This window comes from Apteryx mantelli, chromosome 13, assembly GCF_036417845.1.
Source record: "Apteryx mantelli isolate bAptMan1 chromosome 13, bAptMan1.hap1, whole genome shotgun sequence".
Classification (NCBI taxonomy): domain Eukaryota; kingdom Metazoa; phylum Chordata; class Aves; order Apterygiformes; family Apterygidae; genus Apteryx; species Apteryx mantelli.
In genome coordinates this window covers 2,652,532-2,940,889 of record NC_089990.1, presented here as the reverse complement: position 1 = coordinate 2,940,889, position 288,358 = coordinate 2,652,532, and the positions used below count along the sequence as shown (strand labels likewise).

Sequence of the window (288,358 nt, the reverse complement as noted above, 5' to 3'; positions counted from 1 at the left end):
AGATGAGAGCAGGAGGAGAAAAGACCAGTTAAGAATCAAAATATATAGGCTAATAGTGCTCTTTCCTCTAAGGATTTTGTCCTTTCTGTCAAATACAGAAGGTTTAAACCCACTGGAGGTTTAACACAGCTGTGGTGAACACAGCTGCTGGTGAAGTTTATCGTTTTTGCTTAGTTATACAGCACCAAGGCACTGAATGTGGTGACAGACTTTACCCCAAGGTATTTTGGGAGATCAAAGGCTGCTGACCTTGAAATCTTCAGGCCTTGACAAGCTATAATCCCCCAAGACACAAGGCTGAGCTTTACCTCACCCAATTTAGCAATCTAAAGATGGTCATGTGCACCTGGGGCCTCTGTATAAGAAGCTGAGAGACAGCACGCTGCTGGAAGAAGGTATTGGAGGGTGCCTTCACCAGCTCCATTTTGGACATCTGTACTTAAAGGTGGCAAATCCTACCCCAGATGGTGAGGGGAAAAGGTCCAGTCTCAGTCTACTTTGGCTCACAGGGTCCTAAGCTAATCCCTGCTAGACCCTCCTGAGATTTCCAGACTAATATAAATTGCACAAAGCCCTCAGGTTCTCAAAAGCCCATGGGCAGAAAGGAAGACACTTGGGTCTTTGACAAGGAGTGCTTGTTGGCAAATGACTTCTGAGAAAACTCAAACTGGTGGCGGTTATTTCCTAAGTGTGTGGATTTGTGCTAAGGGCTCTTCAAAAGCGGTAATCGGAAGTATTGCGCTTTCATAGTAGTGTACCTACTCAGTCTTTTATGGGTCAACACGAAGTACAGAAACATTCTTTGGCAGATGATACAATTTTTGGCCCAGCACATCCTGGACTTCAGCTATTTGCCAGTGTCTTTCCAAGCTGACAGTATGTGAAAATGCAGCCCAGAAGCTCATGTAAATGGTTTTGCAAGTGCTGCTGCGTGCTACAGAAAGAGGAGCAGAGACCTAGCTACTCTGAACTTTGTCCCTAAACAAAGCAAACAGACATAAATAAGATTTTTCTTTGCACTATATTTGCATCAAAGTGAACTTTTTTTTTTTGGCTCCAAAGTAATTCTAAGCTTCGAAAGACTCATCTGAAAAAGCACTGCCTCTATGAGCTGCTGAGGGCAGATGTGAATGTCATCATCGTTCAAGAGCTTTTTCCTTGCCATGGCACTTGATTTAGCAAGTGACCCATGCACAACTTCCAGTCAATAAACCCTCTAAAATGAGTGAGGAAATTAATGTGTTCAAAAGCTAGTTACAAATTTCAGTGTCCTCCTGAATCAGAGCAAAGCTCTTCAATTAATATTCAGATTTCTAATCAATATTGCAAAAAAAAAAATCAAAGTAAAAAAGATCAACCTGTGTATTTATGTTTCTGTCTTTGGCCTAATTGTGCTTCATTTCATCAGGGGTCACACTGAAGAGCTTGGGCTTGTTTAATTTTAAGCTCCAATGACAGTCAGAAGAATTCAATTTTAGTTGCCTCTCTGCGCATTTTTTTGTAGTGAAAAGCAGTTCTTAGCTTTCATCAGCCTCCTCAAACTGACAAATAATAAGGTAAGTAAAGTGATATCATGACTTATTTTTCCATAGAAGATGCTATGAACATATTTAAAAACATATATAGAATGGCTTGTCATAATTGCTGCTACATCAATAGATGATAAACCAATAAATTAAAGTAATGGTGTATAAAAGGATTAATTCTGATAGACTTAAGGCAATATAAAGTAATTGGAGACTTTATTGCTGTTTCCATTTTTAATGGGGTGCTATGCAGTACATCCTTGCAATGGGGATGGAAAGGCAAATTAATCTTTATGCATCATCATCAAGCAGTGTAAACATGGCCAAATTTAATTACAATATAATAGATTGTTAAGTGTCTGCCCCACAGAGGTGTGATTGCTCTCGTGCAAGTGATTACAGGTCAGATGACTCTCAGGCAAGGTATTCTTTAAAAGGCTCATAGTAGCTTTTGCATGCACCAGACAATAAATCTGATTCAGAAGCCATGTGCCAGAGAGGCAGCTTTCCACAGTGCCAGCTGCAGCGGAACTGTGTTCTAGAGACAAACACAGATTTACGATGAAGCGTTAATGAAATGTGGCCTGAAATTGCAGTATTTAGCCAGTAAAAACTCTTGCTTCGCTTCAAAAACATGATGGGAATTTTCCTTTTGCAGTCAGTGAAAATGCAGCCTGGGCGCAGAAGGGCTGTGCTCAGCCTCCCGCCGCTGCTCGCCTCCCTGGCATCAGCACCCCAGCCGCTGGGCTCTGATCCCGCTCAGTGTCACGCAGCGATGAAAAATCATACTCAGGCGACTGGTCTGATGCATTTGCCTAATAAAAAAGTGTCTTATGTACTTGACATATTCCCTTTTAGAAATTATACCACCTTAAGGCAAGAAATGCAATACAACATGTACTATATAATATTTTCCACTTCTGTCCCTGATACTCTTTTCTGTCATTAGCACTACTGTTCATGACACAGAACACATGATTTTGTGAACCTGTTGTACCGTTACCTCTTGTCCCGTGGTAGCAGCTTAATTTATACTTACGCATATAAGTATATATTTATACTTAGTAGACATAATCTTCAGTGAACTTGCTTCTTTAATGGACTAAGTTCACTAAATGAACACAAGGTAATATTTTATGTTTTAAATGTAGCTGCAAAATGTAGTTCATAAATCTCAGCTTAGAGGTTATTTGTGAGAAATTGTTGAGAACTAATTCTGAGAAGAGAATACATTTTACTGAATAATATCATGCAGTCTAGATTTGATGTTTGTATGGTGTGCACAGTAGAAAATTCAGACCAGAGATGATCTTAGTCTCAGGATGGCAAATTTAGTTATGTCTCCTTTAAAACACATTTTGAAGATTAAATGCATTAGGTAGTGTTTCATGTTTTAACTTCCCAGTGCTGACACTGCTATGAATTGGTCAGATACACCGAGTGGCATATTTCTTTCATACTGTAAGATACTAAAGGTGCATCTTAGTAACTTGGAATCAAAGAGAAGCATAATCTTCAATTCCTTGCTTACTCCAATATACTGGTATTTATTTCCTGATAACTATACTAAAGGTGTTTGGTAGCTTAACTGTCTCAGGAATCAGGAAATACTTTCTGGAGTCACGGTAGGATTGTTTCCTAGCTAGCAGGACTTTCCTGGCAGACAAGGAGGCACCAGAGTTGGGACCTTTGGGGTCCAGAGCAGAAAATGTCTCTCATTATTGAAATCATGACAGATGGGGTGTGAAAGGCAAAAATCATTTTAAAGCTATGGCCATGGTCCACTCCAGATCACTACAGAGGTCACCTGGATGCACCTTGATAATGAAAATAAAACAGCAGAGAGGATATGAAATTTTAAAATCCCATTTTTCCAAGATCACAAATGTACCTTGCAGAGGGGTTCTTTGTACTTTAATTCTTATTTTATTTCTTTAATTCTCTTTTTAATTTCCTCTTTGCTTGGATATTGCACTGCTTTGCTCATTGTTTGCACCACCTAAAACTGAACTGCTTTTATCCATTGTAGGCGTCCATGAACCTCTCAAACTCAGACCGCATCCCTGCATCTTGCTTTTGCATTTTCACTTTTTGATAATAGCCTTTACTAGCAGCCCAGTATAAATTCTTAGTTTTATCTAATTCCTCTAAAAGCACAATGATTCTTCAACTGGAAAGGAAACAAAGTAGATCTGAATGATCCATATGTTGAAGTACTGTATTTTCATCATTTGAATGATAAACTTCCCATCAAATATCTACAAATGTACATTCATGACTCCCATCCAATGATCTATTGGCCAGAGGCACATACATTGTTTTAATTTATTTTGGAGTAAAGGTGCTTTCCTGCCGAGTTTGAATAAGCTTACTATGTACCAAACAGATGTTCAATAAAAGAGAGACTTTACTGAATATGACATATAAACACAGAGAAGGAGGATGAAGGAAGGAAAATTACAGGAAGTATGGATTCCTGGTTCATAAAACAACAGGCCACATTTTTAATCAGGGTCCTTTTTATAGATGGAGCTGTAATGAAACAGAAGGACTGGAGATGTCTTGGGAGAAGGTAACGTCTATGCTTTGCTTGTGTTGGAATTAACTTCAGTGAACCCACTGTGACACTGCACAATTTCCCCTTCCTTTGCAGCAGCGAGATGGCTTGTATAGTTGCCAAACCAGTCCTCACTGTAGGGAAAAAAACCCAAAGAAATAGATTACATGATCTGGGAGAATTAGAGGATTTGGAGGTGGGCATGTGAGGGCTTCTTTCCTACCAGGTAAAATACCCAGTTTTGCTCTTGCTGGCTCCTTGAGATTCTGCCCTCCTGCCGAGTGAGACTGCTGCAAGCGCCAATGCTGAACGTGGCTGGGACCTTGTTCTCGCCCAGCACAGCTCCCTGCAGGCACCGCTGCGCTGATGATGTGAGGGGGCAACTTTCTGTCTGTGTGCTCTACCTGGCAGTACAGCAGATGGGTAATACCACGAGTAATACCTCAGCCTTCCAGATTGTTTGAAAGAAAACACTCCCTTCCCATCCAAAGCCTCTGATTACTGTGTGTTTAACAATAACATCAACAGCAGCTTCTGGAAAAAGCAGGTGGCCTTGCAACTTTTGCTCTGATATCTTTCTCCATTATTTTGGAGCCTTCCAAGACGAAAATTTAAGAGACGTGAAAAAGTGACAAGACACCTAGGAGTAAGCTATTCTGTGGGTCATCTTAGGATAGAGATGGATAAATATGCTTATAGGGAGGATACTGATTCTGACCATCACGTTTTCTTTCAGTCATTTTGTAACTCTAGCATTTTGAGAGCCTTGTTCAGGATGATTCCTTCTGCACCCACCTGAGGTTAGATGCGCAGGCCAGGCAGTGGCACCTGAAGCAAAGGCAGCTGCTTGTCCCCCACCAGCTCCTGACCTCCCAATGCCCTGTGCTGACAGAGGTGATGGGCTTTCCTCCTGCTCCAGCCAGAGCAGTCAGGGCCAAACAGGTCCAGGGATGCAAGACAGGGCAGAAAAGGAGCAATATGAAAGAGGGATAGGGAGAGGTTAGAGGCTGGACAAGCAACTGCCCACCTGAATTAAAAGCCTTTGCTCTGCAGAGTTGAGTATTTGCTGGCAAACTGAAAAATCAACAATATAGATACACCGTTGATGCACTTTCTTCATCTTGGAGTGCCAATTGAAGTTGCTCGAAGACATCCTTAAGGGTGACAGCCCAGAGGGGAAAAGCGTTTCTTATAAGGCCAAAGTCTTGCATCTATTCAGGCTTTTTCTATTTGGAGAGAGGTAGTATTTATGGAGGCATTCAGGAGAGCAAACACTGCCTGATTTGTCACTGCTCTGAGGAGATCAAAGGCTGCATGGTCCCTTTGCAATAAGGCTGTCTTGCCTTCAAAAGGATTCTTCTTTGTGCTGGAGGGTTGCAGGAGGGATGTCCACCAGGGCCACCGCTCCAGGTAGGCCACCACCTTCAACGAAAAACAGCAGAGGGGAAAAGTACATACTCAGAGTGAGTTTTACTTTAGTGGTGAAGTAGAATTTTTGGATGCTTGTGTCGAAGTGAAACTTGGTGCCTGACCTTCCCAAGCTCACCCACCCCATCCCCAAGCCTGGCAGACCGGGCTTCACAGCTGGATGTGTGCAGGGAAGCACAGCTATGTTTGACATGCCTGAAACTTTCTTGATAGATAATTAGACTTTAAGTGGCATAATTTTAAACTGGAAAATTTTCAAACTCCACTGAAAACTCACAAACACAAATCCCAAAGCTGATTTGTTAAGGAAGAGTCATTGTGTTTTTAAGGCTAGTAATTTGCCATGCTTGTATAGGGGCAGTTCGTAAATGATTTTGCCTCACTCTACCTTCTGGTATTGATGTATCAAAGTGGTAAAAACTTGAAGTATTTAAATAGCATTGTGGGTATTTTGGTAAAATCTGATGATACAGAAGGCTGACTGTCTCCTATAGATGCTAATCTTGGCACTTCCCGTCTGCATTACTTAGTACTTTAAAAATCAATCTTAATAATAGTAATAATGTCCTGGAACTCAGCTTGACTTCTTAGGGTCAGACAGTCGACATGAATGTTTTTAAGCTGCTGAGGATTTCCAGAGAAGAATAACAGAATTGATTTATGCTGAAGACTAATAAAACTGTGCATTCAATCTTCATTTGTGTTTGCATGCAAATTTGCTTCAGTTTTACATTTGGTAAAGGGTGGCATAATAATTTTGAAAATGCTGTATCTCCAGCTAGCCAGACATTATTGATAGCCTTGAAGGGCTTCTGCTTTGCAAACCATCATGATTTACAGATGCTGGTTGATAATGTGTCAAAGGCTTTTTTTTTTTTTTTAATGTGTAAAGGGTAGAGAGAAAAAGCAAGAAGGGGTTAGTGACTAAGAGATTTTTATCACTGAGATGTACATTCAAAATGAGTTCAGTGTTCTCCCAAGTGAAAATGCTTTGGTCATTTGGGCAGTATTTGCCTACTAAAAACTCATGCGATTTTCCCCTCAGGTGGGTCTCTGCTGCACAGGGGAAGCAGGACAGCTTAAATCTGCCTCTGTCCTATTGCACATATCCTGCACCAGCTATTCTCTTTTCAGCATGTTCATCTTTTTCTTTTCTCCCAGGACACCCACGACTTTCTGTGATCATAAGAAACCCTGAAGGAACCAAGCCCATTTGGTAAGGCACTGAATGTAATGCTAAGCACCAGCTGGGTGGTTGGCCAGGTCATCCTTACTAACACTGTAAGCTGGGGAGACCCCAGATGGTGGTGAACCCCACTGCTCTGGGGGTCACAGCTGGGGCCCTTGCTGATTAAAAGCAGCGGGACTCAACCATGAACTCCTGAAATGCTTCTGCTGTTGTCTCCTTCAGGTCTTTCCTGATGATCCTGACCTTGACTCGATGGCTATGGCGAGATGTTTGGGCTCTTGGCTTCTTGGCTTTTCTGTTAATTGCCATGTCCATCCCCAGCACTGCAAAACTCTTGGAGTTTCCCAAACCTTACAGCATCCCTAAGCCAAAAGGAAGACTGTGATGAGGGCTTTTTTTTACATAGTCTTCTTGAAAGTCTCATGGTGGTGTTCAAGTTTAAGAATATATTTGCTGATATCTTAAGTGTACAGATAAACTTAGTAACTTACTGAGTGGAAGAAGCATGTAAATGGCTGAGGCTATTTTGATTTGAACTGTAGATGAAGACAGGCAAAGAGAGTCACACTTGGGAAGCAGAAGATTCTAACAGAAGATTGTAATGAGGAAGCCAATCAACTTCATTAAAGCTGTTATTTTAATGCCATCTTACATGACTATTAGGACTATATTTAAAACAGCTGTGGCAGAGGGACATCTAGTCTGTATGTGAATAAAGGCTCTTTTGATAAGCCTTTTAATTCTGAAAGGGAAAAAAGTAACTCAACACTTTCTGTGCTTGTCACTGACATTATTTAAGCTTGGTGACTTGCTTCTTCTTCCCAAAGGTCAGGCTCCTATTCTGACTCAGAGTCAAAACACTATTATTAATAATTATTGAAGATAAATCTCTTCATGTGTTCTTCAGATAGGAACATAGAGCCAATTATAATGACAAACTTTGTTTCAGCAAATTCTCAGTTATAAAAGGAAACTTTCCCCTCTCCCACAGAGAGAGTATTCTGAGCTTTGCTTAACCCTCCCACATTAATTTTTTTTTAAATCTTCCTTTCTGTAACCCACAAAATACACATTTTCATTTTGATGTCTGCCAAATGATTTTCAGATATAGAATACCCCTGAGGTTTTCAGTTGCAGGTGCAAAAATCCAGATGTATAATTTGCAAGGAACAAGTGAACTTAAAAAGAGACACTTCTCTTGTGAAAGTCCAGACCTAAATACATGTGCCTCTTTCCCCCTATAACTCACGTGCCACTGTAGGATTGAACCACACACACACAAGAAAAGAGCTCAGGCAAACTGCTGCTACATGTGCAGAAATCACAGATCCAAGAGCCACCACCAACTCTCCGTAACATGGATTAGCCAGCAGGCACCTGTATAGAGCCCTGCAGTGGAAAATGTCTGCTGAGGCAATCTGGATGGGTAAAATAGTGGGAAATGGGTATAGCAACTTTTGTCATGAGCATCCGGGACAAACTTCAAGTTCAGACAAAATAAGCTGAGGTGGGTCTCTGCCTCATAGGAAAACCATGGTCTCTCTTCCCTCCTGCTCCTAACCACTCACTCACAAAAATGCTTGAATAATTTTTCATGAAGATCAAATAGTGCAAACTTCTGACCGTTGTCTAGTATGGTATGAATTTAGGGCACTGAACAGCTGAAGTGGAAAAATAGTTAAAGCTCTATCTCATGGAAACCTGCTGGGTTGCACAAGCTGCCTTTTCTCAGTGCTGACTCTCAGGCCCCATCTGAGCCACCGCCGAAGAAGGCTGCGAGTAGCCAGAGTAATCCTGACAGCGAGCGGAGCCGACTTCGCAGGCCAGTCGAGACACTCAGGATGGCAAATGGGCAATATCACAGCAAGGAAAAATGCACAACGGATATTTGAGGCCAGAGGCGACACACTGGCAGGCCTGCTTTGTGCTATAGCTAACACAAAATGCCATGAAAAAGCATAGAAATAGAAAATGTGAACTGGAACTTTTTCATCCTTTGTTGAGCATTTTTGCATGAAAAATGGGAACATTGGTAAAAAACAATCTTTTAGAGCTCTTTAAGGGACAACAAAAGGTTAAGAGACAGGGATCAGTGTTGCTGTGAGGATCAGAGGTTCAAAGAAGGCATTAATCAGCCCAAAGCTCAATAAACAAACACCAGCTCTAAAAACCAGTCATGCTATTGTGTGCAGTAAGTGAGAATATTCGAATACCGAGGAGGTAATAAGCATGCAGCTGAGAACAGTGAGGAGGATAAAAGGGAGAAGAAGATGGCAGAAATTAAAGGCAAGGGAAGAGCTGAAGAAAATAAAGGGCCTGACCCTCTTTTAAACTAAGGCACTTTTGAACTATTCAGAGAGTATAGCGATGTCTTAACCTAAAAGTGAGCCCCTCTGTGCCCTGTTAAGGCTCCTTCACAAGACATCAGTGGTATTAAGGGGTCTACATGATAATGGGCATTAGCTGTACATTCTTTTGAAGAAGCAGATGATCAAATGGTCTACAGCAGGGACGTCAAGAGGAAGCTGGCCAGATGCTACTGTAAATCTGAAAGAAGATGCTTTTCTGGTGGGTGGTTGAATTACTTTGCTGAGTGCATAAAGGAAAATGAGAGAAAAAGCCTGATTTATGTCCTCATCTTAGTGTCAACTTGGGAGTAACATGAAAGAAGCCAATGGAGCTGAGTTTGGAGGCAGGCCCAAAGATTCAGTGATAGACTTCAATGTGTGTAAACATGTCAATAACATGATACAGATGTGTTTGTCCTGCTTAAATAGGCACTAAAAGATAACAGAGTAAGTGCATCTGCTCTCTGCCAACATGACTGATGGCTGCTCATGTGTTTTCCTCTGAGACTTTGAGAGTTAAAGCCACTGAGATGCTAACCTAGTGACTTATAAAACTGTTCCTGGATATATCCTGATAGTTAACTTCCAATTTAGATGAGAAAGTAACTCAACTGTGGAGCGTGATTAGTTTTTCCAAAAATCCGCAGCAAGGTTTGTTAATCTGCAGTGTGGAAGCAATATTGTTCCTTTAATAATAGATTATTTTATATCCCAATCCTCAGCATAAGCCACTAGTGATTCAGAGCTTACCAATGAAAAAATACAAGTTTGCAACATGAACACCATATCATGTAAACAAAAGCCCATGCAGACTTATTGCACCGTTACTAAGTATAAGTGCCAGCAATCAAGAACACCACATCTCCTATACCTGCTGATGAAGTCAAGTGTAATGCTAAAGTTTCAAAACACTAAAGCCTGGTCAATATTTTGAATAAGACGGATTTGCAATTTTAATAATTTCAGAACTCCAAACACATACAAAATGAGCCCTTGATATGCACGATCTGATTACAAATAACCTGCATCGAGATGAAAGTTAGCTTTTAATATATATTTTTTTTAGTCTGATTTAGGCTTTCAAGAGGCTTCAAAAGAAAGCAAAGACTAGAAAACAGTCTGATTTAATACTGTTAGATGTGTGAAATAAAATGCTGGACAATAAGAGATGTAAAACAAACAACAAGTGCAAATGACTTAAATCAAATTAAAGAGCTAATTGAAAATAATGGAATTAAAACCTTTTTTGGTTGTTTTTATTCATCTGTTTTTCATCACTGTTTGCAGCAGCATTTTTTTAATCTTCTTTACTTTGAAGAACAAACTTTCTCCACCATAAAAGACAAAGATTTTAATCAGTAGCTGAAATGTCATTTTATGGGGCTGTAGACTCTAAATGCCGATCAGGAGGAGGAACACCATCAACAGAAACCAGCAGGATGGTCGTACACTGTACAGCGTTGTCTGCACAGCTCTCTGATACAACCTCATGACAGCAAACTACTTTATCTCTTGTTATAATGCTCCTCGCTAACACTTCTTTACCTTCATTTTTTGTAGTATCTAAAGCAAAAAAGTTTTTGCTAACATGCTCGTACGGCGTCACCCATGCAATCCTCTGCCTCCCCTGAGTGGCAAAGAGGTACAGGCAAACTGAAATTGGTTGGTTTTGAGAAGAGAATTGGCTCAGATCCCTTATATGGAGTTAGGATTAAAAAAAGGTATTAGTAGGACTTCAGTCTGTGCTTAAACACCACCTGAAGAGAAATGGGGCTCACGTAAGACCATGTTTGTGTGTTTTCAGGATAGCAAAGGAATAATTTTGCTCTGCTGAAACTGGTATGAATGAGAAACTCTCTGTGCTACAGGGACATATTGTTCCCTCTTCCTCGTGCAATGTTACTGCTGTGTGTCAGACCAGGTGCCTCAGCAGAAAAACATCTACCCTTATATCCGTATTGCTCTTTACTTTCTCAGTTGCTCTTGCCTTCTCCAGAGCCATTCTGCTGCCAGGTTTCCAGGTCCTTGCGTGTCTTTCCCCTCCCAAGCCCAGCACGCATCCTCTGCTTTTCCCCTGTGGCTGTTTTGGAGCTCTCGAGGGCACCTGGCTCTCTAAGGGACAGACTTCTGCGGCATCGCATGGGACCCGCTCAGCCCAGCGCCTTCCCAAGCACTTGTTCACCCCAAGAGCCGACCAAAGCCGGAGACCACGGCGCGAAGAGAACAAGTGTTGGGTATGTGCGAATCGTGGAAATCCTGCAATTTTCCCAGGGAAGAACTTGTTGCTGACAGCCTCGGACTAAGGAAATGCTTTACAAAACTCAGCTTGAGACCACCAACCTGCTAAACGCTTTCATACAGAGAACGGCCCTGCGAATCCCTGTGCCATCCACGTTCAGAAACTTTCGTCCCGGTTGAGGGGTGCTTTGCTCCACTCTGCGCGCGGGCAGACTAACTGTGCCCACCCTACTACAGGCAACTTCCGTTTCAAACCAGCTTGACGAAAGGCGGAAAAAGCCAACCAAGAAAACCTACGGACTGCCTGTGTGAACAATGTTTTTAAATGAAATTAATTCTCCTGTGTGCTCCTATTGCTGCCTCTTCATTAAAGGGAGAGGAAAAGTGTTTGCAGCTGCCCAACTCCAAGCACTCATGGTATGCAGAGGCTCCATAAAGAAATCATTTAGAGGACTAAAAACCAAACTGTCGCTACCCACTGCTCCTTAAGTTTGGTGAAATATCAAATCAGTCTCAGTGGGGTTTTTCAGGAAAAGGAATTAGCAAAAAAGAAGAAAAGGAGAAAAGAAAACCACCAACACCAATGCATTCCCATAATGAAGGGGCTAAAAATGCCCCACTCATTGATGCAAAATTACAGTTATTGTTTATCCTCCGTCTACTTCACACAGCTTTATACAATACGCACCACGAAAAATACAAGCAAACAACCGACACATTAGTTAAGAGACCTTCCATTTTACTTTGGCAGTTCACGATAATGGAATTTAATTGTGGAAAAAGCTGAATAATTTTAGCTGAATGTCATTTGGTTCATTCAAACTGGGAATCAGGGACATTTTTAACAAAGGTTTTCAAACTTCTTTTGAAATCAGGAAGCTGCTGTGCACAGATAAGGGGAGAGGTTTGAGGATTCTCTATCAGAAATTTCAAGGTTTTTTCCATCTGCTTTTTCACATTAACTGGTAATTATCCAGAAAGGCACATAATAGTGCAGAAATGACAGAAGCTGACAAAGGTTTTCCTAAGATATGTAAATTGTCAGTGATAGGCAAGGTGCAACAGAAAGGCTTTCTACAGCACAATTATTTATGCCAGTTTCCTTTGCTTTTAGGTAGCGCTGATGGCATACTGCACAGCCACCGCTTATCACGGGCGCTGCACATTAGCGCCGGCACCAGCACGACGGAAATGTGGCACAAATGTAGCTTTAAGGTTGGTGGTCTCCTCTGACTCTGGTAGCTCACATTAAATATGCGTGCGTGTGCCTGTGTGTGAGTGCGGCTGCCTGTATAGATATTTCTGAAAAGTCTCTTGTTTATTCCTATAATATTCCCCTTCATTTCTCACGCTGCACAAATAAATAAATAAGTGGAAACCTTCCCTTTGAAACAGCTTCCGCCTGCTGATTACGTTTGGGCTGTGCGGATACCTTCCTCGTAGCAGGGTTATTTGCGGGATGATGTATGAAAAGAGGCACTCGGCTGTTTGCATAGGATGTTCATTAGCCATTTGCACTGATTGCATATTTTCAGCAAATAGGTAAGCCCATTAGAGATGCTGAGATAAACTGCCTACTCCAGTTGAAGAGCACAGCTATCGCGGTAAAATTCTCCACTGCGTTTCCCTACCCTGTTGTAAAAAGGCAGGTGATGGACCAGCTACATCTGCTTTTCAAAATCCCACACGGGTAAGGCCAGATTCTGCCATTCGTAGCTTACACATCTCAGGAAGAAAAAAAACTTTCTTGCTGTGTTGTCTAGGCAGTGTCAGGGACTATTAAACATATGAGTGCAAGAATCCCACTCTTAGTGTGGGCACTTTACTATATATTGCGTAGGTGTTATGCCAGGGGGTCATCTGCGTGGGTTCCAGGTTTTGAACGGTGCTTCTTCCACAGGTTATTTAGGTCTCTGCTATATGGGCAGAGGGACAGAGGGTGAAGGTTTGACAAATCCCCCTTTTAAAACAAGAGGTTGAGCTCCTGAGTCCTTCCGGGAGGTTAATCTTTTCTTTAAGTAAAGCCTAAGGGACTGTGTCCTGCTGTACATGGGAGAAACTCCTTCCTGACCTCCACAGCATGCAGCTCCTGCCAGAATTACAAGATTTAATTAACCTTTTCTGAGGATGGGGCTACATATGTAACTACATATGTAACTAGAGGTTGTAAGCGCTTTAATGGATGAAAAGACTTTACCTCTCACACCATGATGTAGCAGTACCAGCAGTATTATGGTGCTGTAATTACTTTGCGTAACCATGTGTGTGAGATTAAGTTGCTCTGGTGGGGGGGGTGTTGGTATGTGGGGGGGGGTAGCATTAATTTCCTTTATGGTAATATTAACTTAAGTTAATGGGGACTGTGAGAAAGTAAACGGGAGAGTGGCTCAATAGCTTTAGATAGGGAAAAGCCAAGCTTGCATTTGAAAGTCAATGGGCTTGGCTATAAGGACCTCATCTCCGATCTCGAGCTTTGTTTTCCCAAATCAGGAGTGTGGAGAGCGAAACAACAGAAAAGGGTCTGAGTTGCCAGAGCCAGAGGGGGCCACCAAGGCAGGGTCTTGACCGTGTGGCCACCACCCGGCAGGGGACTCTTATGGTCCAGAGCAGCCTGTGCAGCCACTCGACTGCTGTCTTTTTGGACCGGTTATTCAAAATGAATGAATACTTTAAAGCGGCTGCTTACGTTTGGTCGGTGCTTGACTTCATTGCCATTTGGGAGGCACAGCACCGGAGGCTTTAGATGCACCGTCCCAGCTGCTGCGTGAATCAGAGCAGGTTTGTAACCCCCGAGGCCTGAGACGGAGGCAGGAGGTGTTCAGTGAGACCTGAATGGGCTGAAATGAAATTATGAGATCGCTCTGACCTTTGCAAAGCAGAAAGGCTGCTCCTGTGCTTGTACCCGCTTTCGACCTGCTGCCTGTTAAGCCACACGTATCCTCCTCCTCCTCTTGCTTTCAGCTGGCTCTTGCTACAAAGCATCTTGTAATGCCACAGGGAGAAAAACAATATGAAAGCCGGTGAGGTATTGTATGTCACGCTGGCTAGCAGAGCAGGAAAATAACTAAATTGCTCCTGGGCTGAGCTGGAGCTGGGCAGGTGACACCAGGCTGTTTAGCATCACTGCCCAGTAGTTAAGATCCGAAACCTTTTTGCCTTCTGAATCTCCTTGTGCTCTTGCTCACCTTGTGCCACCACCCTTGTGCAAGCATGGCCAGGGCGGCCACTGGCCACGTATGTGTTAGTAGTGAAGGCTGGTGCGTGCACAGAGCCAGGGGGGTGCTCAGGTCTAGGACTGGATGCGTGCCCCAGACACCTGCAAAGGGGCTTCTCCCCTTCATTACCAGTTTGAGTTAAGCAGTCACATCAGCACAAATTAAACCTGACCTTTTTTTTTTTTTTTTTAAGCTGAAGTTGCTATATTATTAATTGCAATTAATTGCCGAACATTCGGGCCTGAGAAGTATAGGCATGCATCTACCAGCAAAAAAGCACATCCCTGCGAGAAGGCAGGAGGCCCAGGTACGCAGCAGGAGGCATCACCAAGACCCCTCTCTGCAGCTCGGGGGCAGCAAGCCATGATAGTAAGGTCATCTTTGGAGTAGGCTGGCTTCAGACTGCTGCTAAAATGTCAAAGTTACAATTCTGGCAATACTGAACACCATGGAAATCTGTAAGACTTAATAGCAGAACTGATGTTCGGGGCAAACGGCAGGCCAGGGTCTAGATCATCCCTGAGCTCCTCATCACACGTACCGGGCTTCTGCAGAAAAAGTCCCGCAGCCCTGTTGGCCCAGGCACAGTAACACATTTCTTTGACTGCCTAGGAATTCAATGCACAGGATTTCTGTCAACAAAATTGGTGGCTGGGTACCTTAAACATTCATTTCTACCAAAATGTCTGTTTAGTTTCCTAACGAGATAGATTTTGTTTGCGTTTGCTTAGTGTTCCCCATGGCTGTTCATGCAAAATGTGCCTCAGTCTAGTTTTTTTCCTCCCTCAGGTTCCTTTTAGCACTTAAAATTCAATTTTTGTCTTTTTTTTTTTTTCGTTCATGCCTTCATGTATGAGCACTGGATCTAAAATGTATGATGTTTAATGTAATGATACTATACATACCACAATATGGGGAAATAACAAAACAGCAAAGTCTGAATGTTTTAACATATATGATTGATTAATTGTGGGAATTGTGAGATTAGAGATGAACCAATGTGAAATTTCAGCCTCCAGCTCGTAGCCTGACCCTGCTCGTAACAAGTCAAGGGAGCTTTGTCTGAAAGGTGACAAGGATAAAACAGCGATGATGGTTAGTACTTACAAAGCACTCCTTGCTTGCAGCTCGCAATATTTAAAATAAATGCTGGTAAACATCCTCACTTTATATCTGGAAAAAGTATGAGAGTGAGTTACGGGGGATTTGTACCAAGTCCACAGTGCATCTGTGACAGCGGCAAGTGAGAAACCCGCGTCCTCCAGTCCCAGCCGGCTCACTTCACCACAGAATTGGGCTGAAAAGAGTCCCTTTGGCTGTGAAAAACCTTCCTTCCGACACCCCGGGCACTGAGGTGTCACCAGGGCCACCCTCTGCCATGAATCTAGTGTCTGGATGAGCCCCATACACCTGCTATTCCTACCGAGCATTTAGAATGTAATAAATTTGCCCAACTAAGGATTAACTGTCTCATGAAACTTTTTGGGTTTTGCTTTTTAAAACATAGACCAAAACCTCATGTCTGTCGGGCCTATGAAGAGGATTTTGGGTGGTCCCAAATTAGAAAGTGTCACCTGCATAAATGAAATGGTCGCAACAGGAACCAGAGTTAACCAGTGTCCTTCATCTGCTTGGAGAAGAGAAGGGAAAAAACATCAACACGACTCATGCGACCGACCACACTTACCCAGCAGAGCTTAAATTCTGACTATTAAATAATTGCAACAAAATTCTCAACATCCGTCTACAGCCAGAGAATTATTTACCAAAGCTATTCAGCAAATAATTGTGAATAATGAATCCATCAAAGGAAATTGTGTACTGAAAAAGAGGTGAAATTCATTGGATGAATTATTCACTTCAGCTTGTTCATTCAGCTCCACTGGTAATGAATTGAAATATCGGCTTCAAGGAGACTGTAACAGGCATGAGGGATTTTATGCAGCAGAAGGGTGCGGAAAGCTATAGCAGAATTTAAAGTGCCACCAGGGCTGTGGAGAACGTGTCCATTTATAACGGATCCAGGAAGCAGGCAAAATTTCTGCTTTTAGTTGTATGCGTGTTCTGTGAGATACAGATTATATATCTCTTGAACACTTGTCCTTTCTCTAATCTTTCTAGCATTATTAGACAGGACATTAGTGCAAATATCCTAAAAAGTTCAATACAAGTCTTTCAGCTACGAAAACCTGCATCTTTTTAGAGCATTTTTATTAAACTTCACACACACGATCTGTAAGCATTCAGATCTTACCATATTGAGATGAAAGCGTAATTAATCTTGTAGGACCTGGACTGGCTCCACGGCTGAGGCTGGATTTTTTTCCATAGACTGTTGTGACTGAGCAGTCACAGATAAACCACTATTTCAGCGGTTCAGAGGTGGCTGAGCCTGTAGCCTGTGCACTGATGTGGTTCTGGCCATCCTGCCTGGCTGTCATACCGCAACAGGTCCTAAAAGGTTGGATATGAAATGCAGAAGAGCCTTACATTTTCTGTTTGAAAAGCTCCTGTTCTGATCCTTTTGGTGAAGGTTTCTTTAAACTGCTTGAGTCGTACTTCAGCTTGGTTCACACTGGCGTGATTTCTTGGACCTCAAAAAAGTCCTCAAAAAATTCACCTCAGGTAAAAATTTGGGTTTTTCTTCTTGCAAGCCCATTGCATTTTGAGATGACATGAGCCCCTTCCCCAGCAGGGCTGTGGTCAGGGTCATTTTTCCGCAGCAGCCACTCACCTGCTCGGACAGCAGCTGCTCCAGTGTCCGACACAAACATTTGACCAGGGCCAGGTCTTGCCATGTTTCCCCTATAGCAACAGAGGGAAAAACTTCCCGGGCTCCCCTCGGTCCCACCAAGTAGGAACTGCTCCTGGAGATGTTGGTTTCTCCCCACTCACTTGCAGCAGGGCTTGACACGGGCCTGAGGGGAAGGGGATGGTTTTGGGGCTCCGCCATCCTTCCCACACCACATTGTATAAGTCCTTCCAGGTCTGAATCTCCAAAGCAACAGAAATTTTGCTGTTGCAAAATATAACCGACTTCACTGGCTGGGAGCTCACACCTGAATGTGGCAGGACCTCTTCTGGGCTGATTTTAGGCATGAAGAACGTTGCTATTGATTTTGGTGGCTCTGCGCTCCTGGGTGCAATAAGGCCATATTCCTGCTGCCACATTTAGCAGTCTCCTATAACCCACAGAGATGACCGCTGTCTGGGGCAGCTGGCCTCAGGCACCAGCTCGGCATTGCCCGTCCGTCCCCACCGCGGTGACAGGGAGCAGGGAGGTGGCATGAGTCCTCCTGTTCCCCCTTCAACTCCAGATAAAGCAGCCTGATTTCACAGGCCCCGATGACTTTCAGTGCCAGCCCGGGGAGCGCCAGCCTCCTGCAAAACAGGGCAAATTTTTAAAGGCCCCAAATATATCTTCTGGTGCTTGACTTTAAGGTTGACCATGATACGGTAGAGAAGAGAGCATATTTCAGAGGCAGAGCTCGGCGCTGCATCTCCCTGCAGCCAGTTTGTGCACTCCGGGCTGGGATTCCTGATGATATAGGAGAGTTTTGCTTGCCGGCATCCGTTTTCTTTGTAATGAGCCCAGCGCTCTGAAGACGTGAGTGGTGGGTCGGTTTGTCTGTAAGGAGGCCAAAATTGCTGAAACTGGCCAAGTGAGGCCATGGCTGGAGACACCAGTTTGTCAGCAGGGCTTAAATGGCTCCGACATTTGAGAAAGCCAAAATGCCTTCTTAAATCATGTTATGGGATTTCACTCTTGCAGACCTTCAGTTTTATATTTCAGATGAGCTTCATGTTAAAAGAGGATGAGTTTAAAGTACAAACTGCCTTGATTAAGTAGTATGCAAGAAAAATAGACCCTGTTTTTAAAAACAGTGATGTCCCTTGTGTCTGAGCACTGCCAGCTCTAAGATGTCCTGCTCAGTTTTCCTTATTCTGTGTGTTTAATCAGAGACCCTGAAGTTCAGAAGTGTTTTCTGGTTTATCCGGAATGGCAGTGAAAAGTTCAAAGCCAGAAGGGGTTTTTGGAAGTGATGTATTTTGCTTAAGCCCTTTGCTGCAAAATTTTGGACACATCTGGAGGAAGCAAGACCCATCCTGATCTGCCTCTCTCAGGGATGCTGAAAAATCATAAAGTAAATGGTCACTGGGGATGGCCAGAGCTCTGCGTCTTTCCAGGTCAACAGTTCTGATAATAAAAGAATGAAAAAAGAGCAATGTAGAAAAAAAAAAAAATGCTTTCAAATTTCACATTGTCATTAACCAAAACGTTCCAGCTTCGGGGAGGACAAAGCTCCTAAATGTGATTCCCAGAGCTGGGCATGTGTTTGGAAATCAGAATAAGCAAACGTGGGGATCTAAATGCACAGAAATGGCCCGAAAGGCTCATCCAGATTATTCTGATTTTTCCTGCAGCCTCTTGTTAGACTTAAAAAAAAAAAATTAAACATATTTCAGACTCATTGAACTATGCTCACATTAACTTACACTGAAATTATTTTTAATTAAATGAACTTCCCTTGTTTGTAGCCAGAAGGTACTTACGTGTGATAAAAACTCCATCCTAATAACGCGGATACTCACCGCCACTTAATTAGCGTCACAACTGCGGGCCAACTCGAGCAGGAGGGGGAGCGGGCGGCGGGTTTGCACTGCGGGGCAGGATTTGGGGGTGCGACGCTCCAGCTCGCGGCAGCCCCCGGTCCGGCGCCGCGCAGAGCCTGCCCGCAGCAGCCCGCGCCACAGCTCGGCCCATGCCGCGAGGCGAAATCCTGCCTAGCATTTGACACGGTTTATGGCAAAAGCAATTATAATTAACATTATATTAAATATTAAGTCAAGACCATAAAGTGTTGATTGGTACTGATTAGCTGTGTAATCCATAATTAGAAATCACTGCACCCTTCACCAGGTAGCACTGCAGTGCTTTGCTCAGGATTTCACCGCTAAATGAAACGCATGATTCAGCTTTTGCCCTGAGTTTTACTTTTGCATTTAATTTAGGTCAGAACCGCAGTCACGCAACGAAAGGCGCAAGACCTGGTTCGGCTGCGGGCAGCCTCGGCTCTCGATCCTGGGCTCTGGCTCTGCCCCCGCGGGAAGGCAGGCGCCAAATTCTCCTTAGCCTCTCCCAGGGCCGTGCGTGCAAGACACACGAGCTGCGTGTGCATTTACTCTTTTCCTGATGAAAACGGAGACTGCAGGAGGTGATAAAGGGAAGGGAATCGGTAGCGCCTGGGCTGTATATGCCTTGCTAGCTGTTCTCCAGCCAAAGCAGATAAGCCAGCATTAGACAGCTCCTAGGCAATGATTTATTGCCAGCAGAAACTAGGAGTAAATTGATACCTTACCAAGGACACAAAGGGAGCAAGAGGAGACTCTTTAGGCGGATTTGATTTTAGGAGACCAAACCCATCTGCGCGTCTCTCATATTAATGAGATGGAAGCACCAAGCCTTCGGTGAATCAGTTTCTAGACGATGGTGGTTCTGGGGTGGTGCTCTGCCACACCAGGTCCCGTCCCTCCGGCCTTGCAGGAGAGCTTCTTGCAGCAGCCCTGCAACGGTTCCCCAAACGAGAAATTCCTGCGAGTTTGTAGAATTGGCAAAGGATAACGCTATCATTCCAAAATATAAAGTTTTCCAGTTTTACTACAGTAAACAAAAAAAAAACCCAAATCCACAGTTCCCTTGCTGTTTCACGGCACGGGAGGCCCACGTGGGTGAATCTTGTAGACACCACATTGCAGGTGCAGGCGGGAGGTCGGGGATGCAGGAAAGGGGGACACGGGAGCCAGGCTGCGAGAACCGTGTGTCAGACCGGCACGGCAGCCCCAGCGAGCATCTCCCCGCGCACGGGAGCCAGCACTGCCGTCCAGGCTGCTGGGGAGCTATTGCTCAGCGGTATCGGCAGCCGCATTTTCCTAGGACTGTGCTCTTCCCTTCCAAAAGTGCCTGGTGGTACCTGGGGCAGCAGAGCCGCTGCGGCTGCCGGGGCAGGTCGGAGCCTGGCGGTGCTCCCCAGGGCAAAGGGGCTGGCATCGTTTTTCTTAGCTTCTTAGTCTTTCCACCATCAGGGTGCCCGCTCTTTTCTTTTGCACCTCTTAATACAACCTGGGAGCGAGGAAGCAATACTGGGGCAGCCCAGGGAAGCTCCCACCCTCACTCTCTTACCTCTTTAAATATGATTATTATGACGGCAACAGTTACATTTTCGTCTAAATAATGACTTTTAAGCTTGCACAGCTTGTGTCCTTCTTTCCCAGACTAGTTGCCGCCACCCCTCCCGGATGTTCCTTGGAAGAGGAGCTGCCCTTGGTGTCTTCTTGAGCAGCCGCGCGTCCTGCCCGGCGCCTGGCTTCTGCCTGCCCAGGGATCTCCAAATCCAGGTCACCCGCATCCCCCCCCGCCGGGCATCCATCAGCCTGGAATAACGAACGCGAGCGGCAGAAAGAGCCCCCAGACCCTGCCTCTTCCTTGCTGAGCTGTCCATAGCGTTGGGCTTCAAAGCTCTCTCCTGCTAGCCGAGAGGTAAAACGAATCCTCCTGTACAGCAGACTCAGGCTTTTGGTTTGTGCAAGACAAAAAAAAAAGTCTATATTTACCTGCAGAGTCCATGCATCCACTCCGGGGAGCGGGGCCAAATGAAGAGGCGGCATCGGTGCCCGCACGCGCAGCCCGCGGCACCCATGCATCTCCCGCTGCCGCCACCCCGAGCTGCCCGACCCCGTGTGCAGCTCCGCTCTCGCCCGCGTTATCACTGCTAAGGCTCCTGCCTCTTCGACATGGCTGCAAGGAGGAAGCCTCTGCGGTGCCTTTTTAAACACCAAGTACGTTTTCATTTACAAACGTCTATTTAAAGGCATGTTTACTCTCAAATTGGTATTTTCAAGTAAAAAAAAAAAAAGCACCCTTCAAAAATGAATCTGGAGCTATTTCTCCTTCAAAAAATTTTTTCCAATTAGATTAATTTAAAACGCATGAAAAATCTTTCATGCCCTAAGATCCTGAAACCTCCGGTGTCAACTGCGACCAGCACTTGTACACGCAGCTTCAGCCCTAGCTGCAGGCGTCTCTGCTTTGAAGCCTTTGAAGTGTTGGTGGCGCAGGCGAAGGCGCTTTGCAGAAAAAACCAGTGATTTTATATATATTTAATGCGTGAAGTGTAGGTGTGTGGGCGTAAGTATGCCTGTGTTTGTGTTAGGATAATATATATTTGCACAATGCGCAGGGAGGACCAAGAAAGACAGGGAAGAGCACTTGACATGCAGGAAAAAACGGTCCATCTTGCTGAGGGTGTCAGCAAGGCGGCTTCAGCTCGGTCTCGGCTCCTCCGGCTCCTGTGGTGCCTCCGCCGGCCCCAGAGCAAATCGAGCAGAGTTTTCACCTGGGGGATGCTTAAACCTCCAACGCCTGGTGGTGTTTCCCCTCTCTGTTTTTTGCCGTGATTTCTTCTCTCTCATAACCTGGGATTTTTTCAATCTTGGACTTGCTGGGCTACAGCTGAGTTAAGACTTCTCCCCTCTCATTTGAATTAACCCCCAGAAAAAGCTTCTTACAAACCTGTATGATTCCTTTTGGAACGTAAAACCCGCGGCCTGGTTTCCACGCGCCGGTCGGACGAGGTGCAGTGTAGTATATATGCAATATAACATCCATCCTTGCGGCGACTGCACAGCAGAACTCGTTGTTTGTAAGGGCGAGAGACTGAAACGGTTAATTCTGTCTTTGCCTACAGGATTTGGCCGCTCGCTCTCGCTTCTGCCAGCACGAGGATTTGCTCTGCACACGCTCAGAGGGAAAACTGCCACGCGGAAAGCAGGACAATGCCAGGAGCGGGGAGACACCAGCGCCGGTAGGTGCCGTCCGCCCAAGAGGGAGCCAGCAGGGCCGGCATCCTGCCGCTGCCGCCCGCCTCCATCTGGGGTCACGATGCAAGTGCGAGGTGAGAAATTTGCTCAACAGTTGGGTTTTAGAGCTAATTATTTGACTTGCCAGGTAACGATGTTGATGCCAGCAGCGGGGCGTTTGATTCAGCAGGCGGTTTTGCTGCCTTAATCAGCAGCAAGCTGATGCATCTCGGTCAGCACGGGAAGCCCCCACCCCGGCAAGCAGCAGGTCTAATGCAGCGGCCAGTTCGGCTGATTTGTTAAATTCCCCTGCTTTTTTTGGCAGGGAGAGATCCCGACCCGATGCCTCTGTTTCTGAGCGAGCCACGTGTGTTCGCCACGCACTGCAGTCGTCTCAGCTTGCAACAGAGCCGGTTTGGGCGGTAATGAAGGCTTCCGATCTGAACGCACTCAGTTCATCGCGTAGCGTTTCAGCAACATTTCTGAACTCTTCGGCGAATGGCTTCTCACACCCTGTGATTTTTAAACAGAAGAAAAAATTTCTAAAAACATCTGAAGTGGAAAAACGATTACATTCTGCGACTCTACAAAAGTATTTCTGAGGGCAGGTAGCACACTTTGCCAGGGTAACGTCCTTATTCTCTGGGCAGTTTGTTCTTTTCAGCATTTGTTGCATTTTTAATGTGAGCCATGCAGAGAACTATTGGCAAATGAAGAGGGAAAATATAATTAACCCTGTGTTTTTCACACAGTTGCCCTTTATGTTACTTTATTTTTTCTAGCTTTTACAAAGCCATCATTAATCTAGTCAGCCAAGGTCAGATGAGATTTTTTTTTTCCTTTGCAGCCCTAAAGCTTATAAAGCTTCAATCTACTCTTCCATAATCAAACGTTTAATACCTACCGTTTGGGTTAATTAGGACAGATTCTTTACAGCGCTGATAATGATCACTGCTACAGCCTCGTAGGGGTGGTTGCAGAACATTTTTTCACATGGTTATTTCTTTTTAGCAGCAAACATTTACATAGTCACACTGCTTAAAACCAGTGGGTTTTTTGGCTTCAACCAAGTGTTCCTGCTACAGTAACGTCGGCATTGCAGGTTCATGCAACAAGAAGAGCTCCATGTTCATTACTGCTCCCAAGCTAAATGCAGTGCAGCATTTTGAATATCCCTCAACACAGGCAATGCTTTGGAAGAGGAGAAGAGCGTATTCTTAGGAAAAGGCTGAGACGCTCCAGTGAGTGTCCAGCCTTGGTTTAGAAATGTGCATCAACAAGCAGTGGGAGAGGCACCTCCTCCGATCCGCTCCGTTCACGGCTATTCGCAGTGGTAACAGGACCCTGCGTCCCAAGAGAAGGTGGGGTGAACGAATTGGGAAACAAGTACATCTCTTTAAACAAAGGTTTTCAGTTCTGATGTTTTTTTTAATAAGTAAGCAGGAAAAATCTGCTTCTCAAATCTCAAGTACTTGAAAGACTAAAAATAGATCACCGGAATAAATAAATTAACCCAGAAGACAGGAGTGATGCTCTGCAGGCATCAGGGATTAAATAAATTCACTAAATTCAAAGTGGTATTCTAGATAAGAGCTCTTTGTGCTGCAGCATGTACAGCCTATTGATTATGGGATCGAGGCGCTGCGCGCTCTTGAGAATGTACTCTAGCCGATACGGCTTAATCCTGCAATAATGTACAGCCTGGTGCAGAAAGCATGGAGCTAGTTTCTATTTACTTACTCATTTTAATTTTGTTTGTGCTTTAATTTGCTGCATCTGTCCCCGCGCCCACCTGCTCGGCGGCTGCTCCGGACGACGGACACGGCAGCTGCCGCACGCGCTGATTCAGCAATGCGCGGGCCGGGCCACGGCACGGGAACGCGCGGGACGCGCACCACGGAGATCTGGAGACTGGAGATAAAGCTTGAGCACCTCCACGTCCCGTTGGGTTTGGCAGTACAAGTAGGGATGGGCTGGCACCTTTCCATCAAAGCGACATCTCTGCAGTGCTGGGATGCAATAATTTTGGAGAGAGGGATGCTGCTGCTTTAATAGTTATATCCTGCTGGCTTTGCCCCGTGCCCTGAGCACCGTCGTGTTCGAGTGCCTTCCAGCAGTAATAGTCAGCGAGGTGGCTAGCATCTGTCAGGTGTGGCTCGTGCCGGCTGCCAGCCTGTCCCACGGGGACACCAAGGAGGACTTGTTCTCATGTAGATGTAGGCGGTAGGATAGGACGTTACCTGCGACGGCCCTTCATCCCTGCAGGGACCGAGCCGAGCCAAGGCTGGCTCCCATGATGGTGATCTGTACCTGCCAGTGGTCATCTCGCATGAGCCTGGGAATGGAGCAGCCAATGTGGACCTCCAAAACATGGGCAACCTTCTCTCCTGTGCCCGAGACAGAAGGAAGAATGGGGACTTTGCACACGTTATCTGCAGGAACAAGGGAAGAACGGGGTTAAGTCCGCTCTTCTGGGGCTGGTTCATGTTACTTGGGGGAAACGCTGCTGTTCTCTACTGCAGCCCTAGTCTCCATTAAAGGTCTTGTCCACATGCCTGGCGGAGTCCATGTTCGCTGCCGAGGACAAGCAGGACCCTGAGCTCCAGCAACCAGCAAGTCCATAACGAAAGCCTCAGGGGAGTAGCTCGGAGGTGGGTGCTCACTCTGCAGACATCCACATTTAGGCAAATAAGCCTGTCAAGGTGGTGAAAGTATGTTTAACCAAGATGAAAACATTACCTGTCCATATAATATAGATTCTTCTGGAGAACCAGGAAAAATACAAAAAGTCTTTTGTAGGTCTTGCTGGGTGAAAGCATGCAAACCATGGTGGGGGGGGGGGGGTTGATATGCCTAACAGGGATTAATTTGTGTTAATTTTCCCTTAACCTCCTCAATCTCCATCACTCCTGGAGAGCAAAACCAGCTCCTGGCATAAGCTGTACTTATGCTGCATGCGAAATAAATCGCTGTCCTCAGCCTCCTGCACATACATCAGTGGCCTCTGCCGCCTTGCTCCAAGCCAGCTCTCCTCTCATCCTGCATGTCCCCTTCAGCCCAGCCCGGGGCCCTTGGTCCTGGCTCTACGATGCTGTAACCTTGTCTCTGGCTCCATCTCCTGCCCAGAGCCCCAGCTGGCCCTGGCTTGTTGCTTGCTGTGTCTGGGAGCATCAGAGGACCCAGCACCAGCACCAGCTCTGCCATCGCGGTAGGCCCTGGTGGGATTGCACCCACAGGTGAGGGCAATTATCTAAGTTAATACCTGTTTGCTCAAGAAGACAACAGCTCTCTTCCATAGTGAAGGGTGTTTTCATCCTCATGGTCGGATGTTGAATAGCCATGGCCACTGCTTCACACTGGTATGGGAGAAAATTTCTTTCCTCCTGTCTCCTCTTCTGCCCCTGCTGCTCAGCCCAGGTCTCAGCTGCAGGTTCTTCCAAAGAGCTCATAGGCCTGACTGAATGTGGCATTTTACCATATAATTTACCTAGAATGAGAAAAACTTCTAGGCTGCAGATGTTGTGAGAAAGCAGTTAAGCGCAGCAGTGCCGCTTTCATGACGTTCAGGTCTCCGGGCCTCTGGGAGTCCTTGGGTGCTACTTTTCTGACCTAGGGGTAGAAAAGTTGATCTGACCAAGGGGACAAACACTTCTGTTCACCTTTGCCTCTGCTGGGAGAAGCTGATATGAAGGAATGGCTCAACAAAGCAGTTGCACGGCTTGATTTTTGAGTGACCTCCCCAAATCTCCCACAAGCTGCTGCTACATGGAGCTGTTGCATTCACGTGTGTATAGAGCGACAAATGAATCCAGGGGAAATTTTGGCCTGAAAAAAAAGATGTCTTTTGGCACTTGCACCGGTGACATCCTCTGACCAGAGAGGCTTCCCTGGGCTTCACAGCAATATTGCACTCGTGGTGGCCCACTGCACAGCAGTGCAACGTGAACAGTGGACTGACGCAGCCTTCAGGGTGTGAATCCAGCAGTGACCTGCCCTGAAACTGCTCTTGTGTCTTCAGCACACCAAGTGGCTTTGTCCATCCATTGATAATAGTCTTTTCTTTTAGACTGCTTGATACCTTTCTTCACCAAAATCAAGCCTCTTAATCCCAAGACATGCAGCCTTTACTACATAACACTGCCTCCTGACTATGATCCACAGAGCCTATATTTTGACACCCAAGATCATTAATATTTCCTGCAGACTGTTAAGTAAGTAGCAAATAAAGCAGGAAGTGTCCCAGATGTTGGAAAGAAAAAATGGAATTATTCATTGCTTACTAACGTCAAATGCTAATGTAAGAAAAGCATCCTTGAAGAAATCCTTGACTAAAATTCATCAGAGTTATATGAAATCACTTTTAATTATGCATTTTTGAATGTATTAGTCCCTGTTCTGATCTGACTTACAGATGTTTAGCAGTGATAAGAGTCTACTGCAGTCTCTGGAATTACTCATGATTTACAATGACAAAACTTGTATCAGAATTAGGTCCTTGTCACTACTCTATAATAGCCTTTCATCAAACTCCTTCACATTCAACAGATGAGAGGCTGTGGTTTCCATAATTTCAAACCATACCATTGAATCCATCAGCTTATTTTTGAAATTTCCCCTCCAGAAACAATGATTCTTACAGAAAATTTTGTCTGCTTAAGCTACTTTGGCCATAAAAAATTTGAGACCAAAGAAACCATAGACTTTTCTAGTCCAGCAAAATGATGCATTTGGTTAACATGCTGGCTATAACTGTTACATTTTAATACAGGTACTAATTAACTTAATTATTCTACTCTATAATCTTATTTTCTATATCCTTATTGATGCAGATTATCACAGTACACTCAATAACAGAGTTTAAAAAAACCCCTTTGTTTAAGAATGATTCAAAAAGTCATGCGTTTTTGGAAAGAGTGATTGGGTTTTAAACTACCGCTTCTTCTAGAGCTGATCCAGAATGAGCAAGTCTCCAGGGAGGGTTCACTCCCGACGGCATGAATGCATGATCAAGCTAAATGTATTCCATAAATGCCTTGATGACATTAAACTAAATTTTTTAAAGAACAGATGGAGAAAGTTAATAAATATTTCATTCTATAATATAAAACTCACTTCTATATTCACAACTTCAGGGATCCTTAGTTTCACAGATATCCATAAGTCTGATGGATTTCTTGCTGCATTCTCATACTTCTGCCCTGGTGTCTCTTATGGGATCATCATTTCTGCATGCTTGGATTGTTTTATGGGATCAGTGAAAGGCAAGCGACTGTAAATCTTGACCTCTTCTGCTCCTGGATTATATACTTTTATTCTTTGTGACCATAAGTGTTCATCTCTACGCTGAATAGATAATTAAATGACAAAAATTATTCAAAAGCAATTTATAGTGAGAAATTATCACTTGAAGAACTGATGGGGCACAGGCATAAAGCAAGGAGATACCATGAAAAAAGCACTTTAAAATCGCCAAATAAAACATTGAAATATATGTGCATTTGTAAATGCCATGAATCATCTATTCACTGGGAAAAAACATGATTTTTAAGTGTATATACCAATTCTATTCAAACAAAATTTCCATTAATGGAAATCACTGAATTTTACTTAAGAACTGCTGACCAAGCCATATGAAAGACGTAATCTTTACATGTGAGAATTACAATTTCTCACTCCATGTATGCCATGAATCTTGCAAAAGAATAATTAGAACTAGCTCCAAAAGGAAAGAAATGCCAGACTTGGATAATATTTTAGGAAGAGAATTAACAAACCTTTTTATACTGCCAACAGTTTTCACTGCTTTCTAGAAGAGATTTACATTACATTATTAATTAACTATACTGAGTCAATAGTATGACATAAAACTTAGAAGATATGTATTTTTAGTGCAAACTGTGACATTCATGAGTAAAGTGTGTATTTTTAGTAAGTATGATTTAAAATTTCTGCAAATCAGTTCAACAAGCTAGGGCCCAACAAACTACTTCAAAGCACTATGATCCAACCTTAAAAACATTGCAAGATCAAATCTTGTCATTTCTCAAGTATTTTTACAAACCTCCACATATACAGTATAAATTGCTTTATCTCCTTGTACCTAAGTAGTTTTGTATAGAATTAACATGCATTACTCTTTGTAGGAGCACAGTAGTCTGTCAAATAACATGGACCTGAGCAACTGAAGGAATTTTAAAATATCTAAATGGTATACACAGTTTGTCTTTTCAGAACTGTCTCTTTTTCTATGTTTATAGAATACAATATTCTATGTTTATGGAATACAATAGGGTCCCATTCTAAGCTGGCTGATAGGTACTACCATAAAGAACTAAATAATAAAAAATTACTATTGTTCCCATTCCCTTTCCCCCAACCATGACTGTCTTTCAGGTTTTGGATTATGAATCACCAGAAAACTGACTCCTCAAAAAAGATGGAGCACGCAATAACATGGTATCTTAAAGAAATGCTAATTAATTAAATGTTATGTTTCATGCCACAGAAATTGGTTTATTCATGTATTGAAAGTTAGGTTCAGGTACATTTGTATCTTCAGAATCAGGGCTTTTAATGAAAAATGTTTCTCATATTTCCCGACATGCCATTAAAATGGTTGTCCTTTGACGTCAATTAGAGCTAGCGAAAAAAAAAAAATCATCCTTAATTGCTTTTCAGAAATAGACATTATAGTGTACATCATCACAGCCAGATTCGATTACCTTTTACAAGAAACAAGAATGCTGGGAACAGTATAAAATTCCAGGCCTCTTGAATATGTATGCAGCCCCAAGTCGACGGGCAGGCCGAGAGTGGTGGCTGGGTTACTGCAGTGAAGACTCTGCCTCGGACTGCAGAGAAAATGGACCTAAAAACTGGCATCTAAGGCTGAATACCAATGTTTCCACACCCGACCTCTGGGCTTTCCCATCACAGGGACAGGCTAGCTACAAAATTCATAAACATGTCTAAATTTCTCCAAAATGTAAAAATTCTGAAGCTGGATTTTCAGCTCAGGGCTGATTTTGAAATGTCAGGATCTGTATGTTCAGTGCTCCAGCCCAGCTCTGTTTAACAGTGAATTTAGTCATGCACCTCTACTGTCAATTATAGCTACAAAAAAGATCTAGTCCTCAAAGCTTGGGTGTATTATTTCATTACAAGGAGCACCACCGATTTTCTCAGAGGCTTTCTCAGCATTGCAACTTTCTCTTACTCCAGGGACTTCATAATGTCTCTGCCAACAAGATAGAAGAGAAGTCCAGACAGTAAAACCAAGGGCACTCCTGCTGCAGCAAACATGAACGACCACCCGTAATACACGTGTACGGGCACATCGTCCATGCACTTCTCACTTCTCTCCAGGAGAATGTACTTCTGCAGATCAGCTGCAAACTCCTTCCACATCACAAACAGAAATACAAGCAGCAGAAATAAGCATCCTAGAAAGAGAGACAAAGACCAGTTATTCTCAGACCGTGACCAGCACATGAAATATAGAAATTAAATTGAAACAGACTGCAACAGATTTCCATCTATTCTTGCAGGTCCCTTGCATTAAAACTTAATGATGCAGTATTCACAGAATTGCTCTTCAAATTCCCATGAAAACCAAACCCACTCTGCATGGGAGAAATCCACTGCTAACACGATCTACTTCTGAGCCATCGGCACGTACAAGTGATACCACGTGCTCTTGCCACCTTGATGTCACCTTCTGACTTTGCCTGCTGGGGTTCCCAGGCCCAGAGCATTGCTTAGGGCACGGTTACAGCTGGAGATGGTAATGATGCAATTATCAGAAACAAGGCTGATTTTCACAATATGGGATCCACATTGGGCTAATTCTGGATTCCCATTTTAGAGACAGGTTGTTTTGTCTTTTTTTTTTTCCCTAAGATGAGTTATGATGAGAGACTAAGACTTACTTTTTCCTTTACTGAGAGGAAAAATCTACTACTCTGAGTCCTATCAGATCCAATTTCCATCAGAAATGCAAAGATATGGGGATTTGTTCTGCTGGTGGCAAGCTTTATTTGGCACAGAAACTGCTCTGCGCTGGAGCTACACCCCAGCACCGGCCGACCAAGCAGAATTCACGGCAGACACCGGAGCGGCTGCTGCAGCCCTCGGGAGTTTCCCTTCACCTCTTGTGTTACTCTTGCTTAAACCCAGCTTTGCAACCAACTATTAAAACACATGGCAGGGAGTACAGAGGATCCTATTTCATGGAGAAATAAAACATAATAAAGTGGAAGAGGCATATAGCCATGATGTATCAATCTCAGATTAGCTATTTAATAATAGAATAATAAACAGCTTATACAATGTGGCTAGAAGGTCTTTTTATGGCACAGCATTGGCAAGTGATACTCTGTTCAGCCTCCTCTCCACCTAGATGGAAGAACGGCAGAGGCCGCGCTCAACTCTGAGCAGCAAGTTCAAGGTCAAGGCCTCGTTTAGGGAGGGTGAGGTCTCGGAGGTCTTGCAAGCTGCCTGTGACCCAAATAGCAGATCTCTCAGGAGACCTACTGGTCTCGTATTTCCATATTCATACATGTAGAAGACTTTATGAGGTCAGATCTTACAAGAAGAGTTCAGTCGCTTCTGAAAACCACATGAAGAACAAACATCTCCGTGACCTCATGCTGCCCAGAATGGATTTATGGACTTAGGTATCTTAATAGGAACCTTCTTTCCCCATAATTCAAAATGATGATGATAAGAGGATGCAGGTCTACCTCCCCTGTATGAAACAGGTGACAAAAAACTAGTGCGGTCCCAATATTATCTACTGTGTCACATTTAAGAATATATACAGCATATTTAAAAGTCAACATATATTAAAACTAAATAGTGATGGTGTGATGACAGATCTGAAATTACTCCAGTAACGTCTGATATTGCTACTTCACAAGTAGAACCTTGCTATATTTAAACATTAACCATATAACATATATATATGCACATATATATGCATACATATTTGAAAGAAACACAGCATCACAGATAATATTTTTATACTAGAAGTGAACAGTTCAAAATTAATTTAATTGACAAGTTACCATATAGTTCTGTTGGGGTGTTGTAGCTGCTGTTGCATTTAATTTCTCCCTTGCAGTTTTTTAATGAAAGGTAGCTGGTACTGTATTTAATTATTCTTCCTGGCAGCTTCTGAACTGAAAAACTCAGCTTCCAGGCTAAGCAAAGAAAGCAAGTAAAGTTTGGCATTGACATTTCTGCTTAGCAATGGCGGTTCCTGAAACCCAGGTCAGAGAAAACATGCCAGGGCTTAACTATATTTTTGAAGCCTATAAGAAAATCTGTTGTTAGAAACCACTGCTTCACATCTTGTAGCCTAAAATGAGACTTATATGAAGGTACAGAGGTTTCAAAATATTCTTCAATTAATCCTCACCATATGTTATGCAAAAGTTGAAGGTCCCTAGCCTGAGCTGTCATGTTTATTAAAGTGTCTCCTATATCCTAGGACTTGAACTCGAATCTTAATAATCAAGAATTTGTGTAACCATACAAATATACTTTACATCCCAGCACTCTGTTGTTTCAAATCATTCCCCCTTATATAGAAAAGTCCTTATGTTTACTGAAAAGGCAGGCTAGGAGTTAAATACCAGCTGTTAGTTCATTGAGATTTTGATACCACTTGAAATTAAGTGCACAAATAAATATTTTACACTTAATATGATAGTTGCATGCTTAAAATACCAACTACTCTACTATAAGAAAATGATTGAATATTTAATAGTCACATGTTCTTTACAAAATACAATATATTGATAAGAAGGCAATTAAGTCTTTATTACTGATGTAATTTAAAATTAAACTAATTAGATAGCAACTGAACCTTGAAAACTGCTCTTTTAAAGATCAATTTATATTTCATTAACTTATAATACCTACCGTAATAGACACAAATAAAAAAATAGTCTCTGAGGGACAGAGGACATGGGTACAATACATTATTTTCTAGAGTTTTCTTGCATCTACTTTTCTTTAAAAAAACAAGTTTTTTTATGCATAGGGGAACTACTGAAGCCTATTCTACATCCTTACAAGACCTATTTGCAACAGCCCCTGCTCCCCCTGGCTGTTGCACATGACCTTGCCCATGCTGAATGCCTCCGGTTTGTCTTCCCTCTTTGGGTTCTACCCAAAGTTTCCCAAATCTGAGGGTGCTACCTGGACCAGCATCAAGCCAGAAGACATGCCACTCGAGCACCAGCCGTACCACTGCCCGGGGTCTGTCCTCAACCAACGGCTGATTTTCGCAGCTGCAGGAGCTCAGTATCTCCGCAACCTCTATCTCCTGTAAAGCTCGGCTGAAATGGGCCAGTCCATAGGAAAAATCATGGGGCTAAAGAGAATCACAGGCAGGCAGAAAATAATTTAGTCCCAGGACAACTGAGGTATTGCCTAAGTCTCATTTATTTAGGAAATCAGACTAAAATCTATCTATCTGCCCATTTCTTAATTATAAAGGTGAAGGGACTTCAGTCAGTGGCTGCTAGCACAGGATCCCAGAGACACACATGAAGAGAAGGGTGGAAATTGTGCGCTGAGGTTACCAACGTGCTAATGAGCAGGGAGCCAGCCCCTCTGGTCTCACCGGGAATAGTGCCAGATCTCAATATTGAAGGATTTATTATTAAACAGGTACTGGAGGTGATGGCACAGCCACAACAGCAGAATCTAAATTAAGAACACTTTAACACTCTGTGAAACATGACCAAAAAATGTAAAGTAAGCAAATTCTTCTCTAGAAAACCTACAGCTGAGTAACAGGAGTCCCTGGGATTTACAGACTCTCTAAAAGGAGGAAAGACAGTAAAAAGGACAATGAAATTTAAAAACAAACACGGAAGTGCAGAAAGGAGAGCTGATCGAAAATTTGGGGGCAACATTTTTTCTACAAAAAACACTTTCTTGGAGCAACAAAAAGTATTCACAAATGTGTCTAAAATCTGTCATACCTTTAGGCATTAAAAATGATCGGTTTGCAGTGAGAATATCAGGATGGTTCACTTCCCTATTTTCAAGGTAAGTGTTTGGCATTTTTATTTTCAAATGATATTTTATCTTGAATTTTTCATAAACTTCTCCCTTAAATAAGTCTCACTTTACCACATCCTTTTGGGGGCTTTCTGTTTCAGTAATAGCTGAAAGACATGTTCGTTCTATTCCAGCCACAAATGACTTTCTATATACATAGATAGATTTCTTCTTGTCTTGGTCAGCAAACTGAAAAAAATCTATATTTTTTTGCCCAGCTCTACTGAGAACCAAAACTGGAGTCAACACACCTGCCCCAGATGCTAGCAGAGGGAGCAGAAAGGTCACGGGGACATTGCATTCTTCGGATTTTAACTGCAGAAATCAAACAGGGATGAATAAAAATTGATCAGACTTAGAGTCTTGACATTTACACAGCGACTATAATGCCATAAAACGCTTGCGTAGCTCCAGATGAAGAAAAGAACAGGAACAGGTGTTGCACCGAGCAGAGGAACCACTCTGGGGTCAGGCTAAGGAAGCGGCGATAGGATATGGAGATTGTTTTGCTGCAGATGAGCTTTCTGCTAATAGTTAGAAGCGTGGAGCCAGGCTGGCAGATGAAGAGGTTACTAAGGCAGGCAGAAATTTCCTCCTGGAGAGCAGAGTGGTGGTGTCTCCACCGTTGCGCGTTGGGTTTTGGTAAGTGCAAGCGACAGGCTTGTCAAACGAGACAGTCCCTGCGTTCCTCCTAACAGCTCTGTGGTTTCTGCTGGCTACAAAATTAGCAAAGTGATCTCTCTCTTTCTCTCCCTTTCCCGCTTTGCTCTATTCATTAGGCTGGTATGGAAAAAAATTAACTGTGAAACTCAGGCTCGATGCTGATGAGGTCAATGGCATCTTCTGGGGAGGGGCTAATTGCGAGAAAATTGAAGTGGGGTATTAAATCTTTCTCCTTCGCACACGACTGACACCATCTAGGGGCTAACTGCAGGACAACTAACCCCTGGCGCTCAATCTTCCCTTTCCAAAGGAGAGTCGCACCTTAATTGTGAGTAAATTGGAGTCTGTCTTTTTCTTTCTCTCACTTTTTATCCTTGTGACACCTTTATAGCTGCTAATTGTAGAGACAGGTGAATGAACTCAATCTTTAACTCTTATTCTGAGGAAGCTACTAAACTTTCATATAATCTGCTAATTACAAGAAAAATGAACTTTGACCATTAGCAGCTCATTTGCCTTTCTCACTAGTTGCCTCTTAAAGATGGTAATAATAAGAAAATGGAACGCTGACCTTAAGCAGTCTTTCCAGAAATGTTAGCTTTTGCTGCACGTGAAAAGCCCAAGAACTGCCAAACAGGAGAATTCTTGATTTGGGAAGAGGAACCTGAGCATAAAACTCAGCAGTTTCCAGCCATAAGACTGTCAAAAGAGGCTTTTTTTTTAATGTAGTAATCAACTAGCGTTGAAGAGCAGATTGACCTGCACACACACACGTTCACAGTATTCCTCTCACAGGACCACTGCGCGTTGCCTGAAGCCCAGGAGTGGTTGGCTGGAGCCTGTTGCTCACTGGAAACGTCCCTCTATCGTAGCAACCTGGTCCGAGGGCAGCTGTGCAAAAATGAGAGCACACCTGGGTGTACCCCGCAATCGGGTATGTCGTAAAAAGAGCACTGGGATCACAATGGCTGGGAGACATATAGACTATATGTTTAACCGTATACATGTGCTTTCTAGTATAAGGAGAGCTCGTAACGAGCTCCTGTTTATGCTGCTTAACTTTACCCGTGACAGATATTCTCACTGCTTGCTTTGAAAACTTCCTGGATGTTCATCATTTGTTTGTATGTTTTCTCCAGAATATCTTCCTCACTCTTGTCCAAGTTGTCAGGTTGATTTCAGGTCATTTCTTCACTTAAACCTACTGCTTTGCAGCTGATCCAAAGCTAATTACAGCAGCACTGCAGGCTCAGTAATTCCCCTAGGTCTGGAGGAAGGATACCCTTACTTTTAAACTTGGTTGCTAAAATGCCCAAAGGAAACGAAAACTGAGGAGCACAAGTTCAGCAAAGTGGATTCATCTTAAGAATTTAAACACTGTTTCCAGCAGATACAGTGTTCACCCACCTTCTCGGTGTCAATGCAATTATAATTAATCATATTGTCATCTGCCTATTGAAACAAGTTAAAATTAGTCACCGGATAGTAACTTTCTTCCCACTGGAAGTGCTGAAGCCAAGTCGGAGATGTCAAATGGTAGAAAGGCAAGCAACGGGCTCGTTATTTGCTCATGCATTTTGAAGCAGCTTGGCAAGGATAAAGGCTTCGTTGGTGAAATAGATGTACCAACGCAACTAGCAGTAAATGTCAGGCAGGATCCGGCTGTATTTCCTGAGTCACCCAGCAGAGGAAACCAAGGGAGATGGCCTGGTTTTTTGGAAAGAGCTCTCAGAAATACCACCCACTGAGCACTACATTTGTTACGGTAGCTGGCAGACTATCAGATTTGTCCTTTTGAAAGTACAGTAAATAAAGGGCATCTTGGAAAGAAAACCCAAAGAAATCTGACTGAGTCATAAAAACTTCACCCTAACACACTGAAACCACCACCCCCCACCCCCCAAAATGGAGGGACACACTAAAATCCTTGAAATAATTTAGAGCTGGGAGCCCATCTCTGCTGCCAGTGCTGCCCTGGAAGGAAACGTGCTCCTCAGGAGCTCCATACAGTAATATGTGTTTTAAAGGAAAATGCTCAGTTCTGCAAGCGATAGCAGTTTTATTAGCTGTACTATCAGAAGACTTGAAAGTATGACTACGTATGACTACGTAAGACTGTGTTAGAAGACTTGAAGTGTGCACCTCACTGCTCTGTACGTCTATATAGATTAATAATACGCATGCAAGGTTGAGTGATCAGCTTTCCAAAAGAAATTCAGCAGCATCTGGATAACCATAAATGTCCTTGGGAGCATATTTACACCAAGAATATCTTTAGACCCTTTCAGTGGCTACTGTCTCGTTGCTTTACAAGGATTAACCATGGCTCTAGTTTCGCGATAGTTTTGAGGCAGCCTTAGCGAGGACTGCTGCCGAAAGGGGCCGGCTCGTCTCCCCTCGCAGCCCCGGCTGCATCCGCCGTCCCTCCTGCCTTCTCCTTCACTCCCCCGGAAAAGCAGCTGGAGGGGCAGCACCGGGAAAGCTGGGGCGAGGGGAGAGCAGCACAGCCCACGTTGGCAGCAAGTGGGCCAACGTGACTGCGCTGACCTTGCGATGTCCCGCAGGTCCAGACGTCTCACTCGGATAAAGGGATGTGCAGGGAAGTTAAGGACAGAATAACGCTATATTTTGGGGCACCGGAAGAGTTGGTGGCAGGAGACTCCGGCAGTCTTGGTGCCCAGTCTCGCCATCTAATTGCTAGACCACATCCCTGCTCTACGAAGTGCCAATGTTTTCACACTTCCTCAAGGAGAGATCATTTCTGTAAAGGAGGTTAATTAACACTGACCTACGGGCCATGACTAGAAGACAATATGTGCTTTCTCCTGTATCATCACTCCACATCCTGCTATCCGAAGGAAAGGAACAGCAAGGGAGTTGAAGCTGTATTAAACCTATTGTTCCCACTGCTGAGCACAATTATGCAAAATATTTTTAGAAGGGATAGCAAGAAAATAACCACGGAGGGATGCATCCCCAGGATAGCAGGAAGTCAGTTTCCAGCCGGATGCCGAAGTTTGAAATCAGGATCCCAAAGAAAAAAAAAAGGTCAGTTGAAAGTCTAAGTGAACTTTCCTGAAAATGCTGAAATAATATTACATTCTTTTAGCTTTCATTTAGACTGAAAATACAGCAGTAAGTCTCTTCCAGCTGAACTTATTCCTCCTAATGATAGTTAATAACAATGATTGCTGCTCAGACTGAAACTGCATTAATACAAACTCTATTTCAACAGCAGCATCTTTGTCTAATGCCAAGAGGTTTATGTGATGCATAATCAGCTCTTTTAAAAAGTGTCAAACTCGATGTCCCAGTCTTTTAATCAAAAAGTAGTTGAATAAAGTGCAAAAACAGTGAAAAAAAATGAAATACAGTGATTCAACATTACTCTACTTTCTTTTCTGTGTGATATTTTGCTTCAAATTTTCTTTAAAATCTGGCCAGTGCCAGAATGGTAGAATTCTCATTTTTTCCATTTTGGCAGAAGATTTAGCGTTTTGAAGAAGCAGTGCTTTAATTGGGGTAACCACAAAGTGTCAAATCTAAGAGAATTCAAATACTTGGCCCCAACCTCACAACAAGAGATGACTTTAATTCACATACATGTCAAGTTGCCAATGCCACTCACTAGAAGGCATTGGAGTACCTAACAGGGGTTTTGTAGCAAGACTTCCTGCATTCCCAAATGGAATTCATATGTGTAAAACCATATAATATTTACCTTTAGAAAAATTAAGCTCAAGCAAGCATTTATTAAACTATATATGAGAGAGATGATAAGCAGATATCCACAGGCTTGCTAGCCATTATTTCAATAACTAAAGACCTGGAGGCAAATGGAAAATTGGACAAAATGCAAAGTGAATTAGCAGAGGCAGGTAGGGCCACATTGATTTAGTGTCTTCTAGATTTTTTAGACAAATAGATAGATGTCATCTAGCTTCATTTGAACAAGCAGCGCAGCTGGTGTCACATGGTTAATTATTAGTACATCTGGAGGAGACAGAGATTAGGAAAGCAACTATAAAATGGATAGGGAGCTAAATAATGGGGAAAATAGCAAAAGGTAATAATGTAAGGGCATGATGAGTTTGGAAGGAGTTTAAAAGGAGTTCTTCTAGGGTCAATTTTCAGACCTCTCTTGTTAAATATTTTCATGAACATTTTCAGCAGAAAAATCTGAGACAGACTAAAAGCCAAAACTGGGAGCAAAGACACTGGCTCTTGTTTGATTCCTGCTGTGTTTGAGGAAGCAGGACCTGGTGCAGGGTCCCTAATTAACTATAATTGTTGCAGAGAAAGGCCTGACTTCATTATGAAGGTCTTCATTTGGCATGGCTCATCTGAGCTTCAACCTTTAACTGTTTAGATTGCAATAAATATGTTTTTCCTAGTTGGAGTCACAGTTATAAATCAACTTACAGTTAAGCCAGTTATCCATTCTCAAAACGAGAAAAGGAAAAAGCCCAAGTTATAGAAAATGGTGATAATTCAGTGGAATAACTTCTAATGCTAGTGGGAATAATGAATACAGGTCAATTTTTAATTCGTTTTCCTGCTTTGATACTGCTTTATCTTTTCAGAGCAGATTAAATATGTCGTCCAAGTTTAAATCATTGGGGATTGCTTCCACTGAGTTTTCAGCTCTGCCAGATGTTAAGAAGAAATACAGGAGAGGTCCAAATATGAAGACTGCTTACAGGAGCGGAGCGGAGCTCGCTACTGCCCAGGGTTATTGTGACCGTGGACTCTGCTGAAATACGGAGCTCTGCACCTCTGGGTTGCACAGGAGGCTCAGAGCTCGGCAGCAGAAAAAGCAAAAGCGTATTTCCCAAGCCCCAGACTCTCTAGAACTAAGGGCTACCTTGCTAAGGCTCGATGGAGCATAGCAGTTCGTTCCTAGCCGAGAAAGGGGGAGGGAATCACTTATTCGGAGTCAGCGCTTCTCATCGGCGTGCCGCGCTTTCTCCAGGAGCGCCTCATTACCCGCGTGCCTCCCCTTCGCGTGCACGCGCGTGCACCAAGGGGGGACGCGGGCTCCGCATCCCAGGCGCGCGGATATCCAATTACCGGGGCTTGGCAGCTTACCAGCGGCGAGGAGGAATCCGCCCCCGACTTTGTAGAAGCGGGGGTTGACAAAGGGCACGCCGCACACCAGCAGGAACCCTCCCACCAGGCTGGCAGCCACGGCCACGGTGATGAACGCCGTCCAGAAGCCTCTGTACACTGCACAGGCGAGAAGAATACAGTTACGGGAAAGGAGAGGGATCCCACGTAGTCGGACCGGGTTTCAGACAGCTGCGCAAGGCTGATGCGTGTGACACCAGCCTCGGCGACAATAAAAGCAATAACCTTGCTGTAATGAATGCTGGGATTAGGAGCAGGGTCTTCAGTAGAGAGCTGTTGCTCGTGTTGAGAAGAGCTGTATCTCGCATTTTACTAACTCCCTGCAGGGGCATGGAGAGAACATGCCCAGAACCGGTGCAAGTTTGAGTTGCATGGCCTGCCCCAAATAATGGGATTGGACCGAGTGCAAGAAGTTGAAAGGGTCAGTGAGAAAACCGTGTCACCAGAGGGTTCAAAATGTGAGAGTAAAGGACACCACACTTAGCTGTGCTTGTGGGAGAGGGAAGAGTCTGGCAAGGAAGAAACTTGAAGAGAGATATGGAATCAGATCATATCATTTTCCATTTCAATTAGCCCCTTTGGGAGGCCCCAAGTTCTTGATTTTAAATAAAGTCAGTTTTTGTTAGCTGCAGAGCAGGGCTGCACTGAAAGCAGGAGCTCACAGTTCCCCCCACTAATGGCCTTGCTGGACTCCAAATCACAGATCAGGGCAGGAGACCCAGCTGCCCTTACAGCTGCTGCATTTTGGGGTTTCTGCTGTGACTCCAAGCAACTGTGCTCATTAGAGGCAAGCACGTGTCGGAGCCGTTTTCCCATCGCTTCGAATGGGACTGGGCCCACTGATTTCTGTCTCTGAGTTGCCAAGTCTCTTCCCCTCAATACCCCAAAGCTTGGCCAAAGGCAGCGATCTTCAAGTGAAAACCTTCTGACGTCCTACTCCCCTGACATCCCCAGTCCTCTCAGACCATCGCTTCTCGCTCTGCCTGTTGCTTTCCAGAAGAAATAGTCGCAAAGATTGGAGCTGAGCAGGAGCAAACGGGTCATTCTGAACCGATTCACACTTGAAAGAAAGATGATACGTTTTGCTCGTTTTAAACCATTTTGTCAGGAGAGCCACTTAGGAAAAGATAAGTATCTTCAACTCTCCAAAACCACAGAATTCATTTTTGTGTTTAACCTCGCCTCACCCGCTTCTCTCGGGGAGCCTAAGAGGCTGCAGAGAAGGCAGAATTAACTCCGGAAGAGGCAATGGCTGGAGGACCTCTCTTCTTGGATTGCCTCCTCTTTTGTCATAATTTACGTGCGAGTGACGAGTGGTTCGAATTAAGTAAGCGAGGCGCACCGGGAAGGTCCGTCTGCACCTCCCTGGCTCAGGAATGATGCTTTCGGCCTCTCCGGCCGATCTGGCTGCAGCCGGTGGCAGAGGGATTTCTGAGAGGCCGCTGCAGAGGGGTTTTGTGGCAGGGCTGACAGACGGGGACAGATGGCTCAAGGGCCCTTTATTTAGTACGGAAAAATTAGTGTGTTTATTAGCAAGATCATTCAGAAACTAGACATCATGACGGTCTCTCACAGGCAAAAAAAATCCCCGTGCTTAACCTGGATGTTTGTTATACAAAGCCTGAAACAGGCTACTCTTTTTACTGTTGACAAGTTTCTCGTATCCATTTTATATTGCAGCATGTTCCCCGAGGCAGGAATCTTACACAGCAGAGCAAAAGAAATAGCTACTCTCCCTCAAACACTCCTACTGACAAATATTTTTTTTAATTAATTCCTCATAAAAAAAATAAAAATAAAAAAGGTACTGCTAAAGGCTAAGGAAAAGGTCAAGATGTTTGTTTGTGCAGCATGCCTGCCCCAGATCCCCAGAGGCAACGCAGAGTGATGCACACTATTTAAAGAAATCAATTCATTTCAAAAAAGATCATTGAATTAATTCTAGCTGCTGCCACCAATTTAGCAAATTAAAATTCCTAACAGCAGCTGATTCATTAAAGAACTCTGAAAATACAGAGAAACATAAATAAAAAGGGAACCAGTTGAAAGGAAAGCTCTCCAGCCATGTTGTATTCGGTGCATTAAAAATAAGTCACTCATTTATGTGGGTCTTCTAAGAACTTGCTGTTCAACTGATTTTTCAATGATTGTTTATCTCGCCTTGTAACTAATCAGCACTAGGGCTCCCAGGAAGCAGACACTGGAAGTGAGTCGGTGCTGGACTGCCACAAGCCCAACCCAGGAGCAGTATTTTCCATTGCCTCCCTGCTTGGCCATATGCAGGCTCTGGCTTTGGTCACAGAGCAGAAGCCCTTTGCCTCGGTGGCTGAGGTGGGAGAGGAGAGGATGGATTTAGCACGGTCCCTCGCTGTTGGGAGTAACTGCCGGGGTACCCTAAAGGAAGGTGCACTGCTCACAGCACAGCACGTTTTGGGCTGGAGGACAGAAGATGTAGGAGCACACCAGCCACAGTTTGCTCGCTGCTTGGGGTGGTTGGACAAAGCCTGACCATCTTGTAAAGGAGCTTTCCAAAAGCCTTGATCACACTTTCCTCTTCTTCCCCAGAATAAAGGCTGGTGAGCAGCTGTGCTCCACTAGAAAGTGCATATGGAGTTTCACTGTCATATGGGAAGATACAATTTATGGCATCCTTCTGCCCAGCTGCTTTCATCGCGGTCATAGATCCAGCTGCTCCCCTTGCCTTAGCTGTGGCCAATGGAAGTAGCTGCTGTACAGCCACCAAGGGCCTTAAATTAGGGGACTAAACAGTATCTGGCAAACTCTTACACAGACTATAGAAAGGCAAATACATTCTTCTTCTTCCCCACACATATTTGCAATGAAAGAAACACTGATGTACACAAATTTTTTGGAAAAGGAGCTGTTGGGGAACAAGTAAGGAACCTACCTGCAGTTGTATCGTACGAAGGATGAGGAAAAGGGCCAAGAGCAACAGGCATGGGAAACAGGTAGCCATGCATGCAGTACTTGGGATGTGCTTGGCTAGCTGAAAAAGAATAAAAACAACAACAAAAAAAGTTGGTTTTATTTTATGCAAAATCATAGCCATACTATTCAGATAACAAGTGTCCTATTCTCAAAACCTACTAAACAGTCACTGAAGTCAGAAGCCTGGGGAGTAAAGTAGAAGATGAGTAAGTTGTGGTTAGAAAGAAGAGAAGGAAGAGTAATGATAGAGGGGAGATATAACAGGATCCGAGAATGCTACCCATACAGTGCCATATCTTCATAAACTGAGTCTGAGGCAGCTATAAATCATGAAACATAGAGTAGCTCAAATTAGTGTCTATATTCCCATTGCTATTTTCCTCCAGAAAACTGTCATACTCCCTGGAAAGGGCTAAGATTTTTGGGTACTGGAACAAGCTACCTTACAAGATCTCTGGTTTGTGAGAAAGGGAAGCACAATTAGAATGGAAGTGCCCCATCAATATTAATACCACTGAGGCTTATCATGATTAACGGTAATAGAATGAATGTTAAATGAATTAATTAATGGTTGGCCACTTATTTAAATATGTTCCCCAGCTCAAAGGAACACTTTATAATAGGTGGACATTAGTTCATGCTAAATTGACTATGGAATACCTATTGAATTAATTATTACATCCATGAGAGCAGCAAATTAATTTGCCATGATCAATCCTATTATAATAAATACCTAAAGAAGTAATAAAAATTTGCCTGTTATCAGAAAGAGTCATTTTACTTCAGGTAACATGATATTATATAATGTATTTCCTTATAATGTAATTAGATGGTAAATTCCCTCTCTTGAGCCTTTCTTTTTTTTTTTTAACAAAAAACTTCTGTATGAAAAACCTCAATTTTTCTATTGGTCAGTGGCAGGAACTGTTTCTAAAAGATGTTATGAGGAATGGAGGTCAGGGACTGAAGGACAGTGAAATTATCTGAAATTTCAGTCACCGTGGAGTAAATTTATTGTGGGAACCTGCCTTATTTTCATACAAATCTCCTACGCAATCATGCTTCTCCGCAGCCCTGCGTGCATCTCTTGGACAACCGAAGCAGCCCGAGCACAGTGAAACCGCACCACGTGGGGAGACCTGGGCTCCCGCTGACGCATCTCGGTGAGCCCACCTCCCGCAGGCTCGTCCTTGAAAGGAGACGTGTCACTGAAAACGGCATCCAGCAAAAACCGCAGGGTCTGTGACGGCCGGAGCGAGCATCGCTTAACGATGCAGGGCTGTGAGTGACTGCTAATTGCATGGCTGGAGGCCTTCTGGAGGTCAAGGCTTATGCAGTGTTGAAAACCTTTGCAGACCTTATTTTAGAGCTTTTTTTTTTTTTTTCCCCCGATACTTCTCTAAGGTTGTAGCATCCCAGGGAGACGCTGTCCTCTAATTATTCACCGCATGTTCAGCCAGGCCTGTCGGCTGCCGGCAGAGGCTGGTGCCAGGCAGTACGTGTTGCGTGGTGGTTTTATTTGGTTGCTTTTTCTGGTGTGAGCACCTGATTCACTGGGCCAAGACCCCACGCTTCGTTGCACATGGGCCACCAATCAGCACCAACTGGTGTCTCAGAAGAGATTTCAAATTTTCCTTCAATTTTTGAAGATGTGAATGTAATTTCAGAAAAAAAATGATTTTTCATCAATCCCTGTTTGTTCACAGTGAAATCATTGCACATGTAATTTCAACGACCTTAAAAAACAAAACAGGTAAGATTTTTTTCTTTTCAAAAAAAAAAAAAGATCTTGGGTGCCTAAAAACATGAACACATTTGGGTATGGTTCTCTATTATAGAGTTTTACTCGCTTGCTATTCAGATTATGACTGAACTCTAAAAATACGACAGGGTGGAGTCAGAGGTTCGCAATGGCAGTGCTGACGTGAGCCTACAGCAGCAATGTGCTCAGGGGAATTAACAGCAACGCCGGCCAGCCGGCAGTACTCACTGTACCAGAAGCTCCAGATGGTCCCCACGTCGCCTTCACCGAAGAACCAGCACCGCCAGAAGAAGCCCTCATGATGGAAAGTGAGGATCTCCTTTCTGACCTCAGTCAGCGTTTCAGCCTACAGGAGAACAAAAACCAGGCTGATAAGGGGGCGATCGCTGCACGTGTGGAATGAGCCTTTGGCTTAGCGGGTTGTGGGTTGCGTTATTTGCTGGGGGGCTTGTTGTTGTTGTTTGGGTTGGTTTGGGAGGAGTTGGGGAACGAGAGACAGCTGCTTCGCTGGGCTTCCTGCCTCATCAAAATTACAGACCAGAGCAACATTTTAGCCTCTCGAACTGAATGGCATCAGTAATTTTAGGGGTGACCCAAGCAACAATGCTGATGTCCTTCCTACTGTGTACACTCTGCAGGAGCCACGTGTGGTCTTGCTTAATCCCCAGAGGACAACCCAGCTTTAAAACTCCTGCTGGGCCTCTTCCAAACATCAGCCCAAAGTTTTTCTCCTTTCTCTCCATCTGCCTAGCCCTGCAGAAGTTGTACACAGTTTATGTAAGACAGAAATTACTCTTTGCATATAACAGTCTTCTCATGAACAAGGCTAAGAACATAGACAAATATTCCTTTTCTGGTCAGTCCACCTCAACCCACAGACCAGACCTGCAAAAGCAAGGCTGAGGTCTTTCCAGAAGGGAGGATATTGCAATATAAGTCCTGGATTAGTTACCAAAAACTTATTAAAGCTATACCTAAAAATTTTATCTTTGTCACAATTCGATAAAGGAGACGTGACTGTCAAAAATATCTGTGGAGGACAGAGAAAATCCTTACAGGATTAGACCCTGCAGCTGTGAAGTGAAGAAAGGAGCTGGGACTCGACGAGGAGGTATTAGATGATACTTCCCTTGTCTTGAAGTCTTCATGCACCAAGTTATGACAGTTTCTGGAGCTCTGACCTGATTCTCCTTTTACTTTCAGAACAAAATACAAACTATGGCAAGGGTACGTCATCAGATGGTTGTCTGCTGACACTGCCTCTACGGCATATTTAACCACTGTTTGGCAGAAATTCAAGATCATCATTATCTGTTAGGGATAGACTTTGCCAGCTTAAGAAAGGTTGGAGAAGGTAAAAGCACAGCCTGTGGTAACAGAATCGTCAACAACAATTCAAGTGTCTGCAGTAGAAATAAAATATCTCAGAGGAAAGAATAAAAGCTGTTCCTGTTTCTGCCTGGCACTTTTGAAGTCACTCTGCCTTAGCGTTAGGCAAGCTAACACTATGCCAAGAGCACATCTTAACAGCCTGAGATGTTTATTTTGTGTAGTGCAACATCTCTAGTCTCTCCACTTCAAAAGATAATAGCACAAACGAAAATCTGAAACAATTAATGTCATTTCCTAAGTGCACAAGAACAGAGCTGCACTGCTCTGGCCATTACACGCTGCCACCGCCGGGGTTTTATTGTGCTGCTTTACACAGTAAAGACAATGTGTTCGGCTAGGCGGTCGTTCTCTCATAATTTTTTTCAATAGAGAGAGCAATTTGGAAACATGGTTCAAGCAACCAGTGTCCTACATTTGATTATGAGATTCTGAAACTAAAGAGAGTATTTCATGCTGGCATCCCAACGCTCACCAAATGTGACTCAGCACACCAGGAAAAAAATCAAACCTAACTTGATTGAACTTGGAAATTACAAAAAAGACTGCATAGAACAAGGATCCTTCTGTCATTTTTTAATTGAAACCGCACATTGATAGGCACAAAAGTATTTTTGAAGAGCAGGAGGTTCAGGGAACTGGTCTGGTTGTTATTTCATTGAACAGTTAGACAGTAGCAAGATCAGCTAAAATCAAGCTTTCTAAAAGGATCTATAAATAAGCAATATTAGAAGCTAGCAATAAAATACCAGTTGCAACTATAGGAAACATAACAAAACTGTCTTGAAAATTACATTTCCTGCTAACTAAAATCCTATATTAAACTTAATTTTAGAATATACAGATCTTTTGATGTTAAATGGAAAGGAATTCTTGTCTACTCTCTTTTATGCATTTGATGTTCACTTTTGTTTTCTCTCTGCACTGTAGTCGTATCACTTGAGATTTAACTGATTGCCAAGTTCTGCACTTTAAAATATGAACTATTTTTAAATGAAGAAACTACAGCGGGAAAAATAGTTTAATGGCAAATATCAGGAGATATCTTTTGTTTTTAGAAGCAAATGCTGTCAACAAGTAAAGCTATTACATTTTTGTTTTTCATTCTCTAACATTAATATCTGCCAGGATACAGAAGTGCTGATTTTAATGGTTTCCTAGAGATTACTTCAGTCAGAATGCTAGATACTATGAAAACGCTGGTTCTGATTACAAAGTTAGCTCAAGCTGAGTTTCTACATTAGTGGGTCACATTCAATAAGCACAGATATTATCACAGATTCAAAACTGCCAGCACCCAAATTTAAAGTAGTTGTGTTGCCTTTAAGCATATTTATAGCAAATTGTTTAAACAAGTTAACTCTTTCTCTTCCGAAGTAATGCAAGATTTTGGGTTTTACCTCCCCAGTCTGAAGAGTATTATTTCCACGCTCAAAGACTCCACATGTCTCTGTAGCCAGAAGCCAATAATCTGTCCCGAAAGCGATGAGAAACAGCAGAACGCCCGTCCCGCCGAGGAGCCCTGCGACAAAGGCGGCTATTCCAGCCTTCATGGTAGAGCAGGTAGTCAGCAAAACTGAAATTCAGAAAAGAAGAAAAACACCCAAGTATCCAGGGTCACTGGAAGAGGCGGATGAAGAGAAGTGCTATTTTTGGACCCAGATAAGAATCTTTTCATGACTGGTGTGAGTTTCACTGGGCGGTGGGAAAAGGACTAATAAAAGCAGATGACCTGGCATGGCCAAACAGCTGTGGCATTAAAGGAACATGACAAATAGCTGTTGAGACCAAGCAGGAAGATTTCCAAACAGACACACGGCTGCTCATTTTAAAAAAGAGCGGAGCAGAGAGTCTTTAGCTTTGGCCTGTTAGGCAACTTCTATAGGTCACAAGTATTTATTATGCAGAGCTGTCCAGGAAACCAGTTTGTTTTTAAAGCCCTCTGCACGCATGAGATTAGCGTTGAGGCTGTACTCTGCGTGAGCAAATCTGAATCTGAATATTTTTACCATTCCACCAAGGCCACAGTTTCTACAGCCGCTTTTGTGAGATATCTTAAGTTATACCCTCATAACTGCAGTTTAGAAGCGGCATGTCCTGAATTACTTCTTTCCTTCTGTTCCTATTTCCTCTAAAACAAAATGCTAGTTCAGATTTCACAGAAATCCAAGAAATAACATTAAAATGTTGGTAACTCTCTCTCCTAAAATCTTGGTGCTCTCCGATGTGATACAATCATCCCATGCAAACACATTTAAATCAGATGGGTCTACATCTAGCTACATAAGGAGCATTTAAATGAGGTATACGTACCAAGATATCTAGAGAGTCTTGTTATGCAGCTGAAGAAAGATAATCTCTTCTCCACTTTCCTGCTACAAAAGAGTGTAATATATAGCATTCATACCCCTCCCACCACCTAACCATGCTTTGGAAGAAGTGCCTCATTGGGAATGAGAAGATTCCTCCATGGAATTTCATTGCCATTTGGTTCCTAATTTTTTTTTTTTTTTTTGTCTTCTGCTGAAGCATCTGCTGTAGATCACTGCCAGAAAGAGGATGCCAGGGTAGGAAAATTATAATTTCTGTATGGCAATAACTATATTCCTGTGACATGCCAAGAGTCTGGGGGAGAAAATTTAAATTACAGTGAAAATTCAAATTATGATTTTTCTAACCTTAGCCTAAGTCACGAACTATTGCAAAGGGAGGATAGATGAAGATGTTGACTTCCTTATCCTATGGGATTTTGTGTTGCCAAATTAATTTCTGAATCAATTTAATAAAGTTAACTGTGCACATATGGATATAGCAGAGAAACTATGCATTGCTTAGGGAAACTGGAGAGAGGAGGGTAAAATTTTGACTACACTTCTAGCCAACTGTTGAGGCATATGGACTGATGAATACACTTGCTCTTGTTCTATGAACACAATAGACTTTAAATTATAATAATTGATTGTATCATCTGCATTGTTCTTGCTTAAATATTGCAGGCTGGGGTAGCTTTTAAATAATACATTAGATCGCTCTTCCTCATAGTCACATTGGATGAGCTGCTATTTGTTTAATCTGACAGCACAAGCTTCTGAGGCATTTGATAGATTCCAGAAGAGGGGTCCCTGCCCAGGAGAGTCCTTAGGTAGATAGATGGAGAAAGAAAACGTGGGTCAGGTTACAGAATTACCATAAAACAAAGTCTAAGATAAACCACAATCTGCATAACCCCATTGCTAACTCTCACAGGTCACTGTTAGAGCAGGGCTGCACTGAGCAAGAGACGATGTGCAAGAAGGTCAGAAGATATTACTGCGTCTGCGGTGGTGGAGCAGAAAAGGGGGGTGGGCAATGAAACAGGAGAGTAGGTCTGAGCTGCAGGCTAGAGCCAGCAGATCATCTCAAAGATTAGATTGATATCCTGATGGGTCTCAAAAATGGTAAAATACCTTCTGATGTTAATATAATGGAATTAAAACCCCTAAGACTGAACATATTGTTCTTGACAGGTAAAGAGATCATTGTGTGACCTTAAATATATATGAAGCCTTTTAACATAGGGAGCAGTGGATGTGCATCTGATGGGAGAACTACAGTACAGAAGCCACTTACGGGGAAGTTAAAGTATACATCATGTCTTGGCCCTGCTTAACTGTCCCTTTTCTTTAAAGCAAACTATTTAGTCAACTAAGGGAGAGGAGAAATCATTCTGACATGATACATCCTGCCTTTTAGATCTCTTTGCATTTGTGGGGGAGAAGAGAGCAGCTACGCACCTCACAAGCTTGCTCAGCAGTAGTGCTTGGAAAACTAGTTGTTCTTAGCCCTCTAAGTCTGAACGAATGAAAATAGAGTGGCCCTCCTGGAGTACTTACTTGTCCTCCCTCTTTTAGCTGTCGTCTCCTCCGGAAGCAATCTCCATCTACGCATTTGTATGCGGGTGCTTCCGGCCAACCCTCCCCGCACATTGCCTTGTCATATCAGACACTCTCAGATGCAATATGAAGAGGGTATTTTTTAGAGTGGCCAGTCACCAAGTAATAGGCAGGATCTGGTCAAATAAATCTTCCTTTATGAGACTCAGTCCCATCAACCACACAAAAGGGTTTCTCACATGCCAATAAAATAACCATGGAATGACAGACTTGCTGAGGTTGGCAGGGGCCTCTGGAGATCATCTAGTCCAAGCCCTGCCCCTGCTCAAGCAGCCTTAGCTAGAGCAGGTTGCCTAGGACAATGTCCCACCAAATTTTGATTATCTCCAAGGATGGAGAGTCCACAATCTCTCTGGGCAACCCGTTCCAATGTTTGTCTAAATATATTTAATAATCTAAACAATCATCTAAGTAATCATCTAAATAACACCTTCCCTGAACCCAAGGTAACACACAAGATCAGCTTCAGAGTGTTCAGAAGTAGAGTAGCACCCGCAAAATCCAAAGCACTGAACTGAACGCAGCTTCTCAGGCAAATATTCTCTCTTCAGCTTGAACCCAGATGTCTGAATTCAGCCAGACAAAATGCCTACAGCCACCAAACTGACCTAGGGAGGATCTGGACAACTAAGACCTTCACCCTGCCATAACAAGGCAACCCCTCGTCTGGCTGCCCTCTCACTTTTAAAGATTCACGAGGGCTCACTTAATCCTGTGAATCTTTGCTAATTCCCCAGCAATTCTGCATTTACATAACCCAAGTAGAGCCTTTGCTAGATATTAACCATCTCCCAGTCGATTCCTGGGCAGTGCTTTGTATCCAATCTTATTATATAGTTTTGAACTGTAATAACATGCCCATCTTGTAATCATCTGGTTACTTTGCAGGCAACAACGCCTGCAATGAGATGACCTCTTTATATTGAATCTAAAATGGTTAATTAAATACAAAGTACAATATATGCATCATCTAATTAATCTTCAATAAATGTAATTTCAATCATTTTCCATTTAACTAACATGTAATACTGGCTAAACCTGATTTAAGTGACAAGCAAAATCTGCTGCCTTCTATTTTGCGATCTTTGTCTCAAAGCTGAGCACAATTGACTGGGAAGCTTTGGTGATGCTTTAAGAAGCTCGGTGAAGACAAGGGTTGACACACCAGAAGTGAGCACTTTTTTGCAAATTGCACTGTAATTGCATAAAATTAAAATGCAGAGTGAGCACTTGTGATTTTAAAAAAAAGGGATTAACGCATTCTTCCACATTTATGGGTATGCTTTTTATGCAGCTGTATTCGGCATTGCCGTATTTATGCTAATGCATATTTGCAAGTTAGCGCTGTTTGCCATTTGGAAGATGTCCTTGGTGATTCTCAGTCCCATTGGCAGAAACACCCTGTGCGGCTGAGGTAGAGCATTGCTGGTGCCCAGCCTTGGCTACTCATGGGCTGTTATATGCACAGCCAAACATTTTCCAAATTCCTAGGCTGCAGAATAGGATTTGAGTCTGCAAGGTCAAAACGTCTCTCCATTCAACAAGCTTTTCCTTCTCCTTGGCACGCCCCCATGCACGTGTTCCTCACCACTAGGATTTGAAAAATTCCTGGACATGACGGACAATAAAACTGTGCCTGTGACATGGGCAGATGCAGCTGCGACGTGAACGCGGGGCTGCGCAGCTGCTGCAGAGCACATGGTGGGAGCGCTCAGGCTTAGGGGGAGCTGGTAATGCATGTGAGGGGCTACAGCCCCATTCTGCTCTCCCCTCGTCCCCAGTAAACCAGACCAGTGGGTCTCTGGTCCTCGTTCTTATGCAATATTCAACATAATGGAAACCAGGCTTTGTTCTTGTACTATTTTGTTCTGTTCAGCTTGAGGACTTTTTTTTTTTAAGAGATTGACTCCATTGTGTCAAAACAGACCAGAACGTGAAGGCTCCTTACGCTGACAGGCTGTGGGTGCCACCAAACAAGCAAATATTGACCGACTGGAGGGAAGACGGGGCCAAGGAGCGCCTGGGTGGGACGGCACCCAAGGACACGAGGACCAAGCCCGAGCAGGCCAGCAGGGTGGGATGAAGCGCGAGCTCCCAAGAGCGGCGGCATGGAGCAGGCATTGCGCTGGAGGACTTTCTAGCAGGGGTTTGGCTGTGGGCTCAACGCAGCTGCTTCCATGGCCTCACATTTCCTGTGTGCACCTAAATCCCCACTGGGGGACACGGACCCTCAATGTGGGGTGTCAATCTGCTGCATTAGGGATTCGTGGCTATCACTTAGAGACACCATCAGACCCACGTGGCCAGGGTTCACCCAAGCTCTGTGCACCCCTTGCTTTCCTATTTTGGAGGTGCCTGGGTTTCCCTGCATGCCTGAGCTGGCTCCTTTCACCGAAGGGCTTGATGCAGCTCTGAGGCCAAAGCTACCGGTTACAGTTCCGTGCCCCGGATGCGGCTTCCTCCTCCTTCTGCCTTTTAAGGTAAATCCCCTTTATTGTATACAAATAGCCACCTAATTGCATGTGCATAGCTATGATGATTTTTCTGTCTTCTTTTAAAGGGATTTCTTACTAAGGATGAGCAGAAAAAAGTAGATACAATTAGAATTCCTATAATAGGGATGTTTCTCCCAAAGACTAAAAGGCTGATAGAAAAAATAGCTCCTTTACTCTTCAGAAAAAAAAATCTTTATTAATTACAAGGTTCAGGCCTATTCTGGTTTTGAAGGGTGAGCTAGTTTTGTGTTTTCCCTTTGTATAAGTATGCTGTTCATACAGATTTTACACAATGCAACAGACAGCCTTGTTAGTAGACAGGACACACGTATATTAGAAGAAGGAAAAGAAGAAACAGCAAGAAAACAGCCAATAAATCATTCTGCTCCTCCCTCCCCCCAGTGCAATTAGAAAGGACTAGGGATTTTCTGATGAAATAATCAGAAACTGTAAGTTTTCAAAACCAAATCACTTTCCAGGAAGGGCTGGAATTGAGTGAGCGTATCTGGAAAAAGTGTTAAGAAAGGGGTTGCTTAATTTTGAATGTTTCATTGTAACAATTTCAAAGAAAAAGTTTCATTTTAGGGGGTAAAAATGCCTTTTTATATGTAGCAAAGACATGAAAAAATTATTAAATATCTAAGTTGAAATAAAATGTTTAATCAAATTTTATTTTAAAAATTGCTGGTAGACTCATCCACATTGTTTCAGCTTATTGTTTACTGGACTGTTTTATGACATTGCCTTTTCATCCTAATTCTTTATGGGAACATGCAGGTGTAATTGTGACAAAAAGGATTCCAGGTAAAGGGACAGCAATACGCAGCTTTGCGAGGACATTGAACCTCACATTAGAGTTCAGTCTACCTAGTGCCTATGAACATAGCTATATTGCTTACTTACAGCCAGAGATATATGTGCTCAGCGCCCCTGTGGGAAATGCTATAGACAGTGCTAGGGGAGCAGATTGCAGAGCTGGGGCCCATATTAATAAACATTCGGCACTTGTTGTTGGGAGGCCTATAAGGAAAGCAAAGCTGGGCCATAAAGACAGCACGCTGTCTGCCTGGGCCAAGCACCACAAAGGTGCCCCTTTGTGTGTTTACAACATATTGCAGGATGGGGGCAAAACAGAAATAAAAGCACTTTTTATTATACAAAAATACTAAAAGATAAATCCTGGCTTTACTGAAATCAAGAGAAGATCTGCGGTTGACTTAACGTAACCAGGATTTCACTCGCCAGCTACTAGCCTCACTAGGAGCTCAGGGAGCCCTGATTTTACTCTTCCAGTGAAGAGATATCCTTCAACTTAGGGATGCAAAAAAATTATTTCACATCCAGCTAACTGCAAGCCTTAGAGCAACACAGTAATAATACTTGGTCCATTGGCCCCAGCTCCTGCAGATGCTCTGGCCTGGGCACATCCCATCCCCAGCACACACATGTCCAAGAGGCACCTCCAGAAGGTGATGCAGATCTTGGCTGGTCTGAATTACCCTTCAGAGCTGCCAGCCCCTATCCACTAATAGAGCACCTTGGCCAAGTATTTATTTCACTTCTGATCTTTGGAGATGAGTCAATGCTTTTAATCAGGCAAATGGTACAACCAAGATCAGTAGGACTATTCTCTACAGTAGAGTGAAGAGCCAATGTTTGCAGAACTAAGGCACCTAGAGCACCTCCCATCTGCAGGTCCCAGGCTCACAACCCCCCTCTAACACAGTCTCCGGGTGCTCATGTCCCATTAGCGGGTACTCCTAACCCATCATCACAACATGCAAGACAAATGTCGACTCATGTTATTGACTACAATTGCACCTGAGCTATCCTGTGGGCCTTATATGTGCAGAGACAGAAAGGCTGCTCATCCCTTCCCCTGGCCCCAGCACAGTATATATAGTGAAAACTACCATTACTTTTGGACCACACCTTCAGTAAAGCAAGTTTCCACTTGCCGAGCATGCTATGTTGTACACAGCATGGGTGTGCCAATGTGAAAACAAACATGGTGTCTCCAAGAACATCCCCCAAACCCCATCCTTTCTCCACTAAACTCAGGAAGCTCAGGGAAGCTCAGTTAACTTTTGTGTTTTCAGCGTTTTCCATATTCTCACACTTCAGCCCCTATGAATTCCTCGAGGGCCTGACCCAGACCCGGGAGTGCTGAAATCCAGCAGAACAGACTCTCCTCTGTCCGCTTCTCCAGGCCGAAGGAATGTATTTACGTGGGAGAGCCCTTGAGGGAAGGGAAGCAATCATCTCGAACTAATCTGTAGCCTTCTCTCATCACTAGCTGGTGCCTAAGTAAGTTAATATAACACCCCTGAAGCACTATAGCAACAGAGCGAGGATTTGCATCTTTCCAAAGAGGAAAACCATGTGGTGCAGTGGTTAGGATCCTCTAGCGAGGCTTGGGGTCCCACTTTGTACTCTTAGTCCTGTACTTACCTTGCTGTTAGCTCCAGGCAACTCCTTCACCAAGAGGCCACATCCGAGCCACAATATCTGTGGGGTGAAATTGCATTAGGAGGTGCGTTTGTTCCATACGCTCAGCTGTGAGAGTTCAACCATTTGCAGTGCTTCTGTCTAAACAAGTGAAATGAGTTAGATTTATATAAATCTCTCTTCCCTCCAGCCTCAGAAAGCAGTGATTCTTTACCTGGATTATTTCACAGATCTGGTTTAGAAAGCGGGCCTTGTCGTTGGAAAAAAAATGTAACGTCTAGCCATGCTTTTTAAGCCTCTAAAAAAATGGTAATGGTGTTGATTGTCCTTTGTAGGTTGCTTTGTGATCTCTGGAAGAAAAGTGCTATGCCAGAGCTAAGCAGATGTATTAATTAAACATCACCATAATGCATGCAATCATCAGATACAAAACATTACCAAAAATATGACACACTCTTTGCTCCCTTACCTCTTCTGGTGCAATAGTGGAACTGCTTTTGTTAGTGAGATCTAGTGAAGATGTGACCAAAGACAGAACTGACAGCTTGTACATAAGAAAAGAGAAGCTGCATCCTGGGCATTTTAGAGACTTTTATTTCCTAATGGACCTTAACGAATTTTTTCATTAAGCTGTTAAACTGAAATTGTGAATCTTCACAACATACATACTCTAGCAAGGAGCTGGGGCTAGTCAGCTCAGATTTCCCAGAATCAGTGTCTTACCTTTGGCTGATCAAGGACTCCATCAGCATCATCTGAGTTGTAGTGAAAGCTCACATTCTTCTGTGTTTTCACCTGTGCTCACAATAACATAATGTCTTATCTAGATAGATCAACATATTTTCATTCTCTCATACTGAAAGCGCAGGATTTCTTTCAATTTTATAAACAGAAACAATTTCAGGCCTTCTTTTCACCCCCAAATCCTCCATGAATTCACCCTTCTCTCATATGCTGCATCCAGTTTAGTTACTGCGGGCAGCATTCACGCCGCTGTGGAGCATCTCCCTTTGGAGATCTGCCTACCTTTCCACATGGAGACTCACCTCGCTGCTCTGCCATGCTCTCAACGACGTTCCACTCAGTGCTTCCTAAGGGACAGGGGCGAACATCTCCTGTGCGTCTCCTGTTTGACTGCTGTCTCCACAAACCTCAGAACGAGAGGAAACCAACCTGGAGAGCGAAGCGATCCGGTTCACGCTGAGCAATGCACTGGGTCTGTGCGCGAGCTCTGAAACACCGCCAACCTCCCCAGAGGTTTAGCAAAATCAGTATTATAGAGAGCAACCCCCCAGTATTAAACGAGAGGGAAGAGAGAGGAGTACATACTCATGTTGACATTTGCCCCTTTAATTCTGTGTTAAAATTATAACCACTGGTTCATCTCCATCAGCCTGCTTCCTTTTCAATGCTCCCTTCTACAGTTCTTTTTGAAGAGGCATACAAGCCTGGAGGCTGAAAGAGCTTGATAAGTAACCCCAGTACTGATATCAGGAGAGAAAAGTGCTCATTTTGCCTCACCTGCTTCTTAACGGTTGCTAGTACTTTCCAGGATTCAGCCATTATAATCACCTTAAATAGTCATGAAATAAAATAAAAATAAATATACCTTAAATAGTCATGAAAATAAACAAAAATAAATACAAGCATGATTTTCTGGTCAAAACTAAAAAAAAAAAAGTCCACACACTTCACACAAATTCTTCATGAAGTTGAGAGTGCAAGAAAGATTTACAGCCTCATTTTTAAATATTTTTTCTATGCGCCCAAACCTTTCTGATGTAATTTTGAGATCTCACTTAGTCACTCAGTAATTGAGCTACTCGATAGCATGGACCACTTTTGCCTCTTCTAACCTTAACTTTCAGAAGACTTCCAGTGTAAGTAAAGAGCAATAACTCTCTGAACTACCAAAGGAATCACACCAATGCAATTTATTTCCACAGAACCATGCAATATTCAATGATACAGTGAATTCATGTTTTAAAGGACTAAAACCCTGCAAAGAATTAATTAGGCATGCACTGAAGCCTGAGCTTTTAACAGTTTTCCACCCAGTTGTAGAATTTTAAGACCACCAACACTGGATACTGGCAAAGATTATCAAATGTATTCTAGGCTGAAATTTATACTAGTCATAGGGCTTGGCCACTGAGCAACTGGAAAATATTTCATGAAGGCTTTAGATGTGCTATTATATTTTGCAAAGAAACTTTTTTTAAAAAAATCCATACTATCTGGAAGGTTAAATTCGGGGCAGAGTGACTCACTGGAAAAGTATGTACTGCACAGAATTTTGTCTTCTCTGCAGATCAAGCAAATTGTTAATACAGCAGAGATATATTTATGGTCCCAATACTGCAAAGCAGGTATGAAAGGGATTAATGGGGTGGGTTGGTGTCTTTGCAGGATCAGACCCATGCATGTGCACGTGCGTGTGGGGCTGGCTGAAGCCACCCATGTGGTAGGAAACTAGGCAGCAGCCTCTGCTCTGGCACAGGGCCGCAGAGCAGCCACTGCATCCGGACCTCCTGAATGCCCTGGTAACTTGGCCCTGGCACACATGCAAGCACTAACAAACTTGGAGCTGAACAACTTCTAGAATTTCTATAACCTGGGAAATTCTGGCATTGAAATGTTCCCTACTATACTAAAATGCAGGGAAAACTTACAATTTCAAAACTGTTCAGAGACCACTTATTCTGAAAGATTATAGTTTGAAAATGGTGAAATATGAGATTTTACTATTCCTGAGACTAAAAGGTTTTGTCATGTTGAATTGGTTCATAGCACTTCTTTTTAAGTCAAATTTTCCCTCTTGGGCTTGGTTAGCTTAGGTCTGTAGCTCTCCACGGTATTACAAGCCAGCCCCTGGAGAACATCTCCCTGCGAGCACTGACGACGTTGCTGCGTACAAGACAGACTGTCCTCAGACGTCCCCCCTATAGGCACCACGCGGTCATGGCAGCCTACGCTGCCCTCACCAGTGGCCACATGTGCCAGGAAAAATTATTTTTGATAAACTAACAGAAAAAGAGGCTTTTTAGCTCAACAAGAAACAAGATATTTGCATCTTTGCAGAAACAAGATGAAAACAAAATATTTCCTCTTGAGAGAAAATTCCAGTTCTGTAAAGATGCCATTATCTGGAAGAGTGTACTGCTTTTTCCACTTCTGTTGCCTACTACAGTATTAAAAAGAAATCTAGACATGACAAAACAGTCACCATTTGATAAGATCCTTGGCCACCCCTAACAATATTGCAGAGAATTCATTTTACAAGATGGGAAACTCATATTAGATTTAGCATTATTTTCCTCTCACTTGTCCGCGATTGCTTATGCCAATAAACAGATCACTTTTACCATCACAGTTGCTGGACTTGCTCGTGATCACTGAACAAGGGCTGCCCAGGGAATTGCTGAATGCTTTGCTCTCCAAAACGGGTCTCCCAGGCCTGCTGGGTTGTGGTTTGTCCGGGCCGATGACAGACAAATGGAGTGTCTGTCTCAGAGAAACACCACCACTGATTTCATCCTGAGCACGTTGGGGATGCAAGGAGGTAATAACTCTTAGATGATCTCATTGCACAATATATTTAATTGAGATTGAAACATAGGACATGTTCTACATCGCAACATATTGAAAGATGAACGGCTTTCTAAACAAAGCATATACAAATCCACGTGACACCAATGCAAATATGGATTAAACTAAGAAACAAACCAACATTCTAGTAAAGTATTTGAAGACAACAATAGAATTACACTAAAATCAGCAAATATATACATGTATGTTTATATACACACAAAATACCTATGTAAGGCTAAGAGGCCTGATTTTCATTTGCAATGAGACAATTTTATATCACTGGGGCAGGGAAGACTGGCTTTAAAGTAAAGAAGAAATATATCAGCTTATGTCAGGACATCATAAAGGAGTTTGTTCAAATGAAAATGAGACCTTCAGATCTTTTTAAAACAAACATATTCAATTTTATGTCTTTAATTTAAAATGAAAGCTGCAGTGTAATGGGCAGTGGTCTCCTAAGGGAGTATTTCAACACACAGAGGACTGATTCTGAAAGTCCAAGAATATCATGGAGGGGAGTATGCAGATCCCTACTTGTTCAGATTAAATGCTCTTGCATTATCTAACGCAGAGGAAGGGGAAGAGAGGGAAAAGTGTTAATGTTCACAATGCTAAACCTTAGCCTATTGGGTTCAGCTAGGGATAATGATTTAAAGGCTTGACTACTTACTTGGAGTTTCAAGGAAAATTTCCCAAATGTGGAGAAGTCTTTCTTTCTCAGGCACTCTCCTTAGAGTGCTCCTCTCAGTCTGCATCTGCTCTGCAAAGGATCGTGCCTTTCCTGACCAGAGCGCTCTACAGCAGAGAGATTTTGAGGCCTTCTCTCTGCCAGGTCTCCTAAGGAGACTTATTCAGACTTCCTCTATCCCTGTAGTTCTCAGTAATGGGAGCAGAGATCTTTTCAGAGAGTCTCTGCAGACTTGCTGCAAACAACCCCAGCACAAATCTTGCCTGTCCTTCTAAGGGCTGGCACTCTCAGATGATCTTCTGGTACCAGTATTGGATTTGGAGCTTCCCAGGCACTACAAATCACTGCCAAGGAAACCCAGCGCATAACAAGCACTACTAGAAAGGGAGAGGAGGAAGACAGCTCAGGAGAGAGAACCTCAGAACATGTTGGGGTTGTTTGTGGCATAGGCACAAAAAATTGTGTTGGTTCCTGCATGGTCTTGAGCAGATGTTTCAGCCCATCCCCAACAGATGTGCAGCAGTTTTGTGCAAGAGGAATGACTCAGTTCAGTAACTATCCCCCTTTTCCTCTCTCCTTCTTGCATCATGTTTTGTGACAGTTTGCATTTTACATGCATCAAAGGGGAAAATTTGCTGGTTTCTCCACAGGACATTCTGTTTTGGAAGGGAAGCATCCCTTAAATTTAAAAAATCAGTAAGAAAGTATTTTCCTCTTTTAACTGAACTGTATTAAGTTTTCATTAAAAGAGCTGCATGTAGGTGTGAGACTTGCTCTCTGGTAAGGCACAACGCCTGATTTTAACAATATGATTAAATTTTGGAATTCACATGATCAGTCTTCCTTATTCAGGACTCACCTATTCCCAAGGAGTAAAAGTGGACTTCCGCTGTTTCTACCGTCTTTCCTGGCAACACGTTCCATTGCTTCATAAAACTCTCCTTATGATTATAAAGTTTTCCCTCACATACAATCTAAATCTTCCCTGCTGCTTATTCTATCCCCATTGACTAATGAGAAGACCTGATACCTCATCTTATTAAAACAGTCTTTCTTGCACTTGCAGGCAGTTTCAGCAGTTTTCCTAGACTGAACAGGCTAATTTTTCTTAGCTCCTCTCTTAGGTATTATCTTTCATTGCTAGCGGTCTTCTGTGCATCTTTTCCATTTTCCTTACATCTCTTTAAAAATACAGCGCTGTGCAATGAAAGCACATGTTTTGATGCAGATTGGTCAGGATATCTTGCTCTGTTTGTGCTGTCCTTTTCCATATACCTCTTATTTACAATAGCATGTTGTTGGCCTCTGTTATCAAAAAAAAGAAAAGAAAAAAGAAAAAAAAGCAGATTGTATTTTATACATCCATGAAACGGAGTCAGATCCATCATGGGAAGCCCACAGCATCACTTGTGCTTTTAGATATCTGGAGTTAGCTCCTCTGTTTCTTTCTTATTAACCCAAGCAGTACCACTGGGCTGCAGAGGTGAGATGACACACACAGACTTTGATCGGTTGTGTTTCAGTTCCTGTGCCTTTTCCGCATTCTCCACTGTGAGAAGAGAAAAACAGACTTGTATGAGAAATGTTCTCCTTTGTGGGTCAACAGTAATGAAGAAATATTGAGAGCTATTGAGATGACTATTCGTTCACTGGGGATGAGCTATCGCACTACAAAGATCACATTTCAGTTATAAAACAGAACACAAAGATCAGTGTTCGGTTGGAAGAGAAAATAGACAATTTTAACCCTGTTTTGTATTTTGAAATATGTTGTATAGCTGGATCAATATAATCTTTTTTTTGTCAGTTCCCACCAGCGCAGAACACACAGTTCATATAAGTGACTATCTTAAAATAGCTTTTAAAGAAACAGCTGTACTATGCAGATGTCCTGCCAGAGCACATATAATTTTGTGTTGCTTTATTAAGTGACTGTTTGGATGTATACGCAATCAGGACAGGAGGGCTATAACCTCCTCCAGCCCTATTGCCAATGTATGCACGAGGGCACCATCTCGACTAGAGAGAATGTAAAAAAACCATCCCAAAACACAGCTTTTTATCAGTTTGCTCTGACCACATTCATGTTTTTCTTCAGGAACAATATAGTTTAAACAGTTAATGTAAACTCTAGATTAAAATATCTACATCCACAACAGATATACTGTGGGTTTAACATGTTATGGACTCACAAATGTCACACAATTGTATTTCTTCTTGCCAAGCTGGAGTAAAATCTTTGTGCAGATGAAGTGATAACCATTCTACAGCTCTTTATTAAGTTTTTAGTTAACTGTTTAAAGAAAATTACAAAGGAAAAAAAAATACTAGAATTAGAAAAAAACAAAAAGAGTAAAAGAAAGTAATAATACTTTCCTGCTTCTTAAATATTTTTCCAGTACACATGTAATAAAGAAATGTTCTGTATATTAACATTAGACCCATCCCCTTAATCCAACTTAGCCCATCTCTAGAGGAAACGTTACTTTAAGGATCAATAAAAACTGAAAATTTTCAGTGCATCACCTTTACAGAAGTGATTGTGCTAAACAGTGTTGCGCTAAGTATTGTAAAAATTCATAATGTTCAGTATCTCATATGCTACGTCTCTGGTAAGCCTGGAAATTAAGCATTTCATTGTGGTTCGAAGGTTACAATGATATTGCTCTCTGCATTTTGAAAGATATATTTTACAGTTTTAACCAGTTACACTTTGTGTGAGACTTCAGCAGTATTAAACCATTTTGAAGTGCAAAAACTAAGCTTTCAGTTATCTAAAAACTGAGGTTGTGCTTATGAAAAGACATGAAGTCTTGAGCCACTGCTCCTTCTAGAGCTGATATTTGGAACAGTGCTGTTAATGGTGGGCTTGAAATGCATTTTAATAATACTTAGCAAAAAAAAAAAAAACCCAAAACAAACAGACCTTAATTTCTGGAAAGTGTTTAGGCATGAACTTCATGTTTTGAAACAGTCATGACCTTGGTCGCTGGCAGAGAGAAATGGGCATCCTAGCACACGGCAGATCTGCTCTGCTTTACCCATCGGCTACAGGGGAAGAGGGGCTGCAGCCAGCAAGCGCCCGTCTCTGCTGGACTACGCGGGAATCCAGGCGACCAGGTCAGGTGTAAAATATCCACCCGCAGGTCTGAAATTAGGGAATCCTCCCAGCCCTGCCTGTCAGCTGGTGGTGCTCAGCTAAGGATATGCACTTTGTTTTCCAGGCTCTAACACGTTTGTGCACATGGGGAGTCCCAGGTTCACGTTGCAGCAGGCAGGTTCCTGCTCTCCCCCTGCCTGGCTGTGCAATGGCCTCTCTCTGCAGCTGGGTGCCCGGTACCCACCGGGCAGGTGTTCACGCACCGCTGTCTGGAAAAGGTAGTGAGGGCTGAAGATTTTGCCTTGGCTATCTCACAAATCCCAGCAATACCACGGATGTGCCACGGACTTAACACAAATTATCGTTGTCATTTGCTTGAATATACCCTAGCAATGGGGCAAGGGGAGAAGATGGGATGGTAGGAAATCCCTACCAGCACCCACCGGATTTTCCACTTACCGGTCAAGGAGCGGCACAGTTTTGGCTTTGGGCTAGAGTCACCCTGTGCTGAGTAGGAGTCAGCCTTCTGTGATTAAGAAAGAAAAGTGCTTTAATGCATTTATGAAGATTGCTAGCAAGTCTGTTAATGACACTCACGGTTCATAACCAAGCCATTTACAATCCCCAAGGACTTGGTTGCCATTTCTTATACTTTTGCCAAGAAAAACAAAAAGAATTACTTCTAAAAATAGACTAAATACATGGCAGGGATTTCTGAGGGGAAATATTTACAGGCGCCGATTTGTTTTGAGTTGCTGAAAGAGGTCTGAACTCTCCAGGAGTAATTCAGCAGATCTAATCCGAAAGCAGCAGATCTGGTGTGAGGAGGACACAGCAGATGAGCAAAGGGAAACAAAACCCACATCTAGGACAGGGACATTTCTCACCTTGGCTGTTCATCACCTTGGCTGCCGGCCAAGCAGGAAGGTAGCGAGCTTGCACTAACGAGCGCTCTGTCCTTTCACTTGAGTGCTAATCTCCATCCTTCAGAAAAATTCAGTTAGCACAATGCTGCCTGAATTGTTTGGTATTTCTGTAAACTGGGAATAAGTCTCTTATGCAGCTGTGATTTGGCATCTAGGTCCAGAAACCCAGGCTGCCAAATAACTCTGGACACCTCCCAACCTGGTTTTCTGTTTTGTTTTGTTTCGTTTTTTCCCTCCCTTAACGAGGGACCCGATGCCCTCAGTCCATTGTGCGCAGGTTTATTGACTATTTTAATAACAATGGCTTGCAGGCTTGAGCAGCAGTAGCCTGGCTCCCTAGAAAGCCATTCCCAGGGGCATTTAATGATTCTCAGAGCATGCTCCATGAAAGGACTCCGACATAATTACTAAAGGCAGTATGTCATTTACGCACATGGCTTACAGGCAACTCCAAATAAGCTCCTTCTGGGGGAGCGTACTTGTGTTTTGGCAGAAGAAAGGACTACTAAGTTGCCTGGCTACAGGTGCAAAGATTTTCTGGGTGCTCAGTAGTAAATAGAAGACATCCTAGGTCTCAGAAACCACAATGCCAGGATACTTTGAGTTGGATCCTTTCCTAAAATAAGGGAGACCGAAAATAAACACAGTGTTTAGAGCCAACATGACACACAGCTACAGGAAGCAAGTAGCCTTCCGCAGGAATTTTGCCCTCAGGCTGAGGAAGGTGAACTTTCTGCTGGAAATAGAGAGTCTTGGAGTTAATCCTCTGGGCTACAATTCAGAGTGGGATTCACCTCTTAGTTTTGCCAGGATTTTTCTGTCTTGTGTAAATCATTTAATCTGTGCCTTTGACTCAAGAGGGATAAAGACTGCTACTTTCTTACTTCTTTTCTCTGCCTTAGCTACTTGGACTGCAAATTCTCTTTGGCAGGGGTTTTCCTAACGCAGTGTAAGATGCATCTTGTGCCGTTCTAAACTCAAAAGCTGGGCATCTAAACCATGACAGCCATCCAGTTTCGATTAGAGACTAGGAGTGATTTTTCCTGGCAGAAAACAGGTGCTGACAGTAGGTTGGTGCCTATCCTGCCTAGGGTGCCAGTTTCTCTCCATTGACTACAGAAAGAGCCAGGTGTCTAACCGCCAGAAACTGAACATTCGGCCAGGCAAATTTTACCTTCGGTTCCCCCTCCAGCTGGTGAACCCATACACCCATGGCAAGACAAGCTTCTGTACATGCCTTATGCTTGTGGTGACTGATGGAGCGGGAAAAGATAAACCAGCACATAATAAATTATGAGATGAATCTAACTGAGGTACCACAGCTTCATATTCTAACAGAAAAAGGTTAAACAAGTTCACTAAAAAAAAAAAAAGCCCTACATGCAGAGAGTCAGTGAACAGAAAAAGCTGTGTTTCTAGTGAATCAAATGGACTTCTTAGTTATTCGCTCGGCTCATAACACGTAACTGACTGAATACTGCAAATGCTTTTTTCAAATAGACTGAAAACAGAAGATGGCACACACGTTTCACCAGCACTGGAGGATTTACAAGGGCCCTTTGCTTAAAGTTTGTCTCACAGTCCCTTGATTTCCAGGTTGGTTTGCAAATGTAATTGTAATGCTTCCATCTTGTGGTGAAATGTAGGATAGAAAACTGCCTAGAACAAGACTGTATATTTTTTCTTGCTGTCTCAAAACCTATAAGGGCAAACTCTTCCCTTTAGAACCAGAAAAAATGGAGTATGTGACAATTAGAAACTCTCCAACACGAACTAGCCGTATTTTTTATTCGTAACTTGTTAAAATAGCATTTACTTATCAACTTGACATAAAATTCTGAGTGGTTTATTTTAATTTTTTCAGTATGAAATTTTAAATATTTGGCTGCTTTTAATGAGCTAAAATCTACTTTTTACCAGTCTTCCTTCTTTCCTCTGAAGGCATTCTAATGTTGCAGCCTGTCTTTCTACAGGATGAAATAATAGCTTTCCAGCACCCTGCAACTTCGTGTTAATGTTCTGAAGTTCTTCCAGAACATTGTCCTACAATTTTCAGGTATTGCTTTATTTCTATTCGCAGTAAAATGAGACAGAGATTCTAAAACATTAACAGATAAAATACTGAACACGCAAAACACATCTGACTTTTCCTTTTAGGTGCAGAGGGCTGTTTTTTGGGTTTAGAGTAACTTTTAAGAATATCACTAGAATAAGCTCTCAGTATTTACACTTGCTTTATTTAGACTGGAACAAAGAAAAGCTGGCTGCTGTAAAGGCATGTGATTAGCACTAACGAATGACTCCTATGAGACAGCAGTATTAAGCATCAGATCAGCATTGTGCATAACACCTAACAGCGTTAGCTGTGTAATGCTGATAAGACGACACTGAGAACGGTGCTGCAGTGCTACGAACTACCTACTGGAGAGGCAGCGATCCCTGCAGAATCATTCAGTGGGAGATCTCAGCACAAAACTCATGTCTGTAACTGGGTTTTGGGACACCTACTCCCTTCAACAGTTTGAGAGACAGCTGTAACGGCATAAGCCAGTTTGCTGACTGATCTGTGGTTTGCTCAGTAAATCCTGCTGCTTTTGCTCTTCCCAGAAAACCTCACAAAGATGTTCTGTCCTCTGAATGGCCAGTTCTAGGTATGCAGAGTAACAGGAGTAATAGTCTTCCCAAAGGTGCTAAATTTGCTACTAAAGTTACTCCATTCTCTAATGGGAGCAGCAGGGGATATCAAAGCAGGAGCTCAAGGGTTAACAGTCAGACGTCCTTACTTAGAGTATGTAACGTTGTGCACAAAATCAGCACTAGTTTGATGTTGTTCTTTTGAAGTTTAATTATACCAAATGTTCCACAGGAAGATGCCATGTTCTTTCCTATCTATTTTGAATTGTAAGTACCAATCAGCATGTAAATGATCAAATTAAATCTTTTAAGTTGTTTGCAAGAGCCGGAACACCTTTCTGTGAATGAAGGACTAAGCAGCAGAAGCATTTGGTACATTACTTCAGTTCTCGGTGGGCTCTTCAATGACTGGCATTTCAACAAAGAAATCAGAGTGGAATAAAGCCTGCGGCAGTCCTGAGTTCTTGCGCTGTCATGGAAAATTACTATCTAAATAAAGAAAGATAAATTATTTCTTTTAAAAAGGTCATTCTGTTCTCCTTAGTGATGTACTCTTACTATACACATTAGACGCCACAGTCTGCATTTGGACAGTGCTCAAGCCAGCAAAAGCTAAGACTCAGAGAAGTCAGCGAGATTTAGGGATGGCATACTGCTCAGCAGTTACTGACTATTGAACTTTTTGAATTTGGGAGCAAAATACCTATAGCTTAATTGTGATTCCTCTAGAGTAAAAGTTGTACAGAATGGGAGGAATCACAAAAAACCACCAAGTCCATTACTGATGCACCATTTCAGAGCCATTTGTCTTTCCACGGCGAATTTTTTGCCTTACTTCTTTCACTGATTTCCAAAGACATCAGCAGAAGACATCCTTCACCAGCCATAGACATTGTATATGTGTCTCAGTGCACAGTCAAAGCAAAGTATTTACCCTGTTTCTCTTTTAATTCAGAACATGAACCACCATGGAATTATGCCAGTAGTAAATTTGGGCTTAAAGTAGTTCTCTTAGGAATCTGATATGCAACACTTCCTTCTATTTTATTTTCTTCAAGTCTGCCCAGAACTGTAGCTCCTTTTAAAAACAAAAAATCCACCTCCAAAATAAATAAAAAAGCTCAACAATAATGCTTCTGTCCTTTCAAAAGATTTTTGGGGAAAAAAAACCAGGACAGTTTCAAATGTTTACAGTACATCCGGACTGGTGACAATGGGTGTACCAAATTCCATTCTTTTATGAAATCTTCCAGAAAAGAAAACATGGGAAAAACAGGTCTTTAAATCTACAAACCAAGGCTCAATTAATAACATTTGCTCAGTAAATATCTTTCCTAGTATGGATGGAAGCCTGTGTTCACAAAGGACAGAAGAGTGCTATGCACAAGATGGTTCATTTGTTTGTCAGGAATTGGATTTTCTTCTTTTTTTTCAGGCCACCCTTGGTATTTCCTAGTTCTTGCAATGTAATTTAGGTTTAAGAGACACTTTTTTTTTTTTTTAAAGGTAACAGGATTTGTCTTTAAAGGGAAATACCACCAGCAACAAACAGCTCTCTTTCCAGTGCTGGTTATATCTGCTAGCATGAGATCCCTCATCAGGAAAAATGAATGGTGCATTGCGTCTCTTTGCAGTTACAAGCGTTTCCCACTCTCACTTACCTCCTTCCTGGAGCTGAATGTGTCGCTTTCACTAATTTCCGTCCAAAGGCTCCTGTGCTGGAGGATCAGGATCTCTTTGGCCTGCTCTGTGGGCTCAGTCTCTCCGGGAAGGGTGTGCCTGTTGTATGCCGGCACCTGCTCGCATTACACCAAAGAAACTGCCATTAAATTTGGGATGTGTCTAAGCAGCACCAGACAACAGGGCCAACAGAGTGGCAATGTGAGGGGGCAAGGACCTGAGGCACTGCTTAGTCAGAGGAGGAAAGGAATCATGGTTTCCCACTGATAAGAAAATCTGCCAATATGGACTCAGCACAAGGGGCTGCTACTGCCACTTCTTCCAGCTGGGACAGATCACGCCATGCTCCCCTCCTGGGGCAGCCTCCTCTATATCCCAGTCTTGATACCCCATACAGGGAGCCAGGACATCCTGGGTGTCATCCTTCTTTCTGTAGCAGCAGCCTTTCACAATTGCCTGCACCTTTCAGGGCTCTTCAGTCCCTTGTAACCACCCTGCCTAGTTATGGGAATGAACTGATTTACCTAACTATTAGAGGTGAAACTGGAGGGAAAAGCCAAAGAGGATAAGATGGGATTCCAGAAGCAGTGGCATGCCCTCAACAGCAGCATATTCCCTGCTTATTTGTGCACAAATACCTTAGTGATCCTTGAATGACAAGCCTGAGATACATCTGCACTAGTCCAGGTGAAACACCAACCTAAGTGCAGCCACTTTGGTCAAGGTGTCTTCAGCTAGAGCTGCCTCAGTCCCTCTGCCCAGCCCTCCAGTATGTTATATTAGCCCCACCTCAACATAAAAATCATGTATTAGCATGAACAGGAATAACAAATCTTGCTTCAAAAGCCATAAACCAATCAAGTGTGTAAAATCTCCCACTAACATCAATGGGAGTTGGGATAATGCCATTGCTAGATGGGGCTAGTTTGGGTCTAGGCAAGAGTAAGTGCAAACAGAAGACCTTCATCTTTTTCCCATACATTTCAATAGTTTTCCTCACAGCATTATCTGACCACTTCTCTCAGCTCAGCAAAATGACAGAAGGGGGTATCTGATCCCTCTGTGCCAAGACGCCCATATCAGTCACATCCCCAAGGATTCAGTATTTTGTGCACAGTCCATAAAACAAAGGTTTAGATCAATTTTAAGGATAAGGCTCCATGTTATCACCATGCAAACAGCAATTACAATGCACAGTCCTTGGTGCTATGTAAAACCTTAAACAGAGAGATTATTCCTGAGTTAGTCTGTAAACAGCAAATGTTTTTATGCACCACCAGATTTACTAGTTTCATGGCAAAGCTGCTGAGAGGCTTTAAACCCTCTGTAGAATAACCATCACTATGGTCTTCCCTGTCCCTAGGCTCTGGGGGTCTCCTCAGTTTTCCCAGACCCTTCCTTTTATCCATAGTTCCCATTCTTTACTTATGGTGCTAATTCATTCTCTTGCTTTGAGACGCTTGTTCTGAGCACACCTGCACTGTAAGCCCCCTTTTGCCTTTTCTCAGTGTTCTGCATTATAAGGGCTTCAGTGTGCAGTCATGCGATGAAGTGCGATACTGCACTGGAAGGCTTTAATGGCCACCACCAACCAAATCTTTGGCCTGTAGGTAACCAGAAGTTTTGAAACTGCTGGATGTGCTAATCTGATGCTGGAATATCCCCGTGTTCCTCAGGTCTTGTTTCTAGTTCTGGGTACTGATGCCTAAAATACTTCATGAAATTATAGGCTGACGTGGTGAACCTTTCAAAAGTTGTCATGTTACAAAGAAAAATGTGCCACTGACTTGGAAACTGGATCCTGCTTCACACAGCCAAGTGTTCTCTATTCACAGAGAGCTCATCAGTACCTAGGTAAATATTCACATCTGCTCAGACTGCTGAGATAACTGAGACAACTTGTGCTACTGGACGTCTAAAAAACAGGTTGAGGGGAAAAGTTGTACCGTTCTCCTTATTCGGTACAGGCTCCTTGCCAATATTTCCTGTATGTTTTTGAGTACATCCGGATTCAGGATATCCTCTGATTTTCTGTCCGCTATGACAGTCCTGTGGCTGTTGCTGCAAAGAAAAACAGAATGCCTTAGTTCAGAAGATATATAGTGGCACAGCAGGTGCATCCCCAAAGCCCAGGGTGGTGTCAAGAGTGAGAGGTTCACACCAGCTCTTTCAGAGACACCATCAGTGGACAAGCTGACATGACTGATGGCTAATTCTTTCTGATGGAGCTCACTGCAGAAGGAGCACTTGGTATTCACATCAGAGTTGTGCCATCTATGTGCTCCCTGGAGTAAGTGGATAAAAGAGGTGTCGAGAGCCATGGCAGAGCAAAAACATTTAAGAGATGACATGGCCATTCTGACAGGCTAATGTTTGACCTGCTCTCTCAACCTATGCTCATTTCCTCCGTTGTTTCTTTCAGTAAATGTAAAGGTGCAAAGCTATCAAAAAGTAGTGCAAGTGCTGCTTACTTAAAGCACCGTTTCAGTGCAACTCTTTGGGAGATACAGGGGCACCTACAGGTACAAGAACAGAAACTGTGTTTATCCGTGCCAGGAGATTGCTTGTTCACCTGCTCATCTTTAAATAGTGTTTACTTTGCACCTGCCCAGGCTGTTTTTCCTTCCTATGGAACAGTCAGGCAGGGAAGAGCAGAAGAGGCAGGGACGTTTGCAAGATTTTTTTGTAAGAGTTCCCTGCTGTGGGAGGGAGAGAGAGGAAACAACTGCAGACTCCTGGTGCAACACATCCTGAGGAGCCACTGAGAATCTTTGCAGTCCTGCCCCAGTGACTCTGGAAACTTAGAGGTGGGAAACACACAAAGTCAATAAAAGTTGCTGTCCTGGCCTTTTATCACCTGATAGAAACTGTGTACAAAGATGGGTTATAGAAAATAGTTCAGTCGCAGCTAACACTGCTTTCAGATTTATTTCATATTTATTCTGTATGAAGTTACATGACTGAGCAAATCCCTTTCTCTGACAGGTAACACTCAATGAAGCTGAAACATCAGACCTGGTGATTTGGTACACAGAATCCAAAGACAAACAGAAAATTTACTAAGGTTTTGAATGGTTCTAATATAAAGTTGATTGTCCACTTATTGTGTGTCAACTTAAATCTTTCCAGAGAAATTTAAAAATAAATTCTTTCTTTGAGAAAATTTGGTGACTCTCAGTCACACTTTTTCCCTGAGGGCCAAGATATGTTACAAGCAGGAGAAACTGTGCCTGCTGGCTTTCACAAGCAGGGACTCAGTTTCATTAAAATCCTTCTGACATACTATTTCTGCAAACAAGCTAGGCAGGGGAACACTTACAGCAAGGATGGATGAGATGGTGCGTGACCCAACTGCCCTGCTTCAGCTAGTTCAATGGCATGCTTCCGCTCCAGCTTCTCATAGAGAAGCACAATACTTGATTTGGGCTGGTCATATTCTCGAAGCAGGATCTTCTGCAGGTAATTGCTGTTGAAATATTCCAGTCTGTTAGAGAACAAAATGACAATTCTGTGCTGATGTTGCAAAGTTCTTTTGCTTGAATACAGTTATCAGCCTCATGTCACTATTCCCAGGAACCAAAATGGATTTGAGCCAGTCAGCAGGTTTATATTCCATGATTACCCCATACTCCGTTATATTCTATTAGCTGCCTTCCAGAAACCAATAGCTTAAGAGGTTGGTCCAGGCCCTTATCATTTTTGTACTATAATACATGAGCTAAGGTATTAAAACATCTGCAACTGCAATAAAAAGTCCTGAAAATTTATCATGAACTCTACTAGGCGCTGCAAGGAAATGCCTTAGCCCAAATGGAAGCAACAGGATTTAGCGATTTAAGTAGCTTCCAGATTTCCTTTTGACCCATTTCCTTTCATTTTTTGCTCAAATGCAGCACAATTCTCACAAAAAAGTCTAGTTAGTATCAAATACTGACACTCAGGTTTGGCTCTTGCTAGCTATACACCAAGTCATTTAGCCCGGGTACTACATTGCAAGGAGCCCGGCAGACAGCCCTCAGAAGCGTTTTCAATACCCTCTAGTGGTACTTTAAAGAACTGTCAGTCTTAAGAAAATACCTGTCAGCTGCATTAGGCAGAATCCTTCCTATGAATTTAGGTGAGTCTGTGTTTGTACAGCTAAGTAATGAAACCTGGTAGATTATTAGCAGTGTATTTTAAGCTCTTTGTCTTTTTTTCCCCCAAAGAAAATTCTCCTGTGTGTACCATCTACCAGAACTGAATGAAAACTGCGCATTTTGCTACAGAGGTCCGTAGCCATAGCCTGTAATTCGTCAGTCCGCACCACGCAGTTGTACCTCCAAGTGGTGCGAGGCCATAGTGTATTCTTAATTTTGCCCATGTTGGGTGGGGGCGCTCCCCTTCCCCATGGCTGGGAGGCAGGAGGACACCCGCAGCGCTGCTGTCTCATCAGGGCCAGGCTGCCCCTCTGGCCGCTGAAGCGACACGGGCTGCGTGTGGTGCTGCTGCGACTGGTGCAGCCCTTTCATTTATTTCAGCAGCTTTCTCTGGGCAAGGGGAAAACGTTACAGGAGAGCAGAAAGGAGTCTTTTCAGGGTGAAGCACAACCTGTGACCTGCAGGCAGGGAAGGAGAGAGTCTCCGCTCTATTCAGAGTCAGTGTCTTGACAGCCTGGTCTCACCTTGTTGCCCAAGGAAAGGCTGCCCATTCTTCATCTGCTTTATGGCACCAGGATGAAGAAGGCTCAGCTATCCACAGTGGAAACTTACGGAATAGAAACCAGACTCATTCTTTTCTACACATGTATACAGCTGTATTTTTGGCAAATCCTTACTTGTCTTTCCAGTAATACTGTCCCCAGTGTCCAGATATATCTTCTATGCCAGCCAGCAAATGATCCAAGAACTAAACAGAAGAGAGGATTTTGCTATACACTAGTTGCACGTATTGCATACATGATGAATTCAGTTAGCAAACATCAAAAGCCAGCAGACAAAATGCGGGACATTTGCAGCTAGGTACACAGCTCCAGCAAACAAGAACAGGAGCTGTCGGCCTAATTCCCCATTCAATCTTACATGTGTATTCCTTGGTTCTGGAGTACAATAAGTGATTTGGCTGCTTTCTTTCAGGTCTATGCAAGCAAAGAATAATCACTGAGGGACACGGATCTGTTCTTTATGATATGTACAGGTTGGCTAATGGCTTGCATGTCCTGCATACTGGGGCTTGATAAGCAGGCAGTGCTCATGCTGCATGTTTTGAGGACAATTTGTCTCAGGAGAAAGCTATCTTCAGTATATAGATGTAGATAACTTAGGAGTGAAGCTTCCACCTGAATAATAAATACTGCCTTTCCCCACACACTTTCCACTGAATAAAATCATTGACCACATTGCGCCTTATATAAAAACATTGTTATTGTTTAAAGTTATATTAAAAATCCCAAACAGGTTGATTTTTCACCTTTAAGTTAAATCTCTGCAATTTCCCCAGTTCTTTTCCCTGCTACTGGCAACTCTAAACATGGAGAAGGCTCTGCTCTACCACTGGTCACTACCCCTTCACACTCAAGTGCTGATGTTTCTGGGGCTTCCTCCAGATTTTTTTGGTCAGGAAGAGACAAAGTCAACTGTGCATAACACGTCAGCAGCCAGTCTTCCCCATTCTTTTGGGCCTCTTTCAAGGCCCAAAGCAGGCAGCTAACACGACTGCACATCTGTTATCTTTCTGAGACCTTTTTTCAGTCACACTAACCTAAGAAAGGGCTTCCCACGGTTATTTTGGAGGTGGGTTCCATCAGATCTCATGCTGCAAAACACACATTTCTCTCATCTGTGATTTTTGGATTTGCCCTTTAGTCGGTAGTGGTGAGTGCTCATAAGGCAGAAGAGATCCCCTCTACCAGACAGTGATTAGTTTGAGTACTGAACACCTTATCCCCACCAATTTGAATATGTGAGGGAAATAAATGAACTAATATTTAATTAAAATCGATCTCATCAAAACCTTGGAGAAGGGGTGTCTGCAAAGAATTTGTTTGCGATCTCTGTATTTGTCACATGAGAATCAGACACTAAAGATACTAGCAAGAAAATCTCTAACGAACAGCACTGCTTGCCTGCACACACACACCACTATCAGCAGGACGGCTGCGGTAGTGCGGTTAGACCCAGCCTAGGACAAATCCTGCGCTACTTCAGCTGGACTGCTCCCAACATCCGAGCTGGCTCGTGTGGAGCTGGCTGAAGCATTTCTCCCCAAATCGGGTGGCTATTGGTGGTGAACTGTTTACTCTTGCAAGCGCTGGATTGTATCTCTCAGCCAGAATGGTAAAACCAGGACTCAAGACTGAATGTCATGAGTATCTGGATGAAGAAATAAATTTGAGGAAGAAAGCTGCTTCTGGCTTCCTGAGTGCCTGCTTTCTAACTATCGCCATTGTTACCTTGTCTACTTAACTTAATTGGTACATAGCAATTTTCAGCTCACATTTACTTCCCAATAAACACCTTTTCAGAGATGATTTAATATTCATACTCTAACAAAAGAAGAGAGTATTCTCTGTTCATTATTCAAAAAGCCTCTTCAGCCCACTGAACTGTTCTATGAACCTTAGACAAAGCCCTGTAATACAACCTAATTGTGAGGATGCCAAACTTTTTTTTTAAATGTCCTTAGACCTAATGTCTTTATTTCTACCTACCCCAAAAGAAGGCAAAAATATTCCTGAAGAAGAAATACTTACAGAAATATGGCTGGTCACAAACAATTATATTCAGAACCAGTATTTTACACAGTACAGTATTTTACACATATTTACACAATTTTTTAATTGTTTGAAAAAATAATACAAATAGATGACGGTGACTGATAAAGAGGTGTCTGATCTGCCACCTGCAACAATTCAGATTTTTTAAGCATGACTTGCTCTCCCTTTAAATAAAGTACTTTCCCAAATGTATTCATTTGCAAAATGCTTTGGGACAGTTACTAGCCTATGCAAAAGTCTCTATCTTTTTTTTCAGTGCCACAGAGAGGTTCTAAAGCTGGCTGACTATTTGCCTTAATCGTTTCTTAGATGAACAGCCAGTGCAGCCAGCTCTGTGCCACCTCTCCCTGGCTCCCCAGTGTAAAGCTGGTCAGGAGCGAAGAGTTTGCTCAGAGCACACTGAATGCTGATTATCTTCAGCAGCTCAGCAGAGCTCTGACCTGGGCTGCTTTAGAAAGCTACTTTAGCTTTTCATAATAACATGCAGTTGTGCAGTTTGGCCAGCCTAGCTTATCCTGAAGAATACGTGACCCATTAGATCACAGAAATGGCCTAGAAGTACAAGAGCTAATGTTTGATCACTGCTGATAGGGTGGTACTGCACTGACAAAAGAGTCACTCCACCTCTCTTTAGTTGCAGCACGAAGCTTTAATCCCTCAACCTACTGCATTTTAGAGACTATCACTACTATGCCACGTCCCATCCAGAAAAACTGGAACACATTAAAACATTTTTTTTCCAATTAAATAAAAGCTATTTAGGTCACCATAGAAATAGCTGATATTTAATTTCAGATTGGAAGGCAGCCAATCCCACAAAGTTAATTTACTGTAGAACTCTGTACTATTGTATTAGAGAAGCAAGACGCTGTTGATCTTTTCCTCCACATTTGATAATCTCTTGCAATTTGAAGCTGAAAAGAAAACTTTACTTCCACTTTCATATATTGTATGTTTAAGACCCACCCTTGCAGTGGGGCCCCTCAAGTTACTCTTTGCCTCTCTGACAGGCCATTTGTGCAGCATTTGAACTGCAGAACAGGCCATGGGGAGACCATTATTTATCAGCCAGATGGTGGTAGGACAGTGCTCTTGTCCAGTCAGTATCCGTGCAGGTGGTAAAGTGGGCATCTCTGCCTTAGGGTCTGTGTTGATGTATTTGGGCTGAACTTGCCCCATGACAGAGACTGGATATAAAAAGACTCCCGCAGAGCAGCCCTCCCATGTGTCAGAAGCGTCTTTATTCCTAAAGAGAGAAATAATGACTCTTCTGATGCTCAGATTAAATAAAAGGATTTTCAATGGCTGCAGTAGTCTTTAGAGCTTTGCCATGGAAGTGGAGAGATGTGATCCACACATCCAGTACATACAAACATACAAATACTACAGCTAAGCTGCTCCCATAGCACCAAGTCCTCAGTATACTTGGGCATTTGGTTGTTCATTTCTGTTTCAGTCCATTTTGTGTTGCAGGCTATTTTTAACTATCAAGGTTACTGATTACCGTTTAAATCTCAGCTTCATCCTTGTTAAAATACAGATCATAACTTCAGCTAACCCTGTCCCAAACTGGGTTTGTGATTAGTGAACAGTCATCACATGGAAGATCCCAACCCTGAAAGCAGCCCAGTCTCATTTTCTTTCTTTCACCCTTTTCAGAGAAGCAGTAAAGCTGGAGTTAGGTTAGAGTATAAACTTTTGTATGAATGATCATCATCTTCTGCTGTATTTGTACAGCACTTAATGCAATGCCAGTCTGACTGGGGTAGTAGGTGCTATTCCAACACAAAAATTAAACCATGGTTAGAAAGCTGTGTAGGACTTCAAACCTGGAAAGAGCCTGACCTGCAGAGAATTCAGATAAAATCAACAGGAGTCTGAAAGGCTGCAGAGTCCTTCAGGCACACTGCATTTCAGGACTGTAGGCTATTGGCACAGCACATTGCAAAGCTCTGGCCACGTACTGGTGGGTGAGTCACTTACCCGAATATGAATCTGCTCTCCAACTGTGGGAGCACTCTCTCTTTTCTTCTTAACATCCAGTAAGTCAACAAGAGGATGGATGGTCATTCCCTGCAGCACAACCACAAACACAGAAATCAGGCTTCCTTCACATCAAGTCCAACTTGCATGTGTTCTAGTGGCACTCGCGCTGTCCGTTTTGGAGCAAAATCACCAGCATGGATACGAACAACAGCTACCCCAGTCTCTGCAGCAAGAATGATGACTTCTCTGTCAGAACAAGGCCTACTCTTTCGGATGGCATCTCTCCTCAGATCTTTTTTATTAGGAAGAAAATATCTCTGAGGCTTTGGCAACTCTGCCAAATTCTGTTCACCCAACTGTAATCCAAACATTTTCTTTGCTCATGGAGAGCTATGGTAACAGTTTGTCAGTGAGAACTCACATATGCGCAGTCTTTAGGACGGGAGTAGGCAGAGAGGGGGAATGTTACGCTCTCCTAATCTGGCCTCTAGCATCTCAAAAACCACAGAAATGCAACCAATAATTTCAAGAACAAGTCTGTGACTAGTTACTGCCGCAGCCTACCAGACGGAAAGAAGCTTGAAATGTGCAAAGTTCAGTGCCTGAAACGATGATAGTCCTCAGAACTTCACAGCACACAGCCACTGCCAAGGCTGGCCCACACTGAAGGGAGTGATGTGTTTGCTAACTTTTTGAGTATTATGCATCACAGACCGTCACTCCAACAATCTTCAGCAAGTAGCTAAGTTTACTAATCAAAGTATCCACCTGGTGGGAAGGGTCGAGGAAAGAGTTCTAATATCCTTTAAGCCTCATGAGGGAACTTCTAAAACGCTGCTGTGATGCACTTCTTAGTCTTGCTTCTGTATGAAATGATTTTTCTAGGACATGTTTACAGCAAAAATGATTGAGAAGTTGATGATTATGACTTCTGAATAGCAATAAAAATGCATCATTATTCAGAGTAAAAAACATAAATTAATAAATTTAGAAATAATAGATATTACAAAAATTAAGTAAAATCCATGCAGTTTGGTCTCTTGTCTTGACTAGATAATCAGCTCTGTTTGTTTTCATTCTAAAGTGGCATTGTTTATGTCCTTGCATTTTTTGACCAGGAGTCTCAAATTTACAGACACCCACGCACCTCAATTTCTTTGTCCCTTCTTCACCTCAGGAGTGTCATGGGAATCTCACAATGTCATTTCTAGACCATCAGATAGCTACACACCTGTAGATCTCCTATGTCTTCAAGAGGGTTCCTTAGAGAAACGCTCCTCTACCCATGAGGGATAACTTGCCAGAAGCATATCACACAACACTGGTGGCTGTACCATGGCTCTCACAAAGTTTTTCTACTGATAACGATCCAGTAGCTAATGGGATTAGTGTGGGCACCACACAAAAAACTCTTCACAATGATTATATTTATTAACAATTTCAAAGAGGTCAGAGGCCAATAGTTTGAAAGAGTGAACTTTAAATGGAGAACATGGTATTTAATTTTTAAACCACATTGAAAGAAAGAACAATGAGGGCCTTTTGTGACATTCCAGACAAGCCCACAGCTCTTTTGAGGACTTTCTGGTCTGAGTGGCGTATATCCAGGCCTGTCTGGAACCACTGAGTACTTGACAATTGCTCAGTCAACCTTCTCAAAACTATTAACCAGGCCTGCTGTGGGAAGAGACTTATGCAACTGGTTTAGAAAGACCAAAATAGCCATGTTTCCTGAGTTATATAATGCACTAATGGATCCATGTAAGGACAAGCCTAACTGCATACATTTTTGGTCTTTAGTCTGTGTAGCACAAATCTTTTCAGATAGCATTGTCAGGATATCCAAGAAAATGAAGTGGATTTATACTCCCACAAGACACCTTGCTGGCCATACAGCAGTGTATAAGGGCCCAGGTTACCTCTCCCACAGCTTCTATCCAGTTTTAACACAGAAAAGCTCTCTCCAAGTCAGTATTAATGCCACTGTGACTATAAAGAAAACTTGTTGCACAGAATAACAAAGCAAAGCAAAAAAAAAGCCCACTATTCACAGAAGTTGTTTTGTAGCCAGTTTTTCACTTGTTCTTTCCACCCAAAGTGAAGTGCAACATGAAGGACACTTGGATATTAAAGATATTCATTCCTCAATCCTGCATCCACTGATGTGGCTGGCAGTAGTCCCATTCACTTCAGAAGCTGTAGGACTGATTTAAAAACCCAGATTTCTAAAGGTTTACCTTAATATCTGCATCTATTATTTTTACTTTTTTTTTTATGCTGAGTTACAGCAAGGTTTTTCTGGTACGACTTTTAAGCAAGTTGACGTATTTTTTATTCTTGTGGTGGTCTCAGCTACACAATGCTGCAGGTATCTGGAATCTGAGCATAGTCTGTCTTTATAGAGGCTATGTTCCTAGTGAATGGCTGAAGGTCAAGGGGTCGTCCCGTTGACACGTACCCATGGGGGATGCTCTTTAACTCTCACCCTTTAGCATGGAGATGACATCACCAGTTGAGCTTTGGGGTTACACAAAAGCCCTTTCCCAGTCCTGGGAAGGATTTTCCGAAGCTTCCGCAGAATGGAGCTGCTGCCTTAGAACAACCTTTGTCTGAGACTCAAGAGCGTCTCTGCATGAACGGACGTGCCTAGTGACCGTATCTTTTCAATTTCTGACCCACATTTGCATCTTAAAACTTGTCAGCCTCCACCTAACTACTCTCTCCCTACCCCCTGGCCCCTGCTCATGCCTTTCAGCCTGCAACAAGAGGCCTGAAAACTGTGCCTCATCCAGCTGCCCTGTGTGACTCAGCTCCAGGCCTATTGGCACATCACACTCATTATTGATTTTTTCAGCTAATAACTTGGATTAGGAGGATGTGGAGAAGTTCCGCTGCACAGAGTCAATCCCAGGATAAATCTGCGCCCCCTCTGCATGGCCTGAGTCACAAACGATAGATCACGGGGTTCAACAGAGGCCAAGTGGAAGGAATTCGCTGTCGCAGGGTGTCGCTCAGCCATGAGGCCACTTTGCAGCTGTCACTGTGACCTCAAGTCTTCTGAAGCCCCAGCAGCTGCTTCATACCTTCTGTCTGATGGCAGGAAAGTGGGCTGAGGGGTGGAAGGAGGAGGAGGGCAAGCCCTGGGTCAGTGAATCTGCATGGACCTTGCGCACTTTAGTGAAGGAAGCTCCCATGGAGTTTTTCTAAATGCCATTATTCCATATACACCACCCACTCGCTTGCTTCATCTCTCGTGGTGACCTGCTTAGTCTTTACTGTCTGCATTGCAGGAGGTGACAGTATCAGTCACCATTTTGTACTTTGCATAATCACTCAGTCTGCAAAAAAAAGTTTGACCTTAACTCTATGCTTTTGAGGACAGAGTACATTAGGCAGACTTCAGTCTTGCTCTCTTCTGGATCAGATCACCCTCATTTTTAATCACGTCCTTGTTTGAAGCCTAAGCCTGGCAGAATTTTGAAGGTGAATTAAAGCAGGTGTATTTCAGGGAAGCAGGAACTCTGGAAGGAGCCCTGCCATTATAGGCTTGCTACTGCTTTCAGCACAGGGTTAGCAAGGCAGAGAACAGCAGAGAAACAGATTCAAAATCTTTAGCTCATAGAAATTTCCAGGAATATTTTTACCACTAGATGTCATCGCAATGCTGAGAGCCGAGTCTGTGATGTGTGCACCTCCCAGTGAACAGCACAGGGTGCTTCAGGGGACCCTTGAAGCAAAATAATTCCTTTAAATCTCAACCTGTGCTTAAGGGAGAGAAAAGCCTTCACTTTCACATATCTGGAGGCATCTTAATTAAGAATCAGTTATAAATAAAGGCAATCTATTAGTAATGAGAGAAATACCAGTGAAACAACAGAAATATATTCACAGGAAAACTCTGGAACAGAAGAATTTTGAAGGTAACTTACAAACTTTCTGTTGGGACCCATTTTAGCAAAACCAACATCTCTTTCCTGTTAGAGTTGCAGAATTCTCCTGCCAGACTCTGAACCAAAACCTGCCGCTATATCAGTAGAAACAGCAATAGAACAGATGCAAGCTTCAGTTCACTGGAAACCCATGGCAGATGCTTCATTAAAACAAAACAGAACAGGATGGAAGTAGATTTTGAACCTTGATTGGTCTCATTTATGGTATCTCTTGTCTTTTAGGAGAAGGGAAAACTGCATATTCTGGATCCCTTTTAAACATTCTGCTTCAGTGGTTACAGAGCACAAACATAAAGCACCAGACCCAAAACAGCAACTTCTGTACAAGCTAGGTGGAATTCAGGAATCTGACACCAAACTACCATGGCTACTTAACCCAAAAGGAGCCTGAAGAGAGGTTCTTTGATCTTAAAGTTCTCCAAGCACCTGAAGCTCTGCTTCTGCCTCAGCTGCGATCTTAGCAAGCCTGAACAACTTGGGTCCTTGCCCACAAGGGAAGTGTGGGCAGGATTCAGAAATAGCACCTCCCAGATGTTCCCCAGGAGCAGCTGAAGCTGCATGTGGTCCCATGGCAGTCCCACTGGACTGAGCTCTGCAAAAAAACACCCACAGTAGAAATAAAATTAAAAAAAACCAATGTATAGTGGTGATTTAAACAATAAATCCATATCTGGGAGCAGTTAGCAGTGTTGTGAGAGGTCCACCTCCCTCTCCTTACCCTGGCAGTGGGGAACATGTCCAAGATTATGCCATAAAAGAGGCAGGCTGCACTCACTTGCAGAAGTTTTTCCACCGGGTGGTAAACAACTCAACATTCACTGGGGCAGAAAGAAAAAGCAGGAAGCAACAGGGCTTAGTGAATCAGTTATAAAAGCAAAATCAGAGGCAAATAAACAATAAATAAAATGTGCTAAGATTTTATTTGCTTCTGATTTTCCTTGCTTTTATAACAAGTAACACACCCAAAATTTCTTCCAGTGGAAGAGTTAAAGCTATCCCCTTCCTTCTGAGTCATCACAAAATAACTACAGCTGCTTTGCTACATGAATGTGAGAACATCTCAGACATATATACAAAACATTTTCATAATCAACTAATGATTATGGTTGCTTCAGCTGTTGGATGCCCCAATAAAATGGGACTCACTCTCAGCAAATGAGAAGACGACACTCCTTCAAAATTAGGCCCCTTAAGTTGTCCCTCTCTGAAATGCCAAAACTGAGATGACCAAAACCAAAAGCCACTTTTAAAATTCTTGCTGTCCATGTTCAGTGGGTTTGGAATATCTCCAATATCTTCCAGCTTCTCACCTTTGGAATTGTGAAAACTGACCTTCTTTACAGCACGGCTCAGGCAGTGTTTCAGTTCATGACTCATTTCACAAGGCCTACAATAACAGGTGGCTCTTACCTTGCTCAAATATCAAACTTTATCTGTAGAGTTTTATTTGGTGTTGGCTGTGCTACCACAGAAAACATGCAAAAGTACCACTTCACAGTGAAAATCTATGTCAGCATCATTCTTCCAAATTTTCACCATTGCTTCCCCAATAAGACTGGACCAGATCAAAGATGGGACAAGTTATCAAGGAAAATGCTACAGTAGATGTTATAAGTCAATAATTATTAAATCAACCTCACAAATGCATGATACGGTCTCACACTTTCTGCCTCTTTCAGTAATATTTAAGTTTTTATATGTTTAGCCACTTGATATAGGGAAAGTCTTAATGACCAGTAAATTCATGTATTCATTATATTGTGCATCAAATCTAATGGTTTAGATTTCATAGTTACAGTTATTTGCCTGGGGGGAAAAAAAAAGCCATTCTCTACATCTGTTGGTGACATGTTTTCATACTGAGAGTATTTTTACCTGTACGAACACGGTGAAGAGGATGACAACAGTTGTTGCTGCAGTGAAGAGCTGCTTTCTATGAAAGTCAGGAAGCAAGAAAACCAAAGAGAAACACATTGCACCTCGGAGACCCCCATATGCTATAATAAACTGGTCTTTGCTGGTCACGGTGTTGATGTGAAATCTGTTCACAAAGAAAGTCAGTACAAGAACCCCTGAAAAGCAGGAAAGAAGATGGAAACTGATCAAACAAAAATAGAAATTAGATAAAAGAGGATGATAAGAGGACGATATATTTTACAGTAAAAAAAAACATCAAAGTGAGAAGCACTAATCATTAACAACTGGCCAGGGGCAAAGGTGATAATATACAATATATTCCCAGTGCCACTGGCTTTACTTCTAATCTGGTCCAATGCATTTACATTTAACATGTCTGGTTAAAAACATTTGCCCCAAATATTTCTGGTTCGAGGGAATACAACAGACACCATCGACTGGCCACAGTTTGCTGGGCTTTGTACAACTATAAAATTTTAGGAAACTCGTCTTATAGCAACTACTCTTGGCTTGTTTTCAGCCTTGTGCTTATCATAGTCCACTCAGAAACTGGAGCTTCCTTCAGAACAGCTCTGAGCTCTGCAAGGGATTTTAGTATTAGCCCTCTCCCATGACCAAGGATTCCCAGAACATACAGTTTGGTTTTGAGTAAGTGTTAAGCATCAGCTAAATATTGAACAAACAATAACTATTGGCAGCATAAGACATATTAGCACGTATATTTCAACGGTAGCTAATTAAAACTTTTTAGGGTGACTCTTATTGTCATATGTCAGCCCAAATATTACATTGACTAGTATAATGACATAGTTACAGATTCTGAGGACTGAATTGAAATATTAACTGATTTATTCTAACCAGTAATAATGGATGATTGAATAGGTTGGATTATAAATACTCTCTTGAGGCAAACCATCAATAATAATTCAGCTACAAGTTACTTTCCCATTTTGAAGTTTCCAAGCAATAGCCAAGACACTCTAAATATTTGATAAACATTCTACCTACGTTAATGTTGTCGCTACAGGAATTTTTCACTCATTAGGATTCACACTGTGTGAATTTTAGACTATGTAAGATGATATAGCAATTGATGTAATTTATAATCTTTTGCAAATACATAAACATATGCATAAAGCTACAGAAAGTCAAAGAGGGAGCTAGTGATGTGACAATATCCATTTGACAGACATCTGCTTATATAACCAACACTTTACAGCCTGCTTCAGAGCTCCCTAGAACCTGTGTTAATGAGAATTTGCTTGAATAAAGTCAAAGGACACTGTGCAAGTGAGATGAAAATTGGGCCTTAAATTTGTAAGCAGTATCTGATCTTAATATCAACTGATATGATAAACATTTCATTTTCTGAAGACTAATGGCCATTTTGAGAGCTGATGACACAGATTGTCATTGACTTTTGCTAGGAATTAGTTCAACCCACATCATTATTGATTTTCTAAAGGGTGTTTGTAAAGTGTCATTGAAGAAATAAACTTCAAGAAATAGTGCATATGTAATAAACATATCAGACACCTTCCCACACACAGAAACTAAAAATAACCAAACTTCAACCATACAGCAGAACAGTTTAAAGAAAATAAAAAAATCTGGGGATGCTCAAAAGGGTGAACTCAATTAACTGAACCTGGCAATACTTTCCCAGTCCTTGGAATACTGTGGAACTAGTGCCAAGAAGAACAGATGATGTGAAGTACTTCGGTTTCAGGGTTCTTGGTAACTTTTAGCTCAAACAAATGCTGTGTAGTAACACATTTCACAGAGAAACAGGAGCCAAATGGAACCACCAGTTCACACTCAAATTATTTTAATGAGGAAGGAAAGGCTGGTAATAGGTAGCTTTCTTAGGCCTAAATGTATACCTCAAATCAGAGCTTCAGCCATTGTAAGCTCAGGCAACACCACTGATTTAAAGGAACAAAATCTACTTGAGCAGATACCCTGGCCTTTGTCTTAATTTAATCCTTCTTCATAAACTGTTATTAGCATTCCCTACACTAATTCAAGGCCAGTGTTTTCCAAGAGATGACATACAATTAATTATTTTGGGCAGAATATATTTTCTTCTGGAGATGTACTTTGATAAACAGCAGAAGGAAAACTCCCTGGTGTCTGGATAACAGTAGAATACTGGCGCTGTCATATAATTCATGTATTTTGCTTTTTTTATGATCTCTTATGTCAAAGGGATTCCAGTCCCCAGGCTTCAGTCGAAACATTTCTCATTTAAGCTAGCATAAGCCAAAGAGAGTTCTGGTGGGATGTGGTCCAGAAAGCAGCTAAGGCAGAACCACTTGTGCCAACAGCACACCAAGCTTCTTACACCTTTACCATAAGCACTTTACCCCTGATCTGTGATCCCTCGCTGGCAAGAGTAAGCTGCAAAAATGATTCTCACAGAGAAGAAAAGGACCCAGTTTCAGCTATGAAACACCAAACCCCTTTACCTACAAAAGATAAAACCTAAGCTCTAGTCTACACAAAAAGGTTCTGTAAAGGGCTAAGGTACAACTTATGTACTAAAACCAGAACAGTCAGCCAGAAATTCCCCAAATCCTGGAGGAAAACTGCATAGATGTCTCGCATTTCTGGAGCTGTGCCTGTGAACACATCTGGTTTCAGCACGGACAGGCCTGAGCAGGTCGGTGCCTTGGCTCCTCCACGGTCTCCAGGGCAGGTGTTTTTCAGGCTGGATTCCTGCAGTGCCCTGTCTGGCTCGCGGCCTCTGGCACACCCAACGCACTCGGACAAGCCTTTCACAGAATGTGATGACAGGCTCTGTAGATAAGGAAGCCCTATGCAGGATCAGATATACGAGATGATTTTCAGCCCTGGTTTATGTGCTCACAGTTCCCGTTCAATTCAGGGGAATTTTGAGTGTAAAGAATGTTTTCTTTCTTGGCTATAGCACTGAGCCCTTCTCAAATAAGGTATTACAGAATTAGAAAACATGATCAGAATAGCAATGTTTGGAGAGCTGGAGGATTTTTCTAGGTGCTTTTATAATGTTACTATCAACGTTCCTTACCTCTTGCAATGAAGAGTTTTCAAACTAAGAAAGTCAAAATAACTCATAACTTTGTTTTTATTTAAGCAAATAATTTAACAGAAGAAAAATACTTAATCATAATAGAACATTTGAACGTATGTACAACTGACTAATAAGCATACTTCCAAGTGCATTTATGGTGCAGAGTCATTAAAACAAATCTTGGCATGCGTTAACAGCTAATAAAACACATTCTGCTATGTCCTGTTAATCATGGCCTATCCTATTTTAGCAATTGCTTGAAATGTCTATCAAATTTGAGTTCAAATAAATTATCATTTGGTTTGACTCAGTGGTTTGTAAACATAAATCCCTTTGAATGTTTTTATCTGTCAAATTCCTTGACAAAATGTATGCTCTGTTGTATCTGTGGACATATAGTTAATATATAAAAATATTCATAAATGAGAAGAATAGCAAAGGAAGAACATAGCAAAATAGTGGTGTCACGGAGCTCAGCTCTCTCAGCTTGTCCTTTGAAAAAATCTTTATACATTATTAAACACAGTATTAAATTCAGTGGGCTAACAAGGTAGCCACTCTTTACTCACAGGCATCACTAACTGCACATTATGAAAGGCAATGGAGAACCAGCCTCCATGAACACCAAATCAGTGCAAGATACAACCAAAGACAACAGTATAATAGCGCATCTGTTTTTCTGGTCATTTACAACACATGAAGACGGGAGCCTAGAATACTGTGGGACCTGGACTGAATTTTTTTGTAGTAAACTATATCAGGCAGATTATCCTTAGCCTCAATTATCAGGAAAGGATTTTCATGCATATCCCTCTTCCTCCTTTTATCACTTAGTTTTGGTCATTCTTAATCTTACCTGAAGTTCTCAAGTATGAGCAGAAGGAAAAAAACCCTCATCTTGGAACTTCCTTAGGTTGCTCAGAATAGTTAACTTTTCCCTACTATGGCTAGTTCTCAGCCATTCCTATGGAAAAACCTCATGTTATTTCTAATAAATTTTGTGTGCCACCTGACATGGCTTTGGAAGGCACCCACGTGACAAGCCCAGAAGCAAAAGCTCTTGTGTTATACACGGAGGATGGCATATACAGGCAGAGGCAGAATGAGCTCCCTCCGAATTTTGCATCCTTGGTCTCGTGTAGGGCACAGGATGGTTTAGACACCTTCAGAGGCTGCTCTTGTCTACAGCAACCCAGCACCACTCACAGTCCTTATCAGGTTGCTTTTGCTGGAATTTACTGGGGAACTCTGCATGAACCCCAATTTCTCTGTCCCTATATCTACTGAAAGCCCAGTGGCTCCAGGATTTTGAAGCAGAGACAATTCATATCTGCTGTAACGTCCTGCTAGGAGGTGTGGTTAACCTCTCCCATATATTTGGTCAACAATATGAGACAACATATGTGAGGAGAGAGTCAGTGGCCAACATCTCCTTTCCCTCCTAAGGGCAACATACAACCTGCCATGGAAAGGAGGATGGAAAAGGCTCTGTGACACTGAATTGTCTACCTGTACAAACAAGCAAGTGGAGACTTCAGAGATGCCATCTGCCCATGTCATCCTTGTACAGGCCAGGGGGAATTTGTAGTGCTGCAACATTAAAGTACTGCCAAGTCTTACAGTATTCGCAGCTCACATCTACTCTGAGGCACGGCTGTGCGTGGTGTATAAAATAATTAAACTGATGTGGAACTTCAGAGTATATTTGGCAAAGGATCTTTTTATAAAGAAAGCTTTTACTCCATCACTTTCTCTGCTGCAACCAAATTTGACTTATTCCTTTCAGTAAAGACATAGTTTCTCTTCAAGTGTCCTTTAAGGTATCTGGATAGACAGGACATCAAGTGGGTCATGAGACCCAGCTAAAACACATGGGCTTGGACATCATTTTAAAAAAGGTAATAGGATTCAAATTCTAGACCACTGACCCCAGAAGACAAACCCTCTGCTCTTTAAGATCAAGTAACAATTTATCTCATCAAATATGAAAATGTGGGAAGTCTATCACATTTTCTATGCAAAGAAAGGATAAAATAAGTGGGACAGAGGGTAAGAAAGCAGAAGAAATTATCTCATGAATCAGAGATTGAAAATAAAAGTCATGTTCTGAATTCCAGATGATCAGTACTCTTCAAAGTTCCCCCCAAACCCCACCATTCCCTCACTTAATGAAATCATATATTCCACTCCCACAAATAAAAATCCATCATTTCACCTACCTAGTGCTCTCCAAATGAGACAGAAAATGACAGTGAAGCAAATATATGGCCAGTTCCACTCATGGTTTTCTCCAATGGTGGAAACCCCAAGAAAGATGAAGATGAGCGTATCACTAACACTGCTCCACATCTTCATGAAGTATTTGACTGTGGTGTGAGATTTCAGAGAGATATTGGCCTCCACGTAACGTTTCATGCCCATAGCACAAGCAATGATGCTGAGAAAATGAAAATAAAACAATTAGTTTTTCCACATAAGCACACAAAATTGACACATTGTCCTTAAAAAAAAAAAAAGGCTTCACTGAGTGTCATATGTTTGCAGACATCTCACTGGGTAGTGTCTTGCTTCCAACATCAGTCCATTAATATTGGTAAGACCACTAGGACAATAAGATGCTATAAGATCTGGTGTAGTTTGAGAGCATCCTGAATGCTGCACTACTTCACCCAAGAGAACAAAACTAGCCTAAAGTTGGACAAACTCAAACATTCAGTGTATGTCACACTATATTTCCCAGGCCGGCCGGGGCTGTACTGACATTCTTTGGGCACAGCTAAGAAGCCATCCACTCCAAGCAACCAAAAGACAACAAAATGCTCAAGCAGTAAAAAAATCTTAAGGAACACTCATCAGGCTGCACAATGAGCCAACAAACGGCTTCCAAGAGCACTGCTGTGCTTCTGAGGAAATTAGAGAGTGTCACTACAGTCAGAACATCTTACTTCCTTATGTATATCCAAGGCCACTTCAGAACTGTGTAGCACCAATTAAAACTTCTGCCTTGTAATTTTTCATAGATAATTGGTTCTTCAAGTTACAGGATACATGTGGTTAGCCTAATTCATCAGCTTTTCAAATCAGTACTGTTTCAGTCTAGCAATCTTAGAAGGTCAAAACCATTTAGTGCTCAGAGAGTCAAAGCTCCGGTTTTAACAGCAACATTTTGTTCTAAATGTTGAACTACCAATGACAAAAGGAACTTGTTTCTGAGATCTGATTTCCATTGCTATTTGGTACATATTGCTCTTACACAAAAGGCCTGGCTTCCTTCTAACATAGAATATTGCAAACCCAGCCAAACCCCACTGAATCCTCTAGCATTAAACCAAAGTAGAACTGGTGGGACATCAGGAGACTAGAGAGACTCATGCAAAGGGAAGGCACTGCATAGTTACCCTGGGCATGAGTTTATGGCTCATAAAAGCTCACTCTTCCCCCATGAGGATTCTTAGAGAATCATGATTGCATGGAACCACAGTCCCCCTTGAGACTGGAGTCATTACTATGCCTTTACTTCTCAGTAAGGCTGTCCACATGGGAGTTTTACAGCATTACAAACTCCTACCTCAGGTGACTGCATGGTAACTCTCTTTAAACATTATATCACATGTAGACAAGTCTGTAGAGAGGTAGATCCTCAGCTAGTAGAAGTGAACAGGAGTCTGACACACAGACTTTAAACACCAGCTGCAACCAGGACAGACAGATGGTCCAAACAGATGCAAATAGGTGTCCAGATAGATGTTGGCCTTAGCAGTCCTTTAGTCATACAGTATTCTCTCAGCCAGTAGCTATTCAGAAAATAGCCAGGCAACTACTGCTTTGCAGTGAAAACACCATATTTAAACACAGAATTTCACACAGGAGATTCTTTGCATTATTTGGGTTTTTGTGGAAAAAACAGGGTTGCATCATGGCTCCCAGTGAATAGGACAGTTTGCAAATGGGCAGAGCTGATTATGCATACAGTGGTAGAAGTTTCCTTGTTTAATTACCTTTTTCCTTCCCACCATTTCCTTGTTTTTAATTGGTCATTTTTACAGTCTTTTTTGATTCCTGTTTATTTTCTTTAATACCTCCTATAAGGGAAACCTGTGCCGAGTCTTGATAACTTGACAAAATTTGGGGGTTGGGATTTTTAAAAGTTTGGGTGAGCTTTTACTTTTACTTTGAAACAGCAAGTATCAGCTGTGAAACTTCAGGTAGGAAAGGAAGCTCATACATGCCCCTACATTTTCACTATCAAAATGCAAGGCAGAATTCAAGCTCAAGTGCAGGGGGAATAAAAAACTTTCACTGGAAATTATCAATTGCTCCAGTTAAACAGAACATGTGTACGCCATAGACTAGATGCAATCTGTTGTATACTCACAACACAGTTTGAACAGCTCTCTGTGGAAAGGCAGCAAATACTGTTGTCATTTTTCAGCTCAACCATTGAAACAAACTCATCATGGTCTCCGTGTCTTCACTGCTGAAAGGAGGTCTCACCTAGCTGTGTTTTTGTAACCTGTATAAAACCAAAGACTCCTATTCTCTCCTCAACAACCCTTTATTTCAGTAAGACACAGCTGGCCACTGTGCTGTTGCTCCTAATTTGCACTGTTGTTAATGAAAGCAGAATAAGGGCCATTTTCTTTCTCGCTCATCAGTGAACCATTAACATATCTTCATTGCCATAACTCTGCATATATTATTGGACCAAGACAAAAGTAATGAACAACAGCTATATTAATTTCTGCTCTATTTAAAGCACTAAGAAAATCAGCAATGTTATTATGGGAAATACGTAGTAGATACTTGGTTGGAACAGCAAACAAGAAATAAACAGGAAAAAAATGTTTTGAATAAAGATGCACTTCCACCTTGTATGAGCTACTGATTACTTGGCTTGGCATTCAAACAAAAAACCCCAAAACAAAACAAAAATTTCTATTTTTTTCATCTCTAAAATAATTATTTGTTTTTCCTCATTCCCAGAAAAAAAAAAAAAAACTTATTTGGAGGAGAAAGTCCCTTCAAAGAGGGACACTGACACTAGGACAAGGAAAAAATTCAAACACTAAAAAACATTTGCATACAGAGCTGTTCAGCAGATTGGGCTGCACTCCCAAATTTTTTTGGTCTATACAAAATTGATTTTTTTTGGCAATTAAATTATTTTCTAAAGAAAGAAACTGCCCAGATCTGCTTCTTATAATGCATTATCCCCTGGTCACAAATGAATGAATTGTTTGAAATCAAGATATATAAAAAGGCATTTGGATCTGGCAACTTTAAGACCAGTAGTGCAGGAATCAGCTGCCTTTGCAACTGTTTTGCTTGAGAAACAATACATTATTCAAAAGAATATGGGTTCCTTAATGGGTACAGTAGATTATGATTGATAGAAGGAGACACCATTAGGATTGAATGTTTTCTTTTCCTTGATGATTATGTAGCATATTTATTTCACTATTCTGTATTATGATCCTATAAATAGATTTATCTTACCTATTCCCAGAGCTAAAATTGTTTTCAGTAATTCTAAAATATTGTTCATATTAACCACCCGAGGAAACAAAATCTGCAAGATATAACAATAGTTTATATCCAAAGAAGTAGCATTATTTTTAAAATAGATCTCCCAGATAATCCTGGGTCTAGCTGGTATTTGACCATTTAATTTTTCATTTTCTTCATTATTATCAGATTTACAGTCATTTACACTGTGGCTATCAATGGAGTCTAAGTGAACTTTATAGTCTTTAGGGGAATATTAAGTGCTGTTAGTTCTGTGATCCTCAGCACTATCTGACTTATTTTAGGTAGGAGAACCAAGTGCAACAGATATCAGCCCACAGAAATCAGAAGGACTGAACCACTCATGCTGTGGTTTTTTTTTAATCCGTCTCTTTTTTCCAAGGTAAGATTTCTTTGACCTTTAGGATTATTAGATCTACTTTTCTAGATTAAATTAATTGTTCTGCAGGCAAAATTCACATTGAGTTGAGCACAAATATCTGTCTTAAATTTGAAGGATCTGACCCATAATTTTTCATCTTGTTGAAAGACCTATCCAGCAAAATAGAAATAAATAAAATATATTGTCTATAAATTACAATTTGCAAAAGACTGAATTGACAGAATACAAATGGTTTCTCTTCACTGACCCTAAAAATTACGCGGGAATACATGACATGGTATCTGATACTGTGTGGGACCCAGCCCTATGACACAGTCAGTTCTTGTCTGTACTGTACTGTGTTTCTATGCCATACTGGTACAAGAGCTTCACAAAGAAAATCCGTCAGTACTCTAAAGCATTTGTTAGATTGGAAGAATGTATAGAACTCCCTGTGCTGCAATAAACTGCTAGCAGTCCTGTGCATACTGGTATTATGAAGCCTGGTTTCCTACAGCTGTGTGTCTTCTAGCTGATAGATTTTGGGATCTGAGCGATCTTAGGCATGACTGCCTCTTCTCCCAAGAGGCAGGATTTATGCTAGCAAGCTCAGGTATGGATTCTCTGGTGTCTAATAGCAAGTCAGCACACTTTGCATATTTCCCCTCTGTCAGAGGGACACTTCTGCCCACCATCCATTTGCATAAAATCATGCAAGCATTTAGTACCTTTGAAACTGTGACCTCTAACAAATTTGGCTGAAATTGGTCAGCAGATTCAAATGTCACTGGAGATAGAGGGGTGATGAACAGACACATGCACACTGAGAACATAAAAACTCAACAGGCTTACTTAGGAAACCAGACAAACACATGATTTGAAGTTGTCTAAACCTCTTTTGACAGTAAGTCAGAATCTCCAAGATAAATCTCTAAAGCAAATGTTTTGATTAGACCTCCTCATTCCCAAACAGAGGGAATATTTTCAGGCTTCACCTTTGTACGGGATAAACAACTACCTCTCCATCACTTACTTGGTTCTATCATAGTACGTTCTGCCTCAGCATGCCTTTGAGGCCATCACCCTCAAACTAACTGGTAGGACAGACAAATCAGGATGATGTTAGAACAGACTTGCTATATGCACAGACCATATCCAGACTTTGCTGAGGTCCACAGAATTTGATCAATTGCTCCTTGCAGCTTTTCAAATGCTCATTTTGACTGGGCCTAACAAGGAAAATAACAAAATATGCCTGGAAACCTCTTCTGGCCCTGCCAAAATCCAGTAGAAACCTCACTGTTTGAACTTTCAGGGTTTCCAAGCAAAAAAAAAAAAAAAAAAAAAAAGTGACACTCATAAAACATCCCACAATAACCTGAATAAACCAAAGAGACATTTGAAGCTTGAAGCACTAGTCATCAGGATGGCTTATGATCTGCAGTTTTAGAACGCCCATGTTTACTCCTTCAGTGTTTGTTTGAAGTCAAGTCCTTTAGCTTTCCCAATCATGAAGCTAGATGCTATTTCCAGAATGGTACTGGGGCCATTTCTTTGAGGTTTTCAGATCCACAGAACATTTGTGTGTAGTTGAAGAGTACCTATTGCCACCGACATGCAATTGTGTGACGTGTGGAATGAGGTTACATCCCTCAGCTATTTCAAAGGCTTTTAAACTTTCTGTTAACTCTCATATAAAGATTTCCAACTAAGCAAACTTGATTACTGTTCTGACTGATACTTTTCAGCAAATATAGCCAGAGAGCTTTCCTTGGCAAATGAGATTCATAGACATACTTACGCCACAATACCAGAAAGGTGAAACATTTCTGCAGTGAGATAGCAAAGATAACTGTACAGGAAGACAAAGAGCGGTTCAATTACACGGATATTCTTGGTAAATCGTGTGGTAAAGGCAGCAATCATCCCAAAAGTAAGACCTACTAAAAATCCTCCTATGCCAACCACAAAGAATTTTCCAACTCCAGCAAAAACATCCACAGTTTTGATGGCTGGCATTTCACAGAAAGATCTAAACAGCTTGTAGAGTACCTGGATGAAAAATGAAAGAGAAAGAGGAAAAACAGCCATTAACGAGGCATTTACCAGGCATGACCACACATATCAGTAATGTTAAAATATGCTGCTGGCATTTCTGTGAGTTCAGAAGTCTGTATTCTTCTCTGGAGAGTAGATGCCTAGCAGGTGAGTGCTGTAGCACTCAAACACATTTTTATCTCCGGACTTATGTGCCAGATCCTCAGCTCTATTGAAATTGAAGACAGTTGTTCAACTGTTTTTCAGGGCCTGAGGCCAGATACCTGGCTGAGGAGCCCTCTGCTAGAAGAGGCCCTTTCCTTCTGCAGATTTCAGGTCCCACCTCTCAACACGAGACAATCCTTCCTCTGGACACTAAACACTGAAAATAAAAGCTAGTCCTTACCACTGTCACTGCATCATTCAGGAGCGATTCACCAAAGACCAAAATGCGTAGCTTTTCATTGACGTGTATCTCTTCAAACACAGCTAACACTGCTACAGGATCCACAGCAGCTATCAGACTGCCAAACAAGAGGTTATGGAGCAATGACACATCCTGCAGGTGGAAAGATTCCACTTGGCAGATCCCATACAGTGAAAAGCCAATCCCAAACACGTTCCATATTGTTCCCACAACTGCATACAGGAGAATAGTGCCAATGTTCTCGAAAAAGGGACGGCTGGGCATGAAGTATCCTGCATCGAGGACAATAGGTGGCAGCAGATAGAGGAAAAAGATATCACTGTCCATAACAGGTGGTGATTTGTTATTTAAGCCATAGATGATTCCACCCATAATGAGTCCTACAAATACCAGTAAACAGCTTTCTGGAACAACAGAAGGCAGCTTGTTATAGAGATGAAACCCTGAAAACAGATCAAGAGAAATATTTCTTATTATCTCATCATCCCAAACTGGCTAAACAATTTCAGCTCCTCATTTGGATAAGGAAACTTTCCACGCTATGACGTTCAGAAGGTTGCATTTTGGTATAAAAGTAATAAAGTAATAATAATAAATTATTATTATTTTAAATTTATTATTACAATAAAGTAATGATAATAGCAATAATAATAAATATATAATAGTAATTTTATGTGTGCATAATTAAGGTAAAGTTACCCAGTAAGAAATTGACTAGAAAATCTTAAAGTTTACTGACAACAGCAAACTTTTTAAAATTACCATTGATTCAGACCTCAGTTCATTGCAACATAAGGTTAAAAATACATTTTATTTGACCTATGGAAATTTTACAGCAGCTAAAAATATTCTGTCAAGGGCATGGTGGCCACTCACAATTCATATTAGTATTACATAAATATATACATTTGTAGAGCTAAAGTCTGAGAGAAAAATTCACCAAAAGAATTCTCCTTCTTCTCCTGGAAGCCCCAGTAGTTTTTGCTACTAATTTCAACAGGATGTGCAGATATAAACTTCTATATGGCAAATCATTTCCAACCTAGAAAGTAACTGGACAGGAGTTTTCTTCCCTGTGCGCAGCATATCTGACATACAGTACGTGTGCGTTTAGGAGGTGGCATGTTACCTCAGACTCTGAGGTCACCTATTTGGCTGGCATGCCAGACAGCTTTGAACTGTAAAGACAAAACTCTGCTTGTCCTTTTCTTTCTGGTCCCGCTAGCAGAGAGTATTTTAGGAAAGGACTCCTCTTCCCAGCCCCACTCCTTTCCACAGTTCCTGGGATTTTGCAGAACAAGCAAAAGAGGAGCTGCCTTTCCCTATACCATTTTGGGGAACTGGTGAAGCAAAGGCTGCCCTTATTCCCATTGTCCCCATGGAGAACCTTGTCCTCCTCACCTTCTCAAGATTTTTGGTGCCTTACCTATTTTGGCCAAGGATGCAAGCATGATCCAGAGCGTGATTTCAAAGGGGACTTGGACATGCTGGTAATCCAGGGAGAAAAATGCATGCTCCAAGGATTCATTCCCCTGGGCTTCCTCAGCAGCCCAGCTGGTGTTCTCCCGGAGAACATCTTCCTCTAGCGACTGCGGCTGGGAGCCTTGGAGTGCTCTGGCCCTGGCAGCCTGGAGGAAGAACGTGAGCAAGGGCCCGACTAGGCAAGTGGCTGCAGCCTTGCATCCCAGGCTCTGCCTCGCCATTCGCCCGGGAAGCTGTCCGCTCTGGGGAATGTGCTGCTGGCTGCTCCCCAGCGTGTGACTCCTGCTTCTGCGTGCAGTGGCTGCGACGCGCTGCTGGCTACAGCACCCTGCAGAGTACAGTTTGCCCTGGTTGTGTGGCTCGCTGCAAAAATAGAAGCGACTGTTCAGCCTCGCGATGACTCTCCTCCCTAGTCCATTAGTTTCCAGCTTGGAAACCCTCCTGGAAAGTCTCACCCTTTTGGTATCAGGTGCCCAAATAGGCAAAGGCTTCTCTTCAGAGCTTTCCTCGAAGAAATGTCTCACGAACCTGTGGTCCGAGTACATACATAGGCATGTCTGAGAGAAAGAGAAGTCAGATTTTAGTCCTGAATCTTAAAATTTTTGGCTACCAGTCTTTCAGATACCCTACCTGCAAGAAAAATAAACTTAACGTCTGCTGTGGCAGCCAGGCCTTGATGGAACAGGTCCCACATCAAACAGCTCCATCCAGAAGTGGACCAACCTTACTGTGGATCTATTGGACTTCTCATCTGTAATCCAATCCCTACAGAGAGGATACACGGCAGCAATGTTACTGATAATCACATTTTCCACTTGGGAAGTCAAGCAAGGGAACCAGCTTTCTTATGCTAAATACAAAACCACAGTGTTGTGCTGGAGGAAGGTCTCACATGCTGGAGCAATAAATTTCAATAATTGCGTAAAACTTCTTTCTGCCTTAAGAGCTAACAGGAAAAATTAAATCTATTCTTCTCTCTTCACTGCTTGAAAAGAGCCCCCAAAAGCCAAGAGAAGGAGTGAACTTGCTTACAAAAGTTTGACAGACAGGCAAATAAAAGGATAGCAAGATAGGTAATAGCAAAATCTATCAGAAACCTCTGACGAGGAATGGTTTCTGATTATGTCACAGGATGCAAAACCTTTTGGTCTTAGGGATTCTTTAAAGTCTCCAAACAGCAACTTTTACATAAACCTGAAAGTTTGTTTTGGGAAACAGAGTTATTCATAACACTGTTAGATGTATTAATAATACAGAGAACAAAACATATTGGGCAAATTTCTCCATTATGGAGTTTCATTTGAGTCAATGATGCTTCACCAGGGATGAATTCAGTCCAAAGAACATATGTAATTAAAATACAGACGCCCTAGGCTGCTGCTGGACTAATCAATGGCCTATTTTTTTCTCTTCAGCTGGCTAAATGACACCAAAGTTGAGCTGCCAATAACATGCTGGTGACCCATTTTTCTCCTATAAAGTCAAAGACCAACATATCCTGCATTTGTCAACATCAGATGAGCTCCTTGTTTCTGATCTCACTTGTAAAGAGGAGGATGACAAAAAATCTTGGGAGATGGGAGAGATGCAGTGATACATTCTAAGGGTTTTCTTGGTAATTTACCACAGTTAATTTGATTTTATAACATGCCTTTACCAGACTTGCTTACTTTAAAACACAGAAACATTCCTCCAGCTAGAACCGTCTTCTAGCAATCTAAGTTTCTGTTTTCAATAATTCAGTTCCATAGAGTTTGTGATATGGGAAGAGAAGAAGAAGGGAGGTTATCGGATCCCTTGTTACTTTGAAAGAATGGAGTTTAGGTGTATACGTACTGTTCCCTTCAATACGAAGCAGAAAGCTTCTCAGCAGGAATTTGTGAAGTGATATAAGCAGAAGCTGTGCAGTGACAAGGGTACAGAGAGAGAAAAGTTTTAGGAAACAGGTTAAAAACCTGGTTTCAGTGGAATTCCTTGTTCAGTGTCAGAGGAAAGTGATGCTGTGAAGATTTACCACTATCACATCAGAAAAGTTATTCTCTTTCTTGAATTGTCAACCAGGTAACAAGGTATCAGTTACAAACACGCTGACAGCTGGATGGCTTTCACTAGCAGCTGTTGTGGATCTCCCTATCTTCTTTCTTCACTTCACAAAGTGTGCTTTTATACGGAGAAAACCATTGAAGAAGTTCAGAGTGCATTGTCTGCTGCCTGGAGAAGACAATGCTCTTAGAAGCTTCCTGTGGTGCCTGGAAAACTGTAGGATCAGAAAAAGGGAAATCATGCTAGAAGAGAGGTTTCTTCTCCTGATGAATTCTATGGATGGGTAAACTGAGGCAGAGATGACAAAAGATGTACAGTACCTTGGTGTCAAAACTAAGGATAGTGGAAGCAGTTTTGAGCCTGGGCTTGCATGCAAAGCCATCACATCACTTCTTCTTTCAGCTGAAATACTTGGTGTTGAACTCAGGATTTAGAAAATCTGTTTCATTTTGGTGTCAGGGAAAAAGTTTTGCTAACCTTGGCTTCTCCCCTCTCCGCAAAAGACCAATCCATTTCGAATTTTACTATTCTTGGGGGGGGGGGGGGGAGAGGGAAAAAGTTAATTTTCACTTACATTCAGCTTAAGCCAAAAATGAAGTGTTTGGACCTTGGAGGGAGAAAAGACTTGCAGAGTGGAGCTCAGTAGTGCTTTCTGCAAAACGCTTTTGTGTGTTGAATCAACACCCTTTTGATCAGTGGAAACAGAAAAAACAGCAACAACAAAAATAGAGTAGGAGAGTATCAGAGGAAGGTCAAAGGAGAGGATAACATTAAAATATGCTCCATTTTTTCTAATAGAGCCAATTTATAAAGTCAGGTCCTTAAGGAGTAAGCAAAAATTACAGGCGAAGTGGCAACACATGCATGCACCATCATTCTAAAGAAAAGGTTATAAAATATTAACAGTAACAGATGGAAAAGAGTTCAAGCCAGTATTCTGTGTGGAGTTTTCAGTGAATCTGTTTCTCCTGTATTCTTCTTTGTTCCTCTCTGTAATGACGGCTGCAATCCTGCAACAAGCTCCATGCTGATGGAACAACAGATTCATATTCCTATTAACTCATACTCAAACGAGTGCAGCATTGAAGCTTCTCTGTGCAAACTGGATTTCATCCTGCAAAGATTCAAGCATGTGCTTAAAAGCTCCATCATCCTTCTCAATCCAATTACTGGCTTGCTGTGCCTATATCTGTACAAGGATAATGAAAAGCTCTTTGAAAGTATTTTGGATGTATTCTTTTTGTTACAGTGAGAATTTTCTAATTTGCTCTTAGTATTTTAAGAACACTCATTTTTATGTTAGGAATTGTTTTACCCTGATGTTCTGTATAAATTGGCCTGCCATTTCCCTCAAGAAATTTCTTACATGTAACATTTTTCATTATATACTAGTTATAAATAAAACAAAAGATGAAGTAAAGACAGTGTTTTTCAAATTCTACAATACTTTTTCTTCCTCCTGTAATGGCTACTGATGCTATTGAACCACTTTTTAATGAAAGTACCATTTGATCATATGTTTATTGACATGCTTTCATTTTTTCTAATGCAATGTGCTTTCCCACATTTATAGGTCTCAGGACTAGATTCTGAGCCCCATAATTGCATTGACTGGTATCTCGTTTCTGTTAAAATGAACAGGATTCTGAGCTGAACAAAGTATTGTGTAATATGGTAACAGTGATCAGAATCCAGGCTCCTGTAATGAAAATGTTATGTCAATCATTTTAATTGTTGCTATTATACTCCTTAATTCATGTCAACAAATTATTTTTCTTTACACCCTTTCAGAGTGGAAAGATGTGAAATCTCTCTTCTCTTAGCTTGACTTGCAGTTGCTTCTGAGTACACTATAACTCATGCCTCCTAATTTTTACTATGAATGCATGCATCATTTAAAGAAAAATAAATATTGTAAATTAAATCCTATAATTTCCATCATCTATGGAAATTCATATATTAACTACTGAAATTTATGAGAGAGAGAACTTTGAACAAGCAGATGCCTTATACAGGGGGGAAGAAAAATAATTTGTGATATATCTTTCAGTTATGGTACCGCAAAGACTTTCCAAGTTATTTGGGCCTCAATTCAGCAAATCATTTAAACATTTACTTAACTGTGAGTATATGAAGTTTCACACCTTATAGTTAACAACATGGGAAAATCCTGTGTTGAATTGTGGCCAAACAGAAATGCTCAGCACAGGGAATTGCATATTACAATCTCAAGAACTTTACCAAAGTCCACCTTCAAACTCATCAGATTGCTTGCTCTCACGATTGCGTCCAAAACGTATTTCAGCATTTCCCACCATTGCGAGTGCTGCTACTTCCCAGTCTTCACAGTGCAATTCAAGTAATCCAAGCTGAAATCTTTCCTCTTTCATAAGCTTTTGGGTTTTACCCTTTTACAGAGTTTGTACCAAGAAAACCCCCTTTTCCTGAAAAAGACATACATCAGCCTTTGATTACGTGAAGCAGTTATTTGGAGAGCGCAAAATCTTAGGGCCACAAAGATGATGAAGGGACTGGAACACCTCTCATATGAGAGGAAGCTGAGAGCGCCAGGACAGTTTAGCCTGGAGAAGAGAAGGCTCAGGGGGGATCTTATTAATGCGTATAAATATCTGATGGAAGGGTGTAAAGAAGACAGGGCCAGACTTCTCAGTGGCGCCAGTGACCGGACGAGGGGCAACGGGCACAGACTGAAACACAGGAAATGCCACTCGAACATAGGCAAACGCTTCTTTACCGTGAGGTTGGCTGAACACTGGAACAGCTTGCCCCAAGAGGCAGTGGAGTCTCCATCCTTGGAGATATTGAAAACAAAACTGGATATGGCCCTGGGGCAACCTGCTCTAGTTGACCCTGCTTTGAGCAGGTGGGTTGGACCAGATGACCCCCTGAGGTCCCTCCCCACCCCAGCTATTCTGTGGTAGTATACTACCCTAAATGCAACAGAGTTTTTTCTCTTTACAAAGCAACTTCCTTAACTGCATCTGTGAGGTCCACTTGAGAAGATAATTTATGCATGGGATTTCCCTTTATGTGCTTTCCTCTCCATAGGGGCTGCTGGCACAGAGCATCTGCATTAGCATGCTTGTCTGGTGGCCAGTCATCTACAGAATCCCAGTAAACTGCAGAAATCAAGGGCCATATGCTACCAGCAGGGGCAAGTCTGTCTTCGCCCACAGTAGCTTCACCTGTGGTTTTATGATCTGTTGCAAGAATAAGATGTTCAAATAAGTACTTGTGGTGTTTACTAACATCAGAAAGGCCTAAGGCTTCTTTTCTATCTGCGAGTCTCATCTCTTAAGCCTTGAGACTATTCTGGGACCAAATGCTATTTGGCTGTCATTTCCATTCACACGGATGTAGGAAATGCCCATTTTAGCTCTTGCAGAAGTGGTGTCACAGGTTCATTTGGGGGTAATGCAAAATGTTAGATGTTGCAAAAGATTACAGTTCTTTGCTGTTTTACTTCAGACCTTATTTTCCCTCTCTCTTCAAAACCACATTTTTTATGAAAGAGAGCAGAAACAGATTTCCTGATTAACACCAAGAAATTTGGAAAGCGTCACATGATGAGAGTGCAATGTTGCCAGAGAATATTTAAACTCAGAGACATTCCGTCCACTCTCAGTAGCTTTTGTCTTTTTCTTAAAAGTTTTCCTTCTGAATGTGTATAGTGTCCTAAACAAGGAACTTGATTTTGAAAAAATCACTCACACTTGTTAAGTGTCAAACAGTATCTTTGCAGTTTCTGTAGGACCTCTGTGAGGCACTGCAAATGCTTTTCTGCACTCCTCGTTATTAGTACATCATCTAAAAAACAGGCAACACCATCTACCCCCTGCGGTCGCTGAGCCCTGCCTGCCTGGAGCGCAGCAGGCACGCTCTCCACCCCACTGGGTAATCTTTTAGACCTAAATAGCCCTTCTGTGCCTTCTCCCCAGAAAGGATTTTGGCTCTGACTTTGACACCACTTCCGGTAGAGCCGAGCCAAGTCTAGTTTCGTAAATCTCCCACTCTTCAGAAATCACGGATAGATCTAATCTCTTATTTACATCCATTTCCAATTTGTTTTTGACTTTTACACTGACACTACAGGCATGATAGAGCAATTGATTTTTCATCTCATATAGTTCTCAGAAGCGGAACGATTTCTGCATCTTTCCCCCCAGGGAGCGGTTGCTTTCTGACGATGCATGGTCCCAGAAGTAATTTGGTGGATGACCCCCGTGTGCACCCGTGGCCTCCTCTCAGCAAACCCTTTGGTGAGCTCTGGTGAACTTGGCCTGGCAGCACTGCGGCTCAGCTTACCCCAAATTTGCCCCTGAATATTTTTGAAGAAAAATCTGGCTGAGGCAGAGCCCTTATTAGTGTGAAACATTTATAATAGGAACATGCCTCTATGCAGTCTGTTTAGGGATCGCCTGGATTATGTTTTAGCTTTATCACCTTTTTTAACCTGTCTGCAGGTGGTGGTGGTGGTGGGGAGGTTGCAAGTAGACCTGTTTTCAGTTTCTCCTGAAAAACTTTCCTTTTTGCACAAAACAGCCAACCACTTCAGTTCAAAGTGTTCTGCTCCAAAACTAAACAAATATCCAGGAGCCTCTCCAGAAAAGCTAAATCAGGATGATAATTTTTTCCCTCCCCCCAACAAAAATTCAGATATACTTCCTCATTCAAGGTGGTTTTCAATTGTAACTGATATAGTTCTGTTACAAAAGCTGCAATAGACACATAGTAAATCTCCTTAAAAAGTTGCTCTTGTACACCATCTAATCAGCCTCTTGTGAAAAAGATAATAAATATATTAACTAAATATTAATGGTATTAATATTTGATAAGCTATGCAAATATGATTCTTCCCACTAATATCACAAAATGGTCATTTGTTTACATGCATTTTCTAAAGTACTTGCAGAAAAATGCCATCCCCATTTACGAAAAATCTTTTTTTCCCCCATGAAAAAGGAAACTGTTCATATTTTCACATATAACCATCTTATTTTTCCTTTTCTTTAACCTCTGCTTGTTGCTTGCATTTCCCATTATATTTTAATATGCACAGCAAAGTCTGTGCATAAAATATTGATCTTATTTTGCTGAAGCAGGGACAGAAGAGTACTTAATTTTCATATACACACAAGTCTGTGAGCACACACAAAATACATAAAGCAGACAGGCAATTTAGCAAGAAGATTTAATCGGAACTGAAATTAAGACCAAGCCCCTGATCACACTTCCCTTCCTGGGAAAGATCACACTAGCAGTTTTTCTGGAAAGCAGGAATAGAAAAGCCCTTAAAATTTAAAGTCACAACACAGATTTTTCTCTAGTATATCATACACCCCAAGATTATTGAGAAACTAACTTTGCATTGCAGTGCGCTAGCTGAGCTGATCTACTGCTTAACTCACGTGCACCCTATGGAGCTAAAAGAAGAACACATATTTACAAAAGTGGCTTCAGAAGTCTAATTTTAAGGAGAATTTGAACAAAACTCCATCAAGCGAGTTCCATATTAAGAAGAAATGAGTACAGAAGAATAAATTTAAATGATAAAGACATCTGAATGCAAACACCTTCTCATGATCAAGAAGCTGCAGAGAATGCATACAATTCTAGCTGCAAACCTTGTGCTTCATTTCTTAATATTTAACTAACTTGAAATATTCAGATTTATCACTGATAATTTTACCTTGCCTAAATGGAGAGTCCAACAGATGGTCCCCCCCCATAGCAGCATTAAGATGATCCAAACCAGAATGACTTACATACTTCCACGTATTCTCCTTGCCTAGCACCCATTCTTTTTCCATATGGCTATAAATCTGCTATCATTGCAAACACACTAGTCTGGGTATGCTCCCCTCTAAGCGGCATTCAGACAGCAGACTTTCAAACTGACTGAATTACAACTTTACATTTAACAACTGCCTAATTAACATGGTCTTAAAGAACTCCTTTAGGGCAATTACAGGCTGAGTACACTTTAATCATTTTGGCACTGACTTCTGTTTGGATTGTACCTTTGTCAATAACAGCTTGAGCACTTTGAGCAATTGCTTAAATGACTTGTAAACTAAATGGCCTCTAATATTTTTTCTTCATCATTGTAACTAGAGAAGCCTGTGACCGTGGCCTCAGTAAAACAACAAATGCTTGGCCTTTTTGGTAACCTAAAAACATTTTTTCTGATTTACACTCCAAAATTTTAATTCCCTGAGACACATCTAAGAATTCACACAACTGCAAGTAAGATTTATATTCAAGTGATGGTATTTGATTTCTTCCATTAAGTATTTTTGCTACTCGTTACTTTTTAGGTGATCAAATTAGACAAAAGCCCTTAAATTTGTGGGAAAAAAATACTCCAGTTGACATCTAATAGGATTGGAGTCTGTTTGGTAACAATTTCTGTTTGATCCAGTCAAAAATTAATTATGATTTTACATAGGAATTTACTTTTGATATTTTTATGAGACACCCCCCCAAACAGCAACAAATAAATATTTCTTTACTATCATTTAAATCTTGTTTATCACATTGGACGATAGCCTATTGATCCAGGAAGCTATCTTTCCGAGTAACAGTGTTAATGTACAGTGGATCAGTCTAGGAGACCCAGAGGCTAAGTCCAGTTGAAGGAAGCACAGTCCCCATGAATCAACAATGATAAGAAAGTTGTGCCTCAGCAATCAACAGCCCAAACCAAGGATCCTTCAAACCCTCCTTGTGAGAGCACAGCCTAAGACTTCTTCTGCTCTCACCTGGAGGTTCACGTATGACAAGACTGGACTGTATCTCCTGGTGGTAGGAACAAACTCCTACAGGACCTTTTCCTAGTAGGATGAGCGCATGTCATGCCCATGGGTCACAGCTATGGGTCGCGCACAGCAGTCTCCATCCTTTCTGCAGCTGCCGTCTGGCTGCTGCAGGGATATTCGGCTCTTCCTCTCCCTCGCTATTCTTGCTGCTTTCCCTTATATGCATGCACATGCTCAGCTGTGGAGGAGGATGGAAGAAAATCTTCTAACTCGCTCACCATCTTCTGCCAGTTTACTCAATTCTTCCTGTTCTCTGACCGATCTGCTAGTCACCTACCAGGAAAATAGGCAAGTCTGGACAAACCAAACACTGAATATGACTGTCGTCATGATGCACAGTCAGGTTAGTTTTGTAATCACAGAATAAAACAAGAGCCAAAGAGGAAAATGAACCCTGGAAATCAGTTTAAGTGATTACAACAGGCATACTGCAGTGTTACCTGCACTAAAACTCATGATTATAAATGTTATGTAATAAAACTGCAGTAGATCCAAGAACATATAGTTAATTTTTCATCTCAGACAAAGATGTGGAGCATATTATGCCTCTGGAAGATTGTGTATTTAGTAGTGATAACATTGGTATTTTAATTCTGGGATTTCAACTCAGTTTGGATAAATATCCAGAAACGTATTTTACATGCTTTTCTATTTACAACCAGCTTTACCACAGAGCACTTCTGAAAGAGAACTCCCTTCAACTGGTTCAGAAGCAGAGCAAAGATCAAGATAATCAAACCCAATTCTTTTTCCACCTCCCTCTTCCACAAAAGATTGCATTAAGCAAAACCTCAGAACTCAGAACAAAAGGGGAAATGCTACACAAAGCTAATGACCTTAGAGCTTTACAGGTGGCCCCCACTCAATCACTTGGACTCCCCAAAACACTATCAAGGGAGCCAATTCACCACTTTTCCACTGTGTGACACTGAAATAGCATCTCATGGCAGCTGCAAAACACTACTGATCTTACCCTGGCACAACACCACCAGTTGCCTTTGCTAACAGACGCTCCCTGTACCACTCATGCACTTGAGCGATGGGCCCAAGGTAATGCTGTAAGCAACGTGGCCCTGATATAAAAAGGCAAATATTGCCCTTTTGGAGAGAATTGCGTCTGTTGCCCCCCAGTGCTTCAAAGCACTCACTATTTCTCTTAAAATGCAGTTACGATAGCTGGAGCTGTGTTCAATCCCCATCTATCAACACACTGACTGCTACGCTGCTCCTTCCGGACACCCATACGGCACAGTGTGTTGCAGTGCACTCCGAGGGGGGCTGGCGATGCGCTACTGGGAGAAGTATACTTTTTCTTGAGTCCTTTATCTGCTGACTGTAGCCTTCAATTTCTTTCTGTAGAATAAACATCAGCTGATGGCTACTTCCTAGCAGGTATTTGTTATATAAAAATATTCAGTAGATCTGTCTGAAAGCCATGTTAATGCAATGGCATTGCCTGTGAGCAGTAATCCATACTTTATATGTTTGGTACTGAGTTTGAGAGGTGAATGGTTAGAAAAGGGAAATGGTGTTGTGTCAGCTCTCTGAGCATTCAGACCTAACCAGCACAAACATTCAGGCGTATGATTTTAAAGTTTAACTTGCATAATTTTTCCATATGTAGCATTAAAGTTTTCACTTTCTGTTCCAGAAAAAGTTGGTTAATTCAGCTAACAGGAAAGAGGAATAAGAATGAACAAAATCTGTTCATTTAAAACTTCAAGACAACGTTTTTTGGAAATTAGTTTGCAGTTATGTTCCCAGTTCCAGTAAGTTCACAGATTTTATTCATTTAAAACAAGGTAGAGTCTACCTTAATAGAGTTTATGTACACAGAAAGGGTGAGGGTGGGTGCAAGTCTGGGTTTCTTTTGCTCTACTTTTTCTGCATGAGAAAGAATTCAGGGTATTTCCATAAAGAAAGATTATGTCAGGATAAATGAGCAATTACAACGAAGTACGACACTGCATGAAGCACAGAACAAAACAGAGAGCATTTGCCAGGCTCAGAAGAGACTAAGAGCATACTCATCTTACCAGGCATTATCAGTACACGGTTGGGAAACCATTTGTGAGCTGCCTGTCTTGAGCCCTGTCTCCCTTACTGTTCATCATGGCTGAGCAACTGTAACTGGTTAACCTGCCAAAACTCAGTTACACGTGAAGGCCAAGAGAAAGCAACATAAAAAGTAAGAGTCAGATACTCCTTTGTATCTACATTGGTCACCATTTAAGAATGTGGCATCATACCCACAGTTCTACCCTTAAGCCAATGGAATTTAATAACATCAAATGCATAATTATGTAAAACTTTTCATCTGATGCTCTCAAAGTATATGCTCAGCACTTTGTTAACTTTTGTTAGTAAGTAGATAATTGTTACAACATCAAATTTATAGGTATGAGCAAATGGGCAAAGCAATTGAACAAATCGGTAAGGATTATAGTATGTCTTACAAATGTGGCAATGGAAAGCAGAAGTGTGCAGTGACCATAGATGAGGAATGAGACAAAAAATAGCAACACAGGATATTAAGAAATTACATTATTGCACAAAACAAGAAGTTTTTCAAGCAGGAGCTTTAAGGCTACCTAAAAAGTAAGTCAGAGCGTACATGTCAGTGATATTCTAAGAGTGTATTTCTACAATATGGAGTCATTTACCGGTAAATCTTACGATGCAAAGTGTATTTGCTACCCTTCTGTAGTATAACCAATAACCCTGTGAGACAGCTCAACTACCCTATTTTCTAAATGTGCTCAGAGGAACAAGTGAAAGCAGTCATTTTCCATGACTTTATTATTCAGAAATAAAATAGAGCATGTAAAATAAAGCACTGAACACTATTCATGAGGAACTCCAAACATATACTGTCCCTTAAAACTTGTGAAATCTATACAGGACATGTTACATCTAGTTACTGTAGGATCAGATTTTATAGAAAAGCCTGATACAAAAGCATGACAAGGGAATAAGAGCCGTACCATGTTGGTTAACATAAACTGAGGAACTTCATCTTTGGTGAATAGAAGTTCCCATTCACAGTTAGGCTAGTATTTCCTGGCTTGTGTAAACAGCAGAGGGAAATTAAAGTTAGCAGTCCTTTTTGTGGTTAATTCAACTGCAGTAAAACTATCAAAATACACACATAAGTCAGCTTTTGCTAACTTGCCACCACTGCTGACTGATGGATCAAACAGAGTTCACAGAGTGCAGTTCAGGATGCCATATTTCAATTTTACATAACTGGAGCTGTATTTAAGAAAGATGCTGTTTCCACTTACCCTCATGGAGAAGAAGCATTTATATGAAATGGAGAAGAACTCCTGCAAGTCTTACTTATTGCTTCTTCTGTGGTTGGTTGCAAAGACACAGCTCCTCTGACCTACAGTTACAATTCACTGGGTGAAATTTCTGAGATCCTTGGTCACCTGCCATTCAGCACCTAAAAAATATCAATAAATAAAGCTGCAGGAAACTGGCAAGATGATGCTTCCTAGAAGCGGCAACTGAAAAAGATTGTAACAAGAGCCCCATATTTTCTCCCTGAAAGAGAACCCTAAGCAAATATCCCAAAGCAAAATAATGTCCTGGTAGATGGTGTCATAAAAAGAGCTCCAGAACTCCATTTGGTGGGAGTTACAGTGATTCAGCTTTGGACAGCCCTGTTGCCGATTCATGCACCAATCCATCCTTGGCTTGCTCAGATGGCCTCAAATATTCCTCCAGTCTTTTTGTTGTTGCTTTTTTGAATCAGGCTTCTATTGCTGTAAGAGATCCCACTCCTTACGAAGAAATGCTCAGCAACACTAGAAGATCAACACATACAGGCTGAACTGGATGAAAGGGTGAAAGCCTTCCGCAGAGCAAAGCCCTCAGGGAAAACACCAGCTGAAGGCGAAGACCTCTACTTTTTATTTTTTTTTATTATTATTATTTTTTTTAATCAAAGGGATAATATCTGCAATTCCTAAGTGGGATAGTATGACAGAGGGAAAGTATCATGAAGGAAGGTCTTATTCCTCTTAGGATTCATAGGTCAGTACTAAATACATTTATATCTACTTAGAAGCCTGCAGGTAGTCAGGACAGCGTGTGGTACTGGTAGAATATGTTAGCAGCTGCACATTCATTTACCAAGTGGCTGCTGAACTATACAGCTGATTTATATTCCCAGCAGATTGATGGGATTATCACAAATAAACTAACTAAGAATGTTCTGGTAAAGAAAAATGAGTTCAATTATAAATAGATATCTATATTTTGGAACCTGTACGTAAAATAGGAGCAATGTGGAAAAAAAAAAATCAGAATTACAATTTCATACATAAACTAGTGGAAATGAAGCTGAATAACCATCTTTCTAAAGTTTATTCAGCAGAATGTTAAAACATTAATGGAAGCTATTATTCTGCACAGCTGGGTATCCTTTCCTGTGGGAGATAATCCTCCCTCCAAAGAGAGCTAAACTTTTGAGATTTATTCGTAAAATGTTTGCAAACCTCTGGAAATCCTTAACTAAAGAGGTACTGAAGAAAATCACCACCAGATATTATTATTTGACTGTATAATAGATATCACAATAATTGTAAATGTTAATCTGGCATGTAAAAATCTTACTCACCTAGGTGGGCTTAGTCGCCTTCTGGAGAGGCTTATTTTCCACCACTGACAATACAAAACAGGCTGGTGGATGAGGTCCTAACTATATGTCTCAGTTAAATTGAACAGATTTAACATAAAGATCACGGCTTCTTTCAGGGGCCTGGTCACAGTACTTGATGAATGTCTCTCTGTGGGAATGCAAAATGAGAACTGGAAATGAAAGTGGAAAATTCCCTGCCAATATTTCTCATTCGATTTCAGATTTTCTGGCACGTGCATAAACATAACTGTCAGCTAGAATTTGGCCTCATGTGTGTGACCTGTAGAATATGGCATTGCTTTCATTTGTAATAAAATACATCTGCTGTCCTTCAACAGTCTGAAAAAGCACACCTTTTAAGTGATTTTCCTATGTAATTTGAGTTTACTGAGCCATTTTTCCTGCTAGTGAAAATGGGCACAGCTCCAGTGCAGCTGATGGAGTTTTCTCACTTAAGTCCAGAATGTGGCTCAGTATTTTTCAAATATAAATAAATCCAAAGCATGTCATCAATTGAAACATGTCAATTAAAATAAAGGGAACTAAGAATAGTATTTAAGTGGATAATAAAGGCTACAGATTAAAGCTTTTCTCATAATATTGCTTGTTACGTTGCGTTTTCATTCTAACATTTACATTAGAGCTAAAATTGTCCACATACCTGTGAAAACTAATTTTAAAATGTGTTCTGAAGCCACTTCTGAATGGGATGGGATCAACACAGCTTCACAGTAATCTTGGATTCCGGCAAATACAGAATATTCATTTTTCTATTGTCTCCTCTTCTGCCACTCCGATTCTTTAATGACAATGTGAGAAGCAGGTCTATGGGGGTTTCTCCCACTGTAGCAGTTCACAACACTCAGCAGCTTCTGCTGCTTCCGTTAACATCAGTGTTAAAACTGCAGTTGACTTCCAAGATTTAAGGTTAAGACTCTAAGGTTAGTATTAGAGCTAAGTACAGATTTCCTCCTTCACTTCACAGGGCTGGGGAGAAGCATAGAAAAAACACCAGAATCTGGACCCCAGCTTTAAACTCTGACTTCCACACTTCCTGAGGAAGAACCTTATATAATTAGCTTATTTCAAGACTTCAGCTGAACTATAAATATGTCCCAGGGGAGATAAAAGGCTAGGCCAAGGCAGCACAAATGCCACAGAAGAGTTTCTTCTATCGTTAATTGCAAATCCTTTGGTTACTGATGCCCTTCTGAATATTGTTCCTCTCACCTTCAGTTAGCTCATTCTCTGCATCTCAACCAAGGAACGCTTCAGGGTGCTGCCTGCTCTGGACTCCTCCAGAATTTAGTGAAGTCATTCAGTGTTGTCCAAAGGGCTTTTGACTTGATTTTGCATGCTGAGAAGGTAATTAATGAGACACATACAATTAGGGCAGTGCATAAAAACAACAAAGTATCCTTTCCTATCATCCTCCTAGAAAACAGGGACCAGTTTCAGTATATACTCCTTGCACTACTAATATCAAAGAGAATTTTTGATCAGGCAAAGAATGTCCAATTAAGTCTGTGACATTTATGAGTCTGATTTTATTTTATAAGACTATTTTATAAGCACCTGCAAATACACAGCAGCAGAAAATGTTTGCTATATACTCTTGTCTTTACCTGTCACTTGCAGCAGGAGGGAAAGATTCTCATTTTGATCACTCCAAACCTTCCTTCCCTGTAGGAATTCTGGATTCTTCTCATTCCTGCCAATCACCAAACTCTAGCAATCTCACTTTTCTCTTCTATACCTGTGAAAATATTCATCCTACCACAATGCTACCATGGAAGAGTCCAGCTCAGATCCAACACTGTGTGCAAAAACAACATACAAAGATTGAAAGTTAGATATTCAGATGAGAAATAAAGAGCAAGAATAGGATTTTCAAAGACAGCTGAAGGGAATGAATGCCCAGTTTTCAAGGGAATTCAAGGCAAGTGGAGGACCCATCTTTCTAGAGCTCCAAGCCCAACCTGTGTAACAGCTGGAAAACACCTCAAAGCCAGGGGTATTCACTCCGCTCAAACTCTGAATTGACTTAATGCTTAGATAGATTTTATGAATAAGCCTATCAGATTGACAGCCTTGTCTGCAAATTACTGGGTGATTTATTTTTGAGATTTGAGGTTTGGTCTCAAATTTGAATACACATACCATATTGAATCCACATGCTTGCATTTGGATGTGTTAGACATTATGTACATAAATTCATTGAGCCAGGCACGTTAGTTAAGTTCTACCAGTCCTAAAAGACTGAAAGGCATCAGAAAAGGTTACGATCTTAAGATATTTTGCAGTTCCCCTTCCATTACACATGCTGCTATATTTAGCAGCCTGTTTGACATCCCATAAAATGATTGCACAGAGTTGACAGTTGCATCATCCTGCAGGAGAAACCCCATGCCATGAGCAAGCAGTGCGAGAGCAGTCTTTATATAGGTATAGCTTATTAAGGACCCAGTCAGTATGCTTTTATTCTGCAAACTTTCTTCTCTCTACAGGGCAAAACAGGCACAATCTCAACTCTAAGCCCCATCATACCACTTGTATTACAGTAAACATAACTAATTAAGCTAAAATACTTGAATTAAGAGCTCCAAGGTGAATCCCTTGTGAAATTAGAACCTCTCAATGTTCTGAGGCATTCTTTCAAGCCCACTGATATTTTCGTTATAAATGGCAGCTCTCACTGATGATTCAAAAAAACCCCAAAACAACCAAAAACCAAAAAAAACCCCTAAAGATGCTGGATTAAAAGAAAAGAAAAAATAAAGAAAAAACTTTGATCTCTTCAAAGGACTGAACAGATGTCAAGGGCCTAGATTTAGAAAATGCATACTACATATCAGAGTTTAAGAGATGTATCTCAAAAACAGAGACAGTTTTGTTTTAAACTAGTTGTAACAAAGCAAGTTTCACTGAGAAGCTCTTTATAACTGGTCCCATACCTGTGCATTGACTGGCATCAGTAACTAAATACATGATTTAAGTAGCACTGTAGCACATATTTGGGAAGCTTAAAACTGTACAAGTATAGCTGTGTTGGTAATTTTGGATTTGGATTTCATGATTACCAATCCAGAACTGCAGGTGTGTCAGATCACATTTAGTCATAATACAAGTGAGTGAAGAGGTTTGCTTACTAGTAGAAAACTTCTGCTGTCAAGATAACAGCCTAGTTCATTTATCATTTTACAATGGCAACACAGTTATTAATTTCCAGTTAAAATACTTACTGAAAAGTGACCAAAAAGGAAGAAAAAAAAATCTGAAGGTTAAGCAAGCAAATTTCCCTAGTGAATTATGCATTTACACTTCCAAATGAAGATGGAAAAAAGTTTGCAATATTTTTTCAGAAATGTTGCAATAGAGTCTTAGCTTGTCTAGGCTGCAGGAGCTTCATTTCCAAGGAAATAAAGACAGAGTCCATTTACTAAAAATGCAAAAGGTACATAAAATAGTAATACAATGACAGAAAGATAAATGTATTTCATTGAAGAGGAAAGAATTTATTTAAAATAAAAACATGTTTTTAAAACAGAAAATAAAACACAATCTTGATCAGCTATTTCACCTGGTAGGAAATACTAACTTTTCATTGTAACACACTTTACCTATGTGATACAAACATGCATATGCAATAAGATTAGAACCTCTTGAGTGTCTTGATTAATGTTTAAGGCTGATATTTCTTATGTAGGATACTATATACAAAATAATCCAGAGTTCTGAACATCTCTATCTGCTGACAAGATTTTTAAACCAAGGAAGTATTTTCTCAGGCACCCTGATCAAGCTTTGCAGAAGCAAAATTTGTTGGACTTTGGATTAGGCAATATAGTTGAAGTCCAAGTTCTCAACATTCCAGTTCAAAGACAATTTGACTCTTTTCTTTATTGAGGGGATGGATTATGCTCTTAGATTATAATTTTATCAGCACTTATGCCTTGACTGATTGTTCTTGCAGGAGTAAATCCAATGGTACATGAGTATAATTACACACAGAGTCAGAGTCTTAGAAGCAGGGCTCATACCATTTAAAAATATGGTTGAACAGCATTTTAGAGATAAGTTCATTTCTTATTCTATATTGGAAAAAGACAACAGTGACTTTTATCTTCCTCTGGTAAGAGCACCATAGACAAAGTATGTTAAATGTTAAAACATCTATTTGAACAAGTCTGTAGTGTCTAATGTTTTTATTTCCCAATCTAATCCTTACAGTGAAATATTTGTATCTGAATTGTATTCATCTCTTCAGTTGAGCAGTTCAGTTATGATGTGAACTGTATCCTGCAGCTCTTTTCCACACATGCTGGGTTTGAGATCTGTAAGTTTGGAGTACTAAATTCAGAGCTATTTCCATTGGTAGCATTATGCAAACTAAACAAAGCTAAAGAATGTAAGAGCACCTCTCTGGCTTTAGATGTTTCTATATTCTGCTCCTGGGATATCTGAAAGCTTATCTGATTCAAGTTATTCCTTATCAAACTGCAAGTCAGGAGGTTTGTTACAGAACCACACCTGGCCAAGTTTTCTTCAAAAAACTGTTTATAGAGCTCTGCCACTTTTCTTTCCATGTAGTTGTTGAGCATGGAGTTTGAAAGAGGCTCTTCACAGAGCATCATACTCCTTTCTCCAGTTTCATCTCTGGACAGGGACTTTATACCTGGCTTTTCAAGATGCTCAGATACAGGGGATTGACCTTGAGGAATATCTACAGAGAGCAGAACAGGACCATCAGGAAGTTCATCACACACATGGTCCAAAACACAACCTGAATCACATGTATGGTCGCCCACATGGTCTCCCCCAATATGCAAGTCAGGATAGTTTTGATAAATGCTGTTGCATGACCAGGATCTATATAAATCCAGCTGTTCATTATTTTGTTCTCTTTTGGGAATATGTAAAGCTGGTGATATGGTTCCTCTAACAAGTACTTTCTGATCTCTTGCAGGTAACTCTTCTACAGATTTCCAGTAAGGGTCTCTCTTGTGTTCCATTTTGCTACTTTTAGCAGTGATCTTGTCCTGCTTCTCATGTCCAGCAGCAAACTCTTTAATTTTTGGTTTGTCTACAAGTTTTTCTCTCCAGATTCCCTCCTTATCCTTTTCAGTTGCATGACATTTGTGAGACTTATCTTGATCACAGTTTTCTTTATATACAAGTCCAGTTAAGATGCCTTCTGCCAACATGATGACCAGTGGTAGAAAGTCTAATCACCAAACTTCCATATAGACCTGTGAGTGAAAGAAATACAGGCAAAGTACCTCAAGCTTATCTGGAAAAAAAGAAGTAAGAATAAAAAATTAACAATGCATGTTTCATGAAGACTGTCTGTGATGTTGCTTTTATTCCAGAATGTTTCTTTTTAGTAAACAGTAACTTGCTTGCTTTTCTAAAAATCTAACATCTATACTTAGGTCAACAACAACAACAACAACAAAAACTTTCTGAAGATATAAGAAGGGCATTCACCAGGTTCTTCACCTCTACTTTCACCTTTATTCTTAGGTGTCTCTTCTGCACTAGGTCTAGCTGAGACAGATTGTATTCATGAGCTGTTATACTGTAAGGACTAACAAAAATCAACGAGATGATTTCACTTGTTGTCTACATTGTATCATCAGTTGCAAATCAGCTTTTTCTATTGAAAGACAACGATTTATTAGCTAAAGGCCTGATGCGGGAAGACAGTCAAATCAAAGCTGGACTTAGAAGTTGATTCTAAATTGGCCTGAGCTATCCTGTGAAGTGCTGAGGACCTTCAAAAGATGCTGACAGTTCCTCATGCCTATTAAAACTGCACCCCAAATGCAGCACTTGAGCATTCACACGCACAAAAGTTTTTAAGAGTCCCTCCTAATGATGATTTAAAAAGATATGAATAGTTAATTTGTCTCCCCTAGAGTTTAACAGCAGATAGTGTACGAGTAGCACGCTTTTATCTCTAAGGCTCCACAGTTTTATTAAGTACACATGAATAATTAAAAGCTAGCCTACATGCCTCAAGATCTATTATGTTTTCTCATTCCTTATCATTTCTTTTTAATTCATCTACTGCTAAAACCAATGGGAATCTTTCCAGTTAAAGCTGTGTCTGGCTTAAATTCACTGAGGGCAAGATTGTAAACACTCCTGTTGCGGAAGAAGGGGAACGAAGAACACTAGGAAATCCCTCTGTGCTTCAAATGTTTTTTTAATCTCTGCAGATTTCAAGTACCTTCACACATCTCTACTGCGCTCATGGTTTGAAACAGTGCAGGGAGGCAAGGAACGAGGCTGTCTTACTGAAGAGTATGTACTAAATCTCCTGAAGAACATAACATACCGGAACTTCCTTTGTATCCTTGCAAGAAATCTACTAAAAACTCTACTTACATCATGGACAACTAAGGCTCGATTCTTTTCACGCTGCTGCTAATTTAAATCAGTAATGTCACGCAAGTCACTGGATAGCTCTTCCACGCAAACAAAACCTCTACAAATTTAATATGATATCTGATATACAACTGGGAAGATTCTCCTCACTCTACTCATTTGCTTGTATAAGCAACCACAGTATATAATCCAGTTTATTTGCTCTGCAATAGAACTTGATACACTGGGTCATTTCTTTAATCCCAGTACTCCTTCCTGAAAGCTATTCTAAAACTCCAACTACTTGATAGAGGGGAAATTTTCTACTTTCCTTCTAGATTTATGCAATGCCACAATAAAACTGTTTGCTTCCCCCCTCCCCCCCTTTTTTTTTAAGCATAAATTGTATTTTCCCCCTGCTGAAGTTGATTGTAACCCTGGAATTGGGATATGCTTTCAAGTGAGACTAAAGCAGACAGGAAAGGCAGCCCACCATGCCTTCTCCTAGTCACATTAGCATAACTGTTTACTTTATCTACAGAACCACTTACATATGCAAAAAGTAGGGCAACATTTTCTGAAGCACTGAAGGGACTTAGGAGAGAAAGTGCCATTTTCAAAAGAGACGAGGACACTTAGAAATCTAAATCTTGTTGAATGTCAATGGAATTTAGAATACTCCATGCCTAATTCACTTTTGAAAAATGGTATGCACGTACCCAGACTCTTACATGCTTATAAAAATTAGCTATATTGCTCTGAAAATGCTCATAGTGCTGAAATAGGAGCTAAAACATGGTAACCTTAAAAAACCCACACCCACACACGCTCTTTAAAACAAAGTAAGTGGTGCCTGCATTCTGGAACAAAACACACACAAAAAAAGAACAGACATAAAGCCCAGACTTACCAATTCTAACAGGGTAAGAAAGGTGGATAATCACGTAGCTTAGAATTCTGCTACTACAACTGCTGTAAGAGAACAGATTCTCTTCATTGTCGGTCTGTGTGAGCGGTAACTAAAGTACACGCCATTTAGTTCCTCATTTTGTGTTCCTTTTAAAACAGAAGTGGTCCCAGTGGAAAACTGTGTAGTTTTTGAGTACAGAGTGACAGCAAATCTAAAAGAGGATGTTAAAAAATGAATTGAGATGTTTCCGACTGTGTTGCAATGCTGACAAGTTGCATAACTGCTACTTAATACGTCATTTAAAAACAACAAAAATTACTAAGTGATCAGGGCGTCTGTACTTCACCAGACTATTCAAAATTGAAACTGAATTCCACTGAACACTTCTGTCTACATAAAAGTTCAGTTTTGATACTATCACCCACCTGACTTACAGAGGCAATGTTATTTATATCATTTCTCCTTTTGAAAGGAACAGCTAAATTTGTAGTCTTGTGACCTTCCTCCACTGGGGAGGAAGCTGACATTACGTCCTCATCAAGATTTTGATGAAATCTTATTTCTCTAAAAAGAATAAATATAAGAATCTGCATCTCTGAAGGTAGTAGTCACCAGGCAGCCGAAGACAGTCTCTTTGCTCACTGATCCACGTCACCTTCTTGGGGCTCAAAAATTACCTTTCTCTCAAAGGCGTGTCACAGGTGCTGCCATGTTTTTTTCTGTTTCCTGCCTCTAACCTGGGGCACAAATACAATCCGCTCGGCCCTCTGCCCTGAATTTTTTGTCATACCCCTGATATTAAAAGATCGCTAAGTCATGGGCGATGTCCATATACACAAAGCACATGTATATATAAACAAATGACTCATCGCTGCAGAGCGCGCACACATTGTGGGTGATGTAAGGTCATTTTGCACATGCGCTGTAGATCCAATGCACCTGGCCTTACCTCTTTGGCACAATGCCTGCGAATCCCCTTCATATTAAAATTCAGATTCTGCCAGGGCCCAGGAGATGGACTTAAGATGGTACTGACTTTGCGTAGCTCTCCAGCCAGCCTTGATGAATCAAGCATTTGGGTTGTGCAACTTATTTTTTCATCCATTCCAGCTACCTTAAGAAAGAAGAGCTTGACAGTTCCTTCAGGAGGTTGAACAGCAGCTGTTTATTCCAACTGTTTCATGTGTTTTACTGTCCAGAACTGCTGTAACGGGAAATACAAATGTAATGACCTGCACAGCAGAATATACAAAAGCATGAGGAAAAGCGCAATGGTGGTTTATGAAAGATAGAGCTAAGAACAGATCCAGTATTATCTGGAAGTAGATCATATTTCCCCTGCATTTTTGCTGTTTATTAAAGCCAGAAATCAAACTGACTACTTAGTAGAAGAACTACTAAGAACAGAACTGTGGAGACCCTACTCCTTTGAGCTGTAATGTGGATAAGACAGGCCCCTTTGGCAGCTACAAGATCTGGGACCTTTGCAGGAATCATGTGAAGCCTGGCTACACATCCTGGTCCAGAAGGCCAAGCTGTTGGCTAAGATGACCCTGTGAGTAGGGTTTGATCTTTGGGAAAGAGTCAACAGCAGATTTTCAAAGATGCGGCTTCCTTTGCCAGATATTTGTGTTTTTATAGATTTCTAGGCAAGTTAAAAGGCTAGATTATTTTGAAATGAAAGTTAAGTCTCATCTCTACCTCTATTTAACCTCCAAATTAGAAGCAGAATGCTGGCTGCTGCTGTCCTCTGTTTAGTGCAAGCTGCCCAGCTGACAGGCAGACTTTCAAATTTGACTTTCAGATCTGTAAACAACCTCTATCCTTACTTATTTGCAAAGACAAATGAAAGCAGTAATATCCAACTGTAGCACATATTAGATAGTCACTTAGATACTCAGATACACTAATTTCTGTGGGCAGACTTGAGTGAAGATTTTGTAAGAGTTAATGTCTATCTAGCAGACCTCAAAGGCAATATTTGATTCATCTAGGATGTATGACACAAATTTGGGTTTGATCCTAAGCAGATAGCTACAAAACAATGGTTCATCTTGAACAGATCAGATTCTTCTTAGACAGAATGGACAATTGCTCCTTTCTCATCCATTATTAACCATTTCCTGCAAAAAGCTTAGTTTCTGTTCAAAAGTGTAACTTGAAGAAAACAAGAGAGAATTATACTATTGGAATGCATGACTGTGCGCTTTAGCTTGTAATAAAATACACTAAATATCTGGAATGTAAGGTAAGTGGAGTCAATAAAGATTCGGTTGGTTTTCCTTCACTGCTACCTTTTCTCAGACCTTTATAACTAGAGTTACAGACTCATAACTAAAGAGTTCTGACTAATAAAATCAAGGACACAGTTAATATTTGTTTGATTTACAGTTAAAATCGAGATTAAGACACTTTTTACACATCTCACAATAATTCCTAAAATACAGAGTTCTTCCAAAAAATATCACTTTTTTTTTTTTAAGAAATATTTAGGGAAGGTTATTTTTTTCCCCCTATCCATCAGATAATTATCTATACCTGCCTAAAAGTCTTAGTGAAAAGCAAAACATGGAAGAGTGAGGTATTGTGTAATTATTTAATTCAGATGAAATGGAGATGGCAAATTCCTGAAAGAAACTGAACATCTACATGTAAACTGATTATTCCAAAACATATTATCATTCTCCATACAGAGAGATTACTTCCTACCAAAGAGATTTCCATTAGTAATTTGATTCTTTGACAAATAATGTTAGTCTAAAGGTTCAGTCAGTACCCTATTACTGAATGGACTACACAGTTTCAGACAGCAAACACTCAAAAGCTGAACTTTAGTGAACTTGCACATAATCCATTTCTTATAATTTGAGAAGCAGACTTGGACAGGCAAATATATTTTTCCATTGTCAGAGGTCTCCAAACACAGAAAAAACAGCAGCATGCTCAAAATGTCTTTATCTTAGTTTTATCCCCTTTAACATTAAAATGTTCTACAAGTTTATGTTTATAATTTTGCAAAACTAAGTTCATGTTACAAGATCCGCACCTTCCACTAAATGCACAAAAACACCCCCAAAATGGTGTTTAGCCTCACATAGGCTAAATCAGAGCTCATGTACTGAGCCACACAACAGTTCAAAGTACTAGACCAAAAGCAAGTCCATAGACAATTTGAACGGTTTTCTGTTGATTCCTTTGTTAAATTTCCTTCTTCTCAGAAGAAAAAAATCAGAAGTTGATTCTCACCCAAGTGCTGCCCTAAAGTTCTTAAATAGACACTGCTTAGCGTAATGGTAGAAGGGGAAAAAAAATGTAGAATAAAACTACAGAGTTAAGATAGCAATACAGCAACATACTGACTGCAACCCATCATTCAACATGTTTTGGCAGCAAAACAATGATGCGCCTTGGAAGTGAATTAATGTAAGATAGGAAGCAACTATGATTCTGTAAGTCCAATGGAGTCTCTTTAGAATTCTTCCTACCCCCTCCTCTTCCCCTCTACTTCACAGGAGACTTCAGTTTTTATGGAGGCAGAATGCAAGCTCATTTGATTCCCACTGAACATTTATAAAACTCATCTCATATTCAGGGGTTGTTTAAAATGACTTTTTTTTTTTAATCATGCTACATGAGTTCAGTTTCCACATGGCAGATTTGGTTGCGACTTCAGCACAGTGCTTTTGCCCCCAGCCTTGACAGGATCAGACCTCACAGGAAACAGGGTGGCTCGAATTCCATGTAGTTTAAACCTTGCCTCCTTCACTGAGTTTGTAATTACCACCAGCTGTAGCCATATTTTTTGTGAAGCAGTTTCAACAAAACACAAAAGCAGCAGAGAGGAAGAAAAAAAACATGTCAAGTAAATTAGTCATTTGAGTGATTAAAAACAAGTCACCTTTCATTTCAGTTGTACTCAAGTGTCAAATGCATCAACATCCGAAGAAATATCTTTCCACCAATAAAATCCTCTTAAAGTTTAGATTTACAAAGATAAAATCAGAACAAGACAGACACCACAGTTATTTCAAAATTTGAATACAGATCACAATTGGAAGAAACAGAGCCAGCAAGACAAGGATGTCTGAATCCCCAGGCTAAACTTAAAGCAGAATCTATAATGAGAAATATTGGACTATATCATTCATATATGAAAAAGTAAGCAACACAGCATTGTGTACTGCCATAAACAATTCTCATATTACACTAACAATAACTAAGTAGCAGCACTACTGCAGAAATGTAAATAAGTCCCTTATTTCAGCTCAAACTATATATTTATATGCATATAAATATGAAATAGAAGTTGACTACATTGACTAATATTTTTCAAACGTTGTTGCAAGTCTCTTGCTTTCCATTTAAATTAGCAGTACTTTGTTTTAACCACCCAGCTTCTTCAAGGCTCAAGAACATTTTTGCTCTTCATTTACATGAACATATGTTCCAGCTCTTTGCTGATGTCACTTGTGATTACCTATTCTATGGTTACTGTGATAAAAGATTCAAGTTATCAATACATATCTACAAATAAAAAGCAACCCAAAGAATCTGATCTTTCTTTTATTAAAACTCACTCCTGATTGATAAGTACCAGCATTCAAGCAGAAAAATTTGATACACTTAAAAGCAGCTGTTCCTTCTACCCCTACAACACTGGATTTAAATTTGTGGTTTTACCCATCGGGTAAAGATGAGGAGCTTTGACCACATCCTTCTGCCCTCCGGCATGCACCGTGCCAGCGGGACTCGCACTTCACCCACAGCTTCTGTTCAAGTCATGCGTGTCTGCGTTAGTCCCAGCACGGAATAGATATTTAAAACAAAAATAAGTACAGCACTGTATTTCTATAAGGACAGTACGTCCAAACTGATTTCATAAAAATCCACGATGCTCTTGATTTTCATTTCCAGCTCACGACACAAAACCGTGTCTCTCTCGTGCCACCTACTGATCGCCCTGCTCAGCTTCTGCAGCGGCCGCACTAGAGGCTCAACAGCCTTCACAGGCCAGAGGGACGGATTAAAAGTTTCTATCCTCTACAGAACTGTAGTTTCTAGAGTGAACAGATTTTTCCTTAGGAAACAGAAATTCGGCACTTACTGTTAACTTCAAGGAAAAAAAAAATCTCTTATGATTCCTCTGTATTTGGGATCAAAACTGCCACTATTCATATGGATGCAAACATCTACACAGGGCTTTTTGAAGCTTAAAGACACTCAGTTACTCAGGACACCAAAATACTTTTATAACCACAAATCAAGTCTTACTACGCACCAAACAGCAACAGGCACAGAAGAAACAAAGCTTGGAGCGGTCATAGGGTCTCCCCAAAGCCACAAAGAAATGACCGTAACCAGCGAAGCTACCTCAGCCGAGCTTCCATTCACAGCTGGAAAAGGACCCAGACTCATTCGACACTTGTGTCTTTAGACGCACAATACCCGGGGTGTGTGTGTGGGCGGGGGGGGGACGGGACAAACAGACCCAGGGCCTCACAGACGGCACGCTGGGAGCTGCGTGTGCGCTCTGAGGAAAACCGCGCCAGACCGGGATCACGGCCCGCACGGCCCCGGAGAAGCGGCGCTGCGCCACACGCCCAGGGCCGGGAAGGGCAGCGCGCGAGGCGGCCGCGAGGAGAGGAAGCCCAACCGCCCGCCCGCCGCTTCCCTCAGGCTGCCGCACAACCGCCGCCGCCAACGGTCGCCGCGAGCCGAGCGCTGATCGACAGGCGGATCGGCCAATCAGAGAAGGCGGGCGCGGGGCGGGCTCGCGGGGGCGGTTGGTTGCCGGAGCAACCGCGCGGCGGCGGCGGCGGCGGCGGCGGCGGCCATGAGCTCCATCAAGGTCTATTACAGCAGAGTGACGGGGTCCAGGCAGGTGAGCGGCGGCCGGGGCGAGCCGCAGCCCCAAGCCGGGGAAGGGGGGGGGGGGGGGCGCTACGAGCTGATCGACGTGTCCGTGAGCGAGGGGCGGCTGCGGGAGATGCGCGAGAAGGCGGGCGACGCGCAGGCCGTGCCGCCGCAGATATGCCACGGCGACGAGTACTGCGGAGTAAGGGCCGCGCTCCCCTGCGGCCGCCCCCGCTGCGGTTCGGCCCGGAGCGGGATCAGCCCCCGGCATCGCGCAGAGCCACCGCGCGTCTCGCAGCGAGGCCTCACCGGCTGCGGCCTCGGCGTGGTGGCGGCACGAAGGCTCACGCGGCTTCGCGCGATGCGCACCACTTGAGGCCTTTGCCCGAACGAAAACCACCTTGCCCCAAGCGCCGGGAAAGGACGCGAAGCGAGGCTGAAGTCCCGTGGGAATTACGTTGCTCAGTGATGTTGCTCGGTTTTGTGCTTGCTTTTTAAGGGTTTTGAGATGCTGTACCAAGCAACTGAAAATGAAGAAGTCTCCAAGTTCCTGAAGATGACCTCAAAAGACAAGCCTGTATGAGGAGAAATTACGGTCTAAAGGACTGTTTGGGGCATTTGGTGGTTCATGAACGGGACATACTAAATGTGTGTATTTTATTAGGTACTCAGAATAAACATCCAGGAATTTATGATACTACAATGCTTCTATTTTCTGTAGTAAAACAGTGATATCTGCTTCGTCATCTTAAGTCACCTTTTAGCATCCTTTTGCCTTTTCTAGAGGGTTTTACAACGTAGTTCAAAATTGTTCATAATAAACTTTTCAATCTAAAATATACCAAGATCACATAGTATGGATGAATCACAAAATACTTCTGCTTTTGTGGGATGCTCATTAAAAGATAATTACATGATAATTATTTACTTCCTGATCTATTCAGATGGGCTTCACACCTCATCCTTTTTTATGCTAAGTGTAATCCATTTCCAGAACAAGTACGGATGTTATGATAGTCTCCATTCTGCTTTCATGAAAGCACCTAGTAGTTTCACCAGCTGATTCCTGTTCATGCTGTTCATTTTCCATATCAAAAGAAGCTTCAGACACAGCTTAAATGAACTGTAGTGCTAAAATGATTTTTAGGTTTTTTTTCTCTTGTGTGAATGTACCTCACAGAAATTAACTCTTCTAGAAGACTGATAGATGTCTAAAATCGCTACTTTATATAGTTATTGTTTTGGTGTAGCAGACAGCATAACACTGGTTATTCAGAAACAGTGTGTTGACTCCAGAAAAAGAACATAAGATAGGTGGAAGAAACATGATGATAGTACTCAGCTCTCCAATGGAATATATGGATATGAGTGATAGGTAGATGCCTTCATTTTCCTTACACCTTCAATCAGCTCTTCATCAGAGGCTGGGGATGAAACAGGAAAATGTAAACTCAGACTGCTTCTCCCTAAGTAATAACACACATTTTCCCAGTCTTGTATTTACATCACACACAAAAAACACCTAAACAACAAGACTGACAAAAGAAAACAGTAGTTCAAGGCAGGAAACCTCAATGGCTTGCTCCCAGGTAATGACTTGTCTTTATTTCATTTTAAATTGACTATTAAAATTCTCTTACCATAATGGAGAAATCACAGAAGGGACGTGGCCTGATTAAGTTCTTAATGCAGGTCTGAATGATAAGTCTGAATCTATTATGTAAATGGATTTAAATTAATCCTTTGAAAAATGCATCTTAGGTTGTTCCTGGTAAGTATTTTTTCTTGCATTTCTCAAATTGTGGGCTTGTGTGCACAGCTTTAGCTAATACCACAACCTTTTTCTCATTTCATGTTTAAAAAAAAAGAAAAACCAGGACTCAGATCTTTGTATACAGTATGTAAATGAACTCTTATCAGCTCAAGCAATAGAGCTGCTGAAGAGCCAGTCATTTACTCAGCATACTTAATCATGTAAAATCTCACCTACTTCTGTTGACAAAAACTTTTAGTTAACTCTATTTAGGAGCCTACATTTGGGGCTTTGTCTTTGTCAAATTAACCTCAATCAACTCTGTGAGGAAGACTCTTCAGTAAGGGACTAGCAGGCATCTATCTCCACTATGCACACCTTGAATGTGTATTGCAAGGTAGTTGTGGAGTTTGAAATATGTGCAACATGAGCTGAATGATATAATCAGGCTTTACAGAATTTTCCACAAAATATGGATTAAGAATATTAAATGAGAAATGAGAAAAATCCCATATTCATTGGTAGAAAAGTTTATTATTACAGTGCACACCATTATAACCTGAAACAGCAAGTTAAGTAAACATATGCAGACATGCATTTTGTTTTTAAACAGATTTTTGAAACTGATTTATATTGAGCTTTACATTAATGAATAACAATTACTTGTTTTTTTAAGACTTTCATAAACGGACAAGAAAGCAAGAGATTTATTCAGGTTATGCAAGTGAAGTGTATATACAGTGAAAGTAAATGGGATTCCTTATAATTAGAAACGCCATCAGAAGCCGTTTTCCCTAACTTACATTATGGACCATTTTTTAAGACACTAAATAATGGTGGAGAGCAAAAGGGAAAGACAAGCAATAAACACTACTTAAAGACATGAGGATAACTGATAGCTCTCGGTTGTGCTTTAGTTGTTTAGACACAGAAAAAAGTTGATCCTATAAATAGAAAGCAAGTAAGCTCCCTTCTAACAAGCTGCTCTGCTCTAAAAATTAAGTGATCGGTTTCCTTAAGAGCATCTGAATACAAGTCTGGGATTTGGGCAAATCCTAGTACAGTTTAGGGGTTGAAAAAAATACATCTTTTATAGCGTTTCTCGGTGGTGTAATGCTTCAGTATGTAAAGCATGTGGAGTCTTAAAAGAATGTACCTGCTGTGTCTACCAGGCAAAAAGAGAAGGTAAAAAGGAATAGCTTCAGTTTAAATAGGTATCTAACACTGCCCTCTCTGGCAACATAGATATTAAATAACACAGCCCCCCTGTTGTGAGCAGCATAAAGCTAATTAATTACACGTTGTGCAAAAAGCAGCTCTGGCTGTTCGGCAGGCTTTACAGGCATGGGGCGAAGCTGCTTCGCCCTGTCCACTTTGACCTGGTGACTGCCTTGCGGGAGGAGCAGGGAAGCAGGGTCATTAGGAAGTGCATTCAACACTCTCCCCAAAGCCCCCCAAACCCAAAGCCTTTATTTTGTGTGGATGTTTCCTAAATAATTATAACTCCTTAGCTGCAACAGGTGAGAGAGACAATAAATTTAACATGCAGTAGTGGATGGAAAACTCATGCATTATATTCACTTTATTATACAGATCCTAGTTTGGGTTTTTTTTTTTTTAATCATTATTCTCATTTGAAAACTGCACTTTTTTCCACTTACGGGGCCACTTCAAACCATGAAGATACCATGCAAAAGAGTCAAGAGTGTGAGAAAGCATTCTGAAACAATTTTATTGGAATGATTCAGGAATGGTTAATATACAGTTTAAATACTTATTGCCTGCCTTCTACATAGGAAAAATAGGGAGTTCAAGAAAGAAATGAACAAATTCAGTTGTCGCACCCATCATTAACCTACGAACAGGTATGTGAACCACAAAGTAGCATATAGGCGACACATCCCTACCACTCCTAGTTCATGCAAAAAGTCTTCATCAAAACAAATACAAGTTTTACACACAGCCCACAACAGAAGGATTTTAGGTATTTTTCACTCTGTGTTGGTGCCTTGTTCCCCGGACAAAGAAATAATTCAGTCTGTCTCGACAGAGCTTTCTCAGGAATGCAGATACAGTTTGAATGCTACCATATGGCAAGGAGGGGGGCACTCGAGGAGGGAACTGACTTTGCTTGCTTAAACTTGGCGATTTTCTTGACTGTCATAAATAGAGATTGACCTTTTTTCAGACTGTTTTGGGTCACTGAACTGACAGAATTTGGCAGTCACTTTCAATTACAGCTTCTCCAAAATAATGACCATAATGGACAAAACTTATGCCATACTTTCCCTAAACAGGAAACATAGCAAATAAGCATGAGTATAGTGACTTGTGTGTCAAATTCCACTCTCTTCACCAAACTTCAGCTAGTATTCTTTCTTTCTCAGAAACATGAGCAGTAGGTTTAGACAAAAAGAAAGATTATGCCAATATGAAGAAAGCAAGCTCACCTCAGTTTAGAATGAGGCAATCGCAGTGAATGATTAAAATCAGACACTGGATGTAAAATGTAACCCACCTTCCACCCCTAAAAGATCCTAAAAACAAATTCCACAATATTTCAGCAATTACTGATAAAGCCTGTTAATAAGAAAGCACAAATGCGTGTGTTAATCTTGAAGATGAGGCAACATTAACTGACCCCTAGCTGTTTCGATACTGTGCTTGCTTTTATAAGCACAAGCTTCAAACACCTACTCCCAGGCCCCCAAATCAGAAAAAATAAAACATGACCAAAAAACCAAAAAAAAAGTAACTACCTTGGCTCCACACTAGATCCTGCTCACTCTGATATCTGTGGAAGTTTTACCATGATCTTCTCTAGAAGAACCTTCTCCAACCAAAAGCGAGCAGCTGCATTTCTCTTTTAATGGATGTTGACAACATCATTAGTTGTAGTGAATGGAACAAAAGTTCCAAACAAATGTTGGTGAGAGAAGTATTGAATTACTGCACTTCAGAGGGTCTTTGTAAACATGATTTTTTACTTTTGTCCTGTTCCTAATTTCAGACTTTATAAGCTGTAACCTGTTTTAGAAAGTATCTTAAAAGCACTGCTTTATGGCCTCAGTGACAGTAACCGCACCGTGATGATACGCCGCAGCCTTTGCTGATCTGTGCTGCCTGTTTCTCTGCCTTCACAAAGCAAAGCAAATTACAACGTGTGTGTGCAGAGCTATCAGAGTGATCCTCTGACTGTGCAAGGACTAATCATCTTTCTCACTGTCCTTTGTTGCTTTGGGGGAATAAGTACCTTATGTGGTGCAAAATGCATTTTAAACTACCCACACACATTTCTTACAGTTCAGGGCACTTGTAGTTATTTATATTTTTGCAGAATATGGCCAAGGCAGCTATCGGATAAGCACTGGGAGAATGGACAGGCTAATATTGCACATGGTAAATTCACCAATACAAGACACTTTTAACAGGTTTGCAATTCCTGTAATAGCTTCATGATATGGCAACAGAAATAGAATTAAGTTTTTAAACCTTAAAAAAAAAAATCCTGCTCAATTACAATAGTTCTTGCTATTCAAACATTTAACTTTACTTCCTCATTTGAAAAAATACTATATGCAACTAATTACTACCTGGACATGCACCGAGATATCTAATACTATAAGCAGTGTGAACTGGTACTTTTGTAAAGAATTACATTAAAGGCTTTCACCCTTACACTGGTAAGGAAATGCCATTTCTGGCCATTTTGGCTTATTTGCAACATCGCCTGGGAATTAGCGTGTATTTCATTGAGGTGCACTGAGTCTCGCACACAAACATGTAAAAAGTTGTGCCTAGGCAGCTACATGGTCAACTTACCAATGGAAAGGCTGTCCATTGCCCAAATCCCTTTTTCTTTGTAGGAAGAGCCCACATAGATCACTTAAATGAGAAATACATGGCATTTTTTTTTGTCATCTGTACAGTGTGTTACAATACAATTTTAAATATCCATTCTACAAAAGAACAAACATCAATTCCAAAAGTGACTATAATGGTTATTATACTACACACCACCACCTACAATTTCATCTTAAACCAGAATCTAAAAAGACACTGAAAAATTACTGTATATTTCAGTAATATTTTTGAGGCAACTCAGGCACTAAAGTTAGTATCTGATAAGGTTTAACGCTGTTGCTTGTTTTCTGTATTTTTAAATAGTTGGATATCTAGGTATAACCACATATGCATTAATAGTACTAAAATAGTTTCTTTAAGTTTACACAAAATGGACAAATTGCCAAGAAAGTTTAAACTATTTGAAAAATCAATCATGTCTAATTGCTTCAATTTCCTATGCTTCCAACTTTGTAATAACACACTCCATGCTTTCTACCTTTATGTTCACATTTTCACTTTGTGTTCGAATTTGTGTTAATGTACTGTGAATGCTGCAAGCACCAATCAAATGTTAGAAATCACATCTATTTTTCTTGAAGCAGAGACAACTTTACTATTTTATAAAAAGCTGTGGAAATTCCCTTTACAGAGCGTTTAAGGCAGTTGAAATTCATGCTTGCTGCTTTGCCAGTGCTTCGGCTTCCTGAAATAGCAGAACAGAATTATACATATTAGTATTTTATGCAAGGTGACAACTTCCATATACCTGGGCTGGGCACCAATGTCCACACAACATAACAAAAGTTACAGGAGTATGCGATTAAGCAAGGTGAGCGGCACTGAGCCCAGCTCAAAGAGTCCCCACTGCCTCTGATTACGTTATAAAGCAAATCCTATACGGTGCTAGCTTTACCTCCAGCTCCAGCCCAGCCCAAGCAGGACCTGCAGGGATATGCGCTTATGCACGTTTTCTCTGCTGCCCGCTCCACGTTCCTGACCACGACAAGACCAGGTTTGACCACCGATAGAGTGAGTTATTGCTGATTCCCACTGAGATCAAGAAACAGCTGCTGGAGTTTAGCACACAGCTCCCCCCGCAACCGCTAACATTTCGTAGTACATGTCAGAAGGAACACTAAAAAACAATAACCTGCATTTGTCAGCCTTGGGGTTTCGTATGTTCAGAAAGAAGGTGGTCACCAGGGGGAATGAAATGACTGGTGTTACAGAGGAACTACAAAAGGAAACTAATTTCCTTGGAAACGGTTTCTGCAAACGTACTTCTGACTGAAGATCAGTGTAATTACACCTGAACACTAACATGGCCTACAAAAAAGATGAACAGATTCACAGTGCTTTTACTGGGGCACTTCAGGATGGAGGGTTTGTTTGGTTTTAAGAAAAAGCCCCAAATATGCTAAACTCAGCTTTTATGTAATTGAATTGTTTGCTTTGGTGACTGCATATAAATACTGAAGATAGCAGACTCGGTATCACTGCTAACATAAGCTTGAGTCATTATAACTGTTTCAAAAATAAGTCAAACAAATAAATACTACAAAAAAAGACAGGAGGGAGGAGAAAGAAGGGAATTTCTGGGAAGCTTGTAAGACCCCCTCAGACTAAGAAGGGGGGACACAGTCCTGACGCCGCAGGGCAGGGAGGACCACGCGCATCTCCGGTATCTTGGACTCGGGGGATGTCATGGGCTTTCCTGGCCGGCTGCCAGAGGACGTCGCAGGGCGCTGCTCAGCCCCGGAGCGTGGGAACGCTGGGGCGGCTCCTCCGCCATGCCCCGGGCTCCCCTTCCGGCCATGTGCCGCGGCCCCAGCAGTGGAACCGGGAAGTCACGGTGCAGCCATGCGGCTTGTGCAAGGGCAGGCTATCGGTTAGAGACAGCAAAAGCAGGTGAGAAAGGCGGAAAGATGAGAACGGGCAACAAAACCTGGGAAAAAAGAACGTTCTAAATTCTCCAGAAGACAAGCGGCTCTTTGGACGGTAACAACGAGGTAGTTCTCTGCTTTGTAACGCAGCCGTGAGTCGGTCACAGGCACTACAGAAGCGGCATCCAACCTTTTTGGCAGAAAAGGCAGTATCAGGTACGTATCTTCAAACGAGGCAGTGGTAAGCTGCAGAGGATTCCTGGTGTTTCTCTCTTCCCCAGGAGAGCAGGTAGAAGTGACACAAAGTGCACTCCGCAATGAACACACTAACCCACCTGCCTCGGAAGTCAAATTCCCTTTCCTTGAGCCTAATCCTGCAAGCTAGCTGGGCAGTGCTCAGCTTTTCATGTCTTAAACTTTCCGTCTTTCACACTTTCCCTTATTGCTCCCAGGAGGGCCCTCACTGAGCTTGCTGTCAGTTCTTAAATTAAGTAATCACAGCCTTTAACTCACCCAATCCGCTCCCTTTAAAAGACCCACACTGCTTGAAGTTGGGATATTTAAGATAAATTAAATGCAAACTATTTTCTGAGTATTTCCCTGGGGTCTGTAGGTGCATTTGAACTTCGCAGTGCCCAAAGCACAAAACAAAACACCAGCGCTCAGTACACAGTTATTTCCCTTTCCTGTGCTCATTTCCGAGGCTTGCCTCACAATTTTGCTTGGCATTAATACCAGAACTTTGCATTCAAACAACTTTCCAAATCTCTCAGGCTGACACTTCAAGGAGCTTTGTGGCCAACGTCCCCTCTTGCAATAGTGCTCAGGTTGGTCCTAGATTCCTTTCGTTTTGTGTAGCCCCATACAGACGCAATGTCCTTAACTGCAGTATTACTTGTGTGTAGCTGTGCTGTAAATGCCACCTTCAGCATCCACAAATCAGTTTCTCGCTCCAGGCAGCAGGCAATCAGCTGCGTTTGACACCATGTAATTGTGGTACGGATAACGAAAGTCAGGCCAACAGCAGAATACACCGGCTACAAAGTCACTTATCCAAAGGTTATCTTCATCAGCTCTAACGCACCCCCTAGCAGCAGCAAGTAATATGAAAATCCGGCAGAGTACAACTACCTTAATGTTTCTCCTTTTTAAGATTAACCTTCTCCTTAAAAGCCACCCTCGGACAGAATTAGAGCAACTGCTGGCCACGCAGACGGCTTCTGTCAAAGCAGTAACTCGTAGGTCAGGTACGCAGCGACGTTCGTGCACGTTACAGCGACAGACGAGCTGATGCATCGTGGCACCGACTGCTCCTCACCAGCACTGCGCTTCCAAGGGCGCAGCGGGTCATACAGTCGCTCTGCAGCTCTCGTGATCAGCCGCGGAGCGAGCAAAGGGTCATATGGATGCACCCGGGAAAGCCTCTGCAATGGAGAAAGCATCCTGCATCCCGCGGGTTCAGCGCTGCCCTCTCACTCCTTGGCTCCATTCTGCCCGCTTCTGTGCGATGTTGTGCAGATGCTCCACGAAACCCGAACAGGATTTAAACGACTCCCGGCCTGCGCGCAGCCGGCCTTCCGAACCCAGCGAGGCGTTCCTCTGGGACAAGCATCGCAGGCTTCGGTACTCGGGAACTCTCTGTACAAGCCGGAGTTCTTCCTCACTATCCCATTCACGTTAGTGAAGTTATCCCTGGAAATGCATTTGGCTCCCAAAACCGCATGGTTCAGTCTGACCTGCTGTTTGTAACAGTTAATACAAACTGATCATCATCCACCTTTAAAATTAGGCCTCTGAGTGATACGTACAGGGTGACCTTCAACTCTTACATGAATGAAGCTGAAAGGAAGCGGTGTGTTTATCCACTGGAACAAGAAGGCTGGAAGTGACCTGGCAGATCCTGCTGCCCCCAAGTGAAACACGTAGAGCCTTGTCTTATCTTATCAAAACGCAGCAGAGAATCCCAGCCCATCGCATCCGCACAGCGGCAGCCCAGCTTGCAATTGGCAAAGGAAAAACAAAGCTTCACGTAATGGGGTGGAGGAAAAAATTGCTTTGAAGTAAGACCAGTGACTCTGGTTTCCAGGTATTTTCCATTACCAAAGTCTCATCAAAACTTCATCTGAGTTATTATTTTTTTCACTAAAATGAAAAATCTTTATTTTGTGGCAATTTCTTTTCATCCAGATTTCTTGGACTTTCTTCAGTGCACATATTAACTACTCTTTCACTTGTTCCCAGCGTGTACAATATAAAAAAAAAAATTCCGATAAAAAAAAATAATCCAAAGTGGCTCTACAGCGAGGGTATCAAAAGAGCATCAGTCTTGAACATTGAGTTTTTCTGGTAGAAGGACAGGGAGGAACAGGGAATACAGCTTCCAGGGAATAAAGCATCTTCTAAATAAAGGAGCACATAACCACATATTGCAGTAGTGCTGAAGTGTGAAAGCTAAAGCCTCTGGAGCCTGAATATCAGACCAGCAGGTAGATTCATTGGGGCAACCACGAAACACAAAATACCCTGCTGTGAGCAGAGAAGAACAAGGCGTAAAATACAGGTTGTAGTTTACTGTGAAAAATGTATACACCTACCTTTGAACCAGGCGGCGCGGTCAAGCCCAAAAATGCATACACTGCGTTGTTCTCTCGGGCTTCAAAGAAAGCTTCGTAATCCTTCAGATTAGGGGCAAGGGGGGGGGGAAAAAGCAAAACAGAAGTATGAATCTTCAGAAATAACCGGAGATCAGTTTGGTATGTTCCCCCACACCGAGCAAACCGTTTGCTGCAGCATAATGCAAAATTCAGACGGTCACCTCAGACTTTTATCATTAGCATTGCTACCGTGTAATTCGTAGCGTTTGGAAAAGGTGACAAGCTGGGGATTTCGGCATCCGCAGCAACAGACGTTGCCACGCGGTGCTTCAGCCCTTCCCGGAGCCCACAGCCTCCACGGCAATTTACTTGGCCATCACCGGTCTGGCACCGACGTCGCTCCCCCGTGGCTGGGCCGAGCCCTTACCGAGGTGCAGTCAGAACCATTAACGTCCACAGCTCTCATTACTGACCCCGATTAGTAATGGCAACTCTGCAACCACGGACGTTAACTCTTAAACCTGTTAAAAGTTAAATTTAAACCTGTAAACTGAAAGTAAACCTTTCTCCATCACTTCTGCCATTCATGACTAGCCGAGGCAAATGAATGAAGTGCAGTGGGACTGTTTGTTATAAATCCATCCGTGCTCATGCGCTGGAGAGGAACAGATCCGGGTCCCTTCGGTGTGAGCACAGGCCGTGCACCAGCGCAACAAAGCAGTGCACGTCTCAGCCTCTTGCTGTTTGGTGGCGTGTTAAAAAGCGCACCGCAGTTGCTCTAAATATGCACACAGCCCCTTCTCAAGCATAAAAAAGGTAAAAACAATGAAACACAATAAAAATATACACGCTCCGTTCTCTGCCCTTCTTAACATCTGAGACCGAACGCAATTCTGTACAGAGCATGAACGGCTCAACTCAGTCGTCTGCTGCGTGAGGAAAGAGCTAGCAAAACCAAAGGAACCCAGGATTGTGCAAGCCCAGCGCTGGCTGAGTTACCACACACTTCCCTAACCCCGATTTCCAAACTCGCCCCATCTGACTCGTGCCCTTCCTTCTCTCCGTTTTAGCTGAAGCAACAGCACTGGCTTTCTCCAGCTCTAACGGGTTTCCTTTGATGAACGAGTCCCGGCCGAGAAACCTCCCTGGGACGAGTGGCAGCAGCGAGCAGGCTCCGTCGAGGGCTGACGGCGGGGAGGGAGCTGCCATTAAGGGCAAGCTGCTTCACATGCCCACGCGTCTGCAGGCAAGAGCGTAAGGAATGAGCAAACGCTGTAGGGTTTGCAGCGTGCTCAGAGCCGGGGTACTCGCAGAAGAGGCCGTGGCAGCTGAAATAGCGGGAACGGAGAAGGCAAAGAGCCTAGAGATCAGGGATATCAAATCCTTGTTCAATCTGTACATGCAGCATTCAGCTGCTAGTTTGAGAAAAATGCATATGCATATGTTAAATCCCCCCTAAAGCCCTCCTGGTGACAGCACTAGCTCGACGCTGGGGCTGCTGGATACCAAAGGGGTTGTTATCTTGCAAGTGCATAGCCCAGCAGTCCGACTCTTCGCGCCGACCGGGAGAGGAAGGCTTGCCACTAGGAACAGCTTCCTCGCCAGCCCGTGGGCACGGGCAGCCTGCAGTCACAGCCCCTCTCTGCACCCATGCCAGTAAAACCCGGGTTGCTCCTACCTCTACCTGTTACGCTGCATCAGATAAAACCAACAGGGAAGTTCAGGCTTAAGGTGAATCAGATAAAACCGTAGATGGGTTTAAATGTGCGGGTGCATAAAATTAACTTTTACCCTTCTGAAAGCTAACCTGCAGTAACTTGAATCCAGCTATGTAAATTGACTGGATTTCTAAACGAGAGCAATTAGTGTTCCTTCGCACCTTCCAGGATTGCTCTTTACGGGAGCAACCTCAGGACCAATAAAAAGGACTTGAAACCTCTTGTGTGATGGGCAGAGACTCCACCATCTCACTCTTTACATATGGGAAAGACAGGGAGCCAGGCAAAGAGCAATGACTCTGAATGATATAATGCCCCAGCCGCACCCTAATACATTGGGATATATGGCAGCTGGTGACGTACTCCCAATGCAGTCAGAAATATCCCCAAAACAGAGGGTAACCTTGGTGTGTGCTTGGTACAACTCTGATTAAAATCTTCTCCTGGAAATCCTTTGCTGTGTGATCTTCAGCCTAGCCTAACATCCAGGAATTTTTAAAACCTTTTCCCCTGGAGAATAGCAGTGGCTGGTCCTGAAAAGTTCAAAGCGACGTGATATTCCTTTAACGAAACCTTCTGCAACGAAATAAGCACGCAGCAGGAACTGGTCTGAGGCGTGCTTACAGCTCTCCCCAAAATTACTGCATCCAGAACTCCCCTCGGTTGCAGCTGGGGTACATTACCTATCTACGATAGATAATCTCAAGCATCTAGGATAAGCGAACACGCAGACGCAACTGCCTGCAGTTTTTTCTCCCCTGGCCTACACCACTGCGTAACCGTGCCCTGTGCCGCTGGACGGCTGCAGCAATGCAGCAGAAATCTGGCTACATTTCACTGATACAGGACAACTGCGCAGCGATTTGCTTGCACACCTGAAGGCTCTGCTGTTCCAAGGACAGAAAGGTGACGCTGTATGCAACTGGATTGACTACTGGCACAGAAGTCTGCTTTTTAAGAAAAAAATAAAATAAAAAAGATAGAGATATCTGCAAATAATAGACATTTTCAGCTCTTCCTGACTAGCTCCTTCTCAGCTTTCAGTTACAGACAATTATTGATCTGTCACTCCAAACCAAAGCTTCTCCATGTCAAAATCAGGGTCACTAAAATTCTGAAAGCCACATGGTATCTTAGTTCACTGTGGATTTTGTTTCGAGTTTTGCCTTTGTTACAAGCAAGAAAAAAATCCTGGGGATTGAGTATCATTTCTTTCAGTAGTCACAAAATTGCCTCTCAAAGGTGCAGAACTGAGAGATTCTGAATTACGGACTTTGCGGGTCAGCACCAGATTACAAAATGACTTAGAAACAAACAGCAGAGAGCAATGCATACTGTGGGCTCTTTTCAGAAGATATTAAGTTTTAAAAATAAAATTAACAGTTAATCTAATAATCATTCAAGCATGGCCTGCTGAGTAGAAGTGCTGCAGGGCAACATACTTTTGATCAAGCATTAAAATAATTACAAGTAGGAATTGTATTTGCAGCATGATTTTTAATCTATTCAAGGCATTAGATCAAGCGGCCTGCAACCACCTTCATTTCAGGAACAGTACATAAGAAGCTGATCCCAAGGTAAGCGTTTTTGTCTCAGTTTTAGAAAACTGATATATTGACATGGCAAAAATCACTTCATACAAACGCTTCTTTTGGAAGCTGAGTAACAGGTTACAGAATGATCTAGGATCTACGTTTATAGAAAACCCCCATGAATACAGAACAGCGCTCTGAATTTGCCACAGAATATAGGATTGGTGCAACAGTGTGAGATTTCTGTGATGTGCTAGTTCACAATTACAGTTAAAAATGAGAATTAGAAAACTCTAAACTTTTAAAGCTATTAAAAGAAAAATCACTGGAAAAATACATATACTGCAGGTTGGGGGTAGGCTCATTCCAGTAAGTAGCCCAACAGTCTGAAAATCTGCAGATCTGAGGTCTCATCCTTCCTCTAGAGCAGGATATCCAAGAGCCAATTGTTATTAAAAGCCCCCAAGGATGAGTAAACATTTAACCTCTTCTGTGCCCTTCACAGCCTGCGCACCCAAGGGTCCAGCTGGCCAAGTTGTCCTCTGTTGATCAAAACAGCAAAGCACAAACCATTGCAGCTGCGCGACGACTGGGACAAGAAAAGACCAAGCGAGAGATCTGGAAGGTCCCTTACCCCAAGGTACCGGCTGTCGTTGAAGAGTCGGGGCGGCAGGGGGTTCCCGCTTGCTGGCCGGCTGTCTTCGGGGACGTTCTCCCTCATCCATTTCCGGTTCTCCTCATTGGCTGCAATATCTTTTTCCTCAAATTCGATTTTGTTGGCTTCCAAGAAACCTAATACATCTTGTTGTTGCTTTTTAATCTGTCAAAAAAGGAGCAGGAGACAAAATTAGTCATCAAAGCATTTTCCTGCTGCTGCTTATGCAATTCCAGGGTTCAATGCAAAAACAAGGGGATACAAAACAGGTTGAAAATGGAAGCTATAAGGTTTTTTTGTTTTTTGTTTTTTTAGCAAGAACGAGTATTTTCTAAAGCAGAGATAGGAACCTGAGAGCCGAGGGGAAGCGCACGTGGTGCTGTGCAGCCAGCGTGCAGCTGGAGGGCACGGGGCAGGTCAGCAGGACGCAGCCCCCCAAGCGTGGCGGAGGGCCACGAGCTCCGAGAAGCCAGCAGCCCTTTTCTGCTACGCTTCGAGGAGTTTGCAAGGGCAGGTATGCGCTGCGCGACTGCCGACGCGCAGCGATGCGCCGATCCCTGCCGCGCAGGCACGGCTCCGCTCCTGCGCTTCTCGGGTCAGCGCTCGGTTTCTTCCTAAGGAAGCCCTCGATTTGGCTCCTACACGACTGAACTGGCTTAAAGTCTGCAGGCCCCGTCCCTATCCACACGCGGGTGCTGTGAACTCAGACGCATGGCCAAAATACTCCCTTTGGCTCACAAGACCCCCCCCAGAAAATGCATCAAAGCACCAGGAGATACTTTGCAACGGAGACTTTAAGCACGAGGTTTTATTGTTTGACTTTTTGCCAAGGATCTGTCCAAAGGCAAAGGTGCGAGCAGTCACCTTGCAGAGGCTACGCTGGCTGGGCCTTAAAATTAACTCGGGTGCACGTTGTTTATTAGAGGCAGTGAAGTTTGCTAGCGGGACACGTAAGGTACCGACTGCATCCTCAGGTGCCCTGGAATCACAGGCCAAACTCACCCATCCAAGACTCAAACTTTTCATCCTTCAGAAGTCGACTCTGCAGCTCCCTCCGCAAGGATTTCCTGACAGTAAGACCCCAAAGTACCTCGGGCTCAAGTTTTCTTGGGCAAAAAGCTTGGCAAAAACCCTTTTCTGCTGTGCTCCGAGTGCAGCGATTGCAGGTACTGCCTCCGGAGAGCTTTGGAAATCACTGGCAAAAGCGGTGCTGCAGGTGAGAGAAACGGCACGTCCACCTTCCTACGCTAGCAGAGGTTTTGCTACCGAACGCAGCAAAGTCCAGAGGTTATTCAAAATAAATATCATCATTATTCACCTGTTACAAAACCAGACTGACTTGAAGCAAGAACTGCTCTAGCTCACGCTATTCCTCTACAAAAACAGCAGCAGCACAGCGTGGGGAGAAGATACAGGCCATGCTTGAGTTGTTCCCCCCCCAGATCCTGACGGGTTTTGGGGAAAGGTGCCAGCACTGAGCTGCACAGGCTGAACGAGATCCCACCGCTGATGCAGCGTGTCCTCTGCGTGCTCGCGGGACTCCCGGCGCAAAGCAGGGTCTCTGCGGCCAAGATGCTGTCGCCGTGTCACAGGAAAGGTGGCTTTTATTACTGTCACGTGTGAGTTATTAACTTCCTGAGACAGAGCTGCTCTGTCCTTCCTCGGCATGAATTTACCACTACGAAGGAAATTATAACCATACGCATCCTGGCGAGCAACGAAAAAACAGCATTTAACGGGAAATTTGTTTTCTTCCCGTTATTCCCTTTGCTGTAAAACCAGCTCAAGGTCTGGATTTAACCTAATCAGCTCCCGGTGAGAAAAGCAGCGCTCGCTGCAGATGCTGCGCTGCTGCTAATTCGGGCCAGGCGCCAGGCTCCCGCAGCAGCCTCTCCATATACGGCGAGGCAGCGGCACGGAAACCCGCGGCGCCGAGGTCAGCGGGCAGGCGGGCGGCCGCCAAATAAGGCAGCTGCGCACCCCTGCTCGCCCGCCGCCGCGGGGGCGGCTGAACCCGCGGTCCGGCGGGGAGAGACATTGCACATCCCTAACACGGTTGAGGGGAAACTGCTGCCGCCCCGGGAACGAGGAGAAGGCGAGGGCAGAGCGCAGTGTCTCAGACGCGGCCGCGGGGCTCGCGCAGGCGCATCCAGGCTTTGCCGGTCTCCGAGCATCCCCTCGCTCGCACTGCAATAGCTCCGCTGGAGCCGTCGCTCCTCGCTGTACGGCAACGCATGAAAAGGAACTATTCCATGAGAAACCGGATTTTGTCTTTTTAAAAGAAAATAACCCCAGAGAGAGACCTCCCTCTGTATCTATCTCGGCACAGCGCAAAGGGGCTCAGCTCCGCGTTCCCAAAGGGGGAAAACACTTGCCCGGCTCGGGCAGCAGAAGGGGCTGCCGGGACCGCGAGGGCCAAAGCAGAGGAGCTCAGGCGCCGGAGCAGAGCACGCAAGGGACAGGCAGGACTCTTGCTGTGCATTAGCTAGCTTTCATCGTTGCTAAAAATGAATAAAATGGACAGGCCAATACCACCCCGAGGAAGTCATTCCTGCTACAGGCTACACAGAAGAACGTTTTTCAGCAGACTCAAATCTATGGTAAGAGATTTCTTCGCTCGCCTGTAACACCAAGAGCCATAGCAGGAGGCAGCAGCGAGGGAAAGCTCTCAGTCAAGTTACAAAGCTCAAAAAAAGTCAGGGTTTCCTTCCCGAACCATTCTGTAGGACTGAAAGGAGGGAAGGGCCTCTATAAAGGACCTCTCTTCGGTTAGTGGTCACTATCTAAGGCAACATACTGACCTGAAACTAAAATGATTTTTGCCAAACTAGTTATGTTTCAATTAACCATTTTCCACCACTTCTAAACTACAGATTGAGCCCATTTCCATTAGTTTCAGTTCCTTAACTTGTACAAAATCAATGGCTCACAGAGAACACACTTTGAGAGCTCACAGAATTAAAAAATTAAACCCATAGTTTTTACCCAATCCACTATTAAATTACACTCTGCCTTGTACAACAATAGCTCTATCATCTGACAGCAATTAGTATTTTGATCTCCTGAGAAATCTGTTTTCTAAGTCATTTTTAATAGCAAATTACCTCCTAACCATATACATACCCATAGGTTCCTCATTGCACCTCACCACCGTCTCACACCACCACCCATCCAGAGGCAGGCTCCCGTTACCCAATTCCTTTGGAGAGCCTGTCTGTCTGTCTGTCTGTCTCTATATATACGTAGCAGATAACCACACAGTACATAACATCTGATGAAGCCTATCTTAGCCATTAAGATGTTTCTTCTACATGAAGTAAATACCTCTGGCTATCCTACGCTGCCATCATTTCTGTTACGAACCTAGGTGCACAGCTCAAAGACAGAACCAGTCTTCCAGAGGCGATGGATGCTGGGAACTTCACTGATGACAGCGGGAAATTCACAGCATTAGAAAAACATTAACGCGTTGCCAGGATCAGGCCAGTGAAGTCGACATGTCTCCAGCAACTTAAACACAATTTTCCTTTTAAACATCTGTATGTGCAACATCTCCCTCTCTACACTGCCGCATTGCCCGATCTCCTCTATCTTCTCTCATCTTGGGCTCTCAGCTTCTGGGGCAAGGAAAGTCTCCGTGTTGCTTGCTCAGCTACCAGGAGTCCACAACTGCGGCTCTGCAGGGCTGTCCCAGCGGACGCCCTTCTCTGCCCCTCCGGGAAGTCACAAGAGGATCCCCAGCTGGAAGCAGCTTTCCTCCGCTAGAGAAGGCTCCCTGCGGCGGGCGAGCACCGCGTTCGTTCCCTGCGCTGCTCTCCGCCCGGCCTTGGTCAAAGGAGGTGATTCTCCTTCCAAGGCGGTGGAAAGTCTCTGCAAAGAGAAACAAGGCGCTGGGGCCGACACGTAATATTAGTTTGAAACCCTAGTGTTTTGGCCAAAGAAGCGGAGGAGATTGGAAGATCAGTGAGGTCTTCCTCCAGGCCCCTCAGCCACGGCGACGAGCAGCTACGCAGCAGCGCTCAACGCCCCGGAGAAACACAGTACCCGCGGCCAGGCGGAAGGGACAGGGCTGCCAGATCCCACCATTTTATGGGCCTGTTTAGCAAACCTCGATTAACCTTGGGCACTGCAATCGCACCGGGATGGAAGTGCCTAAAATAGAGCAACAGACGCCTGCTGCCGCTTCTATGTATTTTGTCTTGTTCCAGACACCGTTCAGCCTCCTCGGGACACCAGCTCAGACGGGGCAGACGGCAGACGGCTCCCGCCACCCACGTTCGGCACGGGGAGCGCGGCCCTTCGGGAGGAAACGCACCATCTTCGGGCTACGCCTGGCAGCGCGGAGCACTTGCGTTCCCCAGGAAGCTCTCCGAGGCGCCCAGCTGGGCATGGACAGCGGCCAAAGCCCTTCCGGACACCCCCTCGTGCTACGTGCACCACGCTCGGCTTGACAACTATCCTGGCCCCTCAGCTGCAGCTAACCCCAGCTGGCAAACGTGAAAATCCTTGTTTATGCTGAGTGCTCCTGACACGTTTTCCAGGCTAGACGGCGCCAGCAGAGAGACGGGAGCATGAATGGGAAAAGCGCAGGAGCCCGGGAACGAAGGGGCTGCAGGAACCGTGGTGGAGTCTGGGGGCCGAGGCAACCCGGACGCTGCAGAGGTGGAAAAATCATGGATAGACGCAAAAGCACAAAAACGACAGAGAAGTGAAGGACGGTGATGGATGGAAGGAGAAGCGAGAGTCAGCGCTGCCAGCCGAGGCGCCCGGCCGCGCGCCGGGGTCCTGCCCGGGTGACAGGGGCGCCCGCGGGGCAGCCGTGTTGTGCACAGGTGGCTTCACCCCTGCCACCCCCTGCCCCCCTCCAAAAACAAGGGGAAAACCCACCTCGCCGTTGGTCTGAAAACAAGTGATTCTCGCTTCTCAGCACGTTCTTGCAGAGCGAAAAAAAAACTGAAGTTACTCAGATTAGTGGAAACGATACACTTTTTGCTGATGTTCCTAAGAGTGTTAAAAGGAAACATTTAATCACACGAATCCCTTCTGAATCGGTTTTGGCTCCCAATGTCCACTCCAAAGATGGAAATACCTTTATGGCAAGTGGTTGGAGGTTAAGTAAATCCTGACCCTGATGCTGTAATCTTTTGCAGGCAGAATCCAAACAAACAGCATTACAAGGCCAGGCTTCCAGCAGACCTATTTTTAAGCTGTCACTGTGTATCGAGACTCTCTTCCTTTCCAGTTATAAGCCAATTATGAAATATTAAGCTTTAACAGAGCGTGTGCCTAGAGGAACATTATGCAAACGTACATTTTAGGATTGTGAACAAGTATAGCCCTTCATTCAAAAACGTATCAAAAGCTGAATTTACAATTCTACGTTCTAGTTTGCAACGCTGTCCTGCTGCAAGGAAAGTCTTGGGAATGGAAGAGGAACCACAGCAAAGCTGTCAACAGCAGAGGTGGGTGATGTTTTTTCAACAAATCATAGTCCATCAGAAATGGAATTTTAACCCCAAAGTGGGCAGAACACTTACTAGAAAATGCTGCAACAGTTCAGTCTCAAAATATTTTTCGCTCTTTTGCCCTCATTTAAAAAAAATAGCTAAATGATAATAAACACAAAGGGAGCAGTAGGACAAAGTTGGTTATGTCGTCAAAGAGCCTGAAATATTACTGTTTCACTTCAAGGAAAACTAAGCTTCCTCTGAAATTTGCATTTCAGATACCAAACTGAAATCTAGTATTTCTTAGCTCTTGCCAAAACCCCACCTATATATTGATTTGCAATTCAAAACTACTTGCTTATTTGAATAAGCACTAAAGAAAGCCAACAAAAGAAAAAAAATTGTGCTCGTTATTTTAGTTCACCTTCAGGGAAGCGATTTTACTTGAGACAACTTGTCCAGCTCGGTGGATTTTTGACAGCATGGGGATGAGATATGAACGTGCCGTCGCCATGAGGAAAGCACTGCCGGGCCCACGACCATGGAAGGAAAAGGGCCGAGGCAGACACGCTGCGTCAGCCCTGCAAGGAAATCGCTGTCTTAAAGACTTCATTGAAACGCACTTCAAAGAAATTTCTCCTCTGTCTTGTTTGGTTTACGTAGATAAACACAGAAAAGAATAGTCTGCCTTGTACTGCTGGCCAAGGACGTTTTTTGGTGGGTTTTTTTTTTTTTAGTCTTATTATTTTTTTCAGGTTATAAATAAATTCCCTGTTGGACAAGAGACATCTTTTAGAAATCTGTTTAGGGCCCGCTGCAATGCTCGGGCGGTTCACGGGGCGAGTGCTGCTGCTTTGGCCAAACAACGGGTCACCAAGGTGGTGGCAGCTCTGCAGCGCCGGCATTCAGCATGGGGTCCCGACATCCTATGTGTGGGACTGTATCCTACCTTTTGCATGGGGGAAAAGAAAATCTTTTTTTTTTTTTTTTAAGGTGCGATTAAGTGGCTTTTACACTGTTGTGAGGATTTAGAACAATTTTAAAGAGATTTCGTATAAAGGTCCCAGCCCTGGTTCGTTACATCATCAGTTACAGCAGCAACTACAGGGCAGATGTGGCTTCGAGTGCCTCCCTCTCGCCACCTCGCAACGGAGAAACTTAGCTTGGTTTTTTAAACCAGGAAAACAGAGAACAAATGCACAACAGTGAATCCAGCTCTTGTTCACTTGTCAAGTTAGTCAGAGATAAAAATCGGCTTAAAGACATTTTTACAGTTTCTAGCTCCAGCCTTCTGGGTTCAGCCAGGATCCTAGGTGAGACCTCAGGGGCGGCTGCATTTTAAACCATGGATGCTTTTAAACAAGCTGTTTCATTTCAGGCCGACAATTCTTTAAACCACACGAGCCATCCGTTTTGTGCAAAAAGGTGAGAAAGTTCAAATCTCCAAACGATAACACTATTTGCAGTAAGCCTTGTAGCCATCAAGTGCTTTGGTACGTTTTGAAGATTGACAAGCTAAAACGTGAGCTGAGAACGGCGAAAGCCCAGCACCAGCCGGCAGCGCTGCCCTGTCCGTCCCCGCAGCCGAGGGGAGACTCCTCAAGGAGACCTTTCCTTCTGGAGGAGCGGGGCAGCACGGGGAATGCTGGGCCGCCGCCAAGACAAATTCATTTGCCGCAGGGCCTCGCGCCAGGCCGAGGTCTTGCTGCGTGCCGCGGCCCAGCCTCGCGTTCCCGAGCCTGCTCCCAAAACGCCGCCGGGTCCAAGTCGATAAAGCGAACTGCAAACTGGCCAGCTGCAAACAACTGCCGGGCCTCGGTCTCACCGCTGCCGCTTAGACAGGGGCCGGGAGAAGCAGCCCAAGAAGTTATCTAGCAAGGCACAGAGAAATAAAGCTAAATATGCCCATTATCAGCAGTGGTTTTTCCTCTCTCTGTGTTCCAGGGTCAGTGATTTCTTTTTTTTCCTTAGGCTTGGCCACCTGTGGTGCTGTGACTAGCTAACAGAATAGCTATTCACAGACATTTTTTGGAAGACCCCCCCCCCTTTTTTTTTAAGCATTTCTCACCTAATTTCCAAAATGATAATGCCTTCCTCATGTGAGTTGCCAAGGCAGAAGCTAATTCTTGCAAATCAGCTGCAAAATGCTCATAATTTTGCCTCCCAGTTCAATATAACTTGCAGGAGCTGAACAGCATGGCAGCTGACCTAAGGATTTAAATGCCACGGATTCCTGAAGGCCCCTTTCAGTTTGTTCTCCACCCCCGGCTACTACAGCAGGGCTCCGTCCAGAGACAAAATACTCCTTCCCGGCCTCCACTAGAGCCTTCCCTGTGCTTTCACTGTAATAGTCAAGGAGCTTTTCTTTTTTTTTTTTTAATATATATATAACTGGGTTCTAAGAAGAACCCAGACATTTTTTCTGCAGGAGCTCCAAAAGGCAGAGGCACCAGTTCTGCAGTTGCTGGTGGCTCCTGTCCACTGCTGTAAACTTGAGTTGAAGGGTGGGGAACCAGCAGTAGATGACTCCAGCAACGAGCTGCTCCATCAGGGCTTTGCAGGATCAATCTCGGAAGTGTCTCCCACTGATTTATGTCTCACGAGTCTCCTTCACTGTGCCTGACAGACCTATTTTTAGATCTGGGCAACTATCGTTACAGAATTCTAACCACTTCTTTGGTCTGGTTATTTTAAGCCAAGTATTACATGTAGTAATGCCATCATTATCTCTTCTAATGCTTGGTTTCTGGGCTGTAAGGAATGAGATTTGGGACAAACACAGCAAAACCACCATGAACTTATGTGACCTAAATCAAACACAGGAGGCTGGAAAAGCTCACTGGATATTTGCGCTTCTTTTTCTGCAGTAATTAGGCAGTGGCCAGATGGGTCCCCTACGTACTTACTTTCTCCCACCAGGGCATTTCTGGAAAGTCCAGGACGTATCAACATGTACACTGCACGGCTGCAGCAGCCTATCTGGATGTGGTTTGCCCTCGATAGCTTACAAGGTGTTTACTTGGACACGGTTCTTGCCACCACAAACCAGGCATTCGCCACGCTCGGGCTGCACGATCATCACGTGCTGGGTCTGGGAGCCGAGGTGGCAGGAGATGGAGAGGCTCCAGTGCACACCAAGGGCAGCAACCACGTTCCTGTGTGCTTCTGGTGCTTCTGGAAGACACTTTTTTCTTAAAACCAGCAAAGTACAAGTCCCAAGCAGAAAGAGTGCAAAGCGATCGCCCAGAGCGGGAGGGGGAAGAACCCAGGCTATTGGAAGCTTTTGGCAACCTAACCTGAAAGTTGCATTGCATCTGGAAACACGTTTCACTAGCAACGGGGCATTATCCAGGCATAAGGTACCACACCGCAGATCGGATTATCCAGCCCAAGCCGAGAAACCCAAGCTAGAACAAAGGGCAAAGCCTGCACCGCCCAAAACAAGGCCACGACTTGGCTCCAAAAACTGTAGAAAATTACGTAAATGGAAAAGCTGCTTCATGAGAACAAAAATAAAAGCTTCTCTTATGGATTATAATGCCATTGTAAGTGCGCTCACTCAGTAACCCAAGGCCTAAAAACCTGTCAGATCCCAAAGCAACAAAACCCAGGTCAAGAGACCCTGCTGCATTGAACAATTTTTTCTACGAGAAGAACCAAATACAAAAGCTGGTGTCGCGCTCCGTGTTACAGAGGTGTGTGGACCAGGACTCCCCGAGGAGCCCAAAGCGCTTACGGGCCCGGCTCCCACTGAACTGTGTTTGCTCTTTGATGTAGACTGTAAGGAGAGCAGAAACCCCCTTTGGGAGTTTGGCTTTTAGTCGGCTGAGCCTGCTTGGCAAAGTTCAGCCGATAACACAGGCCCTGGCTCCTCTGGTTAGTGTAATTTATTAAAGCAGCCTGTTGAACAGGTTCCTAATTGCCATGTCGCTAACTTTCTATCGATGTTCAAGGAGTTTGTAAGAAAATAAGAAAGAAACCTTTTCCCCATCACTCCAAAGGAGAGAATAAACTAATATAATTATTTGGAAAGATATTAATTTAGAAAACTAATCTCAATTTACAGTCTAACGCTGTTCAGAACAGAAGGACAACACTAAATATAGGATCTCACACATTCACTTACCCAAAACAACACTTAGATGATTAAGTAGGCAGTACAGTCTCTCTCCTCCTTCCCCCATTCACTTCTCATCCCTACGCTTGAAGTGATTTCATCTCTTAACCACACGCCAGCTTCTCCTCCAGACTCTCGCCTTCAAACCCCCTCCTTTCTCTGAAAGGCTGCTGCACTGCTCTCTCCTTTCTTGCACCCTGCCCGGTGCTCAGCACCCTTGCCCAGCGCTCAGCACAGCTGGACTGCACCCTCGCACAGCTGCATCCACTTCCAGGCAGGGACTTCCGTGATGGTGTGTAAAGCACCATACACATTTACATCAGCACCTTTAGTGAACCATGCTAACGCCGGGTTTCCGTCACTGCTAGAAGTGCACAGTTTCCACTATAAGAGGACAGCGTATTTCCCCGCGGGGCTTTCCGCCCCTTGGGCTGCCAGGGGAACCCAGGCGCATGCTCCGGAGTCGCGGCACTTTGCACCGAGCTGCAAACACAGAGTGCTGCGAGCGGCGTGCAGCACGCCAGCTAAGCGGCCAGGGAGAGCAACTGCTCCCTAGCGCAATCCCATAGTCTCTCTACGGTTTTACAACGCGGTGACTTGGGACGTATGTCTATCTACAGGAGCAGCCATCTGCCAGCAGAACTCGCAGGCGGCTGCAGCGCATCACGCGCTCCTTGGTCGCATTATGGGCGCAATCACGGGGCGAAGACGCTCACCTCTGTAAGCGCTACACGTTATCAACAGTCCAAACACTCAGACCCAAACGGTAGCGAGCCTTTCGTTTAGGCATACGTAGCACTTGCGCTTAACACTGCGGCAGGATTTCTGCGTGTCACTTTGTCGGGTCAGACTGATACATTACAGCCACTTCCACGGAAGTTCTCTTACCGTCAAATTCTAACTCCAAAGATACTAAAAAGCCATGAACAGATCAGAACTGACTCGCTGTGTCACATCAAAGGTCTGTTTAGCCTACTCTCCTCCAGCAGTGGCCAACTGCAGACTCTTATACCCATTAGTCAAGTAAGAGGACAAGTAACATTTCCTTATTTATACTTTCTCAGCTTCTGGCAAACAGTGGTAGGAGCCTTGCTTAATGAAGGCTGGATTACTTTTTAATGTATTTTAAGGTTACTTTCTTTAAGGATCAAGGTATTATCACAGCTCAAGTCAAATTCTGCTCTCAACAGATAACATCCAAACATCCAGGAAAAAATAAAAAATAGTAATAACATAAAACTGCCCTTTATACTTGCTTTTCTGTTACGATTCTGCTGGGATTCTAGCATACAGAACATTTTACCATCAATAAGATCTGAAGACAAATTATAAAAGTACCATTTAATAAACTGTAGATTTTGCTCCAGCACATGACAATGCTTCTCTGTCAGCTGCAAACCCACCTCCTTCGCTACTAAAGCCACCAAATTCAGGAACAAGTTTTTCTTCCTTTTCTTGACTGCAAGAAAGAAGGCAACATCTTACATAGCCTTAACCTCTCCTCTTTCCTGGCCTCCCTGGTTCTTTCAGACTGCTTGGTTCAACGTTCCCGGGGCGCCAGGTCGCATGTACCGCTCCGAGGGCACCCTGTTTGCGTTACCCAAGACGCTAGGTCAGCCAAAACGCACAAAACTCCTGAGACCGTCGTGGATGGCCACGCGGACCAGAAGCAACGTGCCTACTCCAGGCCTTCTTTTTAGTCAGAATATCTGTTGCTTCACAAAAAAAAAAAACATAAAAAAACACACCAAAAACTCCAGCTCTCTGCCATCTGCTTATTCAGATGCCTTTATTAGTTCTCTAAAGTGCTCAAGAAGAGTCACAATTGCCGAAGCGATGCAGAAGTCACGATGGCGTTAGTACTAGCTAGTCCCTGGAACACCTGGTTACCAAAAGCCCTTCTCCATAGCAGCTGTAGTCTATTAAAAGACTATAAGAATGTAAATCATAATATTATTTCAAGGTTTTATCACAAATATGGATGAACTTGTGCTACAACAAACATGAATGTCTCTCAGATAGTTGTCTTTTCTTGAGGAAAAGTTTTCCCTAGTTTAGGGCCGAGGAGCCCCAGGAACACACGCAGAGTTCATCCTGGAGAAAAGAGCTAAACGGTTAAACGCTGAGAGATCCAGTTCAGTAGAACTGCTTTACTGTTGTAATCTGGTTAAATAACCGAACATATTCACTCCATTTGGGCTGATCTTTGCTCTACGCTTCCAAGCATTGTGCCCAACACACCGACTTACATTCACAACAAGATTATTAATTGCCATGGAAAAAAAGGAACTGCTAAACATTACACAACTGAAGAGTGACCTGCATCCACATCTAAGGAAAAAATCCAAGGATCTCAGTCGAGTCCACATCACGGCTCTTGGACAACCAACCTAAAAGCCTTTCGAACAGCTGATCTGCTTTATCCTCAGAAAGGCGGCAGGGATGCAGCACCTTCGTCGGCAGCGTTTCGCAGCTCCCTGCGCATTCGACCTGGAATCCGGTGTCCGAGCCCGTCTGAGGCTGCAAGGCCCAAAGCTGCAGCCACAACCCGCCCGCAGCCTGCTGGGGCGCCGCGCAGGGCCTTCCTCCCAAACCTGCTCAAAGCCTTGCTCGCTCAGACCCTACATTTACTAAAAACTTGTGCAACGCTATTTTTCCTTTGGCAGTTAAGTGGTGTCCATAGGAAAAGCTTTAGATCTGGCCAATGGCTGATACTAGTGACTAAACTACAACAACAAATAACCTTGGCTCTGCCATATGACTGAAAAACAACCACCCACCAACATGACCTGGCCAGAAGGATGTATATGAAATATGAACAGTTACCAGCAATTATCTGCGTTTTTAAACTGCAAATTTCTGGCATGCCAATATCCCCGAGCACTTTATTGCCCTGGCTGATGTACAGCGCCTTTGGGGATCATCAGTCACAGCTCTAAATACAGGGCCCTTCTGGACACTGAGAGATCAGCTTCTTGTTTGTTTGTTTTTTTTCCTTAAGTTACGTGGAAAGTGACAGCAATGCTTGAGGGGATTAATCGCCCGGATTTCAAAAAACAAGCAAAATACCCCACGCAACCAAAGCTTCCATTTTCAGGGATTTTAATGTAAGGTTTTAACATATAAAATCTCTCCCTCTCTATTTTTGGCTGATGATAGACATATTTGTTCATGGAATGGCAGCAAATCTTTTTTACACTCGGTATTTCTGGACACATGATACCTGCGATCCCCAACAGTTGGGCAAGGGAGAGATTAAAACGCAAGAAGTCACAGTAAGGGGCTGGCAGCATCTGAGCTGTTACTGGAAGAGACTCTGAAGCTCCTCATGCACGTATTTTTTATAGAAAAACCTAACAGCCTCAACAGAGCAGGGGGGAGTGAATGCAAATGAGTGTTTCAAAGTGTTGGCAAGGTGTTTCAGAACTGGAAACGCGTTAGACAGGCGCTTGTCCTCTCTCAGGAAGCAGGATCTGTGCATGACTTACCTTACTATACATCTTTCACGTGGGCGGCAAAATTGGAACCAGCAGCATTTGAACTTTTAAGGGAGCGAGACGAGCAGGATTTCAGTGAGTACCAGCCAACATTAAAGCTGGTCATTTAAGAAATCCCAGTATCCTTTTAGCGATTCACATCAGAGCACTGGAGCTTAAAGTTGCTACTTGTTTCATGAAAACTCAGCTGAATATCAGCCAGGGAGGCAGCAGGGCAATGTGAAAATCATCCGCAGCAGCACCTTGGCCCCCAGTCGAGCAGTTAACAAACGAGAACGGGGAGTGGTGTACGCTGAGCTTAAGGCAGGGGGAAAATCCATATTTCCATATAATATTTCCATATTATCTGGGTTGGATAAAATGATGAAGAATGAAATGATGCAGGGAGAGAGACAGCTCAGCAACTAGCTGGATGGATTATAACCTCAATTCAACATTTTAGGACCAAAGAGCTGATGCAGCAAAGAAGCGACATGGAACAGTTGGAGGCGGCGCTCTGGGCAACAGCAAAACCTGTAAAAATTCCTCTTCTCCATAAAAAAAGGGGATGCCTGCCGGCTACTGCTTAATTCTCCCCGCTAGCGCTGGGCAACGGTACCACCTGGGCAGAGCGACCAGCAGCACGGCCCTCGCCGCAGGGACGGCAGAAACCCTGCCCACAAGGTTTGCTTGATGAGCGCTGAACTTCAGACACGGCCTGACGTCTCCAGGCACCGGCCGGCAGCCGCTTAAAACCCAAACACCTGGACTCCTCTGGCATTGGCCCAGAGGAGAGAAACGCCTGCGAGGGCCGGGGAAGACGGGGCTCTGCCCCATCCCCAGGCAGCCTCCAGGTTCCCACGAGGTTCGCACGAGGCTGCGGCCAGCTTACGATCCTCAAGCCTGGGGCAGGGACGGCTCCTCCCCAGGACCCGGCTGACCACGGCCTGCTGGCATGGTGGTTTTACAAGTGATAGTCAAACATGCTTAACACTCCTGCGTGAGATTTGGTGTACTGGACAGTAGTCCTTCATGCGGTTGAGGCTGCTTCTGCTCTGTGCTATGAAGCTTTTGCGTACACATTCAGCCTGCGAAAACCAGGACTACTGAAAGAAACGCTTGCCTTCTCCTCAAACTCCGAATGCACATTTCTGAGCACATACATCTCCCCCTTCTCGCCCCAGCGCATGCTTTTGGAGCGCTCTGAAGTGGAGAAACTCTTCCAATTGCACGAGCAGCGTGCTTCTGTAGGGGTCCTGCATGCAGCGCAGCGTGCGGGCGCGCAGACGCTCGCGACGACAGCGGGGAAGGACGGTGCAGAGATGGGAACGAGCTGTCGTAGATATGGCACTGCCTCCCTTAGCAGCAATACTGATGGAAAGTGCGTATCAAACCGTGGCCTCTTTTCCTCTCTCAGCCCTTTGCCCCATTCAGGAACAGGAAGGATTCGCAAGTGTGAATATTCATATATTGGGGTTTCTTCCAGTTTCTTTGGTGACTAGACTACATTTATCCAAAATAAATGCATCTTACAAAACCAAACTTCCAGGCCTAAGCCTCTCCCTTATGTTACTTTAGATGACAACATAAAAAAAGTTGATGTATTGCAAAGCCATAGCTTTAACCATGTGCACTGTTACCTTCCACAAACCATAGCAGCACTCAGAATTATCATAAGCAAAACAAAAATACCATGATTACAACATAAAATAAATTGGCCCTTGGCAATTTTGTAAGTCAATTTTGTGGCATTTGTCTTTTATAAGCCTGAAAACCGCTCTTGTCTCATCCAAAACTAACAGAGAGACAGCCGTCCCAGTGCCGGAATACAGACCCCATTATCCTGGTTATCCATTAACAAAGCGTAAGCAGCAGCTGAGTATGAACTCCTCGTCTAATACGCACAGTTGTTTTTGCATCAAACTTGGAATTTGGCAGGCTGTATTTCACTGCACTTCTAATGCGCCTCCACTCGTAGCAGCTGACTCCAAACAGGGTTAAGTAAAAATGAATAGACCAACTCCTCTGAAGAAACAGTATAAAACTAACACAACTATTGCACACCATCATGTGTTAATGCCATCAGAATGCCAGGAGGAACAGACAAATCTCACCAAATACACGGTGCATTAAAGATCACCACGCTCCAAGACTGCCCCGGGGAAGGAAGCGGAAACCCAGAGCCTGCTTAAAAAAACCTGCCGCGGGGTCTGGGATGAACTCGCGACATTTCATCCAGAGCATCTCCAGCGTCGCCAGCAGACGAGCAACGCTCATGAGCAACGACCTCCTCTCTGGCACAGCGCCCTGCCTGCGTCTCCGCGCCCTCAGCATCCAGCCTTCCTTTCTCTGCTGCACCATCTTCTCTGAGGCATGAAAAATTCCCAGGAAACAGGAGCTTTTGCTATGTGGAAGAGCAAAAAAGTGCTTAAGTTTAAAGCTACTTCTGTCACAGACTTCTTGAATAATTTTGAATGCATCCTTCATCTCTCAGAGCTTCTTTTCCCAAGCTCTTAGTTGCTAGTAATAATAATTCTTTTTTCAAATCACTGCTTATTTACTTTGATATCTGGGTTAGGGATCATGTCTGGCTCTATCCTACCAAAAAAGCAAATACAGAAGAGTCCAGTCTCATAAATGGGCTTTAGACATTGGCTGCAATACAGTTTAACAGACAGAAGACTAATCTCCAACAAGATAAGCAGGCTCAATATATAAGTTGCAGAAAACTCTCTGGAACATGGCAAATACCTGGATATTCAGAAGTTCTCAACATGGCTGAGAAAAATGGGAATAAAGGCACTGTGGGTGCTACTGAAAACCCGACCACTTGCTCTAGAAACTTAAAAAAAGGCTTCAGTCCTGAAAATGTGGATGTCACCACTGCTGTCAGACTCTGAGTGGTTTTTTCAGCCAATCTTCCCCCGAAAGCCAAAATGATTCCTCCTTTATTTTCTTTTCATACAGGCTCCAGGACAGGTCTTAAGATTGAAACTAGGCCTGTGAAAAGTTGACAGCAGCTGAAATCTGTAAGAACTGACGAAACACTACAGCCAACAGTTAAAACAAAACAGCAGAGGTCAAATTTCATTCCACCCTGCGATTTCAGTTACCAGTCTGCATAGCACTTGGCTAATATTTACTGGAGAAGCAGCCTGAGAAGATAGCCTTAAATCAACAGTCACCATGAACAGACAGTAGAGAGCTACCGCACTGGGTGTTTACTGATACAGCTGCTAGGAACGTCATCATTTTTCAGAACCTGCGCGTTTCTGTTGGTGGCGAGGAGCCTTTCACGGCACAGAGAGCAAACAGGAAAAACACTGGTTAACAAATGAGCTAAAAAGTACAGACAAGCGTTGCGCAAGGCTCCTGCGGTTTGCAGTAAAAGGAAGGTTTGTTTCCTGTACGTTTTAGCACTAATAGACTAAATTAACTGACAAGACTAAAAGGATCTGAAGTTTATATTACTAATTGTTGTTTTACTACCTTTATACCAAGTCAGGCAGTTATAATTTTTAAATAAGAAATTACTTTAAGAAAAAATATAATATGACCTCAGGGGCCCTACGGCAAATCCAGGTTCTTCAGTTCTGTATCACTTTCCATCCTGCAAGAACTCACATGCCACAGATGTTATTTAGCCACAGAGTATTAGAGTCATCACAAAGACACTAAAACGTAAATAAATTTATCAAGAGAAGAAAGCTTTTTCTCCCTGAATATTTATCCCAAAGCCTTTGGGATAAATATAAATTTTCTTCCTCTTTTTCCAAAGAGTCAGGTTACGCTGAAACAGAACAGCACACTTAGTTCAGTGCAGCCACACCAAAGCATCCAGAAGCCAAAAGATTTAGGAAATAACAGTCTGTATTGCCACCAACTTTGGAAACTGCTAATTTGCTTGGCTAACATTTCAAGGGTTTATCATCCTGAGGGCCAAAAATCCCTTTTTTATTTTAGTGCAGACTTTTACGAAATACTGTAACCTGAGGAACTGCTTCTTTAAGGGGAAAAAAAAAAAAGAAGATAAATGGGAGGCTCACAGAAAGTTGGCAGCTTCGGGAATACTTGCAGTAGCTGCAGACACGCAGGAGTCAGCCAGCTCCTGCTTGCCACGGTCACGAAGGGCCAGGCCTGAGGCTCGCTCCGAGGGGACACCTCAGCGGACGCCCGCAGACCGCGCTGCCAACAGCCACGTGAAACGGGAGCATTCGGCTCACGCAAGCAGGTCTTTCCCACCAGCCGGCTGCTCTCGCCCGCTGCGTGGCCGGAGCCCAGCGAAGAGCCACCGTCGCCCTCGGCCCGGTGCTCCGCGGCTGGCGGGCAGGTCACCGCCACCGCCTCCACCTGCGGGCGCTGCGCCCGCTCCCACCCTGCCTTTGCTAAGTTTTGAGATCACTCCTGTCACCCTGGTATCTGTAGAGTACCTTGGTTGGTTTGTTTGCTTGCTTTTTTTTTCCCTCTCTTTTTAAACCACAAGATTCCTTCTGCCTCCACACAAGTTAGTTTTTAATCTTGGCGTACAAACGCTAAGACAAATATATACCGCATTTTACTTTTTAAAAGATTAAGTCTCCCAGCTGTTTATTTGCTGCGGGATGGAGTTCTCCAGCCCTGGGCTAGCAGCCAAAATAGCTGCGTTCCCCTGCTGCTCTCCAGCCCCAGCCCAGCACTCGACTGCCAGCGGCACGAAGCCATGGCTGTCCTAAGGCGTTCCAAGCTGCTCGCTTTTGTCCCAGATCATTATATCGAAGGCATAGCTGTCCATCCAGCCGCTTCTCACTTTACACAGGTGTAACCTCCTCGAAGAAGGAGCCCACCCTGAGAGAGCTGCACGAGCTACTTGGATCTCACAGCACGCGCAACTCGAGCCTCCGTCCTCCGCAGGGGAACGAAGGCTCTCGCAGCTACTGCCCCGCACACCTGGACGCAACAGAAGGTAAAAGAAACTCAGAGAGAGATTGCTCAAGGACAGAGGTTTTACAGGTTTAGTCACCAGAACCATGAAACTTGCTTATCTGCATTACAGGGTAGAAAGGAATTTCTAGCTCGTAATCAGGATTATCAGGGCACTAAAAAAGAAGTTTGCAAGCCTGTCCCTTTTTATCTTGTGACTCCTTTTTATTCCTACTCACATATATTGTGCCTATTTTCTGCCTAGGGAAAAAGAAATCTTATCTCTATTATCTATAAATCAGTTTAACTTGAGTGTCATTTCTATCCAAGCCCACTGAGAAAGGTTTCGGATTATTTTCTTTTTTAATTCATTCTTCGAGTTGTTCTGCTCCTCTCCTGCTCTGCCTGCCGGCCTGCAGCTCTCGTTGAGAACGTCTGCAACGTGCACGCAGGAATGATGGTAGATAAGTGGCATTAAGTATTTCCTAAGGAGTAAAATCTTGTCTTAGTGCAGTCAATGGCAAGACTCCCAGTGACATTAATGCAGTCAAAGGTTCACCCAGGAGGTTAATACAGATGTTTTGTTTAAACTTGCCTGGAAACCATTACTCATAAAAATGTGGTTTCATGTGAAAACTTATTATTTTTCCCAGAGGCTGCCTGTTTTCTGTTTACATTGGACTTTGCCAATTTATTTTGACCTATGCCTATAGGGTTTCTTGACAAACCCACCTTATTATCCAGGCCTAACTATGCTGTATGCCGGCACCCGCTGCTCACGCTGCAAAGCCATGATGTTTTCTGAACCACCTGCTGTCCGCATCATCAAATGCCCATGTTTCTCATGTAAGAAGTGGTGAGCACAGACTGCGACTGGCAACGAGACACATACGAAGAACAGCTGTGTTAACTCCTGTATTTCAGGTAGCTGAAAGCCACATCTGCCCGTTAGCTCAAGAGCCCGGGAAAAGAGAGTTGACATTTCATCTTTGATTACTGGAAAACTTCCCTCAGTCCCACCTCAGCCCTATGTCACACATCAGGCAGAGAGGTTTCACGTCACCCGTCGGAGCTCGCTTTGTGCTGATGCCCGCAAGTACAAACATCCCAATCCTGACCTGGATCCTGCAGTGGATTTTATTATAATGTAAAATGGAAGCTCTAAAGGCAGATCTTCCCTACGCGCAGTCTTACTCAGCTTCCAAGCGCTGAGATTTCAATGCTTACCTCTGATAGAAAAGCTTCCAGTCTGTCGGCAGCTATTACATATCAAATACCTTCACACAGCGTTTCCTACAGCCTTGCCCTTATCTCCTGCGCTGAACTGCAGTTGTCGAGACAGAAACCAAGAGCAGAATTGTTATTAACCATTTGCTATTTTTTTTTGCTTTCTGGTTTCTAAGATACAGGGGACAAATATAGTTAAAAGTTCCTCCCATCTCTACAGTCTCTCACAGCATCTCAAAGTTTGCAAAGCAAAGAGGTGAGATTTCAAGCGCATTGGTATATCTGAATAGCAAACAGATACAGAATTTGTTTATATTTCAAAGAAAATTTCTAGTTACACCTAAAACTTCTAGAGCCTGCTAATCCTTTTAGAGCCTTAGGCACATGTAATAAACACCAAATAAAAAGCAAACCAACCTCCTTCCCTGCCAAATACACACACACATTCTTTTCCATGGAACATTTTTTTCTGGACACATTCTCAAACTTTTTACATGCAAACTGTTAATATAAATTTAGGGACAGGGCCAATTTCATCCCAGAACTGAGGAACAGCTTAACTGGGTTAGATCCAGCTCTTGTCTGCCTCAATATCCTGTCTGCACCGGCCACAGATTTGAGGGAAGAGCACAGGAACAGACTGAGCACACAGGGCTATTACAACATTACATTTTCCCAGCCTCCAATAATCTGCAGGTTTGAGTCAGAGGTGTAGTAATTATGTTTAATAGCCCTTAATAGACTTTTCCCTTTAATTTGTCTCACTGCTTCCTGAACCCATGCAATTTTTGCCATACACAACATCCTTGGGCGATGAGTTTCTCAGCTAAGCTATGTGCTGCCAAACACAGCACTGCATTTATTCTGAACACGCCGCCCGCGAGTTCGGCTCGCTATCCCCCAGCTCTCGCACTATGAGACACTACAGGCAATTGCTTTCTGGTAGTTCTCCCATGCCTGCCATGATTTTAATCACCTTTTGTATCCTTTCAGCCTTCTCTTTTCTCAGCTGTTGAATCCTACCTTACTTTGTTGTTCCCTGTACTGAGTAGGGTGAGAAGGTGATCGTCGTATCTCTTCTAATTTTATTACATCCTTTAAAGACAACAGAACTAGTCTGTTAGAGATGCAGACTCCCCACAGCTTCATACAGCAGTATTATTTTCTGCTTTGCTCCCTCCTTTCTTACAAATTCTTAACATTTCATTTGCTTTTTATGATCGCTAATATGGTATTTTTATAGAACTTCCTATTATAACTCCAAGACCTCTTTGCTAAACAGTAACAGTTAATTTAAACCTAATTCTTGCTGAGGACTAGGAGGGTTTCTTCCCTCTCCCCCATGCGGGACAGCTCCAGCAGGCTTGTCTCCCACTACGCACCTGAACTGCGCCAACGGCCTGTGCCACTTCGCTCTCCCGTCTTTGGGTCGCCTATGGCTGTGCTGTTCAGTGCAGATCCCCATCGGATTTCCTCTGTAACTTCCATATATCGCGAGAGCCGCCTTTATATTCCAAACTCATCTTTGCTATCTGTTTTATATTACTGGTTTGTAATCAATTACATAAGCCAAGAAAAGTCCTTTCCTCTTATTCCACGGCAGTTTAGTTTCTTTAAGGAAAACGATTCTTAATCTGGCCAAAGCTCATCCAAAACTTTCTGGAAGCCAGGGTTTCAGCAAGTGCAACCCGTGCTCATACACTCACTGACTTCTTCGAATAACACGGCTGTGAGACTCGGCTTCCTTCTCTGATAGCGCTATTGACTCTTTCCCACCATACTCTATTTGCCCACGTGTCCGCTGGGGAAGAGCCCAACAAAAAATAACATCAATTTGTCCAGCACAGAAAGATAGCCGGTAGCTCCCAGACTTCCCCGAGATCCTTTTTCAAATTACTGCGGCATTTGACTCCTTTCTTCGCTCTGACACCGCAGCAATTTAAACAAGAGATTACTCGGCAGGTAATAATTACAATTTCATGCTCGAGTGCCTTTAGAATTGCGAGTGAGGCGGCATTCACACGTGGAAAAAGGAGCCCCAATAAAACTAGGTTTCAGATAGCTTATTAAAGAAATCATCACATCCATTGCCCACGGGCAAAACTAACAGGGAGAAGTTACAAGTCAGGATGTGAAGACGACTTTGGCTGAACCCAGAGAGCATTAACTTCACCTCATTCAGTCCAAGGGTTGATGTGAACCCTTCACATTTTCTTCTGCTGGCTTAAATCTTGCTCTCTTTCTACCGCCTGCCAAATTTCAGAAAGTGGCTGTAACAGTCACCCTGGGGTGCTGCCCTGCGACGGACGCGCTCCCCGATGGAGGCTCTGCTCTGCGCTTTTTCAGGATGTGACCACCAAAAGTATTTTCCATTTTATCACAAGTTGAAGGTCTTCCCTGAATATGGCTGGGGTTAAAAAATGTACTTAACATTGTACTTTCATGTTTGAGCAGAACCATTTTTGAACAACAAAATCCTGATATACATTGTGGATTTGGCTGAGGTTTCGAGGTCACTGATTAGCAGCAAGGAATTAACATCCGTGGTTCCAGCGTGGCAGCTCAAGGGTTTGGGAACACAAAAAACGGCTACATAACACAGAGTTAATATAGCTCTTACTATAACCAATGACAAATCCTTAGCTCTTCTATTTATAAAATAAGGCAATATTTTTGTTAGTTCTGTTTTGAGCTTAAACAGCTGACATCTATCAATGTTTGTTTAGTTCCATTTATCTCCTTACTCCCCAGTCCTTCCTCTTCTGGGAGGAATAAATTACCTTCCACAGACTCTTGTTTTTGGCATCTTCTACTCATTATACACATGCCAATTCACTGACTTCTATAGGAATTTTCGAGTGCAACTTTAGTGCCTTAGGAAAAGTTATTTGCTCAACTCTGCAAATATTTATTAAAAAAACATAAGTGCTTAGCCCTAACATGACACTGTATGGATCAGACCTTGAGAAGTGCTGAGCACCAGGGTGCAAGCAAAGCAGTGTAAACCGAGGGCCTTCAGAGCCTTTCACTCAGCCTCTTCTCCTCCAGCAGTGCACAAAAAGGACATAATCCTGATGCACCCTCTAAAAATAAACGCTGTCATTCCTGCATATAAAGTCTACAGATATCCCTAACACAAAGCTTTTCCCAGCCTTGACTAGGAAGTATAATTTCACCTCTCCCGTGCTGTCAGAAAACTGTTTCTACTTAAGCACAGTAGAATGTTTTTTATTTGGATACATCAAAACATTTGCAACAGCTGCAACCAATTTAACCTTTGGCACTATTAAAAATTTGGATGTAATATTTTAAGAAAGACATTTTACTTATCTACAGTTTGGAACAATGACTTAAAAAGAAAAAGACAGCAAGACAGATGGAACGCATCCTAGCTAACTGTCTAGCTAGATTCATGTTACACGTTTTGTCTTCTACCCCAAGAACTCTTAATTCAGAACAATTCATACCATTGTACTGAGAGACGTTCAGTTTGGTTAATACTGGATGCCCAAACAAGTACTTCATGCACATAATGTTTACACAAGAGACGTGTTTAAACTCAGTATCTAGTCTAGCAGAACAAATCAGTTCTCACTCACAGTGTATGATAAAATGTATGAGCTAAGTATCACAAAAAAATTACATGTACACTTATGAAATTGTTTCTAAAACTACCAGTGCAGCTTATTTTCCCCATATCACATATTTTACCTAAACTTGCTTCATATTACAAGAGTATTTCTAAGAACAAAACAGGATCCATATCAGTGTTATCTTCTCATATTAACTGCACCAATACGCTCCAAACATTCAGGCAGAAGTACATAAGCAATTCCAAAACGTAGGCTTTAGCTGCTTCTGGGGTGACAAGCACGACTGAGAGCATTCAGGCTTTGATGTCACCTTTGCGATCTCTGATGCAACCGTAGAAGAACACGCACTTGCTGTATACCACCGACAAAAATGCTGGGCACAACAGATTACGCTGCTGTAGCGGCATTTGCCCTCAGCAAGGCTAAACACCATCTTCTGCTCCGTCACTCCGCACCGCTGCGCCGCTCATACGGACCAAATGCCAGCCACTCGAAAAGCTCAAAGAGGCAAAGCAGCACGGGGGCAGAAAGCACTCAGACTTTATTCCTTTCATCTGAGGATGGCATTATTTGCATTTCTTGGGAAAGGCAGAGGAAAAAGGTCCTACAGAGATTTACACGCAAAAGATAAAAATAAATTTTTGTACAAGCTCCATCTCTGCGTGTATGACTTTATCGGGATTGCTACAGAAGTTTGAAGCAGCCTCGCCAGCCTTCCCCACGCCCTGAGCTGCTGAAGACTAACAGGGACGAGAGCCGATGGTTACACACAACAGATCTACTCATTTCCAGTTGCCATTATCCAAAATTGTCCTGTTTCAGTTCCAGCCCATAACACTCCAGAACCACTTGCTGCTGGCTATACAGCCCTGGCACCACCAGAAAGTGCTTCTAAGCCCTACTGGGCTATTGGGGGGCAACGAAGAGTAGGTGTAATTGCTTGCAAATATTCTCTCTCCAGACCACAGGCCACTTTTCATTTCCTGGTTTGTGGGAGATGAGAAGACCTAGATCCTTTCCCAGAAAAGAAAACAACACAGAAAAAGATGAAACCCTAAAATGCCAAATCCCTAACTTTGTGAACAAAAAAATAAACAACAATTTCCTTTCCTCTCTCAAACTATTCCGAAGCAGTGGCGAGCCTGATACGTAAACTTAGGACTCTGGCACTGAGTCTGGATAAACATCTCCTATTTTTGCCATGTCTGCAATCATAGTATAAGGAAAGCAAGGAAAACCACCCATGCAGCCATCAAAACACGCAGGGGGGAAGAGTCTGCACAGTTGGAAATAGGGGCGCTAGGTCAGAGACGTGAAGCGCCTGGTGCTGCAGCGGTGTTTGGACACTCTGGGTTAGATGCAGCCCTTGACGGAGCCCGTGGTGCTGGCCGGGGCGCAGGGGAGTGCTCAGCACTCAGCACCCAACGCAAGCCGTCGAAAGCAAACGCTACTTCCACAGCTATAGCTTCCAGATTTCTCGCATACTTCCATAGCCTGCAAGGGGGTGTCAGATAGATAAACACAGTTCTCCAAGACAAGTTCTGTAGTTCGGAGCAGTGCAGCTGCTGGTAACACATGCATGCTCATAAGACTGAGAAGAATTTATAGGGCTGGCTCCTTTCCATAGGAGATCAACAAAACCGGTACTCCAATGGCCTTCAGGAAGACGCACGCAAGTTCTCCTGGTGCTGCAGGAAAGCTGTGGCTATCTCTTACCGCCAAAATAACAAAATACCTAAATGCTAAGGGAGAAAAGTCCATAGTTAAATTCTACATAACAGCTCCACAATCCCCATTCAAGCCAATGCTTGGGTGGTTCAGAGCGCAGAATTGGGGTCTGACATTTTATGTTTGTAGTCACCAGTACCATTTCCTATTAAGTAACACTGTTCACTAATACTGTAGCACTGTTTGCTTCAGCTGCACATAATTGAGAAAGACTCCTGGATAGCAGCTTCCCAGAATATTCCCATGTTTGGTGTCTACAGCTCATCTTCATATTTACAGTCATCCGTGAGTCTTGGCCCACGATTCACCAATACAAAGCTCATGCTGAGAAAGATTAAAGAAAAAGAGCATCTTTCAGCACAAGACTTCCAAATTCAGCAAGAAAACTATGCTGTAACTCACAGGATTTCAGGGTGAAATTCAAATAGGAAGCCAGACTAAGACTGCAGTCATAATATCTTGGCTGAATCTGCTGTCTCTGCTTCTGAGAACCACGGCAATGAACCACGACAAACACGATCACCTTTATCATACACTGTGTATAAAGCAAAACCCCTGATCTAATGCAAATGCACTGCCTTGCAACCAATGAAACGTACCAAAGATAACACTACGTAGTAACTCTAAAGTGTTTGAAAACCTATAAATGGGCAGCTCAGAAACCACTTTCTGCTCTCACACCCATAACAAGGCTCAGAACGACTCAGGTATATGAGAAATATTCTGTGAAGGATATTTTGCCATAAATTAAGAAATCCACTGCTTCAAATACACTTGTAAACCACCTTTACTTAGACATGAATTACATATAATTTTTCCTCACAGATACATACTATCGAATGCAAACTTAATGGAGAACAGTGCCTTGGGGAAACATTTTATATACTGTGATGTGGAGAATTATACTGCCTAAGTATTGCTTTGCCAATAAGCGACCACAAAATTTGAACACCCTCCAAGTCTTACAGCCTGAGGCTGCAAGGTGTTAAGCAATCTCGCCCCTTTTTGCTTCGGGGGAGATGATGCTTTCCAGAATCTTAAAAAAGTTTACTGACGTACAGAAACAAGTCATTGATTATCTAGAAAGGAGGTGATTTTATACTTATTTCTGCTTTGCTTTTACTCAGTCTTTACAAGCCAAGTAACCCAGTGGTGAGCATTACCGCCAGTACAAAGCTGTCCCAGCAGGAACGAACGCCTGACGGAGCTGACAGCCGGTCCAATTGCATTGCGGTGACAACTCCGACTCAGCTCCATCTTTCTGGAGCAACCTTCCCGGACGCGAACTTCCCATTCCACAAGTGGGTCATTTCCAATCCTGCACCTCGTCAGACTCCTCTAAGCCCCCAAGCAAAGCCTGTCTCCCCAACGGCTTGTTTTAAAGCACACGAAAGCAATTCCTGCCCACTGAGCACACTTCAGGTGAAAGCAGAACCCCTCCCTTCAGTGAGGTTCCTCTCTGTTTTACATGAAGTTGAAACATCGATTAAAATTCTTACGCTAGAAGGGAAACAGCCACGCAGCGGGGTACTGGGCTGACTCCTGCCAACAGAAACACCTTTCATAAACTCAGTAAACTGAGAACGTGCAAGCCCCGCTCACTACCACAAGATTACTTAAGATGCCAATATTACTGCGTATGTATATTCATGACGGTGTCTAAAGTATGTGCAATTATGTTCAAGTTATGTTCAATATCCATAAAAACAGACTTCATCAACATTGCTACTCAAATTCCACAGTTAAGGATGCAGAAGTGACCCTAAAGGCAAGAGCAAGTTAGAATCAATTCTCACATGTACCCACACAACAGCAAGACAGTATCTCAGATACCAGTAAGCTAATCATTAAGAACCTAGCTTAAAAGCAGAAAAACTTAGTCCAGATCAAGATCAGTGCTCCCGCCCCTGGAGTTCAGTATCAGCACACACAGAAAGAAATCAATAACTGCCATTAAGAGGCCACTGATAACAATCTATAGCAGCAGAATCAGTCAGCTTGAAATGTATTAACAGCTGCATTAGAAAACAAGAATTACTTTTTCAGTCTACTAATGACTGTTTCTCTTTCCTTCAAGATAATTATTCTATACAAACCCAGCAGGAAACTGGACTGAAACCTTTGTACCCTTATGTGAATGTTGGATCTACTCACGATTTCAAGACATTTTCAGGCTCATCAGATAATCACCATCTTTTCAAGACCAACATCAGTGTGTTATGGCAGCATCAAGATCAGCATAAATCACAAAGAAAAAAGAGTTACAGCAGGGACACCCAAGAACAGACTTTTATGTCATCTGCTCTCCTCTTCCTCTTCTGCGACGGGGTTCAGACGCTTTGCTTGCCCGAGCTGAGCGAGAGGTTATTGCATCACAGCCACCAACAGCAAAGTTTACCAGGAGGCTATTTTTGCTGCAGAAGCCTGTAGATTAGCAAATGCCCTGAACTGGAGAAAGAAGTTTCAGTGAAACAGGCAGGCTTTTTTCCTTCGGGTACATCTTAGATCGGGCTCTGAAAGTTTGGGAACCTCCACCAGAACCAGGGTACCTAACACTCACATGAGAGACCATCACATCACCAGCAGTTCAGTCTCATATCTACTTGCAGCAAAAGTTATTGATCATTTAATGCAATAGCTGCCCTGTTGTAAATCCCTAGTACATTTATACTAAATGCCACAAAATCCCCTGGGTTTTAGACTCAGGCCGTATTTCATGCAGGCCAAACAGAAATCCTACGACCTTTAAGACACTATCAGCTTGAGCTAGATCTGAACCTAGGCACAAGTCTCCCAGCAGTTTTGCTTATTTTGCTTAAAAAAAAAAAAAAAAGGTCTTCTGACTGAGCTCTGCATAAAACACATCGGGGCCGTATGAAGCAAGACTCAAGTCTTTCCATAATAAACTCAGTGTTTCTTACTGCAGAGTAAGGAACTGTAGGTACCCAGCCAGTAGCCATACGCGCCTGGCATCGTTAATCATTTCGCACAAGAGCAATAAAGCCATCAGAACAGAACCCTGACGTGACAGACGACGCGATCTAGAAACAAACTTCAAAAAAACCCCAAACATCGCTGTTCACTTTGCCTTTCCAGCTGCGGGAGAACGCGAGCGAACGCGTGCTATCCCCTTGGATTTGCTAAGAATAGTCTAACGGAGGGTGGGGGAGAGAGCCAGGCCAGAAGTCGCGGAGTAAGCGGCTAAATCACAAAGGAAATGACATTTAATTTTTGATGACCAGCTGCAGTAAGCAGATCTCCCTCCAAGTACGCGATGCTCCCGGTTAGCAGAAGAGCTGGGGGAAGGCGATACAGAGCTTTCCGCAACGTCGGCTGGAGCGCGGCACGCTCCGGCGCGGTGAGCCGGGCACCCTGCCTGGAAGAGGGGCAGCCTGTGGGCGCCGCTTTCGGGTGACCGAGCCCCTCCGGAAGGCACAGGGTGGACTGGCGGCACCGGGGCACCAGCGAAAGCCGGAGGCAGCAGCCTCCAGGCCGGCCTCGCGCCCCGCTTGCCCAAACGACGCTCGGCAGCGCTCGGAGCCTCCGCCGTCGCCTCGCCGTGGGGGCGTCAAGGCTGCCAACCTGCCCCTGGGCTGACGACGGTGTTTAAGGCTGCTCGGGGAGGCAGCGAGGAAACAGAATCGGCGAGGTGTCGCTTCGCCCCTCCGGAGAGGCGCAAGCTCGCAAACCTCGGGGATGCCCTGGCTCTTCCCCAGCTTTTTTTTTTTTCTGTCACCCAAAAAGCACACGAGGCGAAGAAGCGGCACGGCACCGGCGGGGACGCAGCCAGCGGCAGCGCTGCGCGGCGGCATCAACTTCATCGCCCCGCTTTTTTCCGCGGCTAAAGCGCAGGGCAGGTGGGAGCCGGGGGGGCGAGCGGAGCCCGGCGGGGACGAGCCGCTGCCCCGGGCCTTCCCGGCCGGGAAAACTTTTCCCGAGCGCCCGAAGCGGGCGCGGGAGGAGGGGGCAGGCGGCGGCCGGGGCTCGCAGCCGCCGCCGCCGCCTCCCCTCAGCGCCGCCGCCCCGCCGCGGGAGAAGCTGGGGCACGGCCGCCCGCCCGCCCTTACCGCCGTGGAGCCGGAGGACGAGGCGATGTAGACCTTGATGACCATGCTGGGAGGCGCGGCGGCGGGATGCGGAGCCGGGGCTGAGGCGGGCGGCGGCGGCGGGTGGGTGGGTGTGTGCGGGCGGGCGGGCGGCGCGGGCTGGGGCGGCGGGAGAGGGCGGGAGGCGGCGGCAGCCCCGGCCCCGCCTCGCCCGCTCTCACTGGGCTGCCAGCACAGCAGTCACCGCGGCTCGGCCCGGAAGAGGGGAAAACAGTTTTGAAAAAAAAAAAAAAGGGAGAAAGAAAGGGGAGAGGCGAGTTCTCGACGAACACCGCGAGATGAGCCGCGCGGGGGGAGGGGCGGGAAGCCCCCGTGAGGCGGCGGCGGCGGCGCCCGGTGGGGCGAGGGACGAGGAGCGGGGGGCGCCGCTGCCGCCGCCGCTTTGGGGCGGGAGCCGGGGCCGGGGCCGCGGCGGAGCCCGGGGGGGGGGGCAGAAGCGGCTCGGCCACCGCCGCCCCGCCGGGCCTGGGGCCGGGAGCGCGGCCGTTATAGACGCCGCGAAACGTCCCCGCGTCCGGCCGTTGGTGCCGGCGGTTACAGGCGCGGGCGACGCTGCGCGGTGAGGGCGGTGTGACAGCGCCTGGATAAGTCCTCTTTTAAGTATATATGGTGGCTTAAACGAGGTCTGTTTTACGGGCAGCCCTGCCTCACCGTGAAGAAAAGAGGTGGTAGCAGCTCCACGACACCCAGCGGCGCGGGAGGCAGCGCTTACAGCTTCGCTGCAGCACAGGAGCCGAAACCCTTGGAGCTGAGCCCCTTCAGGGCTAAAAAACAGGCAGTAAAACCCTCGTTTCCGAAGCCAGAGGCGCTGGGAAACAGCCCACGCGGGGGGATATGCCGTGCCTTACTGAAGTGGGCCGTCTCCCCTGAAAAAAAACCCCTTCCACAGCACAGGGAGTCTCCTCAAGACATAAAATGTTGTTGTGCCAGGGGCCCTTTCCCAGCTGGTTTGTTTTCCGACCCGCCAGGTTTTTACAGGGAAAGGTAAAAAAAAAAAAAAAGCACACACAGCGAAGAGCGCATCTCCACGCTTCGCAGGACCTACGGGTGCTCGCAACGCCCTGAACGAGACTCGCCATGCCCACGAGGATGGGCAACGAGGGTGGTTCAAACCCGTAAGAGATCTCGGTCAGGAAGCACAAAATCGAGGGGTAAGAAAGGCAAAGCTCCCTCCCCTTCCCCCTCAGTCCTATCTGTAGCTGAGTCAGAAGCAAAAAAACAATTCTGCAGTGTGGGATCAGGCTCAAAAAACACTTAATAGCATAGGGAGGAGGAAGGGCCCTTTTTAAAAATAGACGAGAATGGAGTGGTACTTATATATGCCCTAAGAACAAGGACAAAGACATTTAGATCTGTTGCTGTCTGTCTTTGGAAGGAATCAAAGGAGTTAAGAAAGTTAATGATATGGCTATGGATGTTAATGATACGGCTGTGGAAAAGAAGAGGGGGAAAGATGCTCTTGTCAAACTTTTTCTTGGGGAGGAGGCAGGACTGGAGAAAGTTAGACATAGAGGAGTCAATTAAGTTCTATCTATGGATGATGGACCTTTAAGTAACTTTAACCAAGATATTAGGAACATGCCATCTCCTTCATTCTTGCATGAGATTCCCCATTTCTTACCTTTCGCTTGGTCCCAGCTGTAATGCATTACGGCACTTCCTAGACAGCACTGTGCTATCCCAGCAGGGCTGGAGCCAGTGTCCAGCTTCCTACTGGAGGGCTCCCACGAACATTACTTTGATTGGAGTATCCCTTGGAGGGATGGGAAAAGAAGTAGGGAATGGGTAGATGTTACTGAGGAATGCAATAATATTTAGAGTTAAGTGCTTTCTTTTAGAATTTATTCCAACGTGAAAGTTACTCTCAAAGCGTACCCTTGTCAAAATACAGACTGCTTGGACATTCAGCACAGGGTTCAATGCTCTTTTCTTAGGCATCCCATAATTACACTAATGCATCTTCCACACAGATAAAGCATCAAGGAACTGTGTATCAGTACCATTTGCAGCCTTCAGTAAAATTCAGTAAGCAAATAAAAGAATTTCTGTATAAAATACACTGTCATATTTAAGAACATAAAACACTGTCCAGCTAATTCCTCTTCAATGAAATTTTTTTCCTCTTCCTTTCTTTTTTCTTTTCCTTCTTTCCTCCCTCCTTCCTTTCCTTTCTTTTGTTTTTCTTTCCTTCCTTTTTTCCCTTCCTTCTTTCCTTCCTTTCCTTTCTCTTTCTACACATCATAGCTGTTTGCTGAGAACGAATGAGAAGTAAACACAGCGTTCAAACAAACATACCTTGAGATTTCTCCACCTGTAATTTTTCATTCTTTCTGATAAGCTTAGGTTTCTTCTACTATTGTTCCTTGTTATTAATCAGGAGTTTACTGACACATAGAATGGTGTTTCATCGGAAACTGGAATTATCAATATATTTCCCAATCTGTCAATGTCTTACAGTCCAATTGTGAAGGGAACTGTACAAACACATCTGAAGAAACATTCCCTGAAGAATTTTAATTGTAAATCTATTTGTTTTAAAGAGATTAAAAATCACATCAGTTATTCCTATTAAATTTCTAAATTCCCCAAACCAGATCTCATGAATGACTGCATTTGTAGACTACGAAGGCTGCTCTTTGTTGTGTACCATCATTCTAAATTAAATGTTTTGGTTTATGGCATTTTCAAAACGTACATAAATCTGATGATGCTTTCAAAGATTCAAATAAGCATCATGAATAATATCAAAATTAGGCAAGTCAGCTGCCAAAGAATTCTCCTTACTCTAACCATTGACAAATTAGTTAAACAAATATGGCTGATTTAATTCAATAGACTTTTAATTCAACAGGCTTTTTAAAAAATCATATCTACAATTGGAAAAAACATCTGACAATTTGAAGCAGGAAAGCTTATTTTGTTTCAAAAAATCATTTCAGAAATGCCATCCCTTTTTAGTATTTTTTGCCAAGAGCAGAACCAGCGTTTTTGTTTCTTCTTAACTCGTAGATGGATACAATTTCATCTTGTTATGTTTATAGTGGTAATTATTTCCTATTTTCTATGAAGTTGCTATCATAATGTATAATATATAAGGTAATATTTGGAGCACATTTTTACAGAAGTGGAAGATAGGTGCTAAATATAAATTTCACTAAATAAAGTGTCACCAGGACTATAATAATTAAGAACTCTTTGAGGCCTCATCCAGAGGTCCTAATTAATACAACTGATAAAATAGCATGCAGTTAAACTGCAGTACATTATGGCTTGCAGTTTTCCTTTGGGCCTTTTGCAGCAGTCCCAATAACCTGCATTAACAAAGCAGTGAAAGAAGGCATTTTCCAGGGCATAGACAACTCAAAGAGTAGGTGAGAGAAGGGAAAGAGAGTGGAGCCAGTACAGAAGTGGGCAGGCCCAACGGGGACACAGGAATAAAGCTGGCTGAATGTCTGCTTTCTAGCCCACTCTCCTCTCCTCCTTGTAATGCATTTCAGCCCTCCAGACTTGAAATTCTACTGGATTGAGCTGCCCCCTGTCTTTTCTGCCTACTAGAAACCCTGGTATTATCTTTAGTCTCAAAAGTGCACTTTAAAAGGCATTTTATCTTCATGAAAGAAGATTTATTAAGAGCAATAAATGAATTGGGTATTATTGAAACAACTAGGTTTTCTTGAGTCATAATAGTAAATTTTCTACTCTATTGGCAGAATAGTATAATATTTTCTATTCCCATGCTGCTCACCTAAAATCCTTACTATTATTTTTGTTTTCCCTATTAAACAGTTGTGAAGTGTTTAATTGTCCTTTTCAAGGTAGACCAAAACCTCAGACAAAATGAGCAAATTGATATTGTGCCTTTAAGAGGAAAATCTACTGTTATTGTGCAGCCACCAAAATAATATTATATAATACTCACAGATAATTGTTGTCTCCCTGATTCCTTTGTTCGCTTATTGTAGTGTGTGTTTGTACAAGGCCATCTTGTCAGGCTACATCTTCTCTTTTATTAGTGTCTCTTTCACTAGAAAGGACAGTTTAGGTAACAAAAAATTCAACAGTTGCATTTTGCTTTAGATTTTTCATCTGATATATTACAATGAACCAGCAACATTAAGTAAGTGGCAGCATTCCCACTGTCTTCAGTGGAAGCAGGAATTCTAGTATTCCCCAATGCCTCACTTCAGTTCTTTACTTACTCAGCCAGTAGGCAGAATGCCCAATGGACTGGCCAGCTGGGACTCATTCGGTGATTTAAGTTAAAAATGTGCAGGTAATGACGAAGATCTACTCACTCTCTCTCTCTCTCTTTTTTTTTTTTTAACAGAGACAAGGAAGGGGGCTTCTAAGTACTGGCAAATTAAACTACTTTGCAAAATGAATGTGGTAGAATCTGGCAATGAAAAATATTAAACTAATCAACAGCAAAATCTGTCTTGTACAAAAGGTCAGGAAGCACATGTGCACCAAATGCTCCACAGCTTCTTTCTAACAACGGAGAGAAATCCAGAATTCAATTGCAAATATTTGGAAAGTAACATAAAAATGTGCCAGGGTTCATTCTCTTATTTTGCTTGTCACTAGACAAGATGATCTAGATCTCTTTGAACTCCTGAAATGGGTCCAGAGGAACATGTGATTGGTAAGAAATGTCAGCTCAGTATTCTCAATAGGAAATAAATCTATTCTTCATTTCCAATCCAAAACTACCAAGCTTGCCAATAATTTGAGCCAGAAGGCAAACTGTGACTCAGAATATGTCTTCTGACTTCACCCATACTCTGCAAGAGAAATGTCCTGCTGTAGCATATGCCAGCGTGCTGCTGATTTATTGTGGGTGGAAACTCCTTTCCCCTGCTCCAACATGCTCATGTAAGAGGGTGGGGTAGTCCAGTAGGTCTGCTTCTCCTCCTACTTCTCCATTTGGAAATAAGAGAAAAGCTGTTTCCTTGTTTTCATCTATAATTGTGTAAGACACATCACAATTAGTTACATGAGGAGGTAAATCACACAGCATAGAACACTGCATTCATGTGTGTTTCTTTTCATCTGTTATTAGTTCTACAATGGAATTAATGGAGTTCTGTTTGTTAAAATTCCTCATAATATACAGCTGTGTATCTTTATGACATAAAACAAATGAAAGAACATAAAATGACGTCTATTCATGAATTATAGCTTGAGCTGGTACCACTTTGTGTAAGATGTATACTGTGCCAAATGCATCCCTAGAAATTGTCACTAAGAATATTAAAGGAAACAGTAGGATCAAAGCAAGGCCACATCTAGTAACATTGAAAATATTTTCTCTGTAAACAAAGCAGTCAAAACAGCTTTTTATAACTTTCGTGACAATTCTGGTTTCCTGACAAAATGTGCCAGTTCCAAACTCAGTGCATGAAAATTGCTTTGATCCACTGTGAATATAAGATGACTAAGACTCACATAATTCTCATTAAATGAGAAGAAATGTATGTTTAAATTAATTTTCAAGAGTTTTAAGACCTTCCTAAACCAGCTACAGATCTCTGCAAATGTGAATAGTTTCTTTAGGGATGCTGTTACTTTAGTCACTCAACTGCAAAAAGACCAGCCTGATGTTGTACAACAGGATTCAGGGAACGTCGAACACGACTGGGAGTTTTAAAGCTGCTGTGAGGCATGTTCATATTTTATCAGAAATAGTTTATCCAGAATTGTGAGTCTAAGCAGCTAATATGGGAAGAAACCTCAAATAAATGACGAGAGCCCTCTGCTGGAGGGCACCCGGCCCCCAGCGGCTCCACACCAGGAAGGCCCTGTCACCGGTCGCAGTCTTACCCGAATCTGATGAAATCTTCATGGCAAGGCAACAAGGTCATCACTGAAGCATCTTTAGTGCTACACAGAATTTTGGCCAAAGAGACATAACTGAAGGATATCCTCGAACCTCTGAAAAGGAAAAGGCAGGCAGATGAAGAGACAATCGTTTTATAGGAATGGATACAGTAAACTACAAATTACAAGAGCCTTTAACATTCCTTCTTATATTTATCAACACATTTTTCAAGACTGAATTTTCCTTGGAGGAGAAGGGGATGCAGAAGATGTCTGAGGAGTGGCCTGTATGAAGAATATGTCAACTATAATCTTTGATTCTATAATTTGATTCTTGTCGTGAATAAAGGAGTAATGGGTAATTTAATTTTTAAAGTAATTGTTCTGATAGTTCAGCATTTATAGAGCCAAAGCCACCTGAAATAACTCAGTTCTGGTGATACAGGGTGCATCTACATTGGTGTTTTAGTTTGGATCAGCGGTATGCTTTTGAAGTGAATCTCCCAGTTGTATCCACTTACTGTGCTTTGACTTGTTTGCATTGTGGAAGCATGCTCATTTGGTAACATTTGGCTGAAACTAAACTGGAGGATGGCTCCAGGTACACACATACTGCACTCCAACAGCTGCAAAATGTATATAGTGTGAACATCTGGTCCTCAGTACCAGCTGTTTCACTTTATAGATTTCCTCCTCTTGCACTTCACTACTTGCTAAGTTAGACATGGCCATAATTGCTCTGGGCAGGTGTGCCAAACATGATCCAAGACAAAGGCTGGATAGCTGCAAATATTTTTGGCAGGCTACACCTTATACATAGTAAAAATAACATGCCTAAATTCAGAGGTGCCAACTAGTCTAAGGACTGGAGATTATGCAGTTCAGCTCTGGCCATATGTTTGCATCGCCTGGTAAGGCTGCATCAGAGTTTATGTTCTTGCCAGAATTACCTGGCAGTGTTCATCCAACACCGGGTAACTGCAGCCAGAACACAGAGATTCTGCTCAGCTTCTAGGTATTCATCCGCCTCCACTGCTGTTTGCACAGCTGGCCAGTCCGTACCATGTAATAGTACAGCAGCAATCACAGTGCTCAGATACGGCAGACCTCACAGGCACTCTCCCTGTTTCTTGTCCCTGTACCTTCCAGTTCCTCATCCAAAACCAGGGTGGCAATTCATAACTCCTTGCTTAGAGTTTCATCTCTCGTTTTCCTTGTGCTCTGAAACACAGTCCGGAAGTCTGGTCAAACTCCCTTGCCCGGTCCCCCTGCTCTCACCAACTCAGGACCCACGCTGAACAGAACAGCTTTGTGATGCCTGCCATGCTGTTGTTTTAAGATAGATTTTGACATACTTGGAGAGAGCCAATACCTTAATGGCTGCAGAGAACTTTCGATCAAAGGGGTCCATTCACAGGCTTGCTCTCCCCCTTCGCTCCTGGAGCACCCTCCTTGTTTTCAGGGCATCTTCAAACGGCTGCTGAAAGCTGCTGAAAAGATTTGTAACAACAGTACGAAAGGTAGTATGGTCTTGTAAAACAGCCGTGCTTACTTAGTCGCAACCCTTTCAGTTTCTGACTTTCCCCAGGAACTGTTTTTAAAAAAAAAAAAGTGCTTCGTTAGCCACCTCCCAAGGCTTTGTATGGAAATAGTTTTAAAGGAAGGCTTACACACTTCTGTTAGTGTGGTGAAGACCATCTGGCAATGGTTAGTTTGTTATTCATTTTGTCGATTTATTCTAACCCTTAGCAATGCTTCAGTGTGAGACGGATCCTCGGATGCGCTTGTGAGTTCCTCTCTGGGAATTTCCCCAGCCTCCTCCACAGTAAACACAGATGCAAATGCGTTTTCTACCCTGGTGTTGTCTTTTCTACATACTCTTTTTGTACCTTGATAGTACATTGGTTCTAAAAAAATTTCTCAGACTTCCTGCTCCTGATCAGTCTGAAAAATGACCATGCTTTTTTAAGCCTTTGCAAGTTGTGTCTAGCTCTGTTTTTAACCTGTCAGAACTGTATTTTTACATTTCACTTGTTTGTAATCTTTTCCTCATTAGAGCACAGGTTCTTGCTTCAGATAGCATTCTTGTTTCAGATAGCCTCCCATGTCCTGCCTTTTAGCCACGCTCAATTTTTGTTCATCTTCCTAAGCATCTTTTAACAGGTGGTACACATTTGGTCAGAGCTTCCAGTGTGATTTCTTTCAGTAGCCTCCACGCTGCATGAAAATCTTTTACTCTTTTAGCTGCTTTCAGCTTTTTTTCAAGATGCCTTCTCACTTTTATCGAGTTCCCCTTTCTGAAATTAAGAACAACACTGGACTTTGGCTTTTGTTGCTCTAGTCAGAATGGTGACTCTTAAGTATGTTATGGTCACTGTTTCAGAGAATAGTAAGTTAGGTCTAGTACTCTGCCCTGGACCAAATCAAGAGTTGTTTCTCCTGTTGTAAGAAGTCATTACTTGCATCTAAACATTCACACTTAGACATAACAGCTGCTTGGTCTATACAGAGGCACTAGAAGTTTCCCATTGCCATTATGTTTTCTGCCCTTGCAGCCTCCCTCATCTTCATCATACCAGTTAAGTGAGCTGATGGAATTAATCCTCTGATATAAGGGTAGAAGACATTTCCATTTACTTATAGGTTGAGAAGTCACCAAACATCTTAATAATCTCCCTTGCATTAAGTGAGGGAATACCTTTTCTGATTTAGAATGCCAGATTGTACATGTATCCTAGAAAGAAATGTATCAGACCCCAGAAATGCCTGCTTCTTTCTACCAAGTATAGAGGGAGTCCAGGTGACTAGCTCGAACGTAAGCATCTGCTTTTGGATAGATGAATCTTGCCAGTAACTGCCTGGAAAGTTACTCTTCTTGTTTTGCATATTATATTATTTATACATCCCAATATGGCATTTGCATTTTTTGCCACAGTGTGACCTTGTTAATAAAAAGTGCAAGTGTCTCTATGATCCTGTTCACTTACACAATTCTAGGCAGTTTTTGGAACAGGGCTCCATGCAGTGTTTCATGCAAGGCCAGGAAATGGCAACACTTTGCATGCACACATCACTTGCCACACTTAATCAAGCATCAGGAACTCTTCAGACTTGCCTTTATCTTCTCTTCTGCACGACCATACCTTCATATTTTTCAAGAAGTAGAATTGTTACTGTACTGGCAATCAATCATCACAGTATGAGACCTGTACAGCAGTGCACACCATGTGGGAACTGTGGAGGAAAAGGCAAAAAAAAGACAGAACTGGCAACTGATCAACTGATAACAGTACCAGTTTTTCTTTTGTGCTTTTTCTTTTCCTGGCTTCATTTTAGTTCTAGTCTTAGTTTTGACTTTTTCCAAATTACATCTTCTTTGAAAGAACTAAAATAGGAAGAAAGAAATAACTAAAATACAAACTTGCTGCTGACAGCCAGCCTGTTGGACTGCGATGGACTGAAATTTCTTCTTATCTGTATTTATGAGTTTAAGAATAGCCTGTGTTTATTTGGGTGCTTGCTGTTGGTCCCTTTACTATTGGGGACTAAGAAGCTGCAACTGTGCCAAAAGGTTTTACCAAAGTAAAAACCAACTAATAGATCCAATGAGCATTATAAGCAAGTCAACAGAGTTACACCCTCATGTTCTCAGATTAATAAGCACTAAGTGTTTCACTGAAATCAATACTAATTTGACACATCAATGAATTCTTACCCAGGACAAACCATAAACAAAGCACAAACATCTTCTATACATCAATAATCTCCTCATCCCAAAAGCTGTATAAAATAAGGCCAATAGGCACTTTAAATACCAGAGGCATATCATGAAAACACATTTTATGATACTTTGCCACAAAACAACATATATATTAATATTGATTACTCATTATATTTGCCATATGTGCCATGACTATGAGCACATATAGCATTCTAATTTCCGTTATCTCTGAATTTGTGATTATGGGGTTGTTCATAGTTAAATGAACCAGGCTGAGAGTCTAATGTATCCAGAGCCTATGTCATACTTGCTTCTAGTCTAACAGAAGTTGTCATGGTAGACCTTACCCATTGACTTTAGCAAAGTAGTCAAGGCAGCTTTGCTGTGCCATCAGGCAGCTCTCTCAGCACCCTCAGATGCATCTCATCCACCCTTCCGATTGCAGAGACAGTATGTGAAGAATGGCATAATCACTGTACCTGCAGTAAGACCAAGATTTTATGCATTAGAGACAAATGAGTCAGGGAATAAAATGCCTCAGGTCTAAATCTCAGGTCTAAGCATGACCGCAAGACTTGCAAGAATATTGAGATCCCATGGTGGAAATGAATCTCATAATGTTCAAAACTCACACCAATTTTAGCACAAAGGGATGGAAAAACAGCATATATTTAACCGTCTGTTTGGAAAAGGCTAGAAGTCAATCAACCAAGATTGATTTTAGGTGCCTCTTGCCACTGTTAGAAATATCTTGACCTGCTCCAGTTCCAGAAGGTGATCTAGGAAAACAGTCATCAAGTACTAGGGATCTTCCATGACATCAAGAACAGGCTCTCATCCTGTCTGAGGGAAATTCCTGCCTTGGCCAACAGCAGGAAACTCTACATGAGATACTGTGAACCTGCAAATATTTTGAAAATCATCCAATATCTAAGATACAGGTAAGATGATCCTGGAGGATGTTGGAGAGAGGTAGCGCTCTGAGAGGACTGGTTAACAGATACAGAATAACTAGGAGAGAGACCACTGGGGTATCAAAATCAAGATGACTGAGTCTTGCCTGACTTTGCAAAGATTAGGGGGCAAAAACTGGACTGAGCTGTGATAGTTTCAGCCTGAAAGTACTTTCTTACACCAAGTTTGTCTATAAGTTCACAATTTTCTAAAAACTATTCAGTATTGGACCTTTGCTCTACGGGCTTAGTGTGGACAGTTCAGAATGACTATTCAAAGTGCTGGCAGTGTTCATTAGTTTTGACATAGTTGTGATACGTTTCTGTTCTTAAACCAGGTGTTTTTACCTCTGCAAGTCAATATCCTGGTTCAAATACCTATGCTTATAGATTCAGAATTCGAGTTTTAGCAGGATGTTTTCTCATGGACACAGTAGCACAAAAAGTTTAATTTCTGGTTTGTTGCTTTGATTTACTCTTGACATAGTGCAGTGATAAGATAAATTCTTGTGTAGGTCTCTTAATACTAAATCAAAATGCCAGATGTAGCAAAAATGCCAAAAAAAGCCACATGATACAAACCAGTGATCCAGAACAAACTTACTTTTCTAGGTCTAACTTATCAAAAAGGATTAACTGGGTAATTTTGCACTGGCAGTCTGTATGGCAGATTAGGTGTATCACTCCATGCCATTCTAATATTATGTCATATCAAATCATTTTTGTCCTTCCACAGCCAAAATAAAGCTACTCTCCAGTCGTAGAGCCAACATAAACTCCATATTATGTGCTGTGACTACTGTCATTGTGAGCCTATTCCTCACCTGGGTCAGATTTGTACTATTGACCATGGAACCATGGCCTCCTTCACTTTAACATTAAAGGTGAACAGCAAGACCAAAGGTTCTTCATCGCATGGCCATGCATGTGAATGCTTCTCTTACCTGCTGCTTGGTTTGGAGCACACACAAACACACACCAGACTTGGGTGATTTAGAAGCGGATTCAGCCAGCCATGCCCCCTGCCCCAACTGAATAGGTGACTTTCTATTCTTTCCTGTTATTGTTACATAAAGGAATATTTAATTGCTCTTTCCACTTAGCCTGAAGGAAGGGAGCTCAGAGTATCCATAAGCTATAACGAGGTCTGTAATTTTCTGTAAGTCTGCTTAATAGCAGCCATTTACACTTTTGGCATAACAGTATCTTGTAGTGGTTTATCCTAGCTGTTTAGGGAGAAGTAATTTTCTAAATGATGATTATTAAGGTCAGTTTGTGGTTTAATGAATATTTTTAGAAAAGTCAAAACATGTTTGAAAAATATACAGGTGAAAAAGAAAGCAACCCAAATATAACGTAAAAATTGGTAGTGACTTTTAAATCTGAGGCTAATTTCCAATACAGACTTTTGACCCAAGCATTCAGCTGGTCAAGCAAGTTCTACTAGTCAGGAGGAGGAAGTGTTGATGGACTCTTCAATGAACTCCTGTTCCTTTTCCACAATTGTACAAAGACTTTTCATGGAATATAGAAAGAATGAAACAGTAACTACAAGGAGAGTGGTGAAACTTTTGAAGGCAACTAAGAAAAGCAGCCAAAGCCCAAATCATGCTGGTAATAGAGAACTTCTATTACTGGACACAGTCTGTCTTGAAAAAGGACCCTGAACTGTTGAAATGTGCTTTAGACAACTTCTAGTTCAGAAGATGGAGAAAGCTAGTGGAAGTACTTGAAAAAAAAATCTTGATTAAGCAGAACTAACTGCAAATATAAAGGTGGAGTGATTAACAGGAAAGGAGAAATAGCAGTTACTGAAAGAGACACACTGGCAGAACAAACCATCCTAATGTAGAAGAAAGGTAGGAAGCATATTAAAAGACCAACATGAACAAGAGTACAATATAGCTGTAACAGGAGCTTTAAAAATACATAAACAGTCTTTCTAAATTGTGCAAAAAGTGGAAAAGGGCTCACAACTAAGAATGAGTATAATGGAATAGCACAGGCATGTAGCAACAAAAATGAGAGACAAGTACAAAATGAGCTACAGTGAGGAAGGAACAGAAAAGGATTAAGAACATGTTCTATATATACATACTGGAAGTAAGAGCAAACTAAAAGAAAATCGTGTTTATTATTGACAGAGAAAGGGAACAAATAAAGGAAGACACAGAAAAAGCAGCGTCTTCTTTGCTTCAGGCTTCAAAAAATGTGAATTGTGATCAGTTACTAAGTCCAATTTATTTTAAGAAGATGATGGAAACAGCTAACAGCAGGAAGGAACAGACTTAATACTATTTAGTTATGTGGTTATACTGAATTTGGCAGTGCCTGGAAAATGCACCCCAGAGTACTTAAGAGACTGGCCACTGAAATTTCTGAATAACTGGTGTGTATCTACAAAAATTCATTCCGTTTGAGGGGGAGGATTTGGAGGACTGGAGGAAGGGGGAGAAAGGTGGACTCATGAACGGAAAACCACTCAGCTTAACTTCAAGGTCCAGATAGATAACAGAACTATCAACATATAAACCCTTTGAAAATGAGGTGATTTAAAAAGTAGCAAATCAAGAAGTCACTATGAATTTCTCAAGAATAGGGAGAATAGCCTGTGCAGATAGCAGTACTGCTGAAAGGGATCTGGGGACTATAGGTCATCAGAAAAAGAATCTGAATCAACACTATGATGTTACTGCAAAGTAGGCAAATGCCATACTAAGACAGGTTAACTAATTACCCTGATTATTGGATACAGAGGTAAGGAAAAGTGTCATCAAGTTGAAAAGAGTCCAGAGCAGGCTAAGAATGATAAAAGGTTTAGAAAATATCACCTATGAGGAGTTTTACAGAATTTGTTTAGTCTAGAAAAAATGAAGTTTACAGGAGGGACATGATAATATTATGAGAAATATTACAATATCTAAAATGTCATTGTATATTGATGGTGATTAACTGTTCTCTACATCTGCTGGAGGCTGGGCAAAGAAAATTTATTTAATTCACACCAACATAATACAGTTTAGACACTGGAGACAACTTTCTAGTTCTAAGGACAGTTAAGCGCCAAAACAAGCTATCTAGGAAGATTACAGGCTCTCCTTTGTTGCAGGTTTTTAGGAAGAGGTTAGACTGACTTTTGCCAGGGATGAAGTTGCACCTCAGAGCAGCAGCTCCTGTTTTAAGTCCTGGTTGCAAAGTTCCTCATTCCTAAAGGTGACATTAATAAATGCTTTGTGCTTTCCTCAAAAAAAAAAAAGAACAAAAAACCCCCCAGAAATAAATAAAATAGATGACGGAAACCCTGATGGAAACTGCAACAATTAGTTCAGATGGAACCAGGAGGAAATTTTCCTTCATCAGAGCAGAGGTCTGTGTCTGAGATGTCACCTTACAGCCTGCCTTAAACTCACAGACCCAGCTCCAGAGAGATCTTAGGTGCTTCAAGCGAGACTCAGCCCAACTGTTGGCAACCTACAGCTAAAACCACGATCCTGAAAATCCGTGCCCAGCCCTTGCCCAGTCCCAGCGGCAATCACACTCTAGAGTCACCTGATTTTTAAGTTTCCCAACTACCTAGGTTTATGCCCCAAACTCTCCCGTCACGACCGGGCCGGACAGCCTCATGCCTGGACTCCTGCCCGGCCCTGAGGAGCATCGAGGAGCATCGCGTATCCCGCCGGGAGCGGAGGCCTCCGGGCCCGGCTCCTCCTGGGGAAGAGCGTTTAACGCCAGCAGCGCCTGGCGCTGTTAAAACACGACCAGGCGAGCCCGGGCTGCCCTTCCTTCTGCGCGAGCTGGTTAGACACAAAAATCACCTTGCAGAAAACTCAGTTCGGCTCGTTCTCCTCCTGCCTAGACCACGGATTTTATTTTTTTTCTCTCCCCCCCTCCCCCCCCCGGGCAGGCTGTGCGAGCACTGTTGCTCCCGCAGCTCCCTCAAGTCACTGGCCCCCGTCCTGCGAGAAACACCCCCGCGCCACGGCAGGAATATGCCCGCGGCCGCCCGCCCGCCCGCCCGCCGGCCCTTTCCAACAGGTCCGAGGCGGGCCGGCCCGGCAGCGGGCACGGCCGGCGCCGCGGCGGCGCCCCGGGGGCAGGGGGAGGCCGGCAGCGGCCTCCCCTGCGGCGGGAGGGAAGGTGCAGCTGCCGAGGCGGCCATGTTGGCGGGCGCAAGGGCCGGGGCGGGCATCGTCCTGCCGCCTGTGGTAACTTTCGGGGAAGTTTCTTTCCCGGCCTCTGGGGGGACGTGGGGAAGGGAGGCTCCGCAGCTGCCGGGGCACAACCGGGCGTGCTGGAGCCGCTTTCAGGGCGCGGGGCTCGGCCGCGTCCCCCCGCGCCGCCCGCTTTCCCCTCCACCTCCACCCCCCCCCGCCCGCCCGCCCGCCCGCCGCGGGCGCTGCGCTCGGCGGCGGCGGCGGCCGCCTGCGTGCGTGGGGCGCCGGCAGCGCAGGCGGGAAGGCAGCCCCGCGCCGCCGTCCCCGCCAAGGCCGGGGCGCCGTATTCACCGCGCGCTTTAGGCCGGCCGCCTTGCGCAGACAGCGTAGCGCCGTCGTCTCTCTGTGTGTGAGCGTCGCTCGCGCTACGGCGCCGGCCCCGCCCCCTCAGCCCCGGCCCCCGCCTCCCGTGCCGCTGCCCGCGCGCCCATTGGCCGCCGCGCCCATCACTCCCCGGCTGGACCCATCTCGCGCTCCCCATTCATGCAGTTTGGTTGCGTGTTGGTGTATTTTACTGTTTGCAATAAAGAGGGGGGGATTTTTTTTTGTTCAGTTTCTGCTGCAATTAACTCTTGGTCCCTTATACGTGTTTTTTTTTTTTGGCAATTTTGCAGAACGGTTGAAACAGTTTTTTGGTGGTTACATTTATTTTTTATATATATCTATATCTATATATTTTGCAATCAACTATTAAGGTGCAACTATGCCCAAAAGAAAGGTAAGTAAAAAAAAAAATAGGGGAGCGAGATGGGGAACGAAGGGGAGAGATTAAAGAAGCATTTGCAAAGATAACTGCAATTTTTGTGTATGTGTGTGTGTGTATGTAGAGTTTTTGCATTTTTAATTTTCTGTGTGTGTCCTAAAGTGGAGCTGGAACTGAAGGGAGGTGGTTAGAATGTGTGTTTGGGCTCGCCTGTGCGAGCAGGGGAGCCTGTGAGTTCACTTTGGGCTGTTTTGTTTGCAAGGAGAAGGCTGAGCAGTGTCTCCATGCTGGATTACAAACAGCCATAGTGCTGCTGCTGCCCCTATGGAGAACACAGGCAGGCAGCGCTAGGCACGGAAGGCTCTGCTTCGCCAAGAGCTCCAAAAAGCCCAGGGCTGAACGACCAGAACCTTCCCATTAATCTTCGGGGGCATTTTAGCGCGGATTGGGCCATTCCCTGGGAGGATTTGGGTCTAAACGGTGCCTCTTTCTCCTGCGTTTGCCTTTGTTCTCCTTTTTTTTTTCTCCCACTTCTTGTCATACCAGATGGTTGTGCAATGGTAATTTGGAGCCATTAGGCGGCGCAGAATTTGAAACTGTCCTTGAAGGAAAGAGGGGAAGGGATTCACGACCATAATTAGTAACTTTGGCTTGGCTGCCGTCTCCGCGAGCTCCCTCCTCGGCGGCTTCAGCGCCGCTGGCGGAGGCGCCCGCCGCCCCCCGGGGCCGCAGGGCCGGGCCGCGGCCGCCCAGCGCGGCGCTGAGCCGCGGGAGCGCCGGCGGCGGCGGCAGCGGCGCGGAGCTGCCCCGCGCGGCCCTCACGGGCGCGGCGTGGCGCAGTTGCGCGGCCCGGCCACTCCGCTGCGAAGGCCGCGAGCGGCGCGGCCGCCCCCTGCCCGCCGGGCTCTCCCGGGGCCGGGCGGCCCGGAGCTGGCCGTTGTGTGCGCGCGTCTGTGTGTGTGTGTGGTGACGGGGGAACTCGGCGAGGCCGCGGCGCCGAGCGGGCCAGAGCGGCCGCCCGGGGCGGGGGCCGCGCTGCGCTGCGCCGCGCCGCTGGGGCATTGTCCTTGCGCGGGGCCGGCAACGACCTTGTTGTGGCAGGTAATTTGGCGGGAACTTTTTAAATGCGGGGACGCCTCGACGCCGTGACGTCGGCGCCGCCGGCGGCCCGTGGCATTGTGGGAGTCGTAGTCCGCGAGGCGGGCGCCGGGGGCAGGGGCGCGCTGGGGCCGGGCGGGCGCCTCGCGTCTCCCCCGGCCCCTCTCGGGGCGACGGGACGGGGCGGGGCGGGGCGGCGCGGCGCGGCCCCTCGCGGGGGTGATGAGGCGAGGCGGTGGCCACCCAAACTTCCACGTTGGTTGGCGCCTTAGTTTTTGACGCCTCGGAGAGCGACGACGTGCCGGTAACGTGGTCTCCCGCTTTTCTTCCGCAGGCTCCAGCTGAAGGCGAGGCAAAGGAGGAGGTAGGATGTTGTTCCGCGTCGCGGTTCGCCCCTTGTGCTGGGAGCTTCCGTGACGTCTTGCGTGAGCTGCTGCGGCCCCTGGGAGGGTCAGCGGTGGCACCGGGCCGCGTGGGCAGGTTTTGACGCGTGCTTGGGTCTCGCGGGCCGAAACACGAGCCGTTCGGGTGCGGGATGGTCCGGCGCCTTGGTCTGTCGCGCGAGATGCGCGTTGGAAGCTTCGACCCGGCTGCGAAGCCGTCTGCAGCTTGGAGCTCTGCTGACCGGCACGCTCGGCTTTGGAGAAGGCTGTGCTCCGCAGCAGCAGCGTTTCCCGCTCCGGAGCCAGAGACGGGAGCTTCCAGAGTGATGGTCGCTTGCTAAGTGACAGAGGTTTAATGGCGCAGTACCTGGAAGTAGAGAAACTTCATCACTTACCACCTCAATATGGCAAAAAGAAGCCAGCATAGAGAGAGAACCTTTGAATGAAGCTGCGCTTTTAGAAAGTTGTTGCCATGAGGTCCGTAATTTCATAAAATACCTAGAATTGGGATGGGCCATCATGAAATAGTGTATGCGTCATATTACTTTGCATTACAGTTCTGAGAAAGCGCTGCTTTATATGCTCTGTGAATTTTAGTGACACATCTTTCTTTACGCAGCCAAAGAGAAGGTCAGCTAGACTATCCGCTGTAAGTATCTTTACTTGTTTATTTAATATGACGTTGCATGTCATATGTGTTCTGGGGGACAATTATAGAGAAATTATTTATCAATAATATGTGGAGGGGCACAGTTAGAGTATTGTACTGTTTAAAAGTAAAATTCTTACTCCATGTTCCCAAGTCTTCAGTATCAGCACATCAGAGGCTTACTTCTAGATATTACATGTGAGACAGAACATCTGTGTTAGTTCACATACAATCTGGATGCATGCGGCAGGTATCCAGAGTCAAGGAATATTGGTTTCAAATGGATTTGTTCTCTGTAGGTCTTCTCCTTACAGATGCCTACTCATAGCTATATAAATTACCTACTCTCACCTTACACCTGTACTTTGTCCATTGATTTTGAGGGCTCCACTGGGCTGGGTAAACTGAGACCTGCAGGGCGTAAATGTATTTCATGCAGTAGGGTTCAGCCCAAAGCCACAGTCTCACATAGACTCCGTTTCGCTTGGCATCCTTTTCTACAGACTGGACATTTAGTGGACTCAACCCTTTTTTAAGCTACCTTGGAAATGCCAAGTGGATAATGGTTACTTTTTTAAAAGAAGTATTTCATTTGAGAGAACGCTAAGATATGTGTTCATACACTGAGTTATCTGCAAATGTTACTGTTACATTTCGTCTTTGACAGAGGCTTGCGCTCACAGCAGACAGTGATGCTCAGGCATAGTGATGAAGGACTCTCCTACTACTGCTAGTCAACGTCTGTACCATAATCACTGAAACGTACAGGAGGAAACATAGTTTTGGATAAGAAAACAAACCAATTTGTCTCTGACATGTTTACGCCTTATACTAGAATGGGGCTTACAGCTCGAAAATAGTTTTTGTTTCAGTAATTTTCAAAAGTAACAAACACACTTCTAAAACATTTATAGTGTTCGTCTGACTCTATATTTCTTATGTTGTTTTGTACAGAAACCTGCTCCGCCTAAGCCGGAGCCAAAGCCCAAAAAGGCAGCACCTAAGGTAACTATTTCAGATATCTTGAACTGAAGTTATACTCTTCTTCTTCAAGGTGTTCACAGGGGGGAAAAAAGTCCATAACTAATGATTTTGTTTCTTCATTTTTTTTATTTCATTTTTCACTGAGATTGAATTATGTGAGTTAAAATAAACTGAAAGATGTAAAGATAATTTTTACCGATTGCTAGTGAAGGAATGTGGCAACCTGATCAGATTTTAAATCAGTTGTGGTGAGACTTTACTGCTTGCCTTGCAAGGCCATTCTATAGTTTCATATAATGTATTGTAGAGAAAATGATGCTTTGAATAGAGATCAGAGACTCAGTTAGAGAAGGCATTGAACATACTGCTTTTAGTTACAGTTTCTTGTTACAGTTTCATTCAAAGACACTGTTTTCAGTTAGTTCTCAGTTTATCAAACTTTAATCACTGGAGATAAAGTTCTACATATCCACTTCCTTGGGCTGGTTATTTTTGGAGATGTCAAAAATATTGACATATCTGACAGTATAGTTAAAAAATAAACTATTTAAAGCTCCTTTGGGCTTTGGAGAAAAAACTTGAAATTTAAAAGGGGACAGTTCTGGAATCCATGAGGTATTTCTTTGTGTCCCCTTCTCCCACCAACTCTCCCAGCTGTCACCGTTTGCCATGTTCTGTTAGATCTGTCTACACATATCCAGATTGTATCAGGCATTTGCTGCTGGAAAAAACAAGCTTTCTAATTCTTTTTAGCCTGTTCCCAGCATACGTTTTCCTTTATGGTTTTGGATGGTTTTATGGGCAAAGCACAAGTGCAAGAGACCATTTACTTACAGAAGGGAATGACTGGCTGAGAGCGAGGAGTCCCTCTTTGCACATTTGAAAGCCCTTGCAATCGGACATGGCATCAGAGACTTCTAGATGACAAAAACTACTCTGCCTCCACATTTTACTGTATGGAGCAGCAAAAAAGTCACGAGGAATGGACAAGAAGGACCCCGCTTTCCATTTGGGGGGCCCCGCATCTCAGCTATGCAGTCGCAGTGGTGTTCGGAGCAAGCTTTTCACATCTGCGCCTTAGTTGCGCAGCCTGATTGCTAGATCCCGTTCCAGAGCGGTGGGGGAACCTAGGAATCCTGCTGCTCAGCATTCTTGTGGCGCAAGCTGCTGGCAAAGCGTGTGTTGTATCTCCCTCTAGTGGCTGGTCCCCCTGGAAGATGGGAGCCTACTGCTGCCAGTTGCTCTTTTAGCCCAAGTGGTAGAGAGCGAGCTGGCTGGGGGATCTAAAGGTCCCGAGTTCAACCTCTGCTGATGACCCAGGCAGAGGTCAGTGCAGTTGCATATGATGCACTTTGTTGGATTTTTTTTTTTTTCCAAGTTCGCCTTTTTTATTTTCATGGAAACATCTCAGGGATTATGCACAAGACCTGTGTTGACAGAATTTTAAAGTTGCAAAAGTAAGCATTCAGAAGTCAAAACTGAATTCGGTCCCTTACCGCATAAGCGGCACGATGCAGCCTTGCTGCTCAGTTCTGCTGGGATGGCTCCTTGCTCACCGCGCGACGCGTGGGGTCGTGGGGCCTGGCAGGAGTTTCTTCTCTTGTATTTAAGGTGCTGATTTGAAGCCAGGACACTGAAGCTGCATTTTTGACTCTCAGAAACTGCTATCTGATACTAGATCAGTATCTGTGCAAAAGGGGATGTAACAGGAACTGTGCAGGCATCTTTAATTCTTATTTCCCCCAAATGCTTAACTTGGCAACCTTCAGGTTCTTTGAATGTTTTTTGTGTGCAAAAATAGATTTCATCCTCTTAAACTTATCTGTATTGAAAAAAAAAAGCTGGAAAAAATGAAATACTGTATAAAACACATGACCTTATTGCTGTATTGATATTGCCATCAGTATGGAAAAATTATTCTGGAAAAATTATTAAAATGGTATTGGCTTGGTGACACCTCTCAGAACTAGCTAAGAGGATGGAAGAAGCTCAGGAATTGAAAAATAACAGTATCTCCTTGGGTATTTTTTCCTGGACTCATTTGGTTGTGGAAGAAGGCTTGATCCCTTACAGAATAGCCCTTAGGTTTGTCCCCCAAAGCCCTGGATGGTGCCGCACGGAGCAGAGATCCGGGGATCCTCCCTCCCCGCTGTGCAGTGCAGGAGGCTTCCTCCCCGTTCAGAGCCGTCTCGGGGAAGCCAGTTCCTGGCGACTCCTCTGGAATCCTTTTTAAAGAGGGGCTTTACCAGCCAAGAGCAGGCTACCGAAAATTACAATTTTATCTCTGTCAGTATTTGTTGTCTTTTTTAACGGGATGAGGGAGAAGATACCCTTCTTGAAACAGTCCCAAGTCTTTACAAATCCTTTGTGGCTTATGTTGGAAGAGCACGTGACTGACGCGTGCTCGTGAATCCGGAGCGCGCCGGCGCCGCTGGAGGAGCCCTTCGCGGCGGACGGCTTGCGCGTGCCTTCGAGGCTTCGCTCGGGTGGCAGGGAGCAGCCCCTGCCGCAGCAGCGCTGCACTTCCGAATCTCGGCACTGCCAAACGGCGCTGCGATGCTTCGGTGCCGGTGTTACTGTGATAGCTATCTTCCCAGGCCTTGTACTTTGTTTGTTTGTTTTTATAACTTCTAGTCATTAGGGCAACTCCATCTCCAAAGAATATATATATATATATATATGATTTAGTAACTACCTGTTTATCTCCACTTACCTGTGACTAGTAATTTGCAGATATTTACCGTCCCTTTATAGGGCGCTAGGTTAACCACGCAAGGAACAAGCTAGTTTGCCTAGTGCAGTTATTGGCAGCAAGAGGCAGATCCTGAGAAGTGAAGCTAAGGAGAGTCTTGATGCTGTAGAGGGGTCAGGATTTGACCCCACCATATAGAAAACTGTTACTACAGAAGCTGTAGCATCGAGTTTTGTTTTGATTTAGCCTGATCAGCCATATAAGAAACTGCACTTAAATAATAACTGCAAAGTTTCCTTTGTTATTGAAGTGATGCTGTTGAGCCCCGACTTGTGTACCATGTACATGGTTTATTATAGTAAGGAATATTTCTGGCAGGGGAGGGGAAGGTCCTTCAGCTTCGTTACACTTTTCTAGATTGGCATTAATAGCACATCTGAAGTGTTCTGGTATTTCCACGGGTTGCACATGTTCTTTTTGTTCTTTGGTATGCCTTTCAGCAGCACAGCAGAACTACGGGCCAGTTCAACTCTGACGTTTTTTAGCTAATTTAATTGAAAGCCTATTTAAAATGGGAATTCTTTTAACCCCAGCCATGATTGCTTTTATATTATGTACTTCCCAGTAGCACATTCAGAGCAGAATAGAAGGGAAAGTACTTCTCCATAGAAACTTTCACCTCATCTTTGTCAGTGGGAAGTTCAGTGAGCAGAAGCAGGTTGTGCCGACAGCTTTAGAGTTGAGAATGTGCATACGCAGATGTAAAAGGTGGAAATCATATTTACGATATCATGGTCTGCTTTCTTAACAGAAAGAAAAAGCAGCAAATGATAAAAAGGAGGACAAAAAAGCAGCAACAAAAGGGAAGAAAGGAGCCAAAGGCAAAGATGAAACTAAACAAGAGGATGCTAAAGAAGAAAACCACTCTGAAAATGGAGATACCAAAACTAATGAGGTACTTTAGCTACAGTAAACGTGGGAGTAAACACAGATGTATTGGTAATGCATCTGCAGGAACTAATGATTGGGCCTCCCTGTCAGAAGGTGGTGTGTTTCACTGCCCTCATGTAAAGACAGATCAGCTGCAGTGTCTGCGCAGGGCAACTCTCAAAGGGAGCCTGCAAGAATAGCGTTCTCCTTCAGACACATCCCTGCTATGTGGTAGAGCCCTTCCACAGGTGGTCTGTGGTATCCTAGGGTCCCTGCCTGGGTTGGCACAAGAGCAATGCAGAATATTTGGGGAACAATAGAGCTCAGTAGGATTGCTCTCCAGCCCTGAGCTGACTTTGCATATCCTCTCTGGACTGCTGGATTGCCTCTTCTGCTCAGCACGGGCTGGTTCTGTGCCAGAAATCTGGTCTTAAGTTTTACACAATTCTTTAAAACAATTCTTCGCGTCAGAACAATTCAACAAAAGTTCTGCGAAATAAAACTTGGTCTTGTCTCTTCATCTACAAGCCTCTTTCTTACAGGTTCTCAATGCATCAACTACTTACCTAAGAGCTACTGTTTTCTAGGACTAGCCACAAACTTCAGTCATCTCCTTATGGCCTTTTCCTGGCAGATTTCTTGCTAATAGTAGAAGTGCAATGTTTGCTACAGGCCCCCGTTGCTGTTTTAGGGATAGACAAGCCTGTTGCACTCTCTGTTGCTTTTGATTAAGTGATCTTTCTTCATGTGTTGAGTATCATTATATGGTTAATGGGTAACTTACTCTTTCATTCTTAAAACTAATTCAAAAGTTTCTCTGCTAAAAAAGTAATATGGGGCTAATGTACTTCAAAGTATCTTTGACAGGAACTTTGCAATTCTGATGAGTTGACTTAAAAACTAATAGCAGATATGTTTATAGAAAACAGGGGTGAGAACCATTTTCCTTGAAGTTTGGACAATAGACAAGTATCACAGTTTTACATGTAATTCTTATACATCCCTGTGATTACGGAGATGAGGACTTCAACTTTGCCTAGCATATGATTGATCTTAATCTAATCTATGTTCCAAACTTCTGCCTCTTTGTTTTTTTAACATTCCAGTATTAACTTGATCATTGATTAATACTCTTTTGTGTTTAATTTCAAGAATTATCAGCCAACACTTTGTTGTATTAATATTTTCTGCAGTAGCTGTGCGTTCTTGTCTAGCTACATAAAATGTTTGTCCGTGTGTGCTTACAAGCTAGTCTCTCTTTGATGCTTGTTAGAATGGAATCCGATTAGAATTAAAAATAATATATCTATTCTTCCCAAACACTTTTATAGGCACCAGCTGCTGAAGCATCTGATGATAAGGAAGCCAAGTCCGAGTAATGTTAACCCTGCCCTATATCTCCATCATTTGGTATCCGTACCTCCATGCTGTATTGTTAACAGAGAGGAATATTTTTATCAACTATTTTATAAATGCAGGTTTTTTTAGCATGAATTTAATTATGGAACATCTTCATCTCGGTTACTTGGGAATTAAATCCCTAACAAACAAAACAAAACAAAAAAAAATCATTGTTTTTAAATTTTGTGATTGTAATAGTTTGTATGGTACATGGAAAGAATAAGTGGTGGTAGCTTTTGACTTCTGTCAGTGTGTCCCTTTTTGTGTAAGTCATGCTTACAGACTTCAGATTTTAATTTTACCCTTGTATGTGTTGTATGGTTTCTTAAAGTGGGGAGGTCTCAAAACAAATAACTGTGTTAAACATTCCAGTGGTTCTGTGGGTTGCTTTTATAAAGAAGGTGAGATATTTTCATGAAAAACCTAAGAGCTGGAAATCTGTTGTTTCCCAAATGTAATTTTATTTTGTCAGTTTTGAAAAATAAATAAATAAAAGTGTAATCATGTTTTTAAATGAAATACAAACATTTCTTTTAAAAGGGCAGGTTGGTTGTATGTACCCACTGTTAGGAATTTTGCTGGATTTATCTTAATAAAAAAGACTCCTCAAAAGCTGATTGTGGTTTGTTGCTTGTGCTGCAAACATGTACTGCTGGAAAGCAGTCAAATTCCTGCAGAGTAGTAGAGGCCTTCTGGTTGGGAGAACCAGTGCAGCTAGAAAGCTTTGAGCCCGTACCATGCTAAATGCCTCTGCTTTCTTCAGGTGTGTAAACAAATGGGACTTTACGGCTAGCTTCTCTGCAGATGGAATGGCAATAGATTGACTTCAGGGGAAACGTGCTAACCTGCACCAGCTGGGAACTGCAGCCAGTGTTTTCAGGCAAAAGCTTAGCTTGAAAACTGTGTTACTTACTCAAGTAGAAGTGAGCTACTTGGTATTGTCAAATATGTCTTAAGCATTATAGATGTTATTATAAATTATAGACGGTATAGTCTAGTTTTCTTTTATGCGCCTATTAATTGAATGTGACTCGGGGGTTTCCTCTTAGAAATACTGCACAAGCCACCTCACAGAAGCTTAGAGACTATCATGCTTACATCAAACTCTTAATAGTGTAAACTAGTTTCCTGGTACGCTGGGGGAATGCTCATGGTTCAAGTGCACACTTCCATAATTTCCATAACTAGTTTATAGTTTTCTTATTTAAAAATGTGTTACTTATAAAATGATTTCTTGGACTCATTCAGCTTCCCCTAGCATGATGCAAGTAGACGTACAGAAGTGCTTTACGTTAATGCAGTGAGCTTCCCAATTAGTGACAGCTTCATTATTTTGGGAAATGACAGTTAGACAGTATTTAAGTGGAGTTTTAATAGTGCTTTTTACCTAATCTTATTTTGGTACTACAGCTATTCCATGTAACTTTATCAAGGACACTTCAAATCTTCCTCTTAAAACCTCCTTTTATATAAAGTCTCTTCACATTGATGACCAAATACATCACATATTTAATAGCAAGAAAAATGTCTGCAATGCAGAAACTTTATCTTTTGCATAAGACTGTTTCACAACCCAGAAATGTGAAATACCCAGAGCTTGCATATTTTATCTCAAACCCCAAATCTCACTCTGTCTCAGTGCAGTGTCTTACGCTGAGCGTATTAAATGTGTGCTCCAGGATCAGTACCCCAGGGCACTGGCTGCTACATGATGTTTAATGTGGATTTAATCTTCAAGACCTAAAGCACTGGGGATTTTTATTCCTGCTGTGCCTTTCATTCTGTAGAGCTGCTGTATAAAATCATCGGGGTTAACTGAGCTAGATCTTGCTCAGCAGAGAAGGTGAGAGAGCATTTAGGGGCCTTTTCCTTTGCAGTGTATTCCCTTAATCCAACACCACCTAGACACGGTGACTTTCAGGCATACTCTTATCGTTTCTCTCCTGGAGTGAGAATTGGTGGAGAGACGTAGCTAGAATCCCCGTCTGATGGAAACGGGGGTGTTTTACATCCCGTGGAGCTGAGAGCTGGTGATGTGCGAGAAGCTGAACGGGAAGCTGAATGTTGCTACTTCTTGTCAGTGTATGTGGTTGCTGTGGTACTAGGATTTTTAATAATATGTCGCACGCATCTTTCTGTAGCTTTTTGCTGGAAATGTGATAAAATAGTATTGTAGGGCGGCTGGGCTAAGGTACATGTGTTTTGTTGTCTCTCTTCTCCCTTAGGATTATCTCCTATGCCATGCATAGGTCAGTGTCTGAAAAATACAGGATAACAGTAAAACCAAGGAGCTTCTCAACACTCCCAGTCTGGAGAGGATCTAGGGGTACTTCAGATGTCATCCTGAAATTTTTACACATAAAAATTCTTTACTGAATTTAGCCTGCTTTTGAATGATAAAAGATCACTAACAAGCACAGCGGTGTGCTTTGGACACATCATGCAATCAGTCGTGAGGTCTGACCGAATGCCGCTTGAAGGTGGTAAGAAATACCAGTGGGCCTATGCTGGTTCAAGGAGAAAAGGCATACTGGAATAAAATGTTTTATACATGCAATATCCCCCCCCCCACACACACACAAAGGTTTCTCTAAAAGGGCTTTAAAATAGCAAATCTAGTTCAGCAAGGAAGGTGAGCTCGCTCTCCAAACCTTGGTAACATTGAACCATTTCTCTTCACTTGTGGCCTCCAGTCACTTAGTGTTTCAAACATTGTAATTTAAATAATAGCAGACACTATGAATATGACCGATATTTTCTTCCTAGCAAAGGGCTCGTCCATATGCCAAGGTATAATCAGCCTGTCATACCCCAATTGAAGTCATTCTGTATGTCAGGTCATGTTTCCCCATTTTAGTATTCAGATTGTTATACAGAAACATTTAATTGAGTGGTTGGTTTTGTTCATTTTTTCCTCTTTTAGTGCCAGTGTGAGAGTTGTTCTTAATTCTTTAACTATTGTTACAATGAGATTCCTGTTTCAAATAAGCACAGAAAATGGAGAACTTTTCAGACAAACCTACCTGCTCATATTCAGAACTTTTCTGCGCATTGGGTGAGTTGCACAACTAAATAGATATTACTTTCTTCCTACCAAATCCTCCTCGGCTGTGGGGCCTGGTGTCTGGACACTAAATCAAAAGCTAACTCCGCTTCAGCTCACAGGCTTTGGTTAATTTATGGTTAATCGCAAGTGGGAGCTTTCAAAGGGAGAAAAGTCTTCCACTGGCTGGTCAGTTGGGTGTAGCTGGTGTTCAGGTTCATTTGGAGGACACGAAGAAACCCTGCCTTCACGGAGAGCCTCGGCAGCCTGCTCAGCAGTGCTCCAGGCACCAAAACTGTACGTTTGCCTATTTCGATGCCGATTTTGGAAGTTTCATAGATTTGCTAGAAGAAATTGACTGCGGGAGTTTGGTTATCAGTAACAGCAATTAAAAACCTTATGAATGTATTCATGAGTCTGAAGACAGTGATGGTCCTGAAGTGGTGCAACACTTTTTAGCTAGGGGAATAGATTTAAAGTGAGGTTGGCAACAACTTGCAATGGTAAAATACCAGTACAGCTCGTGAGTTACTGGACGGGATGTGTGTAGAGCTGTGGACTTGCATTTTAGATTGAAACCCACTGCAAACAGGCAGGGCAGCTGCCCATAATGTTTTAGATATTGCAGTTTGAGGTACTATCCGACAAACCTTGCTTGCTGCTCAACCAGCAGGCTGTGAGTACTCCTGACGCTGTTACCTGTTAAACAGGAAACCTGCAAATCATTAAATCTCACATGCAAAGGAGACCTCAGTGTTAAGACAGTGCCAGCGTACATGGCACATCTTGCCAGGTTTGGTACATTAATGAGATTCATGACCTAACTTCTGCTGTAGTCTCCTCGTGCAGCGTGGGGTTGCGTTTGCTTCAGGATGCCTATGGAGTTTCTGCGAAAGTATTGAGATTTCCCGTTCCTTGCAATAACGGGAATGGCATGTTCTTGCAGCGGCTTCACCAGAACTTGGAAAAGTGTTTGCCTTATTGCTTTGTCAGAAAAATGAATGGCCTAGAAAAACACTCCTCAGCATCCTGGAAAGTGGGGGGTTGAAAGCGAGAGGAAGGGCCTTTCCCTGCTTCCTGGTGTCCATCAGGGCAACGTGTTGGAGCAGTACGAAGGGAATAACAGGAGAGAAACGTCAAGGCTGCCACAAACAAGCAGAAAATGACATCCACAATGAGGTCCTTGTGATAAAAAAGAGGGTAAATAACCTGTTAAAATGAGAAAAAGAAAAGAAGCAGAAAGAAAATTGAATCCCCTGGCTAGAAACCGATGGCTCTTCTTTCTGGTTGCCCCAGCGGTGCCGTTCCTCACCCACCGCTGGCCTGGGAGCTCCTGCTTGAAACCTGATCCCAGGGATGGACCCAGAGAGCAGAGAACACCTCTCAGGCCACCGTGATGGGACCGGAGAGCTGAGAACAGCCCTTGGGCCACCGCGACAGGACCGCTGAGGATCCGCTCTCAGTTGGAGAGAACAACGTTGACGTGGCGTCTGGCCAGAGGCTGCCCCAGCGCCCTGCGGAGAGGGGAGCTGGTTGCAAGAGAGCGCGAAGGCAGGTGGCAGCGTCCCTGGGGTTTGTTTTGCCGCGGTCCCCTGCTCTTCATGGCGAGAGTAGGTGGCAGCCGGGCTTGCGCCATCTCAAAGAAGGAGGCAGGAGAGGGGCAGGGTGCTGCTCCCGCACCCTCCGCCGGCCCCTCTCCAGGCACCTCTGCCCATGCGGTGGGAGAGGACAGCTGGGGGCCCACGGGGAAGGATCGTGCAGCGTTGAAACGCTGCCGCCGCCTTCCATGTTTGATGCAAATGAAGGAATTGCTTGAAACGGGTCCCACGGAAATGCATGAGTGATGTCTAAATGCGTTAGAGTGAACTTAAGATGCAGGCAACACCTGAAATAAGTGAAATGAAGTAAATGTTTATGTGACACAAAAAGAGTAAAATCACAAATTAGAAAGCTCTGTTTCTAAAGGAGAAGAAATCAAACTGACACCGTAAAGCTCTCAAAGGCACTTCTAACACATCTTAAACGTTTCCAGACGTTCTTAAAGAAGGGGGGGGGGCAGCATAAATAACCCAGACAAAAATGCAGTATTGAAGCCTAAAAATAGAGCGGTAAGGCGAGATTTAAACCAGGTTCATCTCACTGGAAACGGTGACATGTCTTACATGATGCTCCTCAGGAGCAGGAAGGAGGGTTTGGCTCCGGCGGCTGCTGCTGGAGAACGGAAACGGCGCTGGGTGGGTGAGCGCCCGGCTGCCGATGCTGAGGGCTTCTCTGAGCAGCTGCTTTCATGGATGCTCTTGAGGCACCTGCCCCGGTGCACAGGAGAGGGCTTCCTTGCGCAGCAGCCCCTGCTCGGCCGGTGCCCTTTAGTCCTCAGGATCGCTGGAGCCAAATGCGCACAGGGCAAGGAAGTGTTACCCGTCAGCCAGCTCGTCCTTCCTGCCCGTGGCAGACCAAGATTGGAGTCCCTGCTTTTTTCTCAGAGCTTAGCTTGGCTCCTTGCCTTGGTGACAGGCCGGTTTTGGTCTTGTTGGCATCCTGTTAGCACTTGCATTTGCCTATTGGCTTTAATGACTCAGGTGAAATGGTGTCTGTCATGTGTGCCATCCCTGCACCTCACTGTGGTGGTGGGCACCAAGAGCTGGACTTGAAATACTTCTCAACCTTGGCCTCCACCAGGTAGAGCAGATGATGGCCATGATGGCTGTCCTCCCCGGGAGAGCAGCGCTTTGCTTGCTCCTCGGTGATGCTCTCCCGAAGCAGAGCTGAGGCTGAACTTCCTCTAGGACAGACGCAACGACCGCACCGCCACGGCGAGGGGCACATGCTCAGGCAGCGCATGTCCAGGGGAAAATTCCCAAAGAAGCCTCAGAATCGCCCCCAGGTTTGAGACACATCCCAAGTGCAGGCACAAAGCGCCTCTTCCTCCCAGTGTCCGGGTATCCAGGCTGCTCGATGCAGGTACCTCCTGCCTATCCTGAGGGCAGGACTTTTTATCTGATCCTTCAGAACATCTGCTTCCAGTGAGGGGAGGTGCGTGGCGCTCATTAGGGATGAAGGTTAGCACCCGCCTGGGATGCTGGATGAAAGCTGCTTGTAGGTTGTCCAAGCACCGAGCTCCAGAAAGTCACTGGGCTTTTTGTTTGTTTAGGGTTAACAGTGCGGGGAGGGGGTGGAAGCACATACCTTGGAGCTAAAACCAGATGTGAAACTTCTCGGCCACAAAGCTTCCTGATCTCTTCTGTTTGTTTCCCCCCGGTAAGATGAAAGAGGTGGCAGCGAAGGTTTAGGCTGCAACAACGATCAGGTTTCACCCTTACTACAAGGTTTGGCAGAGGCTCCTCTGCGAGACCACACCAGCCTCTTTAGACAAATGACTCTTCTGGCTTTACTAATATGAGGGCTGCTGTTCCCCTCGGCACAGGACGTGTTATAGTTAGGAGTAGGTCCTGGCTAATCCTAGGACTAAGCCATGTCTTTCCAGCCAGGGCTGAACGTTTGCTTGAACTGATTTCTTCCTGAGGACAACCTTATCGATCTTCACGGAGGTGCTGGCCGCACTCCGCAGTCAAGGCTCGCTTCCCTTTTGCACGGAAAGCGGCGTCTTTGCTAGCCGGAGAAAGCAGAGCTGAGCCTCTCCGCGCCTCCGAAGGCCCGTCGCCGGGAAATCCTGCGAGAGCTGCCTTCCCCGGAGGCTCCCTCCCATCCATCTTTCCGTGCTGCCAACAGAAATGTGCAAATCTGGGCCAGGCCCCCCCTGCTCCGGTTTCACCACCCCTGCTGCTCGAGCCTGGTTAGGCGGCGAGCTGCGCGAACGCTAGCGCTGGGGAGCAGACGCTGCCTTTTCTGCTCTGCCTTTACAGAGTATGTAGCCCGCTGGGGTCCTCATCTATACCTGGACCGTTACCCTAGGAGTAATTAAAACAATTAACAAGTGTAATTAACTCTTAAAGGGGAGGGTTTTAGCACATAATACCAGCAGCAATTAAATAAATGACCCTTTTGTCTTGAAAAGAATCGAGTGACAAGGGGGAAGGGGAGGAGGGAGATGCACAGCCTCATGCAGCGGCAAGGAGAACGTGAATAGGGGCCGGTGGCTCTTGTACGGGAAGACAAAGCAAACAAAGAGGTACCAAGTGAAACCACCAAGCGGCAGATGCAGAACGAACGTCTTTCACACAATGTGTAATTATGCTGGAGAACTCATTGCCTAAACAGATCCCCAAAATTGTAATGGCTTAATAAGTGATCAGACAACTTCTTGGAAGGCAGCTCCTTTGGGCTACTGCGTACAGAGACGCTTCTCCCAGTGCAGGAAGTGCCAAAGTCGCAAACTGCTGGAGGCTGGGAGAGCATCTGGAGACACACGCCAGCTCTGGTCTCCTGCCTTTCTCTAGTCTACTGCCATTCGTAGCTGGAGGAAACAGGAGACTGGGTTACACGGACATTGGTTTGACCCAGCCTGTCCACGCTTATGTCACCAAAGAGCAGAGAAAAAATTGGAAACTTCAAATGCTGCACGTTTCTCTGACCGTCAGCGGCGATAGCTGCACAGCAGTAACTTCAGTGTGGATGTAACCAAACCAGCCATGGACTGGCTAGCTGTAGGGCAAGGTCTTACTGAATCCTCTGCTACTTGCCTTGATTTCTCAGTAGCCCAGCAGGCACCTTCAGGCCAGGTAGAGAACTGCAGCGACTGCCCACGCCCCTCAGCCCTGCCTTTGCCAACGCAGCCTGCGAGAGGGTTTCCTCCGGTACCCAGGACCCTGAGACTCAACCGGAGTTGAATCATGGGCTCTTCTTCGCTTCTCTTCATGCAAGGAAGGATGTACAGGAGGAAAAGGACACCATATTCTTGTGCCCTTTGCAGAACTCTTTCCCTAAATATATACTGCTAGGCTGTCCACTTTACTAAGTTTTGCCTTTGGCTGATGTTGCATTAGCTGAAGGTAAGATGGGGACCACCATTGGTTTGGAGAAAGGTGGTCTAGATACTCAGCTCACATGCTCACTCTGTTGGGGCTAAGGAAATATTTCTAACCCCTTTTTGGCCCATCTTGACTATAAATCTTTGTAGCTTCATTTAGTGGTCTTGCCTCTAGGTGGTGTTCATGTCTGAATATTCTTTTATAACTGCATTGCAAACATAACTTGATAATCAGAGAGGACCCCATGAGTATGAGGTTAACTGTGGGTGCTGACAACGCGGCTTGGTCAGCCTCGGCTTGAAGCTCTTTGGCACTAAATGGCAGTGCTTATTATTCATAACAACAACCACGGAAAAAATGGGCCAATTTATGTGAAATGCTGCACTAACAGAATAGTCCTTACCAGAAATAATTTAAAACAATAAACTTGATGCAGAATCTGTACCTTTGTTGGCATTAGATGCATAGAAGGTCTTCCCACTGTAGTTTGCAAGTCTGCCCAGGCTGTGCGCTGTTGCTGTTGTCACCCATGGGTGATACCGAAATTAAAGGATAGCAAAGCCCTCCTGGTGCCCTTTTCTTCCAGAGGTTTTAAACTCAGCATCTACAGCTTGCTATAACTTGAAATTTAGGTAGCATCATGTAAGATCATCCTGTATCTACCATTTCTGCTTCAAACGTGTTAGTCTGGTTCAGCTGCCTTTTTAGATTGAAATCTAATACCTTGTATATGGTCCGTGTCTCATAAATAGATTTTTTTTTTAATTTCTTTCTTGGACTTTTCAGAGAATGAGCAGCTGGAATTGACAACGTCAGGGAAGAAAACTTGATCCTGCCCTGAAGACCTTCACATGGCAAATTCAACTTCTGTAATGTCATGCCTTCTGCCATCGCTGCGGCTCTGGCTATAGAGCCATCAAGTCATTCATTATAATACAGCCCTTATAACACTTACTGATTTATATTTATTTAGTGTTTCCCACTGTTATCTTCTGGAATTTGCATAAAAGAAACTTCCCATCTGCAGCATGGACGTGGCCTTAGGGCGGGCGCCTCGTCACCGCAGGTTGCCCCATCCTGTTCCTGATGTGGCAGCCAACTTTTGGGCAGATTTGGGACACCTGCCCTCTGCTTTTTACTGTGTGTCTGTCCCATTCTGTGCCAAATAAGGAAGCTTTAGGCCTCTTTGGGCAGAGCCGGGATGCCTCGGCTGCTGGGGCTGCTCTCCCGGAGGGGCCGGCAGGGGCGGATGAGCGACGGCTCTCGCTGCTCCTCCTGGTGCTAAAGCCCAGCAGCTTCCATCTCCCCAGTATTGCATAAACGTTAAGCAACAAATTCCCCGGGGAGCCCTTGGAGCTGAGCGTCATTGTCCCCATTTCATAGCGGACAACCCGTGAGCAGGACACAGTTTTCTGGAAGAACCAGCTGAAGTGTTGTGGTTCCCGCTGCCGTAGGCAGTTGAGGCTGAAGCTGCCCTTTGCCGGAGGTAGCGCTCGCGGGAGAGGACGTCCTCAGCATGCCCCAAACCCCCGTGCGTGTCCTTGGTGTCAGTCCTGGGTCCGCATCAGGGAGTGGGTATAACCCACTTTGTCCTATTTTCTCCAGAAGTGGCCTCTATTTTCCGGTCCACAATTAACAGTAGACGCACACAAAAGCGTTTGGGCATTCAGCGACGTAATTGGAGATGCGCAGTCTGGTATCGGAGCATCCAGAGCTGTAATTAGTGGGGATAAGGGAGCCGAGTCCTGCACCAAGAAGAGCCGGGTGTTATGTAAAATGGGCTGGAAACGATCTGTGCTGAAATACCATGAGAAAAAGGTCCTGCAAGAGCAGCCTAATGAAACCCAGACCAGGCAGCGCTGGGAGTTTTCGTACTGTTAGCTATGAAAAACCGGAACAAAACAACCATCTTTCTTTCATAACTATATCTTGGCACGTCGCTCCGAGCCGAGCAGCGGCTTCGGGACAGATCGCATCCCGCCGGCAGCGAGGGGTGGCGGGTCTGACCTGCTGCTGCACTTGGGAAGCACTAACCACGCTATCCACATTATGGAGAAACAACCGTTATAAAGGTGTTGGGATACCCGTGCCGGTGCCTTAAGGAAGTCGTTCTCTGTATTTGCAAATCGGGCTGTGGTGCCGGTGAAGAAGTCCCCGACAAGGGTTTGCATGGCCAGCTCCGCTCCCGCGGGCATCCGGGATGCGAATGGCACCGCTCCGGCCTCTAATGCTCTGCGCTACACAACCCGTCGCTGGCAGCGTGCGGCGTTTTATCCCCAGGACTCCTCAGTCATAATTTAAAGCTCCTTTATAGAAATGACGCCGCGTTATCACCCCCGTGCGCAAGTTATTCCCTGCATTGAAAAAAAACCCTAGTGGTGAAAACCACCAGGTTTTGCCTCAATAATCCCTAACGCGGGCGAGCTGTTCGAACCCCGCCATGCCAGCGGGCTCCTCCGCCCCGGGACGGGCTCGGGCTCGGCTCCCCGTGCGCCTCCGCGGACCGGGACGGCTACAAACGACTGCAGTAACATTTACAGCTCCTATCAGCGAATTCAGTGATCAGAGCAGCCAAGCCTCGCCTCTCGGTCGTTTTGCGGTTTTCGGCAGTTCTTCCCTTTGAAGCCCCTTGACGTTCATCTCACCGTGCAACGGGAGCGACTTTATCTCTGGAGGCCGGAACGTGTCCAAGCGGCGCCACCCCAGCACCTGCAGCCGTGCTCCCTTTTTCCCACGTGTCCGGGATGCCGGTGCTCGCGGGACGGGGGAGCCCCGGCGCGGCCCGGCCCGGGCGGAGGTGCCAGCGGTGCCGAGTCCGCGTTCCCAGGGCGGCTGGCACTGCTTTTTCATAAACACGCCATTGCAAATGAATAAATATGCAAAAAAAAAACCTTAGAAAAGCACATTTCAGCATTTCACGTTAACCATCCTGCCCCAACGGCGTGGTTGAAGGTCACGTTTTTGAAATAAAAGCGACTCCACAGCACCGTTCCAGGTGGAAAGCAGCGGCGTTCACGTCACCCAGCCGTTCCCAAGCCGGGCACACAGACGCCAACGGTGGCGCATCCGGAGCCGTTGACGCCCTTCGTTGGGAGCCATCGCTACCTGCCCTCCCCTCCGCATTTCCTTGCCGCCCCCTTTGCCCAGCACCATCCCTCCGTCCGGCTTTATCCTATTTAGGATGGGGGAAGTGGGGGCCAAGAACGGGAGGCGACGCGCGGCGCTTCCCCTCTCTGCTGCCAGCCCGGCGGCTCCCCCGGCTACCCCAGGAGAGCGTTTTCATCTCCACTTCGCTTAAACCAGGATCTGCATGACAAAACCACCGGCCTGAGTTCCTTTTCTGCGGTCGCTTGCACCAGAAACCTTCTGAGTTTCATCAAAAGCTTGGCCGGCGTTGGGGTCCGGGTTTGCATTCATCGCGGCGCTGGCTGACAAAGCCATTACATCAGCCGCCTGCGAGAGAAACCCGCTGCAGCTGCCTGTGTGGCGTGGGGGGTTTTGTCTCAAAAAATAAGACAGATTTTTGTTTCTTTCTTCCAGGGCAATTTTCCGTCAAATTGCTGGAAAACTGTACGCTAAAAGGCTTAAAAAGTGAAAAGGAAAAGGGCAGCGCGCAGCACTTTTCACCATTCATGTTTTTTCTTCTGCTTCTTTTTTTTTTTTTTAATTTCCTTTCCAAAGACCTAAGCGGGGGGGAAAGAGCCCCATGAGGGCCGCGCATCCAGCGGAGGCAGCGGCGCGTGAAAAGCACCGCGCGGTGCCGTGGCCGCGGCAGATGGCACAGAGCGCGCGGGGAGGGGTCGGGCGCCGGCACGTCCGCGCAGCTTCCGACCCGCGTAATTAAACGTGGAGGTGAGGAAAATCCCTCCCGCTCCCGGAGGAGTGCAGGCGACGCCAGCCGCGGGGCGCCGCAACCGCTTGCGACGTCCTGCCGCAGGGCTGGGAAACCCGGGGCGTTTCCGCCAGGCGCTTCCGTGCTCCCGGGGAACAGGAAAGTTACCTAGTGCTTGGTGTCTGGGAAATGACCCCAGGCTGCAAAATAGGGAATAAAAGGTAGTACGGCCAAGAAATGCCGGCGGGAAGGCGAAGGCATCGCCTGGATTCTGCGCTGGTGACCCGCTAGCCAGGTGCTGTGCATCGCCTCCGCAACGCGCCAGCGCAGAGCGGCCCTGCACTAGGTCCCCCGCTCTCCTCCTCGGCTGCTCTCGAGCCCTCTGTAACGTTACGGAACCTCTTTTTTTTTTTTTAATCCGGTTTCCTTAGTTTTACATGAAGGAAGCACTTGGAAGTAAATGATTTTCGTGGCTGTTGAAATGGGTGCAAAGCTGCCATAAAGCGAGATTTCTAGAGTGAAATGTGAACATAAGACTGTGAAAAGATATTTCAAGTTCTTCATTCCCTGTAATTAAGAGAGTAGTCAAGGAAAAACCCTTAACTTTATGGCCGGCAGTCACTGAGGATTATTACTGCTCCTCGTCTCCAGGCTGGCGTTGGAGGCGCTGCGCGAGCCCACGGGGAGACTGAGGGACTCGTCCGCAGCTGGTGTCAGCTCCCACCTCCCCGCCGATGGATGGTGAAAAAACCTGTGAGCGCCCGCGGGAAGCACCACACCGCACCGGGCCGGGCCGCTCTCACCAGGGCGGAGGGTCGTCTCCGGCGCCGGGTCCGAGGCTCGTGCATTCCTGGGTGACGTGCAGAAACACGACGGATGCTGCTTGTCCCCTCTGCCTGACCGGGGCCCGAGCTATGCTCGGAGCAGCTGGCGCCAGGGTCGGAGAGCCGGGCCAGCGCGGAGACGCTCGCCTGTCGCACTGGCGGCCGCGGCTCCGGTCCTCTCGGCTCGGGCAGCTCCGGTCCCACAACACCTGCCAGCGCGGGGGGAAAGCCGCTCGATTCCTGCTTCCGTCCGACCAAGACCGCATGTTTATAGACCTCTCGGTTTCCGCAGAAACTCTGGCAGCGGAGTGTACCCGAAGCTCGGGAAGCAAATAAAAAAGGGAATCTGTCATTTATTATTTTTTCAAAGTACGGCTTAAAATTCCTGGTGGGAGGGAAATCATAATTTGCAAACTGGATGAGGTCAGGAATGCTTAGATGTATACAAACACACGCCCCATGGGCACTCGATCATCTCCTCGGGCCGTGCAAACGCAGCCTGCTTTCTCATTTAAAACGACCAAAAAAACGTTGAGACTTACCAGTTGCGGTATTTGGCTTTTAACCCCAGGGCGTTCTGGCGGAAGGGCAATTCTGCAGCTAAGCAAGGCCAGTTTGCGAGGCCTATTCATTTCTGCTGGCGGGAGTTCGGGGGATTGCACACACGCACAGACACGGTCACCCGCCGCGCCGCCGCGCAAGGACAATCCCTCTGCAACGGCGGCAGTATATCTTCCTTTTGCGAGGCTTCGAGCCGGGGGGAAAAAAAATTGCTTTGCTACAGAAATTATTACCATGCTTTGAGAACGGAGTAGTTACTGGGGAATAGAGTCATTTTTGTGCCGGAATAAAAGCGAGAATTACAGTAGAAGAGTCAAAGGAGAAGGGATATTTCGCAGCGGCTCGGCAGCCCCTACCTCCGCCTCCCCCAGCCGCACCGTCGGCCAGAGCAATTAAGAGAGCTGGGTCTTGAAAACCCCTTTCGCCGGCCTGTGCTACGCGGGGCCGGGGCAGCGGGTAGCCAGCGCAGAGCCGGGCTCTGCTCTCGCGTGGGGCCACGCTGGTGACCCACCTCAACCTCGCGCGCCGCGGGGCACCAGCGCTCGCCCCGAAACGCCCGAGCACCGCCACACGGATGCCTCCAAGCTCTAAGGCAGTTAATTTTTCTTGACCTGGAGGGAAAGGGAAAAGAGGCAACAGCCCATCTGTCCGGAGGATAGACTGAAGGAACAGAACTTGTTTCCGCCATGGGAAAACTTCTGCATATCCTTGATTAACAGACCTGGTCTTTGAACATGCTAGAAAGAACTTCAGCTTGAAAGAAGGAAAAAAAGAAGAAAACCCATCGCTTGAAATATAAACAAATCCTCACAACTGAGAGAATCCAGCTGAAGCAGCTGGGCTTTGCAGCCAGGCTCCTGGGTCGGTGCTCTACGGAGCATCTTTCCCACATTTTTATGGTAGCTAGCTTGGAAATACAATACTGCACCAGATCGTTCGTCTTTGTGACCCTTTCCTAGCTCTGGGACTGAACTTAATGGAGGAGAAAAACCAAAGAACGTGCTTCATCGACCTAGACCCAGAATGCCGTTGCTGCATCCACCGGTTAGCAAGGCCAATGTCCCCAGGATGAGCCTCAGCTGGTCCCGGGAGCCGTTGCCAGCCAGCCGCCCTCCGGCTCTCCGCAGGACACACAGACGGTCCTGCCACCACAACTGCCTCTCCAGCCTCAACATGGAAAGGCAGAGCTGGGGAAAAAGCCTAAAGCTCTGTTTTCTCCTGGTTTAGTCCTGGTTCCCCCACTGTCGCTACCTGACCTCAGGAGATGTTCTCCCTGGGGAGACGTCCAGCCCCATGCGCTCAAAAGCCTTGAGTTGGGTCACTCCAGAAACCATGAGCATGGTTTAAAAATCATGGGTCTTCAGAGAAATGCGATGTGAATTCTTTACACGTCCCTTCTCCAGGTTTCAAAGTGTCCAGCCGCACCAGCTTTTTGGCCTGAAATATTCTCATCAGGACTCCAGCAGGTGAGGTTTTAAGAAGAGCAGAAAATCTCATGGATGTTAACGGTGCTCGTGCTGTGGCCGAGGCTGACGGCTAGCCCTGCTGTCCCTGCTTTAATCTGAAAGCGGCCGTTCCCATCGACACGGTGCTTGAGAAACGGCTGTCGGGTAGAGGAGCCGCAAGGACACATTTCCACGGAGGTGGGAAAGGAGGAAATTGAGGCGGCTGTAATGAATTAGGAGGATTACATCAAGATCTGCAAAAAGAGATGGATTTACTATAGCGGTTGGGGAGGAGAGGGATAGAAAAGGGTAAGATCAATCAAACTTTGGGGAGGAAGAAATGATTATAGGAATCTCTTTTCTATTCTCCTCCAGGGATTGCTGAGTGAAGCAGCAGAATGTCGAGGAAGACTTTATTATTTTTTAAACGTATTTATTTTCGCAGCAGCTTGTCACTGCAAAAAATAGAAGTCCAGACTTACATAACTACATCTGCTGGAAATTCCTGCTGGGGTTTACTGTTGTTTCATTGGAGTGACTGTGCAGTTTTTACGAGGCACTGAACAAGCTGAACTTTTGCAAGCAAATGGGAAAAATCGTGGTTCTGTGGAGCCTCCAGCACTTATTTATGCTTTTGCACTCTGACTTTCTACATCCAACAGACAAAAACAACTACCAAAAATGGTTGGTTTTTACATAATCCTGCCTGTCCTTTCTCTTGGCTTAAAATAGATCTGGCTCTGGATCTCTTTACACCTGCTACTGCACTAGCTACATGTCTCGAACTTAATCGTTATCAAAATCTCTGAGGATAAAAATTTTCAGAATAACTTAGGACGTCTTGCAGCACATCAGCGTGATCACAAAATCAGACATAAGCAGTTCGCTCCTTCCTAGCTCAACCAGCCAGCAATTTCAGTTTCTTTATTAAAAGCATGATGCACGGACTACCCAAGGTTTACTGCAGAGCAGAAACGGGAATGCTGAGCTTTCCCGTTTCCATTCCTTATATTTCACCTCAGGAACGCTGTTGCTTTCGCGAATGAGGAGAGCAGGCGGGAGAACTGCTCTGCTTGCCAAGGTTTTTGCCCGTGCTGCCGCCGGCACACGCAGCCCTGCGCGAGACGCGGCGCCGGCCGCTTGGCGAGGCTGTCGCGTGCTCCGGATGTGCAGGAGGGTCACAGCAGTGTCTTTCACACCAGGTTTATCTAAGGCAAAGATCAAAGTTACATGCTCCGATTTAAAAAGTGGCCAGGACCGTGATAAACCATATCTTTTACCTGGCAGTTCTCCGAATAAACCGCTGTGGTCCCAGTGCAGCGGGGGTGTCCGCTGAGTTTAAACGACCCACGGAGAGTTCGGCATTTTGCAGATCAGTCACTGGGGTTTTACCCACCAGCCCGGCCCAACTATCTACGGCAGAAAGAACAGCAAAAGGAGTGCGGCGGGGAGAGCAAAGAGGGCAACAGCAAGGGTCTGAGGCCTTTTGAAAAAGTGGAACATTCTGTCCATTTGCAATATTTAGCAATACTTAACGCCCCTCTTATCAGCCTGAACTTCAGGTGTTAATACTCTCGCTGTCTTATCTGTCAGAAATACTATAATTTTTAGTTATCAGTAACTGTAGAATGTTCCTGCTTTCCTGCAACAAATGCATATTAAATTCTGTCTTGAATGGTATTTATAAGTTCTTCTTAAAAGAGAATAAAGACAAAACGGACAAGAGGTAAGAGGCGCCTGGGCTAGTACTAGCGGCAGGGACTGAATGTAGCACGGCAGATGGAAAGGGAGCGAGTGGGCAAGTCTTTGGTATCTGTAAAGCAGCCTGCATCTGCTGCTAATGATGTTTTTAATAGCCTGATTTATTTCAGTTGCTAAAGTAGGGAATCTTAGGAAATTATGTCAGATGAGTGGACTCTTTCTTTTTCTGAAAAAAAAGACCCAAAAAAGAGGCGGGGGGGGAGAAGGAAGGCTGATTGGCACCACAGCACTAAGCCTATTTAGTACACAAAAGGGATTTAACTCAAGATTTCAAGTGCAATTTAAGGCTAATGCTAAACATGAAAATGGGAAAATGGTGCTAACATCACGCTATTAAGGAATGGGTGTAAAATGCATTGGAAGTCTAAGTTGCTGATTTCTTCCCCCTTCTTACATAAAAAAAACCCCAGTTTGTAATTGTAATGTGTGTGAGGTTATTGTTTTTAATCCAAACAAATAAAACCCCAGGAAATGGAGGTGCAGCTCCAGCTGTCAGCAGTCAGCATTGTCCTAGGAGGTCAGATTAGATATACTCTGCGATGAAGACAGGCAGAATCCCTTACATGAAATATCCATTAAAGAGAAAAAAAATGAAGCGACCGACCGCCTGGGAGGCCTGGTGAGCTGCCGCACGGCGAGGACAGCCCAAGTTATTCGTGGCTTTCCTGCTACCGCGTCCTGCTTCCTCGCTGTTGCATCAGCGAAGCCGCGATAGGGCAGCTATCTCGCTTATCCCATTTTGGGGTTTAGAGTTCGGAGTTAGTTCCCCACTACATTGCTTGAACATGGTACTTCTACCACTCTCCTCTCCTTTAGGAAAAGCATTAAACAGCAATTGAATTTTTTTCTGGACCCAGATAGCTGTTTTAATGAGCCCAAATTCCGGCTCTCTCAGGGAGAGCCTCTCCCTGCCTCTCCGGCAAGCTGCAGAAGAAAGACAGAGCCGCAGAACCGCAGGTAGAAATGCCTTTAAAGAAAGCATTGGCTAAAAAGGGGAGTTTTAGCAGAGAAATCATCCACTGCTATTTGGCTCTTACCAAGGACTTCAAACATGCGACCTCATGCAGTCCTGCTAACTGACAGCACGACATCGGCCTCCAGTCTCACTTTCTTCCCCTAATGAAAAAGCCGTCAAGACTTGATTGCTCACATCAAAAAGGGGATAAAACTGGTGTCGGTGCAAGAATGCAGTTCCCAAGGGAGAACTGTTGATCTACTTGTCCTGGAGCAGGCAGCGCAAGTGCTTGCAGGCATAAAAATGGCCTGAAGGATTGAAGTAATATAGGGGAAAAAAAAAAAGTACTGGCTACTTTTCAAGAGGAGTGAAGAGGGAGGTTTTCCCAAGAAGGGAAGGGAGATGTCCTGCGAGGGGGATTGAAATCTCAGCTGCAGCAGAAACCGTTAAAGATCAGGGTACATTGGGAGACCCAGCTGCAACACCTCCAGCTTAAATGGCAAAGCGGCTGGACGAAGTGCCCGGCAGCCTGGATAAATTCAGAAAGTTTTCCACAAAACAGTGGAGGCCAAGACACTTTCCTAGGACTTGGCACTTGCTAAGAAGGAAGCGCTGCTGATGTGACCTCGGGAGCAGGGAGGGAGCACGGTGGGAGGGAAATCAAAGGGCTGGCAGACCACAGCGCAAGCACGGCGTGGAGCCAGCCACAAGACCACCTCGACGCGTCCGGCAATTTCTAACCTGTTTGCAGCTCCCAGGGGCCCAGAGGAAAAAGATGGGGTTGCTTTCCCTTACCAGCCTGTAGGAGAAAACTCCCATGGAGCCACAACTGGATCTTCTCACCGTGGCCCCATAGCATGGAAATGAGGAATAAAAACCCGAGGCAGAATTTTGGGGCTTAAGTGTTGGCCAAAAGGCAACAGCCCTTTCCTGGTAGATACCAGGGGTGGCCTGGGAAACAGGCTGGGGAATAAGCAGATAGGACCATTGCAAGGAAACAGCTGACCATCATCAGAGGATCAAAGTGACCAGTGACACAGGTTAAACAGCGTCCTTTTCAGATCGCCTCCTGTCTGTGTCCAGGAGCAGGGCAAAGATGGGTCACTATGCGGAAAAATAACTAGCTGCAGCCTTTCTGCAAACTAGAAAAGGGGCAGCACCCTGGCCTGACCCGCAGCCTGCTGTCAGACCGGCAGTCACAACCCTGCAGACTTCCCAGCCCCTGTTATATTCACACTTATACATCCCCAAACTCACTCTCTCATTGCCCGTAAGGCCCAAGCATCCCTTGCCCGCATGCCTTCCCTCCAAAGTCAGCTGCTTCAAAGGCGCACGAAATAGCTTTATCAGCACGAATCATATTTTGCCTGTATATATAGCTATATCCATAATAGCCTCTGAACTATTGGTGATTATCCTTGATAATCCGTAGATGACAGGGCAGGTCCTGGAGGACTGAGAAGGGCAAGCATAGTACCTATTTTTAAAGAGGAGGAGTAGGGAATCACAGAGCAGTCAGCCTAACTCTGATATCTGGAAAGATAGTGGAACAAATTATTACACAGTCAATTTATAGAGAACCTGGAGATTAATGAGATGATAAAAAACCCAGCCAATATGGATTTGTCAAGAACAAATAACATCAAACAAAACTATTTTTGACAGGGTATTTGGCCAAGTAGTTTAGGGAGAAGCAGTAAACCTACCACATCTTCGGAAAGTTTTCTGACAGTGTTGTATATAGCATTATTATGGGCAAACTAAGGAGACGGTCTGGATGAAATGGCCATAAGAGCATTTTAAGTGACGTCCCACAAAAGTATTTCCACTAGTGGTCTGGACAACGAAATATAAAGTGCTGGGAAGTCGAGAAGGTGGATTCACCCAATAATGCAACGTGCTCCTCCGTGGGAAGAGAAATGAGATGCTCAGATACTAAAAAGGGATTAGCCTGAGCCGCTGCTGTGATATTGGGACAGAGGAGCACCAAGCGCAAGAATCGGGAAGGTAATGTTTAGGCAGATGTGGCAAATCCCGTCCCATGACGTACCCGCAGCAGCAGGTAGGTCAGATGGGGGAGGCCAGCCGCCGATTCGGCCTCGTGCTTGCAAGGTCTGAGCTGAGGCATTATAGTTTCATCTAGTTTTGCACATCAGACTTGAGCTGGAGAAGGTCCATGGGGAAAAACCAGCAAAGGAAGATGCTTGGAAAACGTGACAGAAAAGGACAAGTTCAAGAGATAGGGCTTGTTCCTTCTAGGCAAGAAAAGGCAGAGGTGAGACAGGATCATCTTCCAGCGCATTAAACAGGGGATTTTAAAGGAGACAAGAAGTAATTGGATTAATTTGCAGCAAAGAAGATTTAGATATGAGGAAACTTCCCAACTAGAAAGACAGACAAGCATTGGTAGAGGCTTTGTTGGGGCTGAGGAATTTTCTTTTGGTTTTCAATACAGGGTAGATAAATGTCTGCCACTGATGGTGCGAACGTTTTCCTCCTGTCTTAAGAGGGGGGCAAAGCTGTGAGCCTCCTGCCAAGTCGACATGTCTGCGGTTTCTAGAAAATGAAGATGTCTGTTCTGATCCAGTTTGCATATGACTACAGAGGAAAAAACCCTACCTCTTGGTCATATTCTGGGTCCGGAAACCCTGCTTTTGCAGTGTACTCACAAAAAACCTCACATCTGTTCTTTTTTATTGCCTTGCTTATCATGTACCTTTGGCAAGTTGGCTTTGTACAACATGCTTTATACAAGCAAAACCAGCCTGTTCCAAGCCATCCCCGTACCAAATCACTACCATATGCTGAAAACTGCAACACACGGGAATAAAAGCAAGCCGTCCTTCCTCAAACGCTACGGGCATCTGCCGCGCTGCGCATCCCAGCACGGCCACAGCCACGGCTGGGGAAGAGGAGGACCGTGGGCGCAGGGGTGACGGAGGCTCTAGCCGGAGTCCCACGACGGCACGCACGGCCCTTCGCGTGCACAGCTGACATTAAAATATCCACGTCTGAAGGATGCAACGCGCCGCGGGGAAATAAACCCTAGCATGATTCTTGCCCTCGCCACGAGGGATGACTCAGGAAGACAAATCTGAACGAGGCACAAAAGCAGAGAGAAATAGTCCTCTCCCCTTCAGAGCCGGGGTAATATAATGAGGCAACAAAGTTAAGCAAGGCCGTGAGTTTGTGCATCCACTAAATAAAGGAAAAAGGGATTTCTCGCTGTGCAAAATGTCCATCTCCCAGTCTCATCCTCCTTTTCAATTATGGCTTTCACTGTGAATGCTCAGATACTCATATTTTGGGTCGCTGTCTACAATAATTACAGCCATTGCACTTAGCACATCTGTCTGTATTTCCTCTCTTTCTTTATGAAAACCTCCACTCCTCTGGAGAAGAAGGTCTTGCGGACGGACAGTGCCTAACACCGAGGGGTAGTCCCAGCAGCACAAACTATCTGTTGTGCAACACTCCATAAAAATCTGGCACCTCTTAAAGGCAGTGTCCATTTCTGCTCTAAGGATAGTCAAACTGGCCACAGAATGCTAAAGATACATGATTTTTTTTTATTTTAATGGGCGAAATATTATAGAAGGCTTGAAGAGAAGTTGCACTAGCTTTAGGGATGTTACAATTGATTAATATTAGTATTAGGTACTACTTAGCTTAAATACCAACCAGACATGTAAATAGCAGCTTAATCATTTGAAAAAGTTGTGGTTTGAGCTAGGAGGTGGCACTTTCTGCTGTTCTGGTAGCAGAAATGCAAATACAGCAGCAGACTGCAGCAAAGAGAGAAATGAGCATGACGTGGACATTAGGAATTTTTTTGCTTGGCTGTCTAGGCACCCACTTTTTCTGAATTAACTTACAATTTATTGGTGAAAAAGAGGAGAAGAACTAGGGCAGTTCTGCTTTGTTTCCTCATGTTTCCTCACTGGGCCTAAGGCGCTGATGTGTTGATGAGTCTTGGTATTGTATGAGTTGTAGGGACAGTTTTTGAGACATTTTTACTCTAGTGAGGAAAAGATGAGCCTTAACTGCGTTGCACATGCCATTATTAAAATTGTCCTTGGCAGTGATGGGATTGTTTCATGAATTTCCATATGCTACGCTCAATTTACTGAAATTAAATGCTAAACAATAGAAACTTCATTTGATTTTGGCTTTCTTCCTAATTGGAGAAGTTTATTGCAAAATGCAAGTTTGCTTTGTCTATCTGATGCTCTTCTACGTCAAATGTTTTCTGCATGTGATCAGTGGGGGATTACGGTTGAGGACATGGATGCCAGCACGAGGATGTTTCCGAGAGCGGCTCGTGCGCTGTCTTTCCTACCCCTCACGGGATCTTGGGGTCAGCTCGGCTCCGTAAAGGAGACATGCAGGGACACTGCCCATAGTTGACAGGAGATTTCTTCCACTGCAGGTGTGACACAGGTGGCCATTTTATTATCTCCTTAAAACCTCCGGTGAGGAATGTGCAGTGATCCTTCATGACCATCTTTGTTAGACAGAAGGAGATGTTATGCTTCCCCATATGCAAAGAAACGGGTTTTCATTCATTTAAAGGCAACAGAGGAAGAGAAGAAAACAAAGATATAAAATAGCCATGAAAGAGAAGGAAAGCCATCTCATCTTGCACATAACGACTGCTGTTTCATTTCAGATAAACTCATGGTAAAGGTCGCTGCTCCCTTTTACTCAGGTCCTGGTCTTCACAGTCTTTAGTTAAGAGGAGGTTAAGAGGCCTTCTCCAGTCAAACCCACACCTACTCCCTGCAAGCAAGAGGTGGCCTTTTAGAAATAACGGTCCTGGGAGCGGAAAGGAGCCTTGGAAAAACCTCGTGCAGATCAGTATCCTCTCTCAGGCACAAAGATCCGTACTGTGCAACAAGGGATGGTCTGGGGAAGGACCTTTGCATTAAAAATTTGGAGCGAAACAACGTCGGGCCATTAAGGGTCACATTTCCAAAACTCCCTCGCAGGTGTGGAGCGAGCCAGCAGTCCTGACGGGAGGCACCGCCTGCGCGTGCAGAGGGGCAGCGCAGGACGCTGCCGGGAAGAGCCGTGGCAGAGGAGGCTGCAAAGAGCCCCGGGCCCCGTGCCGAAAGTGGCGCGGGAAGCGGCCACAGCGCGAAGATTAGGGACCCCCGTAGGGTTTGCCAAAGCTGCTGTCTTGCTTTCAAATACACTGTTTCGCCCATCTATTAAAGAAATAAAGATTTCCTTCATTTCGTCTCAGTTGAAAATCACCAGCATCAGGAAGCGAGCAAATCATCTAGGCCAACTTGGTGGAAAATGGAAGGTGAAAAGGCCTGCACAAATCATTAGTGTCTTTTTTCTTTTTCTGGCGTTACTTCAGCCCAGTACAACACGCTATTACTGTTAATTGTACAGTAACGGCCTAAGGCCATTAACCATCTCCCACAGAAACATTCCTGGATGCATCTTATTAGAAGGAAACTCGGAGGCAACGCGTTGCTCTTCGGTGATGTCCGGATCCTGCATCCAACCCCGGCCCCAGGTCTCCTCGGCCCGTAAACACGTGCGATGCAGGACTCTGCGCTCACACGGGTCCCTGCAGCACCCTTCGGCTTCAGCACAACGCAAAAAGGTTGTTCGGGCAGCGGCGGCTTCTTGCTCTTGCTCCTGCCTTTCCACCCTTCCCCTCAAGCATCTCTACTTCTCTGACTGCTGAGGGCTTTGGCACACGACTCCATTCCTGAGAATTTGTCCTGCTGGTGGAGATTTGGTTTATATTTCATCTGTGATAGAAATTGAAAATTTTAAATCTGCATTAGCATCTGGTAATAGGTTAAGTGCTTATAAATCTTAGGAAAAGAAAGATTTTATTTATTAGTTTATTTTTGGTCCCCTGAACATGTAGGGTTGCTTTCTAAAGCACCTTTCATTTGAAGGTAAGTTATTTTGTTGCCACAGTAATATTTTTCAAGGTCGGAAACGTTTCCGTTTTGGTTTTCTTTCAGGCTACACTTGTCACAAACAGTCAGTATCCCAAGTAACTCCCGGAGAGCGGTTTCAAATAGTGTTGCAAAATGCCTTGAAACTTCAGCTTGAATCTGTATGATGAAGCGTCGTGTATCTTCGCTGAAGCGCAGAGGAGAGGAGATCTTCACGGACTGACAGTGTCAGAGGGACAAGCCGAGGCGGGTGAAGATGGCTGGGGAAGAGGGCAAAATTCAGAACAAAAGTGTTTCTCTGCTGTCTTGCACGTCTGGGGAGCTCTGCTCCTCTGGCAGCCGAGCCAGGACCTCTCCTCTGTCACCTTTACTTTCTAAAAGGACGATTTATCAATGGTTCCGACCATTTAGAAATTTCATGTCTTATCCTTTCTCCCCAGACTTTGCAACAGGACTCTGAAACAGCTCAAGGTCAAAGATAACCCGGTGGCTTTGCTAATTAACACTTATTAACAACAATTATCTCTGTCTTGGCGTTGTGCTCCGAGGTCTTCCCCGGGCGCTGGTGTGGCGTGCAGCCTACCCACGTACAACAACGAGAAGGGTGTTTGCCCCAAAGAGCTTCAAATCTCTGTGAATCCTATTTGCTATTACACAGGTGTCTCATTTTTCTACCCCCATGACTCCCAAGCTTAATGAATTTATTTTATTATGAAGCAAACTGCACTAAAATAAAGTCTTTAAAATACTTCTGGACTGGTTTTGGAAGGGAGGGCCTGTAATGGTATTAAGAAAGATGCAAAGAAAAAGGATTCCCTGGCAAGGAAATATCTCTGCAGTCATTTGGGTGAAAAGTGTTATGTTAACATATTGGACATTAATATTTCATTTTATATATTTATATAATAAATATTGAAACTAATCATATAATTAAAATATTTACATTTAAGTTTGAAAGAGTTTTTTGCTATAATTCATTTAATTAATTAAAGCAGGCACAATGTGCCACACATTAACCTAAAACCTATTACATGGATGCCCTACCATGCAGATGACTGTGTGCTGGGGCAGCTGTTCCGCTGCACAGTTAAAACCAATTCAAGCGAATCGGTTTTAAAGGTTTTTTCTTTCTTTTTTTTTTTTAATTTTGAACAAACCACCTTTAGATTAACAAATCATGGCTATGTGCACGCAGAAGACCTGAGATCTCTGTAAGCCTTGAGATATTCAGGCATCTGGCTAAAGCCGGCGTAGATTAAACAAGTCTGACTGCCAAGCTTTCATTACACAAACTCTCGCTGCAACGAGCAGGGTGCTGGCGACGCGGCTGTCACCGGAAAATTGCGTAGTCGGGAATACCAGACAGCAAATAATGAGCACCAAAATAACGCACAGCAATTCGGTGGCGGAGGTATCAAGGTAACGGCGCTGGGCTGTAAACAGTTACGCTACGTTTCTTTTTACGCTGGGGGAATTACACAGCCATAGCCATTACGCTGACATTAAAGCCACTGCAGTTTACGTGGTACATAAGATTACCCACAGTTCTTGAGCTCCCTGATAGAAAACTGTGCAAAACAAAATGCTGTGCCTAAACACAATAGAAGTCTAGAATAAAGCAGCAGCCTTAACAATGAGTTTCTTTGCTTTTATAGTTTTTTTTTTGTGAAACCCATTGTATTATTTTAACAGCCTTTTTTGTATTTAGATTTCTAATATCTTTGATTGGGGGAAGGGTGGAAGGGGCAACCAATTTAATTCTATAATCCCCCTAAGCCTTGCTTAATGCAGTCATTCTATTCTGTGTCTGTGAATTTTATAATGGTATTTTGGGTGGTTGCAGCACTGCACTGGAAAATGTCCCATCATTTATTTTGCAGCCATTCGAGGGAAATGGTTTACAGTGCTAAGCAGCCTATTCATTAAATTCATATTGTCAAACTAAACAAACTCTGTCAGCCCAGATGTGGCTGGATCTCAGGGCTGCAGTAATGATTTGTGGATAAGGTCGCTCAGAGTCTTGTGTGCAAATTGCCAGAATGAATATTAAATCATATGCGGGAGATTTTCTCAGTATGAAAAAATCCCAGGTTTAGCTGGGGAACCTTGGTGAGGAGGCAGATGGGTTACAAGGAACAAAGACAACTACCCAGCTCCGGGAAGACTTTTTTGCCCCCAAGAGCTTACTTTCTCATTGGGATGGTGCTGAAGCAACAGGACTTATCCTGGTAGGTCACCAACGATGAGGGCAGATCAAGCTGTTTGCCCTTGGGATGGATGGGGTGAAATTGCTACAAGAAGGAAGTTCCAATGAGGGGTTTTTCCCTTTGCTCTCTTCTCCTGGCAGGCATGGAGTGGTTTTTCACATGTTCATGAGAAACATAAGATGAAATTCTTAAAAAACACCCAAGGAACTGAGGAGAACTTGTCCTGCAGGAAGCTACCACTGCGTGAGGACTAGATGCCTGAAAAAGACCAGGTACCCCAGTAACTCGTGCTACTAAATTTCTTGGAACAAAATATGAACATTTTGAGCAAAATACAACTGAATATAAATGTGTTTTCTCCAAATCATAGAGTAACTTCGGTTGGAAGGGACCTCTGGATCTCTGCAGTTCTGCTGAGACTTTCTTGTTTAAGTAAGGAAACAATTCCCCAGTTAGAAAACTACTTCACAGATAATCCCAATTAACTCAAAGCATTGTCTATGTGACAGCTTGGACGCTGCATCAGAATAAGAAGACGCAACATGCCATAAATGCTGCGGTCTGATTTACCCCACCCCGATCTTCCTCCGCAGGCTGAGCCTCCACTCTACTTCAACTGCACGGCCAGAGCCCAGCTCCCGGCACTTCTGATCTTCACGTGAACCTGGTGCAGTGATCCAGCCGCATTCAGCCACCACTGAATAAAAACCTCTGCTAAGAGCTAGTGTCACTATTGACGGCATTTTCTGATGTCTCTTTGAGGGCACTGTACACTCTATCGCACATGGAAATATTACTTAGCCATTCTAGAAGCACCTCAGAAAAAGAGTTGTAGCACAGCCAAAAATGCAAATATAAGGAGATGGAGGACTGACAAAGTTGATAAGCAGCAGCAACAAAGTCAAGATGGAAAGAAGGATTTGGAAGAAAGGTCAAGGGCTGAGAGATGCAATAAATTAAGTCACCTGAGAAGGAGTAAGGAGCAAAAAGAGGAAATGATTAAGAGACTGAGATCTGCTAGACTGCCACAGAAATGGAAGAAAGAAGGGTGGCCAAAGAGCCATGGAAAATCAAACAGAAGTAAGATGAGAACCCCAAGAGGAAAATGGCAAGAAAATAAGTCTAAAAAAGAAAGACTGACTGCATTACGGGTAGAAGAGAGGAACAGAAGAAGACAGGAGAGAGATACGGAGTTCCAGCTAGGAAGACCGTATATGAAGTCTTGGTAAGAGAAATTCAGGGACTGACAGTGGTTAGAGGACAGACCAGAATTCAACAGCAAGATGGGCCTGGACAAAAGGACCTTGAGTCCAGGAGGCTTTGGAGGGGATTCTTAGACTTCATAAACTGCCTGAGAGTGCGCAGATTAAAAAGGAGATGCTTTTTTCACCTATACAGTTTGTGCACTTGCCTTTCACATTTATCTGATTATAATTTAGCAAAAGGAAAGCAATGCCTTGTGCAAGCAAAGACCAATGACTATCTCTGTCTTTAAGGTCACCATTTACCTTTCACGTCTTAACCTCACATATATTGGCTTCCTGCGTTATTTTTCATTAAATACCAGACTAGCATTCAGCCATACAGAACTCATGTATTTCATAAACTCTGAGAAAAGCTCTCTTTATTGGTGTAAAAGAAAAGGAACAGCCAAAAGTAGTTACAGGTGTTGGAAAATACTTCACCAGAGATTAAATTAAATTATTCCTTCTATCAAAAAAAGGGTTTAAGGGAAACTCTTTCCTCCCCCATACTAGCACAGTTATATAGCAGATTAAAAGAGACTATACTAAAGTAAAGAATAAAGTAAAAGTAAAGTCAGAGTAAAGACTATAGAAAAGTAAAGGAGACTATATAAAAGTAAAGCCATCCTTCCAAAAACGTGAATCCTATCCAAATGAAGATGACAGACAAAACATATTCTAGCAAGCTGTATTTAAAGGCCTAACAAGTTAAGGCCAAAAAAAAAAAAAGAAAGTGAAAATCAAACTTCTGAGGATATTTAAAAAAGAACTTTCCCAGATATAGGAAACTGGATGGCTATAGGAAAATGTATATGGTCACTAAAGGATAGAAGTACAAAACCAAAATTAATTATGTGGGTCACTATTCACTACAGAGGAATTTAGGAAAGTTATCACATTAAAGCCTTTCTTTATGAGGGATGAGCTGGAGAAATCACCTCAAACTGAAGATCAGTGGAAGAGGCTATAAACTAAATTAATGAAATTAATAACAACAAATTCCAGCATAGGATAGCATTTACCAAGAGTTCCGTGACAGTACTCAAATATGAAATTACCTGATTATTTAACTCTGGTTTGTAACCTATGGTCTAAATCAGACCTGCTATTGAAGGAATAGACTGAGAAATGAAATTACCGATAAATGCAAAATGATGCCTATGGCGAGGGGGACAACCCTTAACCATATATATAGAGAGATGGTCTCTGATCACCCAGTAAGGAGATCTTGGCATCACTGAGCTGACATTTTCATAGAGTTATGCCCAATGCTCAGAGGCAGTCAAAAGGCAAACAGACCATAAAGAATTATTAGGGAGGAAATGGAGAACAAATAAAAAAGAAGTGTTATTATGCCACTATATAAGTCCAGGGTGTACCCGCTGGAACGCTTTGTGCAGTTTCAGGCCTCTCATCTCCCAACGGATACAGCAGAACTAGAAAGGTATGGAGAAAGACACCAGGAAGGATTAGCACTATGTAAAAGTTTCCATACGAGGTGGGATTAGACAGGGTAGGACTCTTATTTGGAAGAGATGACTGAAAGAGAATATAATACACGTATACATAAATAGCATGAAGAGGGAATGACTGTTCCTCGTAACACAGACTCTGGGGGACATTGAATGAAATTATCAGGGAATGGATTTAAAATACCCAAAGGAAGTACTTCGCGATGCCAGCTCTAATTAACTTTGGGAACTTGCTGATTTGGGTTCAAAAAGCGTTTAGCAATGGAAGATAGATCTGTCGAAGGCTGTTAAACCTAGAGGTGAGCCTGCAGCCTCTGGTCTGGGAAGTCCTGGCAGCGCTTCCTTGCTGGAGGCTGCAAAAGGGGGAACCGGCGGGTGGTCGCTCTTCGTGCCGCTCGCCCGCTCGGCCTCCGCTAGGAAGCAGAACAGAGATCTGCCCTGGCTCAGTGCTCTTACGTGTTAGAGAAACCACTGTTTAATTTAGGTAACTCCTTCCCCGTTGGAAGCGTCTGGAATAGAAGTGGACCGACTTGGTGTGACTGCACCGACGCACGGCTGGGATGAACAGGGTCTCCAGGGCAGAGAAGCCACCACTCAGAGTTCACATTCATTTTATTCACATTTCGGAGAGCGTGGATTACACCCCTCGCCTTCCTTCTTCCCCACAACCAACATATTTAATTTGCTTTGGTTTCATCATGCTGGTGCTCTTGAGTGACTCACAGAACCCATTTGTTTTCCCCATAATCAAACTGGAGCATTAGTTCTTTAGTGACTTAGAAAATTCATTATAAACTCGTATTATGGTGGGCAAACTTATACGACAGTCTTCTAGTCCACAAATTCATGTAGTAATATATTTACTTCCTATTTTTTACAAGACCATATCTCCCCCAAAGTATTAAATAAATAATAATAAAATTAATTATTTACCACAATTACATGATATGGATATCAATAAATATAATACACACTCCAAAACTTTTTTTATACTTATTTTTATTTCAATAAATAAAGGTAACACTTCTAAAAACTGTTATGAGGCCTGTGGGCACCTTAACAAAAATAGCTAGCGTTTTTGAAGAACTGACATACAAATTTAAACCATTAAAAATCCTCACAACTTAACAGAGAAAACGTATAGGATACATACAGACATAGTTCTATTTAAATTTTACATTTAGCTGATAGAGCTGCAGTAAAATCCGTGCACGCAGCTATGCTGTGACAATGCGACAAATCCCAAGTCGCATAGCCAGGCACGGTGTGGCCGGTTAGGGAAGCTCCGGAGCGCCTCCGCCCCTGCGCGCTTTTACAGGTTGAAAACGCAGTATTGGGCCCTACGGAAAAAATGCTCCTGTAAAAAACTTAGTAAGATTTGAAGTTGCTGAATCAGCTCATCCAGCCAATATCAGGTGCTGTTTCCAGGGGCGAGAGCCCCTTCGTGCCTCATTAAACCCCCAGACTGGGAACTGGAACTAAAGCAGGAGCCATTTGCATGAGAGGGAATGCATTAAACAACTGGAGAATATTGGGCACGGAGGGCTTGGTCTAAGCACGGAGACTCCTGATGACTTCAGGCGACACAGGACCAGAATCAGGCCCTTGCATACGGACGCAGAGCGGTGCAGTCGTAATGCCAACAACAGCGAAAATTACCTTGTCACTTACAACTGTTATTAATTTTCCTACTTAGAAAACTTGATGAGTTACACACTGTTTCAGGTATAATGTTGAGATTCAGGATATTTTACTATTCAGGATAGATTTTACTGGAATAGTAACATTATTTACCCGATCATTCCATTAATAGACCTATGAGTATACAGGTACACAGATTACCATTGCCTGTTTTTATATACATTTCATCCATATTTGAAAATTTGCATTTATCTGTATGTAAAATAAACGCATACATAAACGTTAATGCAATATTCAGAGAGAATGAATAGGAGAACTATGCAAATAAAAGTTAGCACGACTGCCTCAGTGACGCACACACCGGCTAGCAGATCAGCAGCTCGCGCCAGTTAATGGCTGCCATAAGAAATATGAGATATGGATCAGTCCACAGAGTAACAGATGACACCGCTCCAGACAGGTGGCATTTCATGCTCTAGCGAACGGATTTTAAGACTTGCGAAGGGGGAAACACTACGTTTACATTACACAAAACAAGTAATCTGCGAACTTAGATGAACTACCATAAGGCAGAATTTGGAAACAAAGGAGAGTGTCGTCCTGACTATTCCTCAAGAGCCGTTCGGATGGGATAGCGTTACGGGCAACTCCTGGGAATGGAGCACCACCCAGAGGAAGGATTGGTATGGTGCAGCAGTGACATTAAATTGTATCAAAGATTTAAAAATACCAAAAAAACCTAGACCAGATCTTGTATAACATCTAGCAGCTATTTGCTTATTATTTAACAGCTGCTAAAAGGGGAAAAAAACTGTAAATAGGTGGGGAAATTTTGAGATTTCTCCCACAAGACAGGGTGTTGATCTACATACAGGACCTCTGCGCTCATCAAAACCCACGACCTTGACTATTTTGTTAATTATTTTGCACTTCATACTTACTTACAATAAATGAGCTATGCTGTCAGAATTTAACCTGAGGTTACTGAATTTGTACTTCATCTTACAGTAAACCTTGACTTTTCAGTACCCGTATCTGGCTACAACAGTATGGTACAAAGCACTAACTCTTAAGGTCTTTCTGAATAGCACTTATTTTTGTATCACTTAAACAAAACCTTGGATTTCACTTCTGAAAAAATTCATATCCTGGTGTGCCACTTGGCCATATATGTAAGATACAAGATGAGCATGATGCATATAAAAAAAGGTGAATGGAAAATGCTGGGAAAAAAAACCCTGAAAATGCTTAACTTCCTATAGCCCTTAAATCCAAATGGTTTCAGACACACACGTTCCCATTTACATCTACTGAAAAGTAAATGTACAGCCCATGTTCCTCTCTAGCACACCTGCAGGAATGATTCCAATCTAAACTTTGGTTTTTGATTTGCAACTGTACATTTTTGCCTGGTTTTGGAGTAATTGCAATCACATATTTATGGTACGTTAAAGCTATAAAAGACAAGGCGGAATTTGACTCACCAGGAAACTCTAATGGCAAATAAAATTAGAGAGAAATTCATTTGCTCAGTGTTACAAGCTGGCTTTGGGTAAATTAATTTAATTTAGTGGCCAAATTAAACAGGGGAAAACTCTGCTTACTTGCATTTGCTGTCAACTACAGCGATAGGATGAGAGGCAACAGTCCTAAGTTGGAACACAGGAAATTCAGACTGATTTAAGCAAAAAGATTTTTACTGTCAGGATGGCCAAAGACTGGAACGGGTTGGCCAGAGAGGCTGCATAATCTCCATCCTTGGAGGTATTCAAGATTTGACTGGATAAAGCCCGAACCAAGCTGGTCTAATTAGGCCTGCTTTGAGCAGGAGGTTGGACTACATGACCTCCGGAGGTCCCTTCTAACCTAAATTATTCTGTGATTCTATGAACTACCCCAGTAAGCTACTATGAGTGAAGTGTGCTACAAACTCATTTAATGGATAACGTTGGAAAATGAATTTGGATGTATTATTTCTAGTAAAGAAGGCTAGATTAAGCAATAGGCATAACCATCTTGAAACAATAACCTTTAGCACTTCAGGATCTTTAGTGCTTCTTGCCTCTCCAAAAAAGAATAACATTCGGCTGAAAACAAATTAACAAATTCTGCTTTCCTTTAGTTCACAGAAAATTGTGAACCACTTTATTGAATTTTGTGAAGATACCTTGGATCTGCGTTTAAGTGAAATGTAGTAGCCTCCTGGCTATAAACCGCATTAAATCAGTCTAAACTATCATTCACACTACTCCTTGCTGTCCAACACCAACACTATCCATCAACCTGCTAACAACTGACACATGGTTTCTGCAAAAGCAGGTCTTGGTGAATGCAAAAGAATCTATACCATTTACCAAGCACCGCTTCTTCCACGACCTCACCTCCTCCACGGTGCGTGCTTTCTGCTTTCCAAGAGGAGCACTGACTCATCTGTCTCTGAGAGCAATGACTTTTTGTGCAAAAAATACTGCAACCAGGAACCTAAGCCTCTTTAAAGAATAAAATACAACGAGGTTGAGTTGATGTAGCTCTATCTATCAGAGTGCAGTGGTAAGATGGCATGGTCTATAATGCTGCAAAGAAGTGCTGTTTGTCACAGGCATGCCTCCAACAGCGTCTTTCTGTTGGCTGCTCACACAACAGGTTCCAGCAGCACAGAGATGAAATTTTCTCATTTCTGTAGGCTGCCACTTTTGCTTGTCCATATTTTCTTCAGCTCCTATCCTCCCCCCTTGCAGTGGTCTCTCATATTCTATCACAGCCCTCTGGCTCGAGCAAAATTTTTTTTGTTTGTTTGTATGACAGAGAACTTGTGTCATTCCCTTTCTTTTCTGATTTTTCAGGTGTTTGTTTTCACACTCAGCTGAGAAAACTGAACGTGTATGGACTTTTGTGGTCTAAATATGTCTTTTATGGCCTTTAATTCTCACTTTCTACTCTAGATAGAGCACTAAGTGATACACCATCTCACAAAAGAGGTAGAGACTGCTAACAATTAAAGTGTGAAAAGGACCCTGAATGCAAGCACTACTGAAGCCCTGGGCACATCAAAAAGAGGCTAAAAGCTGAGAAATGGCTTATTGTTAAGTGCTGAAAGGCTTCCAGTGTACTAAATGGGTGGGAGAGATGGGTATTTGAGTATTACTGGAGAGAGTTGTCAGAACTGAGTTTTTCAGACAGATAAGGTGCATTAGGTTAATCACAAGGGGGGTTCTTGAAGTTAGAAGAGGTTTAAATAAGTAAATGGTGCAATGACACAATTATGAGGCAAGTTTTTCTGAGGGTTTTTTTCCTCACAGGTTTTCACTTGGAATAACATTTATATAGAGATGTTGTGCTGGGGAACCATGCATACTCATCAGAGACAAGAGATATCAATATGAAGGTAGAAAAGCAAGCAGAATTAAATAAGCCTATGCAGATATGAAAAATGCATATACATGCATCAAATGAAGTCTCGTAAATCAACCCCATATAATTATGACCTGTATCATTAACCTCAAAAAGATCTCCTTAACAGTGATATTCTCCCAGTACCTGTTCAGGATTTGTTACTCACCCTTTCAAGCTTCCTATGGATCAGGGAGGTTTTTGATAAAGAATCTGCACTCTGTCTTGCCAGAAAGCGTAGGGAAGAGGCAGGTAGCCCCGCAGTGTTTCAAACATTTGGCCGTGGCAGAATGGGATTGGTCCTACTTTGTGGGACAGTGTGTGAACATATAGGCAAGAGAGAATAATCACATGTGAATGGAAAATACCCTTTAAATACTGTGCAGGGAATTTGTAAAGGGAAACAGGGATACTGGGTAGACCTCAGAGCTTTCATAGTTAAGGTACAGACAGGTGTAAATTTTCAAAAGAGGTATATATTAAAGGAAGTATTCTATCTAAAGATTTCCACTCCTAAAATCCTTCAAAGGCTTTCCTTTTATTATTTTTTTTTTTTTAAGAAAATATAAGTATGGAAAGGAACTGTTACAATCCAGCTTCTTCCTTAAAGCATGTCTGCTTTTGAATATCTCTGTTGTTCACTAGCAAAGATTATCATGTCACTTAATATGTTTTTCTTCACTCCTCAGTACCACCGCTTCTGTTAGCATTTACGTAAAAGAATTCTGCTTTGGAGAGATATGAATAAGCACTAACATCAGATCTTGCTTTCACGAGGAGATTTACTATCACTCCCCAGAATGCTGCTTCTTGGATGCGGAGGATCCAGAAAGAGATGAGTCATGGAGCTGCAAGTAAGATCTGTGAGTAGCTGCAGTGCGCTGTGGAAATGAGCTCCTGGCGAACGAAAGTTAAACTTGCAGAGGGGCATTACTCACCAGAGAAGGACTACTCCTCAAGGGGAGAACCCCGGAGAAGCCGAAGACGTATCGATCACAGTCCTTAGAGAAACCTTAGGGGAGAATTAAAGCAACTGGTAGAATGTTAACAGTATGGTGTGGTGCCACAGAACCAGTGACCTGCAGAAAGGACTGGGGGGCCCCTGCAGAGCAGTAAACCGCAGCTGCAATCCCTCTGAAGGAGTCTGGCCAAGGGAAGAGTTACACAACGGCTGTTACGGGCATGACTAATACTCTATTTGTACTCGATCTGAATGCAGAACGCCATATCCTGCGTACCTGTACTCTGCAACAAATACATAATGAATGGTTATGGGATTATTAATGTGCTACTTTTACGTCGATGCATCATGCAATGGGAGCTATAATGAGGGCGCAACATGTGCAAGGTGGAGTGCTTCTGAGTTTTAAGTTAGGGGGTCCTGTATTTATATGAACCTAGGCAAAGAGCATTTGGCAAGACTTCCATTCCGAATGGTGTGGGAAGGACACAAGTCAAGGACAGACGAGCTTACTTTGCGAATATTTTCTATCTCAGGCTTTCAATTTGAGAGCCCACTGAAATTACTGTAGAAATTCCCATTGGCTCTGGATAGGCCTAAAAGAATAATCCTGCCTATTGCGGTGGTACAGCCTCCTATGGTGCCACCTTCAAGCTCACATAAAAGGAAGTCAGGAGCAGAGACGTACAGTAAGACACCAGTCAAAAGGTGCCAAGGAAACATGTCATATTAAGAAGAAATATATCAGGTAACTGTTACCACAGGACCATGCCAAGATATGGTGCTATATAATATTTATGGTGCAGTGTTTGCACTTGACACAGAATTATATTTACCTCAGAAAGACTGACGTGTACTTTCAAGTCATTTTATAAAATATCGTCTATGTTTTTTGTTTGTATTCCTGGTATGCATAAAAAGATGAGCTTGCAGTTATCAGTGCTGAGGACAGGAGGGAGAAATATTACCTCTCTAATGACAGAGAATATCACAACATTCTTTTACTAACTGGTAATTTGTTTTCAAAACTTCAGTTTTGCACTGGATCTCTCACAGGAAGTGCCAGTACTGTAACTCCAAAGGCTCCTGTGCAACACTGGGAAGGCAGAAGTGTTGTTACAGTTGGAAAGCCACTAGAGCTGAGGCTTACAGCTCAGCAAGGTGGTACCTTGCATCTCTCTTGATCGAAGACCTTGTCTTAAAAAAGATTGAGCGCCACGATGATAAGCTGTTTTTTGGCTATTTAAACTCTCATTAGTAAAGCGAGAACTTGAGAGGACAAAGAAGTGAAATCTAGCAGCCAGTAATCCAAGCTCCTGCCACAAAACTTTTTCTACACCTATATTAAAATATAGGTGAATTATGCAGATCAACTGAATGTCATATATCTGACTCCTTCTCAAGAGAGCTAATGAAACTTGGTCTTGGTATTCTGAAGCATCCTGAAAACAGGTGACAGTAGCAAGGACTAATATCCTGACAGTAATAGCAGGAAGAACTCTGAAACTGCACTTCACAAAAAGTCTAGTCATGCATATATGCTATAAATCTATGCTGAAAATGAACCTATTCTTAATGTTTCAACTGCATCAATTTACTATGATTCAGCTTTTGGTATTCAAAGCATGAAGATGAGTTGTCTTGTTTTATTTTCCAGTTATGACAGCAATTACTACACTGCCAAGGCCAACTCTCAGAACACTGTTCAAGAAATTCTAATATGGAATGCCAGATATTTATGGTGGCAAAATATAGTTTCACATTAAAGAATGCTGTCAACTCACTTAACATATTTTAACAACTTATTGCTAAAGTAAAATAAATTTCTTGTGCTCTGACAAGACGCTTCCTGTGGAAAAATTATGTGTTACCCTTAAGAGTGTCAATGGTGACTGATATTGTACCTTTTTCTTTGAAGGGAACGGGTGCAACATCAACCATATTTTTTTTATTTCCTGGACACTGGGGGCATACAAATTTAATTTGGCTCCTAAAGCCATCCAATGTCCTACATTCTGGAGCCTTAACAGGACTATGCCCTTTGGGGTTTATCATTGACTTTTATGTGCTGGGGCAATGACACGCACTGATAACAACGGGCATCGCGTATTGATTACTTAGCCCTGACAGTTCCCATTTACTTTAATGTGAGATGCAGATGATTAGTACCTCTAAGTATCAAGACACTTATTAAATTGCCAAACACCAGGCATCCATATTTCGACATTTTGTCTGGAGTACCTTTACCTACATTCCCAGGGGATTAAGAAGATTCTTTTTCTGATAACAGTTTCACAAACAGAACTCAAGAACCTTATTTTCCTGAACCCTTTGTCATATCACCATAAAAATGCTCCGTACCTAATGAAATGCTTGCTCTGACCTTTTCTTATGGTTAGGTCTTTCTTAATGGAAGTCAGCATAGGCTAACAAGTATCTAAATTCAGCTTTCCATCAGGACTCACTCAATCCTCTACTGTCTGCCTACTTTCAGAAAATGTGTGAGAACTTAATGTGTTTTTAGAGTTTTGTTGTATTTGGCTGAAATGAATCTGAAGATTCTAAAATTCCCGCGGCTTCTTAGAAAAACGAACGCTTATTTTGAATGTCTGCAATGGATTTTAATTTCTGAATACAGCTGTCAGCTACAGAGCTGCGTCAGGGCTCTGCTGGCAACCAGCTCTGACAGAGAAGCGGCAGCGCAGGGCCAGGCGCTGCGGCCTTGCCCAGTCTGTGCCAGCTCCCTCCAGGGCTGCGCTGACCCGGCCGCTGAATAACGCTAAAACAACCCAAACCGGAACCGCTCTTAAAGGCTGCGGACGGGCCGGTTCGCTCCTCGCGCAGCCGCGTCCCGGCGGGGGCGGTGGGGCCGCACGCAGCCGCGACCCGCTCCGCAGCCACCGCCCCGCACTGGAAATACCTGCCCGGTCTCCCGGGCGGGCCCCGGAGATCCCGCTCTGCGGCAACTCTGCCCCGAGAGCCGAAACCGTCGCCGGAGCGGGGCTGGGGCTCGGCCGCCGCTCCCGACCCACCGGGCGAGGCCCCGAGGCCTCCGCGTAATGGCGGCGCCGGCGGGAAGGACGCGAGGCGCCTGCCGGGGCCGCCGCCGCCACGCCACGCCACACCACCGAGCTCCCGGCCGGAAGCGGCAACGCGCGCTAGAGCGCCGCCACCGCCGCCGCCGCGTCACCCTCCTTTCCTTCCGCTCCGGCGCTTCCTTCCCTCGGCGGCGCCGCTTCCCCCCGGCGCCATCCCGCGCATCGCCCCCGCGCGGCGGGCGGCGCGCGCTGCACCCCGCTCGGCTCCTGCCTCTCGGGCCGGGATATCTATGGGGCGAACGGCGATGCCATGAACCCGGGCGGGCGCCGGAGCGGGGCGAGCGCCGCGCACACGCACCGCGGCGGCGGCTCCAGGGGGGCTCGGCCGCAGTAGGGGCGGCTTCGCCCCGGGGCGCCATCCGCCACCTCCCCTCCCCCTCGGGCCTCCTGAGGAGGATGGCGACAGCGGCCGCCCCGACCCAGCTCGAAGCCGGTGGGTATGGCTGGCGGCGGGGGCTGCCCCCCTCCCTCGCCCCCCCCGGCCCCCCGCGCCGCCCCTATTGTAACCGTGTCCCCTTCTGCCCCCTGCCCTCCCCGCAGAGCTCTACTACCTGATCGCCAGGTTCCTGCAGTCCGGACCGTGCAAGAAATCCGCCCAGGTGAGCCGGGGGCTCCGCCGGGCCGCCGCCGCCGCCGGGGCGAGCCGGCAGGCAGGCGGGGAAGGGACGGGGCAGGACGGCGGAGGGTGGGGGAAGGAGACAGCTGCGCTGCGGGTGCCGGACTCACGTCCTTTGTGTGTGTGTGCGCTGTGCCTCTCTCCCCAGGTGCTGGTGGAGGAGCTGGAGGAGCACCAGGTAAGGCGCCTGCCCGGGCACGGCTGGGGAAGCCCTGGGGACGGGGGAGCCGGGGTGGCGGCGAGCCGAGGGGAGGGGGGCGGCGGCGGCGGTGGTGGCGGTGGGGAGGGGGGATCGCCCTGCCCTGTCTAACCCAGCCCATCCCGCCGCGGGTCCCGCGACGCTGCGGGAGACCCCGCGGGGAGGCGCGGGCGCCCCGAGGGCGGGGGGCGGGCGGAGGGGCCGGCGGTTCGGGACGGGGTCCCCGGTGCGGGCGCTGCCCGGGGGTGGGCGAGGGGGCCGGGCACCGCCGCCGTCCCCCCCCCACCTCCACACCGCTCACCCCCGGGGGGAAGGGGGCTGGGGGGGGGGTTCGGTGCGCGCCGGGCCGGTCGGGGTCTGAGCGCCGTCTCCAACCCCCCGGTTCCTCCTCCCCCTCCCCGTCTGCCTCCCGCAGCTGATCCCCCGGCGCCTGGACTGGCAGGGCAAGGAGCACCGCAGGAGCTTCGAGGACCTGGTGAGCCCACTTTCTCTGCCCGCTTCCCCGTCGGGGCCCCCCCCACTCCCGCGGCCGCCCCCCTCCGTCCCCCCCCTCACGTCCCTCCTTCCCTCACAGGGGCGCGGGCTGCGCCCCGCCGAGGCCGCGGCTGCCGCCACCGGGCCGCGCTGGCGGGGGGGTGGTGTGTGTGTGGGGGGCAACGGTGCCGGTCAGGGCCGGGGGGGCTCGGTCAGGGCCGGGGGGGGGGGGGCTGCGGCCCGGCCGCCGCGGGGGCCGCTCGGTGCCGGCTGCGCCGCGCCTATTGTGGGGGAGCGGGAGGGTTATCTGAGGGCACGTACCAGGGGCTGGAGCCCCGGCGAATGGCGCCGCGCCTAACAAGCGGCAGCGCGGCGGGCGGCGATGGAAGCCGGCGGCTGATTGGCTGCCGTTGCAGCGCAGGAACTGGCGCCGCGGCCGGCCCGGCGCCCCCAGCCCCGGGCGCGCTGGGCCGCGGCAGCGCCGGGCGGGTGCGGGGGGGCTGCGGCCGCCTCCCGGGGCTTGGCAGCCCCCGGGGGGTGTTGACAGCGCTTCGGCGGGCGCTCAGGGGGGCCGCGGAAGTCCCCTCCCCCGGTGGAAATGTCCACGTTGTCCGTGGAAGTGTCCCCCCCCCCGTGGAAGTATCCCCCCCCCCCCGTGGAAGTGTCCCCCTTGTCCCCGCCGCCGCTGCCGGTAAACAAAACCGACCCAGGCTCCGCGTTTCCTGCTCGCCCCGCCGAGAGGAAACGTCAGCGTCGCCTGAGCGCAGCGGCTCTCGGGCATTAATAGACCGCAGGAAGCAGCTCGGCGTTTGGGGAGTCGGGTTTTTTTTCCGCTGCTTTCCCCCCCTCCCCGGCTCGTGGGGTTGTCCGCGGGACGCGTGGCGGCCCTGTCGCCCGGCCGCAGACGGGGAAGCGTGGACGTGACGCCCGGCGAGTCCCCGGCGGAGCGGCGGGTATGATTCAGGGATTCCTGGCTTGCCGTCACGGCCTGTGCCGAATCCTTCGCACCACGTTGGCCCGCTCTTTAAGGAGAGAAAAAAAAAAAAAAGGATTTTTAAATTTTAACATTAAAACCATCAAAAGGCTATGAAATATATGCAGATTGCTAGGTTTAAACAGTTGGTTATCTGTCATTGAGAAAGGTCAGTTTTCTGCCGCACTGATGCGAAGTGCGGCCAGGAGAACTCCGGATCCCGCGCGTCTTATTTTTTTGAGATAGTCGTTTTTCCATTCCTGCTAGGAAAATTGGCCCCCACGGCTGCGAGATGCACCTCTTCTTAATGACCTCTGCGTGGAAGCAGCAAAACTAAAAAGCGATTTTCGTTGTTTCTGAAGGATACAAACTGTTTTTATTTCTAGAAGCCATGGGTAATAATGCAGGACGCTGATGTGACACTTGTAATGCTGTAAGCTCACTAAGGGTTTTGACAGTACTGATGCACTGCATACACTAATCATCACCATCTCCTTACCTGGAAGTAACTGAAAATAGCCACTCTTTTTCCTCTCCCATCTCGCAGTGAAATGGTGATGTGGGATTTTGACATGCCTGTTGCTCAAACTTCTTTGTAGCTTGCTCAATAGTTCGTTTTCCACTTTAGTGGTATTTGAGAAGTTCAGATGCGGACGCGAGAGCTGCTTGCGTTGAGACACTTGTAGCCAATGAGACGTTTGTAACTCTTTCCAAAGTGTATTAAGAATTGAACACTGATTCATCCTGCCTTTTCTGGATAATTCCCGGACTGTGTATTGAATGGACAGAAATGGAATAAGTACAGCATTCAATAAATCTTAATGCTGTGTGGTTTTCCTAGAGAACCTAAAATCTAACTATGAGCTGTTTCAGGTTTAGCTTGTAACTGCATCTGGTACCTCAGAGGAATGTTAACAGTGGAAATAATGAAATCTGATTTCAGACATACAAGTTTTGCTTTATCTGTTACAATAATGTCAGCATTTTTTCTTTCATACTATGGGGCATGACTAGGAAAGCCTTAAAAACATTTCTGGATATTAGGTGGCACTGTCGAAGCCATGTACTGTTCTTTGAAAGTTCAGAAACAAGAAACAAAGTGAGTGCAAAGTAAGGCTTGGAATTAGATGGAAATTGCTCTTGGTTTATAGAATTATCAAAATTAATTATAAGATTATTTTTTCCTGTCTTGAATAGTCAATCCTTTTAGATTTTCTTTTGCTTATTGTTGCTTAATGTGATTTATAGTAAAGAACAGGACTGCAACTGAATAATTACGGCAAGATGCTTTCATTGTTTAGCATGTTGAAGGAAAGACTTTTTTCCTGGCATTGCTCAGGTTTTGATGTAGTTGGAGTTTGGACCTTTACATGCATATGACTGTATATTACCTGGACTACTTATTTGAATTTGGATGCTAGGGAGAGCTAGCTAGATATTTGAATGTAATGTTTAGAGCAAAGCCAGGGTTGTGAAGTACACACATAACTCAGAACTCGTTTGTAATTAACTCAGTCACATAATAAAGCAAAAATAATTACAGATGTTAGTAATTGGGGATTAAGTTTTTCCTACACAGTCCTCCTTTTTGACCACTTAAAGGCAGAAAAACAAATTCAGTTAAAATCTTTGCCAGGTTTTGCAACTACACTGGTCAGACAGGCCTGAGATAATTGGACTGAGTGGGAATTCACAAATTCAGAGAAGTCAGAATTTTTTTGTTTCTTTGCCCAATGTTCTGCTCCTGCAAATCTGACTAAATATTTCTTGTTCTAATTGCTGAAGTTTCAACTTTTCTTTCTTTTTTTTTCTGTTCTGAATGTGACTGTTTAGGTTAGTGTTTGTATTTTTCAGGAAATATGCTGATACTCCTGCCACTGAGTGTATTGTTATTGCTCTTCGGGCATTTGGAAGCTGATAAAGATATAACAGCATATTTGCCTACGAATCTGCTTTTGTCAGGTGACATTTACTCCCACTTTACTCAGACTCAGAGTCAAAATCTGACATCTGTCTGCTGAGATTTCTTTCTTATTTGAGCTTGGTCTTTTATTTTAAATGTCAGGTACCACAAGTCATGGAAGTACTTTAAGATACCTTAATAAGAACTGTATCTAGTGAGCAAAGCCGCACAGAGAAGATTGGCTTAATATGCATTTGTGTTTCCGTTGTCTTTTCTGCCCAGTTTTGAGCACTTTTTATGTGCAACATGTGGCTGCCTGTACAGGTGATCATGCAGGTATACTCTAGCGACCTGTATTCTTGAAGCGGTTTTTACTCTGTTATTGACCACTGGAGGTCTTGAGATGTGAAACATTTGTAAAGGGGAGGGTCCTCATTATCCTTGTGAAGGTCCTCAGTAAAACTTGCACTCAATTAGTAATTTTATCTTTATTTAGCCGTAGCAGACTAATGTAGAGTCAGCTGTTGTACGGACAAGTCAAACTGAATTAATTTACAGTATCAGAACAGTCTTCAGTGGAGTGTTGTTAGAAATTAGCTTTGTTTATTCCTGATAAAAATGACTGACTGTGGTCTGGTTTCCAAGAACTTTTTGATGAGCTGTCTCTTCTGGCTAACTCCATTTTGGTCTCTGTGCTGAAATTACATGTAATTTCAGAAAAAATGGAAAATCAGCTGTTGTTGGACAGTGATCCTCAGTGTATTCAAGTAGAGAGTTTGTATGTGTGAATGGCCATGTTAGTATGGAACAGCTTATAGGATTTGGCTTTGAGTTGCTGCCTTGTCCATCTGCATTGATTTAAAACTAGCTATGAGGCCAAGGTGCTGTTATTTATAAATATTGTCAATCCCAGTATTAGCAGCGGAAAGATAATACAGTTTTGTCACCTCGGGGAAAATGTCATCCGGTGGTATGGTAGATCCAACCCTGGAGAAATGGAGTGGATAATGGCTTTTAAAATTCATGTATTTCTGCAAATCACTGATGTCTTGTGCAAGTCTAATATTTGGGCTTCCTTTTGTGCTGAGATTCCATATTTAAGGTCTTGAGTAACTTCCTGCTTGCTCAGCCCTTTTGGGCCTCTTGGTCTTCCTTGTTGCTTTGTGATACAGTCGTCAATTGACTGCTGTTTTGGCAACTGAAGGCAGTGTCGCAGGGCTGCCTAGGGGTTAGAAATCTGCTGCTGATGCACAGCTAGCTGCCTGCCCGCAGAGAACTGGGTGCGAAGGGTCCTTCGAAAATCCCTGCTGCTGTCTGCATTGCTTCCATTGCGGAGCTCTGGCAGCAGATTTCGTCTGTGCTCTGCAGGAAGGTTTGACTGACTCTTCCCAAAGAGATGTTTCAGAGCTATCCGATTCTAATCCCTGGGAAGACAGACGTCTTCTTATGATAAGTAATAATCATAAAGAGTCTTTTTTCCCCCTGTTTCCTGTTTATTGAAACATTCTTTGGAGGAGAATTTGTCAACGATAATACCGGAGGGAGTGGGTTGTTTGTTACTGGGATCAGCAAATTTCTTGCCTGTCTTAGCTGTATAGCGATGACCCCTTGCTTTAGTAGCCTTTCCGATTATAACGCTTCCAATGACAGAAACACCAACAGGTTTGGGGTAGAGCTTTCTCCTAGCACTGACTTCAGAGACAGTTCCCCATTACTTGCAGCTGCTTATCATTGTAGCGACTTATTTGCATACTAGTTAATGCAGGCAAGGTTGTATTACGTTCACCCGTGGTTCTTTATGTAGATTTTTAAAAGGATAGATTCACTTTACCCAATTTTTGATAAGTTTTAGACACACAAAGCTCTATGCGGTTTCCGTATTACAGGACTCTTCTGTGGTGCTGTGGGATTCTTGTGCTCTGACATTTTTAACCTTTACAGGGTCTTTGACACCTTGAGGCAAAAGAACATTTTTCTCTTTGTAATTTATCCCAGTATGTGGACTTTGCTCCCACTTAGTGTGTTTTCAGCTCATCTGTGTTAACTTAAAATACCTTTGGAAATGGCATTCTCTTTCAAAAATTCTTTATTAAGCGTATTTTGGGCCTGTCTTACCATTTTCTAATATGTTGGAGGAGGTGATAATATCCTTACTGTTGTTTAGTTTTGCAGTAAGGTATTTGGACTAAAACAGAGTAGAAGATGTGGTTGTAACTGAGGGTAGGCTTTGCCTTTTTCCGTCCTTCTGTTAATGAAAATTAGATTCATGAGACTTTTTTGTTGTCCTTGGCTGTATGTTTGTAGCTTCATGTTTTGGAGAGATGCTTAAAAACCCATATACAGCTGTGTCCTGCAAATGTGAAAGGAATGATTTTGGTTTCAAGTTCTTTTGGGAACCTGAGAAGACAACCTTGTTTGTTTTGCTCTGGGCTTCATTTTAAGCATTTTATCTGGAAGTTATTATGGAAAAAATCTCTAGGAGAGTTTGCTTCTATTGCTGTCTGCCTATGCAGCTGTTTGGTAATAAGAAGAATGTTAATATTTCAGATTAAGGGCCGCTTATTTGGGCTGCTTTGGCTTGTAGAAACATGTAAATGTGCAGGGAAAGAGAAATCATACAGCTTTTCTTCTTCAGTGTGATATGGTTCTAACTGCAGGTGACAAATCTGATGAGTAGGGTATATTAATAAAGTAAATGGTCACTTTGGTATGAGCCTAGTCTGTGCAACATGCTCCATATTAAGTGTCATTTAGAAAAACTTATGTGTATTCTAATAAAACTGAGCACTAAAATCTAGATGCTTCAGCAGCTCACTTATGCTGATTTAACTTTGGCCGCATGATGGATTTGCCAACTTTCCTGGTCTGGGCAGTGATCAACCAGATGCCTGGTATCCTGAGCTGCTTAACGTCCGAATATCCCCGACAAAGTGCCACCAGGCATGTATGGATAACCGCCACGTGCTCAGCGGGTCTGACGCGTCCCACTTTGATCTTTGAATGTTGGCAGGTCCCCGTACATGTAGATGTTCACTCCCTTTACTCTTCTGTATAAAACTGTGGCCTAATCCACAAATATGTATGCAACAAGGTACCGTCCCATGTCAGAATAACGCCCTGAATTGATGTGTTGAGGACTCCTTTTTGAGGAGCTTGTGCTTTCGTGTAAGTAGACCTGGGCCCTGTCTCCACACTAGGATACTTGCTGCCAGGCTTAGTTCAGCACCTCTCTTTAGGCATTGGAATAGTGGTGATACTTAAAAAGCAGCACGTTCTTGGGTGAAAAGGGAAGTATTTTTTGCATTATACTAGAAGAATGATTTTGTTTTTCTCTGAAATGTTATATTTCTAGAGAGAGCATAAGTTTTTTCCACGCTAAAAGTAAAATGGGAAATTACACGGTTTCTGGAGTGGCTATTCTTTTTAATCTTTTAAGCTTAGCAAATTTCTAGAACTGGCAATTGTTGACCAAGAAGCGTGTTGCTAGTTATCAGAGAGGTAAAAGAGAATTTCATACCCTGACTTTATTAATCATTAAACTGCAGATTCTCTCTTTAGAATTGCCTTTGTTTGGTTCAGATCCTCCCTTATGTAATGAAAGGAGCGTAGCACAGGATAACAAAATATTCTATGATGTTAACACATTTATAATATTTCAGGGATGAGGTAAGAATGACAGGCAGCTACGAAAGTTCACATAAACCTTTTATCTCATCTTGACTTCTGTTATATCATGATATTTACAATTAAAGAAAATTCATACTTACCCACTGATTTTAACTGACTGTACAACTGGGAAGGTACTAATGTAAGTTTAGAACTGTATGTTTTTGAAAAAAGTCAGTTAGGAGCATGGTACCTATTTTGGTTGGAGAAACCAGTCAGCAGCAGAAGGGAGCATTCGTCAGACGGGGGTGCTCATTCCTTCGTGCTCACAGTATGAAAATGCCCCACAGTCAGCACACTTATCTTGCCTGCAAAGGTACAATTCTTCCATTCCCACCAAAAGCCTGAAACTTGGAAGAGCTCAGCATTCCTGGAGTTTGCTGTTATTTATCTACCTTTAACAGGTAGTGACTGAGAGGTAGCACAGAGAATCCTGACTCTCTTCTGTAGTTTCCATTCAGCTTGGAAGGGTTTTGGTTGCTTTTAGTTGCATGATAACTCGTGTGTGTCATTAGAAAAGCCTGTGTTTTCGTTGCTTAAAATCATATTTGTGGATTTGTGGGACAGCGTTGATCCTGCTTGTGATGCAGGTTGGTATATTATAAAACATGACTCACTGCGTTGAGCCACAGTAGCCCCACTGCTATTGCCCAATTGGAATGAATGATTTCTCAATGACATATTGTAATAATCTGTTTGATGACATAGTTCAATGAGCAATTTTTTGGCAGCGCTTCTGGACGAAGCAGGTACCTTCTCTTCCTTCCTGCTGCTTCCCTTCCTCCCAGCTCTGTGCTGCTCCCTCAGATGTGCTTGCGCAAGAACTGGATATATGGCTGCGAGTCTAGGTAGATAATATAGCTGGGCCAGTCTGACGGCTCTCTGCTGTTGAAAGAAATGGTTCCGTTCCTTCCTTTCTGCCGGCTCTGACACTTCTCTGACTACACGGTCAGCTTTGCTAAACCGAGCAGAAACCCTTTTCCTCTTTTTGTCGGGTTGGTGCCCTGTTGGACAGCGGAGCTGAAATGGCTTGCTCTGCGGTAGATGAACACCAGCGCTGGTGCAGAGGGGAACTTGGTCATGTTTTTAGCCAGATTGGGCAATCAGTCTGGCTCGCCGCAGCCACACAAAAACTGGTACTACTCTGACAGGGCTGCAAGCGCTTACCACCCATCAGCCGTGCTGGTGTGTGACCAGACACGCTTGAAGTGGTTATATAGGAGAGAGGGGTGTGCACAGGCACAAGCCTGCGCTTATTTCTTTACAGTGAACACAGTTTTGACCCTTGCAGATCTGCTTTAGTATTATCTGACATGAGTTTATGGCTTGGAAAAACAAAAACTGTTTTATGAACATCTGTTTCTTCATAATATTGCAACAGACAGATACGGTAGTTGTAAATAGTTCTAATACAAGTATTTTTTTAATCATTAGTCACAGATACATAAGAGCAGCATGACCTGTGTTGTTGATTTTTAAAAAGAAGATGAATGTGGCCATATGCTCTGTGTTGGAGGATCTATATAAGCTAAATGTCTGATGTGGCGTTTCTGCTGCCAGCTAGTAGATATGTTAGAAGTCAGGCAGGTGCAGGACATTCTGCATAACCAGGCACAACTTATTTGCTGTTTGAACAGACTGATGGAAAAACTATTAGTCTCTCAATGGAAAACAAACAGTCTCTGTCTAAAGAGGAAAAGAAAGAATGTTTTCTTGGGATGACAGATTAGCACCCTACACATGTGAGTCTTAAAAAATACCTATTCCCAATAGCTAAACACTGGACACTGGGTTCTGCTCTTGGGATAATGTTTAGATTTTTTAGGTTTTTGCACATGTGCTTCTTACACTAATATGAATGTCTGGCCAGGGTGTTTCAGCTAAACAAGAAATATTGTATGTTAAAAGAATGAATTGAAGGGTAAACCAGATTTTTGAAAAAGGTCCCCAGGCAGTACTTTGCTCAGAGCGTTGCACTGAGAACTCTGCATTTCAGGGGGGTTTGGTTGTTACTGAGGGGTAGTGTAGCCTACCACAACTGTAGCTATTGCAGCCCCGAATTGCTGGTCTGGCTCTTTCAGTGCTCTGTGACACTTGAAAAGATATCTTGGGTATAATTAATTTTGAGGGTTTTTTTCTCCCACCTTCATTTTAGACTTTACTTCAGTAACTTCATTGGACTGTCCTATTTTTGTATGAACCAACCAAATAAATACGAGCAGAAGCAAGAATAAGACAATTTTTGAACATGTGTGTTCTTTGTATGTTTAGGTGGCTGTCAATGCACACATCCCTCCGGATTATCTTCTTAGGATCTGTGAGAGACTTGGACCCCTTTTAGAGAAGGAAATCCCGCAGAGTGTTCTTGGTGTGCAGACGTTGCTAGGGGTTGGACGGCAGTCTCTTTTAAGGGCAGCAAAAGGTAAGATTTTCAATTTATATGTGATTGCATGTTACTTTAATGAGCAAATTTTTTTTGTGTTTTGATTTGTATTGTGATATCTGTGAAACCCAGTTTATCTCATGTGCTTGTCAGCTCCTGCTTTCTTGTTGCAGTCTTGCTAAAATACAGCTGCTGCTGACCCTGTTACATATACGTTTCTTTTGTTTAAAGTGCCACCTTAAGCAGCTCTTGTCTACATTTGCCTGATCTTGCTACTTACTCCCCCCCTGCCCTGCATGTTGGGTTGGTATTTGTGTGAGCTATGGGATGAACTGGATTAGAGAGCTGATCCAGCAGAAAAATAGCTGGTTTTTTTCATGTAAATATGAAAAATATTTGTACATGTGTGTATCTAAAATAACCCAGCAATGTATATTTTTTGCTGGGCTATTTTTCAGGCTGATTTGTTCCATTATTTGATTCACTGGTCATGCAGACAGGTGTGTCAGCTTCAAGAGCAGGGTAGCATTTGGAGGGTCAGAGAAGATGGGACTGCTTCTTCAATGATAATTCCTACCATTCTTTGCTTAAAAGCTAATTGGTGACACCCCCTGTTCCTTTCATGAATAGAATAGCAGTCATAGTCCTTTTGAAAAATTGTCCTGCTTGAGATAATGATCCTGAAAGCACGGTTTCTGTGTTGTAGCTGAACGCGTCTGAGGGCCATCCGCTAGTGAGAATGGTTGCTCACCTCTCTCCGTACTGTGTGCCCCTGCCACTCTTCCCCTGTAGCGACCAGAGCTGATTTAGAGAGCTCAACTATTGCAAAATCTGTTATTGCTGTTTTAATGAATTAAGTTAGCTCATGGAAGGATCAGAGTGCGGGAGGCTGCACTGACAGCAGGAGCATCGTTCTGAGCACGCAGCAGGGATCGGGGAGCAGGACCTTCCTGTTTCACTGGCAGCAGAGCACTTAATTTACTGCATCCTGTGAGGTGACGCTGATGCTAAAAAGGACAGTAGCATTCTGCTGATCCGCTGGATACCACGTGAAGCATGTGCTGATTGCAAACATTTTTCCTTACCTGAAGTTTTGGGCCTCGGTCTTGTTTTGCCTATACTTTGTTGTAGTTGGGTGAAACGTTGCAGGCTTGGAGGGAGACCTCAACCTTCCAGAGAAACTTTTCTTCTTTTATACTCAGCTTCCATCTTAGAAGAAAATAACAACAAAAATGCAAAGAGAAAATAAACAAGATTATGCAGGGAAACGACGGTTTCTTGGCTGAATTAGGGGACAGAGGTTAGATGAGTCACTGAAAGGTGTAGCACTTGATAAGCCATGTGACAAATTTATTGCAAAGAGATTTCTACTAGATTTATGGGTATTTTTTTTTCTTCAGGAAAAGGTGGCCTTGTGCCATTTGGTGTGTAAACAACACTCGCTAATATGGAGTAACAGACCTTTTCCAAAGTCGATGTACATGGCTAATTTTCCCCAAAGTTGTGCTTTAATATGAAGCTTCCGTTTCCTGTTAGTATTTATGCCTATTTTAGTCTATTTTAGAAAGCATGAGTGCAGTTTTTAATGTGTTTCATTATAATACTTTGGTACAGCTTGGGTTTTAGTCAGAAGGCTCTCTCAGGAGTCTGTCTTTGAGTCACAGGAGCTTGTGCACTTCGTGTTCGCAGATCTAAATGGTGATACACAGGTCCACCAATCTGCGGCACTGTCCTTCTGTTCCAGCTCTCATTCATCCTGGAAGCTCATTTCTCTCCTTCCAGATGGCCAGAAATGGAAGAAGTCCAGGTCTAATTTCTGAGGCACTCTGAACAGTCTCAGAAAAATCAGTATTGTTCTAGAAAGAAGGCTCTCGGAGGCCAGTTGGCAACGGATAGCTGGAGAGCCTTTAAAGGAATCAGTCTTCATTTAAAAATGATGTTTTTTGGGGGGAGTGGGGTGCAGAGGAGAATCTGAAGGGAAGGCATATTGCCATCAATTACAGGAAAACAGATTTACTGGGGAAAAAAAAACACCGTCCCTTCTCCCCATTTTGGGGTGAAGTGTGTGTGTGTGTGTGTGTGTGTGTGTGTGTGTGTGTGTATTGCCAAATGTATAGTTCCCGAGGAAGGGTCTTGTATATATTGGGACTGCAGGAGGACTAAAACCGTACCAAAGTTCAGTGTTGCCTCAATTCCTACCTTTTTTGTTCTCTTTTTCTTTCAATAAGATTTAGACTCCTTACTCACCAAAAGCAAAGCAAAAATAAGCTGAAAACATTTCCAGTCGTATTGCACTAGGACCTAGAAATCGGAGTATCAACCTCCTTTAAGCATTAAATTCCCACAAACTATTTAAAATGGCAAATCTTAATTTTCCCAGAGAACGGTTGCGCCTGGAGGCCAAGGCATGACATGCAAGGATGTTGGGAATGGTTCCTGATGCTGTTTGTTCTAGGAAGAATAGGTCAGTTGGACCCAGTGTGGCCGATTGTTTCACTAACCAGCTGTTAATCTTGCCGATACAGACTTCAGACATACATTATGGAAAGGATCTGCCTTTGCGGCTCTTCACAGAGGCCGGCCTCCCGAACTACCTGTAAATTATGGGAAACCACCAAACGTGGGTGAGTTTTGAAACATAAATAAAATGTGTTTTTCTTCCTTGTATCTTTGTCAATGTCCAAGCTGAAAGTTACTCTTACTGACTGAAACGCTACTATGGATTTTCATTAGTGGCTTTTTTTGACAATTGACCATGAACTAATCAAAAAAGATTATCACTGGCAATAGAATAACTGTTTTTTGCATTATTCAGACTTAAGACTTCCACAGTGTGTGTGTGTACACATGTTAAACCGCTGTGGCCGCTTTGAAAAGCTTTGCATGTCAACTTCCTGTTTGCAGGGCAATAAGCTTAAATATTTTTTATGATTCACCTACATGTTATGGAGATATACAATTGAATAGAAATGGTCACAGGAGCATGTAGACAGTATTTTCGTTCAGGAACCTTATCCAAAACAGAGTGTCTGGCTCCCAGAGAACATTTTGCCTCAAGATTTCATTTTAGTTTGACTATGACAGAAAACAGACTGCTTGCAACATCCTTCTCCAAAAAGGAAATAATGACCAACCCAGCGTTTGTATTACTTCTGTTTCAGTAGTCTACAGAGTCAGAAAAAGAACTTGTGTAAAACACATATATATGTAGGCATTCAGCTATCTAAGAGCTTCTGTATTTTGCTTAAACTGAAAAGTGTTTCCCTTGTAAAGTCTGAACTTTCATTAGCCATTGTTACAGCAAGCAAATTAGATTCTTTCAGGAATAAATGTAAGTCCAGTCTGTCATGATTTGCTTTTTGTTAGGGTATTTTTATCTTTATTCACTCCATAAATGTTTGGGCAAATGCATAGACTTCTCCTGTTTTGTTAGGGCATCCTTTCAGTTGTGTTTCTTTTCTCTATTAAATGGAAAGATTTCAAAATGTAATGGGAAGTCTTTTTCTTGAACTCCATCCAGCTGTCATTATTACTTTAATTTAAAAGTCATAATATTGGAAATAATTAGGATAGTTTTCTAACTGATTACAATCCTTGCCTTATTTCTGGAAAAAGTTTCTCTTCTTAAGTAAATTCCATCCTCCCTGCCAGGAGTTTCTCCTTTGAAGCTGCAAGGATCATGATGACCATCTTCTATTTCTACCATATCTATTCCACTATTTGTGTTTTTGTGCTCTTTCTCCCTCTGTCATTACTAAAAATTAATCTTTGCCAAAAATGAAAGTGAGAAAGCCTAGTGAAAATAGTATCCCACTTTGCATAAGGTCTGTGGTGTTGTGGCAATAGTATGACAGAAGAGCAATCTTAATATGGGTCTTCTTTAGGAAAAAGAAATGGATATTTGCGTAGAACTAGTACATAGGCAACTATTAGATTAGTAATTTTCCTGCTTTTGTCAGACAGTTTGAGTTATAATGTGAATACTAAAAAAGAAAGCACAATTCCCTTTTATTAGTTTGGCTATTTCCATGTATTTCTGTGTATTCTTTTAGACTGTTGCTGAAGTTACTGTATTATTAGCAGTTGTGTTGATGGGTTGTTAAGAGGCTAGATTATAGAGTTATTGCACACACTCAACTTCTATAGAAGCTGTATTTCTATAAGGGCTCCTGGATGAAGTCTTTAATAAGAAGAGATTTAGACCATGTGTTTTGGAAGCTGCAATATCATTAATGGACTGTAGTAGCAGATCAGACTTTAGCATTTGTCATACTGTCGTGGCAGAGGTCTGTGCTGTTAGCACAGTATTATTATTTATAGTGTCTTAGAGAACAGAATGAGTTGTTGCTGTTTTCCCGTGAATTGCTGTTTAAGACATACAAAACTCTTATACGGAAACTTGTCTTTTCTACCCAGGAATTTATTTTTATAAGTATCTCTTCCTGGAGGAAGACAGTCCGCCTTAGTGTATGTGCATAAGTTATTAGTAAGAGAGGAAATATATGTAAAGATTAAGATACTGAAAATAGACTGTACACAAGCTATATGTGTGAAAGGGGCTTATTTTTGGAATTCCCAACTGTTGTTCCTGAACTGGAAGTCAAAAACTCTTTTCTGCATATTTGTGTTATGTGTAGTAGGTTATAAAGCTAAAGCATGTGTTAGGAAATGGTAAAGCAGTAAAGTGAGGTCTAAACGCGCAGTGCTGGAGCGAGGGCATCTGTAATTACATGATACTTAGTTGCCTATGTTGCTGCTTAAAACATAAGCTTGTATCCGGCTGTCATACTTTGCTTGAATTCTGTGAACAGGCAAAACTGGTGCTTTTTCTGGTGAGCAGTGACAGCCACAGGTGCTGCAGCACGTGTGTTTGGTTTTAAAATCCAAAATGAAGAAATATACCCCATTTCCTTGCGTTTCCAGTATGGCTCTGAATTGCCGTGGTGTGCTGGCTTAGGCAGGCTGAGACAGCCGTGAGTTTTCTGGAATAACTTGCTGAAGTAGTTGGTCTCGGGTAATGTACACCCATAATAATGTGTGGTCATGAGTGAAATGAAACGATTGCGTAATCGCCTGTGTAGTCAGGTAAATAAGGTGCAGGAATAGCAGGTAAAAGTATTCTTATATCGTTTCCCTTTGAGCGATAATGATTTAAGCTTGCCACTGTGTGTGTGTTTTTTCTGCTGTGAAATGTGACTGCTTATGGGATGGGACTTTGAGAACGGTGATTTGTATTCCTCCATACTCCAAAATAAAATGCGATGCACGGTGGAATTGGAGGGGAAAAACCCCAGCGTTCCCTTTTCCCAGTGTACTTAGGCAGAGTTAGGGATCTTTTGGCTGGGAGAGGCTCTGGGAAAGCAGCAACCCACGAAAGTCATTTGCAGGAACATGTTTTTTGCATGTCGAGTCTCAGGTCTGTGGTGATCTGTTGGGGAAAGGGAAAGGGGAAATGCTGTCATAGCTTTCCGCTGCTAACAGGATAACAAGCCAAATATCTGTGCGGACGGTCTGTTAGCCTGTTTCTCTGCAGCTTTTGCTGTAGCAGTATGTTTAGCGTTGCCTTTGTACTCTTCCAATCAGAAAATGGAAAGATTGCTGAGAAGACTTTTCTGACCAATGTGATAGACTCCTGTGGGATAAACCTGATTTCGAATACTACTTGGGTTTTGCCAGAGAACTTTTTTTTTTTTTTTTTTTTTTTTTGCAGACTACACAAATTGGTTTAGAAAGATTGTTTTCCTTCTTTAGGTGATTACTAGAACTATTTTAACCTGAGTATGAAAATCCTAACGTGGGTAACTATTGTTAGGGAAAGCAACATTCCTGAGTTTCTGAACCAGAAAAATCACGGCGTGCTCCCAGTGCACAAGAAATTCAGCTGTATGAAAATTTATAGTCAGGGTAATGCAGCTACTTTGGTTCTGCCAAATAGCAGTGGTCTGATGAGATCAGAAAATCAGTGATGTTTCTGTTCTCTAAAGGAGCCAGCAGCTCTGAAAGCTAGACCACCTTGTTCTTTCTGTGCTTTTACCAAGTCTGGTGGTCTTTGTGGCCACACACCCGCTCTCCAAAAAGACATTTTGTAAATGTTTGAACCCACTGTGTTTATTTCCTGGTCTTCCTATAAAATCCAGACTTGTGATGTGTTTTTTCTGCATGCTGCAAGAGGTGCCCCATCTCCGTGCTAGACCAGGCCCTATGGCAGGGTGGCACCACGCTCTCCGCAAGTCATGGCTATGTAAAATGTTATGTTCACATTATGAAGTTATAGTGCTTATTTGAGCAGGTAAAATAGTGTGATGTGAGGTCATTACCCTTAATACTGGGGAAAATATTTTTGAAACAACCATTTGTACTGATATATATATATATATATATATATATATATTTACAATTTGTGCTTGCAAAAAATGGAGTGAGGCAGAGGTTTATAGAGAGAGGCAGATTAAAGCACTCTGAAAATGGCTCTAGCTAAGTAACTTTTCCACACTGAAATGTTTTAATTCTTTTTAAAGTTGTAACTTAACCTTGAAATTCCTAGTGTCTGATCTGGGATTTTTTTATTTATTTTTTTTTGCTGTGGGTTTTTTTATTTTGTTCTCCCTACACCAGTGTTCTTATAAGTGTTTTTATATGGAAGTTATCGTCTCTAGTAGCAGGGATGCCAGTTTAAGAATTACTGTTGTACAACGTATGTGACTTCCCTCCGCAACTACACACATACTTGCACTGCGGACTGTCATTTTTTGGAAAATGTGCATGTTCAAGGACCAAGGGCTGTGAGAAAGAAACCAAAAAAGGATGTATTTTACCACATCACCCAAAGTTAGTACCACAGCTTGGTAGCTTGAGGAGGCGTTAATGGGAGCCGGGGTTTCAGCGTGCCGGCACGCCGGGGGGGGGACGTGGCGATGCCGATGCTCGGGGAAAGGCCAAGGTGCTTACAGCAAATCCTGAGGAAGAGAAAACCCAGCTGTCGCTCCGTGAAGCCGGGAGTCTGGGTTCCTCAGAGCTTATTGCAAGAAAAATCCTGCATCCTAGAATCTTTTTTGAGCTCAGAAATCTCAGAAATAAGACAAGTTATATGTGGCAGTCGTGGATATTTTGGAGACCACGAGGCTTATGAGTAAGAATATCTTGGCTGGTAGAGGCTCCTCATAGTAACAAGATTCAGCGGCATCTCTGCCTCTAGGTAGTAACCATTTAAGCAGCTAGAAGTGAAAAACTCATTATCTGAGAAGACCCTTCAGTTTACAGAGAAAACTTACTTTTTTTTTAGGAAAAAGGAGACCGGATATACTCTCCTTCTGGGTAAAACAACACCAGTACAGTTGGAAAAAGGTTTTCTTGGCAGAAAATAGCAAGGAGGGTAGGCTTGGAGGTGTTCAGGCTCAGTATGGTATGAAGTAGAGCGACCAGTTAGGTTGCTAGAAGTTTTTAGGGCTACTATGTTGCTAATTCTCTGTGTGGGAACAGGGATTTTCTTTTAAAAAGGCTTTTAGGCTTTGTGAGTACAATAACATCGTTGTAGTAAAGAAAGCAAACTTCACAGGGCTTTTTATCTTGTGCGTGCGTAATTCCCTATTTAGATGTTATGTGCATTAGTCTTCTACCAAAAGATACAAGAACTGGAATTGTATGGGGTTTTTTTGTTTTGAAGGCACTGATAGTTTATAAAGCGTGAGAAGACGAAAAGCAACACACAACTGTGTGTGTGAGGCACGTGTGTTTGGCCAACCCTAAGCGTTTTCACAGTGAGAATCCCACCCGTTGAATACTGCTGTTTGTGCAAAGATGCTGTTGCTTCGGTAAGGACGGTGCTGCCCATGGCACAGCAGAGCTCCTGCGCCTCTCCGAAACTCCAGATCGAAGCATTTCGTAAGCAGGGTGCTTCATTTTTTGATTCTCCACTGGAGGTTGAGAAATCTTTTCCCCAGTGTACAAATGGGGAAATAGATGCAGAAAAAATGGAAATGGCTTTCACTTTCTCTGAGGCTGAATCAATGGCAAATCTGGGAATCAGCTGGAAAAGACAGGTGCTGAGTGCCACTTGAATGACCGGATGAGTCCGTAGGGGCCAGACTGTTCTTTATACCTTTTAGGATTTCCTTCATGTGATTTACGACAAATAGTGGTAGTAAATTTTCAGAAGTATCACAGAGATTTGTACTCCAGAATCACAGAAGCACTCTTCAAAATAACTCTTCCTTTGATTTTTATAATATATTTATATATTTATATTTAGGTATAATGATCTTGAGAAAGGACATGTACACTTGGTAGTACAGGGGAGGTACTGCTGTTATTGAGAGTATTTTGAAATGTGAATATACCTTTCTGGTTCACATAATTCTTTGTGTAGTTAAAAAAAAGATTCAAAGCCATTTGAAATTGTTTAAAGGCAGATACACTGTTATTATGTATTTAAATGATTCAAGCACTAAAAGGCACAGCAGAATTACCATACTTTTCAATGACTACATCTCTTGTGTTGGCATAACAGTGCCCACAGTGTGGGGGAAAGGGAGGTGTAACATTTTTAAGACGTTAGCTTCTAAGCTGGCATAGTTAAAGCAGAACAAAAATAACGCACGAGCTGACCTGGAGGAACCTTTGTACTGCATCTCATGCAACAGGATCTCTGTGACCTCCTGTGAGAGGCGGAAAAAAGGGTTAAAGATTTCATTTTTGTTTTGCTAGGGGAGGCAATTTCGATTTAACAGCTATCAATTGAATAGTAGGTAGGCAGTAAATTAAGTTGGTTCAGTGCCTTTTGCTTCTTTAGTGCTGCTGAATATGTATCTTTACATGAAAAAACAAATATTGACTGAAGATAAGGTCATGGTGTAAGCCTGATGATTTTTGCAAATATGCACACCTTTTATGCAACGTATTTTTTTTCTCATGCGTAGTGTTTGTATTGCCCTGAGTGATTAAAAATAGACTAAATTTCAGAGCATACAGCTGAGAACCCAAATAAATGCTTTCTGCAAATCTGGAAACAATGAATTTTTATTGCCCATTTGTCTGTCTACTTGTGTATAAATGCTTCAATCTTATAAATGATACAGAAGTGTCTTGCGAGGTAGAAACCCTTTGGAATAGCTTTGTAGTTTTTTTTTTTTAACATCTTCTGTAATCTCTTTTGTGTAGATAGGCAATGATATGATGACACAATTAAGAAAATGGGTCAAATTGTTCACTATCGTATTAAATAGAAGGATTGCAAGGCACTAAGGAGTTTAATAGCGGCCCCTGTGAAGCCCAGCTAAGGCGTTTCTTCAGGAAGCCTGCGATTGCCGGTGCTCAACCAAACCCACCTCTACGCTGACGTTAGGTCTTGAAGCATCATTAAAAAAAGTTCTCAGAACTTTGAAATCCAAAGTTCAAACGCTATAAATTAGGATAGATAAAATTAAATACCTAAAGCAATTATGAAATTATGTATCAAATCAAAGATTAGAATTGGGATGTGAATCTTTCTACTAGACAAGGAAGTGAGATTCATAGTTATCTTCATTGAGTCTGCTAGTAGTGGTTTTTTACTTGATGTTTTTGTGCATTTAGGTTACAGGCTGTTTTTGTAAGAGACTTTTAAGTATAGCAATTTCAAGTAATTTTTGTTTTTTTGCAATTTTGTTTTGTGGCTGCCACTCTTCTGATCGGGGCTCTTTCCATTGGTGCCACACGCTTCTTATTACTCAATTACACTGTCATAAAAATGAAATGATTTTGGAGCTACTGCTTACCGTGATAGAGGTTTTGTGGGGAACAAACGTGGAGGGCCATTGAACCTCCCACATGATCTGGATCCACTCTGAAGAAAGATTTTTATCATAACAAAAAAAGCACTTAAAATTTTACTATTATCATTCAAGAATAAAATTATCTTAATTAGTACAAGGAAATTATATCTTACTAATATCAAATTTTCCTAATGATATAGGATAAAGAAATACATCTGCTGCTAAAAATTATTGGATTCTGTATGAGACAAATGCATCTATTGGCAGCTTATGACCAAGCAGACTCCCTGCGCGTGGCTTAGGGAAATCACTGCTTGATACTTCTGAATCTTCTCATCGCTATCATTTTCTGATCCTCTTATTTCCAAATAGTGTAAATAAAGCTGAACTGAGCCTGCATTGTCTGTGATTTTTATGAAATAAGTCTGTGGGAGCCATTTTACTAAATACTGGTAATAATTCCTATCATTTGCTAAATGCTATCCAAACTCATAAGGGGGAAATTGTGTGAAATATTTTCTGTTACTGTATTTAAGGTTTTCAGTCTCTTACGGTCACAGCAAAACATAACTGTTTTTCAAATAGTGGTGGTTATCAAGAAATCTGCAAAAATTGGCTTGTACTGTCATATGTTTAAATACTATATATTGAAAATACTCCTTAAAAGCAAGTTTCCCTGTGTATCAGAGTCCGTTCTTCGAGTTACTTTCATGAGACATGCAGTAAGTGTACTTCAAATACATGTTTGCAGATACATTTATATATATAAATGTTATGTAAAAGTATATAGCCTTTATATATATATAGCGCACACACACACACACACACACACACACATATATTTGCTATATACATTTTTTTAGCCAGAAGAAAAGTTGTTGTAGCTGAAGAATGGGTAAAATTTATATTTATGTATAAAATTTTTATTTATATATATATACATATATATTTATATGTGTAAAAATTAAAGTTGAGAAATCCTCTCTCTGTGAGTGGTCTGAGAAGACTAAGGAGGTTCAGATTTATGAATTAAAATAATAAAGCTGTTAAATGACATTATCAAATATTATGTTTGATTTAATTTTAATTTACTTTGAGTTCTGGAGAAAATCAATGCCTTAGTTTTCTTTTTCATTTTGTTTTGGCAGTAAATATCATTTCTGCCAGGCAATTAACTGGATGTGGACGTTTCAGCCACTTGTTCCCAACATCCACCTATCAACACATGAAGATGCACAAGCGGATTTTGGGGCATCTCTCATCTGTTTATTGTATAGCCTTTGATCGCAGTGGAAGAAGAATTTTTACAGTAAGTTTAAAAACTGTGCTTTTCTTGGAAGATTGATTTGCTTGGTTTGATTTCTTTCTCCGAGTCCTTCGACAGCCTCTTAGTTGCTGATTGAGATGCGGATGCAGCCTCCAGAAGAGAAGGGAAGAAAAATCTTGGAATGTTTGGGAAAAATTGTCTCTTTCTGGATGAATTTTCATTTAACTTGTTTTTTTTTAAAATGCTCATGACTCCAGTAAACTGAATCTTAGCCAGCTGTTTGCTTCCACATTTAGAACCTTACAGAAAGGTTGTTTCAATCCAGAGCCTGTAACCTTCACTTGAAATGTGTGCTCGTTTTTCTGTATTTATTGACTTTCTTGCTGAGTGGCAGCTGCGGTATTCCAGAATTTGGAATGATCTTGCATGCTGAGTTAAGTCTAATACTTTTTTTTTTTTTTAACTAAATTTTACCTTTTGGTAATTTTGGAAATGCTGGCAACCCTTCCCATACATTTCAGTAAAAACTTGATGATAAATAAAAGGCCTCATTACTTCATCTGTTATTTACAACTCTTCAAAATTTACCTGCTGTAATTTGTAATATGTTAGTGAATAAATGAATGTTATTCTAAGTTTTTCTTTAGAGTATATTAACATACATTTCGGTGATACTACCCTTGCTTTTTATTGTGTGTATTTGTTAATTCTGGATTTTTCAAATTAATAATGCATCTTTTAACTGTTAATGTTAATTCTTGCCATGTCTTTTTCTTGCTCTGTTTCTCTCACCAGCCTTCTCTCTTAGCAATAGCCATTTAGAAACGTTACCTGGAAGGCTAGTCATTGCCTTTGTGTGATCTTGCTAGCTTCTCTGCTTACTATAAATTGGTCAAATAGGGATGTTATTACAATAATTATACTAGATCACAGTGAGGCCTTTCTATTTTTGTTTATACCACAGAAAATCTGCAGTTATGTGAAGTACTGAAACTGATTTGTCTATGAATTTAAAGTCAAAATGATATAACTAATTTCTAAATCTTTAATCGAGTAATTTAAAATCAAATGATGTTGACGTTATGTTTAGGTTTTCCGTATTACGTTCCTGGAAATGTAATGGAATCCTAGTAGCACACTGGAGAAATGGAGGCTGAGACCGGAATCGAGCACTCCGATGCCTCTGGATTCTTTTCATGCTCAAGGAATTTTTTTCCCCAGAAATTAGGGGCAAAATTAGTGGGTTTTGTGGTATCTGAATAGTGTAAAGGCTTATGAACTCTGTTTAAAAAAAAAAAAAAAATTCTTGTAGCTATTGACTGGGGTTGAGTACAAAGTTATGTAGCTGCTAATGTAGGTGAAAGTATTTTACAGTAATCTGTTTTGAATATACTTTTGAATTGTGTCCTGTCCCTAACTGACCTCTTTTTGACATAATATTCCAGTTGCACATGGTATTTAACAGTTTCTCTCTTGGAGCGGCTCAATATCCTTCCATTAACAAAAATTGAACCTTGTGGTACAGCTGACTCCAGCTCTGGATCGTGGCTGAGGCGCTGAGATGCCTGATGATTAAATGCTCTTTTGGCTTAGAGCTCAAGTCTTGTGATCAGTCCGATTTTACTACTGAGTGGAGATTGCTTACACAGATAAATGCATCTGCTTATAGCGTATAATGAAACTTTTTATCTTCTTAAATTTGCCTTACTTATTACTGAACCGTACTGGGACGAGTTGTATTAGCAGCAGTAATCATATCTTAGCATGAAATAAAAACAGTGGTTTCTGCTGTATGAATATCTAAATCCCGGATGCCACAAAATGATTCCTAAATTCAGTAGTTGTGCCTGTCTGGGATCCCACCGACGTCCTTCTGGCAGGTTCATGGCTCAGTGGTGCTTTAGCTGCTTGCACGTCTGCACTGTGTATTCTGCACGCAGAACATCTGTATGTTATTTTATATAATCTTTGGAAATTTTTGTGTGGCATTAGGGGTCAGATGATTGTTTGGTCAAAATCTGGGCTACAGATGACGGGCGCCTGCTCTCAACGTTGCGAGGACACTCGGCCGAAATTTCCGACATGGCTGTTAACTACGAGAACACGCTGCTGGCTGCGGGCAGTTGTGACAAAGTGGTCAGAGTCTGGTGTCTTCGAACCTGTGCCCCGCTTGCAGTGCTGCAGGGGCACTCAGCTTCCATTACTTCCATACAGGTAAGCAACAACATTTTCCTAAATCCTTGAATTAAAATGGTACCAAGAGACGTGGATTAGCAGTAGGGGCTGAACTTTCTATCTGTGTTTGGCGGTGTAGATTTGCCCCATGCTTCTGCCGGGTCCTGCTTCTGCCAGCTACATTTAACTGTGTGGTCCCACTGCTTCCTTCTTGCCAGGCCTAGCAAATGCATGGTCACCGAGTGTGTCAGATCAGCTGGCTGATCCAGTGAAAAAAGCCTGGCGGCTTTGCTAGTAGTCCTCGCACAGAGACTTAACGAACGTTCCTGCATTCCTACAGAAGGTTTATTTTTCAGAGAAATGCTGCCTGCTAAAAATCCTCATTCCACGTTGCTTCTCTGCTTGGAATGTGTCTTAGTCTGTTTTTTAAGGAACTGCCCTGGATATTGCAGCATACAAAGACATTGCAGCTGCCACAGCACAGCACAGACCAGGGTTTGTCGAGAATCTGCACTTGTGCCTGTGCAGTTTCAGTTGTTACATGGCAACTGCCCAGTGAGCAGTAGCAGAGCAGTAAAAGATGACTAAACTGCCAGTATTTGGTTCTCTAGAGGTGGCGCAGTCTATGGTGGCTGGTAATTTGCAGTTTATCAGTTAAAAAGAAAAAACAAAGCACGCAGACAGATGAGAACATCCAACAAAATAAAATTCCAGAATAAAGAAAAGACAATCTCTGCAATTTGGCAGGTTGCGCGCATAGGAGGGAAATGTGCGGGCACGTTTGTCTGGGAATCCCTCCTTCGGCAGCCTTGCTGCTTTTGAGTCATCAAGTCCTCTCCAACATGCCTGTAGTCCCTGTGATTTCTCCTCCTCTTGCCTGCACTTCCAATTTTGTCTGATTTAACTAACCCGCAGGTTATTTACTTTAAGATGGCGTTTTGGAGGCTTATATTTTGCATCCTAGTTTTGCATTCTGTGCATTTTTTATTTATATAGCCTCCCCACACTTTGATAGTATAGAAAACGATCAGAATCAGAACAAATCACCACAATTAGTCATTGCTTTTAATGTAAACACTGCTTGATTCATTTATCCAGTAGCCAGAGGATTAAAGTTATTGCTACAATTATGAGATCGAAGTGAAAGCCTTTAGCTTCAAGATGAAAAGTTTTTCTACCCCGGAGGGAGGCAGAGAAGAGCTCCTGGAAGACGGCGGGAGCGGGGATCCGATGGTGCTGCTGCTATTTGTTGGTCTTGGATATAGGAATTATTTTTGTCTGTGTTACCATGTTTGGTCCAGTTCTGCTCCTAGGAAGAAGTAATCTCTCAGCTTATTGCTTAAATAAGAGGGTCTAGACTTCTGTTTCATTTCTTCAATTTACTAAGTTTTGTGCAGTAAAAACAAAGACCTGCTCGTCAAAATGTAGATATCTTCCATTTTCACAGCTTTATTTTTATGGAAGTTCAGATTGTGAGGTTATTCCTGATACAGGTCTCTGCTCCCAGGGGGAAAGCTCATATGTTCGTCATGAAACATGAATCTCTTGTTAGGTCCATTTACAAGTTTCCAGCATGTAAGGGAAGAAGGAAGTTAGCTGATTTAACTGTTACAATTTTATTTTTAGTTCTCTCCAGCAAGAAAAGGAACAACACGATACCTCACTTCTACTGGTGCTGACGGAACAATCTGTTTCTGGCAGTGGCATGCTAACACCGTGAAATTTAAGTAAGCCTGTTTAGATAATTATAATTATTTTAAATAAAGGGCCAATTTCTTTGGAGTTTTAGAGTGATTGCCATACCAGTGTGGGGGGCAGAGAGGGGTCTAGTCTTGTGTGTTGCAAAGTCTGTACCATTAGGACCCGGAAGGGAGACAGAGGTCTGGGCTATTAGTTCTGTCCTTTGCAAGCCAATGTTGTGGAAGAATGTTCAGCTTTCAGGTTTAGGACCACATTCTTCCCTAAAATGTGCAGGCAAAGAAGTTTCAGTGCTTTTAATCAGAAGAACACCCATCTGCAGATGTCATCAAACCCACAGTCATTAGGGAGTCAATTTTAGTAGACCAATAGCTCCCCAGCTTCTGTTTTAAATATATTTGAGTTGGTGAGTGTAATGACAAATAAGTTAAAACAGTCTTTTCAATTTAGAAAATGGTGGGTTTTTTATCAAATAAATCAAAAATAAGTGATAGCAAACTTGGGTACGAATTCTGAAATAAAGGATTTTAAGGTCATTACCAACTAAGTTGCTGTGCACTGTTCTTGTTGTATGGCACTGAATTAAACTAACGAAAAATACAACAAATGTGTTTTTGCAAATAGGGATCGCCCTGTGAAATTTGCAGAGAGGTCCAGGCCTGGTGTTCAGATATCTTGTTCATCTTTCAGTTCTGGTATGTATGCATTATAAAGTGGAGGAAAGTATTTTATGAATAATAGTTCCTTTGGTGACAGGACTTTCAGGTTGTTTTAAATACAAATGGCATTAAACCCATCTTCAGTTAATTACAACATTGTCAAATTGTGATTGTTTGAACTGAAATTTTCCATGCTAAGTATCTGTTTCATGCTGATTTATTTATTTATTTTTAATTTAAGCTAAAATGTCTTGACCATTTCAGAGGAAGGCTAAAGCCTTCAATCTGTTTTGCCCTATTCGAGTTTTCTCTTTGTGAAGTTCTAGTCTCTTGGAATGAAAAGTTCTTGAAAACTGGCAGACAGCTGGCCTCTGCTTAAAAGATTACACTTCTGCTAATCTTCCAGAATTTGGCTGAATTCTAGGAGGATCAATTCTCCTTTGACGTCTTTGGCCTTCAGTAATTCCCAGTGTTTCCCACTGAGCAGTCTCGATCTCTCCTTCTGCTAACTAGGCTGCACATGGAGCTTCTTGACGGAATAATCAAGTTTTTACCAGCCTGGGAGTGTGGGGGCAAGACTGGGTTATCTCATTAACAAACAGCTGTTCAGTAATCTGTTTAATGCTTTTTCTTTACACTGAACAACAAATAATAAAACAATATATTGAATTATCGGTAGGTGACCAAGTTCTTACTGTGAATTGGATGTTTTTGAAAATGTCAGCTTCACTGACGTCCTTTGTTCCAGCTTTCAGTTCTCAAAAATAGTGATATTACAGAGCAAGATTACATGATTTCTGAAATTGAGAGCTGTTCTGCAGTCATATGATCCTTGCTCACATTCCTTTTTTAAAACCAGGATTTCTGAACTTGCTAAAACCATGTCAGTGCCATGAACTACACAATAGTGCCCCTTTTGTGCAATATTGTAAACAGAGAACAAATGAACATTAAAAGAAAATAGTTCAGTCTCTGACACCTGATTCAGCAATACTTTTTTTTGATGTGCTTCAAATAAGTATTGAAAACTCACTTAAATATGTTGCCTAATATTGACCAATGAGGATTTTAAACTATTTTCTGTCTATTTTCTGCATAGGCTGAAAGCACCACAGTTTGAGGGAAAGCAGAATAATTTGTTGGATGAATGTTGTAACTTGGAATATTATCTTTCTTTGGTCACAAATGTTTATGGTTGGAAAATACTGTAGAGCTCGTAGTTATGTTGAAGCTGATATGGTCTGAGAAAGCACAGATCAAAGAAAAATTGTCTATGTTAACTTCTTTCAGGCTCTATTTTTTTATTCTATTGACATTTTCTATTTCAACCTGTAATGTGCTGCTTTGATAATAATGCAGTGATTAAAATTTGTAGTTCTTTGGGTGGCTTTTCTTCTCACAGAAGACACTGTCTTTCTTAGGTGGCATGTTCATTGCAACAGGGAGTACTGACCACGTGATAAGAATCTATTATTTGGGCTCGGAATCTCCAGAGAAAATTGCTGAGTTAGAATCTCATACGGTAAGAGAAGAATCAGAAAGCAAATCTCCCCCCCCCCCCCAATTTACCTCATTTCAGGAAGTTAGGTTGGATTTGTACATCATAGTCAAGTTGTTCTCTGTCTTTAGAATTCGGCTGGCTCTCAACACTGTGATATTTAAACAACTGGAAATTTGTAGTATATTTATTTTTAAATTCCTTTGAGGCAGATGTGTTCAAAATGTGTGTTTTATGTAGTTTATCCTTCCAGAAAAACCTTTATTCCCCCAGGAAGTCGGAGGACTAAGTGATTTTCTCATTTTCTTGAAGAAAGTCTGTGATTCAATGAGGGATTAAAGTAGGTCTTCTGGTTAGCAGTTTTCATGCAATACATCATTTTTCCTATTAAATTTGCTGTTGAGTATTTAACTTTAGTCTTGACCAAAAATCTTTGTAATGAGAAAAAAAAAAAGTAGTTCTGATTTTAGAATATGCAGTCAAATTTGGAACATAAGAGTTTTAGAAAATAAAAAAAAAAAACTTAAGCGTATCCTTTTGCATGGATTGCAGAAGCATTCTTGTAAAATTCTGTTTTAAATATATATATGATGACCTTAAATATTAGTTTTTAGGTTTCTGAGTCTTGATAACTTTTGTTAAAACTACTGAATGTCTCAAAATAATTTTAATAAAGCCTGATAATAAGAAAGTAACTGTCAAATCTTTCTTCATTTCTTAGTTGTTACTGAGAGCAGGTCATGATCATATTATTTATTAAGTGCATGGTCACTTCTAGCAGTACTGATAGGGCTGTTACTTGTGAGGAGTTTGGAGCATTTATCTTTGAACCTTAGTAGCGCTGCTGCCCGCTTTAACAATAGGCTCAGGCCTAAATTAATTCACTGAACTTCAATGGGAGTCATGGGTCTCACGTTTAAGTCTTTTAGAGCTCCGAGCCAAGAAACTTAAGAAGTATTTTACCCATAAAAGAGATTGTTTTCTGTATTTGACAGTTCAAGTTTGGAATAAATTGTAATTTCTTTAATTTTTGAAAGTCTACTCTTCCTAATACTGCAGGCTGCTGTCAGCCCACCCCTGAAAGACATCCAAAATTGGATGCTTAGTTTTTAGAAGCTAGAAACATCAGTGGTAGTAAAGAATAGCAAACGCATGTGGCCAACACAAGTATGCAGCCAAAAAAAAAAAAAGCAAACAGCAAAACCATGTCTAAAACGGAATATTTGTTTCTGAGCAATTAAATGTGGAAATAAAGCCAAAGTTTACAAATATTTTTTTTTCCCAACAAGATATTTCAGTGTGATTTCCTGATAGGTTTAAAGGTTGCAAACCCAGTGTGATCATCTTTTTAGCCGAGTCACTCATTTTCTCTCCTGTCGCGTGTTGTACCTACTGGCTACACTCGCTAGCTCAGAGTCTGTCTTATTCCTGTTAACTGTGTGGAGCCTAAAAGGTGCAGAGTTTCCCAGGCCGAGCTTACAGCGGGTTGCGCATGCTGCGGTGACTGACGCGGAAATCACTTGTGCCTCTGAGCGTCTCCTGGAGCAACACAAATTCACAAATGCCTCTCCGGATTTTCTGTTTTAATGACTATCACCAAATGACTGTTTGGGGAAATTCTGACTTCAAATGTAATTTTTCTGGTCATAAATTTGTAAGAGTGTGTGTTATAAGAGATGTGTGGAAAGATGCGTTTTGCTTGTTTGAAGTTCATCATTAAGATCTTTCTGGATGAGCTTTTCAGCTTACAAAGCACTTACTGCTTTTTTTCCCCCCATTTAGGACAAAGTAGTTGCAGTGCAGTTCTGTAACAACGGGGACAGGTAAGTGGGCGTCCTGGGATTTTTCAATGTGAAGTATGAGATTTATTTTTCCAAATAACTTTTCAGAAAAAATCTGGTGTAACAACAGAAGTGTTTTGTGACTGTGCATTCACTTTGGCTTTTATTTTTAGACTGAACAAATTGCGAACCAGATTCCGTAGCCTTTCTCTGCAAATGTCTTACTTCACAGGTAGCCTTGTTAAGGACAGAGAGGGCTACTTCTGGAGTAAGAGGCTGTGTGACACCAGTGAGCATTATAATAAATATAGTTCTGAGCAAAAGGTAGACCTGTTATACATACGCAGATGGCCGGACAAGCAAGTATGCTTCACGGTCTGGAGAGCAATCACCTGCAAGGAGCTGTGGTCTGTTCTTCACTAATGGAGTATCTCTTGCAAGGTGTTTCTACACGGTGAGGTGGCTGCAACATTTGAGTAGGTTTGGTAATTGCAGTGGGATCAAGTATTTGGTTTCTCAACTACTTTTCTTTCTAAGTTTTTTCTTAACTAGTGTGTCATCTAGTTAAAATGGAACAGAGCTAGTCAGCTTTATGATTTCAGTCCAGTTAGAGCAAGATGAAAAATAAGTGTAAATATGTATTTATTTACCTGTGATTTGTCTGTGTGGCTCTCGTATTAGTTAGTGACTTTGGGGCATGCTTTTTTTCTGGAGCTGCAGGGAGCAAAGGGATAGCGTGGTGCCTGCACCGCATGCCTGTTTGCCCTGCATAGCCCGTGCTCGTGGTGAATTTGGAGGGGCAGGAGAAGCTGCCAGCAATACTAGCACCATAGCTAGTTCCTGCATTCAGTTATATTTCCCTTGTTTCTGTACTGGGGCACAGAAGAGCAGGCCACTTTATCCTCTTTTTCCACTGCCCTTGCTCCGTCCTCTCTTAGTAAATAATATGGGAATGTGACATTCTTTGACGTCCACGGAAGTATGCTCTTGGATCAGCATTGGAGCATTGCGGTCTGCACAGCCCCAAAGGTTGTGCAACCTGGTGCAATAGTTTATGAAAAGGTAAAGAGGAACGGGGAAATAAAGCTCGGTGTGTTCTCCGAGGTGAGCTGCGAGGAAGTCAAGGCAATAATGGCAGCTAACTTAATTTCGTGCGTAATGAAAACACAAAAATGTGCAACTGCCTTGTATTTTGGTTTTGTTTTCTCTACTTCATTGCGTTCTACTTTATGATCCATGTGAGAATCACGTTGAAGCTGACAGTGTTGTTGATAGCTTGCATATGTATGTTTACTTGTGTTGCGTTTGCTTTCAGTACCATTTATACCAGCCGGGAACTAGAAAGCAACCAGTGATTAGCATAATTTTAAAACATTTTCCTAACAGTATGACATTGCTGATATGTTGCTGAAAAATGAGCTCATACACCATTTACTGTTTGTCTGATCTAAAGTCTTGGTGACTGATTTCTTCTGTCCCTCTTTGAGGAATGGTTTGAGTAAGAAAGTTGTCTTTCCTGATGCCCAGAGTTCTGAGAAATGTGGAAAAAAGAGTTTTGGGGTTTTTTTTGTTGTTGTTGTTTTTAATGAACACACTCCTAATTCATAAGAGCTCAGCTTTTGTGAGGTTCTGTAGAGAGAAACATGACATAAGGAGCAGGCCCTCTTCTTGTATTTTGGACTCTAAAATTACAAAAAATTCAAGATTTATTCCTAAAGGGGAATAAGCACAGAACAACACTCTTCAATGGGATGTAAAGGTGCAGCTGATTTTTTCACATCTCAAATTTGGATCCAGCCTAGCTGGTAAATAAAACTCCCTTGTTTAATGTGTCGGTGTTAGATGCATTAAAACTTTCCTTTGTGCACGTTCTTCCCATTTCAGTTCATTTTTTCACAAGGATTTGGATGCTTTGTGTAATACTTCAGTAGCGCCTGCCCGTAGTTTTGTGGTGTCTTCACTGAGTCACCGGTGCGTCTGGATAGTGTATCCCTAAGTGTGATATTAAACGCGGTAATCTTAACATTTCCTGAATTGACGATTGTGTGAGTCTCTGTTCGTTTGTGTGGCTAACGATGAGCTAGAGTACTTACGTTCACCTGTTTCTGGATCCGTGGGGTAATATATGGGGCAGTTACACTACACGTGCATCACACGCTCTCTAAACCCGCGTGCTCCTCTCAGATCCCCTCTGCAGAACCAGCTGCAGAAGTGCATAGTCTTAAGGCCTTTGGGTCTTGATGATCATTTTGTTGATCTGCTTTATTATTCGTATTAATTTATTTACCTCTGACAACATGCCTGGCAAATACGTGGTTTTCTGGGCCAACCTATGAATTTCCAATTTCTTAGTTTAGATGATAACACCAACCGGTGGTCTTAAAACTTATGAAATGAACTATTCATACCTGCAGAGCTTTCAGTTTTTGAAATACTATTAAGACAAGATGGTGTTGCTTATCATAGGGATTAAAATCACGATGTTCATGATGAATTTTATATAGATGCCTATAGGCAGGTGCATGTGTTGCAACATAGCTGTGTTGGACAGTAGTAGGACGAGCTGCGGTTAGTGATCAATCAGCATCATAATATAAGCATAACTATGCCAGCTTTTGCTTGTATTCCTTATTTTGCTTGGCAGAGGGTATAAGCGATCCAAGCAAAACTGTAGCTTGGCCGGTATAGCTGCACCAGTAGTGAGACTTCTTTGTCATGTAAGATTATATGGGAGTAAACTAGAATGTATTGGTGTAATGATACTAACAGTTCCTTCCAAATGATGTGAAAGCACAAGTCACACTGAGAATTTTAAGTCATATAGTCACTGGAAATTATACTCATCTGCTACTATCATGCTTTTAAAGGAAAAGTGACAACTTCCTATTTATTTTAATATTTTGAAAGAAAGAGTTGAAAGTAAATAAAACAGGAACTTGTCACAAGCTTTTTTTAACAATTCATCATGGTGGAAAAATTCAGATCAGGGAAACTGAAAAGGTGAAGCAATCACTTATTAATACAAAATTGTGTAGACTTGCATTTTTGCATGTAATGTTTATATATAAATGTAATACATTTTTAAAGGGATGGCTGTCCTGTGAAAGCACATTACTTGAGAAACTTTTTTTGTATATTCTCGACAAAAAAATGATTTCTGTAACATTGATAGTCAAAGCAGTATGATGTAATTAAAAGTATTTGCTAGATGCTTAATTTCTTAAACAAGAAGGACTTTTAAAAGGAAAAGTATTCAACTTCACAGACAGGGCTACTTACTTTTGTTCCACTTGGATATTTTCCTTCTCTCTCTTCACTCTCTCCCTAAGTTAATGTATTATAATTTATGCTAGACTTCTGGCATGTATTTTCCTTTTCTTTTCTGCCACTATGAACTTCTCAAGGGATTTGCTGATGTCATTAAAAAGGGAATGTGCAGCCTGTATGAATTACGACATTGAAGTCATTCCAAGGCCATCTGCTAGCTGTAACCGAACATAATTAATGTTGTGCGATATGAACTGCTCTGTACTGTACCATATCTGATATGAAAATTGTAACCTCACTGTCTTTTAATTACACTCTCTAGATCAGAGATGCACCAACAGTATAAAGAATAAGCGTTGAGAAAAGATTAAATATTTTCTAGCTTCTGTGCCATTTCAAACGGGTATGCTCTTGGCTCGCCAAAATTTTGTAGCTGCCTGTTTCCTGTGGCAGTAATTCATGGATATTTTATGACTGGTTAAATAAACTTATGTTTGGGCATAGAGGGTAAAACAAGTGTGTGCGTATATATATGTGTGTGTGCGTGTATATACATATATATGTACACACACATACACGTGCAAGTATGCATTTATGAGTGTATGTATGTATGCTTGTATATATGCATGCACATGTGTGCATGTGTGTATGTTTGTTTGCTGCAGAGTAACATAAAAGAGCTTGTAGAGACCTTCTGTGAGGTGAATGACCGAGCTCCTAAATATTCTTGCTATAGGATTTAGCATGCCCCGAGGTGGCACATTCTTACTGAGGACAGAAAAATACATACGGAAGCTACTGAACAGTGAGAAGATAAGATCATAAGTTAGGCACGTGGGTGTTTGATCAAAAGCAGCAATAATTTATCCTTCAGAGTTTCATAACTTTTTTTTTTTCATAGCTTAAGATTTGTCAGTGGAAGCAGAGATGGAACAGCAAGAATATGGCAGTACGAGCAGCAGGAATGGAAGAGCGTAGTCCTGGATATGGCTACTAAAGTGACAGGGTAAAGCAAACCAAAACATAACACAATTTGTAGCATCACTTACATGTGAAACAAAATCTTTCATCGTATTTAAATCTATTTATTTAGTTCCCTTTTGAGTTAATTTTAGTGCATGCTTTTTGTGAAAATTCCACGTCTCTGTGTTAAGTGATATAATTAATTAGCCTTGAAAAGCAAACGTTAATAACTCAGTATGTCCTTACTCTAATGGTTGGTGAATACTCGAATTTTTACATAGGAAGTAAAAATGTCAAATAGAGTTCATATCACCAAGAGGTTTTAGTAGAGCCTCATTAATCATATGCTGACCTGCACATTTTTTTAAAATGTCCAAAACGATTGTCGTTTTATGTCACCTCTCAGCAAAACTGTAGTAGCAACTGCCAGAATCAGTCTCCTCAGGTTATTAGTATTTCTTTCTTTTATTTTATAACATATGCTGTGCTATATTGATTTTTGTGCTATAGAATACAGTTAAAAGTATAATGAATAATAAAATTAAAATAAAGAAAAGTCACGAGCAAAATATATGATGTGAATGCAAATATGAACAAATTCAAGTGTTTCTAAAGAGTCACACAGTCACTGGTATAGGTAATAGTCAGTCTCTTCTATGATTTCAGTTACTATTCCAGTAAATAAGTTTAGTAAAAAAGCACGTGTTGCCCATTAAGGGTTATTTTACACATCCCGAAGACAAATGGCAGTAACCAAAAGGTTACTGAGAGATGTGAAATTGATTCCTTTCTCTAACAGTGTTCCTTCTAAAATACGTTTTTGGATTTCTTATTTCATTCCAAGGCCTGGCTTGCTTGCCAGAATTTGCTGTAAATGTATATCCAGAATGTTTTTTAGCATTGTATTTTTACTTAAATTTTCAGATAAGAGATGAGATGTGTTCATTTGGTTCTCAGTTCAGTTAGGGTTTTGGCTTTGGGTTTTTCTTTTTGTGATCCTCAAGTGGCTTCTGTAAGTGGGCTTGTAATTGAATATGCACAGTCACAAAAAGCAGAGACGGAGAAATCCGTTAGAAAGGTTTTGTCCTCTTCACTTACGCTTTTGCAAAATTCTTTGTATTTCATGTGGTTGCATTTTTAATAAGCTAGCTGGCAAAGTTAGCTAAAAGAGCTAGCTAAAAAAAATTTAGCAAGTTTTTGCTCATTAGAGAGTTTACTTTAGGATGTCATATTGATGACTGACAAGAAAAATGCCCTTAGGAAAAAGACATAATAGAACTGACTAGTTTGAAAGAAAGAATTTGGGTAGGCTAGCAAGATCATTTAAGAAGAGCAGAAGAAAAACTGCTTTTTAAGGAAATAAAACTCTCTACGTACATCTTAGTGACACAGAATATTTACTCTACCTGTTTTTATCACTGAAGTACCCATGCTCCGTTCTCCTTCATTGGCCAGTAGTCACAGCAGTGGCAGCCATACTCTCACTAATTTCAAAGTGAATTACTGCTGTTAAATGTTACTGTACATAATTCCTGATTTATTTCTTTCTTAAATTATGAATTTCCTTAGAAACAACATAGCATCTGGGGAGGACAAGGTTACTAAACTGAAGGTTACTATGGTGGCTTGGGATAGACATGATGCCACCGTCATCACTGCGGTCAACAATTTCCTTCTGAAAGTGTGGAACTCGTCCACAGGGCAGCTTCTTCATAGCTTATCTGTGAGTAAAATTCCAGTAAATAATCCCAAATTGTTATGATCGAACTCTGAAAATGATTTGAGGTTAAAATGCATCGTCATTCCTCTTGGTGAGGAGTGTTTTGTCCTGAAGTATGCCAGCTGCCCTATGCTTATTGGGAGGAGTATGTCTCATGGGGAAAGGAGCTGATGACCAGAGTGCTGCTAGACCCTGATGATTGCTGGCTGACAAGGGAGCCCTTTGGAGGCCACCGCCTGTGCCCAGATTAGAGGGCTGCAGCTGTCCTCCCCGCTGATTTCTCCTTCCTCCCCCTCCCGCTCCATCTCAACTGTGCTGAGCTACAGTCTGAGGTATTTATAAAATGGGCAGTAATACGGTCAAGCCTCTGACAGAAAAGTGGACCGAGTACAGACGTGATTCTAGTCTAAGATCCAGGAAATCAAGGCTACCTGTGCTGAGATGTCCTCACACTAAATACTAGCATGTTTGGAGACATTACATGAAGAAACATTTTCTTTTTCACCCTGCTTTCATTGCAGGGTCACGATGATGAAGTTTTTGTTCTGGAAGCCCATCCATTTGACCAAAGGATCATACTTTCAGCAGGTCATGATGGAAATATTTTTATTTGGGATATAGACAAAGGAACAAAAATTCGCAATTACTTTAACATGGTAAGAATGATCAGGAAAGTTGGTTTTTTTTTTTTTTTTTTTTCACATTTGTGCAGAATTGGGCACAAGGCAGAAGCAGGTTTCATGATATACCCATGGTGACCAGTGTTACAACAGGATATTAATCCCATGTATTAAAGAGGAAATCCTATACTGCTCAATAAACAATGCCAAAGTATGTTTTTGCATCTTGTAAGTGTAATAATAGTTCTTTTATAGAGTCTGTTACATATGAAAATTATTCATGTGTATTGGTATGGTTATATCATGCAAAAGATGAAGCAATGTAAACCAGTAAGTCTGTATGTTATAACACAAAGCTGTGGTCTGGGAAACAGTATGGTTGGCTTTGTGCTGCATCTGTCTTAATATGCCCAATGTCAGATTTGTTGCTTTGATCCCAGTGTTGAGCAAATGCAGCTGCACTGCTTCTGGACCTGAGCTAGCTTAGGTTTTCTTAGCTGAACTTGCTAGCACTTGGGTTTGTGAAACCTGCTTTTGTGGCGCTAATGTGTCTCTTATGATCTTTTGGTGTGGGCTTGCCCTATACCTTCCAGTAACGTAAAATAAAGGCTTTTTGGTGGTTGTTTCAGAACATGCCTTAAAAGTTGCACTGAAACTTCAGGAAATGAGAAAATGCAAGATTTTAACTTTTGTTGTTTAGTGAAGCTTTAATAATAAAGTGGAAAAAATTAAGTGCAAATCAGTCTTGAGTGAGATGAGAATTTACACTGAATTAGGATTTAATATTTGAGGGAGCACAGGTGAAATTTTCTTGCTAATGCTTGTATAGAGATGGCATGATTTTAAAAGGGATACTGTATGCTTGGATGCAGATTGAGGGCCAAGGCCATGGAGCTGTTTTTGATTGTAAGTTCTCACCAGATGGACAGCATTTTGCCTGCACAGACTCTCATGGACATCTGCTACTATTTGGTTTTGGATGCAATAAATACTATGAAAAGGTGGGTTAAATGAAGTTTGAACTCATCTGTTTCTTGACCTGGTTTTGTGTTAGAAGTATTTGTGTTACAGTTTATTCCCTCCTCCTGCCCTAGACTAAATAGTGATTAGATCATGGAACAGTTGCTGTTTTTCTAAGTCAAAAAGATTCAGATAAGGGAATCTGTAGTCAGGGAAACAAAGCATTAACTTCTGTCTTCACCTCCACTGGTGTCTTATACTATTGAATTCTGATCTTAGCATCAGGCTTAGGTAATAGAACACATTTGCGATAGGAATCTGTTCTCTGTCATAACGTTTCTTCTGCTGATCTCAAGTGTAGGAGCTGTGGTATATGGGTATGGGAGCCATTCCAAAGCAGCGAGACAGCTACAAATGGCCGCTTATTTACTAAATTGCTTTTCTTGTAGATTCCAGATCAGATGTTCTTCCATACGGATTACCGACCACTGATCCGTGATGCAAATAACTATGTTCTGGATGAACAGACTCAACAGGCTCCACATCTTATGCCTCCTCCATTCCTGGTGGATGTTGATGGAAATCCTCATCCCACAAGATACCAGCGGCTAGTGCCAGGGAGAGAAAATTGCAAGGATGAACAACTTATCCCTCAACTGGGATATGTGGCTAATGGTACGCTATCTGAAATTCACGTGTAATACATGTATTGCACCGTATTGAGTACCAGTTCAGGAGGCTGCTACTATAAGGACTTGTTTATTTCAGTTCTTCTGAAAATAGTGGTTTAAATTCAGTATAGAAGTAGAAGAGGAGATGGGGTGGCTTTATGGTGTAAAGGAAATGTATGGAATCAACTTCTCTGGAGTTATAATGAGGAGATTTCAGTATTCCAATATCTGTGGACTTCTGCCAGGTATACAGTGACATGCTCAAAGAGTTGTCCCATTGACCTCAGTGTAATGATACATGTGATTAAGGAAGGAGAAAGGTAAGACATTGAAAAAACACCTTTTGGCTTTTAAAACAGGCATTTTTTTTCTTGTGGATATAAATTTTGCCACATGCTGATCTCCATAAGATATCTTCCATTAATACCTACTGAAGCATCATTTATTTTTGCTCTTTCTAAGGAATCATGTTTGTTTTTTTTTCTTTTCTTTATGCATAGTCAGTAATTTTAGGTTTTTAACATGACTTCTCTTTAAAGAGAGGTTTTTGCCTCCATTTATTCCATGGGAACAGAAGGATAGCTGCTGATCAGATGTTGTGCAGATCAGATAAATTGTGCACAACTTTGAATTTGTTTGTTTCTATGGTGTTTAGTAAAACAGAAATTAATAATTTTATAAGCAGTTATGGCTTTGTTCTTGTCAAGGTGATGGCGAAGTAGTTGAACAAGTCATTGGGCAGCAAACTAATGACCAGGATGAAAGTATTCTTGATGGAATGATTAGAGAGCTACAGAGGGAACAAGATCTAAGACTAATTAATGAAGGAGAAACTCTTCCAAACCCTCCACTCAACAGATCCCACTCTGTTAATGGAGGTAAGTGGACCTTCTTTACCTCCATTAGTCATTTCTTTTAGTAAAGTAAAGTAAAGTACTAATCGAAGTGTGTTAATCTTACTGCCTGTTTCAGGACTATGTCTTTGAGGATGGTTTCTTCTCTTGTTCTTATAAATGTTGTTCACCTGTATGGAGCACTTGAGCATTCTGCTAATGCTAACAGAGGAAATAAAAGTTTAAGGTGCAGCTGAGGACATACAGTGGTCTTAACTAGACATTATCTGATTACTTAGAACTATTAGAGTGTAGTTAATTCTATTATAAGCCTTTTATAAATATAAATTTTGCTATATTATCTTGGTGTCACTTAATCACTGCAGAGATGATACTTTCCGTTTAATAACGTCAAGGTAACAGTATATAATTAGAGAATGTCAATGGAATACAATGTTGTGACAGACTAATGGCTTCCTGTTGCAGCATAAATGCTAAAGCTGAGCATCAGTGTTTATAAAATAAACGTCTGCTCCGTCTTAGTGTTTCCTTAAAAAGCTTGAGATTATTCTGCTGTTAGTGTTCCGCTATTGTGACTTTATTTTTCATGTACACACTTATTAAAAATTGAAAACAAACTCAGTCAGACACGAGCAGCTGACTGTGAAGCAGCTGTCTGTCTGCACTTTGTGTAGCAGAACAGATGCTGTGGACTTGTGCTGCAAGTCATCCTGAGCTTTTAAAAAATTTACATCTGCTCATAAGTTAGTTCTAGGTTAAATGACTGATTATACACATCTGAATTAGATCTCCATGGTAAAGTTTATTAGGATTAGTAGATATGGAGTTGCTTGCCTTTAAATTGAAGAAGAAAGCAGTAAAATAATAGTGAAAAATGCCAAAGATGCACTTTTGCTTTGATCTAAATCGGTAGTGTCATGAAGGTGGTCTAGCAGCCAGCTTCAGCTCACAGGAAATCCTTTCTGCTTCTTTTGACAGCTTTATCAGTTGCTCAATCTCAATCTTCAGTTAAAATATATTTGTATGCCCCTCTATTTATGTGAAAGAGCATTTTTAAATGTGAGTGGTATATAAACTGATGTGCTGTTATGTTCCGGAACTGGCTTTAATCAGTGGCTTTGCCACATAAACTGCCTCCGTTTATGTGAATTAGATACTTTATACATAATCTAATTGATATTTTAATAGCTAAATATTTTCTATCTGTTTGCACAACTGTGAATGTAATTTATTCATGCTGTTACCATATTTAAGCATGTAAAAATTGTGTTGCTGTATTCCCAAATGACAAGATAAATTAAGGCAACAGTTGCCCTGGTCCTAATATTTATCAGCCTTTTTGTCTCACTTGGTTACCTAAAGACTCAGCCTCTGTGATTTCTCCTGAGCATGTAGCATCATGTTATGGTGCCACCTGAGGAAAAGTCTAGAAAAGGAGCAATGCCTCTGGCTCATTACAAGTACAGAACCAACGGAGGTACTACAGAAATGTCAAAACTTGCGGCAGTCTATTACTTTAGGTGGCAGTCTCACTGCTTGTTGTAGCATAGTATTTTAAGGGCTCTGAAGTCAGGATTCCTAACAGTCAACGGGACTTTGGTTTGTAGGCCACTCAAATGCCCTTAAAACTTTCCTCACAGATTATATTCTTTGCTCGCATCAGACATCTCAAAGCTAACAGCAAGTCACAGTATTTATGAACATGTGAAGTGGTGCGTGATGTTACAGTAACATGAGCATCTCCAATAGTCCAAATACCAATCCATAAAAACCTGCTTCATCAGAAGTAAATGGCAAAACCACTTAACGCAGAGCAAGTGTTGTGTATCCCATGGATCTGATGACATAGGAGGTTGTGCTCCTTTTATAATGATCAATGGATGTCTTTCCCTAGAAAAGAGAGCTGAATTTTGTTCTTCGGTACCGAAAGGAAACTCTGCGCAACCCTTAGGCATTAAATTCTAGATTTTATTGATGGCTCGCAGAAGTGAGGAAAAATCTTTTTCTTTGGTAGCTCTTCGAAGCCCAAGTTTGGATGTAACATCGCCACCAAACGTTGGTCTTCGGAGAAGCGGACAGATTGAAGGAGTCCGGCAAATGCACAACAATGCTCCCCGAAGTCAAATGGCGACGGAGAGAGATCTTATGGCATGGAGCAGAAGAGTTGTGGTGAACGAGCTCTCTCCAGGCGTCAGCAAGTAAGATGCTACGTGTGCTAGGAAAAAAAGATTAAACTGTGTAATGTTTAATGTTTCTTTCATACACTTGTTAAAGGTTTACAAAATGATTTTTCAGAAATGGGTTGGGGTTTTCTTGAGATTCAGATCATAGGATTAGAGTGCTAGTCTATTCTGGAGGTTTAAGAGTAGTAATTCCTTATCTTCACAACTGAATTTTTCTTCAGTATTTCAGTTACTATGTTTTTTCTTTTTTTAATGTGAGTTTTTTGATTCTCCACTCTTCCTGAAGCTTTATTAAAAAAAATAATAATAATACATCTTAATTTCCTTAAAAATAGTGTGCTCAAGTAACAGGTTTGCTCCTTTAACTGAAGATGTGATTCTAGGGGTGAAGTATGTGTGAATGCTTCTAGGAAGATTTTTATGCAGGTTTCTATAGCAAGGCAACGAGCAATATTTTAATGTGTGTTTTAATGAGACTGTCAGTTAATGTGATGATTTAGTGAATAAAATGGATGTTTCCTATGTGTAATTAGGGTCCAGGAAGAATGTCGAGCTGCCAAAGGTGAAATAGAAATTAGTCTATACACTGTTGAAAGGAAGAGAAAGCCGTCCCACACCTTGCAACGGGTGAGTTAATTCAGTAGAAGAGGGAACCTAGGTGTGAAGCAGTTCTGAGCACTAAGCCAAAAAAAAAAAAAAATTCAACTTTAAAAAGTGGTTTAGAAGATAAACAGTACTGTTACTGTCTCTCTAACTTTCATCTGTAACTGTAATTTTTCTTTATTCATGCTGTAATATGCAGTTAGCAATGACAAATGACTATCCCTAAGGCTTCAATAGTGGGAAAATGCTGGGGAATGGGGAAGGAAAGCAGAGCCACAGTGGATGTTCAGTTTATAGAAACTTCCAGGCTTGTGGAAACTAGGAGAAGTATTAGAGGTGCCACACTTCTTTAAGTGGCTAGTTTTTATCTTATCCAGAGGCTGCAGGTATTTGTTAGAAAAAAGGGATTTCTTCATGACTCACTTTCCAAGGAGGATTGTGGCTTAAAAAGTAGGGTGGGTATTGAACCAAAAAACCCGTATACATGCACACCCATACAAACACTCACAAGTATGTAAATGATGTCTTTTCAATTCTAATTCTCGATTTCCTAGTTGTCCTCTATAAATGGGATATAACGTACAGTCATTCTAATGAGGCATCTTTTACGCAATGTGGCTCACTATTAAATATCTAATCTTTTTCTTTTTGCCTCTCCTGTCCTGTGGCAAAAGAACGATTATCAGCCAGGCAGTGGAAGGTCTTTGAGAAGAAACCAACGCAAACGCCAGCATGCCTACCAAACACGCTCCACGATAGAACACAGTCAGCAAGGAGCAAGTCAAAATGCACGTGCACGGGAAGAATCGGACAGCTCCTCTGAGGTCTGGTCCATCAAGTGAATTCTTTCAATATGTTCCCTGTTCACAAATAGTATGGTTGACAACAGATATGCTCAGAGTACTGTTGCCTTTAAGACTCCAAGTTTCTTTCTCCACCTGAGGAGGAACGCTCAATTCATTGAGTCTCTTAGATTTGTGCTTTTATTGTAGTATGTTGATCTTGGAGAGAGAAGGATCATTTATCTCAATGCCAGTACAGTATTCAAAACTTGCTTAGAACAGGGTTGTATATTTTTGGAAATCTGAAACATTTTCAAGTAAATTTAACTGGGTTGTATTAAACCACTTGCTCTTTCGAGCATTTGCACATAATAGATTTCATACTGCACATGTATTAGTGGTCACATTCAGCACTTTGATTTCATCAACATCTGTAGACAATTGTTGAAAGAGATTGAGTATTGGTATTAATCATTGATATTGGCAATGGAGGAACTTAAAATATCCCGGCTCAAATATAACTTGCTGTCATTAAGGAAGCATGCAAAGTAAAAAGAGACTGAACAGTGTCACTTTGTAAATGCACTGAATAGACAAAATAGCTGTTAACTTCACACTAAAATACATTAATCAAACACTGAAATAAGATCTCATACTATGGTTCTAATACCATTAAAATTCACACTTCTCTTGCTATAGGAATTATATAAGCCTACAATTTAATATTAAAATTAGGATGCAGAAAGAAATTGTGGACTTAATTAAAGCTAAAACAGTTGTTAAATACAAAGCTTTCCTCAGGTGAAACAAGTCATATAACTTGTTTGCAAATAAAGATGATACATTTTTAAACTTGACCAAAAGTGAAACCTTTTGTTTTTAATACAGGAAGATGAGACAGTTGGAACAAGTGATGCATCTTTGGATGATCCTGTGGCAGCATGGCAAAGTGAAAGCAGTTCCAGGTAGCTTTATTAGTCTCCTAATTATTACATTTAGTGATTATATAATTAAAGTAAGACCAGCTGATATTGTAATAATATGACTACAAATTCAGGGAGAAGTATTACTGCCTGATCTCATAAACCATACAAATTCATTACACCTTATGAAAGATTGAAGCAAAGTGATACATCACACCATGTTTGGTATACTTGGATATTTTAAAATGGTAACCAACCAGCAAAATTCTTGGTGTCCATCAAGAGGTGAATACTTGTATGTATTAAGATGTCAATGCAATTGTAGAAGTTTTTATAACAGTACTTCACTGTGAAAAGCAGTGTGGAATAATTGTTAATACTTATTTGTGTACAAGTTCTGCAGTCTCTTTCTTATTCTTAATGCTGTGCTTTTATGGCTAGAAGTGACATGAGCTAATATAAATACAGTACGTGAGTTATTTGGATGTTACAGAAGTCAGCCAAGTATTTTTAAAAGACTGTGCGCTTGTCACCTAAATTTTTCATGCATTCTATGCAGTTCAGTCAGTCCTTATAACCGTCTGTGAATCAGTGAGATAAACAGTGTGAGAGCAGGTATAGGCTATAACTCCAGTTTTACATGAGTTTGTAGCTGATGAAATAATCTCATGAAACATATGAATTTGATAGCAATCAGGTTTTCTTTAAATTCACGTGAAAATGAAATTTTGTTCTAATCCTGCCATCTGTTCCAAATGACGAGAAGAGTGCTTTGAAGGATTGGGCCTCTCACTCCACTGTGTGAAAACTGAAGTGCTGTTTTCTTTCTTACAACTTTATATTATCTACAGTGATTCATCAAGTGAATATTCTGACTGGACAGCAGATGCTGGAATAAATCTCCAACCTCCAAAGAGACAAACCAGGCAGGCAGCTCGGAAAATCTGTAGTAGTTCTGAAGACGAAAATATGAAGGGAACAAAAGGACTGGAGGAAAAAAGAAGGAAACTTAAACAGCCTAGAAAAAAGGTTAGCATTTTTAATTTTTGAGGGTCTTTTTGGCTCTATGAATATAAATTTTTTTCATAAGTGGTTGTGTTTTCAAAGTAAAATTTTTCAAGAACACAGTACAAAAATACAGTAAGAAAGATCCTACAGAGAACACACAGTAATGCTAGTATCAGAGTGGTCTGGTTTGTTTTTTGTGCTGTGTGACACAGATGTGCTTCCTTTTTCATGCAGGCAGTGGGAGATTTACTGGTGGGAGATTTACTCCCAGCTTTACGCTCTTTACTGCAGTCAGATTTACTCCCAGATGGTTCTGTTGTAAGAGTACAATGCATCTGTATTACATCTAAATTTTCAATTTTTCTTTCCTTTTCCTGTTTTTAAAGCCGACATTTAGAATGTTTCTAAGGAAAGAAATGTGATTATTTATGAACATCTCAGTCTTCTATTATATTGTTAAAGAACATTCTTACCATCTAAAGTCAGGATTTTTGGAAGGCTGGCATTCCAGCATTTGCTCAGCCCTTATATTTAGCTGTATAATCAGCTGTTCATATAGTCTGCCATAGCAATTACAACTTTTACTCCAAATTTAATGTAATATATTTAAGAAACCAAGTGGACTGCTTTCGATGGAAGGTGAACCGAGTGAAGAATGGCTTGCCCCGCAGTGGATCTTGGATACTATACCGCGTCGCTCCCCTTTTGTTCCACAGATGGGAGATGAGGTAATGAGTGTAGCAATCTTGAAAATCCTGTCTAGGCTGATGAACTTGTTTCAGTCAGGACTATTAAATCAAGGAATGTTTTCGATGAATCATGCTCAAAGTAGTCTGAGTTCTGATTTTTCAGAAAGCCAGTTGTTTGCAGCTGGCTTTTCCACGTCTCTTTCTGCACACATATAACTTATTAATAGCAGCGAGAATTGATTCTGCATCTTCAAACAAACATATGCTTCTTAATGATCCCGATTTTGGAAGCCCATACTAGCCGCTACTTTGGCGGCTGACCTAAATATTTTTAGGGAGAAAAGTGCTTTAGAACAAAATAAGGAAACATGCAGTTGGTTTTAAAAAGAATGATGCCCGAAGTGTTTGTAGGAATTTTGGAATAAACAGGAATACAATTATCAATAAAATAAACTTTTTTCTTATTTCTTTTTAAGATCATATACTTTAGGCAAGGCCATGAAGCTTATGTGCGGGCAGTAAGGAAAGCCAAAATTTACAGTATTAACATGCAAAAACAACCGTGGAACAAAATGGAACTCAGGGTAAGTTTAATAGATACTTCAAAGAGCTGAACATCGATATATCTCTGTAAGGTTAAATTGAAATTAAAAAACAGTATGAAAAATACGATGAAAACATTAATTTAAAATGTTAATATCAAAAATAAAATAAATCTTAAAATTGATATTTTCATTTACACAAGACATTTACACCTCCTCAGTCCTGATAATAGGATGCCAAAAAGATATTAAAGAAAGTGAAAGTTTATCTAGTGTGGTATTCTTTCCTATTAGTTGTGAAATATTTAGAATATTAAAGGAAAAGAAGTTCAAAGTGAGAGTAGTTAAGCACTGGAAAGGGTTGTCCAGAGAGACAGTGGAATCTTCTTGAAGGTTTTCAAAACTCAGCTGGACAAGGCCCTGAATAACTTGACCTAACTTAGACGTTAGCCCTGCTACGAGCAGGATGGTGGACAAGATATCTGCCAGAGGTCCCTTCCCAACCCACGTTATTTTACAACTCTGTGTTTTCCCCCCTCCTTACCACTCACTCGTACAGAACCGACCACTCAAAAGTTTTTTATATTTCTGTTGATTCTCCACAATGACCTGAATGTTTAGATGCTATTTATTGATCTCGGTGTAATGGTAACAAGTGCAGTATCATCATGCGAAGATCTAAATGTATACACAAGCTCCGCTAAACAGCGAAGCTCCTTAAGTGTGTAACTGTGCGTGTTCCTCTCTTGGAAGAGCAAGACTATCTTCTGTTGCTTTTCGTATTATGGATTGTTTGGTACATACTAGGTTTGTATAGTTTTGTCAAGTTTTCTTTTGCCTTGAATCACTATAAGGAGTCCCCTAATACTTAGTCCATAGTGGTGTTTTATTTTATTTCTGCTTTACTCACAATTCATATCAAGAGGAAAAAATGTAGAACTGAATGTTATATATGCTACTATTCGTATTTATGTATGGCCAGTGGTCCTGTTAATGAAAATAGTTCCTTTAGTGGAAAAATATCCAGTTACTTGTCTTAGGTGTCCGGTGATTCCAGCTGTAGTGGAAGTAGTGACATACACAGTACATCCTCAAAGGTGTCACAAGTTTGTAAGGAAAAGGAAATGGTAGTTCACATAGGAAAGCAGTCTTACCACCTGCTGACGTTGGACAGGATATGATCGTACCAGGCTGTTGTGTCCTCTTTAAAAGGAAGTGTTTCCTTTTATTTTCCCTCTACGTTGCTATGCAAAGGTGGCAGGCCCTGGGTTTTGTCAAGCATAAACTTTGGTTAAACCCGGAAAATGGTATGTTCCTTAGAACCTTCCTACGGCAGTTAAATAAAATGTGGGTATCTTGTTCATAAATATCCCACGGGAGAGAGCATCTTGTATCTTTTTCATCTTTCTTTCTAAGGAGGCTGTGTTGTGATTTTTAGTTTTTGTTAATGAAATATTTTATGGGTGAAATTACTTGGGTTAGAGTGGAAGAAAATTTGGTTTTTATTTATACACATTTTGGTACTTTAACATGGATATGCTTCTGTTTTTAACAAGTTAAAATAACGCTATTCCATGCTTATTGATAAATAGGAACAAGAATTTGTGAAGACTGTAGGAATAAAATATGAAGTCGGGCCTCCTACGCTCTGCTGCTTGAAGCTTGCATTCCTAGACCCAATCACAGGCAAAATGACAGGAGAATCATTTTCCATAAAGTGAGTAACTGAAATGCCAGTGACCTTCTTCAAGAAAACTTCTTGTAATTTAAAGGCCCCTTCCCCCCGCCCCCCCACCTTTTTTTTCTTTCAAGGCATGGTGATGGTATTTGTTTGTTACTACACCAAATTTGAAAATAAAATGCATGAAATTTTGCGTTTGGAGACTGAAAAGCTTGTCTGTATTGTACATGTAGATCTATGCTTTTGGGAAATAGAGCTTTTTTTTTTAATTCTGTTTCATAAAGGTACCACGATATGCCAGATGTTATTGACTTCCTTGTGCTGCATCAGTTTTATAATGAAGCCAAAGAAAGAAACTGGCAGATAGGTAACTACTGTTTTACCACTTGCATGTGTTTGGCAACGTTTTCACAGGTTATTTGATAGGATACAATTCAGTGTTTGTATATATATATATATATATATATATATATATATATATATATATATATATTTTTTTTTTTTGAGACTGGGTAAATAGTATGTGTTTTAGACTTATTTAAAAGTGGTATTTGCAACAAATGTCAACATTTTAATTGTATACTACATTGTTTTATGTCATGTTAAAGAACCTAGACGATTATACATTTCTTTTTATTTTGTATTTAACTTGAATCTTACCATATTTGATTGCTGTCTGATGTTTCTATAACACCACTGCAGAGTACTCCTCTGACTTTTCAGAGTAGACTGTGTACTTGCGATTTGTGGTGGTTGGTTTGTCAGATGGCATGCAGCGTCTCTAACACGTGATACAAAGGACTGTACCACATATGATACTATGGCAAATGTTGGAAACTCTACTTGATGCTTGCTACAGTTGCTGTGGTAAAAGGAAAAAGAAATGAGAGAAACTGTTAGTACGTCTGTGATGACGGAAGAATCAAGTGTCATATTGTGATTTGAAGTGTGGAGGCATCTGTGGTTAACTACCAGAAATGTAAAAGTTGTGCTTTTGGAGGGAGGACTTGATCCCTGTAGTGCAAAATGTAGGAATCCAAGTAGTGCATTTAAGAAAGATAAAGCTGATATTCTAAAAAGAAGTATTTAGCAGTTACTTGCATGGTTCTTTAGCTAAATTCAGATTTTTTTCTTTTAGGGGATAGATTTCGCAGTATAATAGATGACGCTTGGTGGTTTGGAACTGTGGAGAGCCAGCAGCCTTTCCAGACAGAATATCCTGATAGCTCCTTCCAGTGCTACTGTGTCCAGTAAGAACTTGCATGGTTGTAAAACATCAGAGATGTTTACACACTCCTGGGTCTCTTAGGTGTTTACATATGACTTAAATGTGTACATCCAAGGACAAGAGTCCCTTTTGCCACTTAAATAATCAGCCACTTTGGTTTTATTTATTTATTTACAAACTTGCTCCTAAAACAACGGTATCGGTATGGACAGCAGCGCAGTGAATGTATAGGAGACACAAGGGAAAAATGAGGACGCGGGTCTAGCTGGTGACATAGGCCCATTTCTAATAGACGTGGCCGTTTTTTTGAGCCTGTTAGAGAAAAGGCATATCATTATATTCAACCAGATGAAAAATCAAATGCTTTAATTTATGCATTTGAACGTAATTTTTTTTTTTTTGATAGCTGGGACAATAATGAAAGAGAGAGGATGAGTCCATGGGACATGGAACCAATTCCAGAAGGAAGTAAGTGTGTTTTGAATTCATGTCCAGATATCATTATATAGCCTTGTGACACTACTAGTACTTACTGTTGTTGAATTCTTCATATTTAGCTGCTTACCCGGAGGAGGTTGGTGCTGGAGTTCCTGTGACTCCAGACGAACTGACAGCTCTTTTGTACAAACCCCAGGAAGGAGAATGGGGGGCCCATTCCAGAGATGAAGAATGTGAACGAGTAATTCGGGGGATTGAGCAACTTCTTTCCCTTGGTATGTTTGGAGAGAGGGCAGAAGGATTAAGAATATCAGCATGGTGACACGTAACTATAGGGCAGACAGGGTGAATTGCTGGGAGTTGGAGTGGAGCATTTGAAACGTGCTTAACTAAATCAGTGAAAAGAGCCTTTGTTATTTCATGGGTGCCCTTCTCGGTTATACTTCCCTGTTTGTGAGGCTTGACCTACTTCCTTTCAAGTTAGTGAGGATTTTTAGTGGCTTGTATCCAAATACAAATGAGCAAAACATTGACTTAAACCCTCCCCTGCCCAAAATCAACCAACAAATCCTCACCAAACATCCTCGCCAACAAGGACCTTGGAATTAGTTTCATAATGTAACTCTCTGATAGCAAGCTATTATTTAAATTCTGTCCTATATTTATACACAGGACACTTCTGTATTCCTAGTTTATGTCACTTTTTGTATTAGTGCTCTTGCAAGTGCGTATACCGTGTTGCTTTTCAGCAGTACAGTTGGCTGCTGCCTGGAAATCACAAATGTGATACTTAAACAAATAATGCTTGTTCAAATGTAATTAACAGATCGTGCAAGGGGAAGAATCCTGTCCTTTGAGTAGTGACTTGTCCAGCTGTAGATCTGTACTGCTTTTGCTGAATTATTAAAAAGAAGACCCAGAAACCATTATAAGGAATGTAGTTATCGTATTACTTCTTTCTGATATCTTCTGTGGCATCTAAATTATTTTGATCTTTTGTCTTTTAGACATTTCTAATCCCTTTGCTGTTCCAGTGGACCTTAGTGCCTATCCCATGTATTGCACTGTAGTTGCTTATCCAACTGACCTCACCACAATCAGGAGGAGACTTGAAAACAGATTTTATAGGTCAGTTTGATTTATTTGTTCTTAATCTACATTTTCTATAGCCTAACCTAGAACAATGTGTTTAGCTGAATACCATGTAATGCCACTTTGGTAATATGTTTTTCTGGTGAGCCAGCAACCTAAGATCTGGTTCTATTTGGTCTTGTACAAAGCAAATCTGAATAATATTTTCTTTTGGCCACATCGTTAAGGCAAAGGCTGGTATCTGGATCTGGAGTGTCCTTTTTTGTTTAAGATACTGGGCCTTATTCTCTGTATGCATTGTAGGCAGAGCATATTTGCTTCATCTGTATCTCTACTGCCTTTGAGCCAGATGCTTTGCTTGTACTGCAGTTGCCAGAAATGAGCTAAATAGTGCTATAAACTGGAAGTCTCAGCTTTTCCAGTTAATTTGAGGCAATCAGCACTATGGGAACAGAAGACACGTACCTTGGTGTCTGGCAACCTGTTTCCCATGGACCTGGATTACCTAATTCCTTTTTTTATCTAAGAACACCTTCCCTCGGAAGGGAGATAATGTACACAATAATGTACACCATCCCTTTTCTCTCTCTCTCTCTCTCTCTTTCTCTTTCTCCCCCTTTTTTTTTTTTTCTTTAGGAGAATCTCAGCACTGATGTGGGAGGTACGTTACATTGAACATAATGCCAGGACTTTCAATGAGCCAGACAGTCCTATAGTCAAGGCAGCCAAAATCGTAACAGATGTCTTACTTCGCTTCATTGGGTAGGCATGGTTTTTTTGCTTGATAGAACTGGCATCTTGGGTTTCTGAGATATTTTGTTATTTAGTTTGACTTTTGTTATTGCCCTGCAGAGATCAGAGTTGTACCGATATATTAGAAATATATAACAAGGTGAAAGCAGAAGACCTAAGCAGTACTGATGAAGAAGAAGAGGTAAGAGCATTAAGTATGATCATCAGAATTTTTTGCCTTTTTAAATTCAGTATCTGGAAGAAGTTTGAGCAAGAATTTTCCTAGAGCCTTTGTATTATGGGTAGTTACCTTAAGTTTTTGAGATAAGCCTATTTAGGCCGTTTGTGTAGCTCGCTTGGGACAATAAGCTCCCTCCGGTTTGTAAAATTGATTCATGGAACTGCCTGTCTTAATCTTCTCTAAGTGTGTGATGTTTTGTTGTCCAAAGAAATGATAGTAAGCAGGGGGAATAAGAATTAGAGTTATTATTCCGTCTGGAGAACCAGACGGACAGTAGCTCTTTCATTGTCGGGGAGGCAGCAGAACTGGTTTTCTGTTGTAATTCTTTGTCGTTTCCTGTCAGTTGTACAATGAAGGGAATGACAGACAGAAACCAATTCAGATATCACTTCCTTTACCTTTCCCTCTCTCCTTCTGCCTTCTCCCCTTAAATGCAGTTTGTACACGTTTCAAAACGTGCTGTAGTTTCCATTTTACAGCAGTGACCTCTTAAAACCCAAATCACTCGTTTGTGTTTTACTTTTTCAGTGTAGCTTTCTAACACATGAGCTAGTTTGAATAAAATACAGTTACGAAGTTATCTCACTGCTCCCTTCCCCTAGACGTCTGCCACTGTCGCAGTTTGCAGTTATTTAAGTTAAACTTGATTGCTGGTAGAACATCTATATGCTTATGACTGTTGCAGAAACGTTATGTGTCGTTTGTAACTCTTTATAATAGACTACTGTGGAAGAACATTTGTTTCTAAGGGCAGCAGATAATTGTTACTTTTGTCGTCTTTACTACAGATTCACTAAGTCTGTAAGTTACAGATTTAGAGGTGCTATTGCCTTAGATTTGTATACGAAACTTAAAATGTATGCTACAATGCAGTTATTTTATTGCTTTTATAAAAACAACCATATAACAACTACATTTATTATCACAGACTCTTAAAAGAATATTTTGAAGAAAATTAAGGGTTCCCATGACCTAAAATAGCAGATCCTCCTTTCCTAACTCCACTTATTTGGGAGGACTGTACTTTCTTGTTGTGAATCTTACCTGTACTATATCGAACAGTGATCAGAAGGGTCCAGCACTGTTAGTAACTCTCCTTCCTTTCTCCCTGGCCCTTCAAAGAGCATGTCTGGGTTTTTGAGAGGCCGTAATCCCCTGTCTCTTCCTCGGCACCACAGAGCTGAGCCAGAGCAGAAATGTATGTTATCATTCCCACGGAGTCTTCTCTTCAGTAAGAATCTCTTTAGGTGCATCCGTGATGCATCTGCAGCTCGGCTGAGCCCCTGATAACAGTGCAGGAGTGGAGGCAGCGGGTCTGATGATCCCTGCTGCTCCGTGCACTGTCCCAGAACGTGGGATCCACGGAGCAGATCAAGTCGGTAGGTCCAGTGGCCTGTCCCAGGGTAAGGTGCCACAGAGTCTTTCTGCTCCTCAAGCAGAGGCCGGCTGTGCTGCTACCATGCCGGTCTGCTGTTGCGTTCAGCATTGTTGGTCCTATGGGAAGAAGGGGTGGTGGCTCAGGAGGACGTGGGATCACCTTCTCACCCAAAGAAAAGATATTGTTTTCCAGCGGTGCCTGCTCTCCTTGAGATCTGATGTTTTTCTTAGTGTGTACTGCTCAGATCTGTGCCTTCCCTGGTACGTGTGCTGACCCCAAACTTTCTCCTTCAGATAACAATCTTTTCTTCTCACCCTGTTGAACGTGGCTTGCTACAGGGAATCATCATGGAGCTTTTCACTTCTTGATCCTTCTTGTTCTGATTTCTTTATAGAAAAAAACATGCGGGCCCTTAGTGTGCAAAGGTTTAACCTCACTTAGAAATCGCAGGCTAAATACGCAGCGCTTAGATGTTCAGGGACAAGTTAAGTGCTGCACATTAACCACCATATTTGGGATCAAGAGGAAATTTTCACCCCAGTCAGACTGGCTGAGACCGCTGAAAATTTTTTTTCCCCTGTAGTAAGAAGCCTCATTTGTCAGTCCCTGGGAGGCTTAGTTATTAAATACGCAGGTGCGCAAAGGCACGTCAGCGGTGCCTTCAGTGTCTCCTGCTCTCTTTCTGGGATATATCACCGTTGTAACTTTTGCTTTTTACACAAGTCTTAAATGTGCTACAAAGTACTGCAAATGGTTTGTGGTGGTTTAGGCAGCAGAGCAGCTCCTGGGGCTTAGCTGAGACTTAAGAACTAACTGAAGATAAGCTGTTTATGTTTCTCAGATGTTTTGTATGTAGTCTCTATGGAAGCGAACTTGGAAAAGAAATGAAGCATTTTATCCACCTATTTTTTTTTCTGAAGTTATGTAAGTTCTAGTTTGAAACTAGTGGTCATTTTTGCTGGAATCATTCTTTGCATTTGAGTCCTTTAAAACAGTGTCTGTTGTTCGCTTTTTGAGTTTTGGCCCTGTTTGTTTTCCTTGTGTGTGCATAGGAGCACGCGTGTGTGTAATCATTACCTTTTCCTTTAGGTGGCAGAAGTAGATGTAGATTCAGATGCTCCAGGAACGTCCTCTGGAAAAAGACGAGTGAGTAAACGCGTCTGGTTGGTCTAGCTTGTGAAGGGAGATAGGCTGGGTGCAGAATCGCACCCGTTTAGGTCTGGAACAGTTTACATTTGTCGCAGGCTATAGTCTGTGGGACTAACTGTGTGAATCAGTCGAGCCTATGTGAGTGCTGGTGGCTGAGGAGGTTAGTGTATGGGAAAGTTGATTCAATTGCTGAAGAATCGGTTTTTATTTGATTTGAAAGATATCTAGAACAAAGACCATTTTCAGTCCAAATTGGGTGAAAACTGACAAAAATTAGCAAGTTTGGATCTGAAATACTGCATGCCTCTCCTGGATTTGAGCTTTTACATATTACTGAAAAAAACATATTTTTACAAATTGCATATTGTTGTGCTATGAACTGTGCTTTAATCTTGCTGCAATTCTGTTTTCAGTTGTGGACTTCTGCTTTGAATCGGATCCCTAGTAAATTAATAGGAATTTAAGGTGAAAAATCTGCATACTTGGAAAAATGATAAAGTGTATCTGTTTCCCTGCAGGTAAGACGACCGATAAAAAGACAGCCTGTGAAAGCAAGCCCTGATGCTTGGAAAGAGCAATGCAAGCAGTTATTAAACCTGATTTATGAAAGAGAGGACTCCGAGCCTTTTAGACAGCCAGTTGATCTCTTTTCCTATCCTGTAAGTACAGCTTTCTTATTCAAAATGGAAAAAACCTAATATTCTTCCTTTGGCAAAGTTCCATGCTGGGCATATTGCTAAGCTCTGCCTTTGCGAGTTGGAATGGCCCATGTTCTGTGCACTGGTGTTTTCAGAGAATTATCTGCAGTAACTCTAAAATCTCTTTTTTAAAGTGGTAATAATTACTTTAGGTAACAATTGTGGGTAAATACTTAGGTGTTTTTATTGACATAGAATTCACCTTTATTCACCTTTATTATTTACTTGTGTGTTCTTACAGGATTATCGAGACATTGTAGATACTCCTATGGACTTCAGCACTGTGAAAGAAACCTTGGAAGCAGGAAACTACACCAGTCCCTTGGAATTCTACAAAGATATTCGTTTAATATTCTGCAACTCTAAAGCTTACACTCCTAATAAGAAGTCTCGAGTAAGTAATAAATGCCTTCTCTACAAAGATCCTGCCCTTACATGAATACAGTCCATGAAATATAGTCTGTATCTGGAGGGCAAACTACTGCATTTTAAAATAAAAATAAGGAGTACATGTCACTGGGACCTGTGTTTATAAATTTGCTTTGTTTTGCTCACCCAGTTCACTTTCAAGCAGAATGCATTTTTATCTGAATCTTGTGAACTTAAAGCTTCTGAGAAATTCTATGGTTACTGTTGCTGTCATTTCTTTGAACATTTGTAGCATAAAACTGATCACCAGTTGCTTTTATTTTTTCAGTGATTTCTTTCTGGAATAGAGGCTATCAGTTTCGTAGCGCTGTATATATAATACAATCTTTTTTAATATGCTGTTAATGCAAGTATTATGCAATTTTTCTATTACTGGAAGAGATGGGAAGCATTATGATACTTAATTTTTTCTAGTTTACTTCATATACTTAGCAGGGCTTCTGCGTGGTGTTGCCTTTGTTGTCTGTCGGTGCTAAGTGTGCAGTTTTCTCCATGCGGGAATAGGAATCTGCACAGGCAGAAAAAATGCGCTGTGTTGGAGCCCTGAACAGGAAAGAGAAGGAGAAGGGAGGTTGAAATGTTAGAATATGGATATATTTTATATGAGCTAGATGAAATGACTACTAAGTGTAATGGACTCACCAAGTAAACATAGTTGTGCTTGGTATGTGTTGCTCTGCAGTCCGTTGCCTCTCAGCTTCTCCTGAGCTGCTGCATGATCAAACTGTTCTACAGATTTTCAAATGCTTTAGCAGTGTATTCTTTACACTCGTAAAATCACACATTGGCAGGAGGACGCAGACGCAGTTATTACTGCTGCTGATGTGAAATAGAAAATTCAAATTGCTGATGTCTTCATAATATAAAGGTAGAAAGAATTTCTAACTGTATTTCCAGACATTAAGCAGAATTGGTGTTTTTATGACCTTATTATTATAAGGAAAAGCTTCATATTAAATAAAATGCTTAAGTGCTGACAAAATCGCATCTCCCGCACACATCATTTAGCATATTTGAGAAGAATATTTGTTACAGTGCTGGCTAATATTTCTAAAAGGAATAGGAATATTTATAAATTAAGAATAAAATGCATGCCATTTGGGACTAGACAGAGCTACCATCATTTAGGGCACAATAAGACATAGAATTCAATCTGAAAAATTTATAGGTGGTGCCTAACGTGTGGTTAAGCAAGATTTTATTGTGCTAGGCGCTGTCAAGCGGAGGAGAGTGTGCTGTAAAGAACTTTCAGTCCAAGTATACGTGCTGCTAGGTGGGAGGAAACAGGAGTCCGTGCAATGTTATTAGTCAAGCAAAGCGTCCTGGCCTTGGCTCGTCAGTGGAATAACAAGTGCTGTGTTTTGTGTAAGCAGGGTGATGAGAAGCAGCTAGAAACAGGATGGTGTTGTGGGATAGGGCGACTCCTCCTGAGCATTGGTCAGCAGGAGAGAAAGCACGAAAGTTTCCCTAACCGAAGGCGGACTGAGCTCTTGGAATTGGATAAGGGCTGAAGGATGGGCTGGGGGAAAGCTCTGAAGACCAGTAACTTCTTCTTGCTTGATAGAAAGGAAGTCAGGAAAGGACTGTAACAAGACAGATGGTCTGAGGGCGTTCTGTGCACTTGGTATCAGATTAAACTCAGCAAATGGCTTATTTACTGCCACATGCTCCCTGGGAATTTCCAGTCTTGTGTATTAATAACCAAACAACTTGTGAATCAACTAATAATTTAGTGGTCCGTCGGGATCCATTTGCTTAAATACTGTGAGGTGCCTCGGGGAGGTGATCTTTGTGGCACAGCTGGGGGGCACAGCTGGACCTTCTGCCACTGCAGGTTCGTCTACTGCCAAATGGGTGTCAACGTCCCGAGTTGTTCCTAGCCCATTTGACCATCTTTGCAACAGCATCCTGAATGGAGGCGAGTGGGGCAAGATACTGTTTATTAGAGCTAAAGAAAGAGATGTTGCTCTAATGCAAGGGTCTGGACAAAAATTAAGTTCTGCGAATGGAAAGGAAAGCCTGTATCAAAGAGGTTTTATTCAGAGAGACTGCAAGAAACGGGAAGAGTTCTGACTATAAGATGATGATGAAGTCCCTTTGGTGTTTGTGCAGTTTTCAGAAAAGTAGATGTAGCAGAGAGGTATAGGTATGAGGAAGCAATTCAGAGCTTTGTTTTATTTATGCTGAATTTAACTATTAGTTTGTCATAACTGAAAAAACATCCAAAAAGGAGGCAGTGTTTCAATATTGCAGGCATCTGTTTTTCTTTAATCTTGTAAATATTTTGTACTGCAAATACTTAAAAACATTTTATGAAAACACTTTCTCTCATGAGAATAAGCATGTACCATTAACGGAAATTATCTGTAAAGATCCTTGTAGTTGAATGTCAGCATGACTTTTTCTTTTGGACCTCTAAGAATGAAGTCTGGGCATCTTTGGGTTTTTTGTTTGTTTGTTTGTTTTTTGCTAATCTTCCAGTTACTCAACTTTTAATAAATATGGCTATGACTTCTTACTCCAGATTTACAGCATGACACTTCGACTATCTGCCTTATTTGAAAATCATATGAAAAACATCATCTCTGAATACAAGTCAGCAATGCAGTGTCGGAAGAGGAGAAGGCCACGGTACCGTAAACGACTAAGAAGCAGTAGCAGTTCACCGTCAACTAGCAGAGCATCTAGGTAACTTCATGACAGTGAGACTTGCTATCAGAACCATTTGAGATGTTTCATGTCAGTGGTAGATAGACCTTTGTGAATAACCAGTCAACAGCAGTATTGCTCATTTCCTGGTACAGTTGCTCTTTCAGGTGATAAAATCCTGAGGTCAAATCCCATGCTCACTTTGTAGTTTGTACTTAATTCTGGTAAGTGAAAGGCTACATAATCAGAAGTATTCCTCCTGGGTAAAATGGAAGAACAAGTTTCTTTCTGTCTCTCTTTAGTAACTGTCCAGAAAGAGCTGTATAACACTTTACTGACTTCTATATGACACATAATCAAAGTAAACTAAATATTACAGTTTTAAAAGGTGAGATAAAATCTTGTTTTTGCAGAACCACATGCGCTTATCAAACAGAATGACATTGTCACTATTTTTAGTGTTACTGCAGCTGTGCAAGTGCTGGGGAATGGAAATCATTTGTATTATACATGTGCTGCAAAAAAACACTTTTTTTGGGGGGGGGATTGTTTTTTTGTTTTAAAGTTTTTTTGTTAACAGTTTTATCTCTCTGGGATGTTTTGTATCTTCAGCCCAAAAGGGAAACAGAAGCAAATGAAGATGCAGCCTAAAACCAACCAGAATACCTCACTGCCTTTGACTAGGACTAGTTCTTCGGTTTCATCTCATGGTGGGTTGAAACTTTTCTTTGAGAAATTTTAAGAAAAATAGTGACTTGAATGTATCTTTCCCTTGTAATAATTTGTATGTGCAGAATGATGAAAAAGCTGAAAGGCGCTTAATATTCAGTTTAAATCTTATGTTCGTGAGACACATGTAGAACCCACCTGTTGGATGAGCAAGTAGCAAGGGCACGTAAATGTGTTATCCAGAGATTGTGTTAGCTGAAATTGGCCCTCCGTCTGTTAGTAAGTTATTGGTAAGTGTCAGGGAATCGGGAAACTTGGCCTCTCCTTGGTAAGAATTAATTAAGGTGACAAGAGCCTAGACCTTCTGTGCATGGGCGTCTCTCATACAGCAATTTCAAACACATTAAGTTAGTTTACTTTGAGTTACCACTCGGAGGAATCTACATCTCCTCGTGACTGGAGAGGGAGCCTGGGGAGACTCGCCTCCTGACGTAGGCAGCTAACTCGGGTGATGCCAAACCTCCCCCAAACGCCTCTGCATTTCAACCCTGTAAGTAGAGGATAGACGGTACGCTGTTGAGTTGGTGCTGACCTGTCTTAAGTTTCAGATACAACAGAGGAACCTTTGGGTTCAGCCACTGGTGAAGAGATGGAAGGTCAGCCATCTTCATCAGGCTCAAATACACAGAACCGAAGTGGAAACACCAGTGATCCAGGCAAAAGTAGACCGATCAGAAGTAAATCGACGCCAGTGAAACAAGGTGGGGAAAAAAATAAGTATTGTTCTCTGAGTGACTGGTTTCCCTAGAAATGAAAGATATTGCTTCTGTCTGATGCTTCTGATCATTTTGCCTGAGTCTAACATTATGTTATGGCCCTGAACCATGCTAGAAAGGAATTAAGTTAACTTACTTTTTACAGTTCTGAGGTCTGTTGTCTGAACTGCAGCACACACATGGTACCACACACGCTTCAGTGAAGGCTTTTAACATTTCTCCAGATGGAAGAACTTAAATTCTCAATAAACTTAAGAGCAATCAAGTTCTGCAAAGAATACAAAAAAGCAAACCAAATCAACACAATCCTCTCCCCAAACCTTGTCCTTTATTAATCAAGTTGAAACCAAAGAGAAAGAAAAGTTACAAATTTTAAAATACTTTGGTCATAATCAAAACTAAGTGCAAGTCTCTACTCCTGTAACAGTGCTGTTTGCTCCAGGAAAGCTTTTGGCTTCCCATGTTAGAGAAGGTTTTTAACCTTCATGGTCAGATTCGTAGCTCTGAAAACATGCACTATTTTAGGTCCTAAACCAGCAAAGTACTTCATTGTATTTTTAACTTAAGGTGTTCAGCAATTCTTTTGAGCTTTTTAAAATTATTTACTGTCTTGAAATTGTGCTTGAAATATGCTCTGGACTAAGGTTTTGAGAACATGTATTTGAGAGCAAATAAATACAACTTGCAGAGTGTTATATTAATGTGTATTATTAGGTTTTAAATGAATTCGAGGGGATTTTTTCTTTGCCTAGATACCTTAGGGAAAAAATACCTTTCATCTGAATAAACTTAGATGTTTGTGTCTGAGCTAGTCACTCTCGGCTCATTTTCTTGACTGAATCTTCATTAGACGCTTAGCCAACAGAGTTTGTGGTGCTTGCTGTAGGGCAAGATGAACCGTGTTTAAATTTAGTCTGATAAATTTTCCCCTTAGATCATAGCTGTTTGTCTCCATGGAATGTGGAAGTCATTTACCGCGATGAGCTCAGAGTTAGATCTTTCCTGGATGCACCCCAAAGGCAGATGAGATGAATCCTACTTTTTTGACCTGATTTGGCTCAGTCATGGTGATTAGAACTGATCAGATTATTTTGTGTTTGCTTAGATCACTCTCCTGATGGACCACTTACAAATGGTGATGGCAGAGAACTTCGGATAGGAGTCAAGAGGAAGTTAGTAAGTGCATCAGAAGATGACGAGCATCTGGAGGAGGCAGAGGAAGAGGAAAAGAAGAAGCGAGAATTAAAAGAAAAATCTGGTTTATCTTCATCAGAAAGTGGGGAATCGGGATCAAGTTCAAGTTCTGAAAGCAGAAGTGGCTCTGATTCAGACTCTGAATCGACATCCAGAACAGATCAGGATTACATTGATGGAGACCATGACTACAGCAAAGTTGTGCAATCCAAAAAACCCAAAAGAAAAATCAAAAGAAAAATTGCCAGTGGGAAAAGAAATTGGCAGGGCAGAGGGACAGGGAGGAGAGGTAGATGGGGGAGGTGGGGGAGATGGAGTAGAGGGGGAAGAGGCGGTAGAGGTGGAAGAGGCTGTGGCAGAGGAAGAGGTGGTGGCAGGGGAGGAAGAAGAGGCCGAGGAGGTAGAGGAGCCTCACGAGGAGCCACCAGAGCCAAACGTGCCCGAATTACAGATGATGAATTTGAAAATCTGTTTGGCGGACAATTTGGTGAAAATATGTTTGGAGGGCGATTCAGTAGGCCACCTCGAATCAAAACAAGGAATGAGGGCAGGAGAACTGTCTTGTACAATGACGATTCGGATAATGACAATTTTGTGCACGCCGAGGATCCTTTGAACCTTGGTACTTCCAGGTCAGGCAGGGTGCGGAAAATGACAGAAAAAGCCAGGGTGAGCCATCTCATGGGATGGAATTATTGACAGATGAAAAACTTTGGAACAATTTTAAAAGAACTTCAATGGCCTTCTACTGCAGGGATTTTACCAGAAAATCTACCAAGCAAGTTGTGCGGGGACTCCACTCACTTTTCACAGTGGTGCTTTTCCATTATGTCAGTATGCATTTGTTTTAAAACTTCAGATCGCCACACTTCATTGGTCAAAATAAGCCTTATTCATTAGGCCTTAAATTACAGAAATTCTTCCCCACACACTACAAGCTCATCACATTAAAGAGGCTTCCAGCTTCTCGATAAGAACATGACATTTTTGAATCATGATTATGAATTTCTTCCCTTGTTTTGTTTTTGTATTATAGAAATAGCACCTTCTTACAGAGTTTTTATGTGGTTTCTGCCATAAATCCTTATACACAGTAATAATTATAACTTTTGCACAATACACCAATCCTAAAGGCAGCTATAAAATGTTTACAGTTTCTATATTGTAAGAAGGATCTGGATTATTTTAATCTTCCCAGGCCAAACATTCATGAATTGTGCTGAACTGAAGTATGTCTATACTACAGTTATGGGGGTCCTGATGTGCTTTCTATCGGTTCTTTATTCATGTAAAAAGTGACAAAGGGTTGGTGCCTTGTAAATATGTAGCAAACCTTTGATGTGGTGTGTCCTATGTGTGCATTAACTTTATTAAAAAGAGAATACTTGAGAAGTATGAATATCTAGACAAAAGGTGCCAAATGCAAAAGTTACTTGCATCTATTTTCTTTTTGTCCTCTCATATTTTTATAGTATTAATAGAGATTGTGCAGCTAAGGGGTAACTTCAACATTTGAAAGGTTCCTCCTCTTCAAAGCATAACATGATTCTTAATAGTAGCTCAGCTACCTCTATTTACAACTACTGGAAACTTAAAAGAAAATAGATGCTATTATTCGGTATGTGTTGAAGAAGAGGCGAGAAGGAGCATAGAGGGATGGAATTGCTTGCTAAGCTGTAAAGTAACTGTATCTTCATTATATTGACACAGTGAAAACAAATCTACGTAATTATCGGAGTTTTCAGAAGCGTAATGCTTTCAGCAGATGGCAATTTGTTTGGGCAGATAGACCAGCTGGCTCCCACACATTTCTGCTACCACTTACTCGGTGCAAATTTGTGTTTATTTTAATTTGCCCCTCGAAACTTATGAGGAAGCTGAACTGAGCTGCAGTAGATCTGGTGGCTGCTCTTATTTTATAGCGGTACCAGTAAGCTTCTCTTCGCATCCTCCAGAAGGATTCTTGTATCTCAAGCTTCCAGAGGAGAATTCATGTTGCACTGTACGCTTATCTTCTGTTATGCTGAAAAATACTAACTTGGAAACAGAAATCATTTGGGTAGGAATAGTGCAGAATGTGATGGTATCTGGGAAGTCCGTAGTCTTGCTCCTCGCTGAAAGACAGCCCACCTCCGTGAACAGAAGTGTGTTTTCACGTGGGGTGAGCTGGAGACTAGCAGCCTCTCTTCTTAATAGGGTCTGGTTGGAATATATATGGGACTTAAATTTTCGCCCTTTATGTAAATGTATCTGACATTTCTGTCTCGGTGAAGAAAGTGAGTTAGATTACACAGAGAGAACAAATGAAAAAAGAAATTTTTGATGGAATTTTTGAAGATTTTTTTTTTTTAACCTTCATCCAATATCCTTAAGTTTGTTCTTCTGTGCACGGCTTGGTCAATAATTCTGGAAAACCTCAGGCAGGAAAGAGTGACCCATGTATATTCTCAGATGCAGAAGGAATTTAATTTTTAACTTTCTATATTAAGCACTAGCTATTTTATCTCGCTTTCCAAAAATTCTAGTTAGATGCAAAGTGACTTGAAAAAATGCAGAGGTTTAGTTTTGTGATGGAGGAGAGTATATCCTAAATTGTTAAGAGCATTAATATGAGTTTATGGTACAGTACAAAAATCATGCATTTTTCCTTTAATAAGAATTGTTTTGAATTAGCCATAGTCCATTTCTGGACTTAATTCAGTTTTGTTTTTGATGGGGAAAAAAAATTCAGACGCTCTCCTAGTTCTGTATTGGGCTTTAAAATATAAACACCTGTCTTATCTCTCATATATAAAAATATATATATATTTATAAGAAATTTATTATTTCTTTGAATGATTGGTCCTCCTACATAGGGTAACCAGGAAAAGCATGTATGCGTAGTCGGAACCATACCCCTTCTAGGTGAGTTCTGTTCAGCTAATATAAACACTATGTTTCTATTCTAAAGCCTGAAAATCTTGAAATGCAGAAGAAATGCTCTTCGGGTATTTCTGACTGGCCGAAGATCCACTTCCTAATTTATTTTGTGTAGGGTTTGGGGAGAGAGAAAACATGTGGGTTCCAGAGAAATGATTTTATAAGTTTGTGTATTTTAGCAACAATTAGAATAAGATTAAATATGTTCTTAAATGTATCTTTTCTATGTAATGAAGTACTGTGAAGAGAACAGTGAAGCATCACTTTGCTGTGGCGTAAGTATTAATCAAATGCGTTACATGATTTCGGAGCTAGACAGCAGGGTGTGCTAGAACAACAGAGCTATTGCTTATTGTAAAAAAAACAAAAAAAAAACTGCTTTTTTTGTGCATGAGAACCTTTTTATAAGCATGAAAGAAATAACTTGTTTTTAGAGATGTTATTTTTACTTGGTTTTGTATCTGGATTCTTTCTCTGAGTTAGACTTTTGATTTCTCACAGCCTCCTTCTGTGGATTATTTGTAATTTTGCAGTAACTTGGACGCTGTCTCTCAGATCCCATATCCTACTAGGAGCCACAGAAAACTTAGTATCAACCCCAAAGGTGCAGCAGAAGCAGTGAAATGATTTAAACCTTGCGCCATCGGGATCGCAAAACGGCCTCAGCCCCGAGCCAAAGCCCGGGCAGCGCCTTGCGAAGCTGCCGAGGTCCTCGGTGCCCAGGCTCCATCTTCGCGCTTCTACCAAAGCCCCAAACGAGCCAGCCGGCGGGGGGCTCGCTGCCCGGGAAAAGGACTTGAAGGTCTCAAAACGCGGCAGTCTGAGGTCAGCAAGGTGTCCGGGCAGGCCAGGGGCTCCTCTGCGCAGGCAGGACTGACTCTCCGGCGTCACCGCGTCGCGGCTTCCTCTAGACACGACGTGTTGCCTGGTCCCTCTCGAACTTGGGGGCGTTTGGAGACATCCTGAGACCAGGGCTCGCACCCCGCGTGGTTTTGCTTGCAGCAGATTCAGCCCCGTGTGCTTCGCCCTCGGTGAAGGCTGAAAGTCTTGTGTGCGTCTTTATTTCCAGATTTGTTCTGGTTACCCATCTGCTCTCTCTCTTCCCGGACCAGGGCGTGAATGACCAAGCTGATCTTCCAGTACTGATGTGCCGTTGCATCAGTTCAGCCCAAACTTTGCCTGCTTTTAAGTTTCTCTGTCACCTTCTGTTTTCCTTCGCTCTCTTCCACCTCTTTTCTTTAGCTTCCCTGTATTTCTCCTTCCCCCTCCCGATCTTTCCTCCATGCTGCTATTGCACAACGTGATTCTCTTCTAGTTGTTCATCAGGGAATAGCTGTTTAGTTATTTATGATATTCTTTTGGAAATTTATGGTATCTTGATGAATTTTGTTTTAGCCAGACTATTAGGGTAGAAGATTTGATTCTTCCTCTGCGTTTTATTTGTCTAGAAAAGTAACTCTCCCGTGACGTTGCACGTTTTTTCACCTGCCTTGCTCTGCTCGCTGGCAGCGTTGCAGCCTCGCCGGGGAGCCGGCGGGGCGCGGGGGCCGCTGCAAGGCTTGCGTCGCCGCTGCCCTGCCGCTGCAGTGCCGGGCGCGGACGCGCGGCGCCTGCCTGCCCGTGGCTCTGACGGCAGCGCTTGCGCAAGCTGCGTGGCAGCCGGCCTGGCCCGCGCGTGCTGCCGTCCGCGCAGCGCCACGAACGAGCAACGTTCGGTTCCGCCTGGCAGCCCTTAAAACATTTGTTTCATGTCCTCTGAGTTACTACTTTCCCCCCCCCCCCTTGCTATGCGAACTTCGGTTAATGTACAACTTGTGAAAGTCGCGCGTTTCCTGCCTCACGGGCTATTTCCATTTGAAGTAACCCATGAAACCTTCACGTGGGTGCTTGA

At 42.9% G+C, this 288,358-nt stretch overlaps 6 protein-coding genes across 8 annotated transcripts; 2 read left to right on the top strand and 4 right to left on the bottom strand.

Annotated features, from left to right (window-relative positions):
* Positions 1–29,570: 29,570 nt before the first annotated feature.
* On the bottom strand, positions 29,571–46,892 carry LOC106498881 (transmembrane protein 182-like). Its single transcript, XM_013960210.2, has 5 exons — positions 46,722–46,892; positions 44,161–44,278; positions 42,130–42,228; positions 39,183–39,320; positions 29,571–29,800 (listed from the first exon to the last, which is right to left on the bottom strand). The coding sequence occupies exons 1-5, from the start codon at positions 46,872–46,874 to the stop codon at positions 29,571–29,573; spliced, it is 738 nt and encodes a 245-aa protein (XP_013815664.1). The 5' UTR covers positions 46,875–46,892.
* A 12,998-nt stretch (positions 46,893–59,890) lies between these two features.
* On the bottom strand, positions 59,891–98,665 carry LOC106498871 (sodium/hydrogen exchanger 2-like). Its single transcript, XM_067304408.1, has 14 exons — positions 98,589–98,665; positions 94,760–94,832; positions 94,249–94,450; positions 92,802–93,265; positions 92,160–92,410; positions 86,691–86,908; positions 81,378–81,574; positions 75,550–75,639; positions 71,629–71,699; positions 70,135–70,299; positions 68,762–68,876; positions 66,799–66,931; positions 62,035–62,109; positions 59,891–60,024 (listed from the first exon to the last, which is right to left on the bottom strand). Exons 1-14 carry the CDS (start codon positions 98,663–98,665, stop codon positions 59,891–59,893), a joined length of 2,265 nt encoding a protein of 754 aa, XP_067160509.1.
* Positions 98,666–111,390: 12,725 nt separating this feature from the next.
* Positions 111,391–113,057, bottom strand: LOC106498863 (TLR adapter interacting with SLC15A4 on the lysosome-like). Its single transcript, XM_013960189.2, has one exon. The coding sequence runs from the start codon at positions 113,033–113,035 to the stop codon at positions 112,112–112,114; it is 924 nt and encodes a 307-aa protein (XP_013815643.2). The 5' UTR covers positions 113,036–113,057; the 3' UTR covers positions 111,391–112,111.
* A 10,173-nt stretch (positions 113,058–123,230) lies between these two features.
* SH3BGRL (SH3 domain binding glutamate rich protein like) lies at positions 123,231–163,601 on the bottom strand. The gene is made up of 4 exons (XM_067304021.1): positions 163,499–163,601; positions 134,924–135,109; positions 131,040–131,120; positions 123,231–127,265 (listed from the first exon to the last, which is right to left on the bottom strand). The coding sequence occupies exons 1-4, from the start codon at positions 163,541–163,543 to the stop codon at positions 127,233–127,235; spliced, it is 345 nt and encodes a 114-aa protein (XP_067160122.1). The 5' UTR covers positions 163,544–163,601; the 3' UTR covers positions 123,231–127,232.
* A 15,107-nt stretch (positions 163,602–178,708) lies between these two features.
* HMGN5 (high mobility group nucleosome binding domain 5) lies at positions 178,709–187,699 on the top strand. Its single transcript, XM_013960222.2, has 6 exons — positions 178,709–178,960; positions 180,378–180,407; positions 181,046–181,075; positions 182,030–182,080; positions 185,563–185,706; positions 187,013–187,699. The coding sequence occupies exons 1-6, from the start codon at positions 178,946–178,948 to the stop codon at positions 187,058–187,060; spliced, it is 318 nt and encodes a 105-aa protein (XP_013815676.1). The 5' UTR covers positions 178,709–178,945; the 3' UTR covers positions 187,061–187,699.
* Positions 187,700–224,742: 37,043 nt separating this feature from the next.
* BRWD3 (bromodomain and WD repeat domain containing 3) lies at positions 224,743–284,597 on the top strand. 3 transcript variants are annotated; one of them, XM_067303888.1, is made up of 40 exons: positions 224,743–224,801; positions 224,909–224,967; positions 225,133–225,162; positions 225,599–225,658; positions 234,471–234,621; positions 237,108–237,206; positions 245,480–245,640; positions 247,591–247,812; positions 249,400–249,500; positions 250,096–250,166; positions 251,552–251,652; positions 253,411–253,451; positions 257,578–257,682; positions 259,209–259,362; positions 259,881–260,015; positions 260,852–260,980; positions 261,389–261,614; positions 262,318–262,488; positions 264,479–264,662; positions 265,181–265,274; positions 265,925–266,074; positions 266,921–266,997; positions 267,807–267,984; positions 268,575–268,691; positions 269,129–269,236; positions 270,787–270,911; positions 271,160–271,242; positions 272,014–272,125; positions 272,510–272,571; positions 272,661–272,816; positions 273,549–273,669; positions 274,270–274,395; positions 274,486–274,567; positions 277,074–277,130; positions 277,652–277,792; positions 278,073–278,225; positions 280,785–280,948; positions 281,522–281,619; positions 282,181–282,339; positions 283,460–284,597. In XM_067303888.1, the coding sequence occupies exons 1-40, from the start codon at positions 224,765–224,767 to the stop codon at positions 284,245–284,247; spliced, it is 5,388 nt and encodes a 1,795-aa protein (XP_067159989.1). In that variant the 5' UTR covers positions 224,743–224,764; the 3' UTR covers positions 284,248–284,597. The 3 variants fall into 3 exon arrangements, with proteins under 3 accessions (XP_067159989.1, XP_067159988.1, XP_067159987.1); XM_067303887.1 differs by having other exon boundaries at positions 224,909–225,162; positions 282,187–282,339; XM_067303886.1 differs by having other exon boundaries at positions 224,909–225,162.
* Positions 284,598–288,358: the final 3,761 nt, after the last annotated feature.

Excerpts from the sequence above, each read along its gene's own strand:
- LOC106498863 (XM_013960189.2), bottom strand. The coding sequence starts at position 113,035 with ATGTTGGCAGAAGGCATCTTAACTGGACTTGTATATAAAGAAAACTGT.
- BRWD3 (XM_067303886.1), top strand. The coding sequence starts at position 224,765 with ATGGCGACAGCGGCCGCCCCGACCCAGCTCGAAGCCG. Across the intron at positions 225,659-234,470 it reads GCAGGAGCTTCGAGGACCTG|GTGGCTGTCAATGCACACAT; the intron begins GTGAGCCCACTT and ends TTGTATGTTTAG. Across the intron at positions 260,981-261,388 it reads GCAATAAATACTATGAAAAG|ATTCCAGATCAGATGTTCTT; the intron begins GTGGGTTAAATG and ends CTTTTCTTGTAG.
- LOC106498871 (XM_067304408.1), bottom strand. The coding sequence starts at position 98,665 with ATGGTGGGAAATGCTGAAATACGTTTTGGACGCAATCGTGAGAGCAAG. Across the intron at positions 93,266-94,248 it reads TGCATCCTTGGCCAAAATAG|GGTTTCATCTCTATAACAAG; the intron begins GTAAGGCACCAA and ends ATCTGTTTTCAG. Across the intron at positions 92,411-92,801 it reads TGAATGATGCAGTGACAGTG|GTACTCTACAAGCTGTTTAG; the intron begins GTAAGGACTAGC and ends TTTTTCATCCAG.
- SH3BGRL (XM_067304021.1), bottom strand. The coding sequence starts at position 163,543 with ATGGTCATCAAGGTCTACATCGCCTCGTCCTCCGGCTCCACGGCG. Across the intron at positions 131,121-134,923 it reads ACGACAGCCGGTACCTTGGG|GATTACGAAGCTTTCTTTGA; the intron begins GTAAGGGACCTT and ends CCTAATCTGAAG. Across the intron at positions 127,266-131,039 it reads CCGCGCCGCCTGGTTCAAAG|GAAGCCGAAGCACTGGCAAA; the intron begins GTAGGTGTATAC and ends CTGCTATTTCAG.
- HMGN5 (XM_013960222.2), top strand. Across the intron at positions 180,408-181,045 it reads AAGGCGAGGCAAAGGAGGAG|CCAAAGAGAAGGTCAGCTAG; the intron begins GTAGGATGTTGT and ends TTCTTTACGCAG. Across the intron at positions 185,707-187,012 it reads GAGATACCAAAACTAATGAG|GCACCAGCTGCTGAAGCATC; the intron begins GTACTTTAGCTA and ends ACACTTTTATAG.
- LOC106498881 (XM_013960210.2), bottom strand. The coding sequence starts at position 46,874 with ATGAAGGCTGGAATAGCCGCCTTTGTCGCAGGGCTCCTCGGCGGGACG. Across the intron at positions 44,279-46,721 it reads ATACTCTTCAGACTGGGGAG|GCTGAAACGCTGACTGAGGT; the intron begins GTAAAACCCAAA and ends GTTCTCCTGTAG. Across the intron at positions 39,321-42,129 it reads TTCGTACGATACAACTGCAG|TGTACAGAGGCTTCTGGACG; the intron begins GTAGGTTCCTTA and ends TCGCCTGTGCAG.